This window comes from Scardinius erythrophthalmus (genome assembly GCF_964197995.2).
Source record: "Scardinius erythrophthalmus genome assembly, chromosome: 18".
In the NCBI taxonomy this organism is placed as follows: domain Eukaryota; kingdom Metazoa; phylum Chordata; class Actinopteri; order Cypriniformes; family Leuciscidae; genus Scardinius; species Scardinius erythrophthalmus.
Window position 1 is genome coordinate 15,039,210 of NC_138238.1, and position 288,358 is coordinate 15,327,567.

The 288,358-nt window shown below is 37.5% G+C and overlaps 7 protein-coding genes across 29 annotated transcripts; 2 read left to right on the forward strand and 5 right to left on the reverse strand.

Moving 5' to 3' along the window:
* Positions 1-65,114: 65,114 nt before the first annotated feature.
* On the reverse strand, positions 65,115-74,567 carry asb3 (ankyrin repeat and SOCS box containing 3). Of its 2 annotated transcripts, none has more exons than XM_081393241.1 (9): positions 72,743-74,567; positions 71,753-71,911; positions 71,533-71,645; positions 70,986-71,118; positions 67,618-67,795; positions 67,191-67,397; positions 66,821-67,090; positions 66,521-66,654; positions 65,115-65,366 (listed from the first exon to the last, which is right to left on the reverse strand). In XM_081393241.1, the coding sequence occupies exons 1-9, from the start codon at positions 72,939-72,941 to the stop codon at positions 65,209-65,211; spliced, it is 1,551 nt and encodes a 516-aa protein (XP_081249367.1). In that variant the 5' UTR covers positions 72,942-74,567; the 3' UTR covers positions 65,115-65,208. The 2 variants fall into 2 exon arrangements, with proteins under 2 accessions (XP_081249367.1, XP_081249368.1); XM_081393242.1 differs by having other exon boundaries at positions 71,533-71,639; positions 72,743-73,352.
* Positions 74,108-77,687, forward strand: chac2 (ChaC, cation transport regulator homolog 2 (E. coli)). Its single transcript, XM_081393243.1, has 4 exons — positions 74,108-74,328; positions 74,400-74,647; positions 74,773-74,808; positions 76,212-77,687. Exons 2-4 carry the CDS (start codon positions 74,513-74,515, stop codon positions 76,584-76,586), a joined length of 546 nt encoding a protein of 181 aa, XP_081249369.1. The 5' UTR covers positions 74,108-74,328; positions 74,400-74,512; the 3' UTR covers positions 76,587-77,687.
* A 94-nt stretch (positions 77,688-77,781) lies between these two features.
* Positions 77,782-109,633, reverse strand: psme4b (proteasome activator subunit 4b). 2 transcript variants are annotated; one of them, XM_081393239.1, is made up of 47 exons: positions 109,114-109,633; positions 106,998-107,138; positions 105,733-105,849; positions 104,981-105,034; positions 101,916-101,960; positions 101,432-101,581; positions 101,238-101,301; positions 101,077-101,151; positions 98,447-98,569; positions 98,253-98,345; positions 96,416-96,681; positions 95,750-95,936; positions 95,518-95,607; positions 95,357-95,421; positions 95,128-95,278; positions 93,331-93,429; positions 93,175-93,244; positions 93,028-93,095; positions 91,997-92,212; positions 91,718-91,875; positions 91,515-91,610; positions 90,899-90,954; positions 90,724-90,780; positions 90,562-90,617; positions 90,341-90,439; positions 90,193-90,255; positions 89,703-89,798; positions 89,481-89,612; positions 89,160-89,369; positions 88,062-88,198; positions 87,922-87,975; positions 87,693-87,822; positions 86,576-86,657; positions 86,282-86,435; positions 86,122-86,188; positions 85,912-86,037; positions 84,674-84,826; positions 84,470-84,574; positions 82,196-82,287; positions 81,932-82,063; positions 81,552-81,846; positions 81,303-81,431; positions 80,722-80,877; positions 80,460-80,622; positions 79,626-79,759; positions 79,370-79,509; positions 77,782-79,131 (listed from the first exon to the last, which is right to left on the reverse strand). In XM_081393239.1, exons 1-46 carry the CDS (start codon positions 109,308-109,310, stop codon positions 79,375-79,377), a joined length of 5,538 nt encoding a protein of 1,845 aa, XP_081249365.1. In that variant the 5' UTR covers positions 109,311-109,633; the 3' UTR covers positions 77,782-79,131; positions 79,370-79,374. The 2 variants fall into 2 exon arrangements, with proteins under 2 accessions (XP_081249365.1, XP_081249366.1); XM_081393240.1 differs by lacking the exon at positions 104,981-105,034 and having other exon boundaries at positions 109,114-109,603.
* Positions 109,634-111,850: 2,217 nt separating this feature from the next.
* On the reverse strand, positions 111,851-194,762 carry svila (supervillin a). 18 transcript variants are annotated; one of them, XM_081393635.1, is made up of 43 exons: positions 172,734-172,921; positions 168,774-168,834; positions 168,190-168,275; positions 163,924-163,984; positions 163,253-163,401; positions 161,854-162,535; positions 155,227-155,952; positions 154,569-154,739; positions 153,972-154,006; positions 152,579-152,643; positions 151,715-151,851; positions 150,754-150,849; positions 149,439-149,724; positions 148,568-148,636; positions 145,796-146,195; positions 144,288-144,510; positions 142,733-142,865; positions 138,984-139,031; positions 138,148-138,216; positions 136,506-136,556; positions 135,683-135,851; positions 135,418-135,513; positions 135,187-135,273; positions 133,574-133,751; positions 133,223-133,395; positions 131,576-131,731; positions 129,736-129,872; positions 128,761-128,908; positions 128,458-128,603; positions 127,992-128,167; positions 127,422-127,569; positions 127,096-127,289; positions 126,932-127,014; positions 126,170-126,318; positions 125,245-125,350; positions 124,708-124,915; positions 124,497-124,630; positions 122,847-123,002; positions 122,451-122,594; positions 121,406-121,527; positions 120,500-120,655; positions 120,072-120,092; positions 111,851-113,104 (listed from the first exon to the last, which is right to left on the reverse strand). In XM_081393635.1, exons 1-43 carry the CDS (start codon positions 172,786-172,788, stop codon positions 113,018-113,020), a joined length of 6,777 nt encoding a protein of 2,258 aa, XP_081249761.1. In that variant the 5' UTR covers positions 172,789-172,921; the 3' UTR covers positions 111,851-113,017. The 18 variants fall into 18 exon arrangements, 16 of the variants coding, with proteins under 16 accessions (XP_081249761.1, XP_081249772.1, XP_081249767.1 ...); XR_014032157.1 differs by having other exon boundaries at positions 112,259-113,104; positions 120,072-120,134; XM_081393646.1 differs by lacking the exon at positions 148,568-148,636.
* An 11,610-nt stretch (positions 194,763-206,372) lies between these two features.
* On the reverse strand, positions 206,373-226,119 carry jcada (junctional cadherin 5 associated a). Of its 3 annotated transcripts, XM_081393174.1 has the most exons (5): positions 225,978-226,118; positions 222,662-222,811; positions 214,388-214,865; positions 208,089-212,119; positions 206,373-207,293 (listed from the first exon to the last, which is right to left on the reverse strand). In XM_081393174.1, the coding sequence occupies exons 3-5, from the start codon at positions 214,738-214,740 to the stop codon at positions 207,259-207,261; spliced, it is 4,419 nt and encodes a 1,472-aa protein (XP_081249300.1). In that variant the 5' UTR covers positions 214,741-214,865; positions 222,662-222,811; positions 225,978-226,118; the 3' UTR covers positions 206,373-207,258. The 3 variants fall into 3 exon arrangements, with proteins under 3 accessions (XP_081249300.1, XP_081249301.1, XP_081249302.1); XM_081393175.1 differs by lacking the exon at positions 222,662-222,811 and having other exon boundaries at positions 225,978-226,119; XM_081393176.1 differs by lacking the exons at positions 222,662-222,811; positions 225,978-226,118 and adding an exon at positions 215,055-215,167.
* A 34,883-nt stretch (positions 226,120-261,002) lies between these two features.
* mtpap (mitochondrial poly(A) polymerase) lies at positions 261,003-267,513 on the reverse strand (the record flags this gene model as incomplete). The annotated part of the gene is made up of 9 exons (XM_081392205.1): positions 261,003-262,185; positions 262,533-262,606; positions 262,777-262,869; positions 263,979-264,205; positions 264,956-265,164; positions 266,211-266,435; positions 266,576-266,803; positions 266,916-267,076; positions 267,309-267,513. The coding sequence occupies 9 exons, from the start codon at positions 267,511-267,513 to the stop codon at positions 261,814-261,816; spliced, it is 1,794 nt and encodes a 597-aa protein (XP_081248331.1). The 3' UTR covers positions 261,003-261,813.
* A 3,533-nt stretch (positions 267,514-271,046) lies between these two features.
* map3k8 (mitogen-activated protein kinase kinase kinase 8) lies at positions 271,047-280,614 on the forward strand. 2 transcript variants are annotated; one of them, XR_014032042.1, is made up of 9 exons: positions 271,047-271,622; positions 272,229-272,562; positions 273,115-273,285; positions 274,467-274,728; positions 275,791-275,897; positions 276,562-276,714; positions 278,212-278,458; positions 278,545-279,146; positions 279,250-280,614. XR_014032042.1 is itself a non-coding variant. In XM_081392206.1 (8 exons), exons 1-8 carry the CDS (start codon positions 271,591-271,593, stop codon positions 278,667-278,669), a joined length of 1,431 nt encoding a protein of 476 aa, XP_081248332.1. In that variant the 5' UTR covers positions 271,541-271,590; the 3' UTR covers positions 278,670-280,614. The 2 variants fall into 2 exon arrangements, 1 of the variants encoding a protein (XP_081248332.1); XM_081392206.1 differs by having other exon boundaries at positions 271,541-271,622; positions 278,545-280,614.
* Positions 280,615-288,358: the final 7,744 nt, after the last annotated feature.

A 288,358-nucleotide genomic window follows, 5' to 3' on the forward strand; every position in this document is an offset into this window, starting at 1 on the left:
GCTTTGGCTTGTCACTGTATAACTTCAAATGCGAGTTGTGGAGCAGCATACACTACTAGAAATGGCCACGGGAACTAGGGGTGTTGAGGGTGCAGGAGCACCCCCTGCCGACAGCTGTTTCACTACATTGGAATTTAAGATGACAACTTAAGTTTTGTTTTTCAACATGTTTTTAATTTTCCACCTTTATTCTTAAAATTACTCTAAAGATCGAATATGGTTTTCTGACTTTGAGAAATAAATATACTGTAGGCTTTTTCAAAAGCCTATCTCACATGGAGTGAGTGACGTGACTACGCTGGTTGAGGACCAGCATGTCTCAAAACTCATTTGACTTATGCATGTTCACATCGGTGAAAAACAAAACATAGAGGTCTTGATAGAGGCCGTTCACACAGAACGCGTTTTTCCATTCCACTGTGCTACTTTAACATTGTTTTTTTTATGTAAACGGGATAGATGAACGTCTTTAATCGTTGCGCTCGCGTCTTTTGCAGCATGACACAGCGTTCTAAAAACACAGCGCTCAAGTTAAAATAAGTTCAGCTTCTAAAAAAAATTTTCCCCCATACACTGCCCGCATCTTGCATTTTTGCTATGAAAGTTTTTGCTTTCTGTGTGAACCGTCCCTAACTCCTGAGTGCCAAACTACTTTTGAGTATCATAAGATAAGATGCAGATTTTTGTGCTGCTGCCATGTAGTGAAATATGCAGTGTTGTTTTTAACATTTATTTAATCATGAGTTCTGAATGTTCTCACATAACTCATTCATTTGTATGTTTGAGCTGTTTAATACTGGGATTTTATTTAAAATCAACAGAAAAAAAAAAGAAAAATAACAACATGTATTTGAAATAGAAATCTTTTGTAACATTATAAATGTCTTGTCACTTTTGATAAATTTAAAGCATCCTTGCTGAATAAAGATATTATTATTATTATTATTTTTATGATTTTTTTTATTACTGACCGGTAATGTATACACACACACACACACACACACACAAAGTGCATATGTGCACAGTGGCTTTTTAAAATATTTTCAAAAACACTTGTTGTAATGTGCTGGAGAAAACAGGAGAATGGGAGGATATAAACGCAGGGTTTTTAAGTAACAAGTGAAACACAAGGGCTATAAATACACAGGGGCAAACAGATAATGAGGAAACAAGATACAGCTGGGGACACTTATCAACATAAAAACTACAAAGGACTACAAAACATGGCACAGAACAGGAAATAACAAAAGTCCACACAAGACAAGGGGAACGCAAGATGGGAATCATGACAATTGTGATCACTGATCTGTCTCAGTGTTTTTCTGAATCAGCAGATATACAGTATGTGAGTGTGTAAATAAGAGTGTGTAATCTTCTTTTCAGGAAGTCTATCTGTTGTTGTGACTGAGCTGACTCCCGGCCTTGAATAAAACTTAATTTATCCAAATGGCAACTTGGAGTGATGGAGCACTAAAGAGAAGGGAAGCACGAAAGATTCTAGCAAACACTAGCAGTGATGGTGTATTCTTGGATGGGACGCCGTTCCCCAGGTTGGGTTAATTCCACCTGTGGAACAGGTGGTTAGAGTCCACCATAGGTGCTTTGGGACAGATAAGGAAGTTAGAACATTTCTAAACTCAAAATAAATCATTTTAATGCTTTATTTTTTATACAATTTAAATGCATCTAACATAATTTCATGTTAGATACATTAACATAACAGAAATAGAGACAGTGTGCTCTTTACATAAGTCTTTGTGTTGCAGAAGCTTTAAATGTACACTGACAAGGACATGGTCACCTTACAAACAACCTGTGAATCATCAAAAGAAAAATTCTCAATCTAATAAGAAATTATTAGCTATTCAGGTTGTGAATTGAAGTCATTTCAAAAGAGGACTTGCAATTAAAAAAAAAAACAAAAAACATGAGAACTAGTTGAGAGTCTGAACACTATTATTTGCAAGGTACAGTGAGGTCTAAATCTGAGACCACATTGTGATTTAAACACCTGTGATTTAAAATCTAAACCTGAATACAAAATAAATCTTAAGGATTTAGGACATTTTGAAAAACCCTTTCATGTAAAATAAGTAAGAGATATTTCAGATTCTGCATTATTTGTGCGTCACTAATTAATATGCAAATTTGTGACTTTGGTCATGTGAACTTCTTTGCACAGTTCATGTTCAAAACAAAAGGAAGACATTCAGAAATGTGTTTATCTTTTCTCTCAAATTGTTATGCTGATAACAATTTATAATGAAAAAATTTGAAATCTAATTATCAAAAATATTCAAAAAAAAATCTCTAGCATTCACAGACATTTGAACCTGTGAATATTTAGAAGGTTGAAATACAGCTTAAGGCATACTTGGAGTCATCTAGGCTAAAAAAACACTAGACTAGTTTTTTTTTAATTGTCAAAATCCTGTGAGGTTTTATGCTCCTAATCTGCCACATTGATGTTGAAGCATCATTTCCTTACAACTCATATGATATTGATGTTTGTGTTTGCATCTTATTCAGAGCTTGGAATCATTATATTACTCAGCTCCAACACTCAAAAGAAGAACCTGACTTGCTCGCCTGTTTGTAGTAATGACAGGAATAGTCTGAATCCTGACATACGCGTCTACCAATCAACAGACAAGGACAGTCCCTTCACTTTACAGTCTCCACAACACAGTGAGTCGCATGATAGATTGACTTTAACCTTCCTGCTGATTTCTCTCCAGATGTGACAAGACAAAAAAAAGAACTCCATGTGTTTTCTAAGAATCATAGACAACAAATCAATGACAAAAACAAGCTAAAATTGGATTCCCAAACCCACTTTTGAATTAGTCAAAATTAAGTATTGCACTGTGCCTTTAACAGAAAACATATCAGTGAAATAGTCAAGGGAGCTCAATAGACTCAGTGAGGAATATGGAGAATTAACATTCAAAGCTAGTCTCTGACATTCAGCGAGCACTTTAGGAGCGAGTCTGGCTTTTTTCTTTTTTCCACGTGTGCAGGACGCAAAGTCTGAGCAAACAGGGCTATAAATAATATGTTGGGAAACTGTCACCCTACTTACTGGCTCCTACGGGCACATCTATGGCAGCTTTTAGCTCCTGCAGAAGTGGAATTTGATTCAGAGGGCCGATTCCTTTAAGCAGAAGAAGTAGTAAAGCTAAATCAAATATTTTATTTATCAGGTCGTTGAATGCAGCAGGACAGGAAGTCAAGAGGTCACAATATACAGTGTTTATTTGCAGCCATGTGTCAATTGGAGTCTCTGCGCTTCTTACTGTGAAAGAAATACAAGCCCAGGCAAAAGCCATATACCGTAAAGCAATTGCAGCCGCTCTACATTTTGAAAGGGTCTTTGCTGTGTGTGTGTGGTTGTGTCTGGTGAGCTGACTGAAGCAAGCTATGTTTTTATTTTTGCCATCCTTTTCTAAGCTGCGATTCATGCTGTCGGGAAATGATGACCAATGCGGTCCTCCACACCCTCCTATACCCAGAATCCCGATCCCTCCATTAGCAAGTCCATGAGCCTGTGTGTGTGTGTGTGCATGCTGAAAAGGGCAGATATAGTGGGTGACAGGACCTGTCTGGTTGGGAGGTACACCTGCTTCAGTGTGTGAGAGAGATCAAAGTTTCCTCCATCGCTCCTCATAAATCCACTCATACGTGTCATCCTCTCCTCTCATGCAGCAGATTTCAACATACAATAAAACCCTCATGAGCTCCATTGGAATATATTAAGTGATACAAGTTTAACTCTGATAATTGCTTTTCATTGACTCCTCAATTCAAGCCTCAAAACTGCTTAAGTTTCCTTTAAAAAATTATAATATCTCTTGGTTTTATTAATGAAATGTTCTCAGTATTTCCTACACAACACTATTTCCTTAATAAAATATACACATTATTTTTCATTATCAACTTAATTGTTTTAATGAAAATTACAAGGCCCATGATTCGTTTTTTACAGTTTACTAAGGGTTAGGGTTAGGAACAGGGGTTAAAGTAATACATTTATACTCTTAAGGCCAGTTCACACCAAGCACGATAACTATAAAGATAACGATAAAGATAACTATGCGTCCACACCAACGACCGATAACGGTCTTTTTATTCTAAGCACGCGCGCGCCCACGCTGCGGTTTCAAAGTAGCGAAAATGGATGACCTGCTAGAATGGATTCTGATTGGCTGTCAGTGTTTTATCGTTTGACAGCTGGAAAAAAAATCTTTCTGAAAGTGATCCCAACGATATCGTTCCTCATATCTTTATCGTTATAGTTGTGGTGTGAGCTCTGTTATTCTTTAAGATGGAGAACGATTTTTAGAATTATATCTTTATCGTTATCTTTATAGTTATCGTCCTTGATGTGAACGGGCCTTTATCGTTTACTCACCCTCATCTCTTAAACGTACAGTATGGGTTTTTTCGCCACTAGGGGTCGCTTACCTATTTACAATAACAAAGGCGTAGTTTGATGACGCAAAATTTGCTAAGAATTATGGATCTTGTCGTCAACGTCAAGCCGTCCGATCTAATAATGTTTATGGATGACTGAATACAGCGATGCTTTCATCATGACTGTGACATGAAGCAGTTTGGGATTGCTAAGAGACAGCTATCAGCTCCACACGCGACGCGAGTCCCGCGGATATAAAGGAATATGGACATTTCATTCTACCAAACTACACGCAGAATTACTACTCACAGGTCAGTTTATTAGACAAATTAAACTTGTGAGGTAACGCAGCACTGTTTCACTTGGTCTAACATTACACTAACACACTAAACTGCATTTGAGTGTGTTGAAATGTATGTGTTAGTTTGTCTGTATGAGACTAGCAGTAAGCTAGATCAACATTAGAATAACATACAGATCATATTCTGACATTTTATCATTGTTGAACTATATAACATTGATTAGTTTTATGTAAATGTGCTCACCTGTTTAATAAAGTACATGTAGGAGCGGTCGAAGTCTCGGACGTGGAGCTCTCGTTTATATACTATCTATGGGAGCTCTCGGCATCTCGAAAACACCGCGCTGATATTGATTCTCGTTTTAGTTCTCCTTTTTTATCCAAAGTCTGCTTGCCATAGTCCATAATGTTTGAACGAAACAACAACAACAGCGTACAAATAGACATTGCGAACTACAAAGTTGTCCGCGTCAGTCGCTTTGGTTACTATCAGACGGCTCTGGTTCATAGCTCTGGTTGCTATGGCAGCACGAGCGGAAACCAGGGACAACGCGGATATGACGCCATTGGCGGCGACTAAACGGAAATAAAGAAACGGGACGTTTTGAAAGTTGTTGGAAAAAGTCGGGATAATGTAAGTACACAACTAAAAAAATATATAACATAGATATAGTGATTTTTGCTATTTTTAAAACAAAAAAGTTACATATTGTGCCTTTAATTTAACAAAAGACATTTTGAATAATAATAATAACAATAGTTGGTTGCAGTAACATGGCCACAAAAGCAAAATAAAAGTATCACAATACTGTGATTCATCACAGACATCATAACATTTATTTTATTTTTATCTTATGAACCACTTTTATGATACTTTCATTGTTTGTTTGTTGCAGCTTGACAGCCCCAGTCGACCATTCACTGTCATTATACTGAAAAATAAAGCATGGGAGAAATAAGGCAAATAAATAATTAAGCCTATTTTCCTAATTCATATTAATGCATACTGATAATAAGATAAGAGAAGTCCTTCAAGCAGTAGTGCTCTGGATCATGCACAGGTCTGGGCCAAGTGCCACACCCCCTGCCCCGCCCCATCAGAGCATGACCTCATTCCACCAGCAAAGCTGCCACCCTCTTATTGGGTCAGCGAAAGCCTGCCGACACGTTTTCACCTCATTCAGCTTCAGTAAATTGAATTTTAAAATACAATCTTCCCTCCGTTCGATATTGATGTGGTGTGATTTTTTCCCTCCCCCTACTGGAGGAAGGGCTGAGTGTATTTCATATGGGATGGGAGGCTAAAAGAGGGGAGGGGAAGGAGGAGGGGTGGTTATGACACTGTGCATCTTACCTTCACACACATACACAACACATGGTATATGGCCTCACAGCGGATTCTACTTAACCTTTTCTGTTCCTGAGGTCAGGCTTTAAATTCACCTTTAAAAGAGCACAATGGCAGCTCCGACAGGGCTCATGGGATTTCTGTCTACAGGGCAGGCCTGCGTTTATTTCATCCAGTGCAGGATGTCACCTCCTGCAGGCATTTTTTTTTCCTGCAGAAATGCTGCTGGCCAGAGTTATTTGGGGCCGTGTGATTGACTCATGAATCTGTTAGATGGGAACAGGCCGAACAGGCTACTCCACCTCACACTACATCAATCAGAGACAGTGCAGGATCCCTAAGCCGTGTGCGTTCTGTGGGCTTTCAGTCAAACTCACACATTCGTACAGAGGAAATTCCCAACCTCACGAGGGCTTGGAAACTGAAAACCAGTTCCAGTTCTAAAAAACAAAAAACAAATACCGAACGGAGGATTTTCTGTTCATCCATAAATCCACTGATGTGTGCAAGGCACCGCACTACCCTGAAAATGCGTCCAGAAATGCAGTGCTATTGTATCTACAGCATCACAACTGTAGACGTTTTAGTTAGTAATGCAAAGATAATTTTTTCATGTCATGTTCAAAAACTTATTTTTATTTAGACAAAATAGTATAGAAATAAAAATGTTATTATATTACTTATAAGTCAAATAAGAATGGATATTAATTTTGAGATTTACTAAAGATTATTATATTATACATTGACCCTCTCTTTGAAACACTGCATTTTGATATGTGTGTCGCATTTAATGCTTTGAAGTAAACACTCGCTGCTATGATTTGGTAACAGTTTTGTATATTAAAATAATTATCTATGTCCCCTGGTCCCCGCCCTTACACATGTGGAATTATTTAGAAAAGTTCTGAAGTTGATAAAATGGCAACCAGTGAAATTCAACCATACATGTTTGATTCTAATCTCGAAACATAAACCAACGAAACCTACACCTCAAACACCAAGGATACTTCAGTCTGTGACAGTGTGGTTATTAATCATCTTTATTTAGTCATTATCCTAATCATCCTTATGTATTTGTGAGGTAGTTATTACATTATATGACATTATTATTAAATTATACATTATATAACTAGGACAATACGGTGTTAATCATGTTAAATAATTTAAACATTTTCCAAATGTGAAACATTTATGAATATTACATATGCTTTATCATTTTAAGTAGAGTGAGTACATATCAAACTATCTGTAACGGAAAAAGCAAGAGTGACTCATAGTAAAAAAGTTGTTAATCACACTTAAAGGCACAATATGTAACTTTTTTGCTTTAAAGGGTAACTAAACCCCTGGTCAGAGCTTGACTCCACCCACTGGCAATATTTAAAAAATGCTGGAAAAGTAGGCAGAGCCCAGTAGAGAGGGGGCGTGCATCTGAGACGTATCTCTCTGCAGGCAAGGGCGTGGTTAGCTGGTACCCTCTGACGTCAGAGTGTACCACAACTTCCAATAGGAAAATTCAACTGCAGTAGCCACTGTTCAACCTGAAGAGGGCAGCACTCAGACGTTTTTACACCATATTTAGTAAAATTAAAATACTTTAAACACAAATGTCAAAAACAATACTTGAATCAATGAACAGCACTATTAAAGCCCCAATCGTACAGATCATTAACTAAAAAAAGTTGGTTTAGGGTTTAGTTACCCTTTAAAAATAGCAAAAATCACTATATCTATGTTATATATTTTTTTAGTTGTGTACTTACATTATCCCGACTGTTTCCAACAACTTTCAAACCAGGAGAAATTTGTAATTTAATTCGAGAAACGTCCTGTTTCTTTATTTCCGCTTTGTCGCCGCCAATGGCGTCATATCCGCGTTGTCCCTGGTTTCCGCTCGTGCTGCCATAGCAACCAGAGCTATGAACCAGAGCCGTCTGAACCAGAGCCGTCTGATAGTAACCAAAGCGACTGACGCGAACAACTTTGTAGTTCGCAATGTCTATTTGCACGCTGTTGTTGTTTCGTTCAAACATTATGGACTATGGCAAGCAGACTTTGGATAAAAAAAAGGAGAACTAAAACGAGAATCAATATCAGCGCGGTGTTTTCGAGATGCCGAGAGCTCCCATAGATAGTATATAAACGAGAGCTCCACGTCCGAGACTTCGACCGCTCCTACAATGTACTTTATTAAACAGGTGAGCACATTTACATAAAACTAATCAATGTTTTAAAATGTCAGAATATGATCTGTATGTTATTCTAATGTTGATCTAGTTTACTGCTAGTCTCATACAGACAGACTAACACATACATTTCAACACATTCAAATGCAGTTTAGTGTGCTAGTGTAATGTTAGACCAAGTGAAACAGCGCTGCGTTACCTCACAAGTTTAATTTGTCTAATAAACTGACCTGTGAGTAGTAATTCTGCGTGTAGTTTGGTAGAATGAAATGTCCATATTCCTTTATATCCGCGGGACTCGCGTCGCGTGTGGAGCTGATAGCTGTCTCTTAGCAATCCCGAACTGCTTCATATCACAGTCATGATAAAAACATCGATGTATTCAGTCATCCATAAACATTATTAGATCGGTCGGCTTGACGTTGACGACAAGATCCATAATTCTTAGCAAATGTTGCGTCATCAATCTACGCCTTTGTTATTGTAAATAGGTTAGCGACCCCTAGTGGCGAAAAATGCCATACTGTACGTTTAAGTGTTGTGACATTACTGTCGGATTCAATATAGTCGGCACTGCATCGTCTTTTATTTTAAGCCTCTCTGAAAAGCCTGCGTTGAACAGTCTTGTTTTTAAAAAATAAATCCGCAGTAAAATGAAGCAAACAAATGAACAATGTCTTACTGATGTGATCTGGACCTTTGTTAAAAATAACAAGAAAGGCAATGCAAAGACTGTTTTTCCACAATTTGGCACTGCAAAACGTCTTGTAATCCTCAGAGGCATCTCTATCGTTTTGTAATTCGGGTAATCCTGTGTTTGCGTCTCTCTCGTATTACTTCACTTCTAGTCTCAGCCTCAGACGTCCCGCCCACGGACCATGGCTGAGCGTCTGATGCATATGGCACACTTTTCGAGATGGTCCTCACTGCAGAGCATAAAATCCGGGGGGAGGAGTCGGATAAAATCCAACTCCTCCCACCTTACATACCTAAACCTACCAATCTCCACCCCCTGATCCCTAAACCCACCCCTAAACCTACCCATCTCCACCCCTAAACCTACCAATCTCCACCCCTTATATAAGATCCGACTCCTCCCCTCGGATCTTGTATACTGCATTGAGGTGCTACTGCACTTTTCTGGAAACACTTCAGGAGTTTCGCAGTCGCGATCTGATTGGTTGAATTCTACAGGATGTCCATGAGACGTGTGTGTTGCGTTCTTTTTCGGTCCAGCTGGAAACAAATGCTGTGACGCCAAAACCCCTTGTGGAAGAAGAAAGCCGTTGTGTTTACAACCGTAACAATGAGCGTTTATCATGATCAACTAAACGCTGGATTTTCAAAAGTATGTGAAGTTCACGGCTCCATTGTTGCAGTAAACTTGCACAACGTTCTTGACTGAATAATTTATTAGATGCACGCTGGTCTGGTATTGTAGGGAAATCAATATTATATTGTCACGCCCCTAAACATGATGCGGAACAAAACGAACTGTGCATTACATGTCAGTCAAACGGGTAGACCTTGGCCAAGAAAAGCTGTGATAGAGTCCAGACCTTCTGCCGTCAGTCTGAAGGTCTGGCTATGCGAGACTACTTCACTTGCTACTTCATGGGCGAATCAGTGGGCGGCGCTAAAGAGGCAATGAGGCGGAGCCACTTTCTTCGCACTATGACGTCACACTTAGACAAAATCCGAAACGAGACGTTTTGGCAGCTTGGTTTCAATAAAAGTTGTTTTTGGACTAATGAGAAAGATTTTTGTGTTCTTAAACTTACAGTATATTTTTAATAGTACAATGACCTCTTATTTGATAAAAGATTTTTCAATTCATAACCCCTTTTAAAGAAATTTATATTTTTCATCAGCATCAGCAAGGATGCATTAAATTAATCAAAAGTGACAGTAAAACCATTAATAATGTTTCAAAAGATTATAACATTATATAAAATAAATGCTGTTCTTTCAACCTTTCTATTCAACAAAAATCCTGAAAAAAAATTATCATGGTTTACACAAAAATATTAAGCAGAACAACTGCTAAGCACAACTGTCAAAGCAGCATATTAGAATGATAGAATGATCAAAAACTAAAGACTTGGTGAATAAAAAAACTTATTTCAAAAATATATTTTATTAGTATATACAGTCTAATAATATATTTTTAACAAGAGGCATCATACAAAATGCATGTTATTTTTTATTTTGTACTGTCCTGAATAATATATTTTACTTAAAAGATGTTTACGTATAGTCCACGAGACAAAATAAAAGATGAATTTACAAAAATAACCTATTCAAAAGTTTAGATACACTCTTAACATACATGATACATTCTTAATACTGTGTGTCGTTACCTGGATGATCCATGGCTGTTTTTGTTGTTGTTTGTTTTTTTGTGATGGTTGTTCATGAGTACCTTGTTTGTCCTGAGCAGTTAAACTGCCCAATGTTCTTCAGAAAAATCCTCCAGGTCCCACAAATTCTTTGGTTTTCCAGCATCTTTTGCATATTGTGCAAAAACAGCCGTGGATCACCCAAATAACGACACAATATTAAAAATAATGTAAACTTTTGAATGGGGTAATTTTTATAAATTCAACTTTTATTTTGTCTTGTGGACTATATGTAAAAATATTTTATGCAAAATTTCTTATTTGGGACAGTGCTAAATAAAAAAACAACAAGCATTTTGCATGAACCCTCTTATCTTGTGAAAATAATTAAAATTTTGCAGATTCTGCAAGGTGTATGTAAACTTTGACCACGACTGTATATTGGTATATATAAAACCAATACCAATTAAATAAATAATTTATATGGTTCCAATATACCAATTTATCATGAATTCCATGTTTTAGCAAAGTCTGAATTGAATGTAAAGAGAGAGACACACCGTACATAACATATTTATATGCAGCCACAAACAAACATCCAGCACAACCAGTGTTTTTAGGGATGCACGATCTATTGGCCACCATATCGGTATCGGCCGATAGATGTACATTTTTAATGTTATCGTTATCGGCCCAATAAGAAAATTTGGCCGATATATTAAAGCCGATAAAAAAATTATTATTTCCTTCAGCTGATATACTTCAGATGCGCACTGTTCACTGTGATGGTTTTGAATTGCTTGAAATATGATTGGAATCACTTTGAAAAAAGGAAAATACAGTTTTTTTTTTTTTTTTGGGGGGGGGGGGCATTTTTGTCTTTTATTAGGATAGGACTGTAGCTAGACAGGAAGTGAGGTGGGAGAGAGAGAGAGAGAGAGAGGGGGGACAGGATCAGGAAAAGTCCAGGAGCCGGGACTCGAACTCAGGTCGCCCGAAGCGCAACGGCGCTACATGTCAGCGCACTTGCCCACGAGGCTAACGGCCATCATTATAATTGTGTGCGTGGCATGGACATGGTGAGACTTTTGTTTTTGTCATCAGGCTCTCAAAAATTATATAAGAATTTGAATTTAGATTTATCGGCCAATATATCGGTTATCGGCTTTCAAATATAAAGAAATATCGGTTATCGTATAGGCCAAAATTTTCATGTCGGTGCATCCCTAAGTGTTATGATCAATTATTCTAAGTACTACAACAAAAACTAAATGAATGCTAAGGAACAATAACCGGTCAAAATCAGCAACTTGCAACTCCCGTCCCCAGGCATCATCGCATAACGGCAGTGAAAATACTGAAACATTTCCTTCGGTTCTGCTCACCAGGCCTAAGGCTCATAAATATCAGCCTTATTTTGACAGCTTCATTACAATATAATTAGTTCACGGATGGCCCATAGCGGTATTAAGTAACACCACACTGTGGAAAAAAGGGATCTGTTGTTCTGGTCCATGTCACTTTGCTGAGTCGCTACCTTTGCAGAAAGCCTGTCGTCTAGTCTTTGCGTCATGCCAGCTCCTTAAGTAGGGAATAAGTGCCCAGTTATAGCTCTGTTTTACAGCAATGAATGTCTGTTGGGGAATAAATCATTTATTGTGAATGGATGAAAACAGCACTATAGACGTCTGCTTTAAAGGGCTTGACGGTCAGACTGCCTCACTCCGTAATCAGGCCAGAGTACCATTTCACCACTTACCGACACAGAGCGGGCACTTGTCTGCAAGAGCCTTGGCCATGTCCAGTGCCAAATAAAGCTGCCAAGATCATTATAAACAGAATAATAAAAAGTAAGAGCAAAATGGCGACCGGAACAACACATGGAGCAAGACAAAAATCAAATGAATCACAGACCAAAGGTCTGAAATCTCTCGCACATAGCTCTGGTCTAGCACTGAGCTGTGTTTTTGTAGTTGAACCACACCTGGACTTGAATGTCAATGTGTGCTGTGTGAGCAAGCCATGCGTCGAATGAGGGGCATACAGATGAGGCTTCTTCTTAACAACCACAGATAATGATGAAGAATGGTCTGCTTCACAGGGTCGTAAAAGCACAAGGAGCTTTAGAAGCGTCGATAGCAACCCCAGGCAACCATTCTTCCTCCTGCTGTCCATTTCTTTCCATACTTAGCATGCAGGAGATAATGAGTCAACACTTCTTTCTGAAAACAAAGAAACAACTGTGAGTATGATAACCAAGATCATCAGACTCTCAGAGGAGCGCGGCATCGCGGCTAGACGTGCAGTTTGTGCAAAATTATCCAAATGGCTTGTGTCAAAGAGAACAGATGATGACGGATGAGAGATGGATGATCATAAAAATGATCTCCATTTCACATCTTACATGTTAAATGCAAACTCGATGCGTGAGTGTTGGCGCTCATGCATTTCTCTATGCAGTCTGCATTACTTTCTGCTGTGATATCCATTTAATACATACATTGAATGCTCTTTCACCTGAAGAATACATGTCTCACATGTATTTTATTCCTACACTCACCACAGCCCTGATATGCCTGTGAGGCATTGTCACTAAGCTCACTGCTGAGCTGCACATCTTTGAATAAGGAGGCTAAACTAGGAGAAGACATACATAGCAACAGCAAGGTCACCATGGATGAATCCTTCCTACATTATTAATATGAGCAGAGAGAAAAAAAAAAGGAAAATGTGTAGAATATGCATTGAAATGAAATCATGAATGTCCTTAAGCTTCAAGCTACACAACCTTTACTTAATGTTCTCCTGGATCAAAAAAAAAAAGCCTTTTTTTTTGTTTTTGCTCAGGTCCAGTTTTCAGTCTGATGCAACAGCATATTCATCACCCAACTGATCTAGCTCGCAGCCCTTTGATTGCATTAATTAAATCCCCTTTTCTTTTTTTGCATTAGGGTCATTTTTGTTCTTTTTCACAATGTCATCTCATTACTGGAAATTCTTGTGATGATTTGCATATAAATTATTACATCTGTAACTACCCCGCTTCCCTTGGTCAACTTCACACACACACAGACGCATTCACAAAGGAAGTTTGAAAAAAGAAAAATATGCTAATCTGGTGTAAAAACAAAATATAAAAAAAGAGAGAAAATTCAATCACATGTTCATGCCAATGAGTGCACAGCAAGAATCGTTTTCTTGATCAGTATTTTTTTTTTCATCTTAAAATCAATTTACTTGAGAAAATTTCACAAATATTACTGATTGTTTTCAGAGAATTTGTCGTGAGAAATTGTTTTTCTTGTTTTAAGCATACATTAGCTTTATGACTAAAACAAGAAAAATATACAAGAAAAATACACTTAATTCAAGGTATATTCTCTAAAATATGTCTTATTGTTTGACACAATTTTGACTCAAGTAAATGTTTATTCTAAGGATGCTTAGATAATTTAGGAAACCAGTTACGTCCGATGTCCAAGTTGTCCGAACCTCAGTTGCAGCTGCAACCAAAGCTACAAAAATATCAAAGGAAAAAAAAAAAATCTCCTGATGTTCACTGTCTTTGATATCTAGGAGGGAGGTAAGACCACAGAAGAGGAGAGGTCACACACGGGAGGGAAGCCTCCCACTTTTGATGTGTAAATCAGTTCATTTATATATCAGAGTGTGAAAGAGCCAAAAGGAGATGTTCTGTTGAAAAGAACCAAGCGGACTTGAATGGATCTAATTCCACGTTCTCCAACATCTATATGCTGATTAGGTTTGCTGCGGTAGTAGGTGTTACCAGTGTTACATTGTGTTCCATACACCGATTACATTACTTGCCCACTGAGGTACCAGTAGTTTTGCTTATTCATAGAAATATTAGGCTCTTATTGTTTTTTCACAGATCTGTAAGCCAAAATCTGACCCTAATTGTAACCATAACTCGCACTTGGGTGTGTTACATAAAGTCTGGTCTATTGTGTAGCTTATTCTGGCCAAGAACCACCCACTTAAAACAGTGGCAGGGGCAACCACAAAAAAAAAAGAAAAAAAGATTGCCACATAAAAAACCAACACGGGAGAAATTAGCAGAACATTTTCTGTACTTCTATTTGCCCAGAAGAGAGAAAACAAAGTGTAATTCAGTTCTGCTTGTAGGGCTCGACAGTGCAGTAATTTCACTCATTTTCAGAGTCTTCTCTCAATCTTCAATGAAATTAACAAACATAGATTTCTCATGTCATAATCTGTTATAATTAAATATGCATGTGTTTAAGAGTGCTCAATACATTAAATATGCAATATTCTCTGGACAAAAAAAAAATATATAATCCACCCTATGACTTTATGCTCTATCCTATGCTTTACATTTATGTGCCTGATTAAAGATATGCACATAAAACAGCTTCTGCTGGAGAAGATAAGAACAAGGACTAATTAAAGCGATATTTTGAAGAAGAAAAGCAGAAAGCAATGGCATCTAGAGCAAAGGGTTCAGAGAACGACAGGCTGTGAGATCTGCCTGTGGAAGGACTGTTCTGCAGTGTTTCTGCATCTGAGAGCGCAGGGCAGTGCGGTGACACAAACCATCTTGTATATTCACAGGACGGTCCATAGGGAAAGACAGAAGAGACAGGAGACAGGGATTTGGTTCACTGGCAAAGTGGAATTCCAGAGCTTAATGGGCCTGTGTAAAAAAATAAAAAAATAAAAAAATTCAGGCTGCCATTCACCAGACAAGTGGAGCGTTGGAGAAAGAGATGGGGGGAGGGATTTAGCAAAGGGATGAGGGAAGAAACCTAGTACATACTGCATCCCATGAGCAGAATACAAATTAGAGAAAGCGGGAGGAGAACCATTAAATGGTCATTAATGTAGGAAACAACTCTAACTTTTTATGGCACTGTTTATGTAGTCTACAGTCATAACCATTTATAAAGCTCGACATCAATTGCTAATGATTGTTCTCTGCAGATTAGGGACGATGCATGAAAACTACAGAGTGAAACTAACAGCGTCCCTGAACGCACAGCCAGACACCTTAAGTCACATGTCTTCTCTTGAAAGAAGCGGTTTTGTCAGGGTGAGGTGCGGAAGAGAGTGAGGCATGGAAAGGTAATGTTCTTTACCTGCTCCCTCATGGATTGACACAAACCAACCCGAGAGACGACGAGCATTCAGAGCAGACATTCCTCCCTCTTCCCGTGTCCGAAGAAACGTACTTCCCTGCTCCACAGAATGCAAAAAAGAGTATGTCAAACGAGTAGGATATCCAAACACTCAGTATTCATGACACAGTCAGTGAACAATACCCGGATGATGAACTGCATCTGCTGAGATTCTGAAGTGAGCAACCAGCAGACACTTTGCTATCCCATAATGCCATTGGAGCTGTTAGCTTTTCAAGTGCTATAGGTGCCAAGAAAGCTGTTACTTGTGGATAAAATGTACTTGTTTAACAACATCCAATTCTTATTATAAAATGTCTGATAGTACAGCATAGCAGGGCTCTACAGTGTGACAATTTAAGTTGCATTTGTAGTCTGACACACTTTGCGTGTTCAGATGAAGTGCAGCAATGTGGTCATTTTTCACGCGTGCAGCTCGTGATCCTGTGTTTTCAGTATGGACTGGGTTTGGTTTGCTTCTAGTGTGCATTCTAAAAATACAACATCTTCCCAAATTTATAATGAGAATGGTTTAGAAATCGTTTTTCAACCAATAAGAAGCTTATGGTCTTCCTGGGGATTTCTGACAAAATAAAAGCTCTATTATTTAACGATTAAAAGCAAAGAAATTAAAACCATAAATATTACTATTGTAAGTGTACCGTTCAATGATAATATTGATAATATAATAATATGATAATAATAATATCATTATTACATTATATTAATAATATAATGTCCAGACTTTAGATTAGGGTCCAATTCTCACGATTAACTAACTATTAACTAGGATCTATGCCTCAATAAACTCCTAAATTCTTATTAATAGATAGTAAGGTAGCTGTTAAGTGTATAGGTATTGATTAAGGGATCTAGAATATGGTCATGCAGAATAAACCATTAATATGTGCTTTATAAGTACTAATAATCTGCCAAAATCCTAGTAATAGGCATGCTAATAGTTAAAAGTGAGAATTGGACCATAAACTAAAGTGTTACCAATATAATAATATATTTTTTATTATTATTATTATTGTTGTTGTTGTTTACGCAATTTTATTTTACAGTACAATAGTATTATTAACATATTTTTTGACTGATTTGTTTATTTGTTATAATGATAATAATAATAATAGCAATCACTTTTTCAATTATATTTACATTTTTGATTATTTAACCCTTAATCGCTGTTTGGGGTCATTATGACCCCACTGGACTTTTCTTTCATTTTTTAAAAATGTTACCTTCATATCAGAGGCATGAAACTCTGGGACTTTTCCTAAATAACCTATCTAAACATGCACAAAAAAACTGGGCTTGATTTGGTTGTTCTAAAGGTGTGTAAAAAAAAATTTACCGTTTAAGCTGTTTGGGGTCAAAATGACCCCACATTGAAAATGAATGGGAAAATGAAAAAAATGACTTTTTTTTATTTTGTTTGTCAAAAAAATAAAATTAAATCCATTATAAATCTGAAAATTTATACATATAAACCAAGGTCTGGTCCTAGAGCATAAATAAAAAGTAGAACGAACTTTCTATCTCATACACACACACACACAGACACACACAAACACATAAACAAACACACAAATGTATGTGTTTGCAACAGAGAGCATTTTTACAGAAATTGGTAAATAAAATAAACAAAACTGGCATAAATCTAAAAAAATTTACATTTAAATCAAGGTCTGGTCCTAGCGCATAAACCCAAAGTGGAACGAACTTTCTATCTCATACACACACACACACAAACACACACAAACACACACAAACACACATGTATGTCACTGCAACAGAGAGCATTTTTATAGAAATTGGCAAATAAAATAAATAAAACTGGCATAAATCTAAAAAAAAAATTACATTTAAATCAAGGTCTGGTCCTAGAGCATAAACCCAAAGTGGAACAAACTTTCTATCTCATACACACACACACACACACACACAAACACACACGTGTATGTCCCTGCAACAGAGAGCATTTTTATAGAAATTGGCAAATAAAATAAACAAAACTGGCATAAATCTAAAAAAAAATTACATTTAAATCAAGGTCTGGTCCTAGAGCATAAACCCAAAGTGGAACGAACTTTCTATCTCATACACACACACACACACACACAAACACACACATCTATGTCACTGCAACAGAGAGCATTTTTATAGAAATTGGCAAATAAAATCAACTAAACTGGCATAAATCTGAAAAATGTCACATATGCAACATGGAACAAGCTTGTTCACACACACACACACACACACACACACACACACACACACACACACACACACACACACACACACACACCACAGTCATGTCATAGTGGTGACTTGTAATGGTTCTGCAAATGTATGTATAATAATTTGCAAAAGCAGATAATTCAAAATATATCAGAAAACAACAACAAATTCTAACTCTGACAAAAATACAGATTTTTTTATGTATTTCAAAATGTTTAAATAAATATTCACAAAATATATATATATCAAAGTTGTGAGGAGAAGTTGAAGCATCACAAACAATAAAGTGAAAATGAATGAGTCTCTATGGCCCTCTATTGGATATATGTGGTCATTGCACTTTCTTTCTTTAATTATAATTTCTAAAGTTTTTCCACAAACTAGCAGATGTCAGTATTCTATCTCTAACACATAGAGCAATGTCCAAAAACTATTTAGATTTAATTAAGATCATCATTTAAGTGATTTTTTCTTTAAAAAATCATTTTTCATGAGCCAATTTATGGCCTAGTTATGTAATTGTGCAGTAAATAGGTAAAAAACTTCAAAATTTCCACAAAAACACAGCATAAATGTATAGTTGAGAAGTAAATAAAAAAAATTATATATAGTTTTCCATATAAAAAATGTATATTTCCTTATGCAATTGCTCTTTAAAAGTTTGGGGTCAAAATGACCCCAAACAGCTTAAATGTTGTCCTTTTTTAACAGCGATTAAGGGTTAAATAAAAATAAAATAACTTTATTATTATTAGTATTATTGTATTATCACAGTCTTATTGAATGAGTTCCATAAAAACAATTTGTGTTTTTATTTAATCTCTTTATTTTAATAATGTGTGACCATGGATCACAAAACCAGTCACAAGTAGCACAGGTATATTTGTTTGGCAATAGCCAACAATACATTGTATGGGTCGAAATTATCGATTTTTCTTTTATGACAAAAATCATTAGGATATTAAGTAAGGATCATGTTCCATGAAGATATTTTTTAAATGTCCTACCGCAAATATATAAATCATTTGCAACACAATCGCGAACATAAATTGACAACTTTAAAGGCGATTTTCTCAATGTTTAGATTTTTTTGCAACCTCATATTCGAGATTTTCAAATAGTTGTATCTCGGCCAAATATTGTCCACAAGTAACAAACAATACATCAGTGGAATACATCAATGGAATTTATGTTAAACTTATTAAATTGTTAAATCATAGAGCTTTCAGATTATGTATAAATCTCAATTTCAAAAAATTTACCCATGTGACTGGTTTTGTGGTCCAGGGTCACATTTGACAAAATAATTGTATTTTACAAAATGACATTTTGTATTCCATGAAAACCAACTACCAACTCAGTTTGACTGATATGATATCTGTAATTTAAAGTAAATTATGAAAATCATAATTAACCCTTTAAATTCCCTACATTCACTTTACATTTACATTACAAGTGCTGATATAGCTAAAATGTTATGAAACTAGTTACACAATTGTCTCTATGAGTTCCTGTTATTCAACAGTTTCTGGTTATCCATTATACAACAAGAAACAATCTGGGTCCTGTAGAAACACTATTATTTAACACCACTAGTAGATGCTTTGACATTTCCCAGCTTTAGGTCAGCAGTCTTTACAGAACAGATATAACTTTATTAGTTCTGGAGTGGAGGATACTAGATTTTCAGATAGGGAGGATGGCAGCAAATACAATCATGGGATGAAGAAGAGGAGACAGAGAATGAAACCCTGAGGGGAACTGATCATATCTATGTTGTGTGTCCATCTAATGATGTGGTGCTTCTACCTGTTGGCACTGATTTATTAGCCATGGCCAAATTATAATACAATAATAAATAAATAAATAATTTTAAACAATTGAAGTAATTAATCACAATTAATTTCCAGCATTTATTTATTGTGCTGTAAATATACCTCCACGTAGCCTTATTTATTTTTGGCCTTTTAAAATCTAGTGCAAGTTGGAATGCACTTACCATATAACAAAAAAATAAATAATACAATTTTAAAAAATCAGGTTTATGTGTATTACACAGTGGGAACTGGCTGTTCTTTCAGGTTGCTTGACAAAGAAAAGCTTTTAAAAACATTATTTTTTGCCAGATAGATTCACCCATTTTAGACCATTTCGCCATGATCACAAGTAGTTCTGATACATCTGAAGGCTCTTGTGCCATTCTCTGATATTTCAGCGATGTATTCTCCCCTTCATCAATCATAAGCCAGCTACCACTATCATAATTGCTGTAATGTGCACACTAAGAATTTTCTTATTTTTTTAATCAATAAATGCCATTGAAGTCCACTCAACACATAACATACTGTAGATCTGTGTTCCATTTTCACAGACGTGTAAAAAAAAGGATAATGAATTTCTGTAGAGTGCCTTTAGACACCACCAAAATTAGCATCCTGCGCTATTTACATTGATCAAAGGGTAACCACTCTGTTGCTTCACATAATTTAATGACTTGGAGAGACCTAAACAAGCAAGAGAAAAAAAGCAAACAACTGTAATCTGATTTAATAACAAAATATGGATTATTTTAATCATTTATATATATATATATACTGTATATATTAATGTTTTTGAATATTTTTTTAATCTACTCATACTGCACCACTTGCCATTATAACTAGTTTTTTTATTATTATTATCTAGAATCAGCACATTTCTGGCTTGTTCTGCCTTTTATTTATAGGACGGGATATTACTTCTGCACAACAATAATTGAATTTTTGATGACTGAATAAGGTGGCGATGTCTGATACAAAATGATGAAGTGACATTTCACTTATAGTTACTGCAGGCAGAAAACAAAAGAATAGGTATCATCAGCAGAATAGGTATCATCAGCAAAACTTGAAATGGCTCAGCGATTTACTGCAGAGCAAGAACTGAACAGAATCAAATATTAGTGTCAGTGTCACTTGATGGTGCACCTGGTGAAGAAGCTGTTAGCGATCGAAATCGATTTTGAAGATGTTGAAAATGATAGTTTTGAGAATATGTTTGAGATTGCAAATATGAACCAGATGTTGAATGTACTGGGAAATGAGCTCTGATGAAGACAGTGATGATGGTATAAAACATCTGCTCAAACTGAAAACTTCAAAGCTCCAAAAGGTTAAAAAATATATATATGCTTTGTTTTATTCTTCTGTAATTGCTACTCTAATATCAGGAGAGTTTTATATTATCGCGTCAGGTAGAGATCCATCCGTGTTAGATATAGATCCGGGTCGCAACTCGCTAAAGACTCAAATATGTAATAATGATTGGCAAACATTCATGCATTTAAGAATTAAATGGGGGGACTATTTAAAGGTGTCACATAATAATCCTTTTTGCCATGACTGTTGAATGAATTGGGGCAATACATGTATGTATATGTTGCCTGACACACATCTGACAGAGTATACTTAATTTATTGGTGAAGTTATTTGGGCACACTCATATTGCCTGTGCTTGTGTATGTATGTGTGTGTGTGTGTGTGTATGAGAGAGAGAGAGAGCGTTAATTATCTTTAACACAGAATGATAGGCCATGTGTCTGTGCTGTATTCTTTTTTTGGCCAGAATGGGATGCTTGACCTCTAGCTGAGGGCTGCGCTAATGGGCCAGTTGCACACAGCAGATGTATGCTGAGAGCCTGTGTGCCAGTGTGGACTCTGTCCAGCTCGACAGCCGGGGAAAAATGACAATGCTAGTCACTGACATCATTTACGAGCCCATTAAACCTTGATTCCGCTGTGATAATGACATGTGATGTAGCAAAGGACGAAGGCCTTTTTGACATGAAGCTGAGCATTCTGTTAAATCTTTCACTTAATATATGTAGACCCTCTCAAGGGCAGATGATAAACAGACAAAATCAACCAGATCTAGATGGATTAACTAGAATAAGCAGAGTTTATTTTACAGGTTTTAACCTTAAGTATAGGCTTGAGGTATATTAATGAAATGCCATTAAGGAGTTAAGAATGGATATGATTTCAAGAAAGTAAAAAGAACTATTTCAGTCTTTCTACTTCAAAAATGTTGTGTTTCTTTTTGAAATTTACAAGCAATTTCAAAGTGAAAAGGAAACCTTTTTTTTTTTTCAGTGTGTTGAAATGCTGTTGATTCAGCTTGACTTGTATTGAACCCAAAATAATTCTGTAAGCAGGCCCGGAGTGGGTAATCGGGAGAATCGGGAGAATTCCCGGTGGGCCGCTTCACTTTTGGGCCGGGCGAGGAAAGGTTTTTTTTTTTTTTTTTTTTTTACATTTCAATGTCACGTTAGTTACATAGGCTACACACGTTTCGCATTCTGACACCGCAGCGTGCAGCCTCTGCATGGGTTGTACCATGTGAGAGAGTTCTCCCCTCCTATAGAGTTGGTTGGGTTCATAGTCCGTCTTTTCCAAAACGTTTTCTCAGGTAGGCTACCGCGGCACCGCCGGCGCCTACCGATAGCTGGGCCGGCCCTACCGTAACGGTACACGTCAGGGAGGATGGATGGGAGGAAGAGGCCAGGAGGTATGGAAGCTTTGTTTCCGCCACAGAATAAAACATTTTAAAAGATAATTGCGACTTTTTATCTCACAATTGCGAGTTTACAGTTTCACGCAATTTTGACTTTATATCTCGCAATTCTGAGAAATAAAGTCAGAATTGCGAGATATAAAGTCAAAATTGCGTGAAATAAAGTCGCAATTGCGTGTTATAAAGTCAGAATTGCGAGATATAAAGTCAGAATTGCGTGATAGAAAGTCGCAATTGCGTGTTATAAAGTCAGAATTGCAAGATATAAAGTCAAAATTGCGTGAAATAAAGTCGCAACTGCGTGTTATAAAGTCAGAATGAGAGATATAAAGTCAGAACTGCGTGAAATAAAGTTGCAGTTGCTTATAAAGTCAGAACTGCAAGATATAGAGTCAGAATTGTGATATAAAGTCGCGTTATAAAGTCAGAATTGCGAAATATAAAGTCAGAATTGTGTGAAATAAAGTCGCAATTGCTTATAAAGTCTAAGTGAATTATTATTTAACCTTTACATTATTTCTTATTAATACAAACTACACAATAGTAAGAGCTGAACTGTTGCTTCATTTATCCAATTTAGAAAAAGTGCTAATTTGGAATTCCACCATGGAAAAAGTGGGCCGGTCTTGGGCCTGAAACTCCCGGGCTGAAAAGTGGCCCCACTCCGGCCCTGTCTGTAAGCCATGAGCTAGTGTAAATTCACAAAATTGTGATAAGAATCTCAGGATGGGCGACATGAGCAAAAAAAGAAAGAAAAATATGGTAGATGTCTGAAATGAGTCAGTAATGTTCTCAGCCAGTTCTCTCCCCTCCTGTGGAGAGAGACCTTTGGTGAATATTGAATGATGCTAATGTCAGTCTGCCTCCAAAAGTCATTCTCATTTTCCATCGACCAAAGCAAGGAAAACAATTCTGGCGGACCAGCAGAGCAGTCAATAATGAAGCTGGGACGACAAATTAGAGCTGCAATTAAATTAAGGAGATTACATAAAGCACATACATAAAGGGCGTGGGAGCACGCTCCTCCACTTGTGTAGTGGAGAGAGGCAGAAAATATGAATATAAAACTCTTCTTTTTTTTTTTTTTTATCCTAGTCAAAAAGGCTAAATTCAAACAGAAAATACAGTATATGACAATCTTAAACCAGTCTTTTGTTCACTTTCTTGGATTGTTTTTACAGCATGTAGCCTCAATGGAGGCCAGCAATGATCCCATGAAAGGACATTGAACAGAGTCTACCTTTATTACCATGGTTACTTCAGAAGCCCATGTAGAACTGCTGGTTCAGATCTGAGGAGAGAGGAGAGAAGTCTCTTGAACAGTGCTGCATTAGGGCTCATTAATTACAGCAAAAATCAGTTACGCCTGGCCAAGTCACACATCTGTTCAACACTCCTGCCTGCCTCTGTCTAATGCACCACTGATCACAGAACACAAACCTTCACGTATAATGCTCCACATATCATTCTCTCTCCTCTTCGTCGTCCACTTTCCCTGTTTCAGTCTTTCAGTCGGTATAATCTTGATTTCTTTCTGTGCGTTTACGATTTACTAACATTCCAGATAAAGGACACTAATGTGTGCGCGCACAGTTTATTGGCGTATTGTGGCTGATTTGTTATATTTTTCAGAGAAAAATGTCTCTTATACTTTTCAGCCTATTGATGATATTCAGTATGTCAATATTTGTTTGTTCCGGAATTTCTCTTAAACTCTTGAATATATGAAAAATGCCAAATGGCTGAGACTTTAAGTGAGAACATTTGTAAGTGGTGATGCCAATCACTGAATTAATTCACCACTGAAGTTTAAATCAGAGACGCTATTGTAAAAGTCTTTAGAATGCTCTTTAGAAAACTTTATGAGCAAAACAAAAAGCATAGTTAAACTAATAATTAACTTAAAATTAAAATCATTATGCTGTTAATAATCTCTCTTAGCAGCAGCTCACTAATTGTGAATATAGGCCTATGTAATAATCGAGGCATCGTTCAGGCCTAGTGGTAATGTATGATCAAAATCAAAATCATGGCTTCCACAAAAAATATTAAGCAGCATGAGTGTTTTCAACATCAATAATAATAAGAAATGTTTTTTGAGCACCAAATCAGCTTATTGCTCAGTGTTCTGTTCCAGTGTTTGTTTTTGATGGGTTTGGACACGTCTTACGGGACGTTTACAAATCAATGATGTACTAAAAATGGAAAGGCCTGGTAGCACAACACAGGCTTTTTAGTCATTTTCGCGGATCTGTGTGATCGTTTAAATCATTTGTCGTCTGTTTGTGAATAACACAAAGGAAAAACGGTTCCATTTTTAGTACATCGGTCGTGTAAACGCACCCTTAGTATCCTGAGAGTTTCGTTTTAAGTTTAAGTTTATTAAAATGAACTGCCTGCATTTAGATCCAGCGCATTTCATTCCTTGCTTCAATCGTGAGAGTGTGACACATATAATGGCTGCAGAAAATTTAGCTTTGCCAATAACAGGAATAAAATATAGCTGCAAGCAGCCATTATCAGGGCCAAGTGCAAAAAAAGACGATAAGACAACATGGCTGGGAGTGTCAGACCAACTGCAGCAAGGAGCAATTAAAGACATTTAAAGATGAATTTAGGCAAAATGGCTGAAAAATCATATACATTAACTAAAAATATGATTTAATGGATTATCACTTTCAACCAATAGGTGGCATAGTTACAAAATTGATGTGATGTGGTCAGAGTCTGGTGACAATGACAAACCTTAAGACCAGTGGCATTACAATAGGCAGATTTATTCAAAAGTTTTTAGCATTTTTGGAAATTTTGTTACAACTTTTTTACCACAAGGTGGCGCTGCCCTGAAACTTTTTGAGTAGCTTCAAGGCATGGTGCCGATGACTCATACCGAGTTTTGTAACAATACGATAATGCGTTCATAAAGTATAGCATTTTATATCACAGTACTGTATTGAAGTCAATGGGAATTACATGTTTTGTTCTATTATAGCGCCTCCAAGAGGCTCAATCCCACCATTTTTTTTTATTTGTCCTCAGAGTGACCCCATACATCTGTGTGTCAATTTTGGTGAAAATATCTCAAATCGCTTCGGAGTTATAGACATTTATATGAAAAAACACGTAAATAATGACTGACACCTGACTTTGATTGGATTTTACTACCCCTTACTATCAATATTTTGACATTTGGGCATTAGCAAATAGCCAGCGACCTATGTTTCTGAACTTCCTATGCTGGTTTTGTCTCGATCGGACTAGCATAGGTTTCCAAGATATTGGCAAATGTTTTTAAGCCCTAAATCACAACACTACACAAACCCTAAGGCGAAACCTAGCATGTTTAGTGAAAATAGGTCAACCACACCCAGAGTTATAAGCATTTGAAAATGTAATTTTACCACTAGGTGGCGCTGGTTTGAAACTTCTCAGGCTCATTCAGGGCATCGTACTGATGACACATACCGAATTTCGTAACAATACGTTCATGCATTCATAAAATACAGCATTTTGGTACAAAATTCAAAATGGCCGACGCCTAAAATGGTCGATATGGAAAAATTTGATATCAGTCGACTCGGGATGACGCCCTGAATCTAACAAGACCACTTTAATGATTTTTGGACAAAAGAAATTGTAAGCAAAAATAGCAATTTTTGTATCTCCGGACCAGTAGGTGGCGCTGTGCCGAAACGCAGCATGTAGCCTCAGGTCATACTTGTGATGACATGTACCAAGTTTGGTCTGATTACGATAAAGCGTTGCGGAGATACAGTCTTACGTCTGTTGTCGTAAGCGCTATGTAATATTAGTTTGCGTGGTATTCGCGAACGGTTTGACAAATCGTCATGAATAGAAAAGTAGGTTTTTCTGAGAATTCAAAATGGCGGAAAAATTTTCATGACAGAAAATGACGTCATAGGATGCAATCGAATCGGCTTGAGCCACGTAATCAGAGGAAATGATTTTTGTTTATAGCCTTTACAGTTAAAAAATTAGTGAACATTTGGACAGTTGGTGGTACTAGAAGGATTGAGTTAGAGACTCCAAATTTGCTATGGTGACTGTTAAGACTGTCCTCTATCAGTGTGCCAAATTTCATGACTTTCCCGCAAGCATTTCTATGGGCTGCAATAGAATTCCAAATGGAAGAAGAAGAATAAGAAACGGAAGAAGAAGAATAAGAACGCTAACGATTTCAACAGGTGCCTACGCACTTTCAGTGCTTGGCCCCTAATTATATTTCCAAATTTAAATTGTAACATTTCACAGTAAAACGGTTTTTACTGTATTTTTGACTGTAAGACTGTATTTTTGCAGATAAGCCACTTGCCAACCCCAAAAGCTTGAACAGTGTACTGTACATGCATGCATATTTACATTATACTTGAAGAGATTTATACATCTCAAACACTTAATCCTTGATAGTAGATGCTAATAGATCAGCTCTGCTATGTTTTCACCCAAACCATTAGTAAATCAGGGTCTATGTTTTTCTCTCGCTGCTTTTCTGTCACCCTCTCTCTTTAAGCTTTCAAAGAGAAAAGCTCCCTTGACTGCCGTCTCATATGAGAAGCAGAGAGCAGTCTAAGTTCATTTATACCCAAGTGGCACTTGCATGAAGCACTTCCTAAGACATATTTTAAATATTGAGTGTTTGAGTGAAAATTAAAAGCTTTAGGTTAGTAATATCTGCCTGTCGTTCTCTCGCTGAATGTCCCTCTGAAGACATGTACAAAAATTGTAGTAGCCTAGTATGTGCTTGTCAAGCTAACAATGGGAGTATTTTTGATTTGCATGTCTGTTGAGAATTTTTATTTCCATCTGCTGTTGTCAACAAGAACAGGATTAGTATTATAATTTATGTAGTTCTTCAAGACTCTATAAACATAAGATGAGTCCCTGTATGTATTTCTTACATTCTGAGACATGTTTATATTTAATCATTTTAAACAAACACATGATACATATGGAGCTTATAATATGACAAAATTATTTGAATTTGAATTGTGTAAATTTGAATTATTGACAAGTGTAATCTAACAAAATTGAATATTATGTGGAATTTTAAATCATTCTGAATTTGATTTCTTTAAATGAATATTGAACATTTGAAATTTAACGAATTTAAATGTTTTTTATGGGTAAATTTTATAGACATGTATTTTCAAACAGCTTTTTTTTGTTGTTCTGAATTCTTAGACTGCAAATATCCCGTTTTATAAATGACCAGTTTTCAAAAATACAGATTCAAGTTTTCATGATTAAGAAGAAATTCGGAACTTCAAATTCAGTTTTCTAAAATTCAAAACGCTGGAAATTCCGATCATACAGAAAGTAGGTCACAAGTCGTCCACAGGGAAGAGTAAAGGGTCTCAGAAAAGTCGAACGGAGCATTTTGGCCAAATACAGAGCAGCACTGCATTAGTTTTCTGGCGCAAATGTGGTGGTGGTTCAAAAGAATCCGTGTATCATTTTGTTCGTTTTTTGATTTAATATTGAAAGTAAAAAAAAAAAAAGGAAACAGCTTGAATATTAGATTTCTAATATTAGAATAATAGTCCTCCGCTGCTGCAGTCGTAAGGATTCTTAACGCGTTTATTGCAACTATTTGAGTATGTATTTTGAGTATGAGTATTATCTATGTTGTTCTCTGCTCTACAGTTGACAGTCTGAATGACAGTTCATGCGTGAACGTCAGGCCTATTATATACCCAAGTCAATGCATTATTCTTTCCTTTTTGTATTAGTGTTTAAAATATTTAATGTAGGCTACAACTACTTATATTGATTTATATCTAAAACTTGCTGGGCGACCATGGTAGGCTATGACAACCGTAATTTACCCTGCCATACCCAGCTGATGCAAAGCGTAGGTGAATTTGTATCTACACAGAAGAAAGCCCTGCCTAGGGACAAAAATAATTTTGTCATATAATAATCTCCATATGTATCATGTGTTTGTTTAAAATTATTAAATATAAACGTGTCTCAGAATGTAAGAAATACATTCAGGGACTCATCTTATGTTTATAGAGTCTTGAAGAACTACATCAATTATAATACTAATCCTCTTCCCCTACGGGTTGTGTCAAGCCTTTCGTTAGTCTGGTTGTTTGATGAGAACAAAATGAAATGTAGTTAAACTATGGTGCATTCCATTCAACAGTTAGTAGACTGCGAAGTGGACTTCAGAGGGTATTCTGCCAGCCAATCCGAAGGGAGCGAAAATGTCAGTTCGAAGGGCACTGCGAAAGACGTAGGGAATAAGGGAGCATCGATACATCACTTCACAGGAAGCGGAGAGCGAAAATCCAGAAGAGATTTTACATATGCATTCGAGTATTCATAAGTATTGTTATTATTATACAAAGTGTTTATGAATGGTTAGGGTGATTGTTACATTTCCATAGTCTATTGTATGAATTTCTAAACAAATTAAAAGTGTTGAGAAGCAGCTGAGGTGCTGTCACTTTTTTTATTTTACTGCTCAGGAATGTTTGCAGCTGTGCGCGGGAAAGAAAGTGCACAAGATGAGACCACTACAATTATTAAACACATAGATTAAGAACACATGTATACATAGTTAACCCAATCTAAATTTATTTTCATATTCTGAATATGTCTGAATTTCCGCGTTTTGAATTTTTGAAAACTGAATTTGAAGTTACGAATTCACTTCTTCATCTTGAAAACTTGAATCTTTTTTAAAACTGGATTTTTGCATTCTAAGAATTAGCATTCTTAGTTTTTTTGAAGATTTTGTTTTTCTAATATTTGCATTCTAAGAATAACCCTATAGAAAGTACATGTAGTTGCTTAATATTACTCAATATATAATTACACTGTAACAGTGACACCTTAAAATAACCTGAAAATGGTAATGAAAAACGAAATTATTTAGGTACAAAAACTTTTATTTTGTAAAAGCATTATAGTGGACAAATGCTAAAAATGTATGATGGCAAGTCATTTGACAGTGTGATATGACGAATGATGGTCCTCATGGAAACATTAACCACAACAACTGAAATACTTCATGACACAGCAAACATTGGACTGAGAAAACTGATTTCCTGGTAATGCAAGTGACCAGCATTGTTATCATCATTGAAGGATTATTGATATGTTGACAAAATAACACAGTCAAATGTAATTAACAAGAGAGAGGTGAGAGAACGGCGACATTACTCTGTAGGGTATTGATCAGATTAGAGTTTCGTTTAGGTGCTTGTTTTGTACAGACACTATTAGTCAACGAAAAAGTATATAATCTGTAATATTCTAGTGAAATCTTTTAACTAGTTAGTGATTTCTTTAAAGTCTATAGTTCAATCCAAAAGTCTGAGACCAAAATGAAAATGACATTAAAATGAATTAGAAATCTTAAAAAATTCTGCACTATTTCTAGGTCACTAATAAAATAAGCACATTTGTGACATCATAGTTTTGACTTTTGCTCAATCAATACAATGTTTTACTCAAGTTATGCTGATTATATAATATGTATATTTAGAAAATACAAATTTTCACTAAAGCATTTTTGCTACTTCACTTAAGCAATTTCACTCACAGTTTTTGGACGCTACTTTACATATACACATAATTGTTCATTTACAAAGTCTAGTTGTCTAAGTTGTATCCTACGAATATTTTTGTATTCTTACAGTGAAAAAAAATTCCCATGACACTTTCAGATTTGTGACCCTGGACCACAAAACCAGTCTTATGTGTAATTTTTTTAAAATTGAGATTTATACATCATCTGAAAGCTGAATACATAATCTTTCCATTGATGTATGGTTTGTTAGGATAGGACAATATTTGGCCGAGATACAACTATTTGAAAATTTGGAATCTGAGGGTACAGTTTAAAGTTGTCCATTTCTATTGGCGATAGTGCTGCATCCATTCACAAAAATAAATGTTTTATATATTTAAGGTGGAAAATTTACAAAATATCTTCAGGGAACATGATCTTTACTTAATATCCTAATGATTTTTGGCATAAAAGAAAAATCTATAATTTTGACCCATACAATGTTTTCTTGGCTATTGCCACAAATATACCCGTGCAACATAAGACTGGTTTTGTGATCCAGGGTCACATTTAACATACATTTTCCCCTTAGTTATGCTCCTTCCAGAAGAATAATATTCATGAAGAGCTTCAATGAAGAGCTTCAGGGTTTAGGTCTTGTCAAAGCATAGAGACAGCACTTGTCAGAGTAACTTAAGTACATTTGATGATGGATGTATCTCTATGCTTCTATTACTCGACCTTAACCCTGCACTTGACACTACAGATCATAATATCCTTTTTCAGAGTTTGAGAACTACTGTCAGCATTTGCTTGCCCAGTTTATATATCATCTGTCAGATTGAGCGAGATGAATTCTCTCTTCTTTTTTTTTTTTCACATTAGCTAGCAGTAATCAGGACATTATAAACTGGATGACCAGTAATTTTCTCTTCCTTGTCTTTGATTAAACCGAATTACGAGTCACTAAACCTTAATAACATCTGAATAAATCTCACAACGTTGCAAAAAAAACTGCAATAAAGTTCAATTTCCGTTTTAATGGTTTCATGTACTGCAAGATGTGATGTCATAACTGACAGTAATTTAAAGGTCCACTCAGTATTTTCCCTCAATAAAAATCTGGTGCTGACTACTAAGCAGTAATAAAAGCAGTGAGATCACTTTTTGAGATTACACAACCAGCTGAATACTACCATCACACAACATAAACCAAAAATACTAAGTGCACCATTAAATGTTGAAATGCCACTTGAACAAAGGAAAAACAGCCTTTAATATTAAGATGGTGTTCCATCCATTTGGATTACACAGTTGTGATGCACATTTGTCAGTCATACATAATTGAAACAAGTAAAAAATAAGATTTATGTAGTACTTAGTACTGACAAACTGAATGTGTAAACAAAATCCAATTTATTTTATGTACATTTAAATACATTTAATTAATTATTATTAATAATTCATTATTATTTATTAAATCTTGTTTGTTCTACAGCTAGCCATATTTGAACTATTTTCATACTTTACTGATTAAATGTAATTGTTCTTACAAATAAAAAGGTAAGGTAGGCAATTTCGGAGAGACTAGCAATAGTAAGCTAGCTTTGAAGAGATCCCCCCCCCCCCTCACTCCAGAGTGTCTCTAAAGCTATGCCGCCTTCAAAACACATGAACATTCACAGCAGTGTCTGCAAAGCATCACGAGACGAGAGACAGCGTTAAATTACCTCATGCCTCAAAGCATTTAACATAATAATAATTAGTTAAGTAAACAACTTACAGAGCTCTTACTTGTACCACCTGACTGCTGCAGATTCATTTCGGCGTTGATAGTGTTGACATAGAAATGCAGAAATCAGAGTCTGAGGATGTGAAAAGCTCCAGGTAGAACTAGGGGCGTAGCCAGAATTTTATATTTGGGGGGTCCCATCTTAAAATGAGGGGGCAACTAATATATAGACTATATATATATACTGTATACATTAGTTAGAAAAATGTGTACTGTAAGCACCGCTCCCATAATAGCCGACTTCCTGTTGGGTTGGCGTAAAATTTGACCGAGGGAAAGTTGTTCAGCCCGATTAGATCAATATGTGTACTGAGTAAGCACTGCTCCATTGTGATGTTTCCAACTAATATATATAGACTATATATGCATATATATACAGTATATATACAGTATATATATATATATATAGAGAGAGAGAGAGAGAGAGAGAGAGAGATTAACACCTGCACACATTTAAAACAGCGTATTTCACCGTTTCAGCAGAACAGACATAACAGCCTACAACATAGCTCGGAGATTATTCTACCTTTTACATGGGTCTACGAGGGCGATTATAAAAAATGTCAATGATGTCATATCATATTCAGTCCAGAGAATCCACGTTCTACTAATCCACGTTCGAAAAACAGCAGGGAAAGATTTAAAAGCAAATAGATACAGCATAAAATTACAGCATTTTTACTTCACTGTTTCAGAAACATAACAGCATAGGCTACAACATAGCTCAGTCTACGGGGGTGATTATTAAAAATGTTAATGATGTCATTATAGTCCAAAGAATCTACCAGTTTAGTCAAAAGCGTAATATTGTACTTTGCGCGCCTGCCATTGTCACCGCATATTAATGAACTCTCACGTGAAGATGACAGCGTAGGTTATGCACAACACCTGACATAATCAAATCAAGTTTGAAAACAGCCGCATTTTACCGCGCAGCATTTTGTTTGGTCAATCTATCAATTAGACTAACAAATCAACAATTTCATATTTATTTTATTAGGCCTAGGCCCACCCAGGCCCCCTCGTGGCTACGCCACTGGGTAGAACGTCACACGGGTTGCCATCTCGTAATTGTAGTTACAACATGGTGTGAACGCAGCATAAACTCGTAGTTTTGGTTCAGGAGGAACTGTAAAAGGCGGCTAGTGTTTGTTTTTGGCGCTCCATGACTGTCTGTCTACAACGCTGCGTAGCCTTACTGAACGCGCTGATGACATGTGATGTCTGCGTGAGCAGGGTGCACAGAGGTATGGAAATACATATGTTGACAGGCATATATCGTATCGGACCGAATGCAATGATTGGATGAACATATTTTGGTACTGAGACTTCCACAGAAGATATATACAGTACATGTTTTAATATTCAGACCACTTCTATTATTGTTTGCCATCAGGATGTTAAAAGAGTTTCTACCAGCATAACAAAAAGTTTATAAAAAAAATGGCCAACCCTACCTTTAAAAAATTATGAATATGAATATAATCAAATAGATGCAAAAACATAATAATTTCTTGATTTTTATTTATTTATTTTTTAGTGTAGCCAAAATAATGGAATGTGGTTTAAGTGTCTGATTTGGAGTAGTGAGATTAAATTAAGTAAAGTACATTAATAACTTCAAATTGCTAAGGAGTATATAATGTACTACTGGCTGGATGCCCCATTGTATCCATAATCAAGCTTCAGCTGGTCTAAAACAGAGCAGCTTTAAAGTTCTTGGATCCATAACGTTTTAGCATGGCAGGCCTACTTTCTCCTGCTGGCTACTTGTTCAGCTTCTTATTGACTTAAAAATACTGCTATCGACATGTTCAGCTCTAAACAATCTAGCCGCCAGTACCTGAGAGATCTCCCAAGACTTGTAGCCTTTTGCACCCCCTACAGTAACAAAATGCAAGTGCTTTTTATCACTACCAATAATAGTGAAATACAGAGCAGAAGGAAGATCCCTCTCGTATGTGGCTTCTAAACTTTGGAACAGCCTGAAAAGCCACACATCCGGCCTTCCCTCATCTCTCATGTGTAAACAGTGATGGATCTAAACAGTGAATGATACTACTCAGGTAATTCAATGCATCCCTGCAGTGGAATCTGGACTTTTGGCAAGCTCGTCTCATCTTCTACTCCCCTAACTGCTGGGGAGTCAAGCTTGTTCATTATCATTTGGCTAGCAATACAACATAAATGTGCTGTTTAGAGTATCTTCATATAATGCCTGAGACAGATCAGACATGCAATTTTTATTTTTTTTTATAAATAGTCCACAATACCCCTCACTAAACACACGACCGTGCCACACCAAGCCATTGTCAAAGAACTAGCGGTGACAAAAGCTAAATTCCGTTGGCTGCGTCTTGGCCAAAAATCTGGCCATGAACACCCCGCAAAGACTAAAGCCAACTGCCACCTAGCATGTGCGTTATGCGCCCGTGTGTAAGGAAATAATTTCTATATTAGAAGGTCTCAATAGTCTATATAATCAATAGCCCGACAGTCGGCGTAGTGTGTCAGCCATAATTTAGAACTTTATTTGCAAAAATATTGATCTGCAACAAGCGTTCAAGAGAGCGGCACGACGCATGCGTGTTGTGTTCAGACAACAAGTGTGCAAGTGTGCACGAGTGCATCTCGCAAGAGCTGACATTGTTGCGCGAACCCGCTTTGTATAATATTATTTTGTAAATAAAGTGGTAAATTGTGTCAATTTTGCACAAGCAAAGCACTCACGTCGCTTCATAAAATTGAGGTTAAACCACTGGAGTCACATGGATTACTTTAATAATGTCTGTCCTACCATTCTGGGCCTTGAATGTGTAAGTTGCGTTGGTTCTCTATGGAGTTACAGAAACCTTTCGGTTTTCATTAAAAATATATCTTTAATTATGTTCTGAAGATGAATGAAGGTCTTACGGGTTTAAATTACATGAGGGTGAGTAAATTATGAGAGAATTTACATTTTTGGGTGAACTAACCCTTCAAGAGTTTCTGTGGAACAACCTCCAAACTGCAACTAACACAGATGCAGATGTTCATTTACATTACATTTAGCCAACTCTGTAAGAATCTTGAAAGTTTTTTCTCTTAACACCCAATCCAATTTCATATGCAAAACATCCTGCAAGAAGACAAATTATTGTAAACTTCCCTCCAAAAGTACAAATTCTTATTGGCTCACACATCTCCTGAGGTTGTGACATCTTCATGTTTTAAAAGATCACTGGCTAAAAGTCATCAAAGAAGGAAGGAAAGAAGAGTTAGAAATTTTTATGTAAAGACAAGGATGCCGAGGTAGAAATCTTAAAAAAGTTTGCGCCAGGCTGCGGCCTTGTCTTTACAAATAATCTATTTGTACCTTTTCCAGCAACCCAGTTCTCTCTCATGAACACAACTTCAGCAAGGATCAACTGGAACCTCGACAAACTGCATCAGGACAGTATATCAAAGCATATCCGAGTATGTCTTACTTTTTAATATATTAAGTATCACCTATACCTTTTCACAAAGGTGTGTTGGAACTAAGAAATTGATGTTTTCTTCAGCCTGTTGGTCTGCTGAATATCAAATAGCCTACTGCATAACTTCATGCTTTTATTCTTTACTCTGCTTCAGCTTTAACCCTCTTCTTTTACTCTATGTGTGTGTGTGCATGTTAGAATACTTCAAGTCAGTGTTTAGAGTAGTTAATAAAGTCTTGTTTGTATCACACTTGATGATGTTCGTTGTCGATCACAGATATACACTCATAGAAAGTGTTGGATAAGTATTAGGATATTATTGTCTATGTCCAAGAGAGTGATATCCTACTATAGTCAATAGATGTTCTCAAAAACTACGGAGGGCAAGTGTTAGCAGGACATCTACAGTAAGACTATGCGTAATCCCGCCAAATCAGTTGCTTGATTCAAATACTTTTACTTCATAATTAATTATACATATTTGCCTTCTTGGCTAATTTGCTAAATCACTCTTTTCAATATAAAGGGCATGCATTGGAAGTTTGGGAATCCATATACATTTAAAAAAGTCGTTGTGCACTATAATCCAAGTTTTCTGAAGACATACAATAGCTTTTTGTGACTAACACCAAAGTCATTATACACAGATTTAACTTCCAATCCAGTGAGCTGTTAAGTGTAGTGACTGGATCGTGAAAATTAACTTGAGGACCGGATCGGTCTGATTCCTTAATGAATAATTTAGACGGTTTTTTAAAGTGGATCAACAGATTATTTGAAGAGCAAGAGGAAATGTCAAGATTTTCAGTCAAGAACAACAAATTTTTCGTATTCGGTTTTCTTAAAATATCTTTGTCTGGGCTTTTGGAGACAGAGCATGACATTAAAAGAAGCAAAGTGGTGGAAGATACGAAGTGGCATGAAACACCTACAGCACCATTTAGAGCTAGAGCGACTGACCTCAAAAAACAGGGTGCTTTAGGTTTAAATCAAAAAAGGAAGTGTGCACTAAAGAAATTTACACATGCCAAAAAAATAAAAATAAACATCTAGGCAACTGCCAAGAGAAACAATAATGCTGAAGAAATACATCACTAGGTTGAATACTTTTAAATGACACCAGTGACAAAATCTACACTACTTCCCAGAATAAAGGATCCTTGTGGTGGAAGCTTAAGATGGTGCCAGAATTTTCCAATACAAGAAGGCACAATCTCAAGAGACCCTCATCTGAAGAATGAGTGAGCACTAGAAAGTGCCAGCTAACATCACAACCCCCTTTAAGCTTAAGACTGCATGACTGTACCAAAACCCAGTCAACTGTCTATAGGCAACATTTTAAGACATCATAGGACACAAAAGCTGTGCCAAAAAGGCATGGAACATAATTATGCTGCCTTGTCTGGTAGCATCACATGTATAATTTACAGAGAAGGCAATCCCACAATCCACTGCATGTAGACAGTAAGGCAGCTCACTAGGTTTTGGAACGGAGCCGATGTCTGACCTTTCACAGAGGGTCTGCCAACAGCTCTGCCAGACCTGCCATTCAAGGTTTTTTTGTCCAGCTATTTGTGAACGACCACTAAGTCTTCTGTCCTTCTTTCAAAATGATACAAGTGAACATAAATATGAACAGGCTTAGATGACTGGTATTTAATTCATTCAACCACAGCAGTCCCACATGGGCAGCCATGGAATACAGCAGTGGGCAGGTGTTCTCTTGGATCTGTCTTATTTACAGTATCAGCCTAGTGCAGATGCTCTGTTAGAGGATCATCATTTGCACCACCTTATGGCCATTTCAGTTTATTAAGCCAATTATGGAAAATAATGTGCAAAGGAAATTAAATGCATTGCACTGTTTAGCATTGTACATGAAGTGGTTGTAGCTTTGGAAATATGCTATTTAAAATATAATGATTGTAACATTATAAATGTATTTACTTCACTTTTGATCAATTTAATGTTTCCTTGCAGAACAGAAGTATTAAATTATTTTCTTTTTTAAACCGTACTCACCCCAAACTTCTGAACGGTAGTATATTAATTGATCAAAACAAACAAAAATACTTACAATAAGTCATAGGGATACGAGTGACCTGTAAACATACAAATGTTAATCTTTAATTTTGGTGGTGGTTGAGGAGATTCCATGTAAAGCACTTTGAGTGCAGAGAAAAGCGCTATATAATGTATTATTATTATTATTTAAAAATTTATTTGAGATATACCATATACAAGACGATGTTTCACAAGAAGCCTTAAATTCTTGCTACGACACAATTAGAGGGTTTCATGAAATGTTTATATTTTCAAGAAGCTAAATGTTTATATTTGTATGGAATTCAGCATAATATAGCTTTTACACCCTTCGGTCCCAAACTCAGCATAATTATTATAACCCATTATAATGCCCGTACATCATTAAGCGCAAGATATTTTCATTTCATAGCTAATTATTGGCAAGTATGGAAAGTTGATTTAATTTCCTGAGGAATAATATTCTAATTGGTAAAGTAGTGTGATTCAATGTTTGAGGTAATATTTAAATGAGGAGGTTTTAATAAACCTGAAGCTTAAACTGTAGCGAGGGCAGCAGTATGTGTGTGTGTATATGCAAATCGACGTTTGAAATAAGGTAATTAAGGCAAGATGGTGATCTGCTCTCTCGCTCTCTCTCTTCACTCTAAATCGGTCAAAGTTGTCCCCCGAGGTCGACATGGCACCTCTAACAGGCAGAAAGTACCGCATGCGAGCACGGACACCTCTGCCCCGCCAGAGGGCATATTTCTGTTCGCCTCTCGAGAGGTCAAGTGTTGAGTTTCATGTGACCACACAGGCCCAGTTTTCCGATCGTGTCCATGACAGGCTGCGCAGCCTAAGGGAAAGACCAACAGATCAGCCTCATACTTCTAACAGACTGTGGAAATAGTACTTTGCTGAAAAGTACTGTGATTTCCTCTTCCAGACGTCCCTTCTGTTTGCCAGACTGTCAGATACTTTATGGAGTGACCAGACAACAACCTCGTGCCTTACAAGTTGGACTTGTTTTAGGGTAGATTACTTTACTTATCTTTAAATCGGTGTGTCTCAAATACCCTCTGCTGTGCTGAGCCTTAGACTGTGCAGGAGGATCTGGTGGGATTCTGTGAGTCACGGTGTAAGAGAATCTCACCACTTTCTTGGACTTCATCGACTGTAGGACAAAAAAGGCAGAGAAAATAAGAGATGCATGAGTGGGAGTTTATGATTTTATTTGCACAGGCAATTAAGGCTGACTAGTTTATAAATTCAGATGCTTGTTTGTGTATGACTGTTTCCCCCATGTAGGATGCGTAATCGTGAACTCCTCTGTGGCCATCTTGATGGAGGCTGTTTTAACGCTGGCTGGCTGAACATTGCTGCAACTATTTAAAGTAAGAAGTTGAAAAGTTCTACATAACGTCACAGTGTGTAGAGCAACGTGTGATGACTGGAGAGCATGTGACAGTAAGATGTAATGATTTATAAATAACCTTAAGACCGTCACACTCCAAAAATGGACAGTTTTATGCACGCTTCAGCACAGACTCATATACTACAGTCTGAGAGCACTAATGAAAATGCTTCTTTTATTTTCTTTTTTTTTAACTTAATTTTTCTTTGTTGCAAATTATATTATCAGCATAACAAAGAGTGATTTCAAAGTTGAATTGAAAACCGAACTGAATACCTTTGGATAGCTTTAATAAGAGAACACAGAGCTGCAACTCTAAAATGTTGAGTAAAAAAATGATGATCATGACATGTCATTCAGGGTTATTTAAGAACTTAAGCTCAATTCAACTAGTAGAACATGGTGCCAGAAACATCAGGATGTGGATGTGAAAACAAACTGTATGTCCAAATTCACACAGTTTTTATAAAATTCATATTTATGAGAGTTAAAAGTACCCAGATGACTTACTACTTCCAGCAAGATTCTGAACTACGCATTTAAAGGACACTTTACCAATTTAATTTAATTTGTTACATTTATAAAGCGTTTTTCTGAGTACTCATAGTGCTTTACATTTGGAAGAGGGGATCACCTCAACCACCACCAAGGTGCAGAATCCACCTGGATGATGCGACGGCAGCCATGGTGTGCCAGAAGGTGCGTCGCATATTTGTCTTTCGCTTCGGAGCCGAACGGTTCAAAAGAAGAAAACGAGTCTGCTTCTTCAGGAGAACGCCTCTTCAAAGCTGGTGTTGGCGTTACAGCACTGGCCGCGATCTCACAGAGCGCCGGTGTTGTGCCGAATTTTGACCCCCCGCCGAATTATTACCCCCCTAGTATTGGTAGGTTTAGTATTAGTTGTGGGGGAGGGGTTAGGATTAGGGGTAGGGGTAGGAAATGGTCAATCAGGTACTGACTTCAACGAGGGCGGTAATAATTCGGCAGGGGTCAAAATTCGGCACAACACCGGCAAAACAGCTGTTTTCACAGCTCAGAATGCTGTGTCTTCAATGAGAATGTGAGTGCTCAAATCAGGCTTGCACTATCGTTCTGTTTTTGTAGCCATGTTCCTCCCTGGGTGCTTCAGCAACAGAGTAAGCAGTTTTTTCCTAAAAGAGCATTAACTGTTCAACACTGTGTCTTTTTCAAGACGTCATTCAAACCGTGTGTTTCTGCATGTGGTCATTTCCTTTCGTCATATGACGTTTCACATTACTGGGCTTAAGCATGCTGAAACTGCTCTTGTGGGTGGTTTATGTTCTCTCTTGAGAGCATGACCACGTCGGCACGTTGTTCGTCTGGACCTTTTCATTAAGGTTTAAGCGATCAGCTGTGTGCCGTCGAGCGGCCGGCTGCCAGCGCGGGTTGTCACGGCAACCCAGTGCATGTAGTTCGGCACTCTAGATGCTCGGTTAAGACTCAAGTGCCTCAAACGAGGTGGAGTCCCCTTGCCTATGCCCCGATCTAGTTCTTCTTCTGGTACACCAGAAAAGGGCTACTTCTGCATATAGCCAAGGTGACAGGAGGATAGTGAGGGCTTCCCCGCCCGTTAACCAATCTGTGTGGGCACTTCGCTCCTCTATCGCATTGCAAACATGTTGAGACTCTTATGAGAACATGAACACGTCAGCACATTGTTCGTCTTGCCTTTTTTATTAAGGTTTAAGCGATCAGCGTGCTGTGTGCCGTCGAGTTGACGACCACATTCACTGTTTTGCATGCCTGGCAGCTTCTAGATTGGATTGCTGGTCATTCTCATGATGGACCTAGCATTTCATTCGGGGCTCCAGGGGAGGATTAGATGTTGATCGCTGCATCAGAGAGAAGGCTGTTACGCTTTGGAAATGAAGATGATGCTAAGCTCCCATGTCTGAATCCCATGTCTGAATCAGATTCAGACTTGAGAGCCATGCTTTCCCAGGTTACATGCCAAAAGCTGCAGAAAACTTTTTTCCTCTCTCACTACCCTCAATGGTGGGGCTGCAGTGCTCTCTTCCAAAGTTCGCTATCTCGATGCTCCCATCTCACAAGATGGCTTTTGGGCGACACTATTGAGACTGTGCCCAGCGGATCTCCGCAGTTCAGAAGCAGGCTTAGGTAACCAAAAGCTTGCCACAATGTGCTCCCTGAGTCACTGGTGGGCTGCCCCTCAGTCTGTTTGTCGCCAAGGTTGTCAGTCCCCTGCGAAAAATAAAACAAAACAACTCTGCCACAGCCTGCTCTATTGTGAGGTTGAGCTTTCGCAGAAAGACGGCACCACCTGTCTCAGCAGCCCTGAGACGGGCGACCCAGAGTTGTATAGCTGCTCTTCCCCGGAGGAAGGCCGGGCGGAGAACTTTTGATGAATAATTCTGTTCCGCCACTGGCGTTTCAGCCAGCGGTACCAAATTCTCAGCAAATGCAGCTTCTCTATCTCTGGGTCCCAAGAGAGCGAGGTTGGCGGTGTGCAACACTATGCCTTGCCACCCTCTGCCCCCTCTTACTTTTGCAAGTGGCAGCCTGATGTGCTTGAGACCACGTCTATGCCGTCTCACTCATCCCCTGCTGATCGGTAGAGTCAGGTTAGTGTTGCACTGCACACTCAGACCCCACTTTGGGCCACTATGCCGCCCAAGTCGGGTCCCTGCATTCTGCCGCACTGCCCCACCTCGGGTACGTCTGTGGTGCTGTTGGGCCCACTTGCATGGTTCCTGGCAGCCTGGCTAGGCTATGCGATTCAGTTCGCCCCGCGTCCCCCGGCCTTTACCAGGCAGAGATCGAGCCAGTCCCTCCAGCTGATATGAAGACTGGCTTCTACAGTCCGTACTTCATTGTACCCAAGAAAGGCGGTGAGTTACGACAAATCTTGGACCTGCGTGTCCTGAACCGTTCCCTTCCCAGGCTGCCGTTCAAGATGCTTACGCAGAAACACATCTCAAGTGCACCCGTCCCCAAGATTGGTTTGCAGCAATCGACCTGAAGGACACGTACTTCATGTCTCAATTCTCCCTCGACGCAGACCGTTTCTTTGCTTTGCGTTGGAGGGGCAGGCATGTCAGTACAAAGTCTTACCCTTCGGGCTGGCCCTGTCGCCCCGTGTCTTCAAGAAAGTCGCGGAACTGCATTGGCACATCAACTGCCTCGAGTTGTTAGCAGTACACCTTACGCTGGGCCGCTTCAAAACGCCGCTACTAGGCAAGCATTTACTGGTCCGTAAGGACAAAGACCGCATTGGTCTATGTCACATGTCACAACTCGCCCACCATCTCCTTCTTTGGAGTCAGAAGCATCTGAGGTTGCTTCGTGCCATACATATTCCGGGCTTGCGCAACCGTGCAGCTGACGAGCTCTCACGGCAGCAGGTGCAACCGGGAGAGTGGAGAATCCATCCCCAGGTGGTCCAGCTGATTTGGAGATGCTTCGGGACCGCAAAGGTAGATCTGTTTGCCGCCCCGGACACGTCCCACTGCCAGTTGTTCTACTCCCTAACCGAAGGCACCCTTGGCACAGATGCACTGGCACACAGCTGGCCCCAGGGCCCTACGCAATTATGTGTTTCCCCCCAGTGAGCCCTCTTGTAAAGACACCATGTAAAGTCAGGGAGAACAAGGAGCAGGTCTTGCTTGTTGCGCCGTATTGGCTCAACCGGACCTGGTTCCCCGAACTAGTGCTCCTTGCAACTGGCCCATTCCTCTGAGAGATGACCTGCTCTCTCAGAGACGGGGCACCCTATAGCAGCGTCCAGACCTCTGGAATCTCCATGTCTGGACCCTGGACGGGACGCAGAGGTTCTAGGTGGACAGAACGCAAAGCCTCAGGACCTCAGACCAGCTCTTCGTCTGTTATGGAGGCCAGCAGAAGGGAAAGGCTGTCTCCAAGCAGAGGATAGTCCACTGGATTGTGGATGACATCGCCTTGGCGTGCCTTGCCCGCTCGGGTTGAGAGCCCACTCCACTAGGAGTGTCGCTTCTTCCTGGGTGCTGGCGCTGAGCTGCGGGCTGGGCGACACCTAACACATTTGCTAGGTTTTATAGCCTATGTGTTGAGCCGGTTTCTTCCCATGTGCTCGCTTCAACCAGCCGGTAACTGCGCCACTTGCTGCGCCACTGGAGTGGAGCGTCCGACGCCAGGCCTAATGCTCGTATGCATGTGTAACTTGTGCTAGGCTGGGTTCCATATGTTCCCATACGATCCCATATGTGTATTCTTCCCATATGTGTATACATTTGTAACTGAGACGTTTTCCCAGGAGGTCACCCATCCAGGTACTGACCAGGCTCAACCTTGCTTAGCTTCAGTGGGCAACCAGTCTTGCGCCACAGGGTGATATGGCTGCTGGCCATGAGGCCATGGGAGAGGATGGGAGAGGATTTGTGAAATGCAGTGAAGCAACGCAACTGACTCTGGTTGGTCACATGACAATTACAACATGCCATGACGAATGTTGTATGTCTGGATTACAATCATACTACACACATTCATACTATGGAAGATATTTTTGCAGTCAATAAATAATGACTTGTTCAAAAGAAGTGCCTACTCAGAAAATATAAGATTTTGGATGCAGCCCGAGTTCCCATAGAAAACAGAGGATAAAATACATGAACTGTATAGCTTCAATGTAATAGTCTCTTTGGGACAAGTGTCTGCTAAATACATGAAATGATCATTTACATTCATTTTTGTTTATTTGAATATTTCTTATAAAATTTTCATATAATTTGTATAGAAATATTATATTACATTCTATATTTATTTTCAGATATATTTTTCATTTCTAATTTTAAATTACATTTAGACTATCAGACTTTCAGTGTGGACTTCAGAGCCCCACTGAACCAATATAATAGAATAATATTCCAATACAACAATAATGATAATCATAGAAATGATAATGAATACATTTTTCTTTCATCCAAAGCAACTTAAATACTGAATTCAAGCGATATATTTAATCTGAGAATCAAACCCTTGACCTTTTCATTGCCAGCAGCATCTTTTACTGAGTGTCACACCTTGCAGTTCACACCTTGCCTCTATATTGAAGCCTTAAAGATGAACTGTCCGTATTCTCCCATGTTTTTACAGACCATTTTACTAAGAAACCACTGGGGCTTTCAGTCTACACTCACTGGATCGAACAGGCATCTGACCAGGTTATCTGGTGTAGCCAGTGGGTTGGGACAGAAATCGAAGCAGAGTGAAGCTATGAACAAAAGAAGGGTAATGACTGCAAGAAACGCACTGACAACAAAACGTGCACACAAAAACACACACGCATTTCAACTTCCTCTCACACACCATAAACTAAAGTGCTAAATAAACCCGCTAATGGATGCTTTAGTCATAGTGGATGAGGAACTTCAGAGAACCTCCTCAGTAGTGCCTAGGTAGTGCCTAGCTGATGAACTCCATCAAATACACCTCCGGCACATCTATGACAGCACAAACGGAGAAGAAGAGAGCACCTCTGCTTTCCACTCATATTCCGAGGTGCTGTTACCATGGCAACAGCCTCCTAATATCCTACAGCAAGGTTTCCACGGCAGGCTCTCTCTGCACCCATAATCAAAGACACATATTTGCTTAGTCAAATCTAGATCTAGTCCAATCCAGCTGTTCTGTAAACATCAGTGATGACACACTCTGACTTGATGGGTCACGGCATTCACTTGTACATTAGCATATTTTCAGGGGGAGCAATGAAGACGTCAAATGTCAGATAAATGTCAAAATGCAATAAAATATTCAGCCTTTAAATCTTTCATTTGATGCAGAATGAGAAGCGTGCTGGCTCAACTCCTGCGGTGTAACCGTATTATCTGTAATGCGTTTGAGATATTTAACAACTGGAACACAGGGCAGAATTTAGTGTGCACAATTCCTGCAGAAACACTTAGATGATAATGGTAATTACAGAAGTGGAGGTTCATATTGTAGTCGCCTATGTACTGTTCTGAGGAGACTGGCGTACCCTCAGCAGTAATGCCTCTGCAAAACATCAAGGAGAGCGAATCAATGCGGTTTATAGTGCTTTTAAAAGGATAGCTTGATCTGTCATCATTTTGAAGAATGTCCATGCAGCTCTTTTTCATACAAAGAAAGTGGATGGATACCAGAAAAAAGGACAAATAAAAACATGATAAAAGCATCATAAATGTACTCCATATATTAATGCACAATATATTGGCCACCATATCAGTATCAACCAATGTTATCGTTATTGGCCTGATAAATAATGGATTATTTCCTTCAGTTGAGATACTTCAGATGTGCACTGTTCACCATGATGTTTTTGAATTGTTTAAAATATGATTGGAATCACTTTGAAGATGAAAATACAGTTGTGCAACATGCAAGTCTGTCATATACAGAACATCATTATAATTGTTTGCTTGGGACATGGTGAGAGACTTTTATTTTTTATTTTATTTTATTTTATTTTTATTTTATTTTATTTTTTATTCTGCTCTCAAAAAATATGTAAAACTTTGTATCTAGATTTATTTGCCAATATATTGGCCGATTATTGGCTTTCAAATATAAAGAATTATTGGTATAGGCCAAAATTTTCATATCGGTGCATCCCTACTCTATATGTCTTATGCACTATATTCAAAGTCTGCTGAAGTCATATAATAGCTTTAAAGCAAGAAACAGAGTGAAAATGAAATTCAATAAAAGCTCATTCACAAAAACTGTTGCTGGGCACCATAGTCAACATTCACTTTTAATGTATGGAATGGAAAGAAGCAATATAAATACCTCCTTTCATATTTCACAGAAGAAAAAAATATTGTTTTTCGAAAAATATTGCATGTTGGAACACTTTAAAAGAAAAAAATATATATATATATTACTTAGGAAATATGGATTTGAATGTTGATGAAAACTACCAGGTTCAGCATTTAACCCTTGTGCGTCCTTGTAGATATTTTTGCCTTTTTCAGTTTTGTTTTGTTTGATCATTTTGCCTATTTTAACGCCAACTGCATACATTTTGGTACAAGTGTGTATTTTTATTTAAATTTTACTATTTCACCCCCATCTATTTTACAATAGGCACACAAAATAGTTACACTAGGACCTCAAGGACAAAAATGTCCCCATTGAAACCCATTAAAACTGCAATTTTTATTCCCAGGGCCATTTAACTATAAAACGATGCAGTCTTTGTTAATAGGCTTTCATTCTGTTGGCAAGGCTTTATAATAAAAAGTTTTACTATTTTTTACCAGATGGTGCCATTTTCTCTAAAGCAAACACTTGCTTTATTCTTGTTTTCTGCCTCTGCATATTATAGAGCAAATTGGATAAATTATGCCGGTATAATTGTGTGTTGTTATGGATGTCAGTGTGGTTTGTGTGTGTGTAATAAATAAGTGTATGTGTGTGTGTGCAAGTAGTATTTGAGAGTGAAAAAAAAACTCTACTGTACAGCAAATCAAAAATCTAACCACTGTGTATCAGTGGAGCTTTCCTGGCATCTACATTTTAGATATCAACCTCAAATTTGGAACACAACTCGTTTAGATTTATGGATTTGGTTCTCTAACAGTTTTTGAGTTCAACATGTTTTATTAAATATATATTTTATATAAAATAATAAAAACTTAAACCACTATAACTTTTTTTAGTTTAACTTTTTTCACTGTTGTTTTTTACTTCAACAAAAATCAGCCAAAGATCTTCTTTAAAATGAGATCAAACTTAAGTCTGAGCTCCAAAGCTTCAGTTTTTCTTTTTAACATCTAAAGACCTCAGAGTAACTTTTTTAAATAAATCGACAAGGGTTAATGATGTCTCTACCAATTCACATAAACTTAAGTTAATTAAATAACACTACATTTTAAATGTAATCAACTCTACAAAAAAATAAATATATATATATATATATATATTTATATATACATGCACCTAAAGGATTATTAGGAACACCTGTTCAATTTCTCATTAATGCAATTATCTAATCAACCAATCACATGCCAGTTGCTTCAATGCAACTCCAAACTGAATGTCAGAATGGGAAAGAAAGGTGATTTAAGCAATTTTGAGCGTGGCATGGTTGTTGGTGCCAGACGGGCCGGTCTGAGTATTTCACAATCTGCTCAGTTACTGGGATTTTCACGCACAACCATTTCTAGGGTTCACAAAGAATGGTGTGAAAATGGAAAAACATCCAGTATGCGGCAGTCCTGTGGGCGAAAATGCCTTGTTGATCCTAGAGGTCAGAGGAGAATGGGCCGACTGATTCAAGCTGATAGAAGAGCAACTTTGACTGAAATAACCACTCGTTACAACCGAGGTATGCAGCAAAGCATTTGTGAAGCCACAACACGCACAACCTTGAGGCGGATGGGCTACAACAGCAGAAGACCCCACCGGGTACCACTCATCTCCACTACAAATAGGAAAAAGAGGCTACAATTTGCACGAGCTCACAAAAATTGGACAGTTGAAGACTGGAAAAATGTTGCCTGGTCTGATGAGTCTCAATTTCTGTTGAGACATTCAGATGGTAGAGTCAGAATTTGGTGTAAACAGAATGAGAACATGGATCTATCATGCCTTGTTACTACTGTGCAGGCTGGTGGTGGTGGTGTAATGGTGTGGGGGATATTTTCTTGGCACACTTTAGGCCCCTTAGTGCCAATTGGGCATCGTTTAAATGCCACGGCCTACTTGAGCATTGTTTCTGACCATGTCCATCCCTTTATGACCACCATGTACCCATCCTCTGATGGCTACTTCCAGCAGGATAATGCACCATGTCACAAAGCTCGAATCATTTCAAATTGGTTTCTTGAACATGACAATGAGTTCACTGTACTAAAATGGCCCCCACAGTCACCAGATCTCAACCCAATAGAGCATCTTTGGGATGTGGTGGAACGGGAGCTTCGTGCCCTGGATGTGCATCCCACAAATCTCCATCAACTGCAAGATGCTATCCTATCAATATGGGCCAACATTTCTAAAGAATGCTTTCAGCACCTTGTTGAATCAATGCCACGTAGAATTAAGGCAGTTCTGAAGGCGAAAGGGGGTTAAACACAGTATTAGTATGGTGTTCCTAATAATCCTTTAGGTGAGTGTATATTATATATATATGCTTATACTATATGCTTATACTTGGTGTACACACTGGTAATGAAGGTCAACTGGTCAGGGTCCTTCGTCCCTTAAACCTTTTGTAAATGAATTTCTTTCATTTACAAAACTACTTTTATATACCCCCACACACATGGCTTAAAGGAGACATATCATGCTTTTAAATCGTTCCTTTTTACATATAAATCATACATTTGTAGTCTATATAAAGCGGAACTGCAATGCTTGGGTCTGAATTCCTCATTATTATAGCTCCACAGGCCCCTTTTCTACCCCTTTTCTGATGTGCGTCTGAGAGCAACTCGTTTTGGTGCGGTCTCTTTAAATACAATTGAGACACTTCATACCCCGCCCCCTCTCCAGGTTGTAGGGTGACACTCAGTTCAACTCCACCCTGTTCGGCCATTTTTGTAGTTTGATAGCAGAGATAAGATTATCTAGTGGCACAGAAACGTTTTATTCACACGTTATTAACAAAATGTCAACAACGGAAAACTTGTCCAGCCAGCCTTACATGTTCGAGCCAGAGTCGGAGCCGGAGCGAGATGAAAATGAAGACGACGAACCTGCAGAACAACGTCTTCATATGGATGTATCGCAATGGTGTGTCACTGTATTTACACATGAAACTTTGGTCTTCCGACCTTTTGCCACCGTGTCGATTTATTTTGATTAATATGTGCGAGGGAGAGAGAGCAAGAGAGCGTCTAGTTTGGAGACGGTGAAGTCTTGTTTACACTTTCGCCTGGCTCCGAAGAGAGAGAGTGTGCGCGCACGCGCGACCGGGGTCTCTCTCTCTGCTCGTTCTTTCAGTTAAACATGCGCCCTGTCCTATTTTTTACAGTCTATGGCCCTGTCACAAGCACGCCAGTTCATCTACATTAGACGGTGTAATGAAGCGTGTGGGTTACTACATCCAACAACCGAACATTTTAACTTACCCTCTCGTAACTTCTGCATCCTTTAGCTTGGACTACAAAACTGCAGCGAGAAATAAAAATGGCGGATTGCTCGAAGTGGTGGGCCGGAAGTCAATGTCCTTATTTGGCAGTTCCGCTGCAAATACTGTAATAGTTCAAAAAACGTCATAGATATCGGAGAAATCGGAACAGGTTGAAAAATATGACCAAAACAGAATATAAATATATCAACGAAGCACCTGAAGAGAATAATTTCAAATTTCCTATACTTCTAAACACTCAAATTATACAACAAAATGCATTTAAGGGCTAAAAAAGTGGATTTAGCATGATATGTGCCCTTTAAGCCTAGTCCCAGACTAAAATGCAGTGACATTGTTTTTGTCTCAAGATGCCCACCACCGGTTATGTTTTTTTTTTTTTTTTTTTCAATGGCATGTTTATAAAAGCTACTTAAATGTCCTAATTTAACGAAGGTCTAATTCTGGCTTAATCTAAGCCCTGTCTGTGAAACCAGGCCTAAGATTCTGTACTGCTTTTAGCTCTTATTTATCATAAAGCACAATATTCTGAAAGCTGATTGACACACTAGAGTGGAAAAACACAGACACAGTAACAAGCTGTGGTGTGAACATGTTGTTTAGCTGTGTTTTAGTCACACTGCCAGGCACAGCATGTCTAAATGGCTTGTCTATGAAAAGGTTTAATAAGCATCCAGCTGATGATAAGGACTCTCTGTGGTGGTCATACATGCAGCATTTCATCAGCAAACCACATCATGTTGAGTGAAATAAGGCATAGCATTAAACTGGTTTCAATTTCAAATACCCTTAGTAACTTTGAATAATGTGAGCATACACATTACAGAGTACTTCAAGCTAACATACCATTAGCTGCTATTACATTAGGTCAGATTCCACATGGTGCCAGAAAATCATTGACAATTTCACTCACTCTGTGCCTGTGGGCACTGGAGAACATTTCTGACAAGTGTTTCCACAGATTCTTTTTTGTAGCATTGGTACCACCGTACACTGTAAAAACTAAAGGAGCCTCAAGTATCCTGTTGGATACTCAAGGAACTTCAAAATGTAATTTTGGTGCCTCAAAGCTCTTTTTCCTATAGTAGGGTTACTGGAGGAGCATTGACAATCTTTGAGGTTCTTGCTGGAACTTATGGGATCCTTTAAGCACTTTGTATTTACTTCAGAGGTTCTGGAGTCACCTTTTCATTACCATGAGACCTCGAAGTGCTTTGGGGGAAAATAGAGGAACTTAAATGCGATAAAAGGGTTATTGGAAGATCTTTTAACATTTAAGTGGTTCCTGGAAGATCTCTTATGTTAAAGCCAGCATCTGGAGGAACCCAATGGTTCAGTGAGGCCCGAATTAGATTATTATTCTATTATTATTATTATCCTATTATTATTATTATTATTATAGGCTACTTAAGTTTGATTCAGTATACATACCCAGGTGAAAAAGACGTACTATTAAATGTATTAAAAATGTACTTGAGTGTGTTTTTAGTAGACCTACAATACAAATATACTTTAATGCATTTTTAATACATTTAACAGTAACTATAGTCTTTTTCACTTGGGTAGCTTACATATATTTAGTATAGGCCTATTTTATTAAGTCATTTAAACCTTAAACAACAACACTAAATAATAATAATATTATATGAAGAAGAAGAACCAGGAGGATAAAGAGTTTATTCTGTCACGAAACTGCTGCTATTCCTCCGCTGTCGTCGCTTCAGTGATCCTCGCGCTGCTCGCGCGCAACAAAGCTCAGCTGATCGTCATCAGGAAAGTAACGGCTCCTCTCATCAGCTTCCGCCGTTTATTCGGCTCTCCATTACAAGGTTTGTAAACTCGCCAAATAAATATAAATACAGAGTCTACTCACTATATATTTAAACACACATATATATAAACTAAATTTATTATACATTACTACGTTTTTACAGTGTTTACCACTCGTTTATTGCACAGTATCTGGTATGAAGGTTTTAGCCGCGATGCTAACTACGTTGATCTAATGAACAAATGGAAATGATTGACTTATTGTCTTAGATTGATTTAGTCATTCAATTCAACATATTTTGTACAACTGTGTATTCAAATTGCTGATATTGCCTAACTAATTTAGAAAATTCTCTGATTCTTGGCGTTTGTTATGAATAACAAAAACAGGTTATAGTTTGGTCTTTTTTTGTTTAGCCTAACTTTACTACAGGTGCCCTCATTCTCTCAAATACCATTTTAAAGCCATTTACTGGTCAATAAATATTATGTTGTGAATAATCAGCTTTGTTCTTTTGTTTCCCCAGAACAACCATTACATTTCTAAAATAATCTGAACATTTCAGTGGCAACATTGAATTACAGTAAGTTACCTGCACCACATGCAAGTACTTTATTACTATGAACTTTCTCTGTGTGAAATTGTATTGTTTGACTCTGTACTTGTGTTTTTTAATCAGATACTCTCTGAAAATCTTTTCTCATGATCTCAAATCTCATTCATGTTACTCAGAAAAATAATATCACAGGTTTGATTCACAAAAAATGCTATAGACATTTTAACTCTGAATTATAACTTCAAGTTTAGTCTTTTTCGACAAAAAAAATAAATAAATAGGAAAAAGCAATTAGGCTTCAGAAGACTTGCAACACAACCCATAACACATGAGTTGTGAACTCATTGATTATTTTTAGGATCTTTTCTGGGACATTTTTGGAGCTTAACCATTTTTACATAAATTGTTGCATTGAATTGAACTAGACAAGTGTGCATAAGAATGGTTTCATGAATGATTTACACAATTGTTTTCTGCTTGTGTTTCATGCAGTGAAAGTGAATGGTGACTGGGGTTGCATTATGCCTGAGATCTGCTTTTGGGTTCCACAGATAGACAGTCAAACAGGTTTGGAACGTCACAAGGCTGAGGAAATTATTTAAATTTCACAACTATCAGTTTAATAACCTTACTAACAGTAAATTTTGTACTTTGCAGGGATCTCGGTAAGCTGAAATACAAGTTTGATCAAGAATAAAAATCCTCCTGTAGACCTGAAAATCATCGAAGTGCCTGGACCATCCACCAGAAAAGACGAAAAACAAACGTAAAACGATGCTGTACCTTTTCACTTTTCTAACTCTTTAAGTACCTCACACCAACTTGGTCCCATAGTGACATTTTTGACCACAAACGAAATTGCTGATCATGTGAATTCATATTGAAATGACTGAATTCACCAGTGAACATTCACAGAACAACAGATAATTTTACTGCACCTTAACTCTGTTTCGGGTCGAAGCCTCTACTTCTACTTCCTCTATCTTGTTTCATGAGAATACTCAACAACCATTTATGAACACTGTTGATTCAAGTCACACATTTAAGCTTTTCAAAAGCCATAGTGTACATTACAGTCTCCAGTCTAACGGCATCCCAGACTTAAACATTTTATGATTCAAAATAGCTGAATAACTAACCATCAGAGATTTCAGTATAGAGATAAAGGTTACAGCACAATTAGTGTATATTAGCACTGTTGTTTGTTTTTGGCATCTGATAGAGCTTTTGGACTTGGAAACAGTGATGTCAGACTAACCATCGGACTGAAACACAAATGTTTTAAAGTTAAGTATGTGGACATTTTTAATTAGTTCAAATGTAATTTTTTTTACATTGATTTATTTAGTGGAACATATGTGTTTCCATGCATTTTGTTGAGATGTCTTTTCTTGTTAATCTATTGTATATACATGGTTGATTATTCATGTTGCTTATGTATTATACTATTTTTTTGTGTAGTCATTGATATTAATCTGTAGTTAGCTTTTTTCCCCATGTGCATGGAAGTGTATGTATAAAAATGAATATCAAATATGTAATAAACAATTATTATTTTGTATTTGGTTCAATTTGTTTATTATAATAGAAGTCAAAGGTAACCATAGTAACAACATGAAATTAAATATAAAAAAAAAAAAAATGAAATTTGGTTCCTGGAGGCACCCAAAGTGGTTCCACACAGTGCCTAATATAAGAGTTCCTCAGGAAACCTGTGTGGTTCCTCAGAGAACTGCCCCTTTTTAAAGGGTGCCTAGAGGATCTACAGACGGTTCCGCCGGTGTGGCGAAGTGAAGAACCCCAAAAGGTTCCTCCAGGCACCTTTTATTTTTACAGTGTACACCCATTTTATATAAATATGTACATACTGCTCTCTGGCCCACGGACAGCAGAGGAAAAGTGGAAAAAGGAAATACAAAAATAGCACATAAGGACAGCTGTGCCTCATCAAGACTGATCAGCAGCTTCATAAGTTGAGCAAGTACTCCAAGCCAAGATTTCCTGTCTTTTTCAGCTTTAGAAGTCTAACCTGAGCCGCCTGACACCTCGCGCCCACCCCGGCTTGCCATCATCACAACGCACCTGACTTCAACATAGCGCCTAGGAACCTTGTGCATACTATTTCCTTGACAAAGGCTCTAGAGACTCTGTCATGTGAATTTTTATTTTAAAGTGGCTCTCCTGGGCATTTTCACTCCTTGTGCTCATTTTCATTCCCTGCCACATTATGTAATACAAAAGCTGATTTCTCCAGTGCCTTAAGGACTTTCAGCTCTCTTTAAGTATAATTAAAGAGATATACTACAGGTCTCCTGATTTAAAAATGTCATTACTAGTGTTACCCCATTTCTGCGGCCAAAAATGAGAATTATGCTGGTAATTTCTGGAAATCACTTTTTCTTTGATGTCATTCAAATGAATGTTTAACACCTTAGAGGACACGGCACTGAGAAAAAGTGTTCCAGCTAAGGAAAAATTATTTTTTCAATAAAACAAAAAAGCACCAGATAGAGCAGATCAGGTACACACGGTTTTGCAACAAATACAAAAAATTATATACAGTTATGGAGGCCTATATGTTTCAATTTTGTTAGTAAAGTTTCCCATTAATTGCATCATTCTCATGTCAAAAAATTACCGGACTTTCCCTGTCTATGAAGCTCCAGGGACACTTACTACTTAACAGTTATAAGATGTTACTTATTAAAGCCACTTGGAAACATGGCATCCCTTCTTAAAAACAATTTGCAAAAGCACATTTCTGTGATGCAACATCACTCAAAAAAACAACAAGAATAGGAAGGTTAATGCACTGTTAACACGCTGCTAGTGGGCGTTGCTAGTTGTGGTTGTAATAGTAATGTGCTTTACTACCACGTCGATGTTTTTTAAATGTACACTACATGCATAAAACAAAACTGCACGCATTTTGCAGAACGACACTGTGCTGATGCATATGACCCTGAAAGCTAGTTATTTTACTTAATATGAATACTTATCTTACACAAACTCTGCTTTAGAAGGCCTTTATTAACCCCATCTACACGTCGCTTTTACAACATTTCAAATCCCTCAGTTCTCACCATCTCTGAAAAGCCTAGCCAATGTTGACTCTTGTTTTATTACGAGCTCTATATCTCTTTTTGCCAGCTGACTCTCCTCTGTTCAGCATGTTTTTGTTTTGTTTTAAGGTTAGAGATTTATCATGCTCCATGTCAACCTTCTGGCTTGTTGTGACACCTAGCTATAGGCCTACCATTGCCACACCATACATGAGTCAAAATAAGGAGCAACTTTTCTCTACGGATATGATGACACACACGGGAGACAAACAGTAACATTAGGCCTTTGTAATTTGTTCAAGCAAAAACCATCCCGACAGATATAAAATCTTAAACACATAAGCTTACCATAGTAAATCAGGGTCAAAGACAAAACACGTTTTGGAAGGATTGACGACTGACTCGTTTTTTAGGACAGGAATGTTGTTCTAGGATCAACAAAATATGTTGACCCAGCCATATTTTTTATGTTTAGAAAATAATTTTTATACATATCAATGTGCTTTTGTTTTAATATCTCTGTATTATTAACAGTTTGAGTAATTGAGTTGTGTGTAGTCAGAGGCACACATGTGAGTGGAAACCATTTTATTTTGGGTATGTCATTATGCACTTGTGAGTTTGTGATATTTATTTATTTATTTATTTATTTTTATTTTTTACAATGAGTTTGGAAACTCACACAGCACAGAAAAATGTGTTAATTTAACAGAATGTGTTCTATTTCTATATCAGCTAAAAAACTCAGCTTTCTTGGAAAGAACAAAGTAATTCATGCCATGCGCTGCTGCTCAACTCTTTTTCTTTTCATATTTTGGCATTCAGATCTTTACTATTTCCCAGTAACATGACCGCTTTGACTTCTCTCTTGCCATCTACACACTTGCCGTACAGCAACAGAAGATTGAACCATGATTTGGAGAGAGAAGAGGGATTGTGGATTGAAAAAGGAAAAGAGCTTGTCTTACAGAATCCATGAGCATCTGTATGTTTATTTAGAGGTAGGAAGCGTTGAATTAATAATACTAGATCCTGCATCAGTCCTGTTGGAAATTTTGCAAACCTTTCTTTGGAATCTTTAATGTTTCTGTCAATCATAAACTGTTCTTATGCATGTTAACCAGAGCTATAATCAATCTATATCTATCTGACACTCTTGTCACATCATGTCATAATCTGCATTTTACGTTATAGAATATTTAATACATACGCAGCTCAACTCATTTTATTTTAAACCACCCTTAAAGTGCTGTAACATAATTATAACTCTGGCCTTCTCACTGACAAGTGAGGACAACGCTGAGAGTGCAACTGGGCAGAAGCATTCAAATCTGGCGCAGATGAAGGCCGTAATTTAATGGATGATGACAACTGATTGTGCAAGGCTTTTCTGAACGACAAGTTGAGGTTGTTTTAATGAGGCATGATTACAGGGTTCTATATCCCCCCCCCCCTCTCTCTCTCTTTCTCTCTCTCTCTCTCTCTCTCTTGAGCATCTCCGTCAGAGAGCATTGGCCCCCTTGGCAAATGTTGTATAGTATATTTATCACCTTTGAAAAACCAGAAACAAGCGCGGTGATTTTCCAAGAGCTAAATATGGAACGCATGTCAGTTTTTCTTCTCTTGACTGCCAGTTTTGAGCAGTTTTAAGGTCCCAAGTCCATAAAGGGGCTTGGTAAGACCATAAGCAAGGCCATAAGAAACCACATTTCCCACAGTGCAAAGCATCAAAGACTGGTAAAATGTAGCATAGTTCAAAATTGCCCACTCTTCTCTTGCAGGATAAAAGTAATTGCTTCAAAGGTGTTTGTATGGAGAAGCTGAGCTGACTTCTGGAGGGAATGTCACCATGGCAACAAGCCCAAGACGATGACATTTAGAATCAGTGATAAAACATTAACCAAGGAATACAGCAAATACAATTACCAAGATAACATTTGTTACACTGGAGGCCAAAGGCAGGATTCCGATCTTTCGACAGTTAAAAGCGTGGATGCAGGATGCAGAGCTGGCGTTTTTGCTTATAACGGCCTTTCAAAGCGTCTCGCTTTCATCAGAGCCCCGCTCCGAGTCTGTGAACGGCTTGCTGGGAGCCAAGTTGATTTTCTGCCTTTGACTTTTAGAGGACCTTGAGAAGGCTGCAGTCACACTTTAGCAATGGGTTTCCTCCTGAGTCTAGTCTCTGCGCAGTCCCTGGGAAAAGCTCTGCGAATTGCTGTTCACCCTGAAGGACCGCGGCTGAGGAAATCACACTAACTTAAGAGAAAAGAGATGGGACAATATTTACACTATACGCTCACATTCGACATTCCCAGATGTTTCTTACCTGTATGTTTTACAAAGGGAACAACAAAACCTTGTATCATGTGTTTTTGTGTGCGTTAGAAGATTCTGGATATAAAAAAAACATCTATTAGTCCCTGCAGTAATTGTAATGCAGCACACCAAAGAAGTCTGACGTGAAAGGAATGGAATGAGACTGACATCATGAGGTCTATTATATCTTAATGGCTGATGTTGTCAGCAACAACAATGAAAGATGGATGATTGCACTGTGACATCTAGTGGTAACCGGTTGATTGATGGCCTGTCAAACTGGGGATTTCTCATACACAGTTCATGTACGTCACCCATCAGTCATTTATCGGCATTATTGATTGGCACATACGCCAGAAATATTAAAAATATCATCCACCCAGCACTTGTAATCAAAACTGATGGTAGTCACATTGTTTACATGCAGCACTATATAATCGATAATCAAATTGATATAGGCTATTAATTGCTGCTAAGCTGTGTAGTGCCTTAAGGCGAATTCATCAGCAAACATAGATCAGACAAACAAACGCTGATCTTCACAAACTCTACAGGAAGTGAGTTAGAAGAGTCTAATGGGAGATATTTCAAATTAAGTTTGGAAGTATCGAAATCATTTTGTGAAGTACAGTAAATGAAATGGATTATCAAAAAACGAACTTGGGTTCTATTATTCAGATGTAGATTGGATGGAGGCAGATCTGAATGTGAGCTGTACGAAAGAGAAGAAAGAGTTAAGTCCACTTTAAAATCTTTCAGAAAATGCCAATTCCTCCATTTCTAAATAGTCTGACATTGATGAGCCATGCTCATTTTGTGGTCTTTTAGAAGAAGCAGCTTTACTTTTGATTGTGAAATAATTAATAAACATTTTTTAAGTTATTTTATTTTTAAACCACTTCTTTGTTCGTAAAGGTATTCACAAAATTCATAAAAAATTGTAAATCTCCATTGTGTCTTGTATTTTTTTTCTTTTTGAATTCAGCTCTCTAATTTTATTCTTATACACAATAACTCAAATATATTTTTTTTCTGCTTTATGAGTTTGTTTAAAGATGTGTTTTAATTAATGACTAGAATTAATGAGCTTTACTTCTATCTGTGTATGTGAATCCATGTGTTTATTCTATTTTGATCTTATGTTGTTATTAGTGTTTCATATTTGATATCTGAATATGTTCCCTGTTCATGTATTATTCTGCAATAAAAAAAAAACATTTTGAATCAAAATTATAAAGTAAAAATTTCAAAATGAAACGCACATTGAATAATTGCTCAAAATAACATCAAGATGCATATAGAAAATAGATGGAGTTAATATCCATTTCATGCCGACTTTAATGTATGAGTAAAGGACATGGAATGAAAAGGTTTGTGACAAGTCTAACAACAATACAGTGGTGTATTTGATTAAATGTAATTAGTTACTTTACTAAAGTATCTTTTTTGGCTACTTTATAGTTTTACTGAGTATCAAAGATATTAGCAACTTTTACTCATTACTTGACAACATTTGTTAATGACTATGTGTACTCTTTACTCCATTCCAGTTGAAATGAGTAATGCAATTTACTCATTACATTTTGCATGGCACCTAACTTTTTCTGCAGCAGTTTATTTCTGCTACAGAAGAAGTGATATTGCCATCTACAGGGCATTAAAGGTAGTATATCTTGAGCGTTTTGCATCCAAACTTGTCAGCAAGGCTGGCTTATACACGAATGTGAGTGCATTAGCAGGTAGTTGCTGAATCGCAGGTGTTTCATTTATGAGATGAGGACATTCCAGCAGCCATGATGAGGCTGAAACCAGCACAAGCAGTTCATTTTACTTAGAGGCCCCCTGTAATCAATAATTGTATCCCTTAAAACTTATCTTTGATCACCAAAATTGCATATTTAAACGTTTTTTTTTTAAACGAAAAAATGAAAAAAAATGTCTTCATGCCTTAAAATTTCTTGAATGGAACTCTACACCCTTGCCTCGTTTAGTATATGCCCTTCTATGAATATGCAAATTAGCCCCGCCTCCACTCGCTCACACCAGCTCAGAGATCCACTCGTTGACGATTACACGTTGACCTAATTGGTTATAAGGTAGTTTGTGATTAGTTTTGTTCACAGCAGTTAAGGAGAAAATACTCAGCAATTGTGTTGACTTATGAATTTGTACATGGTTTGTCTTAAAGCATGTTAAAAACACCACATAGACATATAGCCTAAACAACATTCAAAGCTAGATTTTCACCACAGGGGGACTTTAACATTATTTTATTTATCCATCATATTAAAGAGTCCTTTTTGAAGCATATTGGTTTATTTATTCCCCTTTTTGAGCACTTGAGCTTTTGAGACTTGAGTGTCTGTAGATGTTTAAGGCTGCTGTGTCGATTATTGAGGGTTTCAGTTTTATTTCGATTTCAATCAGATACTCTCAAGACTTTTACCTAAGACATATTGAAATCGGTGACTTGGAACTTGTAGTAATTTTTGTAAGATAACTGTACTTTTACTCAAGTATGGTTTGTAGCCTACTCTTAGCGCCTAAACTGTAAGCTGGAAAATGACTTCGTTTTAGGTGAATTGTAGAGGTTTAGATTGTTATATTTTACATGCTACTGTGTGGTTAAAAGGCTTGTGATTATTTCAAATGGAACTGCTCCATATATGAATACAAAGTAAAATGCCAAGGACAAGGATGCCTGTGGCATGCATTAGTAAAACCTGCACAGATTGGAAATGGGAGAAACCCATACTCCGATGGATGGAAACGGTAAGGCATGTTAATTTCCTCTTGTGAGTAATACTTCTTTTTGTTCAGTGAAAAGATTTCGCCTCCCATGGGGGACGTTCTTTCTCAAGATGTTATTTTTGTTCAAATCTCAAAGGCTTGCAGTTAAAGTTTATGAGGGATTGAAAATGGATAATTAGCATTTAAATGATCTAACACTTTTTTCTCCGCCATGGCTGTCACTGTAACCTTCTGTGATGCGCTCTCATCGGATAGCACTTATGTTCGTCTGGCTGGGGAGCTGACAGGGTCTGTGACAAAGTTAAGTCTTCTGGTGTGGAGGTTGCCAAAGGGTCATTTCTTATGGACTCGCAAGTTGTTGAGAAAGAGCTTGATAAGAAATGACCGACTGTTCAAACACCGAGATCACGTACGAGGTTAAAACCAATTCTTTGCCTGGGGAACGGCAGCGGGGTCACTGCAGGTGTGGATATTCCTAGCAAACAAAGCACATGAAGTGTGAAAATTTGCCGGGTTGCCTGTTTAATTACTCAGGGAACTCATTAAGAAGAGTGGCCTGCTTTTAATATAGGTTAATTAAAATTTTTATTTCCGAGTCTTGATAAGGCTGATGTAGTCATGCAAAGACAATAACACAAGCACGCACAAAATAGATAAACATGAACGGCTGGATGGAGAGTATAGGACCGTGGAGGATTAGATGTGTCCGGAATCTCTCTCTCTCTCTCTTTACCTATACTGAAGTAATCTCCTCCATCTTCTCTTCTGCTGGGCTCTGTACTTCACTGATTAACACAATGTCTAAGTGATTGACTGCAGTCATTATTTAAACGGACGTTACCTCACCAGGGAGGTTCAGATTTCTCTCAATCAGCAACTTCTTCACACAATCAGCGACTGTTTCACACCTGGAACACTCATGTGATGAAAGTACCGATCCACACCAATTATTTCTGCTAATCTGCTCTGGTAAGTGAGGACGATGCGGAATACACAACTGACTGGAGTGTCTTATTGGGATTGTATATCTATGAAAAACTTGTGATTATTCAATACATTTCATTCTTCCGTGGAACACAAAATGAGGTGTTTTACTGAAAGTTCAAGATACTCTTTTCCTTCTAATGAAAGCAGATAGTGTCCAGATGCTGTCAAACTCTAACAAACAAACAACCGTAAGTACATAGTTCGAATGACTCTTGTACTATAGCCTGGAGCAGGCCCGGTTCCACAATCAAATCACTGAGGGTGCTCTAGTAAAGTGCAGAAGTCATCACTTCTTTTACCAATAATTGGAATAGAATTTTAAAGTTATTTTGCTGCAAATATTTTTCTATTAATCTATTAGTCTACCTTTACATTGCTTTAATGCGTTACTGTTTTAACATGTCATAATTTTGTCCCGTGCAGAGTGAATCCAGCATTTATATGTAGATATCACTTCCAAAACTGCTCGTCTGTCCTCTTAGCAGGATGAAAAACAATAGTTTTATTCAATGGATTATGCTGTAGTAGCCTCGAACGTGTCCCAAGACCGCTCCCTTTACTAAAACGCCATCAGTTCATCGCGATCTCACAAATTTGTGTTATAATCCACAAAGCTGCATAACTCGGTGAGTGGATTCTGACTAACTTATACACCTCTGATTGGCCATTGCGTTCAAGAGATCAACACAGCTATGTCTGTGATTGGCTAAATTGCTCGCCGCTGCAAAAGCTCGTTGTAAATAGATACATTTGATGTTCTCCAGAGCGCAAACACAAATATGCACTACAGCGTTTGCCAAAACTGTTTCGCCAATATAGTATTACAGTATCAACTGAGGGTGCTCTCTTGCTTGCGTTTGAGGGTGCTAAGCACATTCTAGCACCCTTGTAGAACCAGGCCTTGTCTGGAGAGCTGGCGATTTCCAGCAACACGAGCAACAGCATGTCTGCGTGTCCAGCGATGCAAGAAAGTTGAGATTTATGACTTTTGGGAGCCCCATTCACACTGCCAGCGACACACAATGTCAAAGTGACACGATCCCATTCATTTTCAATGGAGGGCTGTTGACTCCCGGCAACACGAGCGACAGCGACCGTTGGCGACAGAATGTAGGCGTGTCAAGAAAAAAAATCAGAAATGTTAACTTTATGCAAATGAGCAGTAAATTTCCAATAGGAGTGAAGACTGCCAATGGAACTCATGTCTGCGTCTCGAGCGAAGGCAAGGCAAGACTGAGTTCTGGAGCAATTTGACTGTAATATGAGTTAACTGTAACCACATGGACACAATAAAATGATGTGTGGAAAAGAAACTGTAGGTAGTGTTTTGAATTTTATTCATACATTGATAGTTTGTGTTGTTCATTAATTACATGACATGCAGTGTGAGCAGTTTAGCACTGCTGCAGTTCATACAGTTTCGCCTGCATTATGTTGATTATTAGATAGTTGGTGTGAACGGGGCTTAAGTCGGTGCTCGGGAAAATTTCTTGTTTGAGATCAATCTTCAACATGACTCAGCATTATCGGCAGTTTTGTGTGAGGGTGAAAAAGTTCCCCGCGCAGATTTTGCTCATTTTCAAGTTGGTCACATGAATCGCCACGCTGACCAACGGCTGACTGGTTTGAAAGTGACTTGGTTTGACAAATCAAATGAGATTTGATAGCAATGGCTGAGGGGAAAACCATTGAGTGGCTTTGGAAGATGTGGAGTATATGGACCACTTTATGGTGCTTTTTTGGCAGCTCCTGGTAACAGTATGCTTTCATTGTGTAAAAAGAGCAGCATGAACATTTTGCACAGCATCTCCTTTAGTGTTCCACAGAAGAAAGAAATAAAGTTGTATAGGATTGAAACAGGTGAGTAAAAAAACGAATTTTCCAATTCTTCGTGAACGAATTCCTTTAGCAAAACACTTCCTATCACTTCAAATATCATCACCCACCAACAGCAAGCCTTATATCAACACTGCAGTTCTCTTCTATTCCCTGAAACAAATGTCCAAATGAAATGGCCCATTTCCTCTGTCCAGATTACTCCTGACAAAACAAACACACAGACACAAACACAAGCAAACGAATACATAATGACCTGTTTGTGAGGTGGCAAAGAGTAAAATCAATGAGATGAGACATGTAGGACCTGGAAGATAAAACAACAAATTGACTTGGAAAAACACATTAATCTCATGTTCAGTGAAAGCAAACAGAAGCCCATCACCCTTGTTTATTTCCTTGGAGTGTGTTAGCAGTGGGTAACAGACTGCACAAATGCAATAAGATCCAGAACTCCTCCATCAAAAAGGCAAGAATTATCTAATCATACTGAAGAAAATAAATCATACGTACAGCATCAAAGCTGGACGATTCCCAACAGTTGATGCAATATGCTGAGGCAAAGAAGCCTAAGCCTATCTATAAGAATTAGCATGAATACACCTTGTATGAGATGTTCTGCAAGGTCTAGAATAAAAGATCCCCTGGTAATATTTTAGCAGATATTTCCCTTCAGCAGGTCGCCAGGCAACTGTGTCCTCATGATTCAGGTCCATGGTGAGAATAACATAATGAGGCAATGATCACAGATATGCTTCCTATATCTGGATCTTACACCTATATCTGGAATATACCCCCCCCCCCCACTACGTTTGTGTATTTAACACTTAGAGAACTGTAAAACAATTTTTTAACACATTTGCCAGTGAGACGTACCATGTGATTACATAAAGAGACAGGCAACGCGCTCCACTGTGACGATTTTCCTAAGAGCTCAAAGCCACAAAATCCTGAGCCAATCAACAAAATTCACAGTATGAAGGGTGGTGGCTGTAGAACAATTCAGGCTTCCAGCTCCAACCGGATGGACTGGCTTAGGGCTGCACGTCACACTGGCTTTTTATAGAACGTGTACCACATTTCATGACTGATACATTTTAGATTATGTTGCATCAATTATGTACGTGCTCTATTCTAGACTTCGTTCCTCTGTGCTGCTGTCACATTTTAATTAGGGAGACAAATCAAAGTGGTTATTAGAGGCTGAGTTTGAACATTTCTGTTAAAATTGTACACCAGTAGACACCAGATGATATACGCTCTAAAAAAAAAAAAAAAAAAGTATATATATTTATTTATTTATATACACGATACATACTACATACATACATGTATACACTTAATATATATTTTTAAAATATATTATATAAAAATATATCTTCAAAAATGATGTGTATATAGTGTGTGTGTATATATATATATAATTGTTTTATATACTTATCTAAAAACATATTAAAATTATCTCTTCAAAAATTATGTTTGACAAATAATGAGAAATTATATTTTTTGCTTATACTTGTTATATATGTATAATAAACCTTTAAAAAATGTTAAATATATATTTCTCTAAAAATATATAAACATGTCTCTTCAAAAAATGAGGTTTGAAAAACAGTGCCAAATATTTTTACTCTCTCTACACACACACACACACACACACACACACACACACATATAGTTTTTTTTTAAATATATTATAAAAACACATTATATAAAAATCATCTCTTCAAAAATTATGTTTTTGCTTACTTGTATTATGTTATATAATAATAATACATTTCTAAAAATGTCTCTTCCAAAATGTGGTTTGAAAACAAATATTTTTACTCTCTATATTAGAAATATATATTTCTCTAAAAATATATGATATATAAAACTTATATCTGTTCAACTATGAAAATGTAAAATTTAGAAATTCGATTTTTATGTATGTATATATATATATATATATAAAATATGTGTGAAAGAACGACAAAGTCAGTCAGTCCTTTGGCTGAATTTCAAAAGCCTGATTGCTAATCAAAGCCGAACCGTTGGACCTGAGCTTACCTGCAGCACAAGAAAAGCTTAATGCACATGATTACTGATGCCATGCCTTTCCAGAGTCTCCCACAGAGAGGTGGCCTGATTGTCTAGAACAAGGGACAGAGTTGCTGAGACACAGCCTCCGGTTTGCTCTGAATTCAAAATATTAGGGAGGGAGCAGAAATGGCTCCTCTTTCATGTAGTCAGGCTGCTAGGTAGCTACAGTAGTGCGGGGTAGGACTGTCAGTTATCCGTGTTCTCCCCCTGCTGTTTGCACACGGTATTCCAAAAGAAACGGCGTGGAAATAAGGAACACCTTGATGTTATATAACAGTTTTTTTTTTGTTAATGCAATAATGCAAGCATCACGTGGTCTTTCCGTAATTAATGTTAAAGAGGTGAAGACAGTTAGCCAGGATGTGTGAGCTTTAGAAAAATACTGGAACATTGATGTCTGTGTGAAACAGATTAACCGTCTATTCATAAAGGTATGACTCAATTCTGAAAGCAGCAGGGGATTGAGAGCATCACGCCGCAGCGACACGGATGGTTTTAAATTAACAGCGAGCTTTTGATGGTGTGCTATGGGCATTCCTTAAAGGTAACATAAAATGTTAAATAAATAGTATGACCAAAGGAAGATAGTAGCATCTCTGAACGAGTGTGACTGCGTTGGGCAATTAACATTCGAAGAGAGTATGCGTCTTTCAGGCAGAGTGACCTTGGAGGCAGACAGAGAGGAGAGCCGCTGAGAGAGAGAGAGAAAGAAGATAACAAGGCAGACCAAAGACACAGAGCAGAGGTGAATTTCAACATCAACTCAGTATGAAGGCCAGCTGTGTAAGAGGGGAACAGAACAGTGAAGAGAAATTGGTGAAATTCTTCATTCGTCCTCCCATATTTTCTAAATATCAAGGTAATGAAAAGGGCCAGAGTCCAGCAGTTTTTTGAGCAGTCATTAAAATTTTATTAACATTATGTACAAAATACTGCAGTGGAACAAGTCGAGATAACTTAATTAGCCACAGATGACAGTCAGGCTGCTATGTGAGCAAGCCAGAGACGTCGCTGAACCGAAGGTAGTCCTGAAGCAGTGTGGGGATGGGCAGCTGTTGGATAAAGGAGGTCTTAGAGAGAACATCGCTGCCCACCGATGCCCGCACTGCCAGCCTGCACAGGTGAGTGAGGGCAGGGACTGATTCTGGAAGCAAGAGCAAAGGGTTACTGAGCTGTGGCCACTTACCACATCAGATGATACATATAGAATACAGTAGGATTGGACAATATGGATATATATATATATATATATATATTTTTTTTTTAATGAAATAAATACTTTCATTCAGCAGGGATGCATTACATGGATCAAACGTGACACAGTAAAAGCATTGTTACAAAAGATTGCTCTTTCAAATCAATGCTGTTCTTTTGAACGTTCTATTCATCAAAGAATCCTGGAAAAAAATTGGCAAAAATATATGTATATGCGCATTTGCTCATCTGTAAATTAATTAAATAGTTCAAACTTAATAATCTTCTTAGTTTCTCGCTAAACATTTTAATACATAAACATTCTAATGCAAACTAATTAGTGGGTTTTGAATCGTTTCATTAAAACAGTTTGAACTGAACTTAAAGTGCCCCTATTATGCTATTTTAAACATTCCTACTTTTGTTTTGAAGGTCTCCTACAATATGTTTACGTGTATCCAAGTACAAAAAAACGTCGCCTCTTTCCCCTCCCAATGTCTGAAATGGTTCAATAAAGGATTCAGTCTCTCTAAACCCTGCCTTTCCGAGAGCTTCCTCTGCTCTGATTGGTCAGATGGTCGCATTTGTTGTGATTGGTCTATCAGCGCGTGTCAGAAAATAAACTCCCATTACCATATCTGAAATTCAACTCATGAGGCTTCCTCGGCACTTGAATACGTAGTGATATGAACAGTCCTCATCCTATAAAGTGCATGTAAATTAAATTCGCAGCAAAGAAAACAGCATCTTCTCAACTAACCACATGCTGCTACAACATGATGCTTCTCAGCTACAACTAAAGTGAGGACGGGTCAAAGTAGACGTTGCTTGAATCGATCCTTTCTTTTAGGAGACAATAACTTTATTTGTCGTGCGCTTTGACCTTTTACAAATTAACAGCTATGTGAATGAAAGGAATAAATATCAGCACTTTAACTGTAATAAAGAAACTCTTCAGGAAACTTAATGTACAAATAAATTCACTATTTAGCTTAATTTCACTTTACCAACAAAATAATGGTGAATGTGGAGTAAATGTATGATAAATGCAACGTATTGTTGAAAAACACCTGATCAAAGTCATAAAACCCACACAGTTCATACCGAAATGCTTCCGTGGCGTCCAGGTGCCATCTGTTCGACGGTGAGAGAGAATCTGAAGCATTGCGGAGGGCAGAGTCTTCCAATGAATGAACTCCAGAAAGAAATTAAGCACTCTGTTCTCAGCTTCTTCAAGCCTGCACCCAATTACAGCATTACAGGCAGAAGAGAAGAGCTTAACTCAGTGGTTTTTAACTCTGACGTTAATAAAGCACAATTATTTATTAAAAGCCATGCATGGTGAATCCAGTCATGATTAAAATAAAAAAACGTGTGACACATCAACCGCAATGTGTCGCTTACATTTTGTCCTGTAGGAGCAGCATGGGGTCCATTCCTGCTTTGAGCAGCAGGGGGAGCCAAAAAGAGGCGCTCTGCAGCTCGGCAAGGGCTCTATTGGCCAGCTCTCTGAGTCGGTCACCCTGAGGGAGCCCAGCGTGCTCCAGGATCAAGGGCAGGTGCTCTGGTACATGGCCCTGTAACGCAAAGGCATATATGCCCATGCTCACATGGGCCCCTGCTGCCAAGAGCATCAGAGTGATCTCACGAGTCTGGTGACACTCGCTGTCCAAACTGAAAGACAAACAAAAAAAAACAAAAAAAAAAAGTCATACCGTCCACCTGATTGTGTTTAAAATGAAAAGCAGGACATGAGTGTACATCTATGTCGTACTTCCAAGAGTTGCACCACAGAGCCATGTCCAAAGGGCAGCTGTATCCAAACTGTCGACAGCTCTGGGCGTCTGGACTGTAGCCCTTCTTTAGCAAGACCCGAAGGCTGTCCGCTTGTCCGCTAAGTACTGCCAAGTAAACTGGACTGACCTTTCCTTCACCCCGGTCACATTCTCGCTTCGTTACCGGAATCAGCTTCTCTAAAGCACTATACAGAAAGACAAGAGATGAGCGGCCAGATTAATCCAGTGTAGCAACAATTATTTCATAAAGGCCAAAGTTACGCTCTCATTTAAAAAGTAGAAAAGGTTAGCTTTCAAATGTTATTTACATTATACTACGTAAATGTCACAATGTGGATCGTTTTTTAAAACGAGGTCTTCGTAAGCACTAAACAGACCCGGTATGTAATTGACAAGCGGTCGTACCTTAGCCGACTGAACTGGGCCGCAGCATGGATGGGTAGCTGCCAGCAGTCCTCATTGCAGTACAGGTTAGGGTCAGCTCCATGGGCCAGTAAAACCTCCACACACCGTACGTGGCCCTCCTGAGCGGCAATGAGCAACGGTGTGGCCAGATCGTTTGCTTGGCAGTTCACATTCGCCCCTGTGACAACGACAACCTCTGCTTAGGCACACTTCCTGATTTTAGGGGTCTACATATTTGGTTGATCCCGGAAAAACATTCCTGTCTGAAAATTGAATCATGACCATATCCCTACCCCTAAACCTACCCATAAGTTATCCTTAAATTCAGAGGGAAATTATAGGTGAATAAAATTGATGAAGAAGCACCTAACCTTGGTTGTAAGCTTAAACTGGTTGAAAGCCTGACTGGTTGATTGGAATGTTGTTCCAAGATCAACAAAGATGTTAATCCAATACATGTTTTACTTTGTGAAATAAGGTTCTGTTGCTATGTTGTTCGAGGAAAAACAAAGAACATGTTGATCCAGGAACATCTTGAGCTTGGTGTGGCTTTCTTTATTTAATTACCATTTAAGTTAAATAAGGGTGTTCACCATAACGAAAAATAAATAATAATTATTAGGGATGCACCGATACCACTTTTTCCAGTACGACTCCGATACTCCCATTTTTGGTACTCGCAAAAACCGATACCTGTATTTTCACTGCATTTCTAATTTTTAAATGTATTAGAAGATACACCAAAAGAATATAAATCATATTAGTTGGCTTAATTTGTTCATCAAATATATATTTCCTTAAGTTATTTTCATGCTTAATTAAGCCTGCTAAAATGCATTGTATGAGCTTCTGTTACTTTCACTGTTCATTCTATCATATTTTATCTTTCATTTAATAGCACATCACATATTTAGAGCAGCTCCAGAAGGGCTCAGTGAGGATTGGGTCAGTGTTACAAAAGTTTAGACACCAGTGAAATATCAATTCTTTATTCCAATTTTGATACTACAAAAACTACCAGCCTAATTAATATGAATTTTAAAACATTATTAAAGACAAGTAAGCAGTCAGTAATAAAATAAGAACAAATAATCAAATTTACACATATATAGCACAAATAAATACAATAGAAAAAAAAGAAAGGCTACAAATGAAATAAACAGTGTTATTAGAGTTTTTCGGGTAGATCTAACAGGTACAGAAATTTAAATAAAGTAATCAAATGTGAAAAAACATTGCATATTCTTCATAAATTAAATATTGATGGATATTTTTGTAAAGTTGAAAAGGGTAGCCTATTTAGTCAAGAGCAGTGAGTATTGTATTTGTCCTTTGTTTGATTAACATTAAAACACAGCAGCAGGTTTATTAGACTGCTGGCCCTTTAAGACCGGATGCACGGACCCAATTTGAATATACTCTCTATGTTCACTTGAGATATAACCGACTTTGTTTACTGGGATACTCGCCAAGACGGGCGTTTTTACATAAACTTGTGTGAATTTGTCTTTGAATTTGTGAAAGACAATTCAATTCAGAGCGGTCGTTTTGTATGTTTCGTTCAGGAAATTCTTGACCTGCAAACGTTCTGTAATAATGTAGGGAACCACCCATTACACATAAATCAGGTAACAGCTCATGTTTTACTTACATATACGATTTAGTTTTAATACAAATAACACGTGCTGAGTGAACGATCAGCAATCAAAAGCATTCAACAGAAGTTCTCTCTCTCTCTCTCTCTCTCTCTCTCTCTCTCTCTCTCTCTCTCTCTCTCTCTCTCTCTCTCTCTCTCTCTCTCTCTCTCTCTCTCTCTCTCTCTCTCTCTCTCTCTCTCTCTCTCTCTCTCTCTCTCTCTCTCTCTCTCTCTCTCTCTCTCTCTCTCTCTCTCTCTCTCTCTCTCTCTCTCTCTCTCTCTCTCTCTCTCTCTCTCTCTCTCATCAGTTAACGTTAATAATAAGCTACATGCCTTGTTTTACTTTCTTTTTAGTTTTCTTTCTGACTGAACTACAAACTTTGAACTAAAACGTTTTTCTCAGCTCGCGGACCACGGCTATATAGGCGTTGCTATATTTCGTTTAATATTCCACTAATAAGTTACATTTACTTCATAGACAGCCTTGTTTTTTTTGTCCCCATTATACATACTGTCAATGTTTCTTTGCCTGGACACAAACAATGTTTACACGCTGACTGTGGTATCGGTTGTTGGTATCGGAGCATTTTTACGAGTACATGAGCTCGGTATGGGTTACAACTCAGTAAGAATGTACTCTTTGTATTAATGTTGGTTTAATATGACTTTTATAAACTTCTATATGATTTTCAAGAGAATTTTTGATGACTAAAATGTCAAGTAAAAAGTAAAACAATTTCCCTACACATTTTACAAAACATGGGATACAAATAAGTTGGCAATTAAGATTAGTTAAATGTGATTTACTGTCAGCCAACAGTTTCATGTAAACAACAAAATCCATTCATTAATAAAATAACCAATGAACAGAATAAGAATAATAAACGAAGATAAATAATCATAAGCAGAGTGTATGGCTGGGCAAGGCTTCTCTATGGGAGCCATTGAATAAAAGAGTTTATATCGCGCAATTTAGAATTTTTCCCCTCAGAATTGAGATATGAATTATGAACTCACAATTGCGAGTTATAAAGTCTGAATTGGGAAATATAAACTTGCAACAGTGACAAAAAAGTCAGAATTGTGAGAAGAAGAAAAAAATCGTATAGATTTAAATGTTACCCATGTAAAATGTTATAGTTGTAAATATTATTTTAATGCTGGAACTGGAGGGCTAATACAACAATAATAAAATGATGGTGTTCTATAAAAAATACCAATTTTTATTGCATTACCAATATGCTGACATAATCTGAAATATAAATATTTTGTAACGTTATAAATCTTTTATCTTTACTGTCACTTTTGATAAATTAAATGCCTCCTCGCTAAATGGAATTATAAAGTTCTTTAATTTTTAAAAGAAATATTAATAAGCAGCAAAACAAGCAGCCAAACTTTTAATTAGGCTTTTTTCACTATGAAGACATATTTTTTCCTTCACCACCCAAAAAGTGTGAACATGAATTTTAATTAAGAAATTAAAAATGTATTCAAGTCTCTGTATGTCTATATTGAATTTTTACTGCAATCATTGAATATTTTTTTTTTATTGACCCATACATCAAACTGCTTATCTGCCTCGAGAATGTGTCACTATAAATAGCACAGTGGATACAGTAGTGATAGCTCTAATGAGTTGACACTGAACATTGACCAAAGCATGTAGTGTACAAAAGTGCAATACAGTTCATACTTCATACAGGATTAATCATTAAAGAAGTGTTCTCACCGGCATTTGCAAGAATCTCTAAGCATTGGTGATGTCCATATTGTGCAGCAACAAATAATGGTGTGATCCCATAGTCATCCACTGCCTCCAGAAAGCACATGCTCACCAGGAACCTCACAATCTCAGCATGGCCCTGGAAGTGTTATTTACAGATATTTATTTCCTCAATTTCTTGATGAAAGATTTTGATAACTGCCTCAGATGTAGGATTTAAAAGCTTGATTAAATTAGAACACACACTATGGCCCTGGGCTTTCATTTTTTGAAGTTTAATTAAACATTTAGAAGTATAAAAATTATTGATAGTGGTATAAATGCAAGAGAGTAATAACGGGCAACATAAATAATAATTTGATTGATGTTCTAAATAAGTAGTTGCTTTTTAATGATAACAACTTGCCGATAAGCCCTTACACTTAACGGTCAGTAAAAAGAGCCGCAGAACTTATATATAAGATATGTGAATGTAGTATTTGTGCAAATTTCAAAGTTTCCAAAACAAAAGCTTCATAAATCATAAATTAGAATTGTAGTTTAAAGCTATAACCTTGTAAACAGCTTGATGGAGACAAGACCAGCCTGACACAGAGTGAGTCCCATTGACTTCTGCTCCATTTCGCACCAGCAGCTCCACAATATTTTTGTACCCACCATCTACAGCTAGAAAAAAAAAAAAAAAAAAAACCTCCAAGAAAAAGACTCCAAAGAGGGAAAATACACATGGTAAACATGATCTGAGATGACCTGTGAGGTACTTTTGGGTTTACCTGCAAATAGGGGACAGGAGAGCTCATTGGTTGTCCTGTTAATGTCCGCACCACCTTTGATTAGCCACTTCACCGCCCGGAGGTGTCCATTCATCGCAGCAAAGTAAACAGGAGTCTCTGAGTTATGTGTCAAAGTGTTGACATAATCTTCACAATTTACTGAAGTAAAGAGGAACATTGAGATACAATTAATGACCTGCACATTAAAGAAAACTTGAACAGTTTAATAATTGTACAAACATACTAGTGTGTCAAAGGGGTCTTCAAGGGACAGTTCTTGTAACTAAATCTGAATATGTGCATATTTAAATCACATGAATGAGATTTAAAAGCTACCCTGCCATACAAAAACAAAAATACAGCACTTAAACCAGCACTGGAACTGAAAAAAACAAGAAAATACTGTCTGTCTCATGAGGGGACGATTTGAAGCACTATAAAACAGATATGGTTTCTCACACAAAGATTAGAATATGGCACTCAAGTTGCATAGATAAATGTTTTAATACATGCATATCATTTGTCAAGATTGACAACCCCAGTCCCCAATGGTTTTTACTTTGTGGAAATGAGAAGCTTACACATTTTGCCCAATATTTCCTTATGTGATTTATGCGAGAATGAGATTCCTACAGATTTGGAATACAGGTAGCCTAAATTAAGCTAGAATTTCCATTTCTATGTGAACTTCCTTCCTTCAACATCCCTTCATTGCCTAAACAAGTAACTCAGTTTGATGGTCCATAATGCATCTTTACACAGCTGATTTAAGGCGGCTCAGTGACTGCTCAAAATTCTGCGTAAAAAACGTAATGTTACCAGACTAAATTCTGTCTGCTCTGACCCACCTTAGGCCCTAGTGTAAAAGTATACAATTAAAATGGCTGTGTAAATGCATGTATGCCACATTTAAGCAGCATTAAAAAGTCTGCATAAAGACACCTAATTGGCACTTCAGAAGCGCCTGTGTAAGTAACGTTAAGCTCTTACCGGCTGCAGGGAGGAGTAGCCGCACACACTCCGCTGATCCAGCCGCCGCGGCCTCATGCAGGGCGTTCCAGCCCCGGTTATCTTTCACGTCCACCGCGAAGCCTCTCTGGATGAGCTTCTGCACCCGCCGACCCTTCCCCTCCCGGGCTGCCAGCGCGACGGCTGAACAGGTGTCTCCATAGCACTCCGTGAAGTCCATCGATTTTTCCCTCCACACAACACTAACTTTACCCCTTAAACATTACTGAAATAGTTCATGCTAACGTTATATCATTTCCACACAGTGGCTCTTAACTGAGTGCACGTTGACAGTTCCAGATCTTGAATTACACCTGGCTTAAACTGCAGTGCCACAGGTTAAATCTCTGTAATGCAGTGAAGTCAAGTGCACACTAGGTTACATGATAAGCAGGGCAGAAAACAGTGCTTTGATTGCAAAATAACGAGTTAACCACTTCAAGTATGCTAGTAGTCTAGTTCATTTCCCCAATTTGAATCTTTAAGATGTCCACAAGACAACAAAAAGATCAAGTGAAAAATCATGTTGCGGTTCTAAACATCTGTAAACACATAAATTAATAATGACAGAATCCACAAGCCAGCCCAGCCCAGATACATTTAACGTAACTTCCGGCGATGCTGTTTCCTGATTGGCTGATTCAGGGCTCCGGCTAGAACAGACATGGGTTACTTTGCGTTCCGACTATAGCGGAAGGTAATGCACCGTTAAATGGTTTGCCAACCGCCATTAAACACAAGAAGAAGAAGAAGACTATAGCGGAAATTATAATAACAATAGTATTTCATAAAAAAAAAAAGATTCCAATATTTCGTTTTACATATTTTCAATTGATCCACCCACGTAACTGAAACCCGACACTTCCTTAAAACAGAAAGGGAGATATTATTCAATAACTGACAGTATCTAGCAAAGTCATCATTCAAATATTTAACTAACGTTAGATATAATTACATAACATATAACAGAAACGCATAAAACAAAGGCGAGGCAAAGCATTCCTTGTCTATTGAGCAAGCGGTCAGAAAACCTAGAAATACCATTTTAATTTGTGTAATATAAAAGCAACTAAGTAAAAATAAAGGAATGAATAAATAAACAAACAAACAAATAAATCACGATCATTTCGATTTAATTATTGTATTTTAACAACTCTACATAGTTAACTTCCTTAACATAAATAACAATGATTGTATACCCATAGGTTTCATCAGAAATCCATTGCTACAACAGCTATAGTTATTAGCGTAAGAATTCTAAAATGATTACTACTGTACTGTATCAAATATGTTGGTGGATATTCTGCTTACCACGGTGATTTATTGTAAGCGTTTCATTTTAAAGCCGGTAAACTGGCTTTTATTTTGAAAAACGATATCTCCCATTATCCAGTTTATACAGTCTATGGTTTATACCTTCAAATAATGGCGTACAGGTTTTAACGTTGATTTTTGTAAACAATAAAACGCTGTTTTTAAGACAGCTTGTAAATTAGACGTCAAACGACGTCAAGAGAGGAAACTTGATGCGAGGCGTCTTCGGCTGGACCTGTATCTGCCCTTGACAAGTATGTGTTTCTTTTTAAATCTTCAGTAATACTAATAACACCTATGCCAACCCTGTCAACATACCTAACAGACTCGTCAGTGGCACTCAGGCCCTGAAAAAAAAAACACGTCCAGCGTCTACATATAAGTCGAGGCTGTCGAGCATGTGCTCAGCAGACACACCGTGAGCAGACAGCAGCAAAGATGTGGGTTTTTGGTTACGGATCTTTGATTTGGAAAGTTGACTTCCCGTACGAGGAGAAACGAGTGGGTTTCGTCAAAGGTTTTAGTCGCAGGTTCTGGCAGGGAAGTACGGATCATCGAGGGGTGCCTGGAAAGGTATGGACCCGATTATTCCCTATCAAAGTCATACGAGTTGATCATAGTCATAGTGACCTTTAAGGATGACAGAGCACTTAACACAGGACGATTAACACTCTTATTTCTTATTGATTTTATTTCAGCCTGGGCGAGTGGTGACATTAATAGAGGATCCTGAGGTAATGAAATACTGCTAACGTTACCTTTAAGCCAATAAAATGCCGACATTCTACTTTTTTGACCCATCACACATGACTTGTTTTTCTATTGCATTGGAGGCAATTTTTTTTTTCGACATTAGATATTTTAATTAACATTATCTAACAGTAATTATATACAGTTATACTTCCCTAGTATTAAATGTATCCAGTGCTGGGATGATTACTAGCAAATTGTAGTCCATTACTGAATACAAATTAGCCTACATGATAAAAATTGTAGTTAGTAACTATTACATTACAAATTTAAGGTAATATAGTCAGACTACTTTTAGATTACTTTTGACCTAGGCTAACTATTTAGAATTTTGAAACATTGCATTATGTCACGGTTTCCCAAATTAGGTTTTGGGAATGAACTGCAGGGGGTTCAAAATAAAATAAAATAAAAATAAAACAAACACTAATATATATATATATATATATATATATATATATATATATATATATGTGCCATTTCATAAAACTGGAAGACTTTCTGAGCATAGGCTATATAAGCAGTAGGCTTTTTAGAAAGGAAATTTTAAAAGAAAGAATAATTAGGGAGTCTATGAATTCTTAATAATTTAATGCCAATTTGTGAATATTAAGTAATCAATAAAAAAGTTACTGTAGTCTGAATATTTTAAAATGCAATATAATCTAATTACAAGTATTTAATTTTTGGAATCTGATTAGCCTATGTAATCCAGATTACATGTAATCAGTTACTACCCAGCACTATCTAGTTTTAAACACATCAAATGTATGTATCTCACCTTAAAATGTTGATTATTCAGTACTTTAATACTTTGTGTAAATTCACTTTGATTTATTAGTTTTTTTTTATTTTTATTATTAATCTAACATACACTATCATGAAATGCATCTAGTTTTAAATGGTGATTATGCAGTTTATTTATACAATGACTAGTCAATTTTCTCATTTATGTTCTTTATGAATTATTTTTGCATCGTAGTATTATTTTAATGACATTCAAGTATGCTTTTCCCACCTATTTTGTTCTTTATTGATTTTTAAATAGATTAATTATTAAACAACTTTTTATACATTGTGTCTTTATTTTTCAATTAACTTTAAAAATATATATATTTCATTTTTAAATACATTATCAGTTTTATTTTGACCTCCTGAGGTTGACAATCAACATCTGAGATTTAAACGCACACTTTCACTTACCGTTTATTTAAAAATATATTTAAGTTTCAGACCGTTTTGTACCATTTTCATGGGAAGTGCCTTTTTAAATTATATTTGTAATATTATCATTTAATTATAGCATTAGATACATGTATTTCATTCACATGCATGAATAATCCAAACTGTTTGTGTGTGTGTTCGTTCACTCTCCTCTTTCCTGTAGGGATGCGTATGGGGTGTTGCTTATAAGTTGCCATCAGGCCAAGAAAAGGAAGTGAAAGAGTATCTCGACTACAGAGAAAAAGGCGGGTATGGGGTGATCACAGTTACATTTCATCCCAAAGATGAAGAACACCAACCAATGCAGGACACGTTGCTCTACATCGGATCCTTTAACAACCCAAATTACCTTGGCCCAGCGCCTTTGGAGACAATTGCTCAGCAGATTGTGAAGTCTGTAGGCCCCAGTGGCAAGAATACAGATTACCTGTTTGAGCTCGCCGATGCCCTCAGGCAACTAGTTCCTGAAGACTTCGATGATCACCTGTTCTCTTTGGAGCGCCTTGTGAAGGAGCTGCAGGAGCAGGAGATGGAGTGATCTGCTATTGTCTATGTTGTCCTTAATCTTCTGAAGAACTCAGGAATTTAGTTAATTTCTTCCTCGTTTATCAACTATGACAGCTGATGCAAACTAAACCCTGTTACCTGGTAAAGCATTAGATAACCAGTACTTTTCTGTTCTTTCAATTGAATTATCCAAGGTAGTCTCTTTACTGAACACTTGATTTTTATGACTTGACGTTTCACATTATTTGTCTTTTGTGTTGAACATTGATACACAAAGCAGGTACTTAAATGGATTTCAGTGTATGCTGTAATATATATACAAGTCATTGCTGTCCATGAAAATGTAAAAGTTATTCTACTGAGGAAACTTGAATATATTACAAAGCCATTTCTTATTTATTTCTTAAGTTCCTTATATTCAAATAAACCATGGAAGGGTGAATCTCATGAACGTCCGTCACTTAAAAAAAAAAAAAAAAAATCATTTATGAATTTGATAACATGAAACACGTTTTTGAGACCATTAAGAATTGTTTTTGCTTCGTGTAACATTATTTGAATGGCATTTAGGTATGCTTTACCACCAAATTCACATTAACATACTATTAATTCTTTGCACTTTTTTACTGTAATATGGTCAATTTTTCTAGTATGTGTGGGTTCATTATAATTATGATTATATCAGTGAAAAAAGAAAAGAAAACTCACTGGGTCCTCAATTTTCCTTCATAAAAAAAAAACAATACCATTGGCCGGTTTCACAGACGAGGCTTAAGCCTAATCCAAGACTAAAAATCATGTTTGAGCTTGTTTAACTCAAAGCAACTTGCACATATCTTAAAATATAGCAGTGTCATTGTTTTGTCTCAAGATGCGTGTTTTTTTTTTGTGTTTTTTTTCTCGTTAATAAAATGTAATTATTTTATTTAGTTAACTAATTTAACTAAGGCCTATTCCAAGCCCTGTCTGTGAAACCAGGTGAAAACTTTTTGGAATGTTTCAAACTGAATGTGTGAGATTCACCCAAGTTAATCACTTTCTTTATTAAGGATACTTTGTCTGAATAGTTACAACTCCACTCTGTTGTTGTACTGATAATCTTTCCTGAATTTATTACAATGTTCCAAATGCTAATGTCTCCCAAGAGTTTTTGTTTAGTATAATTATACTAGTTAATAAGGACTTTGACATATTGCGAGACCCAGCTAAAAAAAAAAGTAGCAATATTATGGGGAAAAACAATATTTGCATTTTTAATTTGTTAAAAACAAAAACTCATTTATTGGCCTTGAAAGTAAAGTGAAGCAAACATCTAAAAAAATAATAATCATAATAGAGAAAAATGACTGCAGTTTTGGCGTTCAGCTAAGTAATGTTTCTGTTATGTACACTCTCAAATGTAAAACAGAACTAACCTTGGTAGAACCTGAAGCCCTTCCTGGCGCTGTGTGTGATTCAGAGAACAATCTTAAGTGGTTTTGTACTGAGGCTGGAGTGAATTGTGACAGAACAACAAAAACAATCCCGGAATCTATCACTTGCCAATAAGTAATGGCTCAAAACATCATCACCCCGCCATAATTTGGTCAAACTACAAACATGCACACTCAAACCAACATGCATGTGTATCCCGCCGCCTTCCACAAACTCGCACAGTTCTCACACTAAATCTGGTCAGGCCGTTCTCGTTCGAAGACGTCAGTCGTTTATGCATAGATAAATGCATATGTACAATACACAAATGCATACATACACATATGAATACACAAACACATAGGACACAAAACAAAACCCTGTTGTGATGGCAAGTGAGCAGAGAGCTACAGGACAATGTCAAAGCTACCTTCCTACAATAACGTCACAGTACTCAGACTTGCGTCCTCATGTAATGATAAAAAATAGGAGGGCTCAGCCCCAATATATACTTCATCAAGTTACTGATGCCAGTCTAGCGTAGAGCAATAACAGCCAAAGAGGTGCATGCCGCATCCGATTACCACGGAGATTTAAGTCGAAAAGATGCTGTCTCTATGTCACTCAACCGAGAATCACATGCTGCTAGCTGTAAAAGGCTTAAAGAAAAAACAAAATGCTAAACGATGAAAAAATATCCCAGTGAAATGGGGAAAAGTGGTTTTGACAATTCTAAACATGCTCAGATCACTGAGAACCTCACATCAAGAGAGCATGATGGGGGCTTTGGAGTTGGATTTATGGGGCAACCCATAGGCATTCTGTCCTTCATCACACTTTTAATGTCAACACAGGATTAGAGAGGGGGGTGGGGGGATCATCTATCTGTACAACAATATTACAGACTGCAGGCAGTACATCCCTGCGCTGGTAAACCTTAAATATTAAGTATAGTTGAAATGCAAAAATATGGGCTAGATATATACATACAAACAGTACGTACAGAGTATATTTCTAAGTCGTTGAATCGCTCGCTTCGTGTCTGTGTACTCCATTCGACTCCATCATGCCTATACGTGCCTCCTGCCCTCCTATTTTATTTGAATATAAAGTAAAAAAAAGAAAAAAGAAATGACTAAAACCTGCAGAAACATTGTTTCAACCTGAAAAGAAACAGATAAAATATGATCAGGTCACAATCACGCAATTAAGCAGCTTTTAAAGACTAGAACAGCTTTCATTAATGAGTTACTTTGACAGCAGGACAGAACATTATTAGCAGAGTCAAAATCAGTATGGCTGTGTTTTAAAACCTAGTGAGCTGCCAACCTAGACAGCATTTATCCCAGGATGAACTTCCTAGGCTGGCGGTTTGCTTAAATGCGCGTCTTTGCAACATACCCAATCTATGCATAGTAGCAAGGTGACACGAGAAGGTCTGTGAGCACCACGAGCTGGTCGTCCGTGAACTGCTGCTTGTGCTCCAGCCAGTTGTCGTGATGAGTGCGGCGGAAATTAGACAGAGTCTTTTTCACGGTCATCTAAATCAGACGGAGAGAGGCTTGTATTGATTTTTGTTACATTTAATGGGCCCTAAGAGCGAAGCGCACAAGAGGGAGACAGAAAGCAATTGTGTTTGTAGTGACGAGCCGTGTACCTCGATAGGCTGCGTGTCGTTGAGGTGAGCGCTGAGGTCCATGAGGAGCTGAGGCATCCAGGTCGGGACATCATACGGGCTGGATAAGATGCAAGCGCTGATTCCCAGCACTCCGGCATGACGCCGCACCAGATCTGAGGACAAATTAAAAAAATGTCTTAGATTTTTTTTAATAAAAAATATCAGTGCGCTTTAGTTTAGTTCTTTTATTCAGCAAGGACAGATTAAATTGACCAAAAGTGACAGTGAAGACTCTTATTTTAAATTTCTTATACAAATAAATGCTAAATATTAATTCAATATTAATAATTATATTAAGCAGCTCAACATTTTTTCAATATCGATGATCAGAAGAAATGTTTCTTGAGCACCAAATCACCATATTAGAATGATTTTTGAATGATCATGTGACACTGAAGACTAGAGTAATGATGCTGAAAATTCAGCTTTGCATCACAGGAATTAATTACATTTTAAAGTATATTAAAGCCCTGTATTCCTTGGAAGAAAAGAGCAGGGGAACAGATCTAGACAACAAAAATCTATTAAAATAGAACAGTTATTTTATTTTGCAATAACATTTTACAATTTTGTTGTTTTTACTGTATTTTTAATCAAATAAATGCAAGTTTTGCTTATCAAGTGAACTTATGTTTCATCAAAAAAAAAAAAAAAAAACGTATTGTTTTTATGTACAGGTGTTTCGTGTCTTTTTGTAACAGGATAAGAATGAGGGAATAGGAACTTAAATTCTGTGGGCATAAAAGCTACTGTTGTGCCATGGTTGCGACCCAAACAATTACAGCACTGCATGTGATTAAAGCGCGATCATACCAACTGAAGGAATGGTATCCACCACAGAGCCCAAGTCTCTTTTCCTCTTTTTGGGCAATCTGGTTTTGCATAGAGCCTCAAAGTGAGTCTGCATGGAGGCATCCATTGCCAAGAAGTTACACTGCAGGAAGCCGCTGAGAGTGGTGGCAGCCATCTCTCTCACCTACGGCACAGAGATGCAAAGAGATGAAGGTTGAATGAACAAGGGTGCATAAACTGGCATGCTGGCATCATCATTTATTCAGTGTTGCCCAGAAGGTACCTCCAGCTGCTCATCCTCCAGTAGCCTGATGACCAGTGCTCTTACGTCCTGAACAGCCGGCTCCGTGCTCAGTATGGTGAACAGATTATAGAACACCATTATCTGGAGGTATGTTAGCACTGAGAATCGTGCATGCCAAGAGCTGCTGCCAGCGATCTGAAAATATAACAAGATTCTTATGATTCCACAGCAAACAGTACTCACTAGAACTGGGTAAGTAACTAATTTGAAAATAGTTTTTAAGTCAAAGTTTTTAAGTCAAAGTGTCATCAAAAATGTAAGACCTTTCATAGGTAAAAATAAGACTTAAGACTTTTTATGGCCTTAAATTTTAAAAAACTAATTTAAGACTTTTTAAGGATCCGCGGGAACCCTGTTTAGTTTCAGTAATTTTAAAAGCTACTTCAACTGCAACATTGTTTTGTGTTTCTAAGATTGAATCAAATATTTATATTTTATTTCCACTTTACTAACAACCATTTTAGTTTTTTTATTTAACAACTTGAGTGAAAAATGAGTCAAGGTCAAATTCGGCCTTGAATTGTTGTCCTGTTATGTGTCTGGCACGGCTGAGGCCTCACCTCATGTAGCACCTCCAGTACCAGAGGGATCTGCTGAGGATAGAGGAGACCCTGAGACATGAGGGATAGACATGTCTTTGCATCTCTCTTCAGCTCATCATAGCTGTCATCGTTTTCTACAGGAGCAATCTGAAGATGGAGAGAAACAGGCACAGAGTGAAAGTCAGCATTCCACTTAAGAGCACTCCACACAAATGGATAAAAGATGAGCATACGCTAAGATAGAGATCTAGAGAGAGTATCCGAAACCTTAAAAAGCAGGGGCAGCAGCTGTAGATGCTGAGGTACTGGTGTAGAGAAGGAGCGCCCCGCACTGGCCATCAGCCACTTCAGAACCGTTTTAAAGAGTTTAATGGCCTGTGTCCTCTCGTCCTGCTCTCCCACTCCGTTCTCTTCCACCACGTGGTTCTGAATCTCTTCGTCCCCCTCGATCAGGGGCTTCAGCTGAGACAAGACCCTTTCGGTAAACTCAGCGATGTGTGGGGACTTAGTAGGCAGAGTACATGGCAGGTTGACATCAATCATGAAAATGTACGTCAGCACACTGCAAGTAAAGAAATCATGACAACAGAGAATCAGTGGAACTGCTAGTGTATTTTTAGATCACAGATCTCTAACCGCAGACCTACCTGCCGATGCGCTCTCTCACATTCTTATAAACCTGAGTGAGTTTGGGCTCTAGGTAACTCAGCAATCTGTGTAGCAGCTCTGGGACCCTCCACTCCTGCTGTGCCAGACCACCCTGCAGCACATACAGGTGGCTACGAGAGAGAGAGAGAGAGAGAGAGAGAGAGAGAGAGATAGGAGAGAGATCAGGGTAAATATCATGTATGCATTTAATGTCTGAATGGTATCAGAATTGGCCCATGAACCTAAACACAATATACACTTACCAGGCATCTACAAAGGATCCACCTTCCCCACTGAGAGGACACTCCATCAGCATCTCGAGAAGCCAGTGGAGCTTTCGTGGATCTCGGCTCTCCTGAAAACATCAAACACCAACAGTTAGTTGTTCTCATATAGTCCAATCATTTATGAAAAAAGGTTGAACAAATTGCAACAGAAGCAAACTCAAATGATTTTGTATCCTCAATATGTCCTGAGTAAGGAAAAAAAAATCCCAAAGAATCCCATAAGGGGAAAGTTTTGAACAGACCCAAACATAGCCTATTCATACGCCTATTCATTCTTTTTCATATGTGAATAGGGTAAAACAAATTACCTTTAGATATCACCATGAAAATTACTGAGTTGATTACTTGCATCAAGACAAACAAAACATGTATTTCAAGATTTTTGAAATTGTTAACATGGACAAACGTTGCATAATCTAATTACGCATGTGCTAATTTGCATAAATACCACAACAGATCTAAACATTGGGTCTTGCCAGGTGAAAATGTCTTGTTGAATCTTGTTGACAGATACCAGTAAAATACTTCACGTTAAGGTCTGAATGGAACCCATTTAGGCTACCCATGCACATTAATACATAGAGGCAGGAAGAAGTACTTTAGAAACCAGCCTTTATTAATTATTATTGCAGAGATGGGGTTTGGGGCTGGGTCCGTGGGACTGTTTCTGGGGGTTCACTTTTTATTTTACCTACCTTTTGTCTTCTGCATTCTCCTTACCATTGTCTCCTGTTCCTCCCTCAGACTCGTCCCCCAGAAACAGTCCCACGGACCCAGTCCCAAAGGCTGGTTTCTAAAGTACTTCTTCCTGCCTCTATGTATTAAAACTCATGGGTAACCTAAATGGGTTCCATTCAGACCTTTACATTAAGTCTTTTACTGTTATGTGTCAACAAGATTCAACAACCACCTGGTCTCAGGCGAGTTCAGTGACTCTAAAACCATTAGAGTCCTTGTACAAACGTACACTTAAGGTTCTTTGATAAGAAATCGGTATATTCTCATAATTGTCCAATACTGAAAAAATATAATTTATTGAGTTGGGAAAACATGATTAAGTATGCAAATGTATGCTTGATGTAGAAAATTATTTATGGTTTATCTTCTCCCCCTCTTGGTCAGCTAGTTCGTATTAGAACAACTGATTATCGCTCTACAAGAGGCGCATTAAGACAAGACTGTATCATACCGCTTAGACGAAGTAAATTTAGTCAATCTGCTTTTTCTGTTAAAGCTGCACAAGAATGGAATACTATTCCGACAACTTTAAGAGATCTAGACACATATGCTTTATTTAGGGTTCAATTGAAGAATTGGTTAATCAGTACTCAGATCTGTCAACACTAGAATCTTATATCTGCTAGCCATCCTATTATTGTTTGTATTTTGTTGCATTGTTTTTAATTGATTTTAAATTGTTTAAATAGATTTTTATTGAGTTGTGTAATTATTACATTTTCTATTATGTATTCTTAATCATATTTTCTTTAGGTTGACTTGTAACATCTTGTCCAGGGACTACAGATGAAAAATAGCCTTTGGCTAATTCTGGTACATTTACAGGAATGTTTTTATTAATGTACAATGTCCCTGTCAAACTAAATTAAGCTAAAAAAAAAAAAAAAAAAAAGACATTGTGGTATTTATGCAAATTAGCACATGCGTAATTAGATTATGCAACGTTTGTCCATGTTAACAAACAATTTCAAAAAACTTGTAATACATGTTTTGTCTTGATGCAAGTAATCAACTCAGTACTTTTCATGGTGATATCTAAAGGTAATTTGTTTAACCCTATTCACGTAAGAAAAAGAACGAATAGGCGTATGAATAGGCTATGTTTGGGTCTGTTCAAAACTTTCCCCAAATGGGATTCTTCTGGACTTTTTTTTTCCTTACTCAGGACATATTGAGGATACAAAATCAGTTGAGTTTGCTTCTGTTGCAATTTTATCAAGGTTGACCCCCATTTTGGCTTAAAATGACTGGACTAATAGCTTCAATAGCAATTTAAATGTCACATAAATTGTTTTATATATTAGAAAGAGAGAAAGAGAATTTAACGCAACCTTGCTGAATAAAAGCATTCATTTCTTTTAAAAAATATTCATATTTAAATATAGAATATTTATATAGAGATTCTTTCTTTTTTCCCTTAAGTCCATTTATAATGTTTTCATGATCATTTACTGTTGGTTCAGGTAGTGAATTATGTGGCATAAAATTCAACATAGTTAAGATGTGACATACACAGGCAGTGGCCACACAGGTACCCCAGTCAGCGTAGGTCTCAACAGTAATTTTGGACAGTGCTGTTCGCATCAAAGGAATCAGGAATGCCCATAATGCCTCCACCTGTGTGTGAGAGAGAGGGGTTTCAAACGTGAATATGGTTAAACATCTCAGTGGCTCCCCTTATTTGAGTGCATCCCTCAAACTTGCAGCGGGGCTCACCTTGCCAAAGCTCCAGTGCTTGCTGCCTCTAACCAGGCCTGCGATGATCTCAGCCACACAGCGCTGGGTGCTCTCGTGAGAGTCATCTGCCAGCCGCTCCAGATGAGGCTTTAGAACAGGCAGGAAGGCATCACTGTAGTTCCGGAAAAGTCCCTGTGGGCATTGAATGAGAAAGCAAGCCATCTGTATTTTGTAATAATTCGTACGGCAGGTGAGAGAAGTAGGATTATGAGCTGGTAAAAGTGCAGAGATGTGGCTGGGAGCACAATTGTATTTACTGCTCTCCACAAATCATTTATTAAATGCATCCTCAAATTCTGTGCGACCTCTCGGTTTGGGAATTACAGAAGGGGAAACTGCAATAAAACTGCTGAAATCAGTGAACATAAACAGTATGATAACGATCCAATAAATGCTACATTTGAAATGTTTTCTCTTTGCTGAGAACTACAAAAATAGAAGCCAGCTGAATTATATGGGGATTGAACATATCCTTTTAACTATCTTAATGTACTTATGTATGCACCCTAGTGCAGAGGACACTGTAAGCAAATATCCAGGACAAACAGTGACTTGTTAACAGGATGTACAGGCACATCTAAAAATAATTCTACAGCTTACATCAAGGCCATTCAACGTATTTTAATTAAGAGCCAGGTATGAAACGCATCACACAAGTCAAAACTCAATACACTGCAATGCATCAGAATACAATTATTGGGTTGTGAATGAAACGGTGTCAAACATGTGAGAGAGAGAGTGAATATGCATTGTTTAAATTGTCTCATGCTGTTCGCTTCACGTCTCTGACCAAAGACCATGCCGATTGCAGAGTTTACACATTTAAATGACCTGAACTGTAGGAAATACGAATGAACGCACATAAATAACCAAAGAAAATTGAATGAAGGAGCACAAATCAATGCAAAATTGTGAGGAAAAGATTTGCAATTTGTATTGGCACAGCATTACTTAAAGTTCTAAAACTATATATACACAACTGTTCAAAAGTTTGAGGTCAGTAAGGTTCTCTTTTAAATGAAATTAACACTTTTATTCAGCAAGGATGCAATAAATTGCAGCCTTTGCGAACGTAAGAAAACAAAAACCTTACTGAGCTCAAATGTCTGAACAATATATGTACAGGTTATTATACTTGACTATTTAAAATGACAATATTGTCTCAGTTTCAGATTTATCAGTCGGAATTCATGATTATTGCCTTAGGATGCTGGTACCTTGAAGAGACAGAAGCGACGAGGATTGAACTTGTCTTTGCCCTTTCGGTCCTCAAGGGACAGGAACTCGATGAGCTGTTTGATAAACACTGGGTCTGTGAAATGGTCATAGATGATGCGTTCCCTCTGTTGGAAAATAGTTTACATAGTTACAAGTTCATCAGGAAAACAAAGTGTAGTGAAGTACGGTTGAGATGTGTCCATGTATACCTCATTCATGTTCTCAGCAGCAAGATCCTTAGGCTGCTCTGCTTCTGGAGCATATAACATCAACTTCCTAAGTGCAAAGGAACAAAGAGAGTGAGGAATAAAGGCTGGAAGCATAGATTTAGACTGAATCATACAGTGATCAGAAGCTGAGAGGGTTTACTTTGGCCAGCAGTAGTAGCCCCAGTGTGTCTTTTCTACAAAGCGGAAATTGTCCCAGTCCTGCTGGGTTTTCGGCAGGCTGTCACCGTGGTACTGCAGCCAGTCGTTCCCCGGCCTGTCTCCTGCCACCAGCCCCTCCGGCTCGGTTACACTGCCTGCAAAGCACCACATTTGTAATTGTTCCTTCCATAGATACTGAAACCTTGCAGATGGACCAACAGATGGACGTGAAGAGTAATTTAATCATCTCATTTAATTGTACTATTTATTTGTTTTCACAGGGATGTTTACTCACTTATATCACAAGGAGTAACAGGTATTTTCTTGCGTGGTCTCTTCAGCTGTTTCAGTATGCCTGCCACAGCGGCAATCGCCATCTATATCAGTGAGCATTGGAAGCAAAACCAATTAATATACAATTTACACAATGGTTTTAAATATATAACAGACAACCATACATTACCATTTAAAAAGTTGGGGTCAGTAAGATTTTTTTTTTTTTATTATTAATTCTTGTATTCAGCAAGATGCATTAAATTGATCAAAAGTGTAAATTTTTACCTTTTTTAATTAATTTTTTTACAATTTACAATTTTTCAAATGATTTCGATAAAAAAACCCTGTTCTTTCTATTCATTAAAGATTTCTGAAAAACAATGCATAGTTTTCCAAAAAAAAAAAAAATTTTTTACCAATAAGAAGAAATTTATCAGCATATTAGGATACGTTTACATGACAACGATGTGCTAAAAAGTTTTCCCTATACAGACAACAACGTTGTCCAAATGATCCCTGTTCACACGGATCTGCGAAAACGACTAAAAATGCTGTAGTATGCATGTCAGGCCAGCAGTAGGCGATGTCACTTTGTAAAGTGAAACTACTCGCCTATAGACTGAAAACATAATACGCATGACATCAGTTTTCACAAATATGCCTTTTTGTAGTTTACACAGAGAGGATAACAGTTATTGTTTTCAAAAACTTGTACTGTGAAACACATTTTCAAAAGTTTGCATTTTCAGGCCCCCAAAACACCATTGTCGTGCAAATGAACGGTCGTAAACGGCCTCTCAGAATGATTTCTGATGTGACACTGAATACTAGAGTAATGATGCTGAAAATTCAGCTTTGCCATCACAGGAATTAATTACATTATAAAATATAAAAGTTAGTATGAATTGTAATAATATTTAACAATATTACTGATTTTACTGTATCTTGATCTAATAAATGCAACCTTGGTGATCGTAAGAGACTTTACTTTTTTTTTTTTACACAAATCTTACCGACCCTAATCCTGTGAACGGTAATGTATATTGGAAAAGGTTGGAGCTAACGCTGCAGGAATGGCCACCCCTGATATATATGAATTGAATATAAAATTAACAAAATAACAGCATTCCACCAACCTTGCGAACAACCAGCGCATCATGGTTGAGGCTCCGTATAAAGAAGAGCACCGCAGGAGCCGGGAGAGGATAGTCATCTCTTAGCAGTAGAGACAGGAAGCCAATAGCAATGTGCTCAAACTTCCAAGGCCTGATAACACGCAAAATAGCATATTCACAAATGAGTGACGTTTTTATGCGTCTAGTTTTGTAAAAATGTAGCACTTTTAAACATCTATTTAATACTTACAGATCCCTCTCATTTAGACATTCCAACAGATCTTTCAAAAGTGTTTCATATTTCCTGGAAGAGGGAACAGTGAAGATTTACCACACCATGTTAAATGAGTAGTAGAAAACGTTGTGAGTCTGTATGCGTTCAGCACTTACTGCTCTGCATCCTGGTTTTTGTCTTGTTGAAGTGCCAGCCCTTGCTCCAGCTCCTGTTCTACGGGAGTCCCAATGTATGGAGTGGGATGCCTTGAATCGGTGAGGCTCCGGCCTAGAGAAATCGCACTCTCAGGTACCTACAGATTCATCAAGGGAAACATGAGTCTTACAAAATAAGATTGCTGTCATTTTACACCATACACAGCCTAAAGGTGACAGCAAAATTTCTGCAAACTTTCGCAGTCAAAAAGTTCCATTGTCTATTGTCAAGAGTGTTGCGATTTATGAAGCACCAACTTGAACCTGTTGTGAAACCTGCAATCCTAGGTGTATATGACATTCTTTCTTTCAGACGAATACAATTGGAGTTATATTAAAAAATGTCCTGGCTCTTCCAAGCATCATAATGGCAGTGAATGGCTGTATGTCTTTGGAAGTCCATCAAAGCGAATCTATTCATTATTAAAGTGCTCCACGGCTCTGCAGGGGTTAATGAAGGCCTTCTGAAGTGAAGAGATGCATTTGTGTAAGAATAATATCCATATTTAAAACTTTATCGACTAAAATAACTAGCTTCCGGCAGGCGGCTGTACGCATCGATTTACGCCAAAAGAGTAACCCTCGAACTTGACGCACAATGTAATGACAGCAATTGACGCATCTCGCGGTTCAAAAAAACAGGGCTGGGCAAATGCATTCGTCATTACGTTACATATTTTTCTTACACAAATGCATCGCTTCACTTCAGAAGACCTTTTTTAACCCCCTTTTTTAATATATATATTAAAATATATTTTTTATTCAGCCATTCACTGCCATTATGATGCTTGGAAGATCCAGGAATTTTTTTTATATAACTCCGATTGTATTCGTCTGAAAGAAGAATGTCATATACACCAAGGATGGCTTCAGGGTGAGTAAATCATGAACTATCCCTTTAAGCAAAATTCTAGATCACATGGATTTCTATAGAAACGACTGGATTTCACCTGCAAATTTATGTAGAACAGTAAATATGTCTGAATTTTAAGAGTCTGAATGACACACCGCAGTGGCAAAATATCTATGTTTATGAGCAAAACAGGTGACGCTGCTCACAGAAAAGTCGATGCCGATGGTTTCGTACTGCCGGTGGACTTTGTCTGCGAGGTCATCGAAGAGTCTGACGATGGACGGCTTCTCTAGGGACATAGCAGAGCTGAGGCCTGAACGCACTATGGATGGCCATGTCTGAGTGATGCAGTCCCAGTCATGCAAGTTAGCAAGGCACACTCCACTATGGTTCCCAAGCAAGCAGTACAATGCTCCCTACAGCAAAATATGATAAAAACAATGGTATCAAGTCAAGAAAATAAATTAACAAATGCAGCAGTTTCTATCATTTCTAATTATAGAAAGTGAAAACTATAGATTGCAGACCTTGAACTGTTGCTGGGTGACATCAGTTCGTGTGGGCTCCAGTAGCTCCAGGACACGAGGAGTAATGTCTCTACAGCAGAAGTTATAGGTGCCCAAAGCTGTGAACAACACATTCTGGGCCTTGCTGCGGACCTGAGGGGCCAAAAAAATGGACATTCAGGAGTACATATAAAATAAAATGATTATTTTAATGTAAAAATTTGGCAGATGTGGAATCAAGACCTGGCTGTAGGTGCTGGTAGAAAGACGCAAAAGGTCCCTCAACAGGTCCTGATGAACAGTCTTGTATTCACACCCCTCGACCAACAACTTTCGCATCTAAAAGTGGAGAGCAGAATTTTTTTTTTTTTACTTCTTACTAGGTGTGTTGCAATATACTGCTATTGACAATAATCATAATATTTAAAAAATGAAAAATCTATCATGTTAAAGCTACACATAGAACAAATTCGTACATGATCCAGAGTTTGCCACCTGACATAAAAAAAAGACAATGGCGCAATGTTTACAAATTTTGCAGCATTGGCCAAACAGCAGAAAACATAAGATAAAGTTAAACATAAATTTGGCTGAAAAAAATACTAGATTTTTTTTATAGATATCACCATAATATTGTTCTTGTGAAATATTTTGTGAAAATCTGATATTGACAGCCCTAAAATATCTATTATGTGGCAATTCCCTATGCCAGGTTATTAGCATTGGCTCCTACCTCATGCTGTAGAAGAACTCTGTCAATCAGAAGAGCTCGGATGTGCTGTTTCTTCCCATGAAGCTGGAGAGTATAAGAAGGTTCATAAGACAATTATGCATTGCAAATATAAAATGCCACAGGAGATTTCTTAGGCCCAGCTACACACCCTATTCTCCATAGACTTCTTCACCAGGGTGAAACTCTTCCAACGAGAGTCAAACTCGTGTTTGTGGGAACCTTTGAAGTGCATTAAGTCACTGATGATCTGAGGGAGACAAACAACTGTTAAACCCGGAGACTTTAACAGCTAATTATTGCTATATGATCCCATTCAATTAATAGCCTACAATAATCAATTCATGTTGCTCAAATATCTACTGTGCTTACCTTGATAATGGCGAAAAGGGATTTGGTGTCATCCTCTGAGCGCTCCAGAATGTAATCTACAAAAGAGAATTAGAAGATGCATGGGATGACTGTCTCAAGAATTATGGGTAATTATGGTGCAGTTTTGTCTGCAAGTAGGTGTGGTAAACGAGGAGCACTCACGAAGCAACTGTCTCATCACTTTACAGATTGCCTCACGGTAGTTCTCTCTGGACTTATCTGAAGAAAAATCAGCAAAGCCTTACTGAAAAGTTCTGAACTGTACATTCATCACAACAACACGAAACAACAGGTTTCATAAGCAGTTTCACTAAGAACTTCCTCAGTTCTGGCTTACCATAGTCAACACCAATGTACAGCTTTGTTTCCTCCAAACTGATCAGGCTGGGAACACTACAAAGGAGAAAAAAAAAAAATCATATTCATAATGAAGTACTACAGTTCGGGTCGGTAAGAATTTGTACATGTTTTTGAAAGAAGTCTCATCAAGGCTGCATTTATTTGATCAAAAATACAGTACAAACAAATGTATATAAAAATGTCATTTATTCCAGTGAATAAACCATTAGGCTACTCCAGTCTTCAGTGTCAAATGATCCTTCAGAAATCATCCAAATTTGCTGATTTGGTGCTCAAGAAACATTTCTTATCAATGTTAAAAACAGTTGTGCAGCTTAATATTTTTGTGGAAACCTTGATACATTTTCTTTCAGGATTCTTTGATGAATGAAAAGCTCAAAAGAACAACATTTACTTGACAGAGAAAACTTTCTAACATTCTCAATGTCTATTTTATTACCAACTTTCTTTTAACTTTCTTTTATTACCCCCACTTTTAACAATTAAATACAAAAGATTAAATAATCATGATTTAATCAGTACTGTGTATTTCTTTGCACATCCACTGCTTAGAGGGAACATTGTTCTATATCTCAGTGTGTTTTAGGACTTACAGGCCTGTGACTAAGGTTCCATCAAGAGGGGGCAGCATGCTGCCAGCACCCAGCAAACAGTGCTGGACTATACACAGACTCTGAAGGACATCATCTCTGTTTAAAAAGCAGAAATAAGTCAGCATTAGCAAAAACAATTAAATATATATATATATATATTTTTGTCTTTACCATTATTACAGAGTGCTCTTTTGACCTCTGACCTGCTCATGTCCTGTTCTCCCTGTGCGTATCTCTGCAGGCGCTGGAGCTCGGGCTGCAGCAGCAGGTCCAGAACATAGAACACAAATGCTGTCTCCTCTGCGCTGGGCACGTGCCACTGGATCTCCAGATGCCACAGATCCCCTGGACGACCCCAGTCCTGAGGTAAGGACAAGAAAGGGGGAAGAGAAAACTCATGGGATCTACAATGATCCAATACATTTTAGAAAACAGAAAAGACTTACACAAGCCTACACAAACATTGGACACATTTGCAGTACCTTAATGGGCAAGTACTCTTGCAGGGGTCTGTTGAAGCCGCCGGGCACACTGCAGTAGTCCGTGGGGTAGATGAGCGCTGTGGAACGCAGGATATGGTGCAGCAGGTTGCAGGCCAGAGTGTAGCCCTGTTTACAGCGCATGCGCAGGGTCAGCTGCAGAGTCTGAACCAGCTGTGTGCGGTAGGGGAGGAGCTTTTCCCCATCCACACGAGTCACCTGAAGAGCAGCGAGAGGGGGTGGCAATTTGAGACACAACAATCCTGGTCCAGTGTCTAAACTAAACTTGTCTTGTAAGGTGACTGATTTGAAACACTTTTTATAGGCATTGTCTCCATTATGCTCCTAATGGAAAGTGCATGTGAGACAAACTTCATAGTCTAGTTTAAATGGATAGCCCACCCAAAAATGAAATGAATCATTTACTCACCCTCATGTTGTTTCAAAGCGCTATGACTTTCTTCTGCCAAATATTAAATATATTTAGAAGAATATTGGTAACCAAACTGTTTCTGTTCCCATTGAAGTCCATTATAAGGACAAAAATACAATGGAAGTTGTTGGGAACCGAAACAATTTGGTTACCAACATTCTTCAAATTATCTTTTATATTCGGCAGAAGAAAGTAAGTCACACATGTTTGGAATGACATGAGGATGAGTAATGCCAATGACAATGCTAATGACAGCATAAAATACAAATATAACAGAAATTGTACTTTAATTAGATTATTTCATATTAGTATTTAACACAAGCAAATATAACACACTTGTATTTGTAACCTTTTAAGATTTTGATGAAAACTTTGCAGTGCATTAAATGACTTTATTCACTTATCCATGAAGAACATATGTAAATGTGAGGCTGATCCAAATGATCTTAGCAAGGTATATAGTATTAATGACAGCTGTTTAGAAGAGTCAGGACAGAGGCTATGATGCCTAAAAATGTTGCCTAGATAGGTAGCCATCATGATGTTGGAACACAGCTGAAGATCTTTTATGTGTAGTGGTATGATATAGTGTTGTGTTCACCTCAGACAGCAGCTGAAGGCTCCAGAGCAGTTCTTTATCCAGTTCTTCCTCATTCAAAACATCTTCATCTGAAATACACCAAAACTCAAGTAAGGATGGTGACACACACTCAACATGACATAAATAGATTTATTTTCTTGTACGCACTGGCAGTTAGATGAGTAATGGCGTTACAGCAGTGTGGTACAAACAGCCTGAGAGACTCAGCAGGGTGACACTGAAACAAAGCAGTGGAGAGTTGAATCAATGCGGTCTCACAGTTGTGTATCTGTCTGCACTAATTGGGGAAAGGGGAAGTATTACCTTAGCAGATGCTCTGCACATGTCTGCCACCATCCTGCCTGCAACACGAGTCTCAAAGATGTTGGTGGTGGCAAAGTTGAAGACTTTCTCAAGAGCCACCTATAGGCAGATAACACCTCATATGAGTCTATTTACTTGCATGAGTATTTCCAGTGCCACGGTTTAAAAAAAATTGATGGTAAGATTTTTTTTTTTTATGTTTTTCACCAAGGCTGCATTTAATTGATCAAAAATACAGTAAAAACAGCAATATTGTAAAATAGTTGACTATATTTAAAAAATGTAATTTATTTCTGTAATGGTAAAGCTGAATTTTCACCATCATTACTCCAGTCTTCAGTGTCACATGATCCTTCAGAAATCATTCTAATTAGCTGATTTGGTGCTCAAGAAAAAAACTCTTATCATTATTAATGTTGAAAACGGCTGTGCTGCTTAAATCTATTATGAAAAAAAAATAATTCCCCAGGATTCTTTGAATAGAAAGTTCAAAAGAACAGAATTTACCTGAAATAGAAATCTTGCACAACATTACAAATGTATATACTGTCACTTCTGATAATATTTAATTCATTGCTGAATAAAGTATTAATTTCTTTAAAAAAATAAAAATAAAATAAATTCCTGACTCCAATCTTTTGAACAGTAGTGTCACAAAATAATTTATAGCAGGGCTGCCAACTTTTAGGGTTGGCTTGGAGTGGTGGTGGTGGGGGGGTTAAAAACAAACTTGCATCAAAATAAGTGTATTCTGATTGTCAAAGTATTCGGTAACTAAACAGAATTTCATTAAGATTAGTGACAACATGTTACAATGTTTACAAGGTACGATGACTGGTAGGCTGCTGTTTTTATTAGTGCTTGACACAAATTTCACGATTTCAATTCATAAGCTTGCGAATCGATTCCAATCTTGATTTAATGTCGATTCATTTGAATAAATATCAGGTACAGTAGCTACATGGAAATTTTTCTCAGGAAAAAAAAATCTCTCAACTAATGCTGTAAAATACAGGGAGCCTTGCCAGCTGGTATTATTATTAAAAGGTTAAAATTAACAGCTCATATTAATATAATGCTGTTTTCATAATAATGTTTTTTGAGTAAAAATACAATAATTATTTAATATAGTGCAAAGATTTAGCAAAATACTAAATACTTAAACGGCTTTCCTGAGGTAAATATACATGACATTGTTCTCCAGCTTTTTTACTGACCTCTTTCTGCAGTTGAAACACTGATTGGTCAATTACATGAGCCATGATACCTTTAGGTAGGTTGTACTGCATCTTTCAACATACCTTCTAATGTTCATTCATGTTTATTTACAATTAACTAGTAGTAAAGAGAAAGAGATGATCGGTTCACATGCCGCTTGAACTGAGGCGCTGAGGCAATCTGTCAAGTCACATTTAAGAGCGCCAAAACAGTATTTATTGTTTGAATTTTGTAATAAAATTGAGAGAATTTGAAAGCTGAGACTCCGTTTCATATCAAAAATAACCTGCTCTGTCTTGACTGTTGGTGTCAGTGTCCTCTTTGCTTCGCGATTTTCCACTGTGTGAGAAAATGGATGTGTGAAGTGAGTGTGAGAGCAGTGCCAATTGAATGAGTCTCACGCTGAATGAGTGAGAGTTGGCAGCCCTGAATATAGACCATCAAAACAACTTTACATTGTGCAACTTTACATTGTGCTGTCTTTTTGGTATAATATGTAAGATTAGTCAAATCCGTCTAATTACTAAGATACGTTAAGATTTGTAAAAAATGTAAAAATCCTATTAAATAATAAAACACCTTGAATATCTCCATGGAGCACTGTGTCAGAATGGTGCTGAAAGTGGATGAAAGGCCCAGCTCCACCAGACTCTCTAAATGAGTCATTTTCTCTGTCTCCGTCTCCTCGCGCGTCTGCTCCAGAGTGCTGCTGTCAATCAATGCAAAACACCTACAGACACATAAAATAGAGCATAAGACACAGCAATACAGTGTTTTATACTGAAGCACGCACGACTAAATGACTCACCTGTCCATAAACTGCAGAACAAAGTCTTCGAACTCCGCTGAAGCCGAACACAACTCTCTCTCCATCTAAAAAAAGCAACAGACATTAGGATCAAACACAGAGAGAATAATAATGTAAAAACTCTGTAATGGGTGTTTTTATATAATATTTCAGAGCCTTACCTCTGTCAAGTCATTCTTCTCATGGAGGGCTGATGAACAGTCAACTAAAGGCACTAGAGTAGTGAAAGTAGCAATGAACTGGAACGTGATCTAAGAAGTCCAAGACAAATATGAATAAATTCACATTTGAGAGAGCAACAACAAGGAATTAAAATTGTCATATTTTGCGTGCTTTGTTTCATCAGTTGCTTCATGAACACCATTGTTAATGTTTATTTCACAGTTTACCCACCATGCATTTGCTGAAGTCATTAGGGTCAACACCAGGTAGTGCTCTCATAAGCAGGGGCAAGACGTGCGCGGGACCTTCGGGATAATGTCGGCCTCCACTGAGAAGACTGCGGGCCATGCCAATCATGCAGCTGAGAGTGGCAGTAAGCTGGTGCGGCTCCGTCAGTGTCTCCATAGCAGGATACGTCCTGCAGGGGGCAGCACATTACACACTGTGGCTTTTAGTTTGTTCCACCATTGGGAACAGTCCAGCTCCTGCTTTACAAAACAACTGCTTACAAAGCCTATTTACAAAGATTGGATTTGTAAATCCTGACAGTGAATAAAAAGAAGCCACTCTAAGGGCAATGATAAAGCTTTAAGACTTTCGTTTATTGATTTTTATACTGTAAGTCATCTCCTATAACCATTTGAAGATACAAAAGTAAACATTTTAACATTTAATCAGCTCTACATTATTATAATAATAAAATAATACACTAATACATGTAACGGAATAAATAAATAAAAAGGTTTGAATTTATATTTGCGTATATCTTTGCTAGTTTAGCATTTAAATCATCGTCATTCTTTTCAACGCAACCTTTTTATGTAAATTAGTCAGTGCTATTTTCCTGATATTAGCGCCTACATGCCCTGAACATCTCCAGCACTTCCACACACTCACTTCTCCAGCACAGGTGGGATGACCAGCTCTGGTCTCATCAGAGCGAGGTTCTGCAGGGCCTGAGCTGCGTCCATGCTGCCCGTCTTGCTGAACATGGCCATCAGTACCGGCTGCTTCATGCTCTCCACAAAGTCCGTCACATCCTGGTCAGTGAGTCTGTGACTGGTGGGAACAGGGGTGATCCAGCAGGTTTTCTTATAGCGCTCCCGATGTAGACGTCGAACCACACTGGCAGGCAGACGCTGTAGAAGCTTCATTAGCTTCATCTGGAGAAGAAAATAAGACAAACACATGAGCTTGGAATCACTAAGAAAGGTTTAATATTGTAACAATTTCAATACGATTTTCAGCTAAAGTTTCATCCCATGTTTTCTATAGCACCCCCCATAATAGTGATAAGCTTGTAGATTAAGCTTATTCTTCAAAACCTTGTCTAAAATGTCAGCAGCACCCCAAAGTATTTGCTTCACTGTTAAAGATGAAAGTAGCATTTGGCATGTACTGTTCAATTTCTGTTCAATTAGCTCTCAGTCCTGGCTTGCTGCCTTCTTCGTAGACAGTAGTGCTACTCATGCAAGGAACAGCCTTCAGAACAACAGACTACAGGTTTTCTAGAAAAACGGGATTATTTTTGGTCATTTTGAAACCAAAACCGGACTGAAATTCATACATTAGCATCTGAAAAATAAACATATGCACTGGGCTTTTCACACTTCTTCAAATACCACAACTGTCTGCCAAAGTTTTTGCTAGTACCAAGATTTAAGGAAAAATTTGAAATGACTGTAGAAACAGTTTAACTGCTAAAAATTTGACTTTTGTTATTTCACAGTAATAATAATTAACTGAACTAAAGAAAACAATGTTAGCACCCGTTAATTTTTAATTTTAGGAGAATTTAGTTTGCTTTTTTGCACTATTTTCATCTTCCAGGATTAAATGCATCTTCATGGCAATGTCACAGGATGTGACGTTTTCTTACACCATCGTACATTGATGACTAATTTGGGTCTCAAAAATTATTCATGAAACTGCATGTCCTTATCCTACGAGAAGACGTTTCACTTAATTATTCAACAGCACGTATTGATTTCATATGGCAAGCACTTCAAACAGTGAGATCGCATACAGCAAGAGAGAGATGCATTAATGGATGAAAAAAAATAGTGTAAGAGTTTCTACATGGCATAAGTTCTATAGATCTTGAGTCTTCGGCCCAGACGTGATTCATCCACACTGCGTGTGCAACCGGTCTTTACGGTCCCGTAACCAAAGAGCATATAAAAACATGGCAAAATAAGCCTCAAAAGTTATTAAAGATGCAACAGCGTCAATGCAGAGTACAAATGCATCACAGGATATGCATGTATTTGTGTAATTTATGGAGAGCTTACAAACCGGGTATCAAATAAGTTACACATGGCATAAAAAGGCTTAGTAATACTACTTTCTTCTGACATCAACACTCTTGAATAACATCCGGTTTCAAAGAGGAAAGGCTTTATTGCCATTGAGGGTAAAATAATTAACTTTGCTAACTACACATGATATTATATGACACTTTACTGAGTCATGAGTGCAGGAAAAGGATGCATGTCAAGGATGACAGGTGGTCGATAACTAGAAAGTTGTTACTGGTGTTTCAGAAGCAGGAATGTGGAGTGACCTCACTCTGCCTGAGGACCATGTGTCACTGCACATCACACTCATGTACGCAAACAAAGCTCAGCTGACAACACACACTGTAGACCGTTCTAGACTGGATTGTGGGCTGGACTTTGATGGGGAAAAGGGGAACAAGATTTCACATTGCACCATATTGATCTTTTGTTCTTACCAGCCAGCGTCCGTTATTTGAAGGGTGGTAGAAGGATGCTATACTACTGAAGAGCCCATTAAGCTGTTTCTGGGCCTGTTTCTGTGAGCCGCCCTGAAAAAGATGACAAAGAATATTATAGAATGTGATCTGTAATATAAATGCGCCTCTTTAATAATTAACCTATTTATAGGAGTGTGACTCATGAAGCTTACCAGCATGGAGGAAATCCAGAGGACCACGTGACCGATATCATAGGAGTTGGTCAAGTATCTGGGAACGACCATTTGGCTGGTGCCAACAGGCAGATTGAAGCTACGTAGGATCCTGGTAAAGATCTGAAACCAGACAACAAAGTATTAGTAGTACACAATGCTCCAATGTCTTTAGATTATCATCTATAGTAAGGCTCAAACGTTTGGGGTCAGTAAGAATTTATTTATTTTTTGGGTGGAAAGAAATTAATACTAATTCACTAATACTAATAAATTAATTCAACAAGGGTTTCAAATAAATGCTATTCTTTTGAACTTTTTATTGAGGAAAGAATCCTGAAAAATGTATCACGGTTTCTACAAAAACATTAAGCAGCACAACTGTCTTTAACAATAACTATGTTTCCATTCAAAATTGCGAATTTAACTTGTGTGAAATTGGAAAATCGCATCCCATGTGTTTAAGAGAACAAAACCGTAATTTCCTAAGAAATTGGCACAAAATATCTGTAATAAAAATGGAAGTTGCTGCAATCAGGGAAGCCATTGTGGCTCTTTTTTCTTACATCATAAATGACTTGCATCTCAGAGCACGCAGACAAAACGCAATAAACACGATCATGTTATCTTGCATTCGGATGCCTCGTGTTTAGGAATGCAATCGTGTGGGACGCTTCTGGGAGGTCATTATACCAAATCATTTTGATGACAGACTTTGGTTCAGGCATTTCAGAATGATCAAGCCAACATTTGAAATGCTATGCAATAAAATTGGTCCACTGGTTAGTTTAGTTATCCAATCACATCCACTGTTGAGGTAAAGTCTGTTGTTCATCAAGGGATTTATTTGGTAAATGTGTTTCCATCATAGTTTATACTTGTCATCTTATTGGATTAAACAAAAAGATATCCACCTCAATTGAGCGCATACGTTTTTTTTACGCATTTTTACAATTTATGTGCATCTTGGCATTTCCATCCAGCCTTTTTTTTAATGCGATATCCCAAAACGCACATAAAAATAGGTGGATGGAAACAGCTCTTGGTTGTTTCTTGAGCACCAAATCAGCATATTAGAATGATTCCTGAAGGATCATGTGACCTTGAAGACTGGGGTAATGATGCTGAAAATTCTGCTTTGCCATCACAGGAATAAAATACAATTTAAAATATATTCAAATAGAAAACCGTTAATTTGAAAGGTAATTATATTTCACAATATTACCGTTTGAACTGTATTGAGCAAATTATTGCCTTGGTGAGCATAAGATACGGTGGCCGAGAGAGCTCAACGCGCTGCAAATGAATAAAACACATGCAAACAGAAAAAAACGCATGCAAACAGAAAAAAACGCATGCAAACAGAAAAAAACACATGCAAATAGAAAAAAAAACACCAGCGAATAAGAAAACATCTTCATCAGTTTTACAACTCACGTGCGTCCCAATACTCACAACACAACCAAATACGGAAACGCGCTGCAATTACAGAAACGCGCTGCAAAAGTTCACAACAAAACCAAATACAGAAACGCGCTGCAAATAGAACAGAACACAACGGAAATGTTTCCGGGGAACCCAATAAGTGACGGACGGACGGCTAGGACATGCTTACAGCTGTCTACTTTTATTTATTTATTTTTATTATTTTTTTGCAAAACATACAAAGATGACACGTTTATGACATACAACTTTGTAACGTTATACAATATACAAAATGTATTTGCGATATGTTCAATGTCATAAGAATACTAAAAAGAACAATGAGCTGAAGACTAAAATAAATAAATAAATAAAAAAGATAGAGAAAAAGAACGAGGAAAAGACATTAATCTATACATCAGTTACATTGAACACATTTTGAAATTTTTCATAAGTTTCATGAGAAATGTTAGAATGTAGCTATAGGTCCAAATATGAGACGGCAAGTTTTAAAGTTGAGACACTCACACAAAGATATAACACATATTTTAAAAACTTTGTTGTATAAAATGTATATTTATTTGCAACAGTTATGTTAACAGCATTAATACTATATTTCTGGTAAGAACAGCTATTCAGCTGATGGACACGCGCTGCGTTGTCATGGGAACATCCCAGGTGAAAATAATGAGGAAATTACGTTGTCTTTCGTTGCTCCCTTCATCAACATAATGGCACACAAGTGCCCCGCTCACTCCAAAGTGCCCAATTCAAGGGCTCTGCCCTTTTAAGAGAGTAACGTTAGGGCATAGGTAAAGCCAGAGCCCGCGTCTCTCTGGTAAAGCTTGCGAGCCGTCCGTCCGTCACTTATTAGGTTCCCCGGAAACATTTCCGTTGTGTTCTGTTCTATTTGCAGCGCGTTTCTATATTTGGTTTTGTTGTGAACTTTTGCAGCGCGTTTCTGTAATTGCAGCGCGTTGTGTTGTGAGTATTGGGACGCACGTGAGTTGTAAAACTGATGAAGATGTTTTCTTATTCGCTGGTGTTTTTTTTCTATTTGCATGTGTTTTTTTCTGTTTGCATGCGTTTTTTTCTGTTTGCATGTGTTTTATTCATTTGCAGCGCGTTGAGCTCTCTCGGCCACCGTAATAAGAGACTTCTTTCGACCCCAAAAATTTGAAAGGTAGTGTATATAAGCAGGACAGTACCTTGGGAATGTATGGATCCCAGTTCACATAGCCAATGTTGTCATTAGCTAGACGTGCAAAAAGATTCACTAGATTCTGCAAGAGGAAACAGAGGATAGAAAGCCGATGGTGAAATAATATTTTGCACTTAACAAATGAATTCACGAATGAGGAGTACTTACACCCTCCCAAGCGGGCAGGTTTTGCACTGAGACCCAGAGATCCATCAGTTCATCAAACCATAACCTAAAACATGCACAAATACTCCCATTACCCCAGGGTCATACTTGTTGGCTGCACTTTATGAATGAAGAGTAATTTGTAAATAGACTGCAATCCTCTTTTTTCATTACTAGATTGCAAAAGAGGGTCTTACTTGAAGCCCTTGTGATGCTGTTCTGGGGACATGATGGTGGGCAAGAAGAGCTCAAAGTACCCGATGGCCTTCTGCATAGTGACATCAAATGGACACAGTAACGGTCGCCACTCATCAAGCATCTCCTGTGTGGCGGACTCAGGGAAATAACTACACACACACACACACACACACACACACATACACACAAACATGAGATCAAAATCACATGCCACTTTCTTAGATCCATGGTTATTTATTTGTTACGTGACCTCTTGCAAAACGATGAAAAGTGCTTGTTATATGAACAAAATGGTATAATGTGTTAAGAGAGCTGTAATCGGCTCAGTGTGAAAGCTGTGGGCTTGACTAACAACGCCTGATTACATGATTCTTTCAACAGCACAACGGAAAGGGGATTAACACAATGTGCAATTCTTTTGTGAAAGGGCTCGAACATTTATAGGTACATTAGTGAATGAAAGAGGATTGAAAGAGAACTCACAGTCTGCAGCTCTTTACTAGTGTCTTCAACACATTCTCAACCGAGCTAGAGGGAGAGAACATGGGAGAAACAGAGAAAGAAAGAAAAATAAGTGCATTAATATAATATGAAAGGCAAGGCTCATTTGAGGTTGAAGCAAAACATATGCGATTAGACCACGTGCAAAGCAGAAACCCAACTACGGTTCGTTTTGTGAAAGTGTAAATGAGAGATTCCCAACACCAGCGCCTGGGCACAGGAGTGCAAAATGCCAGGTTATCAGGTTCTCCTCATGTACTTTTTATAACTGAGCTCAAAAACGTAGAGTACAGTCACAATGCATTAACAGCCAATTCAAAGCTAATCCTAAATACATATTCACTTTACCTTGTTAAAGTTGGCCAAGTTGTTTAAACTTTTAGCTGGGGGTTATGCATTACGAATACAAGAATGTTATTAAATACTGCAAATAGGGAAAGGTCAGGATGGTGGACTAGTTCATAAGGATAACTAGTTTTAGCTTTGGTATTTTTGGCTGTGGCTTCTAAGTCCATAGTATTTTTGTGAGGACTATGATAGTATTTTAGTATAAAATGTTATAAATATTCAGCCAAATTATTGTTCGATATCAGCTGCTTTTTTTAATGCAAGAACACATGATGAACGTCTCCTTAAAATGCATCCGCTTGGGGTCTACTGGATCTTATTCATTGCTCAATTAAAAAGGATAGTTCACCCAAAAATGAAATTCAGTCATCATTTCCTCACCTGCAAGTCAATCCAAAACTGTATGACTGACTTTATTCACTGGCACAAAAATATATATATATTGAGAAATGTCTCAAAATTAATACATTCAATGGAAATTACAACGTTGTTTGGTTTGCAAAATTCTTCCAAATATCTTTGTGTGTGTGTGTGTGTGTGTGTGTGTGTGTGTGTGTGTGTGTTCTTCCACAGGAATAAAGTCATACAGATTTGCAACAACATGAGACAGAGTAAATATTAATGAAAGAATTTCAGTTTTGTGGACTATCCCTTTAAACAAGCTAATAAACTAGTTGATAATTAAAATATGTTGTCTTCCACATCCCTAGTTCTAAAAATACACCCCCAGTGATACTTAGCAGCTGTTGATCTTCCTCTCAGTGCAAGTGTAAACAAACACCTTCCACATTCAGCGGCAGCGCACTATCATTTCGGACGGGATTAAAATAGAACACAATGATACCAGAACCCAAGGGGAAAATTGGCAAAAGTTGTGTGACCTTGTCCTCTAAAACAGCGAGCCAAAGTGATCCGACCCACATTTACAGCCTGACCTAAAAGAAACACGACTGACACCAGACTGTGTTACATTTCCCAAAAGCATTGTGAGCTTCACCCAAAATGTAGTATGACATTCATTCTTCTTCGGAACACAAAAGGAGATATTCAAATGTGTCAGTGTTTTTTGTAGAAGTCAAAGGGCTCCAATGTTCTTTGGTTCCCAAACTTAACAAAATATCTTCTTTTGTGTTTTAGGTGAACTGTCCCACAATACCATTGGTACCAGTGGTCTCTATAGAGTGCATTAGGGCCCGTCCACATTTTCAGCAGTGTTGGCTCCGGAAGTATATTTTTCCAATTCATTTTTCCCATAGTGTTTTAATAATAATAATAATAATTTTTAAAGCGTTATAAGCCGCAAACCAAACCAACCAGCTACGAGGTGAATCATAACATTACAAACTTTTATTTAAAAGCAAAAAAGTATTAGAAAATCTGACCAAAAAAAAAACAAAGCTATAAGACTGTGTACCCCAATGACAAAATCTAATTAAAATTGAAGATGAAATATAAAACTATTCATTTAAAATTGTTGACAATATATTAAAGGTGGTATCAGTGATTTCAGGCCCAAAAATATTTTTATCACATTCATCTAATCTTTCCTAACGATCCGCTAGCTGCCCGCCCCATAAGCATGCCGTCAAAAAAACGCGTCTCTGTAGGCAGCCTAGGCTCTGAGATCTGCACACAAAAACAAATGGTTTAGCCAAACACTCAAAACCAAAACAAATAGTGTTCCAACCAATCACCGACAGGGGGAGGGTGTTGTGAGGTTTTGAGCCAGCTTTTTCTTCAGCTCTGACTTCACGTGCAGCCGTGCACGAGCACAAAACTTCACAACAACCTCCCCCTGTCGGTGATTGGTTGGAACACTATTTGTTTTGGTTTTGATTGTTTGGCTAAACCATTTGTTTTTGTGTGCAGATCTCAGAGCCTAGGCTGCCTACAGAGACGCGTTTTTTTGACGGCATGCTTATGGGGCGGGCAGCTAGCGGATCGTTAGGAAAGATTAGATGAATGTGATACAAATATTTTTGGGCCTGAAATCACTGATACCACCTTTAAGTATATTGCAAAATATGCATACATGAAAAATAACTTGAAATAATGCAAATGGAGGCTTCAACAAAACAACCTCACAGCTCACAGTACTTTAAAGGTCTTTAAAGGTTTATAAGTTTTGTTAAAAACAATTTGCCTATGGAGAAAATGAATGTAGTTTTTACTTCCGGAACACAACTGTTGCATTCTAAAGGCTTACGATGCTTTTGGGAAACACAGCCCTGAATTTTCTTTAAAATAACCCTTCGCCCACCTGTGAAAACAATCAAAAGATTCTTAGATTAACAGAATGAAGTCACAGCAATGAGTCTATCCCATTCCTTGAGTTTTTTTTTTTTTAAGGTTTCTGTCATTGTGCAGCTATAGTTTGTCAGGAGAAATCTGTAGCCTAAATATAAAGAACTGACTGACACCTCTGAGCCACCAGGAATTGTGTTTGACAGACAAAGATGAATTATTAGAAACTTTAAAGGGAGCACCATTTCCTGATCTGTTTGTGAAACATGTTATTAAGTGGATATGACTAGGCAACTAAAAGAACAAAGATTATAAGTACAAACCCAGGTGTAAGCTGTGGTGGGATTTGTCATTTAGATAGTTGATTTGCTTTTAATTTTGGACACATGCAATTAAACATGAGCGACTGCCCTTGGAAAAGTACAGTGCAACATGTAAAACAGGGCTGTGCTTACCGCTTCCGCACAATACTAAGCATTTTTTGTTTAGTTGAGGCTTCTGCTCGATAACTGAATGTGAGAAAAGGAAAAATGCATAAGCCAATGCTGCACATACCAATAGCATAAATCTTACAGTTGTAATTGTTTAACAGGTTCTTCTAAGAATGCTGTGTGTTAAATGGATATGGTTGTGTAATGAGAATCAGCAGTGCTCATTAAAAGGCTCAAACTCAAATTTGGAAAGATAAGAATAATACAAGCAAATTGCTAAATCTTAGGCAGTGTCAGGGTCCTCTTTTTCCTTGAACCAAATGTTGCACTGACAAGTATTTTTTCCCCATGATATCAACTTGCCCTGTACAATGAACCATGTGTCATATCCATACAGAATGTTCACCATACAGAAAACACTTTCCATCTCTGCAAATATGATATGAAATATACTTGTTTGCATATTTTTTGTTATGTTTTTTTTCCTGCTGAATAGGTTTAAATAAGGTAGATTACTACACTTTAACTGGTAGCTGAACGCAGAATCAAATTAGCTAAAATATCTAATAAACAAACTTTCAATTGTGGGTCAGGAATGTGTAAAACTTTGTGAATGATGGCCAGATGGCATATTCTGATCATCAGGTACCATGCTATGAAAAAAAGAGTATCCAGTCACATATAAAATGTTGTTCCATGGACATTAGACTTGTAAGCAAAGTTCACAAGAAACTAGAATCAGTGAGAGATAGAAAGATGAAAAAAGAGGGACTTACTTTGGGAACCAGTTAAGACCAAGATGCTCTGTTTTGGAGTACAGGATACTCTCATAGAGATCGTACAAAGGCCTCCAAGGCAACTCCAAATCATCCCGGGACAGCAGTTCTTTCTTTCTGTACATTAGAAAAGAGTTTTCAGAAAACAGAAAAAAAAAAATCAGAACTAGGGCTGTCAATTTAAAACATTAGTGGGCTCTACACTAACATTTGTTTTTTAGCTAAACTTAAAAACATTTAGGAGCACAGTCAAAGATTTAGGAGCACCTTGTGATCAATGACAGAAATCAACCTTCCCATTATGAGGTGATATTTTACTCCTTAAAATGACTTGCCGGGGCATTTTTTATCCTTTGTAAGGGCATTTCTTCTAACCTTATTAAATGTGTCATCTTTTATGTCAAATTCATAAATTTATATTTATAAATTGAGTTAAAATAATAATACACAATCAGGAAGAATAAGTTACCAATCAAATGAAAACAGTATCAACAAAATTCATCTTTGCAGTGCAGAGGTGGCATTAAAGAACAAAAAAAGTGGCATTTAGGTATATTTACAGACTGTTTAATAAGGTTCAGAAGTGGCATGAATGCATTTAATTGAATGATAACAATGTTAAGAGATTAATGTTTTAAATAGAAGGTTTCATAAACGAAACACCCGTGTTTGCTCGGAGATATGCGCAGCGGCAGGTCACTTAATATAAACTTCATGTTTATTGAATTGTTGTATAAAATCAATATTACATTTGCAAACTCCCTTTATAATCATTAAAAAGCTGTCACTCATCTCAGTTCATCGTGATTTAACAAACTTCCCTTATAATCAATAAAGTTGTCTAGACTACACAATGAATCTCTTATTTACATCGTGTCTGTACTTTGTTATAATGAGAGGATTCGCGAGCTTGCAAACTCCAGCGTTTTGAGCGGTGTGTGGATTTTAACTTGAACGCCTCTGATTGGCCATTGTGTCTAAAGAAATCAACAGATATGTCAGTGATTGGCTGCATTGCTCAACGCTGTAAAAACACGTTCTCTCATCATCACACTCTTCAGAGTGCAAACACAAATTTGCACTGGCGCATTTGCAAAATCTGTCAGGCCAATATCCTAAATACTTTTTCACAGTCGCATGCAGTAATTTTCAATCGCAAATGCGACTGATTTGGTTGCACTGTAGAGCCCGGATTAATCATGGTCTGGGGGCTTGTGTTCAATTATGACAATGGTCAGGTGTATGTTGGGGACACTTTCACATACTTAAGTAAGTTGACAAGGAGTCGTGCAAAGCTCTGCATCATGCTGATCTCCAGGTTGGGGATGGTGACCAGCTCGTACAGAAGCTTGATGAAGAGCACATGGTCCTCCTTGCTGAACTTCCTCCCGTACAGCCGAAGGTACCTATCAAGGAGCAGAGATCATGTCATACGAGTGGAAAACAGAGAACAGGAGAGGAAAAGCATGATTCACAAAACAAAATCTTGCATATTCTCTAGAGTACAGTACATAGTCCACAGAAGGCACACTATTTCTAAAACAAATCAAACTTCATTTTAAGTTTGATCTTAAAATCATCGCAATAAAGCAGTGATAAACAACCAAATATGAAAGTGAGCATCCACCACACCACAACACATTATGAAAAAGCATTGGGGGAAAAAAACTTTTGTTTGGGAGGGAAGCACATATGGCTATCAGTTATCTGTTGGAGCCATTCTGACCTTTTCACTAACCATGTAAGCACAAAGACATGATCATGAGAAAAACAGAGAGCGCTGTGTGTCTGAATAAAGCTGAGTCAGGCTAGCATGTCAAAAAAATGATTGAAACGGGTCATCAAAATAGATTATATAAGAGAGCCTTTGAAAACACTCAACTAAATGATAAAAGCTCGCACTTATTCCCATTTGAGCCTTTTTGTTGTATGGCATACAAATATTTCCTTTTCAACTATTAAACTGTAAAGCCATGGCAAACAATATTTATGCTAGAGCAGGTGTGTGTGTGTATATAGATAGATAGATAGATAGATAGATAGATAGATAGATTTTGATATATATACACAAACATACATAACCGTTAAAATGTTTAGGTCTGTAAAAAAAACTTGCAATGCAAGTCTCATACTTAAATACAAAAATTATATTTGAACCAAACACAACACAGTTGGGTGTATATTAATATTAACAATGCATATATTTTCGCTTTCTGCTCGCTCTGCACTCAAAAACGATCATGGGCTCAATGCTGAATCACTTGGCGAATCAATCTAAATGAAGCAGAGTCATCGGTCAGAATTAAACACGGACCACTCACTTATTCACTGAATCGGGTCGAATGACTCACTAAACTGTAGATTATATCCATCCACTTACAACATGCTGCAAATACACAACCTTTTAGGAAACACTTTTTCACGGCCTTGAATTTAATCTAATGATGAGGTAAGAGGCCAAATGGATACGAAATTGGGTTTGTAAACATATATTGCCCATTTAAGCAGAGATACTCTGTCAAGTATTTTGTATAATACAAACTCTCCAGCAGTTAGTGTGGGAGCAAAGCCACTGTGGTAATACACTTATACGTGTGATCATACAATAATCATACGAAGGGTCCCATTTAAATGTTATGCAGCATGCACAAGAAACTCATGAAAGACTTTAAGTGTCATTAAATATATAATGACACAGATTAACAATTCATTACAATTTATTTCATTATGAAAATGTATTTAAAAAAATGAAACATAAAACGTAAGCATGCGGCATTTTAATAGAACAATATATCCTTTATCTGACCTTTAAAGAGAGTCTTAAGTTAACCATAAAATAAAGTCCCATATCCTTCTGTCTGTTGTTCAACACGGTGAAAACTGACCATGAATCACTTCAATTTTAATAAGAAACATATTAAATTGGTCGAAATGAATAAAGGCAAGCCATAAAGGCATGAAATTAATATGTAGTCAGATAAAGTCTTTTTAAAGACTCCATATTCAACCACTAGTTGCAGTGATGCATGTGGCAGCTGCTTATCCAGCACTAATGTTAGCCCTCGTTAGCTGATTAGCTAGCTTAGAAATGAGCTTACAACAGTCCCACTTTTCCTGCCTTTTTACCGACTGAAGCCACTCTGACAAACTAGACCAACGAAATATTACGCTCGATATTATGAAAGGTCATTATGGAGTGCTAGCAGATGGATATGTGATGTTTACGTGTAAGCAAGCTGAGTGACTCAGGTAGCGCTTAGCCTTTAGCTCGCGAGCTAACGGCTACAAGCTACCTGAGTCACTCTGCTGTCCCTGCTGTTTATTAACAAACCAGATTAAGTTGCCACATCAAAGCATTTTTTGAGTCTTGAATATACTCACGTGGATAGTTTCCGGGTCCAAAATAAAACTCCTGGCCATAACTCACGGAACTGGACAGCCCGACCCAAGTTCCCTTTAATCTGGGCCAAAATGTCATTGGATTCGCGGTCTAGTTTATCTGCGTAGGGGAGAAGTTTGTTGTAAACGATCTCTTTCTGAGGGACAAAACCTAATATCTCGGCCTGCTCCTTTTTCATATTACGATTCCCAAAATAAATAACGTTATCCTCTTCTGACGTGTCCGGCTTATTTCCTTCCCCTCTTGACAGAAGTTCCCTTGACAAATCTTTGTTTTATTCACAAAATCCGCTACTTTCGCATAAGTGCCGTTATTGTGGAGCGGGATTCAGATCAAAACGGGTTACTTCGACAGATCTGTCTTTCTGACCTCTTGTGTTAAACACATTAGCTTCAGTCACCTACATAGAGAAGTCTCCCCTCACTCTCTTGACACATATTACGAGTCACACGGACAGACACACACACACTCACATAAACACACGCTCAACCTCACATACATAACACACTAGCGGGTGCAACAATGAGCCATGAGCGGCGCGCCCTCTACTGGTGTTTAGCGGCACATTCAGCAATCACAACATGGCCCGTGAAAATGTTCAAAAGCGTGAAATGAAATTAAGGGATAGTTCACCTAAAAACGAAAATTTTGACATGTAATAGTTTCTTTCTTCTATTAAACACAAAGGAAGATATTTTAAAGAATGTTGGTAATCGAACAGTTGACTGACGGACCGGTAGCCATTGAATGTCTACCGTCAACTGTCTGGATACAAACATTCTTTAAAATGTCCTCTTTTGTGCTCACCAGAAAAAAAGAAACTCATACAGGTTTGGAACAACATGAAGGTGAGTAAATGACAACATTTTCATTTTGGGGTAAACGTTTTGATTAATGATTATTTCTTTTAAATTTGGAAATGTTAGTAGGCTAGGCCTAAAGATTTTTGTCTCTTCCCTCAGCTGTTCTGCCAACAAAACCTAATAAAAAAATTCAAATTGTAAAATTTTCCCACATAATATTAATGTTTTTTTTATATAAAAATATATAGCTGCAAAGGGGGATTATAGTAGACTATTTTGATTCTTCAATGTCAGAACTTTTTTGTTGCAGTTTTTACATTACCTCATAGTGTATAGAGTAGCCTATGCATCAAAAATAACTAAAGTTTTAGAAAGCGTCACTGTAGTTAGTTGGGAAAAAACATCTCTTTTCTTGTTCTGTTTCTAAAATAAACATGTCCTTTTTACCAAAGAAATTCTCTGAACATCTAGGCATGACACAAGCTTTGTTTGTATACTGGTCCCTTCACTTTGTTTAAACAGTTTATCCGAGGCAATGATACTAACGAGATAACTTAAATCCGCTTTGGTTATTTCCTTGTGCACTGACCCAGTGCACTACTATTCACTTGACCTAGTGTCATGGCAGACGAAGGGACGAGTGTTCTGTGCATTCACCCTTCAGCAGCTCTTTCTTAATTTGATCAAGCATTTGAATGAGCACTCAATTGTAGAGATGGGTGCATTTCTGTATCTCAGTGGGCCTTCTGTATCACAATTTAATTAAAATGTTCTCATGTTTCATTTTGTGTTCAGCTCTCAAGTGATTTACAGTTTCTCACAGATATTTAATCTCGATGAAGATCTCCAGTCAATGAAAAATTAGCATATACTTAGCAGAGAAAATATATAGATGCCACATTCCCACAGCTCCTTTGCACAACAGATTCCTCAAGGTCATTTATTTACCTATCAACCACACACCCTACTTTTCCAACCAATAGGGAAATTCCATACAGAGATTCCAGCTAATCAGATGCACTGACCTTTTAGCATTCAGCCAATCAGGTCCTTTGCCTGGAGGGTTATTGCATTCCAGGTAAAGCAGATTTGCATGGCCTGATCATGGGTGTTGTTAATGAGATTCTGGATTAACAGCCACCACTTGTAAGTCTCTAAATTATGGTTGTGTGTGATGTAACAAAGAATACAGCACCTGAAACGACCAGTAATTGAATGCATATCAAATAACAGAATAATCACATGCTAATTTTTTCAGGTCCCTCCAAGCTTCTATGAAGTCACTCATAACTTGCTAGCATGTATACAAAATGTATGTTCATGGTATGAGCAAAAGTGTTGATACAAATTATTTGCAACAATGGCTATTACTGTGTGCTTAAATCAGAGTTGTTTTCTTAGATGTAGAAATGTCCTCAATCCCCAGTCGGACAGACAGGAAGCGGCTCCTTGGCCATACAACATGTTTAGCCTTGACTTTGATTGGATCATGTGACTTTTAAATCCCACTTGACCCAACAAATTTAAAGCCTTCACACCCGGTGTCCCAATTGTGCTCTTGTGGACTTATTTGGCAGAGCTCATTTATTTTTTGATAACTACTTTCAGTTTGTGCCATTGATCACTTGCATTCCTAATATAAAAACAGTGATCGATAGAAGGAAGCTTGACAAGATTTAGCTGTTGAGATTTTGGTGAAATTAAAATGACAATTTATTTATTATAAAACAATTGGAAATGTATTTTTGTTAATGTGAACCAAGGTTTTAAACAGAAATATGTCAAATTGAAGAATAAAAAAAGAATGCAAAGGTCTACTACTACTATTACTAGTCTACTACACACTCACTTGAGGAACAACAGTGCCCTCTGCTGGTCTTTGTGTACTAATATCTGAAGTGTTTTTTTTTTTTTTCTATGCAAGTAGCAAATAAATGTATTTGAGAACAAGAACTCCAAGTTGGAAATTAAGATTACCACAATAAAACATTTAGTTAAATAATTTAAACAACAGGTCTTCTACTCAAGGGCTTTTAATTCTTTCCAAACTATGTTTGTAGCACACATTGCCTGTGGAAAATCACAGAGTGCCTAAAGTGACCTGGACATGATGTAAAAATAAGAAAGAACTTTTGCGTTCCATTGATAAACTTTGCATTCGCTTGCAACACTCTGAGAAACTTTTTCGAGTGAATGCAAAGTATTGGAATATAATTTTTCTTCCCATTTCATTCCTTTCCATTATGTCAATTTAGGGGACCCGTAGAAAACAAACTAGTGTAACCATTCATTTCAAATGAAAAGTGATTAAGCAAGTCCAGATTAAGAAACAGACAAAGTATTTATTATCTACATAATACAGTGTTTATTTGCACCAATATTTATTTATATCACAAATATATCTTTAAAATGCAGACTAGCATCTGTCTTTATATAAACTGTACATGAAGGCAAGGCACTATACAACGCAGAATAGAAAGACATTTTCTCTTATTCCACAATTTCATTCAATCCTGTTTGAAGAGACACACACTGTATAGATTTACAAACAATCTCCCATGAACAGTACACACATAGGGTTCTCAAGTTCAAGCATCTGTCTGGAAGGTTAAACGCATCTTGAGGTCATTTATGAAAGCAGATATGAACGTACTTGCATAAAGTGCTCTTTTGAGCTTTCTTACATTCAGATAATAACTAAAAGGCTTTTTTTGAATTTATAGGGGGTTTATGTTAAGCTGAGGGCTGCCTTGTGCGTGTTGGACGGTGAATGACCATGTGGACAAAGCAATGCAGAAAAATAAAAACGGGAGGAAAACAAGCTGGAAGCACTCAAAACAAAACAAAAATTCACAGATAAAAACAAAAATGGAGAAAATGGGAAAGAAATGTGCTACAAGAGGCTGGTAAACCCTTGCTAATCTCAGTCTTTTCTTCTTACTTCAGCTCCATTTCACTTCCCTGTGTGGTTTGACAGGTAGATATTCACTTGCGCTTGTCCCGTCTTGATCAAAAGGAATGAGAAGGTCTTCACTTGCAGATTCAATCCCAATCAGCAGTTCCAAGTGCAGTCAGATTTCCTCTAAAACAATCCTTTGGCTTTCTTCACATTCACTTGCTTCCATCCTGGCAATGCCTCATATTCACTTCTTGTCATCTCCAATGCTTTCTGTAGAGAACATATACACATATATACATTTAGGAATAAGGATTTAATAAAAACACGCAAATGACATAGAAGTGGTAAATCACACTAAGGAATCTCAGAAATGCTGAAAAATGGTTGAATAATCACACACACAAACACAACAGCTGTAGGATATTGGTTACTGCCATTCACCAATCCAAAAATGGAAACGTCCATTAGAGTACAAAGTATTTAAAGTAGGAATGCACAATTTATTAACAGCATAAGGTATCAGTCAGTGTTGGGTATTTAATTGTTCATACTCATTTCATAAGGAATCTAAAAACTTTATACAGTACATTATAATGTTGTGATACCCACAATCACATGTAGCATTTAAAACGATAATTTTTTTTTTAGACAAAATAGCATAGATTAGCCATTTACTGGTAATTGGCCATAACATAAAAATAATTACTGGCTTATTAATTTTACTATCAGTTGATGTGAAAACTGGAGAACATATACAGTCTGGTGTCAGTAAGATTTTTGTAATGTTTTTGAGAAGTCTGTTATGCTCACCAAGCACCAAGGCTGCATTTATTTGAGAGAGAGAAACACACACACACACACACACACACACTCGCGACTGCCAGCAGATTTGAAAGCCTGATGATGGAAAGAGCTCATGAGGAGCAAGAATTTTAAAAGGGACGCCGAAGTTGCCTGCTTTCTTCTCAACAGGTAATTCAGCCTATTTGTGTAAATTCAAAGTTTTATAGTTGCTTGGCTAACTAAGGCATGGTTGTGCATAACGCTAGAACGTCTAGGAATAATACGGCCACCGTAGGAGTTAAAACGCCCTCGGAATGGGAGGGGCTAGAAAGTAATATTCAGTATAGTCATGAACAATTTCACCACTAGATGGGAGAAAATCTTACACAGTGTAACTTTAATCGGGTAATCATTCATATTCCTGAATCTGTATTAAATTGAGAAATGTAACTGATTTCCATTCAGTTTAGCTTGTTTCCACTGAAACACAATAACAAAAAACATCTTGTGTTTATTAAGAATGTGACTGACATGGCTATTTTGTGATATTTATAGAGATTAAGGTCTACATAAGGTGAATCTGCAGCTTCAAGTTCAGCCCGAAATGATGAAAATTATGTCATCCTTTATTCACCCTCTAGTTATTCCAAACCTGCATGAATTTCTTTCTTCTGCTGCACACAAAAGAAGATAGAGTGAAGAATGTTGGTAACCAGACAGTTGATGGTAGCCATTGACTTCCATGGTATTTATTTCCTATTATGGAAATCAATGGCCGCCGTCAACTTTCTGGTTACCAACATTCTTTAAAATATTTTATTTTGTGTTCAACAGAAGAAAGAAACTCATACAGGTTTGGAACAGCTTGAGGGTGAGTACATGATGACAATTTTCATTTTGGGCTGAACTATCCCTTTAAAGAAATTTTCATTGAAAAAACCTAAAGCTCTTTTATTCTACAAGATAAACTTGTTACTTGAATGCTATGTAGTTTCACAGAAAATTAACTGAGATATAGTTAATGGCTATAGCTCAGAGTTGTTTGTTCCTCTTCATGAAGAGTTTAGCTCCAACACACCTGTCTGGAAGTTCTATTTCATTCTTACTGACCACCAGAGGCAGTGCTTCTCACTGAATATTATCTCTCTTGCTCATGCACAGGTCGAGTCTAATAACAACAAAGTCATCACATGACCAGGTACTTCATGGGGATCCCCTCTATTTAACCCCGTGACATCCTGCAAACTGTCCCTATAATCTTCTCGCATACGTGCAAAGATTGCAGGTAGAAGGAAAAACTTTCATTCAGAATACTTGGATTCCATCTTTCACAGCCTCATAACAATCATTTTTGTTGGAGCTGCATGTTGTGCGTCCTCCAGAGGCTGTGGCGGATTGAAGACAAACTTACTTTCTTGGAACACATCTGTTTATTCCGATCACTGCCAGAGCGCGGTAAGTTGCTTACATAAACACCGGATGTTGTTTCTTTTATGAAACATGTATATATGGCATCTCAGAGTGGTTTCACTCCATAGAAAAGCCATAGTGATTAATTATAGTGAACATTAAGAGTGTTTGCGCTCCAGGAACAACAATATATTTTTCGTTACAGACCGGCGGTGTGCTCTGCAGCTGGTTGTATTCATATAGAGCATTCAATTTAGGCAAGTAATATTTGTATAGATTATATAGCTTTACATATGTAGCTGTGTACATGACAATTTAATTGTTTTTTGTTTGTTTTTCTTTGATATAGGCATATAAATTATATTTCTCGCAGTTGCATTATATATGCATTACATGTTTTCGCTCTGTTTTCTGTACTGCTACCTAGTACTTCTATCAACAGTGAGCTAAAGTATTAACTATAAAAAAATTATAATTATTTCAGTTATAGAATTTATGTGGCACCCAGAGTGTTCTTGCTCTGGCTTCAGTAAAGCACTGCTGTGGCAGTATGGAACAGCTTAGCCGGACATGCACTGTGTGCAGGGCCACTTTACAGCAGGACGATGGACATGACTGCTGTCCATCCTGCTTAGGCTTGGAACATTTGAAGCAGGGTCTCACTGATGATGCCTGTATGAACTGTAGCACCATGTTGTGGGAACGGAGAACTTCCAGACTAGCTGCAGTTGAGGCACTCTTGACCTCAGATGCGCCTCGGCAGGGAAAAGTGACGTCTAAGCGGAAAAGGGTGGAAGCAGTGAGTGTCTCCACCAGTAAGAGACATAGAGAGGATGAAGAGACATTTAGCCAATAAAGTGGAGGTTTTGACCTCAGAGTTTGCCCAGATTAAGTCTTTAATATTAAATCTGCAACCAAGGGAGGCACCATCACCGATGTTGGAAAATCCCAGTTCCTGAGGAGGAGGAGGATATGCTGTCTATGGCAGCCTCTCAAAACCAGTTTTGTGAGGAGGCTAATGAAGAATTCACTCAGGGATCCACTCTCATGATGACTCTCAGAACACGGCACGAGGTTCAGCGGAAGGAGTACAATCAGATCAGGATGAAGTGAGACAAGCCATCCAGATTGCGTTGGCACGATTAAGCCTGGACACTGCCCATACAGTGGCAGCTCCCTCCAGTGCCTTTTTCATAGGGACAGCAAAACCATCTGCTCTTTGCATACCCCCATCCAAAGATTATATTGAGGAACTACAGAGGTGCTGGGCTAATCCCAAGTTACTTACTCACCATACCACAGCAAGCAGGGTCCTGGCAGCTATGCACGAATCGGACTTATGGCCTGGGTCAGATGCCTAAAGTGGATCCATTTATTGCCTCTTTCATCACATCACTGGAAGAGGCTTGGAGACCTAATGCTCGCTGCCCACGACCTCAGAGCAGAATCACAGATGATCTTCTTAGTCAAGCGTTCAATACTGCAGCACGCATGGGTCGGATAGGGAATTCGCTCTGCCATCTTATGCTGGTGCTGTCCCAGTCTAAGATCCCAAGCCACAACAGACATAAATACCCTGGAGCTACAAGCAGTGCAATTAGCTCTGAAGCACTTTGCGCCGGCCCTACTGAACCGCCATATTCTCATCAGAACAGACAATACATCGGTGGAATATCATATCAACCATCAAGGCGGCACGAGGTCCAGCCAGTCTCTGAGAGTAGCACAAGACCTTCTGACATGGGCCTTCCTTCGGTTCACAAGCATCAGGGCGATGCATATACCGGGGGTGTCGAATGTGGTGGCAGACTTCTTGTCTCACTACAGACCTTTGCCAGGAGAATGGAGACTCAATCCAGAAGTAGTTCAGATGGTTTGGCGACAATTTGGCAGAGCACTGGTGGATCTCTTTGCCTCAGAGACCTCGACCCACTGCCCCCTGTGGTTTTCCTGGACAGAGAAGTCCAGCCCATTGGGTCAGGATGCGTTAGAGCATGCCTGGCCAAATCTTCTACTCTATGCCTTTCCACCGAACCCCTTAATTCTGCCAACTCTCCAGAGTTCTTCAAGGGCACCACAGGATTCTCCTAGTGGCACCGAACTAGCCAGGCAGGCCTTGGTTCCCAATGTTATGCCGGCTTCTCAATGGGGAGCCCCGGAGCCTACCCAGGAGGCAGGACCTGCTCCTTCAGTTGAAGGGGCAGATTTGGCACCCATCCCCAGATCGGCTACAGCTCTATGTCTGGCCACTGAGGAGCCAGAGTTCCTTTTGAAGTCTTGTGATGTTAAGGTGCAAAACATAATCCTGAATTCTAGAGCACCTTCCACCAGGAATATCTATGCTTGTAGGTGGAAGCCTTTCACTGACTGGTGTACACCAAGAGGGTTGGTCCCAGACCACTGCCCGGTGCCAATGGTATGTTTTCTGCAGTCCCTGCTAGACAATAACAGGGCTCCCTCTACCCTAATGGTATATGTGGCTGCAATTTCTGCCCAGCATATAAAGGTAAATGATCAATCACTAGGGTCACATATTCTAATCACCCGCTTTCTGAGAGGTGCTCAGCGATTGCACCCTGCTCCAACTGTTAGGGTGCCCTCATGGGATCTCAGTCTGGTTAAGAACATTTACACAACACCCCTTTGAACCAATGGAGCATTGTGACCTGAAGTGGCTTTCAATAAAGACTGGATTCTTCTTGGCAATAACGTTAGCCAAACGTTTTGGTGAGCTCCACGCATTGTCAACCAATATGTCCTGTATGCGTTGGAATGCGGATGGAACAATGGTGACATTGTGGCCTAACCCCTCATTCCTACCCAAAAGGCTCTCAACATAATTTAGGAATCAACCAATTGAGTTGGTAGCACTCAATCGTTCTGTGTCTGACACACAAGATAGCAATCCAACGGAACAATTATGTCCAGTGCGAGCCCTTCGGGGCTATCTGAGAGCCACAGAGAAACTGCGACAGTCACACCAACTCTTTCTCTGCTATGGCGGGCCAAGAAAAAGGCAGCCTCTGTCAAAACAGAGGTTGTCACACTGGGTGGTGGAGGCCATTGTCCAGGCAAATAAGGACAACAACATGACATTGCCAGCCGGCATAAAATGCCATTCGACGAGAAGTATCTCAACATCTTGGGCAGCATTAAAAGGTGTCCCTCTAATGGACATTTGTGCAGCGGCTAATTGGTCATCCACTGATACCTTCTCCAGATACTACAGGGTTAATGAGGCCGCCCCTGGTGCTATGGAAGCGGCAGTCCTGTTGGGACCCTCAACTTCGGCTTAAGGTTAGGAGCAGCCTCCTCGTGACCTTGTTGTTATGAGCCATCCAGTTGGAAGCACTGCCTCTGGCGGTCAGTAAGAACAAAATAGAACGAAAGTTACGTATGTAACTACGGTTCTATGAGTTCTGGATGACCGCCAGAGCACCCTGTCACTCGGAATCTTGCGAGAAGATTCTGGAGAAACAGTTTGCAGGATGTCACGGGGTTAAATAGAGGGGATCCCCATGACGTACCTGGTCCTGTGATGACTTTGTTGTTATTAGATTCGACCTGTGCATGAGCAAGAGAGATAATATTCAGTGGGAAGCACTGCCTCTGGCGGTCATCCAGAACTCATAGAACCGTAGTTACATACGTAACTTCCTACCCCTCATTCCTACCCAAAAGGCTCTCAACATCATTTAGGAATAGACCAATTGAGTTGGTAGCACTCAATCGTTCTGTGTCTGACACACAAGATAGCAATCCAATGGAACAATTATGTCCAGTGCGAGCCCTTCGGGGCTATCTGAGAGCCACAGAGAAACTGCGACAGTCAGACCAACTCTTTCTCTGCTATGGCAGGCCAAGAAAAAGGTAGCCTCTGTCAAAACAGAGGTTGTCACACTGGGTGGTGGAGGCCATTGTCCAGGCAAATAAGGACAACAACATGACATTGCCAGCCGGCATAAAATGCCATTCGACGAGAAGTATCTCAACATCTTGGGCAGCATTAAAAGGTGTCCCTCTAATGGACATTTGTGCAGCAGCTAATTGGTCATCCACTGATACCTTCTCCAGATACTACAGGGTTAATGTGGCCGCCCCTGGTGCTATGGAAGCGGCAGTCCTGTTGGGACCCTCAACTTCGGCTTAAGGTTAGGAGCAGCCTCCTCGTGACCTTGTTGTTATGAGCCATCCAGTTGGAAGCACTCAGTAAGAACAAAATAGAACGAAAGTTACGTATGTAACTACGGTTCTATGAGTTCTGGATGACCGCCAGAGCACCCTGTCACTCGGAATCTTGCGAGAAGATTCCGCAATTTTATTTTTAAAGGTTGAAATGATTTTGTCATATTTCTTTCTTTTTTAAAGACTGATCTTTTAATATATTTTTGTCATTGATTGATTGAATAAATAAATAAATTGACTCAACTGCAGGAAAGGTGTCATTTATATTTTAAAAGGTTTTCACCAAATTTTTAAATGGTCAGAAATTTGTTGACGCACCATTGAAGTGTAGTTGAAATATTAATGTTGTTTCAACATTATCTTAGTACATCAGATGGCAACATTGTTTACATTCCTTTTCAGCTGTATTTTCAGTGTTTCAATAAAATGTATTTAGAATCAACATCACATTGTAACATTGATCAAACCATATTACCAAAGATTATTTTTGTTAATTTCAATATTGATTCAGCATCGGTGATGTAGAATCAATCATAGTGTAATGTTGATTCAATAGCTTTACCATTGATTTTTTGTTCAATGTAGTTTCAACATTAACTGAGGGTGCAAATGTGATGTTGATAAAATATCACTTTGTAATGCTCTCTGGGTAGTGTACATTATCCCACTTAAAATATTAACCAGTTACACTATAAATCTTAAAGTGAGACCTATCAGTGTGAAAACTATCAGTGGTGAACGGTGACCAACACACAGCTAGATAAGGATGTGATGCACAAGCACATGGTGATGCAGTTCACACAGTGAGGATGCGGCATTAGTGGGAAAAAAACAGTGTTCCTCATGAAACAAAACTCACCTTCCCAGAAGCCCCTACACCCTGCCATGTGAAGGGAAAAATTAACCTCAGTCAGATGCAAGACTACACCAGCATAAAGGGGAAAAGCAGAAAGATGCAGGGAGAGACAGGTTAAGAGACACAGCTTAAAGACGACAGTGGGAGCAGAAAGAGAAATATGAAATCGATGAAAGGGAAAAATGGAAAAATAAAACTAGATAGAACTGAAAAGACAGAACATATGAACAAACACAGGCAGACAGATTTTACAGAACAGATACAGTTCAGTAATATCAGTGTCCAATGTCTGAAAATCGTCCAATTCTTTAATGCACCCAGAACGATAAAGTTAGGCTTATTTACACAACTTAAAAAATAACCAATGAACCTTAAACACTACCGTAATAATCAACTGAGTGAAACCTCAGTGTTAATGTGATTTTTCTCACCTCAAAGTCCTCATCTGATAAGTAGATCTCAAGACGTAGAGGGTCAACACCTTCTGGTAGGGGACGGGCTTGTATATCCGCCAAGGGATAAATGGTCTTGCAGAGTCTAGTCAAGACGTCTTCAACAAGAATGATCTGATTACATACTTCAGCCTCCTATAAATCACAGAACACAACATAAAGATGATGTTTATTGATGTTTCACATGACACCAACAGCTAAAGTTTCTTAAAGGGTTAATTCACATAAAAATTGAAAATTCTGTCATCATTTACTCACCCTCATGTCATTCTAAATCCGTAAGACTTTAGTTCATCTTCAGGACAAAAATTAAGATATTTGTAATGAAATCTGAGAGATTTCTGTCTCTCCATTGACAGTCTATGCAACTACCACTTTGTCGCTTCAAAAAGTTGTAAAAGTCATCCATCTGAATTGAGTGGTTTAGTCTGATTTAATTTAGGCCTTTAATCACACAAACTTTCATCAACTCACACATCAGAAATGGTAAATGGAAGCGCAAGCATTTACGCTTGATGTGTGAGAACAAATTACGTTTATTCTCGTGTAACGCAGCATGTTTGAGCTTCCTCAAGAACCAATGAGGTTTGTTCTCACGTGTCAAGCAGGTTCGGTTGAGTTTCTGGTTATGTTCGCTGATCAATGTTTACATGTGAATAAAAGCCTAAATTAAAGAACAAAAGTTCTAAGTTCAATGGGTTTGTAAAGACATGAGGGTGGGTAAATGACAGAATTTTGACAGAATGATGCCAGCGGTACCTGTAGGTGAGTACTACTAACAGTGTAATAAAGTGCTTGCAGATATTTTGTTCATTGAACCATATTATTATAACTCCAAAAAAAAGGAAAAAGTATTTGGTATGTGCATTTAACTTTCTCTCTCACCTTCTCTGTGATCTCAGCGATGTCCTCTCTGTGTTCCCAGCTGGGAAACATGTTAGTGAAGGTAAGGGGCTCAAGTCCTGCGTGGATCAGGTATGATTTGGGAGTTTTTCTCTCATTTTTTTCTAAAAATACAAAAGTAAAACCAATCTTGTTATTGCGACAGGAAACTAGAGAGTTTAAAATCATGGTGTAACAGAAGTAGCAGCAGATAATCTCTTTCTTATTGAGACTTACATCTACTTCATACTTTACTTTATTTGTCCCTTTTAAGGGAAATTTGTTTTGGGCAATACAGATGAAGCTGCATAAAAAGATACCCACATCATTAACTGTCACATAGTCGTGTCCTTTGGCTACAAGACTGTTAGTGTTAAACTCTAGTGCAAAGAGTTTTAGAGGTTGTATCTAAATTTGGGGTACGAAAACTTCAACCAGATGGAAGTGGTTCGAATTCTGGATAAAGCACATGAGAAGGGTCCAGAGTCATTTTCCTTGCCTGTTTGAAAATAATTTAGTTGAATATAGACTCAACATGGGGGTAAACCCCCAGACCAATCAACTTAATTGCTGTACGCACCAAACGGTTCAACTGAAATTTAAGGGTAACTGTCAGATTACCAAACCAGGCCGCTATACCATACAGTAAGTTGGATTCAATACAGACATGATAATACAGCAACATGACCCTCTGAGCAACTTCAAAAAGTCTAAGCCTCCGTACAAAGTAAAAAAATTTTGTTGCACCTTTCGACACAGATTATCCACATGCACCTCCAATGAAAGTTTATCATCAACAAGTATTTGTACGAAGCAACCTGTCTAACGGGCTCATTGATAATCATGATAGGTGAGTGGTTGCCTACTAACTTGGGATCAAAAATCATTTCCTAACGTTTTTCTAACGTTAAGAACAAGACTGTGTTCTTTACTCCATGTAACAAAGTTGTCAATCTCCGCAGTATAATGTTGAATGTTCTTATCCTTATGCAGAAGACCAAGAAAACAGAAAAAAATCATTACAGACAAGCATGTATTTCTAAGTCACCTTTGCTATATTGGAGTACAGTTTCCATGGCACACTTCCTGTCGGAGTCCCATCGTATGCGAGCTGAGCCCGTGCTCTCACTGTCCTGAGGCCACCAGCCCTGCCACAGGTAAACTTCATGGTGATTATCCACCAAAAACAGGGCTAAAAGACAATCAAACAGAAAAAGCAGCATCATGATACTGCCACATCATGATACTGCCACAATCATACCTCATGATTTTTCAATGAGTGTGAAGAATCAAATTTCCTTAATACATTATGCATGTAACGAGTGTAGGAAAGCCTAATTAAAATGCAACTGACACCCATCCAGAATAGCTAACAGTTAACAAGCAAGTTGCACACCAGACAGAACTATTAACAGTGTTTAGCGAACATTAATGTGTCAAACACCTGGCTGAGTAGCTGTATACAAATCCTCTTGTAGGAAAGGCATCGAGTTGACCAAATTTGGTTCTCTGGATGGATATACAAATTCCACTGCCACAAACTCTCCTGAAGCACTGCTTAACTGGAACAGCCGAGGAGTGAAGTTGAATTTTCCTGGATCTGAGAAACAATACAAAACATATAAATCCAGGGTATCTACAGAGTTTTTAAATCAAATTTAAGACCTTTAAAGTTATTTAAGACCTGCACAAATAAAATATTGTATGTCCATACAGAACACGCCGAATTTTACGAATTTAAATAGGCACACATTAAATTGCAAAACATGGTAAATGCAAGTTTAAAATAGTATGTATAATGCTTAACTTATTTATAAACAAGCCTGAAATACAATGGTACTCTTATTTTGAAATGTCTGCTATCTCCAGCTGATCGTTCAAAAAGATGAGGGAGATAAAATATGCAATCTTACAACCATCTAAAATAATTACAATATAAACACCAAAATAAACATGGTCATAAATCATCAACAGTAAATCATAAGCAATCGCTTGACATAAATGTGCAGTATGGTTGCGAACTCCTCTGAAATCGTGAGTCTTTAGAATGCGCAACAAAGCCACACTTTTACTTTGAAACTAGCAGTAGTTTATTTTATTTTATAAATAAAATAAATGAAGTAAAGTAGCGGCGCTCACATTTATTTAAATAAATATAAGTGATTCCTGTTTTCAGACTACAAATTTAAGACCTCTGAAAATAATATTTAAGACATTTGTTGTACCATTTAATATAATCCAAGACTTTTTATGACCTTGAATTGAATCAAACTGAATTTCAACTTCAAGTGCCTTTATTATGCTATTTCTACAATAGGATTACATGCATCCAAGGTATAAAAAAAAAAAAACACTTTCATTTCCTCATAATATACATTGCAAATCACCTAATTTCTCAAAGAGTCTGAAATTAGCAATATTGCGATTAAACTTTACCTCATGCAAATGCAATACTTCGATCAAACTAGTGTGATTAAGCTCATAATAGTAGTAACCATAATCGCATTAAACTGTGGCATATTCCGATTTTAAATTGCAATAAACAGGCATGTATACACCTTAATCGCCTATTTGAGAGTGGTATAACCATACTTATTAGCCAATAATAAGAACAATTAAAATTGCATGTAAACTGGAGTGAAGAGTTCTGCTTGTGTCATGTCAATATCTTACTGCGATTAATACCCTACTATGATTACTAGAAATTAACGCATTATTGGTGCACATGTTAACGTGGTCAATAACTTTATTTGTGTTGCACTGTTTACTACGCGATCAGCTTAGGAGACTGACACAGAAGAGAAGTTATTTTTGTATTCGTTATTAGTATTCTCGTTGCTTTATAACATCAAGGTTGAACCACTGTAGTCACATGGATTATTTTAACAATGTCTTTACTACCTTTCTGGGCCTTAAAAGTTGCAATGACATTGCTGGTACACTATAGCTGGTTCAGAAACCTCTCGGATTTCATCAAAAATATCTTCATTTGTGTTCCGAAGATGAGCGAAGGTCTTATGGGTTTGGAACGTCATGAGGGCGAGTAGTTAATGACAGAAATTTCATTTTTCGGTGAACTAACCCTCTAACTCACCTTGCAGCATGCAGTCATACGCCTTTCGATCTCTTCTTCCCAAGGCCTCCCAGAAGCCTTGTGGTTCAGCTCCCTCATCACACTCCTGGATGGACACTTTACTGCTGCTGTGAAGCCCCGCCTCCAGAGGACACCTGAAAACCAGAACGTCTATGTCAGGGGTCAGCCACATTTGATATCAAGTGCAGTTGGTTTGCTAGTATGAACTCACTGTTCTTTTATTTTGTTTGCAGCGGCAAAGCCCACATCACGCGTGTGCATCTGAGCCTTGCAGCCGTGCCACAGGTACATGCTGGCTTTAGGGATGTTCAGGAGGATCAAAGAGGTGCGAGACCGTAGGCTGCTACAGTGGCATACCACCTCCAGCAGTTGGCCCTCTATGGGTTTCTCTCCTCTCACACAGTATAAGCGCCAGTCATCTGCACATGAAGGAAATCGGGTCAATCCACACAAGTGGTTCTCACTACAGAGTCAAATGGGTGGAGCTTGACCTAATCCAGCTCCACCTCTGTGGATCTAAGGGGTGAGGCTTAACTTAATTAGGTTTAGGGATAAGGTTATGGTTAGTTTGGACTTTCTAGCTCCACCGATTAGGTCTAGAGAAGGGGAGCTGGATGCCATACAAGCTAGAACCGCCACTGCTCCACCCATTGGCTGTGTAGTGAGCAGTCTCTCAGTCCATATGTTCAAAATATGATTTTCATTATGCATTTAACTAAAAATTTGAAACGTTAGCAAAAGAGATTACTTTGTGAATTGTCTTCCTCCTCTTCTCTCTTTCCAGCATGAACAATCATTCCGCCATTGAAGCACTGCAGGAAACAAGAAGGCTCCTTTCCCTGCTGTACCTGGACCTGCAAAACACACACATTTATTGTTTTTATGCTAATATTTTAGATTTTGACATTACAGCTGAACTGATAAAAAAGGACACTACCGTTCAAAAGGTTTTAGATCATTAAGATGTTTTTTTTTAAAAGAAATGTATACTTTCCTCAAGATCAAAACAGTAACAACATGATGTTACATATAATACATACATTTTAAAAAACATTTATAATGTTATAAAGAAATATATACGTTTATAATGTTATCTATTTCAAATAAATGCTATTCTTTTGAGCTTTCAATTAAAAAAAAAAAGTATCCCAGTGTCAAGTCAAGTCAAGTCAACTTTATTTATATAGCGCTTTTCACAATACAGATTGTATCAAAGCAGCTTCACAGTATTAAATAAAATAGTACATCAGTGTTTGTTTCTGGTGTAAAACATCCACGTTTGGTAATGCAGATCAATAGCACTGGTGAATCGATTAATCAATTTAAGCATCCCCAGTGTCCACAACAATATTAAGCAGCACAACGGTTTTCAACACTGATAATAATAAGAAATGTTTCTTGAGCAAATCAGCATATTAGAATGATTTCTGAAGGATCAGGTGACACTGAAGACTGGAGTAATTCAGCTTCTGCAATTCAGCTTTGCCATCGCAGGAGTAAATTATATTATAAAATAGAAAAAAATATTTTTTATAAAACTATAAAACTATTTTTTTTTAACATAAAAAAATCTTACAGACTTAAAACCTTTCAATGGTAGTGCAGGAAATGCTTAATAACATCCTAAATTTTTTTTATAAAATCTTAAGTATAAAATAATACATAGTAAGTACCTGAGCACCTCTCTCCTCATCCAGCTCTACAGTCATCAGTGCTGATGTTCCCTTTTCATTCACCGTGGAGTTACGACCCTGCCAGAAGAAATAACAACATTTCTCCTTCCCTGGACCGATGATCCGTTCTGAATGCAGCCTCTTGCCAACTGCACAAAAAAAGCAGAGAGTTTTGGATCATGGGCAAACAAACAGCCCAGCAACAACATGTTCAGACACACTGTATCTTATGGTTTTACACCGTGATCATGTGAGTAAAGCAGGTTTATGGCTTTTTATAGAAAATTGTATGGTGGGGAGACAGTATGGAATCAGATCTTGGGAAAGCAGTTTATTTTATAAGGAGCATAAAATATTAAAAAGGTGGAAATAAAGTGTCCAGAGGAATGAAGTGACAGACAGTCCTCTCCCCTGTGCACCAGTGTTATTTTTAGTATTATTTATAAACTACTAGCATTTATTAACATTTTAATCAACGTTTATTTGTACATTTCATTCTAATTTTAGCTTAAGTTTGAGTAATTTTGTTGTGCTTTTGTAATTTATTAGCTTTTTATATATTTCAATTTACTTTATTTTTATTTCAGTTTTAGCGATTTAAGTAATTTAATTTAGTTGCCAAGGCAAATTTCTAATTTCTACGATTTTTTGTTCTGTTTTTTAATCTAAAATCTCTTTCTCTCTCTGCTTGATAAAATAATTTTTAATAGTTTTAGTTAACAAAAACAACACTGCTATGCACACCTTCAAAATGCAACTCACCTGCAGTGCTGATCATGTACTTCCATTTGACCACATACGTGTCCCCTTCATGGAACTGGCCAATGCTCAGTTTAGGTAATCGACTAAAACAAGCAAGAGAGAGAATGTTTGTACATAAAAATCCATTCATTTAATAGTTTTACCATATAAATAAATAATCCTACCTGTAGTCAAACTCTAGAATGTGCCAGACATCAACAGACAATGTGCTGATCTCAAAATTACGCCGCTCATCACCTTCCACCAGTCCATAACCTCGTCCCACATCGACTCCATCCAGAACGGTCTTGACTGGCATCCATACTGCTGACAACATCCGTGACGCATCATAGGGCCGACATTCTCCGCTCCTAAGCTCCTAAAGAAATTAACCAACCAATTGCATTTCAAGATTAACTACATTTTTAAATATAATCAGGAGTATCTAATGTATTACTACTTGCTTTTCAGAAAAGAGGTACAGATACAACTTATTCTGTGAAAAATGTACCTTGTTTTCAACTAAAGTCGAGTCACCATTCTTTTTAGAGGATTTCTTGGTGTCACTCCAGTCCAAAAACTTCTCTTTAAAAAGAGTAGTCTCGTTGTGCTGAGTTAACCTGCCAAACACAGCCCAGTCTGGTCGTCCCTGGCCTTTCCTATTAATAACAGGTTCAGCAAAGACAATAATTAATTTAATTTCATATAGATTTCATAAAAAGTAAGGATTTAAATTGTGAGAACAGAACTGTGGCGAGCAGGACGAGGTCGAGGGCCGTGGGAGGACGGCACGAGGCCGGTGGCGTGATTGCCACAAGAACAAACCCATGAGACATGAACACAGCACTAATTTATTTTAGGAGTGACGCATCAGGCCTGCTGGTAACCCAAGTCTGCTTATACGAACACTGAGATACTAAGCTGTTGTTTTGACAGGTGTAGTAAGTTAAGCAACAATGCACTTCTGACCTGAGAGGCCTCTTTGAACGAGCTTTTAAAGGTCACAAGTGCCAAAACTTGATCTATGATAGAACAATACGCATCAGCAGAGCCTCAGCACATACTCAGCTCTGATTTGTACCTGGGTATAAGTTTGTTGCACTCTCCAGGGTCCAGAGGATTAATATCACAGTTGGTGTAGTCAAAGGTGCCATTCCACAAGTGCTTTGCCAGCTGAAAAGCCACTTTTCTCTGTGCCAGCGTCACCTCTTTACCATGCCATACGTAGACCTCGCTACCAAAATCCAACACCAGCACCTAGATGTCAAACAAGAATAAAAAGTTGGTTTACAATTGAATAAGCCTTTCTATTACTTTAGTTTGAATTATATAATATAGCATTCAGCAGAGATGCACAATATATTGCTGACCATATTGATATGCAATTTTCAGATAATTTTTTTTTTATTACATTCTAAAGCAAGTTATCTATACTTCCTACTTCAATCATGCAAAATGGTAGACCATATTTTGATTAAAGTATAAATAAGATTAAATTAGTCAATAATTATGTATGTAAGCATGCATGCATGTATAATATCAAGTACTTCTTTAGAGTTAAGCATGGTGCAGCGAGGAACTCGACCCCAGTAGTCATCATCAGGAATAAGTTTATCCTCCATGAGCCTATAGATGCAGTTTGTTTCTACGACGGCAGTCTCATAAAACTCATCTTCCTCTGGCGTGCCAGCGGCTGTAGGGTACAGAGGACAATATTAAGAAGGACTGTAGTAAGTAAAGGTCATTAAACTGCATCGTTCCTTAGCATTATGCTTGTGCAAACAAATAAAATTGTTCAAAGTCAAATGCTGCTGATTTGTCAGCAGATGAGAAACTACATAATATCTCACTTTGATAACTGGCTTGGCCACCGAGAATCTTCCAAAACTCTTTGGCAGCAGGAGTGTGAGTGTTGGCACCTTCCTCGATGGTCTGCACATATGAGGCTCTGCATCCCAGGTCATGCTTGGTCTGAATGAACGTGGACAACTCTGCAGCCTGCAAGATTGAAGATACAAGCACATTTAATTTGCACCACAAATGCATAATATAATATAATATAATATAATATAATATAATATAATATAATATAATATAATATAATATAATATAATATAATATAATATAATATAATATAATATAATATAATATAATATAATATAATATAATATAATATAATAAAATATAATAAAATATAATATAATATAATATAATATAATATAATATAGATCACAAAAATCCTCACATTTTCATTAAATTAATCACTTTATAGTAAGGTAAAATGTAGGTCAAGAGTTCAATGACCTGCAGTCTGGACTGAACAAAGAAAGTTGTGTGTGTGAGAGAGACACATGAGCTTTTACAATTCACCTCCTGCTTCCTTTACAAAAATATAACATTTCCTTTGTGGTTAATTCTGTTTACTTCCTGCACGTGGGGGACTCACTGATATATGAATAGTACTGAACACACCAAGGTAGAGTACAGGATATGACATGTTTAACTGTAACAAAATCCAATTGAGAACCAGAACTTTGATATAGGTGACTAGACATCTAGCCCTAACAGCCAGTGTTACTTAGGTATTATTTATATACTATTATGTTATTAATTAATAGTTAGAATTTTTATTTTTATATTTTCAATTTTAATTTTATTTTAATAGTTTTATTTAGCTTTAATTTATTTTTATTTCAGTGTTAGTGATTTTAGTACTTCAACTAATTTTATTTCAATTAGTTGAACACTGCTAACAGCTGGAGATTACGCAACGTTAAAGTGATAGTGTGATGTGCGTTTGTTGGTACATGCAGCAGGACACTCACTTTGGCCTTCTCAATAACATTTGCAAATTCTCCAATCCAGACGAAGCAATGATGGGGTGTAATCAAGAGGAAGCAGTCACCACTGTTCAAGGAAGAAGCTCTGGGCTCAACCAGTCTGGTCTGAACGTGCCGACGACCTAATTAAAACGCACAGAGAAATCGGGACAATAACAATGGGAGTCACATGCTAAACCCCCTGATGTCAGGAGCAAAAACACAAAGTGATTTGTTTTGACTGTACAGCATTATCTCGGTTAAATTTCAAACTCAGATAATTATGTTATGATATAAAACATAAAATGTGATCTGAAAACAGAAAAAAAAAATCAGAACGTCCTGGTAAGCAGAACATTACAACAGTTGGACAATGCTGTTGTTCTTGGACTGCTCACATGTTGCTCTCTCCATTAAGTCTATCTGGTTTCTTTCTCTCTGTTTTGATTAAGGGAAGTGTAGAATGTTGTTTTGGGAACATGCAGGTGGGATTAGATGCCTTATGAGGAATTGGTATCCACAGCCTTCTTAATCCTACAACAACAGGCCCCACAGCAGCATCTTATGCAACATGAGGACAGAAGTTCTCCCATTTACTTTTAAGTAAACAACACTATTCATGGCAGTCTCCCTGCCTTCTCTACAGGAACACACAGATACAGCAAACACTATGGCCACATTCACACAGCAACATAATATGGTTGTCAGCTCTGTATTTGGACTAGAGTAGAGGTCTGTGCAGGAATGTCCCCGACCCGACCCGACAATCCCACATTTAAATTTCCCCTTCTGAAAGATAGATTGGATATAACAAATATAAAATGAAAAATAAATTAAATATAACATCTGTCACTCAAAGTTATAAACGAAAACCATTGGCTTATAGCTATGGCGAAATAAAATCACTTTTTGAAACAACTATTTAACATCCACTCAAGAAAATAATGTCCTGATGAGAGCCACAGAATGCAGGAGAGCCGCGGGAATGCAGACTTAAAGACTGGAGTGATAAACTTTTCAGTTTTATTGATGGTGCCATCTATGATATTACACACTCTCGCTACAATTAGTATTAATTTGGGCTTGACTCCCGTTGCACATTCATACAGACACATTCATACATTTCGAGACACACCTTTAAGTAAATGCGGTTGTCAGTCCCAAAAAAATGACAGTGTGCACGTAGCCTATATGGCTGGCTTCTAATCAGAGACCATTATTCTTCATACTCAAAAATAGTTGTGAATAAAACTGCCCAAACAAGGTCAGAATGGATGATGAATATTATTGACCTCTAATGGCTCTTTTCCACCGAGCGGTACAGTACAGTATACGATTTGGGACGGTAAACCCTGATCCGGCTTGCGTTTCCACCGGCAAACGTACCCTTACTTGATAGACGTGGTGTAGAGATCAACGTCATTCTTGCACGAAGAAGAAAGCGACATACAGCAGATCTAGTTCTTGCTTGTCGGCATGTGGCTTTGTCACAAGACAGCTTTGTTTGAGCAAAGGCAAAAACAGCCGAAAAAACACGCACAAGTGACGATTCTCTGTCAACCAATCAACGTTCTGCAGTGAGTCTAGCTCCATCCTTTAGGTACCAGACTACTGTGCGAGGTACACCAATGGAAGGGTCCCAAAAAGTGGTACGGTTCGGGATATTTGGTACCATTTACAACTTCTGACAATCGAAACAAAAATAATTGTGTACCGCACTGTACTGTACCGCTCGGAGGAAACAAGCCATTAGTCTGCAGTGCCATTTGTAAAAAGAGTCCTCCGTCCTGTCATTGAGCTCAAACATTGCAGACCACAAACAGCTGCTGTTATCACTGTCACTCACCTTTGACCTGAATGAGCATGAGTTTTTTATATGGCATGGCACTGTTGTTGGAGCTCTGCTCAGAGGTGTTCACACTTCGCAGGCTCACACTGCTGAAGTTTTCTTTACTCGCCAACCCAGCAAGAGCAACCTCAGAGAAACCGCTGTTCTTATTCACTATGAGAGAGAGAGAGAGAGAGAGAGAGAGAGAGAGAGAGAGAGAGAGAGAGAGAGAGAGAGAGAGAGAGAGAGAGAGAGAGAGAGAGAGAGAGAGAGAGAGAGAGAGAGAGAGAGAGAGAGAGAGAGAGAGAGAGAGAGAGAGAGAGAGAATGAGCTATAGCATACAACAATCATTAACTACAGTATTTAAAATAGATATCTTATAACATTCTTGTCAATTTATTTAAAGCATCAATTTAATCAATTTAATGCATCCTTGCTGAATAAAAGTATTCAATTATTTATTTACTTCACTGACTTATTCCTGTGCAGAACCTTTACTTTTTTCTATAAAATATTTCTAATTAAAAGTTGCTGTTCATAACTATAGTTTTTTAATAATAGTTTTATTAGTTGTATTTATTGTAAATAAAACAATTATGTTGTTATGCTAATTGACATCATTAATTTTTTTTAGTGGCATATAGCTTGTTTACAGACGTGAATTTGATGACGTGCGAAATTCAGGTAGAGGGCAGGAGGTGAAAAACAGAATGGACTGTGTTGGTTTCGAAAGGTAAAGACCATACTGTGCTGTTTTAGAAAGGTATAAACATTTATTTTTTCGTTTAACGTGTAAAAAAATATTTAACGCAATTAATGCAGCATCCATTTTTTCTGTCATCCTTTGGCTGCGCTAACATTATCTGATCATGCTCTTATTCATGAAAATGCTTTTTAACTATTCAAACCTGACACGACAAGAGAATGCGCACTGTGAATTTCCTGACACACACGACGCACAGAAAGAGACGCAACAGTATTGTGTGCACAGAATCAAGTTCTCTTTCACGCTTAAACGAACAATAACGTACACAATTATGCCAAAATGTCAGCTTTGTCAAGTATCCTCATAAGAGCAATCTTAAATTAGTTAAAGTCTTAAATGAACAGTTGTGAGAAAATGGAACGCGTGCGAGACGTGCAGCAGCGGCAGATCTTAAAGTGACAGCAGCCACTAATGCTGTCTGTTATTAAAGGTGATCAAAGAGAAAATTGCACTCTTATTCAATTTCTGTATATTTCCTACCTGTTAGACAGGTAGGAAGGGCACAGGTAAATATGACATTTATTATGGGATTGTTTTAAATTATTTTTGAAGCTTAATAAATGTTACAAAATCGTTAGCTTTCAATTACACTATTTCGCACGTCATCATATGATGGTTATACTTAGCATTTAATCCGCAAATCACATGCATGCCGAATCGTGGGGCACCCCTAATAATTAATGCACACACTTATGATTGCTATCTTACCAGAGAGGGAGAAACATCCTACTCCAGTCAGTAAACGTGTCCATGTCCCCAAAAATGTTGGTACTCACCACATGCGCACCAGTTATATGCACCCCTGATTATAAATGTGTAAATACTGGCAATAAATTAACAAAATGTGCATAAAAAAAAGTGCTCATAAACGAACTACTCCACCTCCTTCATTCACTCACTTTTTTCCTGTTTCATCCTCTTGCTCTCCAGAAGGCCGATGTTTAGCCTCTGTTCAGTGTATTCGTGTCTGATGTCCTCCCGAACAGCCAGCATTTTCAGAGGGTTTCTGGATGACTGAACATTTCTGGTTGGCCGTACCGCCCGCTTGTGCTGCACCATCTCTGAGGTCAACCTAAAAAAACATGTCATCAAACAACGTTTCAGAGCTAGTTCCTCAATCTCACACTTGTTTAATTTCAAGCTGTAAAAAGAAAATTTAATTGTCAATAAAACAAAATATGGCTGGTTAGTTATTGCTACAGAGATTATATTAAACTCTACTGTAATAGCCACACTTTGTTTAGTTTTACCTGGGCAGCTCCACTCCAAAGATGGCATCAAAATCGTCGTTGATTTCCACTCTGCTGGAAATCTTGGCTATTTCCTCTGTGTGTCGATAAAACTTATCGAAGGTCTCATCATCCAGAGTCATGACCTTTTTAACAGACTTCTCTGTGACTGCAATTGTGGCCTCCTGAAGTCCTGCAACTAAGAAATGTATAGGAATACATGCATTAAAAATAAATGAATAAAATAATAAGTTGATATTATAACGAGAGTCCACCCAAGTGCAGTTTTTATTAACAAAACTTGAACAAATACAAAAATAAACAGACGTGGCTTGACTAGGCTTGAGCATGAACATGAAACAAACTGGAACATGGACATAAATTCAACAAACAGGGGTACAGGAAACCAAGCTAGAGAGAGACAATGGGAATTTGAGGGCTAATTATACACATGGACTAATCACTAAACAAGGAACACCTGGGGCCGTATTCACAAATAATTTTAAGGCTAAAAGTAGCTCCTAAATGGCGAATTTAGGAGCAACACCTAAAAATAATGGGCGTGTCACTCGTAACTTTAGGACTCCTAATTTTTTTGACTAAGAGTGATTCACGAAGCATTTTAGCCCTAAAAGTAGCACCTAAGCCTGGGACAGCTTAAAAGAAGTCGAGAGGACTCCTAACTCACTAAGACCTATTCACAAACCGCTTTTTGTGGCATTTCACGTTGCGATGTTTTGAAATGCGTATGCGGCGGCTACAGGAGCTTCCAATCGCGAGGGAACAATTTTGCATTGTAGGCATAACTAGGGATGCAATAACGCAACCAACAACAACCAAAACTAGGCTACTCATTGCATGGAAACTATTTGTAACGTTTCATTGTGAATCAAATTAAAATGTTCTTCTCTTTGCAAACGTAGGCAGAGGCATATAGTGACAGATTAATTCAATAATGTTGCCAAGATATTGCATCAATCCATATGTTTCATTAGGCTACTAGGCTATTTGTTTTGCCTTACTCTATTCATTTAGGCTATTTATTCATTTATTCATCATCTTCCGTCCTTCGCACTACTTGTGTAGCGCACGCATTCTCAGACCTGTCACCTGTCACTCGTCATCGTAGGGGAGGTGTTTGGAATCATTCCCGCGTTACAGTCATCAGCCAATCAAGGTGGTCACTTCAGTCAAGCTCGTGCATGAGTAATGACGTCATCCATAGCAACGAAGACTCACTCTTAGTTTAGGAGTTGTCATTTTTCTTTACTAAGAGTAGGTCTGAAAGGCGTTGTGAATAACTTCTAAGAGAAAACACCTAGCTAAAATCTTTTAGTGCGATTTAGGAGTACTCCTAGTGGTAAGATAAAATGCTTTGTGAATACGGCCCCTGAACACAATGAACCAATAAATCAATGAGAAAAACAAAACACAACACACACACCAATGGAAACATATGACAAGATCACATGAGGAAACAAGGAATCTCGTGACATGGAAACAGGACTATGTCTGATTACAAAATAAAAGACAGCCAAGCATGAACTTGAACAGAAACCAAAACCAACCGTGACACATATAGGAGAAAATAAGTTCTCTCTAAGGTGCATTACACATTTTCTAATCATACTCACCTTTACCATTGAGACGACCAAGGAATGACTCCAACTTTTCCAGCTTCTTGTCTGACTCCAGCTTCATGTCCTGTCTGACTTCAATCTCTACAGAAGAAAATAAATATGTATGATATGCATATAAAAACATATATTGACCGACATAGAAGAAAGAGGACAGGAAATCTGATTGGAAGAAAGGGGAGTGGGACCAGGAAATGACACAAGCTGAGTACAAGTATGGCTTCTCACCTTCGTGTGGCTTTGAGATTGTATGGGAGGCATTCTTGTTTTTAGAGGACAGAGGGGACAGCACAGGATTTGTAAGAGCAGAAGGTGCTGCCAGGCCTTGGAAAGAGAAAACATAGGGGAAATTGATCTTAACTGCATATTGTTACAAAGCAAAACCATTTTCAATATGTTTTGTCCACACAGTACAAAAAATACATAAAAAAAGGCTCAATCTGTGTCACTGCAGTGAAGTAATAAAATATGAATGTGTGCATTTTTCACTGACCTTTTTTAACCATACGGCCAGCCACTGTAAACTGAGTGGAGTCATTGGCTGCTCTGTAACCTTTGACCTTCCACGCATCTTCTTGTGAGGTGATGAGCTGCTTGCGTTCCTGAATAGACATCTCTACTCGATCACTCCGCTGGCTTTCCACCATCTCATTTCCCATCCTCTGAGATGCCAAAGGAGAAACTAAATTAAGCATCTGAGCAAGTATTTATGTCATTGTCAGGGCAACTTTTTTCAAAGTTGCAAAGTTTAAATGGTAACACTTTATTTTACAGTGTCCGTGTAACACGTTACGTGTAGTTACTATAGTAATTACTATAAATTTTGCATATTTACGTGCAACTAATCCTAATTCTAACCCTATAGTAAGTTCATGTAGTTAATTATTATTACTCAATACTAAGATGTATAATTACACTGTAACATGGACAACTTAAAATAAAGTGTAACCGTTTCTATATCTTTTCGATTTTAATCTAAAAAAAGGGATGCTCAATTGATAAATATTAAAATTGTAAAAGTAGTGAAAGAAACATCTCATAAGAGATTTAGTAAAAACAATAATAAAAAAACAGTTGTGAAGTGTAAATTATAATTTTCCTAACATTAACCTGCAAACAAAAATAATCCAAAATCCTAAAATAAACTGTGTTTATATATAGCCAAAATAGATAGGAACTGACTCCAAAAAAAGACACTAAAAAAATAAAGAAAAATACTACAAACACACTGACCATACATTTACATAAATTACAACAACAGTCTAAGTGTTGTGTTATGGAGGATTAATGGATGTGTTTTTGGGGGTGAGAAGCACCTTCCGTCTCCAGGGGTGACGCTCATCCACCTGCACGGGCAGGGGGGTAGCCTTCACACGGAGGGAAGAGCAGGAAGACAGGCAGGAAGAGAGAGGGATGAGAAGAGAATGGAAAGAAAGGATGAAAGATGAAAGGATGCATCCTAGACTTGAGAAGCTCTTATTAATAGACAGAGGAAGGTGATGCTTCAACTTGAGATCTCACCACTGACCTGTTAAAAGACTCTTCATTTAGATTTACAGTCAATCATTGTTGTCTTTAATTATACAGGCTAGTAAGCATCCTATAATTTGGTCATGATAATAAAGATAGGTAGAAAGATTTCATTATAATATATAGGTTTTAAGGTTTAAGCGAAGTATATAAAAACATATTCAAATTTACATACATAGCCATTTAAATAAAGAGTTTCCAAAAGTTAAGGTTTTAAATGTATTAAAATAAAGAAAACAGAGATTCTTTATGTACTGAACTTCAGTCACTTCATGGAAGACGACAAGAAATTGTCAAGAAGACAAGAACAAAGCAGTCGAGAGTTCTTATCAAATTAAATATGGATATAAAATTAACAGAACAATACAACGTAAATGCAATTTTTAGCATAATGATTTAAGTAATATATATATATATTTATATTATATATATATATATATAATATAAAATATACAGTGAAATAGTAACCATTGTTTATTTAAAGCAAAAAGTATTTGTACACTTATTAAAAAATAAAAAATAAAAAAGTAAAAGGATGTTCCCACACGTCTGGGCTTGACATCACAATTGTTATCTTTAAAGGGGTGGTATAATGCCCTAATCACAACAAGATGTAAAATAAGTCTATGATGTCCCCAGAGTGTGTATGTGAAGTTTTAGCTCAAAATACCCCACAGATATTTTTATATAGCGTGTTAAAATTGTCCCTTTTTGAGGGCGAGCAAAAACGCACCATTTTTGTGTCTGTCCCTTTAAATGTAAATGAGTTGCTGCTCCCAGCACAGGGGGCGGAGCTACAACAGCTTGTGTCCTGAAAATTTCAAAAACTTTTAGCCTTTTATGTTCAAACTGGAGTCAGACAAGGATGGAGAGACTCAAGAAGAAGTGACAACATGTAGGCAACATTTCTGAATGGTTAGTTGATGAATTTATGTATGTGTAGTAATCTTCTAGTCATTGATTAGCATATTCTGTCATGATAATCTATAAATCGCGTTACCAGGGGCGGGGTTTATGTAAATTTTAGGGTTAGTGATGTCACTAACCCGGGAGGAATGTCGTGTAGTCCCTACCAGCCGTTTGTTGTAGTCCTTAAAAAGCAATTTCTTTAAAAGAAAATATCTCCCTTTGCTTTGAACTCTGAGCGTCGTGACTCTGCAGATTTCGTTTATGCTCAAACAGCAACATTACACACTAACTAAAGTTAGAAAAGTGAAATCATAATCAACCACCCCTTTAAAATTTCTTTAAACACTATCCTGTATTTTGTATGATGGATTAATGGAAACCTAACAGTTTTTACAATAAATTTGATAGGATTTTGTACAGTGTGGAAATTATAACTGGAAAAAAAAAGAGAGACAGGCTGTCCGTATCAGAGGGTGGAATGTGGAGGAGAGCTTACATCGGGTGGGTGTTCTTGCTCACCTTGGGGAGGATTGCTATTTGATCCAGTGGTTCAGATGCACATGAAAAGGAGGAGGAAAAGACAGGATCCTACAGGGCAGAGAGGGGAATCAAGACGAAAGATGGAGAGACATATGACAAAGCAGGAAGGAAAAAAGAGGAAGTTCAGGGACAGACATCAGGCAGGTGACATTGGTCTAAATAACCACATGACAAAGAAATTTGCTAGAATGCTATGGTCAAATCTAGAGTACAACACTCAACCACCAGCCTCGCACAACCACCCTGAATCTGAGGCTACTCAAATCTTTCTCCAAACTAACTGCTCTCAATCAAGCAGCTTCAAAAGAAACCACAAAAAAAGTGCAAGAGAAATTGGAGGGCAGATACAGTACTATAAATAAATACATAAATTCACAGGCTGTTTAAATGTTTGACTGATATGGTCCCAGAGGAGGCAGATCAGTAGAAACTAAAATTGGGAGTAAAATGTAAATCTAAGTGACTAAAGCTAACTAAAAGGCCTTATATATAAGAGTGGTTGAACAAGGCAATTAATTAACCACACCATAACCATCACCACAGGGTAAAATGACAAAGTCTTTCTTGGCATTTCAAAATTCATACCATCACCATGGTAGTTATGTAAAAGGACCAAGCAAATAAAATCACCACCACAAGCAACTGGCTCATCCTGAGTTGATGACAAGGTCCGAAAACCAGGACAGCACACAGACATCACCAAGATTACAAGGTCAAGGATTAATTAAATACAAACACAAAACCATAACCCTTGTAACACTGTTAAAACCCGTGCTAAGCCTGTTAGCATGGTGGCTAACGGCTAACAGCCTTACCCAGAGTTGATCAGACACAGCAAAGTCATCTATCATCATCCCATCATCCTAGAAAAAGGGGTAAAATGAACAGGGAAGAAATGACCCTGTACTTAAAGCTTAGATATTAAACTTAACAGTGAATCTGGTTACTGTGAGAAATAATTATTTCATAATGCAGTTGATTATAAACATATAATAATGTGTTTCTTGATATTATTGCAATCTCATTTGTTACCTCAGTATGAAAAACTGTATAAAGTATTTAGATGTAAAAATGTCTTTAAAGTCACAATGAAACTGAAGTAGGAAGCGACATTTTTTTAATGTAATGTGGCGTACATCAGAGTGCAACAGATAAGCAAAGAAAAAAATGCAGGTCAGGTTCTATCCATTGGTTTTTGATTGGATGGAGGCAGATTTGCATGCAAGCTTGTGTAACTGGTTCTACTGATTCAAACCAGTGTCACCGGCATGGGAGGCGGCCATTCTAACAAGGACGCTAAAGACCGCAGCCTCTAGTGTCAGTTACTAGTGTGGTTCTTGAGATCAGAGGAGTGAGGTTTACATGCACAGCTCTTTACCAGCTGGCCTTCATTACATTCACTCCCCTAAACCTCACTCCTTCGGGTCATGGCACCAACTTAACCGGTCCTACTCGCACCGCTTCAAGTGGGATTATAACCAGTCTCAGTGGCAAGAGAAGCAGCCATGCTAACAAAGACGCTAACCGGCATGAACCGGCAAGGTTGGCAGCCATGCTAACAAAGACGCTAAAGACCGCAGCCTCTAGTGTCAGTCGCTAGTGTGCCTCTCGAGGCAAGTGGAGTGAGGTTTACCTGCACAGCTCTTTACTAGCTGGCCTCCATTACACTTGCAGTCGACCATTAGAAAAGGGCAGGGTTTAAAGGGATAGTTCACCCAAAAACGAAAATTCTGTCATCATTTACTCTCCCTCAAGTTGTTCCAAACCTGTATGACTTACTTTCTTCTGCTGAACACAAAAGAAGATATTTTGAAGAAAGTCGGTAACCAAATGACTGATGGACCCCACTGACTTCCATAGTAGGAAAAAAAATACTATGGATGTCAATGGGGACCAGCAACTGTTTAATTACCAACCTTCTTTAAAATATCTTCTTTTGTGTTTAGCAGAAGAAAGGAAATCATACAGGTTTGGAACAACTTGAGGGAGAGTAAATGATGACAGAATTTTCATTTTTGGGTGAACTATCCCTTTAAGCAGACTAAATAACTGGAGAAGTCTGGCATACATCACCAAAGATAAGTCTATCATCTCCACAGAAGATCGAATTATATTTTAATGCAAAATTATGAGGTCAAAAAAAAAAAACATTCATAGATAAATCATTCACAATAAGAAAGACTGTGTGGATTTTGACTTTAAAAGTTTCTGTCACCCTCATTGCTTAAGAAATTGTGATTTTACAAAATCTGATCTGCCAGATCATCAGCTTAATATTGGATATAATGCTAGCTTCTATAATTCCCTTCTCTGAACTAGCATATAAGTGATGTTACCACATTACAAGACTTACGCAACCTGCAATGAAGTGACTGAAACAGTCTTCAGAATAAATCCAAACAGAGAACGGCACGTGAAACCTCACCCCATTCCCCATTGCACTAGAGAATTACTATGAAGCATGCAAAGATTTTAAACATTTTTTTATTACAATAAATTATATTATAACAATAAAAACACAAAAACATGCAGTAAAGAAGTGGAGTGGCAGAAAGACAGATTCATGCAAGTTAAGAACACATACGGTCTCAAACATACTAATAATCCAGAATCTATTGCTACAAAGATGTACACATGCATGATGACCAACTTCCCTCTACTAGCCCTACCAAAAACAAAAAAAGCAAAAGGATCACCCATTAATGCTCTGGGACTTACATTCATGCTGTGAATTTTAAAATTATTATATTATATGTCAGTGACTATAAATCAAGGGTGCATAAATTAGTCTAATTTGATCATTTCCAAACATGATTAACAATGAAAAAGTCTACACCATTTAAATTAAATGTGGGGCAGCTTGCACTGAGCAAACTTAGTGTTCTTGAGAAATAAATAACATTGTGAATATGACCAGAAAATGCAAATAGAAAAGGACAGAACATAAAGAAACGAAGAAGACAAAATAATGGATAGCACTAGGGGTGGGCAATATGACCAAAATCATATTTAATTTTATTTCACGATAACGATATATCTATTTTTATTTTATTTTTGTACTTAAAAATAAGAACAAAAGAAGAAAAATTACAAACAGTAGGGCAAATACAATAGAGCAAAGACAAAAATTAAATAAACTATGTTTTTCAGCTACAGTAGGTTTATTTAACATACAAGAAATACTTCAAAAATGTAATCAAGTATATAACTAAAACACTTCATAGTCTTCACTTTATGAATCAAATATTAACTGATTCTTATTAAAGATACAAAAGTGATTCACTCAAGAGCAGCGGACTATTTTCTCTTTGTCTTTTGTTGTTTGATTAACATTAATGAGACAGACAGACAGCTCCCTTTAAGACAGAATGCAGGATCCAATTTACTGACATGCATCCGGTTTTCACCCAATTGTTTGTCAATTTAAGACATAATCGACTATGTTTACGTGAATACTTCACATGACGGGCATTCTGCCATTATTGTACATCTATATGACTGTTCGAAAACAATAAGATGCAAAAGAGAATTGAATTCACGATCGCATGCTGTCTGAGAGAGGCAGCTTTCTGTGCGCACGCTTTTAGTATATGTCAGTCACGGCCACGGACCGTGGGCTGAATGTCTGGTGCAATTGGCACACAAAATTGGAAACCCTTCAGGAGATTCAAAGTCTTCATCTGATTGGTTGAATTCTACAGGGAGACGCATGTGTCGTGTTCTTTAATGGTCTACCTGAACACAAAGATGATGTGACCCCAAACCCCCTTATGGAAGAAGCAAGCCGTGTGTTTACAACTGTGACAATGAGCGATTATCAAGAACAACTAAACGCTGGATTTTCAAAAGTATGTGAAGTACGTAAAGTTCATGGCATAGACTCATCCAAGAGTCTGTGATTGTAGGGACATCGACATTACTTTTCATGCCCCTAAATATAAGGAAAAAAACTAACTGGGATTGGTTGCTTTACATGTCAGTCAGGTGGCCTCTGGACGGTCATTGGTCAATAAAAGCTGCTATGGAGTCCAGACCGTCTGCCGTCAGTCTGAAAGTATGGCTACGCGAGCATCAGCCGCATGGAGTTCCTTTTCAAATCTTATTGCGCTCAGCATCAAACATGCATGTTTCTTTATCACTCTTACGTGTATACAACTTTAAGTAGTGCTGTTTACATATGGCGAAATAAACTATATAGTAAAATCTCTAACTATAGACACTTTATACCATGGTCACGATATATACCGTCATACTGCCCAGCCCTAGATAGCACACACCCTTCTCTGTTTAGAGTTACTCAACTGCACAAAGGCCAATTCTATGCTAAAGGATGAACTCTTCTGAAATGCTGAACTATGCAACAAATGCAAATAAAATGACTAAAATCACACAATTAACCAGTTGCATGATATTTGCTCTGCATCGCCTAGAGCTGATAATACAAGATGCTATTCATCAACCTAACACAACAGCTGTTGAATACACATGGCATACGAAGTTAGGCAATGAACCGTGACCTATGACCTGTACAGTCAGGTGAGACAGTTCAAGGTTCAGAGGTTACCTTCTTCTTGAAGCTCTGCTCCACTTCCCATAGCTGGGCGTGTCTTTCAGACACAGCAACCTGCACCACATCCTGTTTTTTATTTATCCTGTTCCTCCAGTCTTCTTCTCCACTCTTCTTCAAGAGGGCCAGCCTGCAAAAGACAGAATCTTATGAATTCTTGCAGCCTTTTTAATTATTAAATGTATTGCCTTGTGAACACATTTGAGTTTATGGTCTAATAAAAATTATTTACAATTTTAAATGCTTGAAATTAATTTTGTAGATGCATTTGAATTTATCCTACTTTTCGAATTTCTTCACAAAAATATTCATTTACATTTTAATGGATGAAAAAGAGAATAGTTTAAATAAAAACAGCTAACAAGAGCTGTTTTACAAGAACATGCATGAGAACTGCTGGAAAAGCAACCCAGGAGGACACCTCACAAATAACGACAGTTAATGATAGTAATTAGATTACCAATTTGTTTAGATTAATTTAAGTTACATTGAACTAAAGTCTGTGCTCCCAAGCTTAAAATGACATTTTTTTCCTCTATGGCCCTATGTGTATCTTTTTTTAATGGACACACAAGGGTTAAGTTTAGATTTTTAAGTTTATTAAGAGTCTATTTATGTAATTTTATCATTTTAATAACTTTGCTATTATTCTAAAATAATGGTACAGCATTATGGTATATAAAAAATGGTATATTAAAAAAAAAAACAATTGGGTGTGTTAAAACTTTTGATTAGGATTGTATAACCAAACATGACAAACAGAAAATTATATTGCAAATCTATCTCTGTGGAAAAATAAACAAAAACAACAATGCATAGGCATTTTTCATACATATTTGTATCTGCATACACATGAGTGGTTTTCTTTTCATCATGTCATTATTAATCAATTTGACCAGCTTGCGTCAGCTTGCTTCCTATGGCAACAGACATCTGCCCATCAGTTACACAATACTTTGATCTCTAACCGTACACAGCAGTACAGATCTGACTAAAACAAACCAATCAATGAAAATACACAACACAATATAGAGTTACACTGAACTGGAATATCTGTCTCTCTTCATCTGTATGCTTAATGTCAGACCACAACACAAGGATGCAGTCAGACGGTATCATTTCTATTAACAATGAGCTAGTCTTAAGTCAAAAACTCTATAAGGACTTTGAGCATCTGATATGTTTCCATTTCTAATGTAATTTTTTTATCCTAGCTCTCAATCTAAATGGAAAGGACAATGCGACTATATTTATTTGACATATATTAAAAAGGCACACAGAGCAACCTACTTTCCACAAATAGTCTTTTTAAACTGTGTGTTCCACTTTGACTAAGGCACCCTCAAACAATATACAATTTACAATGTCCTGCTTTATACAAAAATGGAGGAATATTTGTTTTCAATATACATCTATAGTTTAAAATACATGTTCGTATTACAAAACAATAATACGACATTCTGCTAGCTGACTTCCATATAAAAAACGATCACAAACTACACAAACTTTTAAGAAATATCATTAGGGATATTTCACACTTTCATACACTGACCTGTCTTTGATGGACATCTGTCTGGCAGACATGATGTCTGAGAGCTCGTCTCCCTCCTCTGTTTTAAAGTCCGTCTCCTGCTCTTCTTCTCTCTCGTCGTCCTCTAGGAGGTGTCCGGCTGACTCTGCGTACGTGTGTTGTGCAAGAGAGTCGCTCAGTAATGAGGATAAGCCCTGCGATACAGCTGCCGCTGCATGTACTGTGGCTGTGTGTACAGGAAGATCTGTGAGCACAGACACAGGAAAGGGTTAGAGCAGCTCCAGTGATACCATCAATAACAGCTCAGTGACAGGCGGAGCCACCACAGACACCCAAAACACAGCAAAACTCTCACACACATTCAGCCCTGTCAAGAGATGATGCTCACGCAAGCATGTGAATACACACACAGTAATGAACATTGTGGTGAATATGTAAGAACTACTACACAGGAAGTGAGTGCCAGTTTCTAAACATAAAGGGAAGCTTTGTTGCCAATGATGGGCAACATGTGGCTTACACAGACATCTTTGTCTTTTTAAAGGGGGGAATCTTTAAAACCATCAGCCTGCATGACAGACACAAAACAGGAAGACGCAAGAGACCTACATCACATCCTATCCACACCTATCTTTTTGTGTAGTCACATTCATATCAGAACAGAACACATGTACAGCTGTCTCTGGAGGAAACCATCATAACAAGCCATCCCTGATAAAAACAAAGTACTGTACATGATTGTGTGAATTATAGAGTATGATGGGGTAAGATAAACTTTAATTTCCTCTTAGCCACATGTAACTAATTCTAAATGTTTTTCGAAGTATTTTTGTTGATGGGGATTTGCTGGCACGGTAATTCATTTAGGCTGGAGAGAGAAAAATGCAATTTTTTTTCTATTTTAAAAGGTAAAGTTTGACACTTGGGGTAAGATGCAGAAAAAGCCTGCACTGGGTATGGTGTAACTTTAAATGCTTAACTGGAATTAGCATTTACTAATTCCATACAACTCATCTTTTACATGTTTCCGTTGCATGTTTTTTTACATATTCAGCATCATTACTCCAGTCTTCAGTGTCACATGATCCTTCAGAAATCATTCTAATATGTTGATTTTGTGCTCAAGAAACTGTTGTGCTGTTCAATATTTTTGTGGAAACAGTGACATTTTTTCAGGATTCTCAGATGAATAGAAAGTTTAAAACAAAAGCACTTATTTGACAAATCTTTTGTTACATTATAAATGTCTTTACTGTCATTTTTGAACAATTTCATGCATTCTTAAGTATTAATTTTATTCCAAAAACATATCTCACTGATCCCAAAGTTTTACTTGGCAGTGTAAATGATTAATGATGACATCAGATATATTTAACATTGAGCAAATATCTGATTATTGCTGGGACCTGACCCTTATCCCAGGGGGCTTTCTGCCCTATTTAGGGGCTCATCTTATAAGTGAGAATAATGTAATGTAATGTAATGTGGCACTTAAAACACAATCAAATACACCACTAATATTCCTCTACCTGACATGGCTGCCTTTGACTTGTGCTCTCCATCTGTTTCTGAAAGGTCTTGAGAGGTCACCAGCATCTTATTGTGCCCTTTAAGCTCCTCACAGTCTTTGGCCGGCTGAGCATGTGGTATCCGTTTCATGGTCTCTGGAGAGGGGAGCTTCCTCTTCCCCATGTTTAATACCAGCCTTTCTCCTTGGGTCGCCAGGGACACATCTGGACTCTGGTGTGACTGGATCTCTTGGGCAGGTTGAGGATGGTAAGGTGGGGAGAGGTTCTGCTCATAGTAGGCAGGGCCAGCTACATTGGACATGGTCAAGTGGATGTCCCCAGCATGTTCAGTTGAAACAGTGGAGGATCTCAGAGCGGAGGCAGAGGTGGATGAAAAACGAGCTCCACCCGCAGGCTGCAGCTACAAGAGGACAACAAAAGAGCGATGGAGGACAGGAGCAGATGGTATTATAGGAAATAGAGTAGAAGGGAAGGATGGAAGGATTTAAGAGTGAACCGTGTGAGAAAGAGAGAAAGATAAGAGCAAGATGGTAGATTGAGGGGAAAGTGAAAATGGGATGAGAACAAAAATTGAGTCAGCAAGGGGCAGGAAACAGCACATTCATCAACAGTTCATCATGCTGACTAATCAGAGGCTGACTTAGTGCATTTCCTGTAGCTGAAAGGCAAGCATCAAATCAGCCGCCAACACAACCATTCACAAAACCATGCCCTTTATGCACTGAACCAAACTGTTCCCATCATGCCCTCAGAAACAGATACATTAAGTCACAGACTCAATCGATAATATGTCAACTCTAATGTGTCAGCAGGGCTTTAGGCAGAGCTGTGCATTCAGAACAAGATTACGCTGACTCATTTGTCCTGTTAGCTTAAAGGTACACTGTAACTTTTGGAGCTCTAGAGGTTAATAAACAAAACTGCACGTGTCTTGCGGAAGAACATTGTAGCCAGAGCTACTTCTCTCCGTTTATGTGTATGACAAGTCACGGTACTCGGCTACTCCGCAGCGGTTGGTGTCCCGCTCGGTCTAAAATAGTCTGAATATAAACACTTATAGGCCGTACCGTAGTGATTCAGGATAAGACAAAAACACAGTTTCAAAGATGGATTCATAATGTGCTCGCTTATTAAATACATTTTGTACATTTGGAACAAAAAAAAAAGTTACATAGCGTACCTTTAAAAACACTCAAAATCTATGATAAATATTCACATGATAACACTCAAAATACTCATATGATAGTAAAAATAGAAGGGAACAATAATGCACAGGGGTGGGCAGTATGATGAATGAATGAATGAGGCATTTATATAGCACTTTCATATGTACTACTGTACACCCAAAGTGCTTTACAATCAGGGAATCTCTCCTCAACCACCACCAGTGTGCAGCATCCACTTGGATGATGCGACGGCAGCCACAGTACAACGGCGCCAGTGCACTCACCACACACCAGCTATAGGTGGAGAGGAAAGAAAGTGATAGAGCCAATTTAGTGGATGGGGATTATTAGGAGGCTATGATTGGCAAGGGCCAATGGGTGGAATGTGGCCAGGGTCACACCCCTACTCTTTACGAGAAGTGTCATGGGATTTTTAATGACCACAGAGAGTCAGGACCTCGGTTTTACGTCTCATCCAAAGGACGGTGCTCTTTTGACAGTATAATGTCCCCTTCACTATACTGGGATGTTAGGCTATAGGGATGCACAGACCAAAGGGTGAGTACCCCCTGCTGGCCTCACCTGTTTTGATTGATTTTCTCTTTTTACTTTACATTTTTATTTGTTTACTTGATTGATGCAAACCGAAAAAATATATGATTGTTTGCTTTGTTCTGAAACAGAGATGTAAATTGTTAGCAATGTAGCATTTTCAAAGTCCATTTCGCTTTCACAATGCAACATTTTAAAGCATATCAAAATATTTTTAATCAAATCAAATGTAAAATTGGTCCTGAGAGGACACCCGTTTACGTTTAGAGATGCCACTCATAGTGGTCATCCATCACAGATATCCCAATGTATATAAGCCTTGATCACTTGGGCAGTTATTTACCCCTAAATGGTACATATTAGTACCTTTTGAAAGGGTACCGCCCCAGTGACAGCCTTTGTAAGTTTTTTCCTCTGATATATAAATAAAAAATGGCATCATCCAAATGATCACAAAGCATCAAAGACAAAACATTATGACTTATTTCAAAAGCACCTAAAGACTGAAGCCTGAACTCAAGCTACCAGCAATCTGGAACTACATTCATAAGGCAGCACACCAAGGATGATAACTGTAACAATAACGATAAAATATCATTTTTAAAATCATTCTAGATTTAAAAGAAAAGTCCACACCACAACTATAATGATAACATAGAGAAATTATATTGGAATCACTTTCAAAACAATTTTTTTCCAGCTGATGAATGATAAAGACTATTGACAGCCAATCAGAACCCATTCTGCTTTAAAGACACATCTCCAGAACAGTGTTATCGTGTTTTGGTGTAGTTATTGTTAAAGTTATCTTTATAGTTATTGTTCTTGGTGTGAACAGGCCTTTAAAATACTTCTTTGGGATTGTAGGATTTACAGTTAAGCAAGATGCTTATAAAAAATGCCTGAATTCAGCCTACTAGCACATAGGGACATATATGCTGAAGCATTAGAACAACTGCTTCTAAAACACAGGACAATGGTTTTACTGCAGGCAGTGTAAAACCTTGGGTTCTATAAAACATCATACGATTCTAGGGGACTCAGGCATCCTCACATGTTCCAGATCACTCAGACCCTCTGAGAACTCCGATTCCTCGTCAAACATCTCAGAACCAGAACCATCCTGCATCAGAGATAAACCCCTTTAAATGCTAAAAGCTCAATCATGTGTGTCTGTGTGTGTGAGAGAGTGAGAACCATGTCCATTGTGTACCTGGGTGCTAATTGTTCAATCGACAAAACATTAAAAAACATCAGCTGTCAAAAGTTTGTGGAAAGACATTTTTCAATGTTTAAGCGGTAGGGTTAGGCTGTCATTATATTCCTCACAGATTTTTTATTTTTTTATAGAGTCAAATTCAAAATAAAGTGTGTGTCTGTAATAAGATTGGACTTTATTTAGGTGAAAGGTATTCGGATGACCTACTACTTTGGCAAAGACTCTGAATGGTATCCAGTGGACACTTTACTATCCCATGAGGCCACAGGAGAGGATTTGTGAATGTGTACGCATGTAGTACACATTCATGCTATATTGCACATAATAGTCATTCAAAGTATTCAACAAAACTATAGTACTGCATCTGATTTTGGATGCAGCCTATGACTTCTTAGTCCTACTGAACATCCTTTCTCTTACAGGAAATGCATTTGTTGGGCAGTTTCTGTCTGACTAGCTTTGTAGCTTCATTGTTTGTTTGCTTGTCTATTTATTTTTTGTCTTTTCTCTTTACCTCCAGTATTTAATAGACATACATTATATGGCCAAAAGCATGTCCACACCCATTTGTGCTTAATTTCATGACCAGTCATGATTTATGATTTAAATTACATGAGAAGTAAAGTACTAAACTGATACAATTCTCATCTGAAACATGAATAAGCATGGTTTAATTATTCAATGAAGGAAGAAACATGGTACGTACCTGTTCAACCTCTCCAAGTGTGATTGGCTGAGTCTGGTACCGAGTGCCGCTTCTGCGTGCACGAGTGTCTCCTTTGGCCCGAGGGCCGTGGTTGGAAGGCTGTGCTAAGCGATTGAAGAGTGCCATCTTCTCTGCCAGAGTGAGCGTGGAAAGGTCTGGTTCCTCTTGGCCATCCTCCCCTGGAGATGCATGGCGAGCTTGATCCGTCTCTGCCGCCTCTTCAGCCAGTCGAACTTCTTTGGCCTGTTCCCTCACCATAGACTTTTGCCGAGACGATGCCTGCAAGCTGTATGACACATCCACAACACACTGCTCAGGAACACTCAATGCGTTTCATATGAAATTCATTACATCACCTGGGCTAGGCGGTGTGACTATTTACCATGCGCAATAAAGATAATAATAAAGAAACGACACAATGTTATCAAGTTACATATTATAGATTAAAAACACATGCATGGATATACACTGTACAAGCAATTTGAATAAAGTAGTATAAATGTAACCACATAAAGAAAAATTGGCAATATTTTGGATGTGGTGTTCATTCCATAGTCCATTTATCTGATTGAATACACAAATGTCTGTTAAACACTGTCATGCATAATTAATTATCTTCGTATTAATATTATAGTAGCATGTGCAAACAAACATGTCATGCTGTTTTATATGCTCAACATGCATCTGATGAAGCAAAAAAACACAAAAGTGGCATGACTTGAATCCCTCCCAGCAGTGTCTCATACTTTTACAAGCCATTCAGACCTAGTTTTGATGGATTTTTATTATTTCATGACTTTACAAAGCATTACTAACAACTCCCTTTTGTTTACAAATCCGTGACCGTGGCTAATATAATATAAAGTACCATCCAGATGCTTAACCAATACTGTAGTTCAACACAAGTCAGTGAAGATCAGGATCAGTTTATTTGTAGTCATGAAATAGCGGGTGTGCTAACTCTCACTCATAATTCTAAAGGTAAATTTAAGCATGACTTAGACAAATGTTCTGTGTTGGCCTGACAGTACCACAAGAGGGTGCTGCTTCTTAATTACGTCTGTCTTCCTACATAAACCACAATGACAAGCAATTTTTTTAAACTTAAAGATACACACTACCTTTCAAAATGTAAGATTTTTTTTTATATAAATTAATACTTTTATTCAGCAAAGACTACACTTTTCTCATGGTGCATGGATCTACAGAGATTCTCTCAGCATGCTCTCAGTGACAATCATTAGTACTGGTAAGTGTGACTATGCCTGTATAAAACACACACTTATGTGAGTGTTTATATGCGTGTTCTGAGTACCTGAATTTGGTCACAGAGCTGTTGAGTACAGTGTGACTAGGAACACGCGCTACAGAGGTTTGTACAGTCGCGGACTGTGACAAGTGGCCAGGGACACTTTAAACCACACAGAGGAGGAGGCAAAGAAACAGAGACAAAGGAAAAAACTGAAGGAAACTGAAGAAAACAGATCAGAAATACATACACACCACATGAAGTAAAAGGAAGGGACAGACATATGAAGGAAAAAATAGCATTGAGAAGAATGTACATTTAACAAATTGATCTGAAGCCATATTAATTTGTTTATAGATACATGGTTGTAAGACGCTTAACATTTTGGGGGTCAGTAAGATTTTTTATCTTTTGAAAGAAATGTACACTTTTATTCAGCGAGGACACATTAAATTGATCAAAAGTGTCAGTAAAAACTTACATTGTTACAAAACTTTTATATTTCATATAAATGCTGTTCTTTCGAATTTTTCTAATCATTGACAAATCCCAAAAAACAGTTGCTTATGTGGTTCATCATGGTTTCAACAAAAATATTAAGCAGCACAACTGTTTCAACACTGATAATAATAATAAATGTTTCTTGAGCACTAAATTAATAATTTCTAAAGGATCATGTGACACTGAAGACTGGAGTAACAATGCTGAAAATTCAGCTTTGACATAACAGATTTTTGAAATATAAAAATAGAAACAGATATTTTAAATTGTAATAGTATTAAACAATATTACTGTTTTTACTGTATTTTTGATTAAATAAATGCAGCCTTGGTGAACATAAGAGACTTCTTTCAAAACATTAAAAATCTTACAGACTTTTGAATGGTAATTTACCGTATATCTTGCCAAATTTTCATGTTGACTGTAAATGTGGAACCTAACAAATGTAAACATTTGAGTTTTCCCCCTTTAACTTAAAACTGCCTCACTTGAAAGATCTAACGGGTCACATACAGTATGAACTTACGTAGCAGCAATGACCACTTCCTCTGAGGTGACCGGCTGAGTGCGGGAGCGATCCTGACCTCTCCTCAATCTCCGTTCAATGGCAGGATTACGGCTCCATGCCTTCAGAACTGAACCATCTGAAGTCTTCTCCAGCTCCTAAGAAATAGTAAGACTTCATAAGAAATAGTTTTACACAATAACAAACATATATACATGCATATACATATACATATACGTATATGTATATCAGATCAGAAATTTTCCTTCTGCTGGACTCACTAAATTGTGTTTTTGGTCACATTTTCTTCAGGAGTTTCAAATGTCATATTAAAGTAATGTTAATAATTGTGGGGTAAATTGACTGAGGTGTGTCCTCTTTACACACTTCTTGGAATGCAAAATGAATAAGCTGTTAACAGCAATACAAACGAGTACTAGTACTGAGACCTAGTTCTTTTTATTGGTGGCATTTTATTCTAATTAAATATGTTAGTGAGAACAAAAAAAAACAAAAAAACTTTTAGATATCAATCCTCATATGCGATGGACATTGTTATGCTCCTCTTCGCTCACTTTTGAAGGTTTCTTGAGTAAAACAGCTCTATATTTAACAAAGCACATACAAAAGGCCTGAACCAGAAACAATACAACCCGTTTTACAGAATACAGAAGTTTGTTGCACAAACTCTATTGTTAGACACCAATAACATGTTCTGAACCCAAAGACTATTTTTAATGTGTGCTTTAAGTAAGGGGCGATATATGAGTGGTATGCATGAGTGACCATTGATGGTGTTGATACCAATGAAGAGAGTTTCAAATAAATCCCCAGCAGAAAGAGCAGCAGCCCTCTTCAGGGTTTGGAACAGAAGTACAGACATACCCTGAAGAGAGAGCGTTTGGCAGCGACACTCAGCTTTGCTCTCTCATCTAGCTTCTCTTCATCGACTGGAAAAACAAAGTAGAGATGAGTCAAGCTTTTTCATGAGAACTATTTCATGAAACCCCCATGACTTTCAGAGGACAACACAATGCTAAACACATGGTAGAAATGTTACGCAAGCAAGTTTCTGCTTCTCCTCTGCTCTGATTTCAGAGGTTAACCTTAAAGGCACAACAGTGCAAAATAAATGCTATACATCTACCAAATTCAATGTATTACATTGACATCTGTTCTAACAAAGCGTTGCGTGACTACTGTAAAACTAAAAGGGGTCTTATAAATTCATCATTTTACTTTTAGCCAGATGTCCACTTACAATGCTAAATCAGTTAATATACACTACTAATACTACACTTAATAAACACTTAATACAATAGTATATAAAAATTATCAAGGAAAACAGTAATATGATCCTTGAATGTTTTTTTTTTAAGCATATTCCTTGAGGCAGCACCTTAAGTAACACACAACTGTTCAAAGGTCTGGGGTCAGTATGATATTTATTTTTTATTTTTTAAGAAATTAATACTCTTATTCAGCAAGGAAGCATTAAATTGATTGATAAAAGTGAGTAAAACCATTTATAATGTTACAAAAGATTGCAATTTCAAATAAATGCTGTCCTTTCAAAGAGTCCTAAAAAAAAATCTACAATGTTTCTTGAACACCAAATCAGCATATTAGGAATAAATTACATTTTTAAATATTAAAATAGAAAACAGTTATTTTAATATTTCACAATATTGCATTTTTTAACTGAATTTTTTTTATCAAATAAATGCAGCCTTGATGAGCAGAAAAGACTAGCATTAAACATTAAAATAAAATCTTACGCACCCCAAACTTTTGAATGTTATAGATGTTTTGTTTTGACCACTACATTGTGATGCAAGTTGACATTGGTTATGCATAAAGTATGACTAGAAAAGCAAAACAGCACTAGTAACAGATTCAGAGGCTCCAAAAAGTAGGTCTGCTGCTCTCTGGAGTATTCACGGATTCTCTAAACAGAAGCAGTTTGGCAGAGTTATCTTTAAAGTCATAGTGCCATGTCTCCATAAGCTTTTCCAAGTGAAAATGTTTCCCAGTCAGTTCAGACTCAGATTAACAATAACTTATTGTATGTAATATGAACGTGTCTGTTTATATTACAGTGGTGCACATATGAAACAAATGCAAAAGTTACGTAATGTTATTGCGTCATCCTGCACCATCACATAATAAATCTAAGACCGCATCTAAAGCTTGCTAGAGTGACTTTCCATTTTAAAAAGGTAAAAGGAAAACATGCAGAAAAAACGATTTTGTAGTGTATGCAAGCAAAAAGACTTACCCTCAGGGCTTAGTGGTTCAGGGCTTGGGCAAGACCTAAAGAGAACAAAAAGTAAAAGTCTTACAATTGAAGTCTTACAATTAAACAGATCGGTAAGGATTGGAAAATTATTATATCAACCAGCTGATTTGGAAAAAAATTGCAGCAAATGCAGCAGCGTATTAGGAAAAGGGGAATCAGGGAAACACAGCAGCTAGTGGGAAGGTGCAGAAAACACATCAGAACAGCTTAATCCACTGCGTTAGACAGAATTATAGATTTCGCCACATGCCACAGAAACAAAAGAGGAGGAAAAAAATACAAAGAACCTTTCATAAAAACCACTGACCAAACATTTGGATTAGAATCCACTACACAAAAACATTATACAGCGTGTGTATTATATAGCATTAGAGATAGTTAGCCAAAAGCTAACTTTAATCAGTGAATTTGTAAATACAGTGCCGTTAGAAAAAGAAAAAGTACTAGACATGACACAGACCAAAGTTTTCTGGGTTATTACCAAAAACAATTTATTAGACTACATCAAGTGTAATTTTAATGTGCACTCCAGGCTAACTCCACAATAACGTGCATAAATCTACTCATGAGGCCTACCGGTCCACGCTCAGTTCACGCTCAGTTGATGTGATTGGCTGAGTTCTAAACCTCTCAGATGTCTTTCTATTCTCAGTGGGACATATATACCGCAAAGGGCGACGAGATAACCGATCTTTGACCCTCTCACTTCTCCAAGGTGCCTCTGTAACCACAGGCAGCTCTTCTGCCCTATTATGTCACAAAGCATGACTGAATGAGGCAGCATTGAAGAATGGCAGGTGCATAGGCATGACATAGAGCAAAACACCAAAGCTTGATGAACTATTCATCTGAGCATCTTCATAGTGGGTTAAATGAACTACTGAAAACAAACATCAAAAGTGGTTAAGAATTATTCTGTCAGCATAAACATTTAGCATAAACATCCAACATTGTCTCTAGAAAGGCAAGGATGCCAAGCCAAGGTGAGACAAAAGACAGGAAGAGATGGTTAATTGACAGTGCACACTAGTCAAGCTGAGCAGCATGATAGCTAAAGGAATAGAGCATTAAAATCTGCTGGTTAACTATGAATGAGCGATTCCTCTGTAATATTACAGTATTTTCCTTCATTTAATTCTCAGAGCAATTACATTATGAGATTTTGATTGTTAATCGTCAATGTTAGACAGGTTAAGGTTAGTAAGTCGATACATAATAATGTACCACCACCTACAGTTCGGCTTTCCGGGGACTCGCAACACTTTCCAGGTAGGTATGGCGAAGTTTGGCCACTGAAACCCTGGCATCATGGGATAGGTGATCGCCATTGGGCACAGCCTCTCTGACTGGGTCCTGGATGGGGTTCTCTTGAAAAGCTGTCTTTTGGACATTTCTAACATCCAGGGGTTTGGATGAATTTGGCATATATCTCCCTCTGGAGGTCTGAATTGGGGCGTAGCAGCTAGCATCATCCCGCTTGAGGGCCTCTCGAGCTCTTGCTTGCATAGACTCTTCAGCCTGAAGACGGGACACATGCTCTGTGTAAACTTCCTGCCTTGACCGACCTCCACGCCACCCTCTGGGGTCATCTACAACACCCTCTTCTGTGCTCCGTTCTTTATGTCGAACCTCAGAGGGTAAAACGGCCTTCCTGCTCCGCAGTAGCCCCTCAGTCCTCACATTCTGTTTTCCCTCCACTTCTTCAAGTACTTCCTGAATCTCTAGTTTATGCCTGGAACCAGGTTCACTACCCATAGAAAAGTAGCTCTGGCACCCCAGGTCATGGCGTTCCTCTTTCCCAGGGTGGGTCAGCCGCTGCTTGGCTGGAGCATCAGGGAGGGTCCGAGTGTGTGGGTGATATTGAGGGTATGCCTGGGGAAACTGGTTGTACGCAGGTACCTCTGTTGTTTGACCCCTGTGAAATGGCTCGTCACGGGCCAGTCTCTCCCTAACTCGGATTCTTCAGAAGAAGAGAAAAGGGTTGGTTACTTGGAATAAAATTTTGTCAAATATGAGCAAAAGAAAGAAAGAAAAAAAATAGAACCGTTTCATTGGTGAAAGGGAAAGAGTCTGATCCAACCAAAACAACCCTTAAGCCACAGAACCAGTTGAAGCATCTCAATATGGTTTGTGCTTATTAGAATGTGGTTAAAAGCAACCTTGACAGTATTTGGAATAAAAAGACACTAAAAGTGTGTCAAAGTGGATGTTTTCACAGTGGTGGAAATAAGTAGAACCATGTGAAAAATTGTTGCGCTCACGTTAAAAAAAGAAAATGAAGACACAACAACCGTGATATGAAACATAGAACATAGATATTAAAACAAATAACCATATTGAAACAATCTTAAAAGTGGGGTTGTAGTCAAAACATTATAAACAAAGGTTAGTTCTTTGGTTCAGGGTTTTTCTTACTATTTGAGTGAAGAATGTAATATATGATGTTCCCTATGAAAGGGATCCCATTATTATAATATAATTGCAGCTATATTTTCATGTTTATTGAGCCATTTATACTGTGTGAGGAAAAATAAATATAAAGAAAACATGTTGTTTGCTAAATTAGCTTAGATATTTGTTTTTTTATTATTTTTAAATATATATTATATCAAGGCCAAATGAAATTAAAATATTACATGGGAAAATATTATCCGTAGTCCTTGATGTATAAACCTAAAGAGAAGTAAATAAAGAGAAGTAAAGCAAATATTTGTAATTGTAATTGTGTTTTCTGTGGACCCCAATCACCTTGCGGCATCCCCGGACCGGGTGACAAAATCCAACAGATTCTGCTTTGAGGATTTTACATAATGTATCAAAATGTTGACAATGGTTTGAGGGTCATAAATATACTTAAGGCGGGTTCTTCCCTCTATATATTATCGTATAAATTTCTAGCTATGGGCATCAGTTAATTTCACACAACACAGCGTTTTATTACATGCTGGGTGAGAGAGGTTTGCTGATAAACTAGCTTAGTTTGTGATGGCTGGCTCTTTAGGTTTAGGTCAGCAGAATCAATGCTCTCAGCAGGGGGAGGCAAAAGACTCTCTCATCCAAAACCTTTTGCAGTTAGTGCACTACCAGTGAAGTGAGACTTAAATCACAAAGAAAACCTCCTATAATGCTAAAAGACGTCTGTTTATTTCAGGTTTACTCTCTGTCTAAATCTTCTTTTCCACCCATTCACCCAATTAAAAGCTCAAATTCCATTAGCTGAGAGCTACAATAGTGTTAAAAACAGACTTTTTAAGCAACCCAACCCTCTACACATCGCATCCTTTTTATGAGATGTATTCCACACTCCACTAGCTGCTAAAATCGGTTTCTCCTGACTCAAGCTTGACGGCTGCCATCTATACACTCACACTTCAGTTTTACATATGGTAACATGCACTCTTGCTTAGCTCCTCTGGAACCCTGTTTAAGTGAAACCATGCTCTGCACTGTAATTGTTGAGTCATGTGAACTGTTTTTAACCTCCTCTAAGTGGACTGCATTTTCAAGACTAAATTAGAAAAGTGGCTGTAACAAAATGCAGCCAAAAATTATGTTTGGTATATGGTTCATGAAAAGAAAAAAAAAGTGGTTGAAAAAAAAAAATGTAACTGTGCGGTAAATGCAAATATAAAGACAGAAGAGACAATTTCTGTTGAAAGGGTCATGAACTGCATTGTTTTATAATGTTTCCTGGGGTGCACTTATAATGTTAGTATGATTTTTATAATTTAGAAATAAAAGGAATTTTCCTACCCTGATTTTGGCCTTCTGATTTGAGCGCTCCGTTTTAAGGGGCGTGTCTGCTGTGAGACGTCAGTGTAAACACCCACTGCTGTGATTGGCTGACATCTTTGCATTTAAAATAGCTGGTATTACAAGCGGAACTCTCTTGAAAACTTTTAGCACGTTTTTACTATTACAGCTTTCAAGGTTAACTAATCGTGAAAAGTTTTGATTATAGCATTATACTTAGATCTATGGCATTATATTTAGATTGTTGCAGTGATGAGCATTGTAACCGATCACAGACATGTTGAGCGCATGAATGCAGTGATATCGTCATTGCAACACGATTTCTGCACACTAATGAATACTTTCATCATAACTAACAGTGCAAACACAATGTAAATAAGATATTTGTTGATTATAACCACAGAATATAGATAAAACGGATTTTGTTATAACAGGAGTTTTGTCGAGAGTCCAAACTTGCGCGTTTTGATTGACAGCTCCAGCGATTTTTAAAGGGAGTGTTCTTTGATCGCTTTCTATAGAACTATATACATATATATATATATATATATATATATATACATATATATATACATAGAGCGAGAGAGAGAGAGAGAGCGAGAGAGAGAGAGAGAGAGAGAGAGAGAGAGAGCGAGAGAGAGAGAGAGAGAGAGAGAGAGAGAGAGAGAGAGAGAGAGAGAGAGAGAGAGAGAGAGAGAGAGAGAGAGAGAGAGCGAGAGAGCGAGAGAGCGAGAGAGCGAGAGAGCGAGAGAGCGAGATAGCGAGAGAGCGAGAGAGCGAGAGAGCGAGAACAAACAGTTTAAATAAAAGATTATTTTCATCATACTAAGAGAAATAATGAGAAGTTGACCGTTTAGTCACTGGTTTGATTTACTGACACTGACAAAGGACTGTAGGCTACATGAATCATTACATATCAGGAATCACTGGTCACAGATCAGGCATTAAAATGAACAGTTACTTAACATGAGGTTGCATTACTGTCGAGTCCATATCGTAAAAGTTGCAAAGCCTGCACCGAAATTGCCACTGATCTACCAAAGAATGAACATACCGTCCATAACACCGTGAAACATACTGAATACATATAAATAATGCTCAAATGAGACATTCACATTGTTGAAAATAAATAACCACTTCTCTAACATTAGGATCCTTTGGATGGTAATGTTATTTTTATTCCAGTGATCCTGTATCGCTCTTCTCTCCTAGTCTTCTCACTAACACGCAAGTGGGCAGGGCCAAAGTTGCAATGATGAAGTAGGCAATGATGAAGTAGGCATTGATTTTCTTCTGCAGAGGCTGTCTTTCACCAATGCGTCATTTGCTGGGCTTGGTTACAATAAAAACAGTTTTTGGACTAACAGGGAAGTTTTCTGTTCTGAAACTTAAAGGATATTATTTTAGTATGAAGACCTCTTATATGTCAAAAGCTCAAGGAAATTGTGATTTCTCAGTTCATGACCCCTTCAAAGCTATGAACATTAACTTTAGACATTTGCAAGAAACATCCAAAGGGGAACCTAACAAACAAACAAATAAATAAATGATGATAAATTAGATTAACTAATAAATGATGATAAATTAGATTAACTCAAAAAGCATCTATATCTCAGACTTGATCACTATAACAATAAGAAACTGTAGTTTTGTACTTTTATTTTTAGAAGGTTATGCTTGTGCAAATACTCTGCAGATTCAGGGGATGAGGTGGAGATGGACAGCCTATGCCACTCTATTTTCTCTCTATATACCTCTTTTATCTATGTCTGGGTTTGTCAATGTCAGCAGACATTCAGTGACAAGGAATTGCAGAAGAGGAAAAAGTCCACAGTAAATAAACCACTAGACTAGTAAAGTCTGGGGAGAAACATAAAAGAATAAAAAGTTAGAATGAGAGAATGGGGCAAAAATAGAGAAAACTGGTGCGAAATGGGAACACAAATTGCGTGTGAAATGATTCCCAGAAAATGTGGCTCTGGTGTTTTGCATGACTAACCAAGTTATAACGCTCTCCATTTGACATATTGAGCTAATGCAGGCCAAATTATCTGCGTTTACATTCTTGTCAAGTTTGGTGACTCATAGCTCAACAATTTTCTCACCACAGTATGACAAACACAAACTCAAGTCACGCTTGATTCAACCGGGTTTCTGCAAAGCAATATGAGAACCAAACCTACCATGTAGGGATAAAACACACACATTGGACTCATTGGAAAGTGGACTGTGAATAAAGTATATTAGAAAAAGTTAAAGGTACACTGCAACAAAAGGGTCTGAATGTTCAATGATCAAATTCAAACCCACAGCACTCATTAACAGTGTGGATGGGATGGGTGGTAGAAATGTGCACGAGGATGGCAATTTTGTTACTGAGATGATGAGCCCAACTCAAAACCACTCCCTAAGCCCTCTACCTTGCTGGTTCCAAACAACCTGACAGACTAAACCAGGGGTTTCCAACCTTTTCTTAAAGCCAACCCCCTGTGACTGAAAATATTTAGGCCCTATTTGAGGTACCACCTCAGATTTTGAACAATGTATAACAAAAATAATACATATCACAACATCTCTGCATATTCACTTTCTTTTTTAAAATACATTACTAATCCAAATCTGGGATCGGTAACATTTTTAAAAATGTTTTTGAAAGTTTTAAAATGCTTACATTTTCACCAAAACTGTATTCATTAGATTAAGAAATTAAGTAAAAACGGTAAAATATGTATGCATTAAATTTATCAGAATGGATTTATTCAACCCAAAACTCTTTAAACGGTATTATATATCTATAGTTATATGTAAAAAAAAAAAAAAAATCTTGTAACTGGCCTTTTGATCAGAACCAAAAATCCATGGTTTAAAAACAACGCCAAGACTACGGCAAGAGAGAATAATTAAAATGGAATTGATTTCATCATCATACAGCACACCCTCAAACTGTCTGATGCATATTATTTACAAAGAGTTTGTTTGCACTTTTTTTATAAGCTCTTGTAAAACCAGGTTGCTACAATGATCACTTAACCACTAGTTTCTTAATTTACAACTTTGTCTCGGTCTTCCAAACTAAGTGTGGTCACTAGCTAGAATAACGAGCAAAGTGGACCAGACTTTTATTCCAAATAGACAATAATCAAATAAACCATTAGAAAACACATGACTCCTATCATATTGTCACTCTCACCCCATTCCAACAAGGACGTTCATTGGACAGGACTAGAGGATGGTTTGAGATAGGGCCATGAAGTTAGGTGGGACCACTGTTAAGTGAAGGGTGTCAAACACACCCATTAATCCCAAATGTATGGTACCTGGAAGGCCAGTTGATTGGAGAGAGGGTGTCTCCTTCTGAATCAGTCTGAAGTGACCATTGGTTGGCTGACTGGCTACGGGAGCTAAATCAGTTGAGAAACACCCAAAAGAGTGAACTACTCAACGGTTTATGCGTAGAGAGGGGACTTTAAAAAAGAGGGGGAAAAAACTTAAGAGAAACCAGGTTCCTGAAAAGAGAGTAGGGCCTCAAATAAATTATGAAAATTAAGTCTGGCTTGCTGGGAACAGGGTTTTAAAGGCCAAGTCCTCATTTGTTGACATTAACTAACCAATCAAACTTTATACTGACATTATGAATGGGCTCTGGATCTTTCCTGAATATCATTCTTTATCATATTCATTTGTAATTTTTTGGCTTGACTTCATGTTGGGAATTTAGATTTGGCTGGAATCTTTTGTTGCTTAATTTGGCAAGCATTTTATACCAAAGCATCACACAAAGCATTGACCCATGCAAATAAGAAACAGCTGCCAAATGACAGTAAAGGTCAATGCTAATGTTTCATACTGAACAGAGCCCACCCATCTTTAAGGAGTTGTAGAAACACTCCTAACAGTATACGAGCCAAATCCTGCAAACTGACGGCTTTCTTTTGGGGAAAATACCTGTGAAAGACAAATTCAGGGGAATACCGGCCAACATTCTTTCCAAAAAAAAAGGAAAGAATAATAGAGGAAAATTAAAATACTGACATATTAAGATTTTACTTGGTGACTGTAAGATGGAGAGACAAAAAGAAGAAGAAACAGCTAGCGTGTTAAGACTCACCCGTGTCTTTGAAGGATGTTGTGAGCCTGCTGCTCAATAAACAGATCACCAGGAGATGCTCCCTGTTTGGGAGTTGGCATCATGGCCCTTCGGCCTGTATTAGGCGAGCTGGGAACCCCCATCGCCCCTGGTTCCCTCCCTGGAACCCTGGCAGACCCGGACACATCCATATATGCAGATGGGTTAGGTGCAACCCCTCCACTTTCATGCAGTCTATTCCGCTCTAGGGCCCTCCTCTGGTTCTCCAGATTCATCATCCATTCACGCTCAGAGATGGAGTCTGTGCGTTCTCTGCTGTATTTTGGATCGGTGTGAATGTGAGAGCTGGCCCTATCTACATGATGGCTGGTGGTGTAAGCATTATGCTCCACTCTGTCTTCTTCTACACTTGACCTGTGTTGTCGGTCTGAGCTGTCGGGCTCTCTGGAGGTTCTGGAGTAGCGAGCAGAATAGTCGGTTTCTGTCTCCTGATCTAGAGAAATGCCATAGCGCTCTGCTAGTTGACGGCGCCGTTCTGCCTTGTAGCGAGCAATCCTTTCAGCTTTAGAGTCCAGCTCTGCCACATGAGGGGAGCCAGTGCTGTAGACTGAATCCGGTTGGACTGTGTGGGTTCTGGACTGAACCTCTGCACTGTGCGGATTTGGGAAGTTTGGGTCATTTTTGCTATAGTGCTGAAGAGAAACTGCGATGAGAGAGAAAAGAAGGCAGTTTAACTTTACACTAAATCAATTTGCCCAAATCTTTAACTTTAAGTAACCGAACACCAGCTAATCAACCCAAACCTATCATCATGTGTGTTGATATGCACCATATAAGTATTATTAAGGGTGTACACACACTAGGCACGGTTGTCTTGTACTGAGCCCAAGCGCGATTGTCCCCCCTCCCCACTCCCCCGCAAGCCTGCACTCACATTGCACTTAATGCTCTGAACCGGAACACACTAATGTCATTTACGATAAAACTTTTTCTTTTGAAGAAAAGTGCTTTCACAAATAGGCTGTCTAATGGATTTATCATTTATGCCACGCAGCGATTTTTACTTTATTGTGCTGCAGCTGCACTTATCAGAAGATTATTATGGAGGCTCAGACTTTGATGGAATTTGCAGCTATACTCGCAAACTACAAATCCTGTTTGTCAACAAGGTGAGAACCAGACCCAAAATACTCTAATTAAAAAGTGTACCATCAAAGTAGTAATATAAGATATTTGCTGTCGTAATAAATGATAGTAGCGCACACGTATATTAGCTGTTCCGTGCTCCGGGCCTACGGAGCGATCACATGCGCCAGATCACCAAGTGTGAGTACATCCTAAGATGTTTAGTGTATATAATTTCTCATTCATGTTATAGAGGAGTGAACAAATCTATTAAAAAATAAAGCACAATTCTCACCTGTACAGGGGTCACAGGTGTCTGCTGCACGGGTATATCTAGGAGTGTCCTCCTCTAGCATTCGATTGGTTACTAGACCGCCACAGCCTGGGAGATTTTGGAGAACATCACCATCGATTCCCTCCAGACGCCGTGCAATTCGTTCTTTCCTATAAACAGGAGTGGTAGTGTTAAGGATAATTCTCAATCTAGGAAAAACATATATTTACAATTCAAAAGATTTTTTTAATGTTCTGAAAGGAGTCTCTTGTTTTTTAACAAGGCATCATATATTTGGAATTAAAAATACAGTAAAAATAAAAGTAAAATTTAGAAAAATGACTGCAATCTAAAATAACTGTTTCTATTTGAATATATTTTAAAATGCAATTTATTCCTGTGATGCAAAGCTGAATTTTTTTTTTAATCAGTCATTACTCTAGTCTTCAGTGTCACGTGATCCTTCAAAAATGTTTATTATACATTATTTAATAATTTTGGGGTATGTATGCTACTTTAAATCTGATGAAGAGCATAAAGCTTGAGACGTTGTGTGTGGTGGGAGGAAAATTAAAGTGTCTTTTGGCAATAACAGCATGCAGAAAATTTTGTGATTATGTTATTCTCACCAAACACCTGCAATAACTGAACTTTGGCTGTGCATGCTTTGTAAGACTGATTTAACTTCTCACCTGTTCATGTCCCAACTCTGACTCGTGCTTATACTCTCAAAACGTTTCCTTAATTCTGAGACTAAAGAGAAAAAGAAAAGCAAAGTGATGGATGGGTAAAAGAATGAGAGACAAAAGAGGGAGGATAAATAGGATAAATCAAACCATTACAAATAGTGAAACATTCTACTTTATATCATGCATTTGTGATATTTCTACTCAGAAATGTAAGCAAAGCAATCAGAGCTTACTGTATACTGTAAGATGCACAATGTTTCACCCAACATGAGCACAATCTAAAGACTAGATTGTAATCCAATTTTTACATAATTTAGCTTTTCTGTATTTAATACTAAGTCATGTTTCATGATGTATCTGATGCATTACACTAACCCTGCAGCCTAGTAAGTACAGTATACGGCTATGTCCTTTCAGTGACATTTCCAATAATAGTCGAGGTGACAGAAGTCCAGTGTGTTATCTGAAACAAAAGCTGCTTACACTTAAGTCGTCTGACATTAGCTAGGAGAATGGCTGCATTTCCACAAAAGTTAGCCAATCATAGGTGCATCCTCAGTTAGTGTTTCAGCATTATGGAAATATGACACTCAACTGTGTCCTGTCACTAGGTGACCAGTGAAGTAATTGAGAGGGGACTCATCATGGGCTAAAGTGTACACACACGACACACTAACAGTGCTTCCTTAGCCTGGGGCCTATGCCATGAAGCCAGTTTAGTTGGCAAGCTAGCTTGTTTCAGTTTAGTTTGCGCCAACCCTGGGTTTTAGGTAACATGAAAGTGGTTTGGCTTTTAGCCGTGTTCATCACCATAATAACTCACGCTCCACGGCTAACCGGGTTAACCACGGCTTACTTGGAGCAAAGTGACATGTCTGATGTGATAAAGTCACTCCACCTATTTCTGCTCCAAATTAAAGGTCACTACATAGCAAATGATTTTTAAAGACAAAATCGTCTGGCTTCTAGTAATGCTTATTTAGAATAATACATTTGTATGATTTAGATATTATTTATGTAATTATTATACCCTTAATCGATCACACATGTACAATTTTAGTTAATCAATTTTATTACGCAGTTTAAATGAATAAATATATAAAGTTAATATAAATCTGCTTTAGAATCAGTAGATGAAGCTATAAAATGACTACATGTGAGCTTAAAGGGTTAGTTCACCCAAAAATGAAAATTCTGTCAGTAATTACTCACCCTCATGTTGTTCCAACCCCGTAAGACTTTCGTTCATCTTCGGAACACAAATTAAGATATTTTTGATTAAATCTGAGAGCTGTCTCACTCCTCCACAGGCTTATGGACACAATAACTTGCTGGCCCAGAAAATGTATTAAAGACAACGTTAATATAGTCCAAGTGACTCAATCTTAAGTTTATAAAGCGACAAGAATACTTTTTGTTAGCAAAAACAAACAAAAATAACGACTTTATTCCACTATTCATTTCCTTCTCTCTCTGTGCCTCGAGTTAGTTTACGTAGTGTTTTTGCGCAGCGCGTCTGTGTTGCATGTCACCACATATGCTCACTATTGGGCGACGCTGGTCATGTGGTGACGTGCAACACAGATGCGCTACGCAAAAACACTACGTGAAAAGACTCGAGGCCCAGAGAGAAGGAAATGAAAAGTGGAACAAAGTCGTTATTTTTGTTTGTTTTTGTGCACAAAAAGTATTCTCGTCGCTTTATAAACTTGAGATTGAGCCACTGTAGTCACTTGGACTATATTAACGTTGTCTTTAATACATTTTCTGGGCCAGCACGTTATAGTGTCCATAAGCCTGTGGAGGAGTGAGACAGCTCTCAGATTTCATCAAAAATATCTTAATTTGTGTTCCGAAGATGAACGAAAGTCTTACGGGGTTGGAACAACATGAGGGTGAGTAATTACTGAGAGAATTTTCATTTTTGGGTGAACTAACCCTTTAAATGTTCAATTCTCTCTATACCTTTATCAACTGTATAAACTAACTTCACAACTTTTACTTGCACTGATATACAGTAGCGAGACTTTTTCTTTTAGTTGTCCTCTTTCATAGACAGCTATAAATAAAATAAGTGAAATAAATGCCTTTAATTCTTTAAAACAAACAGAACAATAAGAACAATTAATCATATTTATCATATTTTTATTAATTTAATCAGACACTTACAATGCATTGAAGATAACACAGCATGAGTGTGTTCAAGCTGTCATGTTTTAAATCAAGTTCCCACTTGGAAAGGGGGGAAAAATAAACAGCAGCGTGAATCTGACATTAGACAGACCTGATTCTAACCAGCCAGGATTACACAACTCTAAAAGCTGCATGTCAGCAAAGTGAATGGGAAACAAACTTTTAGCCAAGACTAAACCACTGTCATGGTTTTCTGAAATGGGAACACCTACTGTTACCTCATCAAATAAACAAATAAATAAATGAATATGAGAGTATGAGAGAGAGAGTGAGAGAGAGAGTGAGAGTGAGAGTGAGAGTGAGAGTGAGAGTGAGAGTGAGAGTGAGAGTGAGAGTGAGAGTGAGAGTGAGAGTGAGAGTGAGAGTGAGAGTGAGAGTGAGAGTGAGAGTGAGAGTGAGAGTGAGAGTGAGAGTGAGAGTGAGAGTGAGAGTGAGAGAGAGAGAGAGAGAGAGAGAGAGAGAGAGAGAGAGAGAGAGATATTCACATTGTTAGCCTTTGATCAGATTTTACAATTCAATGTGGATTGGCCACCACAATTCGTTTTATCATAACAAACTTATTTCTCAGAGTGACTTGATTTCACCCATCAGGAATTAATTGGATGGTGAAAAGTGTTATGTACCATAATGGAGGCAAACCAAATGTAAGTTTGATAGTTTTTTTTTTTTTTTTTTGACAATTTTGCTATTAGGTATATATATCCAATAGACTATATAACCTATAAGTGACATTAAAAAAAAAAAAAAAAAAAAAAGGACAATAATTTCCGTGGAACAAAGTTATTACATTTTAATTGAAGATTACAAATAGAAACTAAGCCAAAGTTTTTCTTTTGAATAAAATGCACAATGATTCATTCACAATAAGACAAATTTTGTTTTCTTTAAGCATTATAACGTCATTAAAGTCAATAAAACTCAACAATCTAATCAGAGACTGACAATGTGTTCTGGCCTATAGAGTGGTGCAAGGATTACATCAAAACCTGGAAGACTAATTCGCCAATGATTCCCTAGAGATTTTTCTATGGGTTTTTCTATATTTTTAAATGTATGAGTAAAATAAGGTCTGTGGTAAACCGAAGCGGACGATATTGTGACGTTTTGTTTCTACAATGTAAATTATACACACCCATTCTGAAAACACAAATTTTGAAGCAGTTATGTTTATTTTTTAAAATGTATGTTTCTAATAAGTAACTAGATAAGGGTGTGTGTGCATGGGAGTGTGTGCAGTTTAAGTTGTAAAAAAACGTCAAAGTATAGTCAAGTCATGTTTACTACAGACTTTATTTTACTCATAAATTGAAAAACCCTATTATAAAACCGCATAGAAAAATCTCAAAGAAACCACTGGTGAATTAGTCTTCCTGTTTCTGACGTCATCCCTGTACCACTGGGTAAAAGTAACAATGTAACAACATTGTTTATAATACCTAAAATGCAAAAATGTCTTTTGGGGCTTACCAGAAGCAGGCTGCTCATGCAAGAGCCCCACAGAATCTTGTTTACCCACTCTCTTTCACAGAACCATCACATTTTCAGGGCCAGTAAGCAAGACAACTTGCCCAACAACAGGTGGCCCCAAGCAGACCAAATATAGGTCATCAGTGTCCCATCCCCCCCAACACATGTGTCCAGCACCCATCAAGACAATGCTAAGTGAAACAACATACAGTCTTGAAGCAACTTGTAAGAACTTTGATCAAGGCACTATTACATACTTTGTTACTAGCTATTTTAGCAGACAGTTGTCATCTAATGCAAATACTAAATGTCTCATGTGAATACAGTATATCAGGGACAGCCCTCCTTAAATTAAGTGGGACTAAGAAACATAGTGATCATTTAGTGTTCAAATCCTCTTTGGGATTGAACCTTTGTATTAAAATTCTTGACCATTAGGATAACACACCTCCATTAAAAAAGTGCAGAAGTCAACTGAATCTTGCTAAGTATATGACAGAGCTTCTGACTGCTAGTTTAGTGAGTATTCACTGTGTAAGTATTTAACTAGTATATAATAGCCATGATAAAGAACCACACACCTGAAGTGTTGATGTATTTTGTACTTACCCTTGGGTGTATTTCCCAGCAGACTGACATCTACTTCTTTGTTGGTTCCCTCGTCTTTCTCCTCAAACGAGAACTCTTTCTGGAAGCTGGACAGAGTGAACCAACTTTAAATGTCAATATATTTTGCATATAATACAACAGAAACAGAATTGCCTTTTGTAGAAGCAGAACCTGAAAAGGCATCTGAATCTTGGAAGATATCACACAGTTCCATCCCAGTTGCATGAAATGCAATATCATCACTTCACTTTCTTTTTATAACTGGTTTTTGTTTTTGTTTAAGATTAAATATTTTCCTGACAGGAAATAAGGTCACAGCATACAAGAAAAGGGCAACAACAAAAAAAATAATTAGCTGGGAGAATAAATATCACACATTTATCTAAAAGTGTAGACATCCCAGTGTTCAAGTGAATACACCATTTTAAAAAGCATGGCTACATATGTACACAATAGGTACACATACAATACTTTTAAAGACTGAGATACTGTTGATGTGGATATTCTCCATGGAAATTGTACAGTAAATCAAAACCCAAGTTATATAAACATTCTACATATTTGCATAAAAATAAGAATCTTACCTAAGAGCTCTCCGTTGTAGTTTGGTACTGTCAACTTTAGGGGCTGTTTCTCCTGTGAAGCCTGTGCACACAAAAGAAAGCACAGCCTTCAGACTACATATACTCCTGCCGGTGATAGAAGTGATCAGTGAAAGATGTTTCAAAGGCCCCATGTGAAGGGCAGGAACGAAAACAATAGTATCCATTTCATGGACGTCAACATGGTGCTGTGTCCATAGCTGAACAGACTTATTCTGTATGCACACATGGGTACGTATGCAGAGAGTCAACTGCATAGGCCCATGTGCTGAATGCTGTTTCAACAGCTTTGTTAGTCAAAGTGACTACCATGTAGGCCTATAATGCACAAAGTCATCTGTATCTCATCTGCATCCATAAAATGATGCACAAAACACACTCACAGACCTCCATTATCATTAAGTGTAAGGCAATAAAAAGAATGTAGCAATACAGTGATAATGAATTATGCCAAATACTAATAATAAATATTCATTTTACATTACGTATATTTTAAACGTAAATAAAGGGATAATATAAATCAATAACATTATTATTATTATTATTATTATTATGAATAAATAAGTGTTGTGAAATGTAAAATAAATTGTGATGCTTAAGTACAAGGAGATACTCTTACTAATTAAATTTAGGGGGAAAAAATAGTCAAATAAAAAATATAATAAAATAAAAATATATATAACTATAAAATACTATGTCAAATCAAATAATGGCCAATAACCAGTATAGTGACAACCAATATACAAGCCCTTCAAAACAAGAAAAAAATATATATATTACTCTGAAGGGATTCATTTAACAATGTTTTGGTTCAATATTCACATGAGTAATGCAATGAAATGACTATATGCTGTTGTTATTATGTGAATAAGCACATGGAGATCTGACATATGAGCCTCACAGAGGGTTCTGGAAGACCAGAACATGTGTTTCCACTTTACCCACAGATCAATAGCCTTACACACATTCATCCAGACCAAACAACCTTTCTGACATCTAAAAATTTGATATTCAAATATGTTAATCCACATTAAGGACTGTGGTTAGATGTCATTTCCTCCTCCTCTCTACAAACACTATTTGAGAAGAGAAAGTGAATGAGAGTGCCAACTGATGGACTCTGTTTTGGTACAGAGCGAGTTTTCACAGCTGGGATGAGTATCTGCTAAAAACATTCCTCAGCACATAAAAATCTCCTCTTACTTCAGTCACAGGGCCTGCGGATGAGACAACATCAACTGAAGGGGGAATGAAAGAGAGAACAGGGACATTTTGGAAGGAAAGAGAAAATATACACTTGTGAAACTGGGTGGAGGCAAAATAATGTGGGGATTTGTGCGGTTATGCCTAATAGAAATTGTTGTTTTTTTAAACTGAATTCGCAACAAATGACAGAAATTCTGGTACCCTGCACTGAGGCTAACTTCGTGTACTATTTGTTACAGATGTTTATTGTTGCATCTGGGATAATTCAACTACAAAGCTATTGCTATTCAGGCAAACTAAGTGATTAATGATGCCAACGTTAAAAACAAATCGTTGACAGATTTTCCAATGTCCTTGCAGTTAATTAACACTACAGGGTAAATGAAAAGTTAATAACAATGTTTCCCATGCAGAAGCAGGAACAAAAACACAAAACCATCAAGCAAACTGACAGTTAGTAATGCAGATAAAGTAGATTGATCACTCAAATTTTCCTAAGCACTCATTATGTGCATTGCATGGTCTTGTTGAGAGCACCCACCGCTAACAGACATCCAGACAACACTGGCTCTGTGCCCTCTTAAGTACAGATGCTAATCAGACACAGTCAAGTGTGACATTTGAAGCACTTTAAATAGCATGCATGTTATTCCACAGCCCTGTGACACACCAAAATACCTCTCTGATCTACAACATGCATCACACTGAAGCTGATCGTACAGCTCTGAAACCTGTTCTGGATAATTTTATGTTCCAGCATATCACACACCTGTTTTCCAGCACAGTCAGTATCAAATAATATGGTGACTGATAAACTTGCATAACTATAGGGTTCAGTCATTAATATCTGGCATTAGTCGGAGATAAAGCACATGGAGGTTATTGAAGCAAGTCAAAGCCTGTACTTTGGTCATATGACCAGATCATAAATCCCAGGCTTACAACAATTGTCACAGTTTATGAAGGCACATTTAGAAAACGTTTACCACAATATAAATAGATGTAAATACCACACAGTATAACTTTAATTTAATATTTATTGTATTAATAAAATATGTAAATAGATTTAAAGTAATATGTAATATTTAATACAATACATGCGTTCGATTTTGTAATATTTATCAATAATGAAATACTTTGATATTTATTAACAATAAATTATTCAAAAGTTTGAAGTCAGTAAGATTTTCAACGTTTTTGAAAAGAAGCCTCTTATGCTCACTAAGACTACATTTATTTGATCAAAAATACTGTAAAAAAAACTGCAATGAAATAATATTACATTTCTATTTTAATGAATTTTAAAATATTCTTTATTCCTGTGATTGCAAAGCTAAAACTTCAGCAGCCATTACTCCAGTCTGCAGGGTCACATGATCCATCAGAAATCATTCTAATATGCTGATTTGGTGCTCACGATACATTTCTTTTTATTATCAATATTGAAACCGGTTGTGTTGCTTAATATTTTTGTGGAAATCGTGACTTTTCAGGATGTTTTGATGAACAATCTTCAAAAAAACAACCTTTATTTGAAATAGAAATATTTCATAATATTATAAATTTCTTTACTGCTGCTTTTAATCAATTTAATGCATCCTTGCTTTTTCTTGAACGATGACTGAAACTTTGTATTGCTGGCAATTTATTGATTTTTTAAAAGCAATACTTTGGATTAAAGCATCTGCTAAATGATTAAATGTAAATTGAAATGTTCCTGAATAAGTATTCATTTCTTTAAAAATATATATAAATAAATAAATACAGCCCCAAATCACTTGGGGTGATAAAACTACATGAAAGTCAGCAAGTAGTACATGCTAGTCATGAATTCAAAACACAGTTACAGGATGAAACCTGTTAAATAGGAAAACACTGTGCCAAAATGTGGCAGTGGGGTGTTAGCACTTGTCTCAGCTAATAAAGGATTAGTCTTCAAGAGGAATAGGATTAGCCAATGTGGACACAGGAAGTGTGCCATTGTGCATATGTATGGCATCACTTAAATCATGATTTTTAATGGCGCTTTATGTTTTAATAACAGATCAACTCTGAACATTCTTCAATGCCCTTCAAAAGAGTCAAACTGTTATTTAGCAATACACAGATAGAGAGGGAGATCTTAAGAGTCTTTAAAAAGACAGCTGGTGTCTGCACTCCAGGAAAGGGGGAATTAGGTGAAGGGGAATCTCTAAAACCCATTCAAACATTTACGCATTAACCCATTTACATTTAAAGCAGTCAAAACACTGACTAGGATACTTCCACTATAAATGAAAGCAAATTGAACATTTTAATAAACTATAAATTCATTTGATGCATAAAATATGTCTGAGAGTGCATTGCTGGACACAAACACCTGTTATAAATGTGAAAATGCACCATTTACTTAAGAACGCACAGGATAAATGGAAAAGCATGTGCCGTTGCGCAAGTGCACAGTCCAAAACAAAACCATTAAAAGGCTATAATATGCGTCAAACTCTCTTAAGCTGACTAACAGACTCAACTACAGAATTTAAACTATTGAAAACATTCATATCTAAACCACAGTATGCAAAAGAGACGACACTTGCTCTGCTTCAAAATGCCTCAGTTCTTGTTTTTAGTCAGCGAGTCCCCTGTCCTGAATACTTCTGTCCTTGGAGGCTCTAGCACCATTAAAACCCAAGCAGCATTAACAGAGATGTGGTGGGCCTGTCCTGTCCTGTCCCACCCCAACTGCCATTTACTCACCTTGGCACAACTTGACATGGTTGATATAGTTGAAGATCCAGGGGTTCCGGTACATATTGACAGAATAAAACGAGGAGTGGATGACTGATAAGAAAAGAAAGTGACCAGAAAGGTGGGAGGGGGAATAGTGAAGGACCAAAGAGAGGAGGAAAATAGGAGAAAGAGAGAGAGGACTGCAGAAAGGCAGCAGAGTCTGAACTGCAAGGTGATGCAGAGTTAGCTGCAGCAGTCCTGGGACAGCCAGAGAAGGGAGGTGGAGAGAAAGAGAGAGAGAAATGCTGCGAGAGGAGGAGGAGAACAGTATCTCTCCAACACTATGACACTATGCTGACGGAGAGCCTCTTGCTGTCTGCATGGCTACTGCTAAATGCTAGCAAGGTAACTACGGTGCTAATGCTACTCACTGCTAATCAGATTAACAATACTGAGGCTGGGGGATGAGGATGGAGAGAGAAAGATATAAAGAAAGGGGAGAGAGATGAAGGACAACAACAGTCAGACAGTAGCGGTTGTGTGCACTAGCAGCTGCATACAGTGGATGTGTGTTTAGCTTTTAGGACAGCTGAAAGGGTGAGAAAGTAAGAGAAAATAAGTGCCTCAAAGGAACAAGAAATTCCAATCGTCTCTTAGCAATGACATACGTGTGGTACTTAGAGAAGAAGAGAGTGGAAAAGCAAGATCTCTGCCATGGAGAACATAACTTGCCAAGTCATAGTGTTGTGCTAAGTGCTCAAAGGAGGGACAAAATAATAGACGATGTGTGGACTAGAAAAATCACTTGATTTATGGACTCATCAGGTCTTTCCCGTTCTGTTTTCCCAATATCAACAGATGATGCTGCGTGTTAAATAGGTTTAGATTTTTCACTTTTACTATCCTGGTCCCTGTAGTGTACGAAGGGGAGGGGGGGGGGGTACTTCATTGCTTGAATTTCTTCTCAGGATTACTAGTGAGTTTCAAAAGAATGAATCTGACTGTGTGCATCTGTTAGCTCCAGGGTTCAAATGAAATAAAATATCCATACTGGCAGCCAAACTCAGAAATTCTCATGCAATAAAGTCACCTGTTTGATGAAGACATTGACTGCTGAAGTCTGCTGGATAATAGTATAAAAAGAGAAAAAAAATAATGGTCAAATAATGGATAGTGGAAGAGAGCTAAAGTTAAAATTGAATATTATTATATTATAATTGCAATTTAAAATAACTCTTTAAATGTATATACGTAATTTATTTCTGTGATGGCAAAGCTGAATTTTCAGCAGTCATTACTGTCTTTACTCTTTAGTGTCACATGATCCTTCAGAAATCACTTTAATTTGATGATTTGGTGCCCAAGAAATAGATTTTTTTTATAATTATCAATGTTGAAAAGAGTTTGTGTTGCTTAATATTTTTGTGGAAATTTGAGATACATTTATATAAAAAAAAAAAGCATTTGTAAATTACAATAAAGATTTTTTGTAATATTACAAATTCCCTTTCTGTCACTTTTGATCAATTGAATGCATCATTGCTGTATTCATTTAACTTAAAGTATTAATTTCTTTCAAAATCAAAAACTTACAGACCCCAAACTTTGGAACCAGTTTATAATAAAGATTTAAGATAAACTTTGTAACTTTAGTTAAAGCAACTTGAAAAAATATCAAAGGGCCTTTTAAATATTGCCTGTAATATCATAATTATCCTCTCTTTTATAAGCCACGCATGAACATAAGCGGTTCACAACGCAAAAGAGTTCCCAGTCCGACCTAGAGCATTTATGGAAACTACGTAGCAAAAACTGAATGTTCATTCAAAAATCTGTGACAAAGCAAATATGTGACAAAACCCATCCATCCAATTTCCAAATCGCTTATCCTATGTAAGATCACTATGATGCCGGAGCCTTAGCCAAGGAAACACCCTGAACGGATGGCCAGTCCACTGCAGGACACAACAACCATGAACATATCCCAAAAAACTAACAGAGGCTAAATTGACAGTCAGTTTTGGGGACTGGCAAATGTATTTCTTTACAGATTCGTCAAACACACTCTCCAAATCAGGGATGGCAAACACATTCTGCAGCGGTGTGAATGCAGCCCAAATTACTAACATTATAAATGGACTATAAGGGGAAGACATGTATTGAAAAATGCACAACTGGGACACAAAAGAAAGGACCCAGGGAGGCAGTGTAAAGAAGGCGAGACATTAGAGAATGAGGCCAGTGTGGAATGTAGGGAGAGTACACAGCAGCAGAGAGAAATAACCTCAGTGTGCATTCGAGCAAGCAGGGCATTTGAACACTCATGTACATGCAGAATGGCATTTGGCCTGCACTATTTCTGGCCTTTTATCCTGACTGCAATGTTTCCACTGCAATACTTATCCTCATACAGAAACACACACCCTTAAGGATGGCCCGAGACTGAGACCCATCAAAAATCAAGAATGTGTCAATGAGTGTCTCAAGTGGCCAGAAAAACCAGCTGCTGTTGTTCCTGACACAATTATAGGGCCAATTCAAGATAGGGTGCATCAGTATCTGATGGAGATAAGATTAATCACAGACCAATATCAGGAAATCAAAGACATTCCAGAGACTGAACTAATATCTAAGATAATCAGCACTTGAGTTCTTGTCGGGATCTAACTAAAGTCTGAATAGGGATGACATCACCATGTGGCTCTCGAGAAGGGCATGTGCACTGCCTTGTCATTACACATAATGTAATCTACTAGTTCCTCAGAGACCAGTCTGCTTTCTCAGATGACAAATACCACAAATATGACATCAGCCCTTAATCCAAAACACACCATCTAATGACACCATCGCATGCACACGTGCTCAGTATTTACAGCTCAAACTGTTGGGCTTGGTTTAACACCATCTGCTCGCTACAGTTGTAAATAAAGATTAAAGTGGTAAATGGTGACAATAAACTCAAGCAAACAGAAATAAAGGTGAATTATGAGACAAATTAATCCAAAAGGCAATGTAAAGGGTCTAAGCTTAAATCCAGATTTTAAAAATCGCATGATAGTTTCCTGTGTATCAGAAAATTTCATAAAAAAAAAAAAAAAACTGGCCGCAGTTTGTAGAACTTTAGCTTCAGCATCTACCATTTATCAAACAGTAAATGGCAAATGTCCCAGCAAACATTAACGGAAATTAAAGGAAACCTGCTTCCAGAAATGGTAACATCTGGGAAAAGACAGAAAAAAAAGATCACTTTTAACAATTAATAAGATGGAAAGGGTCAGATATGACTAGCAGAGAACTAAACCAAAGAGGCTGCGTGTCTGGGCTCTCTTGATAAAGTTAACATACTATAACTCATGTTCAGCTTGGCTCTGACTTCCACACATATCAACTTTCAGAGTGTCTCATGCCAGAAAAACAAATCCTGGCAAGGAAGTTTAAGCTATTCTGACTTTTGGTTTTCTAATAGATCTAACTTATCTTCTAAATGAAACCAGACAAGTCTGAAATATTCTGCATAAATGTATGTCACAAGGTGCTGCCTTATCTTGCACTGGATTATAAAAATACAGTTTAACTGCATCTCTTTAAATTAGTATCTGTCTTTTCCCTAAGAGAGTCCAGTTTTAGAAATACTGTACTGTATGTCTATATTTTTCCCTGCTACATTCAGTAATAAAGTAGAATAACCTTACCACAGTTTACAGATCCAAAGCAGCCCATTTGATGAAAGCCATTTCAGGTTATGACACTGAATAAAAAAAAAAGCAGTGCTAAACTTAATGAACATCTGTGTAAAACTGAATCAACTGATAAATGGCAGGAATCCCCAGGCAGATCAAGATTCCATTTATGTTTATGCTAGAAACCTGAATCATTAGGTGGAATGTGAATAATATGCTAAGGAATCACGCTGCATCAGTTACTCAGTGTTTCACTTCACCCCTGTAATTGATGTAGCAGAATGAAATCTCAGACTGTAACAAAGGAATGAACCGATGACCCATAGAGGCATTCTGCTCCATTTAACCAGTATGACTTCTACAGTGCTTGTTCTGTGATCGAAGTCCTGAGATTGGGAGGTGACTGGTAAACGCTCATGGAGTCTGGTTTCAACCACTCATTGGTCACCTGTTAAGGGTCAGTTTTACTATGCAATAGGAGGTCAGAAAACTGTCCACTGGGGATGTGACGTTTGGGACATTTTCCCACTGGTTAATAGACGCGTGACAACACCGGCTCACGCTGAATTGAGCAGACTCGTTTAGTTGTTAATCATAGTGTCTGTTCTCTAACTGAACTAAATTTTTTATTTTATTACTGTAAAAAAATAAATAAAATAATAATAATTACGATGGGGGGCTGTTTAACACCGACTATCACAGCAAGCCTACTGTCCACACATTCCACATGACATTTACGTAAAATTACCACACACACACTAAAAAGGGAATGTGTTTTCTGAGTGGCTGACTCTGGGTCACCTCTTCTTACTTTCCTTTGTCTGAACGGCTGGGCGGTGTCAATGATGAGGCTGCACCTTATGTGTTAAGCATTGTGTGTGTGTGTGTGTGTGTGTGTGTGTGTGTGTGTGTGTGTGTGTGTGTGTGTGTGTGTGTGTGTGTGTGTGTGTGTGTGTGTGTGTGTGTGTGTGTGTGTGTGTGTGTGTGTGTGTGTGTGTGTGTGTGTGTGTGTGTGTGTGTGTGTGTGTGTGTGTGTGTGTGTGTGTGTGTGTGTGTGTGTGTGTGTGTGTGTGTGTGTGTGTGTGTGTGGTGTGTGTGTGTGGTGTGTGTGTGGTGTGTGTGGGTGTGTGTGTGTGTGTGTGTGTGTGTGTGTGTGTGTGTGTGTGTGTGTGTGTGTGTGTTTTCAGTGGATAACCTTCACTGAGTATCTAGGGCACCAATGACATGTCATCTTCTAAATGAAGCCAACAGTTTCAACCAGGGTTTTGAACTTTACAGAAAACATAAACAAGTTTAAGTATAGAGTAAATTCATATACAGAAGACAACACTCACCCAAAAAGTTGTGTGCTATAATGTACACTATTGTTCAAAAGTTTGGGGTCAGACAGACAATACTTTTATTCAGCAAGGACACATTGAATTGATAAACAAAGTGATAGTAAAGACACTTAGTGTATAATGTTACAAAAGATTTCCATTTCAAATACTGTTTTTTTTTTTTTTTTTTACTTTCTATTCATCAAAGAATCTAGAGGCTGCTTAATATTTTTTCTACAAAAATATTAACCAGCTGCATTCAACATTAATAATAAGAAATTGTTTCTTGAGCACCAAAGTATTAGCCTGGTAACACCAAACTCTGCTACTTCACTTTGCTTCGTAGACAGAGTCTGGAATAGCATAATAGAGAAGTGTTTTCTCTCTTGCTAGGGGGCGCTTGTCTGAAGTTTAAAATCATTGGTTACCCGTAAGCCAATCACATGACGTTTGGTTATGACATGTGTTATGCGCATGCTCAGCAGCATCTAACTTCCACTGTAAACACATGTATGATGAGAAAACAAAACCATCGAGCGAAATACCGGAGTAAACATGGCTGTGAACGACTTTTGCAGATTATGTGAAGTAAATCTACGCATCCTCGGTACAATCAGCGTCTACGTCACGGCTCTCAGCCCGCCCTCTGTTCGTTGATTGGCCTGGCCGTCCGAAGGCCGATGGAAAACTGAAAGATAAGCTGCTATCTCAGACTGACTACAGAAGTGAAATGAAATTGAGCAGAAGTAGGAAGTCTGACGTAGTCAGGCTACCAAAGTATGGCATAATAGAATGATTTCAGAAGGATCATGTGACACTGAAGACCTCAGTAATGAATGCAAAAAAATTCAGCTTTGCCATCACAGGAATAAATTGCATTTTAAAATATATTAAAATTGAAAATGCAACCTTGAAGAGCATAAAAAGACTTCAGAACATTTTAAAACAAAAAAATCTTACCAAACCCGAAATCTTACCGAATTTAACTGTAGCGTACACAATGTCAGAATGATGTCTTTGGCTGTTCAGCGCATCACAGAATAAGCATTATTTTTAAGAAGCTGTCAAGTTAAAAATAGTTCAACATTCTAAAAGGCATCTCAGCAATCCTGTGTTCTGTTCTTTGCGTTCAACGTCTTTTCAATACAAACTTGACACTTCAGACATGCTCTGAGCTAAACACTGTTGTGACGCATCACGCAAGTGAATTCTGTTATACAGTGACAGAAAGCACAGAGAATTATCCTTAAGCCAGATAATAAGTCATTGTTAGCCAGTTGAGCTTCTTAAGCTAGAGTGAGTATATTTAGCACAAGGCATATAATTTACAGCTAACACGCAAGTCATGCTATTAAAGACTACAGACACAAATACTCAATGGAAAATGATATTCCGGTGTGGAGATATTTACATAGCTTAAAAGCTTATCCAGCACTACAAAATGCGTTTTCACATCCTAATCACATTTGACTGCATATGGGTATAAAGCCTAAAAGCCTAATTTCCTCTTCTGACCTCATGTTGTACAGAAAATATTGTTTGTAATGTGTATCTGCCATTTGTGTGGGTCTATTTTGGTCAGAGAAGTGATGGAGAGAGAGCAGGTGGGGTCACTGAACAGCTGTAAAGCATGAGGCATCGTTATTTAGGCTTACTGCCCGCACACATATACAGGCACACACACACCATTAAAGGATACACAACAGAAAGTGGTCACTGGTCAGAAAAAAAACAATATGGCTGCATCTATAATCTAAGGTCAATGATTCACAAATAGCGGTTATGTACAAAAGCACCTCCTACTGAAACAGGCTTTCAATGCACATGATGTCTAGTGATCTAGAGGGCATTCAAGTGAGCTTTAAGCAAATATAATTTAGTGACTACAACATGTATTCATCTGTACAAATTAATAAGTTGTAATTTATAAATACACTTACTCCATCAGACACTATTTCTGTTTCTTTCCACCAACTGCCAAACTTCACACACAATGGGTAGTGAAGAACAAATCAGATTGGATTTGATGGCTTCTTACCTCCATATACATTTTTCAGCTTTCAGACTTAACCTATATTGTTCAGATGGGATGTGCAATGACACCCAGTGGAACAAGCTAAATACAGTACTGACCTGCCCACTATGATGTTTAAAAAGCATTTATAGCAACTTCAAACAGTCCAAAATACATTCTTACCTAGAATGAAGTTTTAGAAATTTGTCAGTAATGGGAGGTAACAAATACCCTTTAGGATTCAAGACCACTCAGTCCTGCAGTCTATAAGCACTTTCTGCTGTCTTTCTGTGTTTGTCTCATATCAAAGTTCACTCAGTCTTAATGGACACTGCTCAGTCTCTCTGCACTCTCAGTCGCTGATACTGACCCACTTTACTTACAGTAAAAAGAAACCAGATACTGGGATTCTAGGTTCATTAAAATGTACACACACTAAATCTTATAAGTGGACACAATTCATTCAAATTCCATGCTTTTTTATATTTCACCGTTCTAAAAGTCTCAAACTTCAAACATCACATACTTCGTTCAATAGAATACAAAATACATATGTCCAAACTACTTACTATAGCAGTAACGGTTTTCAGATGCACCTCACTGGGAAAAGTGGACTACAGTTTCAAAAGTGAAAGGGTTAAATACAGAGTAGTATTAAGGATGGATGTATTCGCTGCTCTTCAGAGGAGATGTATCAGCTCTGGAGAAGGTCAGAGAGTGAACAAGCAACAGGAAGAAGGGAGGAAAGCAGAGGGCCATGTGGTACTGGTACACACACACACACACACACACACACACACGCTCCCCTTCACTGTCAGTCACACCCCCTCTACAGGAGTACTGTGTGGCAGCTAAAGATCTATGTCAAGACAGACATCAGAGATATTCAAATATAGCACGGTGCTTTCCCACCACAGCCATGCCATAGCAGGCCTCACAGACTGACAGGGAGGAGAGTAGTGGAAAAGTTATCATGTGATATAAAAGCACAAGGACAAAGTGAAGTTTGACACACTGATGTGATGTGCGAGCCAGCTAAAGCATGAATGCAGATCGCAGTGATAAAACTGATAAAACACGAAGATTTCTGAAATAAATTATATCACGTTTTCCACAAACATATTACCTTGTATTCCTGCTTAATGTTTTTGTGGAAAGCGTCATACACTTTAAGAAATTCTTCGATAAGGTTAAAAAGAGCAGCATTTGGTCCATTATAAATGTTTTATTTGTCTCTATCAATGTACTTTAATAATCCTTGCTGAATAAAAATATTAATTTTAATACATATTTATGAACCCAAACTTACATTTGAACAGTAGCACATACTTATTGAATAAAACAAGTTATTTTCATTTTAATATTTACTCGAAAAATATACTGATAAAAATGAGTAGAATTTGGAACTGAACAAGTGAAAAGATAAACTGCTGTTTGTTGTTAATCTGAAAGTGGCCAAATATTGTGTGATTAATGTTCCTGGCCGATTAACTTTACAGGTCTAAATCACTAGACTGAACCTTTTTTATTCTGCTGCCTCTTAGATCAAAGCAAATGTGTAACATTGTGAAAGGAAGGTGTCCAAGTCGTGTCCTCTCTAAACAAAACTAATGTTCTAAGAAACTGTACACTAAACAGAGAGGGGGATCTCTGGAGTAAACGTGATGACAGTGTGCAGGACAGAGTCTAGGTGTCAGCATGAGATAAAACAGATCATGGCTGTTTAAGATTACTGCAATCTGTGAGAGTGAGGAGTAACAAGGGATAGCAAATGAGTGTGTGAGAGATATAGATATCACACAAATAACACAGAGAAAAACACTGAATATGGCTGAGATCATCACCTGAAAGAATACAGAGCTCCACCTAGTGCCCCTTCTCAAAGCTTCACACACACATGCAAATTCAACTATTTTTCCTTTTCTTTTTCCTTATTGTCTTCACTTGTGCACATAGGTCAAGTAAACAACTTATCAGTAACCTTTGAGGAAAGTTAACTTTGGACAGAATTAGTCAACAGCCTCTCCAGCAAATACTTGAAATGTCTAGCAAAATAAAACAAAACATTCCTTTGGAGACATAATTGTTCATTATATACTTTTTGTAATATTTTTGTAAAAGTGAAAAAAAAATATATATATATACTTTAAAAATGAAAGTATATATAAAATATTATATATATGAAGAGTTCCATCCAAGTGCCTTTAGACATTTTCTTCTAGAATGATCATTTTTATCAAGCTTGTATATTTAAGTTCAGTAATTTCACTTAAATGACAATTCATAGGTAATTTTCATTGCCATTTAAGTGAAATTACTGAACTTAAATATACGAGCTTGATAAAAATGATCATTCTAGAAGAAAATCTCAGATGGCACTTAGAGGCTTTTGCATCTGAACTCTTCATATATATATATACACATATACATAAACATATATATAAGTACTATGTCCTCATTTAGATAAATAAATTCCTCGAACAGCAATTAAACTGATAATGACTTAATTCAGTTGGGCAAAAGCCAAAACATATCAGTTAAGTTCAGTTATGTCTATATATGTAAAAAAAAAAAAAATTACCATGACAAGTGGCAAGAGTTTTCCGGTTACTTGTTTTCCATTTTAATGAGTTGTCTTTTTACTTTTAGTCCAATTACTATAGTGTATTTTCATGCTTTACCCATAAACCAGTAAATAACTAAATTGAATGACCACACTCTCAAACCACTCCTAAATCAACAGAATAATCCTTACATAGTCAATTGTGTTCACACAAACAGGAATCATCACTATGTAATCAACTGGTTATTCTGCTTTAAAGCAGGACACTCTTACACAGTTCAAAATACTAATATGACTAATATGACAATGTATTTATGTAGGCAACCTTGGAGCCTGGAATAAACATTTATCTGTCACTAGAAGAAAAATCGTATTAATCTTATAATACCTTATTAAATATAGTATTAGGCAAAACAAGTTTGAGTGACAAATAATGCATATTTATAGGGGAGTAGGAACAATTACGAGTTAAACTCCAACACACAAAAATGCATTCTTTCATATGCCTCATTCAAATTTGCAAAGACAAATGAGGCTTTATAACACACAAGAAAAACGATAAACGGCACAAGAAAAAGATCTCTGAATAAGCATTATCTGCACAACTTATCAAGATTAGATAAGCACAAATATGACAGCATGGAAACAGAGTAAGAAAGATGTGTTGAATCTATAAGCACTTTACCTCTCAACATGCTCTCTCCCTTTAGCATTTCTCTCTTTGCACATGGACACCAGAGTGAAATCTAGGATCAGATCTGATCCATCCTACAAAGACTGTAGTCACTGTACACAGGCATGCCAAATGGGATGGTCTGGGAAGGACAAGACAGCCCAGTGAACTGAGAAACACGTGACAGGACAATGTGCCCAAAACCATGATGTGGTTTCACACCAGAGTAGCTTTGATACCACAGAGTGTTTTTGTTAGAGGTTAACTCTTCATGACCGGTAAGATGCGAGAGAGTTTTAGGGTAGCAGGCAGAAAACAGACACTGGACCTTGCCAAAGCTACAACGGCTGGCCCAAACCAGGGGCACAAAGGGATAACAAAAACCTGGCCAATTCATCAAGAACTCAAAATGAATGGAGATAACAGTTCATTAGTGCTGCAATGTTGATAGAGGCACAAATCATCACAGAAAACTTTTAATGAGGGTAACAAGTGGGTCACGGCAGGAAAACATTTCGTTTTAAATATCATGGAATGATGCCAGTTAGTCCATCTGGCTAGACACACAATCAGTGTAGCCTCTTTATTCGTTGGGACATCTGCATCTTTCTGTGTCAGCAAGGAACTGAAAACTCAGTCCTTGCCAAAAACAACCAGATCTGATCTGTGAACAAGCCTGATGCTTATTATGAATAAACAAACATACTTAAAAAGACACTTACTCTATACTGTACATTTAAAAATAATAATCATACATGAAATTGGGAAAGATTTTATAGGAAAATGTTATTTTAGGCATAACAGGTGGATACAGGGAAAAAAAATTTAAATGACCAATAATATCACAGTTGTCAATCTGTTGTATCTGGGAAAAGCTGACTTGAGTCTTTTGAATTGATGACAAGACATTCTGAGAAAATAATAAATCAGCAAAATATGTTTTTAACAAGACCGACTGACAGATACTGTTGTATATTATGAATATGTATATTATGAATAGCAATACTGATTTTTCTAAATATTTAAGTCTGATAACCAATATGCAGAATTGATTTTTGCTTTTTGACAAGTAACTAGACAATCATTAGACAACAACAATACAAATTTAAAATGATATTATTTTCAGTGGTGTCCCCAAAGCGTTGGAATAGCTTGCCTTACATCTTAGACTATTACCCACATTGAGTTCTTTTAAAAGAAATTTGAAATTGTACTTGCTAGAGTTATAGCCTTTGGCTTTACACATTGAGTAAACAAAGCGGGTCTCGTTCTTTGCCATGATGTTTCTTTTACTTGTTTATTTGTTTTATTACTCTCTCTCCTTCTGTGCTGTTGGTCTCCTTTTTACTAGTTTACTAGTATAAATATATATATTTTTTTTATGAATAATCTATGTAATTTAAGATAATTTACTAATTTAATTTTGCTTAACTGATTAATAATTTGAATGGCTGTTCGTGAAAAAATAGCAAGTTAATTTACCTGTGAAACACCATTGGAATTTTTTTGTTTGTTTGTTTTTTAATACACAATAGTACATTTCTGTTGTTGGATATTTTGTTGCGTTAGAACAACTGTCCCACATTAAAAAACAATGACATGGAGTGCAAATATTGGTGAAAAATATTCTAGTCAAACCAATTATAATTAGTGCCAAAATACCAATTTATTTTGATAAAACAAGATCACAACATTCACATCACAGTTTTAGCCTTTAAAATGAAAGACACTTTAGGCTAAAACACAAAAGGAGTATTATATCCAGTTATATAAATTAGTACCCCCCTTGTCAGTCCCACCCCAAATGTTTCATGCTTAAATGTTAGAAACCTATTCTATTACTAGATTAAGACAGGTCAAATATATACAGCTTGACATTACTGTATATATGCACAGCATGGGGCAGGAAGACAAATATAGTTAAATGTGCATCACTTTATCTCTGTGAATGCTTTTCAAAAGGCCAACCATTAGCAACAGAACAGGAACGGATAATAAAAGAGTGTGAAAAAGACATTTGTCTCTCTCACAAGTCTCTCCTCAGGCAATTTATCCATCTCCGCTTCTCCATCGATCAAATGAGACTTATCTTTGCTCAATATATCTGTCAGACATAATGCAGTAAGGGAGAGATAAGGCCTAATCTTTTGATAAGCATTACTGGGAGAAAAGACAGTGGTCTCATAAAACTGTAAAGTGCCCAATTTCCTGTGCCTCTTTTTTTTAGCTAACCTAATGTCAAACTAGTAAATTGAAGTCAACATGATTCCAATGTTTTACCAAATTATATTGTAACTTATGGCTTGTATGTTAAGGACAGTATAGAGAACTCAAACATAATGAGGTCAGAAAGTCTGAGACCAACAAAAAACTATTAAAAAAAAGACAACAGAAGCATTTTCACTAGCGTCTCAGACTTTTAGACAACAAAGTACACTAAATAGAGAGGACATTGTGTAAAGATATAATTTACATAACTACGTAATTTACACATGTAAACTATTTTTTGCATATGGATTACTAGTATATACAAACTTTAATATGGAAACTATGCAAAGCTTTATGCAGAAGCACGGAGACACGACACTCTTTTCTGCATAGTGCCAAATAGCAAGATTGGAATCAAGGAACAGGTTATTTCCAGTAAAAGTGTATTATACTACATAGTAGTATACAGAAAGTACACTATACGGGCCAATGACAATTAAAGAGCTTTACACTGATGTTTAGAAAATTTGTTTAAAGGAGACATATCATGCTTTTAAATCGTTCCTTTTAACATATAAATCATACATTTGTAGTCTATATAAAGCGGAACTGCAATGCTTGGGTCTGAATTCCTCATTATTATAGCTCCACAGGCCCCCTTTTTACCCCTTTTCTGATGTGCGTCTGACAGCAACTCGTTTTGGTGCGGTCTCTTTAAATACAATTGAGACACGTCATACCCCGCCCCCTCTCCAGTTTGCAGAGGTTCAACTCCACCCCGTTCGGCCATTTCATAGTTTAATAGCAGAGATACGATTATAGTGGCACAGAAACTTTTTATTCACACGTTATTAACAAAATGTCAACAACGGAAGACTTGTCCAGCCAGCCTTACATGTTCGAGCCAGAGTCCGGAGCCGGAGCGAGATGAAAATGAAGACGACGAACCTGCAGAAGAACGTCTTCATATGGATGTATCGCAATGATGTGTTACTTACTGTATTTACACATGAAACTTTGGTCTTCCGACCTTTTACCACCGTGTCGATTTATTTTGATTAATATGTGCGAGGGAGAGAGAGCAAGACAGCGTCTAGTTTGGAGACGGTTACACTTTCGCCTGGCTCTGAAAAGAGAGAGTGAGCGCGCGCGCGACCGGGTCTCACTCTCTCTCTGCTCGTTCTTTCAGTTAAACATGCGCACTGTCATAAGCGCGGCAGTTCATCTACATTAGACGGTGTAATGAAGCGTATGGGTTACTACATCCAACAACCGAACATTTTAACTTACCCTCTCTTAACTTCTGCATCTTTTAGCTTGGACTACAAAATTGCAGCGAGAAATAAAAATGGCGGATTGCTCGAAGTGTTGGGCTGGAAGTCAATGTCCTTATTTGGCAGTTCCGCTGCAAATACTGTGACGTGATAGTTCACAAAACGTCATAGATAACAGAAAAATCTGAACAGGTTGAAAAATATGACCAAAACAGAATATAAAGATATCAACGAAGCACCTGAAGAGAATAATTTCAACTTTTCTGTACTTCTAAACACTCCAAATATACAACAAAATGCATTTAAGGGCTAAAAAAGTGGATTTAGCATGATATGTCCCCTTTAACGAAAGGTTTCAAACATAAAATTAAGCCATAGTATTTTATTTAGTTAATTTGTGTGGACTGTTGTGACACCTGACACTTTGGGGGTTTAAGATACCAAAATGGGTTTAATAGAATAAAGTGAGGCCTACAAGTCATGAATGTATCAAATTATTATAACAGGGATTTAATGCACTTGGACACAAAAAGATGCACGTCATGTCATTGACCCATATGTGAAATCAACACAACCCTCTACATTGCAAGTAAATTACTTGAATATTCCTCCTAAATTTCATGCCAAATACCTAAATAATGTCTGTCCAATTGCTAATTGCTGGATTTCACTCTGCAGATTGAGTTAGAGACGTTACTGTAACTCATTTAGGAAGGTGTGGAGAGAGCAGTTCAACATTTAAATAAAGCAGGAATACAGCAAATTGGGTCGCAAGTTCGCAACAATTGGGTTTTCCCTCTCCATATTTGCATGTGCATTGATATCAATGATTCGGTGCTACTAGCTTACAGGGTTGAATATGAAGTCATTGTCAAAACCACACAACATGAGCTGTGAAATCTTTAACATGGACTTGAGACTATTGGCATTACTTAAATTATGTTGAAGATAAAGATTTTAAACACGATAGGGGGGGGGTGCGCGTGTGTGTGCGCGTGCGCGTGTGTGTGCGCGTGCGCGTGCGTGTGTGTGTGTGTGTGTGTGTGTGTGTGTATGTGTGTAATTTAACATGCACTAACTTGGGTGGAGGTTTGATCTCCCTCCAGATCTGGCTTTTTGCACTCTTACGGAGAAAATTCTGAGGGGAGCCTTAATTGAAAAATCATGTTCGCTCTCTTTCTCTCGCTCAACCACAGGCTGAACCCATCACCTCTGCAAAAAACTGCCTCCTTCCTTTTTTCCTCTGTGACATCAACTTTGCTTAAGTTTAGTGCCATTTGCACAGGCAAAAGTTTCCAGCTGACAAGGCTGTATAGACAAATCGATATGAAAAACAGAGTCGCATTTAGAGTGCAATCCATCCACAACAAACCATACAGCAGGCAACCAGGAAAAATAAGACGTGTGTGTCCAAAGCATGTTAGTATTTTTCTGAAGTGTGTCCTCATGACATGCAGGGATTACTAGATAACCTCAGGTGCATCCAATAAAAAGCTTGGATCAATCTCCACTTAAACAATACCAAAAAACGATCTCATTCTCATTTTGTGTTTCTTGGCTAACTGGTTTAATTGGCATCATTTACTTCAAGCTACAATAAGTTACAGAAACAAAAACCATCCACGTAAAAGTTCCGCTAATAAAATTACTGCTGACTACCTGCCAAAGTCGAATGATTTCGCTGAGAGCAAAAGAAAGGCTAAACTATCCAGCCAGGAAAAAATTAACACAACTGTGCCTGCATATTCCACATTAAGAAACTAACCAAATGCAATTTGCAAACCACACATACTGTAGTTTAACAACTGTCTGGAGTTGTTAACTTCCATCAAGTGGGCACCAATATTTTAAACAAATGCAATTAGATTTAACCTCCTCAAAGCAAGCATTCAAACAGCTGACGGTGCACATAAAGAATCAACCTAAAAGCACTGCTGTCTCTAAATAAAAAGTCACAACAGCAGCAAAAGGAACGAGAAAAACAAAGATGTGACCCTTCCTAACCTCGAAACGGATGTGCTTTTTCTGCTGTGACCCACTTTCACAAACACATAGATTTGAGCAAGCAAATTACTCGAGAACAATAACAGTCGTGGCCCCCATAAGAGGACAATGTCTTCATTAGGCCTTAGAAACAGACTGTTTTTCCCCAGAGTTCCAGAACTCATGTGGCCCACTGCCAGAGAACATTCTGAGCGATCAACACATCTGGGATCCTCATGTGAGCACTAAGTATACGTTTTTAACTACGTGTGTCTGGGCAGAAGGTATGTCAGTGTGTAAATATGGTGCTAAGTCAGTCTATGGTCAGGAGCGTATGACTGTGTTTATACTCTGCAATGAGAAGCTTAAAATGGGTCATATCACGAGGAATCTGATTTTCCTTGAAATTTGCAGAAAGAGTTCAGTGTACTGTAAAAACATACTATGTAATAACTATGTATAACTTTCGAAAACTTTAAAGGTCCCGTTCTTCGTGATCCCTTGTTTCAAACTTTAGTTAGTGTGTAATGTTGTTGTTAGAGTATAAATAATATCTGTAAAATTATAAAGCTCAAAGTTCAATGCCAAGCGAGATATTTTATTTAACAGAAGTCGCCTACATCGAACTGCCCGTTTGGACTACATCCCTCTACTTCCTTCTTTAATGACGTCATTAAAACAGTTTTTTGACTAACCTCTGCCCACAGGAATGCTCCCTCAACTCTACCGAAATTCATTTATGTACTTGCGCACTTCTTATAACTTACTGTGTTTACTCAGCTCTTACGGTGATTTTCTGAAGTAAAACTGACGCTTCATCTTTTGTGTGATGTACAATAAACTTTATTAAACTCATCAGTATATGTTTGATCATCATTCGGACCTGGTCCGAAACAGCAGACTTGTAGGCTATTAATAATGGATACATACAAGCAGATGACAAATACGTTATAATAACCGTAATTAAACTACTAAACTATACCTGTTCCATCTCTATACAGCACTCTGACTCTGTAAGCATTATTGTCCGACTCAAAATGAACTCCGTTACTGAGAGTTTCTGATATTATCATCATTCCGTGAGATGAAATTGTCCTGAGAGACTGAGCGCGAGCTCATGAAGCTCCGCCCCCTGGGTTGTCCAGCAGCAGCTTATTTGCATTTAAAGGGCACACACTAAAACAGCGCGTTTTTCTGAGACCCAAAAAATGACAATTTAAACATGCTGTAAAAAATGATCTGTTGGGTATTTTGAGGTGAAATTTCACATACACACTCTGGGGACATCAGAGACTTATTTTACATCTTGTGAAAAGGGGCATAATACGGGACCTTTAAAAAAAAACATTTTTTTGTCTCCTGCTACTTCTGTAAATTAAACGTCAGACAACTTAACACATTTATACATCAGCAATGGTATTGAGAAGCGCTACCTGCCCAAAGACAGATGTTATATGGAGAAAGTTGGATAAACTATTGTTCCTAATAACAAATGAACAGAAATAATAACATAGAACCTACAGCTCTGCACTTCCTTTTGTTCTGGAGAAGATCCCTGATCAATTTCCCAAAGGTTATGTCCAGGCAAAATCTTTCAATGGAGAAACCAAATGCAAAGGCACACCCACCAAGCTACAGTTTGGCCTACAAGCAAAACGCAAAAGCCAGGTGCTTGTTGTGCTTCAGTCTATACTATTTCACAATCTTTTCTCAACAGTGAAGTTCATGCCTCAGGAGCCCCAGCTGCTCCTCATCCCAGTGCAGGGGGAGATTTGAGGGCCCCACACCGGTTCACGCTGCCTTCAAACCCCAGTGCTGGGTCTCTAACAATGATGTCAGCCTCTGCACTTATGCAACAGGGTCAGCCATTACTCAGAAAGAAAGCAGGAGGGTCTACAGAAAAGTTTTGCTCTGGTATAACACTGGGACTGTTTAAAAGAAGGCTCAGGGGCACTAGAAAGGGCACTTTTAAGAACATTAAATGTTCAAATTTTTTACTTTAGAACGAGCAATTGTATCTGTAACGTTATATGAGCCTATCATGTTTATATAATATTGTAGGCAAAAAATTTATTTTGTAAATGTTCTCATTTTATTCCACACAGCACCTCACGAGCAAGACATTGTAGAGTTTGGTCAATAGTAAGATTTGAAAAGGACAGATGAACAAAGAAACAATGATGTGTACCGTCATCCTGTCATATGATTTAAAAAAACAATGACAGACTTTGTGAAGGAAATCACAATATTAATCAAGGGTAACAGGAAGTTTACCGTTGGCGAAATGAAAACAATTGTCTCACTGACTGGTGCTCTGGTGCTCTCTCCTCACGCAGACCAGAGCAGGACTACAAGCTGCTATTATTTTGTTTTATTCTGATTAATAAGCAGTTGCTTCAGTAGGCCCTCTGTGTCTGTTGAATGATGGGTACGGGTGTTACCGTGCCAACATTAAGCAGACATATGGTCTGAGAAGTGTGTGTGAACTGAAACATCAAAGCAAAATGAAACTGATGTATTACTCACGCATTTTCACATGCAAAATATTTTAGGATGGATATTTTTTTTAAGCCATGTTTTGTCAAACATTTTAGGCCCCACTGTTAATTTAAAACAAAAGTAAACAAGGAAAATCAGGTAACAACAGAAATACCATGGCAGTACCATATCTGTAATTGAGCAATATTAATAGAATTTTTCAGTATCATTGAAGTAAAAAACAATTGTTAATTGAAATATTTAAATGCTAATGCTACCGATCCATAATCTGATTCTGACTTTTGATGTAGCCCGAATCATAATCACAAACCTGGTTTCTACCAAGATTGTTTTTCTCCATTCTGTCACCTGATGGAGTTTGGGTTCCTTGACACTGGCTTGCTCTTGCTTGCTTAGTTAGGGACACTTAATATTCAACGATATTATTGATTTGACTCCACTGAACTGAGCTGGATGATGACGTCACTGTTTTCTGCAGAACTGCTTTAATTAAGTAATTTAATAATTTATGATCTTTACAACGGAACTGAATCAACACTGAACTGACTTCAGCTGAACAATGACACTATTTCCTTTTAGAGCGGCTATACAGCCGAAATGAACTGTTTGCATCATTGAATAATTTTCCTGTTCTCACTGTAAAGAAACAATCTGTATTGTATAAAGCGCTATTATAAAATATAAGGCTAAATATTACATAAAAAACAAAAACTAAAGTAAAGTTAGAAATATTGCCTTGGCAACTAACTAAACATTTGAACTATAAAAAACTAAATCTAAAATAAAAATAAATCAATTCTACTAAAGTAATATAAAAACAAAACTACAAAAAATACACTAAAATAAAAACTGAAAATAGCAATTGAATGTTATTAAATAATTTAAACTGTTGAATTTATTCTTTAGCAAATCTCAAAATTTATATTTTTTCATTCTGTTCTTCATGATGCGATGCCTTAATTCACTTTTAACGTTTAAAACCACTGACATAACTTGAATACCAACAGAGTTTGCTAGGTCTCTAATTCAAAGACCATTAAAAAGTGAACCAATTAATACAAATTATGGATTTAAAATGATTTGAAGCAGAAAAGGAATTAGCTTTGAGCAGAACGTATACATCACAACAGTCATCTGACTTAAGTACCACAGACCGGAAAGGTTAACCATAGGCTAAGACTAGACATCCTGTTCTGTAATCCACATCATGCTCCTTCCACTGGCTGATTTTGCAGAAATATAACAGCCAATGGAAAGACAGCTTTGTTATGAAACATAAGAGCTATGATCAATCACAAGGCAAAGCTCTCCTGATCATCACTAGTATGATGAAAACAAATATGGATAGACGGTATGATTTTAATCAGTATGATTAAAAATGAGATCGGCCCATTCCTACTGGAGAGAACATTTGCACTAATCTTATTAAAATACATATTTTTTAAAAAGACAAGACTAGGAATAATCAGCATATTATAAGATAAAAATAATAAATGGAAACAAAAAAATCATATACAATTTCATATATAACCATTTTAGACTACTTTCTCCCTGATGGACAGACGGACATGTCAGTCTCTTAAAACGGACCTGCATTACTGGGCCAATTCTCTGCTTCAATCTACACCAACCATGCCCATATTTTACCCACTCTCTATCTCTCTCATTGAAGATCTATGCTAATAGCTGCCAGCATTACAAAACCCATTAAACTCAGATTTTAAAGGCCAAGCAGGAAATCGTTAAGAGGGCTTCCAAATGCAACCCAGGCACACCCTGAAAACAAGGGAACTGACAGCAATATGCTCTTATTATTGCTTAGCCATTGTTCTATACCTTTAACCTATGCATTTGAACCATTTCTCAAACAAACTGACAGCCTACTGAAGGAAATAGAGCAGAAGGTAAATTAATGAGATTGAATTTGTTTCTTATAGCCTGTATAAATGCAAAACAAGCTTGTTCAAATGTGAGGGTATACACTTGCTTTTAATACGGTTTGGTTTACAGTAAGGGCTCTTTGGGATGGATGGATCACTAAACACAAATGTAATTCGGATCACTAACACAAATGCAATTTGTTAACCATGTGCATTTAGGTCACCATCTCTAATAAAATAAAAAGAAATGAAACTTTAAGGAACTTGGCTGAAAAAAAAAAAAAAAACACGTTAAGCCAATTAAAAAAATCTATATCAAGAATTTAGTTTAAAACTTGAAGGTAGTATCTTATGTCCTAAAGTGGTCAACTTTTCATTGCTTTTTATTTATTTAATTTTTTTAAGTACAAATATTACATTCAGTCACTAAAACAACTTGCCTAATTCTGATTATCTAGCCTAAATTATGTTTAAAATTATTTTAGACGGACTATAGCATGTCACACCGCAGAACAACTTCCCATAACCAATTCAGGCAGGCCAACTAACCACATGTAAAAACAAAGTTGTTTCTGGCAGAACTAAACAGAAAAAGGAACCATAAAAGTCATAAGCCTGCTTTACTGGTGGTGTTATACTGCATTAGATCAATGCAAATTAGACTAGATAATAAAATAATCCAGAGCAGTGCAACAAAAGCTGGTATTGTTTTGTTACTTTGTGTGCAAACTGTACATAGCCTAGAGCTGTGCAAAAAGGCTCTTAAACTAATACTTTTACATTGAGTATACAACTAACAGAGCAATATTTAGGATTTTGAATGCAAAGACACATACATATGAAGAGTTCAGATGCAAAAGCCTCTAAGTGCCATCTGAAATTTTCTTCTAGAATGACCATTTTTATCAAGCTCATTTATTTAAGTTCAGTAATTTCACTTAAATGACAATTCATAGGTAATTTTCATTGCCATTTAAGTGAAATTACTGAACTTAAATATACGAGCCTGATAAAAATGATCATTCTAGAAGAAAATTTCAGATGGCACATAGAGGCTTTTGCATCTGAACTCTTCATATACACACACACACGCCGAGTCCCGTCACATCACATCATAAGAGCACCAGTCATCAGGTGTCACGTTAATTTAATTTCTCTGCTTTTGAGAACTGCATCTCCTCAGGAGCGCGCTTCATGACCGCGCACCCCAGCTGGGAAACATGTAGTGTATCAAATAACGGGAGCGACCCTTCCTTTAACCACAATGAAGGACAAACAGACCACTAGTACGCTTTACGTGGCGCTTCGTAACCTCACCCTATACCTACCTTACGGATACACTTCAATAAAGTTTATCACTTCAGTTCACGGTCTATTTTGCACACTTTCCACGTGTGAGCACAACTATCATTCAATTACTGGCGCACGGGAGCGCGCATCATGTCCACTGTTATACTCAAGAATCCTTGATGTGAACTCCTGAAACAATTACAAAATTATAGTCGAAGGCTACTACTGCTCAACTGTAGCGCTTAAAGTTAAACTAAGTAAATACGTAATGCCTGTGAATGATTTAAAAATCTCTCTGAGACCGCTAAACAAAATGATAAAAACAAACCATCAACAAGCTTGAGGAGAAACAGCTTTTTTAAACACTATTTATCTAATTACTCAAGAGAATTTAAACACAAACCTACTTATGTTTTGTTTATTGTCAGGCTAATTGCTAAAAACAAGACAAAACTCACTTGGGGAATTGCGCACAAGCGAAATGTATGCAAACAATTAATTTAACAACTTACCCGCGGGATACTTGTCACTGATGTTTAGGAGTTTTTTCCAAACTGTAGTTCGTTAATACAAAGGCGTCATCAAAGAATATCTCAACAAACATATCTTGACAAACTGATGAGTTGCGTGAGTGCAGAGACACCGCGCGCGCGTCAGTCTGTCATTCACGCTCACTAGAGCGCGCCTCGAACTTGCATTTGTCCTCAGCAGCTTCCGGGCGACGTGAGCTTAATCTTAAAGGCATAGTGGATCCACCAAAAAAAAAAAAAAAATAATAATATTCTGTCTTAATTTTTCTACCAGACTTTTACAACTGCATAGTTTTATTTGTTCTGTAGAGCACTAAAGAAGATGTTAGGGACTTGTATCTTTGTTCCATGCAATGAAGTTGAATGGTTGGTGACTCATTCTTTCTAACATCTCTGTTTTTGTTGCTTTTTTGATTGGAAAAACATGAGGGTGAGTAAACGATATGGCCAAAAATTATTAAAGTGAAAGTGTACTTTGGAAATCATAGCAATTGTTCCCTTATCATCAGCCTTTCCATTATTATTTTTTTTTTAATAAAAGCACTGTCAGATATCACTGTGGTTTGCAACCAAATTCCCTACAATACAAATTCAGCTACAGCAATAAAGACGTCTTTGTGTTCAGAGAGCTAAAGTCTGAAAAGCAACGATTGTTGGTTGGCAGCGTAACAAATTCAAAACATGGGAAACATGTGGTTACCAAGTGTGAGACAATGGACCCAGAAGAGCTGCGACACATTATTGGAGCCTTTTAAACATGGTTACTTGTCATTCATCAGACCTGGAAATCATCAGACCTAGTGTTAAAAACCTGTGTTGGATATGAGACATGTTATTTTAATATTATAAGACCCACTTCAATCCTTTTTGTGAAAAGCAGAATTCTGCTTTAGAACAATGTAAATAAAGTTTATAGACCTTATGTAGCTCCGCCCCTTTTCAGCGCTGCGCTCGTTGTCTTTTGTCTTCCGGTCTGTATTTTCACAGCGATCTTGCGTATTTATGAATGAACGGCTCGTTTTAAAATCTTCCCGGTCGACTGACATTTGTTAAGACATCTGCTTTAAACATTACAATCCTCATGATGACTTTCGTTAACTTTACATTAAGTAAATCCACTTCAAAAGCTAATTACCATAGAAATACAGAGCGACCGCAAAACGGAAGTTAAAAGACAATATTCTAAAGATGGCGGCGCCCTCGTTTCTCTGGCGCATACGGTCTATAAAGTAAATAAAGAATCGTCATTTTACACGCAAAAGGGAAATTTGATTGCAAATCCATTTGGTATTTTGAGATGTAGGAAACAGATGTGACCTGCATCAGCGATCTTGCTTTTTATGTCTTGATATTGCATTTCAAGTCTCATGCAATGCACTCAGACCAAGATCTATGAAAATTATGCATTAATATCAAAACATTTCTGTTATAATCTGTTCTTGTTATTGTTAACTAAAACTACTAAAAAAATATTGAAAATTGAAATTAATAAGTATAATAAAACTTAAATTAAGCTTAAGTTGAAGCACAAAACTACAGCTAAAACAACTATGAAATAAAAATGACTGAAAATATAAAAGTAAAATCTAATTCAAATATCAATAAATACTAATATAATAATATAACACTGTTTATAATGTTCTTATGAGCAGACAAGGAGTAAAAGAAACAAAACACATAAAATGAAACCACAACCTTTGGATTAAAAAAAAAAAAAAAATCAGGATGTGTAAGGTCAGATCTGTTTTTTTCAGCCAAGGAGGGATAAACAATGCTCTTTTGACTTAGGCTGTTGTAATGCCAGTGTACTGTGGTGGTCAAAGAGGTTCTGTTCATTGGTCACAGCTCATATCCTCAGTGTGATAAAGAGGCATGTGAATGAAGTATATGGACAGGCAAACACACAGAGAATCTGCATCTGACTGTTACCACAATGTATCATCTTTTAATCCCAAAACTAAAAGTTTATTAGCCTTACATTTGTTATGAATCAATTATCTTTCAAACTTTTTCCTATTTACACTTACACACAAAGAAAATGTTTCACACAAGCACATAATTGTTACTCTTCTCATTCAGAACAAAGAAACAAAACTTTATGCATAATTACATCACACATACAGAACACAATTTCAGTAAATCATTATTATTTCAGCACAGCACAGTGGTGTAAAAGCCTGAAAGAAAATTACCCAGATTACAACAAGCAAATGTTATGAAGAGGAGGATGCTATCAAACAGGGTCAGCTGTGTTAATTATACAGATGAAGACCTCTTTATCCTGAACTCTGTGGATCTGAAGATTATTTCATGAAACTGTGTGTGGAGATTGTGACAAACTTCCAACTCTGACACCAAAGAATATGTTCATGTAGTTTGATTAAAGAATTTATTAAGCAGCTTATTTGTCATGTTTAAGTTTAGTGCCTCAAAAAAAAAAAAAAAATCTTTATGATACTCCCTACATTCCTGGCACAGATAAAGTCTATTGACCTATAAACAATATCAGGTCTAGATAGATAGATGGATGGATGGGTGGATGGATGGATGGATGGATGGATGGATGGATGGATGGATGGATGGATGGATAGATAGATAGATAGATAGATAGATAGATAGATAGATAGATAGATAGATAGATAGATAGATAGATAGATAGATAGATAGATAGATAGATAGATAGATAGATAGATAGATAGATAGATAGATAGATAGATAGATAGATAGATAGATAGATAGATAGATAGATATGAATTATTCAATAGCTTTTTCCACTGTTTTTCCACTATCACATAATGGCCACTTGAACACAACACTCTGTACAGCCCAAGCTCTGAGGCCTTGTTTCTTTTTCTTCTGAGGCCATGAGACAGAGAGCGAAGGATGGATGGTTCACGAGGGACAAGGAGGAACATATCTAAACAGAAAGGAATGAAGACATGGAGAGTAAAACGAGAGTGACAACAACAGAACTTATTACATGGGCTAGTGTTGATGAGTCTCTGGGTTAGAAAAGAGAGCAAGAAATATATGTGAATGATAGGAGGTCTATTTTGCCTACAACAATGAATCTCCATGCAGTACAGATTTATGGGAACTAGATGCTATTAAATCAGACATAACTTGGAAGTGAGAAGAAAAAAAGCCTAATAAAAACCCAATGGACCCAGGTTACACCATACAGTATCCAGATAATAGGGAAAATGTGTCTTTTGAGAGCAAAAACCATTAATCATGGGTTAAGTTGACTGCAGAATTGCGAAGCTTGACTTCTTGTTGACCGGTTGTCCTTGGCAGTTTGCATGCACACTCATCACCTACTTTATGATTTATTAATCTCATATGGCACAAAGGCTTTGGTTCTCTTTTGTAGAGAAAATTAGATAAGAACTGTAATTAAAACTGGACCTTAAATTAAAACTCCTTAGTCCAAAGATTCAAACTATAAGTTTAACCTTCAGATCGAAGCGTTTTGTAGGATTTTAAGACAAAAAAGAAACAAAATAGCATAGAAACACTGCAAACCAGTTGTGAAATGACGAGTAAAATAGTCCTTACATTAAGTACAACACAGATGCACAATAGCTAAAAAGCAATGCTTTCCATGAGCAATGTCTCAGATGACTAAAACTACTGAATTTGTAATGTAAAGTGTCTTTACAAATCTTTTTAATAATACAAATTGAGAATTTTTTTTATCTATTAGTGTTTTATGCTCATGTTGAACAGAGTCAGATATTTTTAGCCCCTACTGAGACAAAGCATGTGCTAAAAAAGAAAGTAAAGGAAAAGAATACAAAGGCCTCAAATATGACCAACCTCCCCCACCCATTGAGTTAGACATCATAATAACATTATGGATCAACTATAACATCCCCGCGGCTATATTGTGTTTATGTCAAACTGTACTTTCATATGACTCTCAGATATGCATTATTCAGTCAAGCCAATTGAGAGGCTGAATACAGAAAGATCTCATCCTGTATATGGCCTCCGGTTACTCTCACTAAATAATTTAAAGCCATCCACCCACTCACTCATATAAACAGAAAAATTACAGAAGAAGAGAAAGAAACTGACAAATAGGCCCAATAACAGAATGAATGAGTGAGAGAGAAGTAACCATCTGTCTAGTTTAAATAGTTAAATGTATTTGTGATCTATTAACAGAACTATTGCACATCCAACAAACCAAACCAAAATGTGATTAACTGTAAATTAAGGCTAAGCAATTACACGCACAAAATGTTTATCAAAAAACACTGATTATTTTCACCAAAACTGCATTTATTTTAATAAAAATATAGTATTAACAGTAATATTGTGAAATATTATTACAATTCAAAAGAACTGCTTTCTATTTTAATATATTTTAAAATGTAATTTATTCCTGTGATTGCACAGCTGAATTTTCAGCTGCCATTACTCCAGGCTCCAGTGTCACATGATCCTTCAAAAATCATTCTTATATACTGATTATTTGATAAATAGAAAGTTCAAAAGAACAGCATTTATTTGAAAAATAAACCTTTTGTAACATTATAAAAAATATATTTACTGTTGCTTTTGATCATTTTAATGTATCCTTGCTGAATTGATAAAAAGGTATCAAATAATTGTGCTAGCAATGGAATGGGTATGATTGTGTGTACATAGATGGGTTTCTTCTTACAGCTGTATGAACAATACATTTTGGCCCACAAAAAAAACAATTCACCCATAGACAATCCATTTTATTATTCTCTCATTTTATTCAACAGTTCAATAAAGAAAAAGGTTAACACTGAATAACATAATATAGCCACTTACCATACTTTGCTCCATCCAGCGTAAATAGTTTTGTTCTACAGGAACCAGCATTTTTTAACAAATTGGTAGAGAAAATAATTCAGTGACTCATTCAACCATTTTATTGTTTAGTTGCTGAATGAATCAATGTTTTTGAATGGATCGGTTGAACGATTAAACTGCTCAGTCATAAAAATGGTCACTTGCAGTCACCTACTGGTGTATTGTTGTAACCTGCAAAATAATCACAGAAAAATTCCCACCACTAACAAACCGACTGACAGTCTGCGGGTGAAAAAATTAGTTATTTTGGGCTGTTGAGATCTGAATGAGATTTAAAATGTGAGAACCAGAATTAACTGTATCTAAGTTAAGATGGTACTTATAGATGCCTGTTTGCTGAATTAGGAAAATCAGCAGGGGGAAGGGACATAAATGAAAAGCATAAATGTTTTTTTTCCTCCATATTTCACACACATATTAAATATCACACACAAACTATGGGATAGGTCATAGGACTTTCTCTGTGGTATATACGGTGGGTTCTAGTTGACTTGGGCAGGCCAAGCTCATAATTAGGTGGGCCAAACCTTCCTGTGGAGCCGGGCCTGATTCCAAACATGATTCTGATGGAAAGAATTACCAGTCAACAGCACACTTTTAGATCTTTTTACTTTGTGAAGACTACCAACTACAATGTCTGCCATCTATCCTTGTCACAAGTACAATCACTTTAAACCTTATCCAGCGCTTGGGACAAGAAACCACATGGCAATCCAACATAAAATGCATTTTGGCAATGGACTTTAATGAATCACACTGGACAAGCTGGGTAAGATAGCAAGGATTCCGTTGCATGATCTCAATCTGGATTGAAGTACTGACAGTAAGTAGTTCTTCAATTGCCAGTGGAAAGTGAGTGCACTGAGATTGCTCTGAAAGGTCGGTTAGGTGGTGAAATCAAATGCATTAGACAGACAATAAATGGCTTTTTTCTATGTTGGTCTAATTGGAATGAGCTCATGTCCGTTTGCTGCCGGCTGAATGCTCAACTAAGGGTCAGTTGTGGAAAAGGCCACTGGCTCTGGCTCAGTCCATGGAAGGGTAATTCTTTAGCCTAACCTTTTCTGTCTGTAACTTGACACAAACACACACACACAAACACTCATCAACTGACAATTTCGCCTGTGACTGTAATTGAAAATGGCTGGTGATTTATGTTCCTGACCTTTTGAAATAACACAGAGGCATGGGAAGGAGGCAGACAGGCTGACAGAAAGAAAGCTGAAAGATTTACAATGAGCCACTCAGGGTACCATAGTGATACTAAGACTATCTGCATTGAGGGGCCTTGGGGCCCAAGTTTAGCAAGTTTATAATGCAAATTTTAGTAAATTGCACTTCATTTTAGACTTTTTCTTCATACTTTGCCCTCTTGTCAAATCTTGGAAAATACAGTTGTAATAAAGTTAGATGTTGTGGGAAGAAGGAGGCGGGAACCGACCAACATACAACAGCTTTAATAATAAAATAAACAAATACAAAACGAAAGTAAAAGACAGCAGCCCCTCACGGACGACTGGGTTTCGGCAACAGTGTAACGAAGTTAGATGTTGTGGGCCTGGGGGCCCAAGTTTAGCAAGTTTATGTAATAATGCAAATTTTAGTAAATTGCACTTAATTTTAGACTTTTTCTTCTTTCTTTGCCTTCTTGTCAAATCTTGGAAAATGCCTTTGGAACAAGGTTAGATGTTGTGGGAAGCCGGGAACCAGCCAACATACAACATCTTTAATAATAAAATAAACAAATACAAAACAAAAGTAAAAGACAGCAGCCCCCCACGGACGACTGCTGTCACATAAAATAAAACATAAACATCAAATAAAATAGTCCAGGCCTGGCCTCTCTCATCCTTCACTGTCGTCGCTTCTCATTTTATGCTTCCGCTCCTCCGTGAGAGATATTAGACCGGTGCGCAGGTGTCGCGCATCAGTAATCATGCCACCGGCCTCGGCGCTGCTCTCTCACGGCCCTCGGCCTCGTCCTGCTCGCCACAGCAATATTGATTAATTGAAGGAATAGTCCACCCAAAAATTTAAAATCTGCCATGTATTACTCACCCTCATGTTGTTCCAAACCTGTATGATTTACTATATTCTGTGGAACACAAAATAAGCTATTTTGAAGAATGTTGGTAACTTCCATGCAGTGCAGTTATTAAGGCCGGATCCAGAATGTCATCTCGAGCCACCAAAAATATTTCCTTAGATCCAAAATCTTCCCAATCAACCAGGTATTCGAGACGACCTCCTCAGTGTGGGGAGTCCAAGATGTCTCCAACCTCATAAATGGAGTCCCTGTAATCCAGGAGCGGAGGAGGGGTTTCAACATCACCGCCTGGCTCTGCGGAGGAAGGACAGGGGTGAAAGGACTTAAGAAAAGAAACATGAAAAGTAGGATGGATCTTATAATATGCTGGAAGTTGTAGTCTGAATGTGACAGGACTGATTTTATTAGTGATGAGGAATGGACCAATGAACTGGGAACTTAACTTCTTCGATGGGAGCCGCAGCTGGATGTCTTTAGTTGAGAGCCAGACCTTCTCCCCAGGTTGATTGCTGGGTGGTGTAGATATTCACACATTAGCCTGACTCTGATGTTGGCATACAATGGCATAAGATGGAGAAGTGCTGAATCCCAAACCCACTTGCTTGAACCAACAGCTGGAACCTCTGACAGCTTGCTGGTCCAGGGGAAGAGTGGAGGCTGATAGACTGGGGATCCAATTGACTGGGGATGGTAACTAGAGGATAGACTAATGGTCACACCTAGCAGTCGGAAGAAGGCTCTCCAGACCCGAGAGATGAACTGCAGCCCATGGTCAGACACAATGTCTTCAGGAATGCCGAAGTTTCTGAATATGTGTTGAAAGAGAAGCTTCGCTGTCTGCAATGCCGTGAGTAAGGCCTTCAGTGGAATCAGTTTGCAGGCCTTAGAAAATCTGTCCACTACAACCAATGATCGTCGTGCAATCGTCTGATGGTGGTAGATGAAGTTCTATAATGAAGTTCACTCCTAGGTGTGACCAAGGGTGCTTGGAGGAGCTTGCTGGATGGTAAGTGGCGAGGACTCTTGGCCATGATGCAGGCAGGACATTACCTGATGAACTGGACACCTTCTGTGTGATCTTGTGGCCACCAGTACCGGTTGCGAAGAAGCGAAAGGGTTTGAGAGACTCCAGGGTGACCAGAACCAGGTGAAGAATAAATGGATTCTAGGAGGTCCTTCTGCAGAGATGTGGGGACGTATGTTAGCAGAGGGGGACAACCTGGCGGGTGGCCTGGGCAATCTTCTCGTCCAGGATCCATTGGATAGGACAGAAAAACACTGAGAAGGTAAAATCAGTGGAGGCAGTCCCTCACATTGCTCTGGAGCATTGAACCGGTAGAGGGCATCTGCCTTGGTATTACGGGACCCTGGTCAATAGGAGAGAGAAAAAATGAAAGCGGGCCCACCTATCTCGACGTGGATTCAACCGTTTCAACCCATTCTCTGGTATTCTAGGTTTTTATGGTCTGTGATCACGATGTATGGAGGACGGGCCCCCTCTAGCCAGTGTTGCCACTCCTCCATGGCTAACTTGATAGCTAGTAGTTCTATGTTCCAGATGTCATACTTTCTCTCTGCCAAGGACAGCTTCCTAAAAAAGAAAGCACATGGATGGAAATTAATGGAAGCTTTATTCCACTTAGATAACACCACCCCCATTCCTGTGGCAGAAGCATCTACTCCTACTACAAATGGGAGTTCAGGATGTTGAAGGATGGGGGCTGTAGTAAAGGTCAACTTGATTGACTCTAAAGCTCGGTTGACCTCTTCCGTCCAGTTCAAACTTTTGGGTTTACCCTTGAGGATATTGCTTAGAGGACTGGAAATGGAAATTAAATTCTTAATGAATCTACGATAAAAACTGGCAAACCCTCGGAACCTCTGAAGCTCCTTAATGGTTTGTGGAAGAGGCCATGATCATAACGCATCCACCTTTCTCGGGTCCATCTGCACACCCTGAGGGCCAATGATGTAACCCAGAAAATGTATCAAAGTTTGGTGGAAGGAGCATTTTTATTGGCCTTGAGGAACAACTGATGCTCACAAAGATGCTGCAGGGTCTGGTGAACATGCCTGCGGTGCTCTGAGAGAGAAGAATAATAGATCAGAATGTCATCAATACAAATTAGCACACATTTAGATGAATAGTCACAGAAAATTTCTGGAGAAGCTGGCTGACAGGAAATGTAATACAGTCACTATAGCAATCCTGGCTCCATGGAAGAATATACACAGTTTTCCCTGAAAGTTAAGGAGAAATTAGAAGTAGTAACAGTCACTGGCATATGCAGGGGAGACTTACTGAGACTGTTTGATGAACAACAGGTAAATGTGAACAATCCACTTGCATGCTTGAATCAAGGCTAATGGAAGAGCTCCAAACGCTCCATCCTGTTCTCATAGGGGTTTAGCCCATTGTAATGCATGGCCTGAAAGACAGGAGATAATGAAGCCCACTTTGGCTTTCTCTGTTGGAAACAGGTGAGGATTCATTTCAATGCGTAAGTGTTAGCGGATGTAAACAAACTAGCTGGAGGACTACCGCTCACCTCAGATAAATCAGCAGTGGTGGGGTTGGTAGAAGTCAACAAAGAGGGGCGCAACTCCTGCACAGCGTCGTCCATGGTGGCAGGAAGTAAATGGAAACCTAAATATTTTGATTATGAACATTCTTCAAAAAATCTTCTTTTGTGTTCAGCAGAAGAAAGAAATGCATACAGGTTTGGAACAACAAGAGTGAGTAATAGAGTGCTGCAGCCGTGACATCAAAACCCGGAAGATTAATTCGCCAGTGGTTCCCTTGAGATTTTCCAATGGGCTTTTATGGGGGTTTTCAATTAATGAGTAAAATCAGATCTGTGGTAAAAAAAAAAAAAACTTGACAATACTTTGACAGTGGACATATTGTTTTACAATGTAAACTGCAAACATTCACACCCCTAATGTTCTAATCTACTGTAGTTACTTATTAGAAACATGTTTTTAAAATAAACATAACAGCTTCAAAATTCACGTTTTCGACAGTATTTTACCCAGAAAAAAAAGAAAGGTTAAATCCATAGGAAAATCTCACTGTAAATAGTCTTCACGACTGCAGACATCACGACTGCAGCACTCTAATGGTGACAGAATTTTCATTTTTGGGTGGACTATCCCTTTAATTGTACAAAACATTAAGCATAAAAAGTTGAACGGTTTTAATTACAAAGTAAACATGAATTTTAAGTGACAACAATGAATGTTTGATGAATTTCAACTTTACCACAGTATGGCAAAACTTCCAGACTTCTGAGTGTGAGAAACAAAATAAGTTCAAAATAATGACTCAAAATAAAGACTTTTGAATAATGAGAAAAAGGTTGTCTTTATTACTTGGCATTCATTTGTTCAACAAATGTGTTTGATTATCATGTATATGTTTGTTTCTAGGAACACTTTATTTACACATTAATAAAATGCATTGCAAAAGAGAATCATCCTTTTTTTTCAGAAGAATGCAAGCGCTGTTATAGTCCAAACATGTGAATTGTGTTTTGTTTTATATGACTCTTTATAAACCTGTTAAAGAGGAAACAAGCAAATTGTTTCTCCTTTCCATGTTACACATAAAATTATTAATAGATGAAAATAAAACAAAAGTCCATGCAAGGAGTTTATTAATGAGCAATCTACTATAATGTACAAAGGAGTTTCCTCTCAAATATTTCATTCACATTCACCCAATACTTCAAAGACACAAGTACTGAGGTGCACAGTAAACTTTCTGTAAAATATTCCAAAAATAGCTTGTTTTGAATTTAAATATTGTTCAAAGCTTTTTTTAGCAGGATAAAAATGTGCACAATGTAATATAATGAATATATTTTTTAATGTAGTACCAAATGCAATTGTATGCAAAACATTTTTCCTGACCCCAGTTTACATCTTTTATCTCATGCAGAGAAGGCAAATCAGTTCCAACTCAATACAAAATAATCATGTACAGTTTCTGTATGAAAATAGAAAAAGATATTAAATGCCATATATACGTTATATGCAACAATATAATCATCTGTTTTGAAAAACAAAATTGTACAAAATGGTATAAACAATCAAGGACTACTTACAACAAAAATGTGATGCCAACTTACAAAAAGTAAATGTGATTAATGCTGTCTTATTTTTTCCCTATCCACTGACTACAGAACATCTTTTTTCATGAATTCATGGTTTATTATAATTATGCTTATGGCAAATAGCAATAGTAATATTACTATAACATTATGGTATTTGCACACTTTATCCACAACAATAACTATATTCAGAGTAAATGGAAGCAATGACTTTACTGGAGTTTTTGGCAGAGACCACTATTTCTGTTTTTTGGATGCGCAATTTTTTTTTAACTTAAATTCATTTTAGTGCACTTTGGACTGCATTTATAAAAACCATGTGATGGAAATATAATTGGGCAACTGTTGTCCACCTCAACTTTGCAAGTACAGAGTCATAACAGAAAGTAACCAAGCAATTACAAGGGTAAACTAGTTAACAAACACTACATCTGGTAGGTATACTCACAATATAAGTTTTTAGAACTGAGATGGATTTTGGATTCAGAATACTTCATTTGTGCATAAAGAAACATAACAATATCTGACATCTGTGCAACAAAAAGCACGCCACACGGCACAATAAAAGAATCATTCATTGCCAGAGTAATACAGGATAATAGACATTCAGATATGATATATCCATAATGATTGTAATCAAGCTCACAAGGTAAAATAAAATCCACTTTTTCAAATATATTTTCATCTGTACAGATTGTTGATAGCTTGATAAAAATAAATACATTTTTCTTCTTTTTTTTATTGCATTTTGTGGTGAGATGATACATTGTCAGATTGCTACTTTGAAAAGCTCAAACTGCATATGAGATGTGAAAACTCTTAAGTGCAGGGAGTAATTTTAAAACAATTACGCCGGAAACTAAAATCACTGCAGTTAAGATTAAAGTTGCTGAAGACCAAGATTTTACACAAAATATCTTTAAATCTTTGCCTCTCTTCACCTTTCTTCTCAGCTGCCTCTTTTGGGTAAAAGCATCCTATTCCATAATTTGCAAAAATAATAATAATAATAATAATAATAATTTTTTATTGCAGTTTTACCACAGTGACATACATGGTTTCTTACTTTCCTTTTAACATTTCTTACAAAAATATTTTTCTGTGATTAAAAGCACAGTGTAATGTCACTGATTCAGCTGCTACCTCGCCAGTTCAGTTCATTGCTTTGTTACATCAAGGCCTCTCTCCTTTCTCTCATTGGTAATACTGCAGAAAATTAGAAGTGCAAGCTTTTGTGTCTTTCTTGTTGCTGTTGGCACAATGACCCTGTGTTCTGTGAAAGCCAAACAGAACTCCAGCATTTGCTGGTGCAGAGAAACTTTAGAAAATTATTAAGTCTATACAGACTGATTTGTAGCTATATTTGTGTAATATCTGAGCTTTACTTGATATACATTATACATTCATATCTCATTGATAGACATTTTAGCTATTCCAGGTAATAGAAATTCCCAGGATTAATAGTCTTAATAGGTGGCATGAAGTCCATCTGCCTGCTTACAAACTTCTCTGACTATTTTTAATAAAATGAGTGGTTCTAGCCTACATCATTCTCAGTTTCAGATGAGTGTTTGTTTACAGCCTGTATTCCAGTAAAAGCCACAGGGTTTGCTCTGACCGTGTCCAAGTTTAGACTCTCTCCACATGACTGGGGTCGTATCCATCTGAAAACAAATAAAAATTATATTAATCACTTTGACTCAAAACCATAGCATGACATTATATGTCTACTAGAAAAGGAGAGCGATATCAGTTTAGAATAAACTTTTTTTTTTTAATCGTTTTTATACTAATATAATATAATATAATATAATATAATATAATATAATATAATATAATATAATATAATATAATATAATATAATATAATATAATATAATATAATATAATATAATATAATATAATATTGTTTTGGTCCATTATCTATTCTCGCCTGATTTGTTATGGCAATGAATATAATCATACCACGCTTCCCTCTTGTGGTGAAAAATTGCTCATTGCCCTCAAGTTTTAAGACCAGTTTTTGTGGCTTGGCAACTCATAATGCTACAGAATATGCCAGGAAAAAAACAATCATTATTTCCACTGGAAGTTGATTGTCTGTCCATTTTTTTTTATTTATTTTTTTTTTTTTATACCACACCAATTAAAACATATTGCTTAAGGTGACCTTTCCTAGTAATAGACTTCACATAATATACATCACACAATACATAAAGCAAAACTGTAATATTGGAAGCAGACTGCAATGTGTTTAACTATTACAACCTAAACAACAGCTAAGCTGACTGTTTGCCAACTGTTATCAACATCTTTAATAGGAACTATTATGAAGCTAAGATGTATCTACTCTTTAATGAAACTGAGAAAATCTTGTTTCCATATATGATTAAAACATTTTATATAGCATTTCATTAAAAATGTTTTTAACGTTATGAATGCTGAATTTAGTGTACTGACCTGAAATAAACAGCTTCTCATCATCCTCTATTGCAGACATTGTATTATCCACGTTGAATCCTTGTGGCAGAGTGATCTCTCGCTTGGCTACCATGCCACTACGGGGTAGTGGGATTGGACGTGCCATAGTCTTTGGTTGCTGCGTTGATCTGGCTTGTATCAGCTCCTCAGCTAACACTTCCTCCTGAACCCTTTCCTCATCCTCTTCTTGCATATAACTTGTCATGTCTTTGTTTTCTCCGACTGCATTCTCACCATATCGGTTCTCTTCCACTAGCGTTTCATCCACTTTTGTTGATTCTTTTAGTTCTCCCTCTTCTTCCAAGTCTGTCTCTTTGGCCAAGGTGATCCTGGTGATAGTTCTCACTAATGACTGAGAGCTTTCTTCTTTTGCATAGACATCGTACTCCAGGGATGCTTGGTCATTTGTGAATGAGAGGGGCAGAGGAGATGAGCAAAAAACCTGCAACTGGTCCTGTGGCGCTTCTGTTATCTCAGCATTAACTGTCTCCTTCTTGTTTCGCTTACTTACACTAAGAGTCAATTCCTCATCCTCGGCCAGTGGAAGCGACAAGCATAAGTTACTCGGAGGAAACTCTGGCAGCTCCAACACTGAAGAGACTCTCTGGCAGTGCTTCTCAGCACTAGGTAAATCTCCAGACTCCTCTCCTAGTCCTACCTCTGACACGTCTCCATGACTTTCCATAGACCTATCTAGTACCTCCTCAAACTCTCTACTGGCATTCTGCGTCTCCTCATTTAAGCGCATCTCTTTGGTTTGTGTTGCCAAAGCTGGAGCATCTGTGGTTATCAAATTACTTTCTACTGGTTTGCCATCAACCTGATCAACAACCAAGGCTTCAACTGGCACAGCAATGCCGAGAATCCTGGCAGCCCTTTGTTCAATGGATTCGTTTTCAGGAATGCCTTTGGCACACTGGACTTCGTACAGATTACTAAGGTCTTCGGTCTGCATACTGTTGGCCTTCTCTTGACTCAAAAGAGTCTCAAGATGTTCATCTGCCAATGTCTTTTCATTACTCCAGCTCATATAATCGGAATAAAAATTTTCGTCATCATCATCATCCTCAAAATTTGGCTTAAACCTACAATGAAGACTCTTGATCACATGGATGCGTGAGGACCTCCCTGATCTAGCAACCTCTGTGCTTTCTCTCCCAGCTTCCTTTTTGAGGGCTTTGGAGTTGAAGGCATTATTATTGTTCAAGCTTTGACTACCATCGGCAAACTCAGGGCTGTGCCTGCTCAGATCTCCGCTACTGTCTGATGATGTAATCTGCAAGGTCTCACACATCTCTGAGTTATCTGAAGGGCTGGTTAACATAGGTGACTCAGGACTCAGGCATGTGGGGGATCCAGAGGTCACAGTGTCTGGAACGGCAGTGTATACTGTTAAACCAACATCCTTAAGCATACACTCCTTTGGCACTGGGATATCCTGCCGATGCATCTCTGGATCTGTGTCCTCACTGTGCAGAATCTCAAAGTTGACATAATTATCAGTTTTGGTGACAGGTATCTCTTGCATATGGCTGTCCACCTCTGGCTTGGACAAATAACTTTTTGTTCCTTTGTATTCTGGATGGCCTCTGTTCCCTGAATTGGACATTACATTTAAGTTATTGCTTTTGAGTTGTGTCTCTGTGACCTGCACTATATGTGACTGCTGAACAGTTTCTTTCTTCACGTGAACTGGGGTGGTTTCTTGTTTTGTATTGTTGACCTCTCTGCTTGTGTCACTCAGCTCCAAAATACTGTTCAATGCATCATCCAGCTCCTCTATAGTCTGGTCAACATTTGGAGACTTCCCAGTATGATCCTGTATTTCCTTGTTAAAAGACTCAAGCTCCCCAATAGCATCCCATTTTCGTCTGTTCACTGGCTTTAGCAAGAACTGTCCAAAAACTTCTTGACCATCTGCTGTTTGCTTGGTCTTTCTCAGCAAAGGTTGACGGTCTGGAGATGGTGGAATTGATGCTGACTGGGGTAGAGTCGGGCTCCTTATACTTGAACTACTTCCAATCCCAGTTCTGGAGAATGCACTGTTGCTGGAAGGATTGAGATCCTTTTGACCTATCATGGGATATCCGTAGCTGGCACTACAGTCGGTTCCATCATCATTATCAGTGATTGCGTAACTGGAGGGATGGTCATTTGCAGGAGGATGGGTATTTCTGGAAACTTCCGGAGAGCCCGTCTGAGTTTCCTGGTTTCTGTACTGATCTCCAGGCCAGGATCCTGCATAGAACAATTCATTGTCTTGACTTGGATCGAGTGTCCTAGTATCTACAATCTCTTTCCTTAAAGGGGAACTTTTAATTGACAGGGAGCTGCTGGACTGTATATGTGTCTCTTTGCTTGATGTTTTTATAAGGTTTTGGTTGTCATGCTGCACCACTGTGTTTTCTATTGAATTAGTCACTTTTTGATTGTTATTTGGGTCAGAGACACTTTTGTTTGCTTGCATACTAATAGGGACAGAAACCAGGCAAAACATTGTCTCTTTCAGCTTCTTCTTTGAGTTTTTCTTGTTCTCAGCCACAGTTTTTGCCTCAAATTTCTTTACTTGTGTCACTGTCTCAATCAAACCCTGGTCTGAGTTGGAGTTTTGTTGCATTGTCATCTGAATAGCAACTATATTGCCATGGGCAGCTGGATGCCTATTGCAGTTTTTGTCAGGTATTGTGTTTGAATTGTGTGTCTCCTTCAACACTTCCTTGAGCATACTGTCCTCATTAACAGAGACACTAATATTGCTTTTACTTGGTTCAGTGCGGTCAAAGGGTTTCTCTGTGAGAGAAAAGGCACTGTCATTAGACTTCTCAGATATGAGGTTGACCGGAATCTCATTTCTGATGTTTCTGATTTTGTCTGCATCCGTTAAAGAGTTCCCATCTGTCCCTGCTCCTGAAATGTGTCTGACACGGGGGTCATCAAAGGGAATGTACTGAATGTTACCCATCCGTTCTTCACTGTAGCCTGGATACGCCTGTCTCCTGCAGGGCATACTTCTTCTTCCATCTCTGTAATGGTCTGGCCAAGCCATCCCAGTTTGCCTGATAAACCATTCCTGCACTTCTGTCATGGCAGAGCCCTGCATAAATGGGTCACCTCTATACTGGTGGTTAGCCATTGAAATAGGATAAGTTCTGTGAGCCCCTTTAACTACAGACTGCCTCCTGTATGATGGAGGAGGGATATAACCAGGGGGCTCTACACCAGAACCGCCAAGTTCTTGTACAAAGTACTCTTGCCTTGAGAAGGGCAGTGGAGTTCTGTCTCTGGCTCGAGGAACAAGCTCCCCTGTGAGCATCTCTGCGCTCCCACGCATCTGCTGGTGGACTTCGTAAGATGGAGGTCTGAGAGGTCGGCTGAATCTGGGTTTTGATAGTGGTGCGGACTGTGCTCCTGATCGGTCAGTCCACCGCAGCCTGCACTCTTTATCATTAAGATGCCGTCCATGAGGGTCTCGTGTGTGGTGGCCGTTTAACTTATAGCTCCCATATGAATCTTGTCCAGCAGTTGGTATGCTGAAGTGCTGGTGGCTTTCAGATTGCAGAGCCATTCTGGGCAGTGACTGGGACTTGTTTTTGGTTCTGGGTGGAACGGCTCCTTCAGCAGTTCGTGGCCTACGTTGCTCCTGTGCCACCTCGTTTTCAGATGGATGACGGCTCATGCTGGTCATCGGACGCCACTCCTCTGTTCCCAAACTTTGGTACTTTCTTTCAGCAGCAATTCTCCACTGGTGGAGGGCCATCTCTCTCTCTCTGGCACGTGCGCTCTCTGCCCGCCGTTGTCTTTCACGGTTATGTTCCTCTGTGCTCAAGGCGGATTCTGGCCTCCGCTGCATGCCCTCTGGTTTGTTGGGAACCCCTCCTCCACTTCCACGTGGGTCCCTGAAGTCTGCATAATCCAGAAGCACACTAAAGTCCTGACCTCTTCTCCGCCAGTAGGACACATCCTGCTCAGATCTAGGCTGAGAATGTATTCCTCTGTGGGTCTCAAAAAACCTGCATTAAAAACACACAGATGGAATTAAATAAATAGAGGTCAGCTGTTATATTTGATAAGCCATACTTTGGCAGGCAATATTAATAGGACTTGAGGATGTGAGATGAAGAGATTTAATGTACTTTTTTTAACTATAAATTTCTTGTTTATATTAAGAAATATTAATAACAACATATTGATTCATTATGTCAGTGGTTTTCAACTATATGTCAGTGGTCCAGACACAAAAATAATTTATACAAATAATAAACTGACAATGAAATTGTTTCTAGTTATATACAGTATACAAACATGAATATACTTAAAAGTGAAGTAAGCGAATTCTGAGAAAAGCTACAGAAAGTGGATCGAACCGAGCACCACAACACACATGTAGCTAATCAGCAGTAGGGGGCGTATACACTCATGATGGGGAGGAGAAAGAGTGAGCAAGAGGAAGATTTGAAGAAAGACTGTAGAAAGAGAGATGGCTGAGAGACATTACAAAAGACAAAATTTCAATGAAATTTCACTGGAAAAAGAAGGGTTATGATCAGAGCTTTAGGACCTGCATAAATATTAGAAAAGCTTTCCAGCGCTGGAGAGACCTACGCGGGAAGGCCTGGGTGCAGATGCATAGGCTGCGTTGTTTCTGCTCCGTACATGAGTAACATTGATTTTGCTATGTTTCATAGAACCAATATATGCTGTTGTTGTGATGTTAGCTATAGTAACAGGACAGTTTTTGAGTGTCATTGTTTGTCTGGAGCTGCTGACGACTAACAACAAACTCTTACTTGAGAACGTACTTACTCTTGTGTACTGTATGTTCATTTTTTATCCTCCCTTCTCCTTTTTTCCTCATCTTTGCTTTATTTTTCACAAAGCATTATTTTGCATTGCTTCAGCTATGATAGAGAAGCACCCACTCTTGCATTGCATGTTTGTGCATTTTGGGGGCGGAGCAATGATGACTGTTGATTTCAAATATGATTTTCAAAAATGTTTCTCAGGACCCATCTGTGTTCAAATCCCACTATGCCAACACACAGGCAACATCACACTAACATTAAAAGAAGGAGGTGCAGGCTGACAATGATGTCAACAAAGCAGAAGACCTCAAAGGCCCCAATAAACTTGGAGGTTTTAATGGTGCAAACACACCAAAATAAATTAGCATTTTATCTTAAGCAGGAACATGACTAACTTGTGTGGTGCAAAACGTTGAGTCAGCACTGAAGGTCTGTTCTCTCATCCAATATCTTGGCAGCAGAGAGCATATGATCTGCATGTTAAACAATTCTGACCTGCACTCATGGAAGGATAATCTAGCTTAGTAACAGTCACAGCAGTGGAGCTGCTTCCTGCACTGAACTGCTGAGTCTCAAAACATGTGACATGCAATTACTTAAAAGTGCAGAGATGCACTATAGCTTGATAGTATGCCAATAATTGTCAAAAGAGACATCTATTTATCAATGACATTTATGACATTCATAATCTATGACAAAGGGACATTATGACTGACTAACTGATGAATGTAGGGAAAAAATGACATTTTGCAAAATTCGTAAGGAAAATTAAGCATTCTCATGTAATTTTTTTCAAAAGAAAATTAATCTGAAGCTGCTCTGCGTCTGCGACAATGCAGCAGGCAGAATTCAGATACTCACCATGTTTTATTAATAATGCTGTTATATAAGAGATTGTTATAAGGAATGGAATATTGATCTGACAAAGGGCTCGTGGCCATGGGGAATGTGGTTTACTGCTGGCTCTGCTTGCAGAACTGAGCATGCTCAGCAGGGGGTGCTGCGGGCTTTCAGACAACATTGGTGTTTATTCCACTACAGTCCCGTGTGAAATGAGAGGAAATAAAAACCGCACTGCACTAAACATATTAATGAATTCATCTGCTACAGGGGGAGTGAGGTAGGAGAGAGTGCAGGGAAATGAGTGAGACTGAGGAAACGGAGTACATAAAAATGTAGGAAGTACAAAGAGGATGACGTGAGGATGAAAGAAAGTGCAAACAAAAAATAAGAAATGGAGGGAGAAAGGCGACAGGGGAGGAATTAAAAAAAAAGAAAAAAGGGAAAACTGGGATATGTCCTGGTGCAAAAGGGAAGTCCTTGACAGCTCCTACCTTTACGTAACACTCTTCATCATGCAAGACAGCTTAAACCTCAGATCAAAGGAACGAATGAAAAAGAAAGAAAGACAGCAGCAATACAAGAATGTTGGACAGAAGATGAAGAGGTCAAAAACAACTCATGAGCACAACTCACCCACTGTCCGTGGTCATGCTGTCTTCTGGCAAACGTCCATCTCCTAGGTTACCGTTGTCCACGTCTTGTGTCCTCTGCTTCCTGACCCTGTTTTCAGTGTCACCGGGGAATCCCCTGGCAGGAGCTTGTCTGATAACTCCACCGCTGTAAACATGGTCCCCCTCGTAGCCATTCACGCCGCTGTGTCCTTTCCGCTTCTCAGCGATTTCACACCGGCTGTCGCTTCGTGACGGCAGACATTTCTCATAGGTTGCAGGGTGGGGGGAAGACGACTGTGAGACGGGGACATTGTTGCTGCTCCTTTGTGGGACTTTGTATCCGTGAGAGATGAGAAGGTCTTCCACGCTGTACATGGCTACGCGGTGTGTTTATGCTTCTAGTGGTGTGTGTGTGTGTGTGTCCGTGCAAGTGTCAGATGAATTCCACTCCTAGTCCAGATGAGGCAAGCTCATGAACAGCTGCACAGGAGAGGCCATCGCTGTGAAAGAAAACGGGACAGAGGGGAGGGAGAGAGAAAGAGAGAGAGACACAGACACAGATGAAGTTAAAATGATTATCTCTCACAGTTTTTTTATAAGAGGATTGCTGCTCACAGCCAAAACAAAAAGGTCCTATCTTGCCACGAGAGAAACGATTCGTATTGCTGTCGGTCTGTCTATCCACTGACCCAGTCTTCTCTTCTCCCATCTGCCCCCTCTTCTCTTCTTTCCTCTGTTCTTTATCCAGAAGGAAAATCTCTCCAGAATGACTGCCTATCCATTCTTAGAAACTTTATCTTACCTAGGTGTGGAAAAAAATCTTTAGCCACCATGCCGACTTTAGCATTTGAGTTGTTAAAGACTTTATAAGAGGCCCTTTGTGTCTTTTATTTTAATAAGATGACAATTAATGACAAATGCAGTTTGTTTGGATATTTGAATATGTGTGGATCTTTAAATATACAAGAATAGAAAAACCTGAAATTACTTACAATGGAAAGAACTTTGAAATAAGAATTTCCCCAATGAGGAAAACGGTTTAATAAAACTGTTAAATAATGTCTCAATGAATATATTAAAAAATGCAAAAAGGTTTGCATGAATGTTAAGTTAAGATAGAAAATATCAACTACATTATTTAAAACCCATATTACAATGATGGTAATTCAGATTGTGATGAAACCTAATCTCATGGGATCAGATTTACATGTGAACATGCAACAGATTAAAAAGTAGTAGGCCTACTGGTGTAGACAACAGGTAACCAAAACAAAACCAGGCCTTGAAAAGTCTGAGCAAGACTAAGGAAAAGACTTAACCTGTCCTAAACACACACACACACTGAGAGAGTAAGAGAAAACAAAATTGCCTGCAATCTCCCACCATTGTAAGTATTACAGTTATTTCATTGATCTGCTGAGGGTGAAGTCCAATGGTAGCTTAGACTTCCACAATACCTTAATGTTCTCACAGCTTTGCATGCTGACTGATTCTGTAATCTCCCTTAAACAAGCTAAAGCAGAATCTTTTATGGAAAAAACATGATTAGGCCTAATTATAAAAATGTAGTCAATGACAGTTATCACCACAATCGATAAAAACACCCACAACCTTGCGATTATGAATGATTCACTTCTACCATGTTACAATTTTACATGTTAGAAGATATGGACTGAGATTGAGATTTTTCTGATGGCATTTTTCTGTTTTCATACCACATTTTTCCAAAAGAAAATGTCTGTTTTGATCTAAATGATGTTTGTCAGAAGTTGAAGGAAGCAGTTAGCAGAGGTATGACTTTCACATTTTCACACTTTCCAACCCAGATACTCCAGACTGATCCACATTCACCATTAAAAGCCCTCAGAGAGAACTGCCTCTCACAGCATCATCTAGCACACACAGAGGTCAAAAGGGGCAATAAAAAAACATTTCTTTTCTCTAGCTCTTTACGTCTCCTCTTGCAGAAACTCACACTGACAAATTTAGCAAAAAAAAAAAAAAAAAAAAACCTTAAAGGAAGAGTTTCCATCTCTACTGCCACATGGAAAATTCTTAATGTGAATTTTATCAATGACATTCATTAACACTAGTCATGTCTTTCAGACACATGTAGTCCACCTGCAAACACACACACACACACACACACACACACACACACACACACTTACTGTACATCTCACTAGTCAAATAATTAGATTTGTGGCACTGATCATGTGAAATCCTTTGTACAGTCGTTCAGATGTTATTCAATTGAAGCAAAAGATGCTCTTTGCGTAATTCTCAAATAATGCTGGATAACACGATCATAGGCTTTACACAAACTTCTGTGGTTCATATCAGCTGGTGAGCAGCTGTCAGTAAATTCTTATATTTAAATATTTATAAATAATTTATCGGTGCACATCATTATTTTTTCATTCATGCACCATATTAATCTTTAATTAAAAACATTAACTTTCCCTCCCCCTCGATGACATCTCTTCTCTGATGACGCGTGCACCGGATTGAGAGGAGGGCAATAATCCCTCCCCTCCAGCAACCTGTCACTCACATGACATCACAGCAATTAGCAAACAACAACAATCCAATCAATTCCAGATGGACAAAATCATGTCACGCACTAAAAAAAAATCTCGTTCGAGAAGAAAGAAGCAGTTTCACTCGGATTTACGTCACAATAGGGAAGAAAAGACCCAAAATCTATGTCTTCATCCCATTGCAACACAATAAATGCAAAAGCCAAAGACATCAAACAATTCAAGCCAGGTCCATGGAGACTCTAAATAGCATAGAAATGTCTGCCTGCTTCAGAGCACAGCTGACGTTTTCTCGATGACAAACTGCCTCTTAGAGCATGAGTAAATTCATAAAATTGCAGATACGTGATCTAGACTACATAGCTTTTTTTTTATTAATGACCTGCTTTTATGGCTAACACATGTCACAAGCTAAAAATGAACAAAAGCGCAGACAGACCAGTGATGTCATGAGGCTGCTCTGAGCCAAAACGCCACAATAGCAGTGAATCATTTAATTCCACGCAGATATTGAGAACTTTAGATTTCTTTTTCCAAACGCTGAAGACCACCTCTTTGTGTCACCCACTTCGTGTAAAATCCCTTATTTGCAGCTAAATGCTAAAGATAAAACCCATAAAGGTGGTGGGCCTCTTACCTCAGAGCAAACTGAACTCTTTTCCTCTATAGACTGCAAGGTTTGCCTGTGGAGCCAGCACTGCCTTCCCTCATAAATGAATCACACATTTTTAGGTCTGGCCTGCCTCACACCCCCCTCACCAGCAGTCCTGCAGAGCCCAGAGCTGCCGCCATGACAGTTTGGTGTCAACTCTTTATTCTTAGACTTAGTCAGATTTGTGGTATGTGTTTGTGAAAGAAAAAAAAGACCAAAAGAGAAAGCCCAATAACAATAAAAAAAAAAAATATTTAAAAAATTACATTTTCACTCAGAATCGGACAATGTGCTGAATTTTTGCTAAACTTTTTTATAAAAGTTATTATGCAAAAGTGTGATTAAGATGTACAGCAAGCTTCATTGACTGGGAATTGAGTAAAAAAAAAAGATTGACTTGCATGTCAGATGAAAAAGAAAGTCAGAGGTGGGTCAAATACAATATTTTGTATTCTTTGAAATAACATAAATCAATGAATCGTGCACATTAAGACCAGGAACGTGTATTAGAGAGTAAATAAGGTCAATTTTGATTTCATGTTAACTTCCAGTCTGGAGTGACAGAACAACTGCGATGAAGCTTATGATGAACGACCTCATCAGACTAATGTCTCCTCACAGATTGCCTAATAAGTGCCATAAACATGAACGTAATGGCCAACGCAGTTTTAAGCCTGAGAGCACAGCCACTGTACCATGACACAGCATCATCTCATTCACTGAGTCAAATGTAAATAGGGATTCTGAGTGTCTATGGTTAACCAAAATAATATGTTTTATAACAAACAATACAATGTCCACCCTGTCCTATAAAAAGTCCTTTCAGTGCCTCACCCCTTCATTGTTCAGTCCATCCACAAGGAACTGTCCCTTAACAGGCACGTGTTCACACTCGGACAACAGGCGCTTCATCGTAAACACCGTGACATCATCACTGTTGACCTCTTCTTCCTGAGGATGTGTGCACATTTCAAGAGATAGGGATGGCTTGAATAAGCCTTTAACATTTACATTACAGTAATTTAATAGATGCTTCATATATTTAATAGAATGGTAGACATACACTACCATTCAAAAGTTTAGGGTCAATAAGATTTTATTTTTAGAAAGTACTTTTGCTCAGCAAGAATACATTAAAGTGACAGTAAAGACTTTTACATTGTTATAAAAACAATCTATTTCAAATATTAATTGCGATTAATCACATTTAACATAAAAGTTTGTTTATATAATATATGTGTGTATATATAGCATTATATTTATATGTAAATTATATATATATATATGTAAATTGTATATATATATGTAAATTATTATATAAATATATATATATATATATATATATATATATATATATATACAATATATGTGTGTGTCTGTGTGTGTGTATATAGATATACATACATAATATACAGTATGCATACATAAATGGGTGTGTACACACACATAACATATACAGTGCTATTCAAGTTTAGACACCAATGCTAAAGTTGACTAAAAAGAGGAATAAAAAACTTTATGTTAACTTAATGCCTTAATTAAAAAAATTAGGAAAAATCCAACCTTTAAGGACACCAATTTTCTTTGTGAATAAACAATGTATCGTAAATAAATAAATGTTCTTCCTTAAAATACAGGGTGCATAAGTCTGGACACCCCTATGTTAAATTAGGCAGAAAATACCTAGAGATTGGCATGGTTTTATTTCAGTTAGCCTAATAGCTGGTTTGATTTACATTGAGAGATGATCTTATGGAAAGTACTCCATGCCAATCTCTAGGTATGGTGAAGGCTATGTGATGATGTGGGGCTATTTTAATTCCAAAGGCCAAGGGAACTTTATCAGGATGCATAGTATCCTGGATTCATGAAGTAACTGGCCTTTAAAAATAAAAATCTGCCTGCCTCTATGGGAATTTAACATAGGGGTGTCCAGACTTATGCACCCTGTATTTTAAGGAAGAACATTTATTTTTTTTACGATACATTATTCATTCACAAAGAAAATTGGTGTCCTTAAAGGTTGGATTTTTCCACATTTTTTTAATTAAGGCATTAAGTTCAATTTCCAAAAGATGATTTTTTATTCCTCTTTTTAGTCAACTTTAGCATGGGTGTCTAAACTTATGCATAGCACTGTAAATATAATAATATAACACAGATATTATATAAACAAAAACTTTTATGTAAGATGCAATTGATCGATTTGACAGGACTAATTTAAAATAACTGCTGTTCTTTTAAAAGTTCTATTAATCAAAGAATCCTGAATAAATGTATCACAGTTTCCACAAAAATAACTGTTCTCAACATTGATAACAAATAGAGATGTTTATTGAGCAGCAAATCAGCATATTAGAATGATTTCTGAGGGATCATGTGACACTGAAGACTGGAGTAATAATGCTGAAAATTCAGCTTTGCATCACAGGAATAAATTATATCATAATTAGAGAAAACAGTTATTTTAAATTATAATGATATTTTATAATATTACTGTTTATTTTACTGCATTTTGATATAAGATACTTATTTCTGAAAACTGGGTGAACCAGAGCAGTACAAAAGCTAATGCAAAAGAGAATAATGAAGGAAGTGAAGAAAGATTTATTTAATGTAGTGCTTGCTGATGATGTCTATGCCTTCAGGTTCTTTTTTTAAAGTATGTGATGGTCATAGTTGCCACCAAATTATTTATGCCTCTATTCTCTTAGTGACAGACCAAAGCTACAGCTTTTGAGGGAAAAAAACATTAAACAGCTCTTGTTTTGTTTGAGCTGTGGTCATGGAGCCATTTTGCTTTCTTTGAAAAGCGGGGTTTCAAACAATAGCCTACAAGTATCATGGTGTCACTGGCAGCACTAAAGAAATGTTTTCAAAGTCTGGTAATTCAATTGGCAGGAGGACCAGAGGATCATCAAAGTAGGAAGTAATGCTTTTCCAGGCTGGAACTAACCACAGCTGAACAGTACAGAGTCAAACAGTACAACTCAGTTCTCCATGTTCTCCTACAACCCTGAAAAATACTACATTTAGAATTTACCAATAGACAAAGTTACAATAGATTGTGTACGATCTAGATCTACATGCCATCTTTATAAAATCAGTTCCAACAGATTTAAAAAGTTCATACAGAAATTCGATTTTTGAGCCAAGCTGGGTTTATTTACTCGTCATTTAAACCTAACTAAACATTTAAAAGCATAAAGTGCCGTTTCTCTCCTCGCAGTCCTGAAATGTGCTGGCTCAAAATGAGGTCTTTGCATCCATGCTTGAACATACTGTCAAGGTCAACTGCTGCTCTGTCTTGTGCTGTTAATGTGGCAATTTAAACTGAACAGAATGGTCAGCACTTGACTGAAACAAATCAAAATTTATATGTCTATTAAAATATACGCCTGTGACTGTCACTAATGGGTGACATTTTCAATGTCATTCGAGACATTCGTGATTTGTACGCCCAATCTTCTTGTTTATGTCAGGAAGCACAAAGGCCTTGAGAAAGATGATCCAAAACCCACAAGAATATATAACAACCTAATCGTGACTATGTTAGGCCTTGTAGAAGGTTCAATGATTTGACCGAGGACGTCTACAAAAGCACGCATATAAAAAGCAACAATCAAACAACACAGAGTACGACTTATTCATGGTCTTAACACTGACGATAAGTACGACTTATTCACAACAGGGTTTCTAATGAACTAACCCGCATGGCTGTACATAATTGGAGTGAGGAGACTTGACTTACAGAGAGACGACAGTGACAAGGTTTATCAGTTAAAAACACTCTGATCAAAGGACTGGCATACACAGGCATTCTGCTAATTACGCTCTTATCCTGCCAAAGAATATGATCTCAAATGAAGGGGAAGAAGCTTAGAGACGTTTCAAAAAACACCACTGACAGGAAAACTTGGTGACTATAGACTATCACTGAAACTGCAAGAGCAAATAAAAGCCTACAGCAAAGTAATGACACTTAAAACTGAATAGGCCACCTAATACCAGTGCTATACTTCTGCTCATATACCCTTCAAACATTGAACAGTGAAGAAGGTTACAGTTATAATCAAGCTGACCAGTGATTCTTATCAGTTTCTATTCCTCCCCTGAGCTTAATCATGTCAGGCTTATGTATTTGACCAGAGGAATCCATACAGGAGCATTGGAAAGTTCAGTGGTCCATCTGTTTTCCATATGAGTTTAAGGCCTCTAATCTAATGTATGACATCATCATATGCAAGAGCTATTACCAATCCTTTACCCTGGATCTCTTTTAATTACCATTAGGCCGCTATTTCATTGCACAGTTTCATCTGCAGATGGTTGCACTTAGCTTGTTAAATGTTTATCACAACCAAAATGCTTCTGATCTTAAAGCAGTTAAATTGTTGATCCACCAGCTTTCATTACTATGCAATATATAAGGAATTTGTGGGGCCTAATGTCGACCACTATGCAACTCAAACTATTGTAATTAGTTTTGTAGTACTGTATATCTATCCAACTGTTTTTCATAAAACTGTTCTGAGGTGAAGTTAACAAAAAATAATACAAAACTTTTTTTTAATATTATAAAAATCGAAAAACTGTAATCCAAGTTTAAAAGAAACAGATTTTCAAATGCAGGGTCAGAATTTTGAAACTTCAGGTATCTTCTCCTGTTTTCTTTTCCAATACAGGCAACAATTGAAAACAAACTTATACTTTAATGTTATCTATTCTTTTAATGAGCAATGGCCATTCGATTACATTCATGATCTGAATGGGAACCTATGCAATGATTTGCCCTATGCTACTAAAAAAAAGGAGATTGTAAGAGCATTCTCTGTTTTTTTGAATGAGGCAACTCTATTCATTAATCTCTATTCTGGATTAGGTCTTGTACGCTCTATGCATGTTTACAAATGAACACACCACTGTAAAATTCCACTGAAATCTGAATGATTAACTGAGCGGTTTTTAAAATTAGGAAAGAATTATGTCATCAGTCTGTTCAGCAATGAACAGCCCTCACCACTTAAATGTGTCCAACTGCATGTGTGCATCAGTGATATCAGCACATTTCCAGGAAACAGACTCCAGCCTTTTCTCCACGTACCATTAGATAAGTGATGTTCTGTGATTCAGCTCTCTTCCTCTTCTGTCCTTCCATTGCCCTCCCTTTCCTTTAGACTTAAGGAATACTTAAGTAGACTATACTTTGGATGTACATGTTCTTAGTTCAGTGTCACTTGATGAAGATAAAGTTCTGTGAAAGAAAAAAGCACATCTTGAGGTCAACCAATATGGATTTTTATGGATAACTATATACAAGTGATATTGACTGAATACTAAATTGAATTACAATAACTGCCTTCAAAATAGGCCTGATTTAATAGGCCTATGGCTATTTTGAAGTCTCTTATGCTCAAGCCTGCATTTATTTGATCAAAAATACAGAACAAATTGTAATATTGTGAAATATTATTACAATATACTTTAAAATATAAATTATTTCTGCGATGCAAAGCTGAATTGTCAGCATCATTACTCCAGTCTTCAGTGTCACATGATCCTTCAGAAATCATTCTAATATGCTGATTTGATACTCCGTTATTATCAATGTTGGAAACAGTGCTTCATTTTTTTATTTTTATTTTTTGGAACCTGTGATACTTTTTTTTAGGATTAATTGATGAATAAAAAGTGAAAAAGAACAGCACATATTTCTAACCATATAAATCTTGTTTTATTCATCAAAGAATCCTGAAAAAAATCACAGGTTATAAAAAAATATTAAGCAGCTGTTTCCAACATTGATAATAAATCATCAACATATTAGAATGATTTCTGAAGGATCATGTGACACTGAAGATTGGAGTAATGATGCTGAAAATTAAGCTTTGCATCACAGAAATAAAATATATTTTAAAGTAGCCTATATTAAAATAGAAAATATTTTTTTGTAATTGTAATAATATTTCACAATATTACGTTTTTTCTGTATTTTTTTAATCAAATAAATGCAGGCTTGATGAGCATAAGAGACTTATGTATATATATATGAAGAGTTCAGATGCAAAAGCCTCTAAGTGCCATCTGAAATTTTATTTTAGAATGATCATTTTTATAAAGCTTGTATATTTAAGTTCAGTAATTTAACTTAAATGACAATTAATAGGTAATTTGCATTGCCATTTAAGTGAAATTATTGAACTTAAATATACAAGCTTGATAAAAATGATCATAGAAGAAAATTTCAGATGGCACTTAGAGGCTTTTGCATCTGAACTCTTCATATATATATATATATATATATATACATATATATATATATATATATATATATATATATATATATATATATATATATATATATATATATATATATATATATATATATTCCCCCCACATTACAGCTTTTTTTTTTGATTATTTGATCCTTTAGCCAAAAAAAGCTGTAATGTGGGTGGAAAATATATAGATAGACCAATATATTTTGTTATATTCTGCCAATATATCTTTCCCTCACATTAGACATTTGTTTGATCATTTGATCATTTGATCCTTTTGGCATCAACTTGACCAATTCACATTTTATTGTGATCAACCATTTGTTTTGCTTCTTCACCTTTCACAACAGCTTCCAACATGCAAAGCTTTATAACAAATGGCCCACATTCTTGCTTTTGAAAACAAAGATCTGTAAACCACATGAAGACAGATATGCTTGATTAGGTCCTTTCCAACAGCCTCTTAACAAGACCTTGGCAATCAAAAGACCTGTTGTACATTGTGCCTACTCTGATCACAAAACATCCCTTCACATAGATAAGGGCTCATTCTAAACCAGACTCCTCTGCACTGCTGGCATCTAAGTCAAGGTCAACCAAAAGCAGCCCTGCTTTTGAACAGTAGCTTCCCAACTGAGTGGAGTTACCATCCGGCGCAGAGTTGTTGACCTCGCACCTCACTGTTCGCATCCCGCGAACTGACACAGGTCCCTTCCTCTGCACGTGAGACACATGCCCTTTGATGTTATTCACTATAACCAGCCAGTGTCAACACAACAGGAGGCTGTTTGTCTGAACAGTTTAACAACAACTGCTGACACAACCAATAGAAGCTGCCTGATCTCCATTCACACAGGTATAATACGGGAATAAGCTACTATGGTTTTCAGAGAGGTCGACTTTTTTTGGGTCCCCAGTCAACTTGGTAACTTTTTTTATTTTGTGTAATAATGTGTCAAATAATAAAGGGCTGTCCACACCCAATAAGTATCATAACTATAAATATATAGTTTTAAAAATCTTCTTAATTTAAAAGAATAGCAGAGTCCGCACAGCAACTATAACGATAACGGTACAGAAAGATGATCCTATATTAGAAGGTTCACAATGACTTTTTCTAGCTGAACATTGACAGCCAATAAGAATCCATCCTGCTTTAAGAGCTCATTTAAATCAGCAGATGACAGAACTGAAGCGCGTGCTTAAAATAAACAGAACCATATGGTGTGTTAATGTGGACGATAATATCGTTCTTGGTGTGAACGGCCTTAACGCTACTTCGGAACGATGTTGTTATGTTTATCTCCTGATGAACGAGATTTGCGAGCGCCTTTTAACCGCCAGGTGGGAATTTGTAACTTATATTGGCCAAACGAAACTTAGACTATATGGTTATCGAAAAGTTTGAAAACACACTTAAAATACAGCCTGTTAATATGTAGGCTACGACGTATGCTAATTAGGGGGTTAAACAACACCCCCTAATTTTGGATTGTGCGTGTGACACCAAAATGATGGCGCCAGGCGTGCGTGTAGGATATAGCAAAACATGAATGTTGTTTTAAACATTAAAAAAAGAGTTGTTGTTAGCTGTGGATCTGAGCACTTCTGAAATAGGATAGGCTAGAAAATCCGTCTCCACAAAACTTGACATCAAAGTTATAATGGCATGCTGAAGCCCATTTCTCCTCTGCACTACACAATCTGCTCACTTCACCCTTTAATATAACACACATCTTGCGCACTGCGCCCGACCCCTAAGCACACAATTTACAGACAAGCAGCAAGCTGTCTGCCTTCTGGACTATTTTCTTTCCACAACGGAAAGCAACAAATTAGCTGATAATCATCAATGCAATTCATCTCAGTCCACAATATCATTCCAGCCGTGTTCGTGGTCATTTATTCTGTGATAGATGCAGGGACATTAGCCTAAGGGACGATAGATGCATGAGACCGTTATCTCACAAGTTCATCCCTTAGACGCTTCATTCCCTGCGTTTATTGAACGGCCCGGGTCAGTGTAACTAACGTCAGCAGCTGAAATCGCGTTTAATTCGGCAAGGTCTACAAGAAAGCCTCGTCAATAAGCCCATTTTCGAATATGTTAATCAATTTCGGTAAAACGGAACGTCCACGTACCTGAGATGTGCTCTTTTCGAGGACCGCGTCTAGTTCCTGATGTAGTGTGCTGAATCCGCTCTGTGTTGAGCATATCTGAGGGAAAGGTTGTGCAGAGGAGAGGGAGAGAATTGAGCTCAAATGTGTCTTGTGTGGGTCGGCTGGCGAGGGGAATGGTTCCTCCCAGCGTGTGGGTAAACTTTTACTGACGAGACTGTAACATTACCCCACCCTCCCCATCCCATCCCATTCCATTCCATTCCATTCCACTATTACACAAACCCAAACTGAGGCTTATTCATGCTGGACATGATAACTACAACTGTTGATTAATGATGAATAATGCGTTGTCTAATAAACATTACGCTGGAGTCGGAGACCAGCTTAAGAAGGGTTTTTAGTAGGAGATACACTTTGAAATAATAATATTTTACAAATTATATTCACTTTGGTACTATTTTTTTTTAAAGTCACCTTGAAATCCAAATTGGCAGTTATTGTTTTTTTATGGGATATTGAAGTATTTATTATAAATGATTTAAGCACGTTAGAAGAAAAAAAACTTCCCCTATAGCAACAGCATCTCTTCTCTGATAATGTGTTTACTGGCATGAGGGCAGGACAACCTGTCACTCACATGACATCACAGCAATAGGAAACCACAACGATCCAACCATCCAATCAATTCCTAATCGACAAAATCAAGTCCCGCCCTACATTTTTTTTTTCACTCGGATATACAGTACTTTACTATAGGAAAGAAAAGACCATCACAACGTTTCATGACGACTTCAAGTAAATGGTTCAATACTCTCAAAAATGCATTTATATAAAAAAAAATCTGCATGTTTTTACTTGATTTTGTACAAAATAATAATACAATCTTTGCTTCAATTCATTTAAATAAACAGTTCATTCATAATGCAGTAACTAAGATAGCCTACTTTATTGTCATTGTACAAGTACAACGAAAAGCAAAAATAAAATTTGCATCTATTAATTTTAATTCATTTGACTAGCATTTAATCCATCTTATTTTAATAGTTAATCAACAAACCATCTATTAATTTTATATCAGAAATGACAAAAAATAGATGTCCGAAACAGTATTGAAAAAAAATAGTGAGTTCATATTACAGTAGTGTCAATATATTGTTTACCATATATATTTACAAAGTGTGTGTAAGCATTTGCAATTAATTAACAGAGTAGCAGGATAGACTGCCAAAGAGAGGAACCAATCAATGACTATGTGAAAAGGTCAAAGAGGTGAATATCAAATTGAAGGCTGTATCAAATCACTGTACAGTGTCCCATGTGTAAAACAAAAATCTTACCATGTGGAAGCTGGCAGATTACTGTCATTTGCCCTTGAATTTGACAAAGGTCAACAGCAGTATTAGTTCAGTCGTACTAGCTTTAAATGAACAGCACTCCGTAAATAGTAAACATATAGTGTACAGTTTACTCTAAATTGACACTAAACTTGGCGGTTTCATAACACATTGGATGGATATTATGATTACCTGATCAATTATTAGTATATTTCTTGCTTTAATCCTTAAAATCAAGGCCTTTTAGTTGTTTGTTTGCAAACCTTCAATGGTTCAAGGCAAGTTCCAGGAAAGTGTGGGCTAAAATATTTCCTTGGACGCTTCAAGTAGTTCAGTAGCACACACACACACACACACACACACCCCCATACCTGAGGGTTTTCATGGCTGACCATTCTCAGATGGAAAGTGGTTTGCTTTGAGCAATTTAAAAGCACAAAAAGGCTGACGGATCTAATAATATTGACACAGATGTTCCATATAACAGAATCAACACAAGGTTTTTGGAATGGGAGTGGGTTGTTGGAGTTTCGATACATGCTTTTTTACTTCTCATATTGAAATCACCAGAGTTGATCGAAGCTGTGGTTTACTTGTGTTTCCAGTGAAATCATTAGGTTTGTTTTGTGAGGTCACCTTACACTTACACATCTGCTGAACTAACTCTGAAGGTCACGGACCTTCAACCGCTTCAATGTTTGCGATAATTCCAGCCGCCTTTAAATTGCCTAGTTGCTGCTTATCTGCTTCCTGTAAATCTAGCCATTGTTTAAGTCTGCCTCCCTTCCACTAAAGTTTGGACAAACAGTATTAAGGAAAGTCATAGCTTGTAGAAAAAGAGGTAGTGTCCGGTCTACCGGTGTCCTTTTTGCGAAACAGAAACAATACAAAGGGAAAAAAAAAATAATAATAATGTGGAAATTCTTCCAAATGACTACTGCGATTGAACAAATCAAGCCAAACCTATACAAAAATTAATGAATATCAGTGCACCTGGAAACCATTATAGTTGGATTTATTATAAAACAATATGATACATCACTGTTATATCCAATGAAAACAGTATCTTAATACATATATTTTAAGTCTAATGTGAATCGAAAAACAGCATTTTTTACCTCTGTGAAATATAAAGGACATACCATCTTTATAAAACGAGGTATTATTAGCATAATGAATTATATTAAATACTTGGGTGTGTGTGGTATACATATTATATTCATTTATATTTGACATACAGTCTAAGTGATTACTAATTGATATCAGATGAAGTGTTGAAATGTTTTCCTTAGCCTGTGTGAACGGGAGCAAAAGGGGAGATGCTTGGCAGCCTGAAACAGAACACAAGGTAATGGGCTTTGGAGGACAATCAATCAGCTGTGATAGCTAGCATAGCTCCGGCCCCTTTAGCTCAATCATACACATACACAACTTGGCGTGGTGAACAGAGAGATTGTCTACCACTCAAGGTTTCAGTGCCTCTTGGCCAATGTGCTTCACCTTGGACTGTCTGCTCAGCTCTGATCTGGTTCACTTGGCATTTACAGCCTGTCAACTAGAAACTGTCAGACAGATTATTTAATTGGCTTCCAGTTAATCTGTAAATAGATCAAGGGGGCGCCTTTATAAATATGAAGCATGAAAACCTCAACAGACTATATTGTGTCGAAGACTGAAAATTCATATCTGCAATTAACATTAAATACAAAGCAAATATACTAATCTCAGTTTTACATTTTAAAGATAAAGTAGGTGTCTGCGGGCTGACATACCTTACAATACTGTGGCTCTCCCATAGACATCTCATTATTCTGCCAGACTGAATAAAACACCAAAATACAGACTTGTGGTTTTGAGATGGAAACCATTGCAGGGGTTTGCTAGTTCCTTAATTGCATAAAAGAAAGTTTCCAAACTCAGATCTGCTGGAATAACCAATAGCGTTCTTAGACATATTCTTAACATACACTGAAATCAGGCTCTGCACTTTTTGGGTCCAAAGTGAACCTATAATTTAGAGTGCCTATTTTAGGGATTGCAGAGTGGCTTGTGGTGACTGGACCCATTCCACCTCAGAGCCAAATACCAGGTCGTGGAGTTATCCATTCCTCAGACTTGTTTGACCGAAACGGGTTGACTGTCTCCACATTGATTGCTGTTGACACACAAGTCTGTTAAAAAGGAAATTGAGAAACCAGGGGGAACATTTTTGAGATATTTAGGCGTAGTTGATTTGCATACAAGGTTGAGCAATGATTGAAGGCGGCAATGCAGTTATCGTTGACAGAACTGAAACTGTGACACAGTTGGCGTTAAGAACACTTGGAGAAATACGGTGGACAAGAGAGCTGCAATCGAAAAAAACACATGCAAATACAAAGAACAACAGCAGATTAAGAAAACTGATCTTCATCGGATGTGCTGCAAATACTCACAAACAGAAACGTTAAAATAAACAAAAAACTCACCTTTCAGGACATCGACAACACCACTGATGAGTAGACACTGAACAATAAGCATGTCCCAGCCAGATTTGTCACTTGTTAGGGTCCCCTTGAAACATTTCCATTGTGATCCGTGCTATTTGCAGAAATTTTCTGTTTTTGGTTGCATTGTGAGTATTTGCAGCACATGTGTTGTTAAAGTGATGATATTTTCTGAATTTGCTGGGGTTTTTTCGATGTGCATGTGTTTTCTTCAGCTGCAACGTTTTGAGCTCTCTCGGCCACCGTAGAAAAAAATCATTGTTATTTGACTGGGATTGGAGATTTTCCTTTAGTGTGTAATGTATCTGTTTGTGCATTCTCAAGGTTAAAAAGTTTATACTCTCCCACAAAAGGATTTAATCTATCTAACAGAGAACACTGCTCTAGACCTGCCTACAATACCTAGAATAGACTGAAATCCAGAAATTACTTCCTCAAACGTCTACATAACAATGTTAAATATTAGCATAATACCCGCCAAAAGGCATAAACAAAGAAAGAAGGTGAGGCTAAAGAGAACTGTAGTGTTGTCGCCATGTCACAGAGACGCTGCATCAAAGCAAAACCCCTTTGTGTGGCTTTCCGAAACTGGATGAAATTAGGAATCAGTGGTTAAGATTCAATGGTCCTGAGCAAAAGTGTGATTGTTGACCAACCTTGGAGAGTACAACGCTGGCTATACACAAGTCACGCTTGTGTAAAAGTTGGTTCTGATTGATCTGCTTGATTATCTGCATATTCAGGATCTGCTTTGGGCTCGAACTGATACGAAATGACAACATTAACTGTTTGTGTTCACAATTGCTTTAGAAGTCTTGAAAGCTGAAGCTCATGATCATGGTAAGGGGCGATGCATTTCCGACACATGCTTGAGGTGTTTAGCCAATCACAATGCACTAGGTCATCTGGCCAATCAGAACACTCTGGGCTTTTTGGATAGAGGGGCTTTGTAGAAACCAGAGCTCAATCAGCGAGTTCAATACAGACTGGGAGTAGAGGTACTATTATACTATTATACTATATATACTATTTACTATTACACCCAATAAACAAAATGATGAATTTTAAAAATAGCATCATCTGACCCCTTTAATATGTTTACTTAATTTCTAGCTACTAATCACTTTTAATGGCATTTGGCAACAGTGTAACTTATGCTGGTATATGGCACTTGAACATAAATCATTGGAAACTCTGAAAGTTCTCTATCTAGATAAAGCACAATACTACTGCTGTCTGAAGAACAAGCATTGTTCACTCCATTTCTGTTATGGTGATCCCATTTTTATCTCATGTACTCAATTTTTCCTTCAGGTAAAGAATAAATAAATAAAAAACTTGTGGGAATAGATAAGTCCCTGATTAATGGCACAATAGTCTCTATTGACCAAACTGAAATATTGTATACCATAAAAAAGAGTAGTTAAATGTTAATGTATTAATGTAGTTAAATTAAATATGTATTTAATTTATTATATTTATATGAATGATATTATATTTATTATAATAAATATATTATTTTATGTAAATATTGAATATTAGCCCTACTTAAATTATTTATTACTAAAATTATGTATTCATGTTTATGGGTGAAAGATGAAAAATAACAAAACCAAACAGGAGAAAAGGTTAAAGAAAATTGTCTATAAAAAAGGAATGCTGTGTTAACAGGGTGTAATGGGAATTGTATTGAATAAAGAATCTAAATAAAAAAATAAAAATCACAATTAATATTACTGAAGACTTCATAACACACAAAGTGGATAATCAAAATAATTTGAACTGCATGCAAACGCCAAACATATATTTGACATCCTAATTAGACCTCCTTCATATGCAAAGACTTTCTCAACCTCAAACATGGCAGATCTATAAAATGACTAATGCTTTGGCTACCACCTGTGCTGACAAAGAGCAGTATTACAAATGCACCACTTCAGCCAGAAAAGTGGTGCTCGGTGCGGACCAGGGCATCAGATCAGAGACTAAAGGCCGGGCCTAGTTTATGTTTCCACCTCAGCTGTGGCATCTGGATATCATGAGGTAGGATGGACCATTGGTGTGGCAGAGGGGTTGCATTAAACATATAAGGATCATGTAGAACCCACTCACCTCTGAACTGCCTGTGCGAACAGCTGCCAGCTGTTGATATTAGGGCTCATGCTGATCTTCTTTGATGTAGCACAAGCCCACAATCTCATACTGAGAACTTCTGTTCAAGAGCGTTCTATAATGAAACCCATCAGGGAAGTGCAGAGATGGCTTAGCTTGAATTTATACAAGGAATTCCAGATCAAATCTCAATTGCAGTTGAACTTCCAGCTGAATGTCACCTAATTAAACATTGCAGTGTTTGTCTAACGCACACAGAGAGTGAAAAATAGTAGAAAACGTAAAAAAGCTGACCTAGATCCTCAGCACATTTTGTCATGTCTTGTTAAGCGCACAGACACATTGAACTGAGAGCTAAGAGAGTGATCGAAGTCCTCGGGGATCCGTCATCTGCCACCGTGAAATTCCGTGCCGGTGCGAGTTATTACACAACTGCCATTCTGCCGTGGAATATGAAAACCCAACTGCTGTCCTTGATAGACAAGCAATGAACATCAAAGGCATATGCATGAAAATGTGCTGTTTGTATATGTGCAAAATAATCACAGACTCTCTGAAACTAATACATCTCCTTATCGTCATCCTGTCAAATGTCAAGATGAGCATTTTTTTTGACATATTTGTCAAGGTGAAATCATAAAAAGGCCTGTTCATTTGGAGAAATGAAAGTAAACACAATCATCCCAGTGGGGAGTCTGGAATGGGACCAACAGCCACGTGCCAGTGGCTGATTACGAAATCCTTCCTGTTTTTATAGGCAAGCAATGCTAGCATCTGACAGCAGTTTGGCCTGATGTAAGCAAAGATGGCTATCAGGCTGACCAGACAGAACAGGTCAGTTAATATATCCCACACATGAGTCCACCTGCCAACATTTAATATTCTATTACAGTAGAAGCCATAAAAAAAGGAAAGTTCCCAATTCCAATGCAATTACAATCTAGAGACAAAACAAGTTGAGAGCATATGAGCTTTCTCCTCAGGGTCTAAAACAATTGCAGTGTTTTCTTAAATTGTTGCTGGATTTGAATGCAGTATATATAAAAAAAGATATTAATTTTAAGATTTAAAGTTTTTAAATCTTAACTTTAACTGAGCATTCAATGATGGAAAAAGATATTTTAATCTAAAATATGAGAAATTGGCATGAACATATATGTGGGTAGCAACTGATTATCTATCTATCTATCTATCTATCTATCTATCTATCTATCTATCTATCTATCTATCTATCTATCTATCTATCTATCTATCTATCTATCTATCTATCTATCTATCTATCTATCTATCTATCTATCCATCTACCCATCTATCTAGCCTATATATACATATAAAAAAAAAAAACTTTGTTGTGTTGTTATGGCCCAGTTGAGTTGTGTGTTATTACTCAGAACATGCCCTTAACATATTGTAATGGAAAAACAGTCATGTTTCATAGTTTAATTTCACTTTGCATGCAAGCCACATCCATTTTATGAGATTTTAACAAGACTTTGCAGTGTGCGTGCTTGTATCTGGTTCATGCCCTTTGTTTGTGTGCTCTGACGTATGGGTGCGGAACACCATCGTGTTTACAAGGCAGTCTAGATCCCCAGTACCACTGCAGTGTTAAAACACACTCACCGCCTCATTTCAACTCGAAATCTTATTAACAAGAACACACACATTAACAAAGACTCACCCACATTTTTTTAGCAGACTGTGAAATATAAACATTAAGCTCTTATCTGTCTTTCTGTGCTTGACTGCCGTAAACACAGAATAATAATGCCATCTACAAAATATTATAAGCATAGCGTACTGCTTTGTCTTGTATTTTATGAGACAGTATCTGTTAAAACATAAAAGTAATAGTGTAAATGTTTACTGTACAGTTGAACTGACCAAGGCTGAATGATGCCTCACAGTCCTGTCACTCCCTATATGCAGGTTACAGCAAAGCAAGAGAAAGGGAGGGTAGAAGGAAAAAGGGATGAATAGATAGTGAGCACAGGGTGAATAAGGGAGTGTATTGTGAAGGACTCGAAAGCCAAATGACATTAAGATAACCGCCATCTGGAGCCTAACAATGTTAATTTAAACAAAACAGGCACACAAAAACATTGCATTCCATGTCGGTGAAAAATCGAATAGCAAAATAGCAAGGTAATATATATAAAATGACCTGATGAATATTTTTCCAAAAAAAAAGTTAAAAACACACATCGGAGGACTTTAGCACAGCTGTGTGTTTAGAACAAGAGATAAAATTCCAGACCGTCAAGAGGGCTGATGACACATGCTAGCATGACTTGCTAATAACCCCCGTGGCTTTCTTGCACTGAACCGTATGTTACCCGTGACAAATGGGGTTTTCTCTGGTGGACTGAACCTTGAACCTTAAGACTTCACCATCATTCCTTCTGTCATCATGAAATGAATGAAGAGAGAAGGAAAGAGCATGAAGTCTGCCTTCACTTTCAGAGAAACCATGTTAAAAGAAGTACAGTAAGTACGAGAAGCAGATCCTCGGGTAAACTTCAAACTCTCAGATATCAGAGGTTTGACAGTTTAAAGATGCAAGATACATGTGCGCACATGAGACTTTTTTGAGCGAGGCTTCATTTGACCATGTGCTTAATTTTCAGGAATTGGTCTTTCTGCAGCCACTGTTTTCTTTTCCTGGAAGTGCTCTTACCAAACAACTTGACCATAATTCTCCAAATCCACACCCAAACACTCCCTGCATCACACTCAACACATGTGAAGCATCTGTAGTGTAAGTGCATGTGCTTTACAGTGGGGTCCAAATGTCATATATAGAAAATATATAGAATTCTTTTCCCCATTTAAACCTAAAGTTTCAGGATTTAAAAAATAAATAAACAAAGAAAAGTTAATGTAAAAAAAAAAAATTTTAATAATAAAATATATAAGCTAAAAGTTTATAGAAAGGTTTAAATATAAAATATAAGCCAACATTTTTATAATATAATATAATATAATATAATATAATATAATATAATATAATATAATATAATATAATATAATATAATATAATATAATATAATATAATAAAAAATAATATTTTAAATATATACTGGCAAATATTGGCACCCTTAGTAAATACTGTATGATCAAAGATGGCTGTAAAAATAAATCTGCATTGTTCATCCATTTGATATTGCATTAAAAAATATTCACCAAAACCTATCCTTTCATTTAAGTAAAAAAAATTTAAAATCACATTATGAAATAAATGTTTTTCTCCAAAACACGCTGGCCACAATTATTGGCACCCCTAGAAATTCTTATTAGTAAATATCTCTGAGGTATATTTTTTAGCACACTAGGGTGACTATATAGGACATGAAATTGTCCAGCCATGACTTCTTGTTTCACAGGAGTATAGAGCTGGTAAGTCCCGCCCATCCGTAAAACCCCAAGTGGACCTCTAGGTTGAAAAATCGTCAATGCAAGTGAATGGGAGAAAATAATTCTTTTCTGGTCCCGTTTGAATTGTGCCATGAATGTGAACATATGTTGTCTGTGAATTTTTAATATAATTTTTCATGTTACGAGTTTGACAGTATATTGTATGATTCTTCGGTTAGCAGTTGTGGAAAAGACAAAACGAGAAAGACTACATGTCGCCTATGTGACGTCACCCCATAAAGTTGACTTACCCGTGGTTTTCGCCAACCTCAACAATTTTGTCCTCTCCCTGAAAGAAGGCGGTGAAGTGCACCAAAGACACAGCCATGTTTAGGCTGGATCCGTGAGCTAGTGTCCGTGTGCGAGTGGTGGTGACGTTTCAAACGCATCGAAAGCAGCGAAGAGTTGTAGTTCACAAAGTGCTCTCACACAAAGTCTAACCATATCAAACTTCTACCCACTAAATTGTAGAATTCTTTACACGAAAAATTATATTAAAAATTCACAGACAACATATGTTCACATTCATGGCACAATTCAAACGGGACCAGAAAATAATTATTTTCTCCCATTCACTTGCATTGACGTTTTTTCAACCTAGAGGTCCAGTGGGGTTAGCGGAAGGGGCGGGACTTACCAGCTCTATAAATATGAGAAAACACAAAGGCCAAATTCCCTTATTCATCTATCACCGGGTAAAACCAAAGATTATAGTTCTGATGTGCATCAAAAGATTGTTAAGCTTCGCAAAATAGAAAGTGGCTGTAAGAAAATAGCTAAAGCATTGAAAATCTCCATTTTTATCATCAGGGCAATAATTAAGAAGTTCCAATCCACTAAAGATGTTACAAATCTGTCTGGAAGAGGGCGTGTGTCTACATTGTCTTAATGCACGCTGAGGAGGAGAGTTTGAGTGGCCAAAGACTTTTCAAGCATCACAGCTGGAGAATTGCAGAAATTAGTTGAATCTTAAGGGTCATAAAACCTAAAAAAAAACAGCACATATATCATCACATGTTGTTTGGGAGGGTTTCAAAAAAGATCCCCCTCCTCTCTCAACCAAAAACAAACTCCAGCAAATTCAGATGTCAGACACGGGACTAGTTTCTGTGGTCAAATGAAACAACAACAAACAAAAAAAGCTTTTTGGCAGCAAACCCACCAGATGGGTTTGGTGCACACAGGAATAAAAAATACCTCATGCCTACGGTTAAATATACTGCTGGATCTGTGAAATTTTGGGCCTATTTGTCTGCTGGAGGTCCTGGACATCTTGTCACATGGCATCATGGATTCTATCAAATACCAATAGATAAAAAATCAAAACCTTTGCTAGAAATCTTATAATAGATGGATTTTCCATCAGGACAATAAGCACAAAATGAAGCTTCTGCCATGACCATCCCAGTCCCCTGACCTGAACCCTATAGAAAATGAGTGGGCTGAAGGGAAGACGCACCAACGTGGATCTGGGAATCTGAAGGATCTGGAGAGGTTCTGTTGGAGGAATGGTCTCTGATCTCTTGTCAGGTGTTCTCCAAACTTATCAGGCATTATAGAAGAAGAATCAGAGTTGTTATCTTGGCAAAAGGAGGTTGCAAAAAGTTAAAGGTTTTGGAGATTTTCCTCACGTTTTCAATTCTTTTACTTTAATGAAAGGTTCAATTTTACAGAACACTTTAATCACTCTCAGAAAAAAAGGTACAAAAGCTGTCACTGTGGCGGTACCTTTTCAAAAGGTACACTTTTGTACCTAAAGAGTGCATATAAGTCCCTCAAAGGTACATATTGGTACCAAAAGTGTGCATATTAGTACCTAAATGGTACATTTTAGAACCTTTTTGAAGGGTACTGTCCCAGTGACAGCTTTTGTACCTTTTTTTCTGAGAGATATATTAACTAATATCACATAATATAAATAAATATTTTGGTGATATAAAAAACAAGACATTTTGGTCCACTTAAAAGTATATGAGTTTGGTTCATATGGACATTTATGACACTGACCATGTGAAAACCTTTCAGTTATATAATATATAACAGCAGTATATATAAGTAATATATATCAGCAGGTCCATTTCAAAACAGACCAACAAAAATAGCTTGCTTCATTCAAAAAGATATTTCATTCATATAGTAGACATTAGCATCGGTATGCATCACACACAGTCAAGTTCATAATAGAACAAAAATAGGCCTTATGGTAAACAGTGAGCCCCCCCTCACGGCACTCAATCCAGAGAGAGTCTTTGTGTCGGGACGTGCGGTTGACTGAAATATGATGAGATAGACAGTGTGTGGGGGGAGAGCAAAAACTAAAGACAGCACATTCGCCTGCTCAAGGACTGTCATAACTCATAGTCATTCTCAGACATTCATTTCTCAACTGCAGTGTAAAGAACAGCTGGGAGAAGTTTAGAAAAGAGTGTGAGAGCGAGATGGAGAGATAGAGATAGAGATCAGAGTAATTCTACCTCCTCCTTAGTGTGATCCTAATCTAAAATAATATGATCGTTATAAATCATAGTTGTTTTAAAAATCATCGCATTATAAACAATTTTAAATAACATGCTTTGCCCAAATAAAGATAGTGGATCTGAGCTATAAGACTTGCCAATGTAATCAGCACTAGAGGAGTGATTGCTGGATTGTTCTGAATGCGACTGAGAGGGAGAATATGTTGCTGCTCCACTTTAGTCCAAGTGCAACACGCTGGTCTGCGGTCTGAAACCTCCTCCAGCTAAGCAAGACAGTGTAAACAATGAAGAAAGACGGAGAGCCAGGAAAAAAAAAAGACAAAGACTCCATCCTGACATCTTACCCCTTTGGCATAGTTATAAAAAGGGCCATTTTTGTTCTAAAAAAGAAAGAGAAAAAAAAAAAAAACGTTTTATGGAATTTTATATTTGGTGTGCGTTTAAAAGCTCATTTGGAGTGGCATGAGTTTATGGGCTTTCAGGGCATCGTCTGGTTCAGAGGAAGAGTTCTCTCTCTCTGCTGCTCCTGCAGGTCATAAAACTCTCTAGAACTCCCACTTATAAACATCCACACAGGTAGATCAAGAAAAACCTTCACACTCCAAACAGCGCTGTGTGGTAATCGCACACACATGGGCAGGTTGAGCTGTGGGAATGCGGCTCTTAAAACCCGGTAGGATTTGGGAAGTCCTTGTAAAACCTGATCTCTCACACACAGATAACAGTAAGCGGTGCTATCTCTCGCATTTTAAACCTTCTTAATACAGCTTTCACATGGCAGGCACGCTATCTAAGGACTCATACAGGCATCAAAGCTCTGGTTCCAGCTGCTGTTCGGTGGTTTACTACCGTATGCCGTTCCATATCAAACATCTAATTATAAAGGTATTACTCAGAAGGGTCTCGTCGATGATAAAAACCACACATTGGTGGAACTGAAATCTGCAAAGTAAGGATTTTTATACGTTATTTTACTTTTATGTTAGGAGGTCTAAGTCCCAGGAGCGAGCATATAGCTCTGATGCCAAGCTTATATTATAGCGTATGAGTTTATACTCCTTCAGACCCACCTGCTGGGTTGCCCAGACTACACCACAATGCCAAACTGAAGCCAGACCACCAACACACAGCCTAGCATCATAGCATCATATATGAAAACTAATTCTATAATAATTCTAATTCTAGAATTAATTAATTATATAAAAAACTATTATTTATATAATATAATTATTTATATAATAAATAATATTATATATATATATATATACTGTTTTCTATTATGATTCAATAAAATAAAAAAATAAATAAATGATATATATATATATATATATATATATATATATGTGTGAAGAGTGCCATCTGAAAATTTCTTCTAGAATGATCATTTTTATCAAGTTCGTATATTTAAGTTCAGTAATTTCATTTAAATGACAATTAATAGGTAATTTTCATTGCCATTTAAGTGAAATTACTGCACTTAAATATACAAGCTTAATAAAAATGATCATTCTAGAAGAAAATTTCAGATGGCACTTAGAGGCTTTTGCATCTAAACTCTTCATATATATATATATATATATATATATATATATATATATATATATATATATAGCCTATATACAATTATTTTATGAAATCATAATAGAAAACAAATAATAATAGTAGAAAATGTTTTGGGGGATTTCAAACATTTCAAAAGTAACAAATATTGATAATTTTAGATTTTAGATTTTAATTTTAGATATTAATTCATTCTATGACAATAATATAATTCTACATTTTTAGATAATTGTTCAGAAGTCTGTATATGAAAAGTTGCTAAACAAACAAACAAACAATGAATTCTATGTCTTTATTTATATAATTCAACAATTAATTTCATGAAAATGTATTTAAACACATTTTTCAGCAGTCTTCATGAATGGTTGTAGGCCTACAATAAATAAATAAATATGTAGGTAGGTAAATAGGTAGGTTGACAGGTATATAGACAGACACACAAATGAAAATGTTATTGGGAATTTGTATCCATCCAAAAGTTTAAAGTATTGATTATTTTACAGACACAACTTTTAATATAAAACTATAAAGCTTAAGCAGAGAGATTACGGTATATTGGAAGTTTCTTAAAAATACAATAAGACCAGTGATTACCATTTTTGTGCACAATATGCATCAATGTCATCGAACGAACTGTGGGCCTACCATTTGCAACTAAAATTCCTGTGCGAGAAGAAATACAGCATTTATTGTCCTAGAATGGCCACAGGAACAGGGTACAATGAATCTTCAGATTAAACAATTTGCAGACACAGTGTGCTTGTTTGTACGTGAGAGAGAAAAGGAGACAAAGAGAGAAAAGAGAAGACATAAGTTCTAAATTAGTCTAGAGAACATCAAAATATGCAAAAAAAACAAGTTTAAGGCGGGATTCTCTATATTAGCACTTACAGAAGTTTTCCATTATCTACACTCTCCATTTGTTTGTGCATCTATTCTCAGTCCAGTCCATTTTTCCACATCTTGAAATGACCTCAGAGTAACACTCCCCCTCCCATTCTCACTCCCATTCCGACATACTCACTGTGGGAATAACAGCCAGTGACTGCCCCGAGTCTGGGAATTCCTTCTGACAAAGTGTGACTTTTACATAACTCTGAGCTAACAATCTCATCCCCACCCCCAAAAAAAAATAAATAAATAAATAAAAAATACTCCTGTGACCACAGAATTCCCAGTTCGCCTCCAACCCATGTGTCTAAATGTTGCTGCGTTGGATAGCATGTTTGCATTCCAGCAGATAATGAGCAAGAGAAATGAGATATCTGCATCCTTATCATCAACACAGATACCAACCAAGAAAACACAACACTATAAATAGAGCCAATCACAGGACAGTAGCATAACCTCTCCTTAACACTGTTCATTTTAATTCCTGGCTTATTATATATGAAAAAGTATGATGTCAGATGTGATGTGCAATAGTTTGTTTCTCACTTCGAGAAATACAAAATCAGCTTTGCTTTATTCACACAGGGATTCAGAGATCTGGTAAAGCTGCAGTCTTTGAGGGCCACCCATTACCCGCAGTGATTCATTTATCAACAATAGAAGACCAACAACAAATTTAAACTTCATTGTAGATGATTTTAAATTGTTATTTGGATGTAATTAGGCTTTATTAGATCTGGTTGTAAAAACAATTTCTCAAAGCGATCAAAGCCAAGATAAATGTTGCAGATTTATTGCTCCTCCCCACCCATTCCTATCTCCATCATGTCCCTCTTCATAGATTATGTCTCTTTCATCTCTCAAACCAGACTTGGAAAAAAACTAAAAAAGTTGTAGATCAGTGCGAAATGCATGTCATCGCTGAAGCTCTCCACACAAGCCCGACCAGGCGAGAGCACATGACCCTGTGACCTCTGCATTAACCTCTGAACTTTTCTAGCCTTCATCTCTAACCTCTCTGGTTGGGTCAGGCCTGTGCGGTGGTGGCCAGGCATTAGGATTACTCATGATAGCAAGGTAAAAGACACAACACACACAAGGCCTGAGTGTGAGCTTGTAGTGAGAAAAATACCAGAGTGCAAATGTTTGGGGTCTGTAAGAGTTTTTAATGTTTTTGAAAGAAGTTTATTATGAAAAATACAGTAAAAACAGTAATATAGAACAGTTTTCTAATTTAATATATTTTAAAATGTAATTTATTACTGAATTTTCACCATCATTACTTCAGTGTCACATGATCCTTCAGAAATCCCTCTAATATGCTGATTTGGTGTTTAATGCTGCCTTCACGTGCTATCGGAAATGTCCTACTTCCCACTTCTGGAGTCGTGATTAAGAGCTCATCGCATTCAAGTGCTTTATTGTCGGAAAGAACAGGAACCGAAGGACACAAGGTTTATTCTTGCCTAATTGGGAAAATCGTGAAGCAAAAATGATAGGCTATTTAGCTTCCCATTCACTAACAACAATATAAACATTCACAGCGCTATTTAGATAGCTAGCTTGCTGACAAATCTGTAATTTCAGTCAAATACAGGCTATTTTTGCTGTGTGTAATTCATATGCTTCAAATGATTGTTCATATATGTAAATATGCACTAATTTAACCAAGAGACAAAGGGGATGTAGCGGTTGTGGAAAAACCTAATAAAGAATACCAGTCACAGCAGCAATTGTTCTCCCCTTCGCCATGTTTAAAGTATATGGCTCGCCCATTTCAGGAACGTGGGTATGAAAATACCCCAAATTTTTGAATGATACTGTTCACATGGATCACAGGGTTCTTACAGATGCTCTAAATGTAGTCTATCAATGTGGTCTGCAGCTGCAAATTTCCATTCCGGAAACAGAAAATATCAAGGCTTTGGGTGCATACGAGAGAGAGAGAGAGAGAGAGAGAGAGAGAGTGAGAGTGAGAGAGAGAGAGAGAGTGAGAGAGAGAGTGAGAGAGAGTGAGAGTGAGAGTGAGAGAGTGAGTGAGAGAGAGAGTGAGAGTGAGAGTGAGAGAGAGAGAGAGAGAGAGAAAGAGAGAGAGAGAGAGAGAAAGAGAGAGAGAGAGAGAGAGAGAGTGAGTGAGAGAGAGAGTGAGAGTGAGAGTGAGAGAGAGAGAGAGAGAGAGAGAGAAAGAGAGAGAGAGAGAGAGAGAGAGAGAGAGAGAGAGAGAGAGAGAGAGAGAGAGAGAGAGAGCGAGAGAGAGAGAGAGAGAGAGTGAGAGAGAATGGAAAATTGTATGACATGGAACATCCTCCTAATGAAACTTTTCACAACATAAATCTAAATCTACTAGTACTAGCTGACAATGAAAAAATGTACAGTATTTAACTGCATTGTCATTTCCACAAAACTACAAGTGCTTACAGCGCAGTGTAAAGATGTAATATTGTGGTTAAATATTAGGAAAGTGATGATTCAGTATGCAGATGCATGCAAGTAAAAAACAATTGTAATTCAGTATGCAAATATTGCAATGAATCATCGCTGAATTGAGTATTGAATTTCAAACCTTATAATCTTAAAGAGATAGTTCACCAAAAAAAGGAAATTTTGTCATAATTTACTCCCCCTCGTGTTGTTCTAAATCTGCATGACTCACTTTCTTCTGTGGAACTCAAAAGATATTTTGAGAAATGTATCAAGTGTTTTTTTTTTTATATATATATATATATATATATATATATATATATATATATATATATACAATGGAAGTCAATGGGTTCCAATGCTGTTTGGTTCACTTTATCACTTTGTTCTGCAGAAGAAAGTCATTTTGGAACAACATAAGGGTGAGTAATGGATGACAGTAGTTTCATTTTTGGGTGGACTGTCCCTTTAAATTCATTTGCAGACAACAACTATTTTAATAAAGGTTAATAGATGAATTTAGAACTAATTATATTTCATTGAAAAGAAATTTCTGAGGAATATCAATACCGTGCTGCTTTGCAAGCACAGTAAATATGGATTTCATATATACATAGACAGCATGCAGCTAAAATGGAGAATAGCTCTGGAAAAACAAAACAATTTGCCAGTTATATGAACAAATGCTTTCCGTACCGGACCTGAGGTCATTAAGAGCTCCAGAGAGCTGTTCACTTTATACTGGACATGAGATTAATCAGAGCCATGGGGTTCTGGCTGCTCTGGACATCCTCAACAGCCAAACGAGAGAAGAAGAAAAAAAATCTCTTTCATAATACTTTATTTCCAGCACACGCCTATGTTTTGATTCCTTTGCCACTGGTGAGAGTGTGCTTGACTCATAATGGAATGATACCAGGACATTTTTGAGATTCTTGATTTAACGATGCATGTTTAATTTAAAGATTTCTAGAAGAATCTATGATCTTCATGATATAAACTTACACATTTCTCTGTAACTCATCTGATAATATTCTATTGATAATAAAGGCTCTGTTGTTATTAACAATACCACTTGTTTACATATTAGCAGCTGATATTAATAGCTTTCTGTATTAATAAACTAATTATTTTGCAAATAATAATTACACACAATGACTCAAGCAAAAAGATGCAAAAGCAAAATGAAAGTGCACTCTCAGTCCCATAGTTTCACACACTTTTATGTTCTTTCAACATAAAAGCCTTTTTCCAAAGACTGCAGTACTTGTTACAAGCGAGATCTTTTTTCTTTTTCTTTTTTTTTTGCTGCATTTCAATGAGGTAGAGGAAAGAAGGGAGAACCAGTTCTGTCTGCAGTATCGTGCAAATCAAAGCCCCCTTTAATTATTATTTTAACTCTCAGGGATTTTCCTCTCCCACCTCAGTATTCACTGAAACACTTCTCTAAAGCTGACTAAAACTGCTTTCTTTCATCACAGGTTCAGCTCTCTCTTTCTATTTAAAGGCAGATATAGCCTGGTGGAACCTGAGGTACCTTAATAAAGTAACTTGAGAGATAACGATAAAAAGTCACATGTTTGCAGAGAGACAAACCAAAGATCAAGAATTCAAATTTTGTCATTTACTCACACACTCATGCCGTTCCAAATTCATATGAATTCTTCGGAACACAAAAAGTCAATATTTGAAGAATATTAAGGCATTTTTTTATAAAATGAAAGTGAATGGTCACTAGGTCTGTAAAGCTCCAAAATGTCTAAATAAAATATAAAAACGTATACATTTTCATGGGTTATGTGATGTAAACATCAAATTTATTTCACAAATCATGCATTAGTGTTTTGAGGTCATAATATGGTATTGTGCAAGGAACCGTGCATGCGAAAACAAATCTTTATTTAAAGGGATGCTTCACAGTTTTTTCATATTAAACTATGTTATTCCCTTAACTAAGACGAGTTGATGCATACCTCACTCGTCTCAGTGCGTGCACTCAATCGCTCTGGCGCGCGGCGACACTTTGATAGCACTTAGCTTAGCCCAGTTCATTCATTAGGGACCAAACAGAGATGAAGTTAGAAGCGGCCAAACACCTCCACGTTTTCCCTATTTAAATACAGTTACACGAGTAGTTACACGACCAAGTATGGTGACACAAAATAACACTTGGGACTCGGCGCAGTAAAAAGTCACTCTCCCTCTCACTTCTGTCATTAGAACCAACGTGACTTTTTACTGCACCGAGTCGAAGTGCTCCAATAAAAAATTTTGACCACAAGAGGGCGCAGTTTCCAACAATAACAAAGGCGAAGCTTGATGACGCTATGAAGGAGGTGACGATGGGAGATGTCGTTTTTAATGCGTTTTCACCATCTAGCGATGTATCTAAATGGAATTAATGAATCATGATCACGGATGAGGTAATTTATTCGTTTTTTTTGTATTACCTGTATGTCTGATCGTATTATTTTATGTCATCATAATTAATGAACTGCAAGGAACGTGAAATGTTATGCTATATTATCCCGTTACAACTTACAGCTATTTGTCATTAATTCATATCTATTAAAATCATCTTTACTGTAACTATTACGTTACTTGTACAATAAAAAAAAAATTGATTTGCTTACCTGTCTATCAATACACTTGTGAGAGCAGAGTCTCTGTCAAGTCCAAGATTGTCGCGCAGCTCTCTCCATCTCGAAAACGCCTAGCCGATATTTATTCGGGTTTTATTCCTCCGTTTGTCACACAGTCTGCGTGTATCCGAATATGGACGCTTTCGTTTTGTTGGCACTTCAATACTCGCCAAAGAGTAATCGTGATCCATAACAGCTTTAACCATACAGTCTTATGGCAATAACGCAATAACCACCACTTCCGCATTTGACCATGTGATGTTCCGGTGTGGTGGAATATCACATGGTCCACACCGGAAAAAAAAGGATAGTGCGGACATTGCGTCACTGAGAGGCGACATTTCTTTTCCGGGACGGACAGTTATTTAAAATCGGAATTTCTCTGAAATAAAAAATCTTTGGAGACTTTTGAGATATTGTAAGTACACAACTGAAGGAAATATATCACACAGTGCAAGTTATTTTCGGAAATTTTATTACAAAATTGTTACATATTGGAGCTTTAAGGGAATAACATAGTTTAATATGAAAAAAACGGTGAAGTGTCTCTTTAAGTGATAATCTTTCCCTGTAATTATAAGTTGTGTGAACAGGAATAGATGTTGTTAGTGTTTTGCTGACACTAGTGGTCATTTCAGATGAAAACGGCAGTGAATTGTATGCATGTAAGTTTTTGAGTTTTGCCGTTTTTCCACTGAGTCTAGGTTGAGTTTGAAATTACATGAGTAAAATTGAATAATGACATACATTTAATTTTTAGGTAATACTTTTCTAGAAACAATTTATATTGCATAATCAGGTCAGTTAAGACTACACCAGTCTTTCTGTCCTCTATCTCCTATGGGAATTCTAACAAAAAATTTCTGTCTGCCACCTCAACTCACTTCCTGTGGACTTTGAGACTTTCATTTCGGTTCTATTCCACAAAGACTATAATAAAAACAGCATTGTAATTTGTAACACCATTGACAATTATTAGAAAAGCCTAAAATGTCATCTCAGATTCAGTGCGATGTGCCGTCTGATTGTTCGTGACACATTTCCTTGTGCCATTTCCACCTCTCACCCTCATCACTTCTCCACAAGCGCCCATCCTGTTCCATTTCACCCTCTCCTCCTTTCTAAATCACTCAATAACCTCATCTTTTTCCAATCATTTCCACATTTCTTCATCTCAATCTACTTCTCTTCCCTTTCCATATCGCTTTGATGACCTTTGCACCACCTTCATTTGATGGCAACTCACTAAACAGACCGTTTTGGATCTCAGCAAAAGGGGGTCGGGCCGGGGCGCTGACGGCCCCACACCTCCTTCTCCCTCCGTTCTATCAACGTATGTGCAGATTGGAGGGAGTGTGGAAAATTCCTGAGCTGTAAGCTAGCTGAACTCCTGGGCTCCCTCCCTCCCAAATTAAAGGCATGTGTGGAATCTCGAGCGGAGGTTCTGACAGCAAGGAAAGAGGGGAATGGGGGAAAGGCGAAAGGCGATTAGATGATCCTCGAAAGTGTGGATGACCAAAAAAACGATAGATGAAACACAGGAGTTAAAAGCAGATGAGAGTGCGCAGAGAGCGATTTTCTCTAAGGATATAACGTAGAGAGGATGAAAGAGAATAGTAGAGATGGTTTGGAGAATGAGAGAAAGGGGAGAGTGAAGGGTGGAGTCGCTCCCTTGGGATGGAGCACATGTGCTTCCTATCCAGCGCTCCATGTGTATCTCTCCTTTGCTCATTTGTATGCCCCCCCCCCCCTTTCTGAGCTCCTGGAGTGGGCGGAAGAGAGGGTGTTCGAAAGTCTTTAGCACAGATGCGAATAGCCCAAATGCCAGTTTAATAAAAAGAAAACAAACTCTCCCCTGCTTAACCTGACTCACCAGAGGGGGAATTAGAACAGGGGGTCATAAGATTGTCCCACCCAATCCCACCCTCTTCCTTGCTATTCCCCCCTTAGATAAATACAGATGAGGAGATGAGATCTCATTTGAGTTTCTCACTGAACCTCCCCTGGAGACAAATTGCTATACTAGCGGTATAGTAGTCACTGACACTTCACGAAGGACTGTATGCATACAGTGGGGGTCCATACAGTAAGTCTTGAGAAAATATTTTGCATTCTTTTCAAATTAAATAAAACATTTTATTAGGGGGTGCTTGATTATGGCAAAAATCATAATCATGCTTATTTTTGGTCAATATTGAGATCACAATTATCCGACACGATTACTCAGTGACTCAAATATCATACATTTACAGAACTTATATATGATAAATATAAAAAGGTGTATATTATGGAAGCTTGTTTCCGCCACAAAATAAAACATTTTAAAAGATAATTGCGACTTTTTATCTCACAATTGCGAGTTTACATCTCGCAATTCTGACTTTATTTCTCAGAATTGCGAGATAAAAGTCAGAATTGCGTGAGATAAAGTCGCAATTGCGTGTTATGAAGTCAGAATTGCGAGATATAAAGTCAGAATTGCGTGAAATAAAGTCGCAATTGCGTGTAATAAAGTCAGAATTGCGAGATATAAAGTCAGAATTGCGTGAAATAAAGTCATAATTGCTTGTTAAGGTCAGAATTCTGACTTTTTTTCTCTCGCAATTGCGACTATATCACGCAATTCTGACATAATAACACATAATTGCGAGTTTATATCTTTTCTCAGAATTGTGAGATATAAACTCACAATTGTGAGATATAAAGTCCAATTCTAAGGGGAAAAAAGACGGACTTTTTTTTTTTTACCTCAGAATAGTTTATATCTCACAATTCTGACTTTATAACACATAATTGCGAGTTTATATCTTTTCTCAGAATTGTGAGATATAAACTCACAATTGTGAGATATAAAGTCCAATTCTAAGGGGAAAAAAGACTGACTTTTTTTTTTTCAGAATAGTTTATATCTCACAATTCTGACTTTATAATACGCAATTGCGACTTTATATTGTGCAATTCTGACTTTATATCTCCCAATTGCGACTTTATTTCTCAGAATTGCGACTTTATTTCTCAAATTGCGACTTTATATCTCACAATTTGCGACTTTATTTCTCAGAATTGTGACTTTATATCTCGCAATTGCGACTTTATTTCTCAGAATTGCGACTTTATTTCTCACAATTCTGACTTCATATCTCGCAATTCTGAGAAAAAAAGTCACAATTCTGACTTGATGTATCGCAATTGTGAGAAAAAAAGTCAGAATTGTGAGATAAAAATTATTATTTATTTATTATTCAGTGGCGGAAACAAGCTTCCATAGTGTATATATGTGTGTGTGTGTGTGTGTGTGTGTGTGTGTGTGTGTGTGTGTGTGTGTGTGTGTGTGTGTGTGAGTGTGTGTGTGTGTGTGTGTGTGTGTGTGTGTGTGTGTGTGTGTGTGTGTTGTGTGTAAATACATTAATTAAAATTAAAATTTCAGGAAAAATTATTTTGAGAAAAATCGAGGGGGGGGGTGTTATCTGGGGGGTTGAAAGCATACCGCTGTAAAGGAAAGGGGGTGGGCACTGGGCAGAATTTATAATACAAGACAAAACGACAGCATCATTGCAAAAGCAAACAGTCATTTTATCTCTATTTTGCTTTCATATTCATTCATTCAAAAATTGTAATTAAAAAAATTAATATGACCAAACGCCAGCCCATTTTATCTTAAGTGACATTTTCAGTGAAAATTAAACATTTACATGCATAAGAGTTTCTTAATATAGCATGTCCTCCTTTCACTAACAACAGCAGCACTCAGGCTGACATGGACTGATGATCATGTTAACATGATTTGGGAATGTTCGCATCTTGTGCTGGAAGCAACATCTGACATCTGAGTTCACATGGTTGACATAAATGTCTTTACATTTAACTAGCAACCTAGAAATAGTGCACAATCGAATTGGTTTTTAATGATTATTTTTACGCTATAATATTTCTTTTTACATTAAAATAAAAATTGTCAGACTTTTGGACTCCACAGTATAAGAGTTATTCTAACAAATTGTGCATGTGCACATACACACACTCTCGCATGCGAGCGTTTTAATGAATTCTTACACTATAAAATGACAATTCAGTCCATTTAGTGAATTATCCTCAATATCCTGGCCCTGAACACCCTGAGGAACCGGAACAGAGATGTAACGAGTAACACTGCTGATGCTCTGTATATTTGTGGCACCTTATGAACCTATAAGAATCTTCTTGACAACAAATGAGCTTTAGTTAACTATAAATGTCACTACCACAAGGCACTGAGGAGGAACACCAGAAATTAATGAGTTTAGCTCCAGGTTTACAAACAAGATGAGCATCACAAGTGCCCAGAGAAAATAAAAACCTTTAAATGGCAACATCATAATGCAGACTCAATGATTCTGGCCCCATGGCTGCTTATTTATGCTATCGTCGAGATTATCTCTTATCAAACGATAAAAATAGCATGCTTGCTTCAGTGGAGTTCCTTCTAAGGAACTGTTAATAATTCTGTTATTTTTGCTCCACTGAATGATAGAAGAATTTAGGACACATCACTCTACGAATTTCCCTACCATTTCCTTGGACAGGTGACCTCTGTTAGAGGTGAACTAAAAACGGCCCGAGGGAAAGGACGCAGAGACCAGCTCATCGCCGCAAAACTAATGCCAGACGCCAGGACGCACGTGCAGAGCATGTGCCGTGTGACCTTGCACAGATCAGCAACATAGCCTTAAAAAGGAGACCTTTGAACTTTGATCTTTAAAAGCCATAAAGTTTTGACATTAGAGTGTTTGTTTGCCTAATCAGGTCACTGAACATTCTTGTAGTTGTCAAGACCTCTCAATGGACTCTCTTGGATTCTGAGCTCATTTCCTTTCGCTTTTTTTTTCCCTAAACTGAAAATAAAATGGGAATGAATGTGTTTTCACTTACTGCTCCTTATGTTTCTCTTTCTATTTTAGTTTAATGCTGACAGCATCAAATATGTTACTGCCCATATGACATCAGCAGATGGGTTTTTCATTGCCATGCCAGATATCATTAGCCCATAACAACCTCTTATTAAAAATGAATTGACCTGTCTACATGTGGGCATTTGTCTGTATTTAGATTCAGGCTGAATCAGGATCTAATACTCATTCAAGGTTCAACTGAATGCTAAGATAATTGGTAATTAAATATTTAAAAAAAAAAATCATGTATTATTTTTTTTACAGAGGACAGTGTGAACTGTGAAGTGCACAGAAACTCCAAACAACCACACACAAACAGTTTCTGAGCACAAAGAGAATGCTGGGTCTTTGCATGGGGGTGGCGGGATAATGGGGAGAATCCCTAACAAAGGCCATTTTGACAGAGCGAGCTTTGTCTGTATCAGCCCACAAATTCATCCACCGCAAATGAACTCGGCAGAAATAATGGGACTTTAAAGAGTGCTGGCCCTTGAAAAACAAAGCTGTTCAGCACATGATGTTGACCTTTTGTTATTTATCCCAAAATACTTTAATCCTACCACCCCATAACAAAAATAAAGTTAATAATGTGCCGAAACAAAAGCTTAGTCACCCTTTATATTAGGTGTCCTTAGCTATGTACCTGCATCAAAAATGCAAGTGCAATGTACTTATTGTGTTCACATTGTATTGTAAAACAATACAATACAATATTTTGCTACTATTTAGGTGGGATACGGGTAATAGGGACAGGTTTGGTGGTTATGGGTATGTTTAAGGGTGGGTTAAGGTGTAAGAGAAGGGTCAACAGTAGCCTATAGAAATTAAATACATCTGTATTTATATGCAGGTTTTTTTATTTATTTACGTACAATGTAAAAACATGTATGTACACAATAAGTACATTGTATCAAATGATTAATTTAAATGTTAATACAGTGGTTAAATACACTTAATATAAAGCTTGTTTTAACGTCTTTTATTATATTTAGCTTTTACAAGGTTTGTTATTGTCAATTTTATAGAACATATGGAGCAGTGTTTATTTGTACTAAACTATCAACGCTATTATCTTATCAGCTATTAAATTATAATTTTAGATGTGTATTGTGTGTGTATGTGCCATGCGGACAATCTAATAAGGGACCATTAAAAGAAAACGCATTTTTGCCTTCCACTGCACTGCTTTTTCATTGGTTTTTAAATGTAAACACGACAAGGGGTTCTAAAAATGCAACATATTTAATTCAACAAAAGCGTGTCTAAATCCAGCATGCAACACATCACTGATTGGTAAGACATTATACCCTTTAGTAACATTTTAAAGTATCTTCTGTAAAAGAGTCTCCTGATGATATTGACACAGATGTGATGGTAGTTAAAATCTTTTTATTTTTTTTAAACGTTACCTGTTTTGTAGTCAGTAGTCCAATCAGAATCAGTGCGGAGCTGAAAACGATGTACTCCTCTGACCTCAGCTTCATCGTACTCACTGTGAGGTCATCTCTTCTCCTTTCAAATTAAGCTATCCACCATTCACCTAAATCACGTTAACAGAGAACCCAGTTACCGCCTTGCCAAAAATAGACCACTTCAGAATCTCTTTAAGAAATTTAATTTCAAACTGACATCAGTTCATTTACAAGCACACAGTGCCACGCCTGTTCCATCTGTATGGCAGGATGTGCTTTAAATGGGTCATGAATTCAGAAATCAAATTTTACTTGGTCTTTTGACATGTAAGAGGTCAGTACATCCTGTAAGTTTCAGAACTCAAATCTTCTTTGTTAGTCCAAAAATAGCTTTTATTGAAACCAAGCTCCGAAAACGACTCAATTCGGATTTTGTGACATTATGAAAGACCACCTCTGCAAAATCAAATCAAGGCCTACTTCTAAATCATTGCATCTTTGGCCCCGCCCACTGGCATATTATTGAGAGGAGAGAACAGAGATTCAGGATCAAGGACTTAAAATAACAAGACCTTCCGGGTCCTAATGCTAGAAAAGTGGTTATTTATTTTCAATTATGTGAATGTCTCAGTAGAGCAATATTTGTATGTTCGGTACATTTCACTGTGGATTCTTTGGTAAATCAGTCGTATTTTCGGCGCACCATCCCTTCGCTATCTCCTCATCTTCCTCCGTCCGAAGCTGCCTCTGTCTCCTCTTCATGTCGCGAGGTAGCACCTTCCAGGAGGGGGCGTAATGTATGGGATGATTATAGTCTCAAAAAGATTAACACGTGTAAGCACACTTATTAATGAACTTGATACATGTTGCAGAAATGTTTTATCCATGCCTTTCAACTTGCGTGTGCAAAATTCTAAATTGAATGAATGTGAAGCAATTTGTACAAATAGAGACATTTTTGTGAATACAAATGTTTTCCTTTGTATTAGTGTATCATAGTTTGCGCATGCAACACAGAAGATGTGCATGTGTGGATCAGGTGACACGCGTGCATTCATTGACGTCTCCTCTGAGTCGATCTCATTTGATTCATTTGGATTTTGAGACTTTCTTTTCGCGGTTTTTAAGCATTTCACAACCCACACACAAACAACTACAAATGAATAGGCCTGGTGCTAATTATTAATGTGTGCACAACTACCCATCTATTTGACAAATTCACAAATGTGTGTCACTACATTTAAACTAATACAATACAACTTGTGTGTGCAAAATCCAAAATCACATGAATGTGCAGCATTTTGTACAAATAGAGACATAGTTGTTAATACAAAACCTCGATCTTGTATTAATGTAGGCCAGAATTTGTGCATGCAACAAGTAAGATGTGCATTTGTGGATCAGGTGACACGCGTGCATTCATTGACTCGTTTCTGAGTCGATCCTATTTGATTCATTTGGATTTTGAGACTTTCATTTCGCAGGTTTCGCTTGCACGATCCACACACAGCTGTCTGAGAAAACCTGCTACCACTAGATGGCAGTATTCTGCTAAAACAGACAACGGCAGCATAATAAAGCGTTCTTCCCCATTTAAGACGCTTAATGAGAGTGATATTGAAGCACCACATTTAGTACACAATATTGGCCTACCTTATTAATAAAGCATACTTTATAGAGGCAAACAGATTACATCAGATTATGAACAACACCCATAGAAAACCACTATAAAACGCTTAACGTGCAATCGCGCGATGCATGTTCAATAAGGTGTATAAGGCTACTGAGTTTAAATATCACCGTCTTACTGCACTGACGTTAAGCTTTTTCTTTATAATATGCTCTATGGGAGGAAAACTATAGAGCCTACAGACAAGAGCCTATATGAACGCGACGCGCGGCGTTTCATGTTAATGGCATTTCCCTTCCTGTTAAAAAAAAATGTTTCGCAGTTGCGTTCATATTATGCTTATTTTTTATCTGACTACACATAATATTCATAGTATGCAAGCTTTGGAATTTAAAAATGTCTGTTTTTAAATGTTATAGACGATTTTCACAGTACATTTGTTTTCCCTTGACCCTTAAGCCATTGTTATAGGCTAGTCTTACTATAGCACGATTAGTTTTAACAATATGCAACCATTGTATATCGACATGAAATATTAATTGAAAATCAACTGGCCCTACGTGTAGCTGCATATTTGTACATGAGAATGCTTTGACGCGCTAACCACGGCTCGTGATGCACAAGGGAACGTCGGCCAATTCCACTGCGTTAAAACGTATAATTTGTTTTCATTCAAATTACTTTTAATATTTAAAAACAGACATTTTCAAATTCCAAAGCTTGTAGAAGGTTCCTGTAAGACGGATTTACAAGTAAAATTTGGACAAGTCTTCCCTTCATTTTTAAATTGCTATTTTTAAATCTAAATTGAAAACTTATTTTTATTCCCTGGCATTTTAATGATCTCCTGATGCTGTTTCTGCCTGTTCTGTTTGGTTGTTTCTATGCTTTATTCTGTTTGTTTTTACTTTGTTCAGCACTTTGGATAGCCCTGCTATGTTTAAATGTGCTTTATAAATAAAATGTAGCTTAATTACTTTCTTACTTTACTTCATGTACTGTATGTAGCCTGTATTCTGCAGAAAAATACTGTAATTCACTAAAAGGGTTTTTTCATGTTCAAAATGGCTGTAGTATGTTCCTAGTGACTAGACTGGCTTACTACAGGTGAAATTGTCCAAATACCGCCCTTGCCTATTTACAGTAAACAATATTTTTTTTAACAAAAATTACTGTAATTAACCAAACAGGTTTTTGGTGACTTACTAAAGGTGAATAATGCAACATTTCACCTGACTATCACTAACGTAATACAACCTTTGGAACATGAATAGAAAAACAATTTACAGTAGGCTAATTTAAAAAATCGTACTGTTCAATCGGGATATTGGCTGGACATACACTAGGCTAAGTCAGTCTGCCCACTAGGCATTTACCACAACCTTGGAAGTATTCATTTGACTGAATGACTGGACGTTTATATTTTTTGACTGTGAGTGGAATTTGCAGATGGTCCCTTTAGAAAATGCGGCGAATATCAAACCTAAAACGTAGGCCTACTTCACTGCGCTCTCGGAGCGTTTCTCTCCCATACACACGCAAAGTTAAACGCAACTGCAGAATTTCATGTTAAGCTTCTTTTAACAGGCTCAGGAAGGGAAATGCCATTAACATGAAACGCCGCGCGTCGCGTTCATATAGGCTCTTGTCTGTAGGCTCTATAGTTTTCCTCCCATAGAGCATATTATAGCTTAACGTCAGTGCAGTAAGACGGTGATATTTAAACTCAGTAGCCTTATACACCTTATTGAACATTCAACGCGCGATTGCACGTTAAGCGTTTTATAGTGGTTTTCTATGGGTGTTGTTCATAATCTGATGTAATCTGTTTGCCTCTATAAAGTATGCTTTATTAATAAGGTAGGCCAATATTGTGTACTAAATGTGGTGCTTCAATATCACTCTCATTAAGCGTCTTAAATGGGGAAGAACGCTTTATTATGCTGCCGTTGTCTGTTTTAGCAGAATACTGCCATCTAGTGGTAGCAGGTTTTCTCAGACAGCTGTGTGTGGATCGTGCAAGCGAAACCTGCGAAATGAAAGTCTCAAAATCCAAATGAATCAAATAGGATCGACTCAGAAACGAGTCAATGAATGCACGCGTGTCACCTGATCCACAAATGCACATCTTACTTGTTGCATGCACAAATTCTGGCCTACATTAATACAAGATCGAGGTTTTGTATTAACAACTATGTCTCTATTTGTACAAAATGCTGCACATTCATGTGATTTTGGATTTTGCACACACAAGTTGTATTGTATTAGTTTAAATGCAGTGACACACATTTGTGAATTTGTCAAATAGATGGGTAGTTGTGCACACATTAATAATTAGCACCAGGCCTATTCATTTGTAGTTGTTTGTGTGTGGGTTGTGAAATGCTTAAAAACCGCGAAAAGAAAGTCTCAAAATTCAAATGAATCAAATGAGATCGACTCAATGAATGCACGCGTGTCACCTGATCCACACATGCACATCTTCTGTGTTGCATGCGCAAACTATGATACACTAATACAAAGGAAAACATTTGTATTCACAAAAATGTCTCTATTTGTACAAATTGCTTCACATTCATTCAATTTTGAATTTTGCACACGCAAGTTGAAAGGCATGGATAAAACATTTCTGCAACATGTATCAAGTTCATTAATAAGTGTGCTTACACGTGTTAATCTTTTTGAGACTATAATCATCCCATAGTAATGTTACACATATCCAGTTATGTTTGTTCTCGGTTTCGTTTTCATGGACTTTTGGTTTGTATTCGGTAGTTTCTGTATTCCTTTGGCCCTGTTTCCACCAGGTATTACGATGGGTTTTGGTCGATCGGATCACAAGTGGACGAGGGAGACACATATCCGTTTACACCTGGTGTTTTAATTTGTCTTGTTTGTCCACTTTCGACCGCTTCTGTCCTGATTACTTCAAGGGGAGGGTCTATGGGTGGGTCCCTTTACTTCCATCAAGCTTAAATGCCGTCTGACAAGCGTGCTTCCCAATAACATGTCCCGCAATGAATACGCATTAGGTCAGTAGGCGGAGAGTAGGCGGTCATTAGTGGCTGTTCGAATGCATTCAACTACATGAACGTTTCCATTAGGCTACAAAGCATTCCAGTCAAATGCGTTTTCGACTACCTCTGGAAGTGGTCAAAAGTGAACAAGCTCAAAACTTTTTAGACCCCATTTACACCTGTATTTAGTGTCGTCCACCGATCGACCAAAACGCATCTTAATACCAGGTGGAAACAGGGCCTTTGTTTTAGTTTCCCGCTTCTCATTTGTTGCCATAGACATTTATTTATCATCACAGGTGTAAATCATTAGTTCCCTCATTTGCCCTGTATTTAAGTTGCTCTGCCTCACTCTTCAGTAGTCAGTTGTTGTTCATGTTTGTTTCACGCACGCTGTTAAGCCTTACTGTTTAATAAACTTTATTGTTATTTTTTTTTATCCAGTCGTCAGTCTTTTTCAGTCTACGTGACACACATTATAAGTGCACCTTAGGAAACATTATAAAATAATACAAAAATGCAGTTCATGACCCTTTTAACTACAAAAATGGTGTGCCAAAAATGCAGAGCAACAGTCTTGCATTTATGGAAAAAAGATTTTAATAATTCATAACCAAATCCTAAATTAAACGATTAATTACAAAGATTACTGTCAACTCTGCTCCTATTAACGCTTTAAAATGGTATTAAGGCAGATAATCCTATAGGCTCCCGTTTGCTGGGCATAAACGCCTACTCACACACCTAAAGAAGAATTGCAGAAAGAGGAGAGTGGGAGAAAAATGTCCCTATAGTTCTCCAAGTGTGAGGTGAAGATGTTTAAAAGATCCTACTGTTGTGTTTTTCAGTAATGAAATAGGGAAATAGGGGAGCTGCCGTTTCTCTCTAATAGTTTTAGCAGAGACAGATCATAGTGTGTATGGTTCCAGGAATGGATGTCATTACGTATGGATTTACCACTACTGATGAAAACCAATATTTATGGAAAGGCTCATGCTGATGCCTCAGAGTGTTTGAGAAAGAACAGGGAGAGGGTATACAATTCTAATTTACTCAAACTGATAGCAATCAAATGCCCATGTAATCAATTTCATGCATGTGGTTCTGTGTAATAAGACACACAGTGAGGAAAAACTGGTAGCTAAAAACAAATTGCCTCAGACCTGAATTCTTCCATTTCCCAATTTTGACTCCTAGCATCAAGAAACACCTCAACAAGTTCCCTACCCTATATCATGGCCATAAATACAATCAGGTCAGCACCATCTCTGATAAACGTCAAGTTTATGACTCACCCTGCACAGCCAAGCCCCCCAATGGGAGATGATGGGAGAAATCCTGACCTCAGGCCAGTAAGAGTAAAGTGAGGGTTTAGGGTTTTTCTGTGAGCATAAAAAACTATGACATCACAGCATGAGATAAATCAAAATCAATGAAACAGTGCATATGGGGTTATCAAAGCAAAGTTGTTTTTTCAAATTCCACCACAACCGTTTCCTCTGGTGATAGTAATACGAAATATCTTACAGACACCAAACTTTAGAACACCACACACACACACACACACACACACACACACACACACACACACACACACACACACACACACAAAGTCTGAACAATGATAATATACGAGGTAACCCAATCTCTGATCCCTTTTAAAGCTGGCAAGAACCAGACACAAAGACCAGAATATGTGATTCTAAAGTGGTGTTCATTTTTGCAAGGTCCAGTTAGCTGTTTTCACCCCTCATTAGTAACTCTAAACTGACAAGTTTTAAACAGACAGGCCTATTGCAGTAAATGGAGGTCTTTCCAGACACCCATATTGTGTTAGTGCTGACTGAATTGCAGCCAGGCCCTCTGCACTAGAACAGCAGACGAGAGAGAAATGCCATCGACCAGCATAGCTCTATCGTTCCACTGAGGTCGAGTTTTGGTGCCAGGCTCAATTAAGACTTGCTGAGGTAGAGAACTAAAACAATAGGAATTGTGGGTGTACACAGAGGCCCATTCAGATAACCGAAATTCGGTGTGTGTGTGCGCGCTTGAGCTAGCTAAAAACAACAACAACAGGGCAGGACTTTCCACCAGTTTACTGAGCTAATGCTATTGGCTGGCGCAGCGCTTCCGATAGGGAAAAGAACTGTGTCAGAAGCTTTCTCAGATTCTCTTTATCCATGAGGTGCTTTGGGAAAAATCAGCGACCAAAGGAAAGGCAGATTTAGAGACACTGACCCCTCAGTGACAGGGAAAGTTTGAGAGAGAGAACATGGGGAAGGACGGTCAAAGTGTTTTGGTACTACGTGGCAAATGATTGGCACAAGCACTGCAGGGTTGGAAAGGACTATCGCCACTCTGGACAATGAACTCGAGGAGGAAAAGGAAGTTAGATTACGCCTGGGTGTGAACAACACCAAATGAGAAATTGAGATCATGTGATTATAGTCACACTTTAATAATCGATGCATTTCAGTTGTGAACACTTTAAAGTAACGCACAAGTGTCAAATCACTGCCTGGAAAAGTGTAAAATAATATATGGAGCATTTTATAGATATCAAAGGCTTCAAAATAGTAAATTGCACCTAACCAGCAAAATCCTCTAAAGAGGTTTTAAATAGCACAGGTTTTGACCGAAATTCCACTAAGACGGCAAAGCCAAGACCATTTTCATTTCATGTTGTTTTTCCTGCAAATCCCCCCTGTGTTTTTCAAACCCTCAAGCCACCTTTCCTAAATTCTTTCAGGCTCAGGAGAAAAACCCAGAGCCAAGAATAAGTTGAGGGAGCAAGAGAAAGAATGGGAGTATATATTTTGTACATACTCAAAAGCAAAAATACTCTATAGGGTAGTACTGAGAACAGTTGGAGAATATGACTAAAACACCTCTCTACTAGTGCCAGGGTCACAACAATCATTATTTCAGGAAATAATCATCATATTCGAAAGGAGTTTGTTTAGTTTGGCAGCAGGGTGAAGAAAAAAATTATAGCGCAACCTGACAAGTATTACACCCAGCGGAAGCCTCAACCCGTCTGCTGCCTCAGAGACAAACACACAGGAGGTTGAGTTCCCTGGCCGAACCAAATTAATGGTTTATATTGGTTGGATTTCAAATGACAAAATAGATAGATCTGTTTATAAGCACAGCATTTAAAAGTTTAGGGTCAGTAAGACCTTTTTTGGAGAATGTTGGTAATCAAACAGTTAGCAAACGGTAGCTATTGACTTCCATAGTAGGAAAAAAAATACTATGGAAGTCAATAGCTTAACATTCTTTAAAATAGCTTCTTTTGTTTACAACAGAAGAAAGAAACTCATACAGGTTTGGAACAACTTGAGGGTGAGTAAGTGATGACAACATTTTCATTTTTGGATGAATTATGTTTTTAAGCTAACAGGTACACATAAGCTCATAAGGATATTGATTGAGTACTTATTACTTCCTCTATCAATCCCTCCTTCACCTGTCTTAGGGAACCCATGACCTTCCTCATGTTCTCATACAGTCACTGAAGTTCAAAGACAGTTCAGATGGTTTAAAGCCTGTTGTTCTCTGGCTCTCAGTGGAAGTGGTACGGTTAAGAGAAAGGGTTTCATCTTTGACCTCATCAAGTCGAGTGGTAAAACCGTCAGGAACATTACAAGTCTATATGAGATGAGGATGAGTCTTTCATCCTCTCCCACTACTTTGCTTCCCTTTGTAGTACTCGTCCTGTGATACACGCTCAAAACGTATTTCCTCTCTATTTGCCAACATTCTCCAACAATCTACTCACTATCTGTTTCCTGCCCTCACCAACAAAGTGCTGTAGTTCTTCACCTTTCCCATGTCTTCTTCCATCCATCTTCTCACACTGCCTTCCAGTTTATTATGGAAGTTAGGCTTATATTGAGATATAGTCTCAATGACAAGAAGTCACAATTGTGAGACATAAGGTGACGTTGGAGTCACAATTATGGGAAATAAATTCCCATCCGCAAGAAATAAAGTCCCAATCACAAGAAATAAAGCTGAAAAATTTTGAGCAAAGTCTTATTGTGAGGTATAAAGTCACAACTACGGAAAGTAAAGATGCAGTTGTGAGAAACAGTCCAAACGTAAGGTCACGTTGTGAGATGTCAAGTCACAATTTGAGATATAAAGTCACAGTTCACCAATCAAGTGAAATAAAGTTGAAATTCAAAGATGTAAAGTTGCAATGACAAATAAAGTTGCAAAGGCAAGAAATAGTTAGCAAAGGTGAGATATAAGGATATACATTGTGATAGGGTGACCATACGTCCTCTTTTTCCAGGTCATGTCCGGCCGGGATTTCGAGATCGCCCAAAATATCCGGGATTCGGCTTTTGCTTTCTACAGTCACCATTCATTATGTTTACATTATTACATTATTTGACACTGACACGTACATGCCAGCTTTGCAGGTCATGCATTCTGCTTCACACGGATCCCGATCGAGACGAAAACACAGGAATTTTCTTAGCAACCGATCACTTGTTTAGCGTTCATGTAAACACTACATTCAGATTCACCAATCGGAATTAATTCAGTCCTATTGAATCAAAAGGTGTGCATGTAAACAAAATGAATGGCGACGAGAAAGCAAAAGCCGAATCCCGGATATTTTGGGCGATCTCGAAATCCCGGCCGGACATGACCTGGAAAAAGAGGACGTATGGTCACCCTACATTGTGATATCAAGTCTCATTGTACGTTATAAAGATCCAATTACAAGTAATTAAGTAGATTTAAGGTCATGTTGTGAGATAAAAATACACAATTATGAGAAATTAAGTCTTAATTCTGAGATAATTCTGAAATAAAGCCACAAAAACTTTAACTCTGTGGCGGAAACAGGATCCCATAGTTTATGAAACAAGCACTAATATTTTTTTAGAAGTATGAAAAGATTAAAAATAAAGAAGCCCAAGAACAAACAAACAGTAATGGTCTGATTGTAATTTCTTTGTTTTAATATCTTATAAAATATGTACACTAGTTGACAGTGAATGTTTATTCTTTCTGTACCTCTCAAAACACTTTAGTACTGATGTGACATGACCTTTGCTTTAACATAAAGTCATTAGACTGTTATATTGGTATTGCAATGCAGAGACGATGGAGTGTGTGTGTGATCTAACAATCATAACTGTTCCATGCAAGCCGTTTAGTGTTCCGAGGTCCTGTTCCACTTCTGTGGAAACTGTAATGATTGCTGTTATCAGATCAACACAACAATCATTAAGCTCCATTTTCCTAGGAGTCGAAGACCGCAGTGGACCTCTTCTTCCTACGTTATATCATGTTGGGATCTACAAAGTTTCTCTTTCATGTGAAATACTTTAGTGGAACGGTGACTGGGCTTAGTTTGTAACATTTCTTAAAAGACTTACAGCTTCTGATTGTAGAAATACATAAACTTCACATTTGTTCCAATCTTTGGAACACTTATCCGCATTGGTCATTCGCATTTGCTGTTCAGGAGGCTTTTCTCTTATTCTTGTGGGTGAGAGATTTATTGACCACATCACCTACTAGGATCTGCACTTCCCTTCTTTGCAACAGTTTCACCACCTTTAATCTTCAGAGAGTCTAACAGGTTCTTTATTCTTGAACTAGCTGGTTCCAGTTTTCTCTTCCTGCGACTTTTCACCCCTGCTCCTGAGGTGACTGAAGGAAGGAGAAGTGCAGAGAACCCCCACGGCGAAACCGTCTCAGCCGATTGGCTAGAACTTCGGTTAAGAATTTCGCTTTTCTGAAAAAGCCAAGCACTTTCTTGACAAAGTTTCACGAAGCGTTCAAGTTGCGTTGCATTAACGTTTTTGCTAACGTTTAGAGTGGTTTCAAATGGATTCTGGATGTACAAAGCTGTTGTTTCCGGTTTGGTCTGCTCCTTTCCCTGGTGAAAGGGATATAAAGCAGGATATTTAAGTCTTCAGACACTTAAACACACACAGTGCATGCACAGACAGAATTAACAACAGCTGCATCAGCATTTTCACACAAATTGTTATCCTGATGATATAATTTGCAACACGAAAAAAAAAACACAAAACAGAAACATTTTCACTAATGGTCAGACTTCTGGACCCCACATCTAACTGTGTCCACTGCAGTCCCAGACACGTTATTTTGACTATATATACACTGCCCTCTGGTGGCCGTTAGTGGAGGTTCCGCTAAGACGTCATCAGTGTCCTTTGGGAGTTTGCGCATGCATGCACGTGTCATCGGTGGATGACTCACCTTCCTAATATTGATCGATGCCTTGTTGAAGGGAAAATTGCCATAAAACTCGAAGAATTCCTGCAACAGTTTCGCTGTGCAAGAAAAAATTAAAACAACTGAAAAATTAACAGCATACATTTTTTATGTCATTAACAATCAGTACAAATTTAATGCATTACAAAAATGCATAACAGAAATGAGCCATCTGTCCAAGGGTGAAAAGGTAAAACCTTTAATTATGAAAACAATCGTATGCACTCACCTGATGTGTCTGTGTTCTTCTGCAGTGTAATCTTGCTGAGGTCACTGACAATAGTGCAGTCATTACCCTCAATGACACACTTATCCGATAGTCCTGGAAAGTGCACACACAAAACATAAATATAACGCGAGTGGCCTTCCATATAGAAATTGACTATTATTATTGTGGCATCAGTGTTCTTGACCCTGGAAGACAATAAACAATAATTGAGTGTGTGTGTAGAAAGTCGACTCAGGGGAGAGAGAGAGAGAGAGAGAGAGAGAGAGAGAGAGAGAGAGAGAGAGAGAGAGAGAGAGAGAGAGAGAGAGAGAGAGAGAGAGAGAGAGAGAGAGAGAGAGAGAGAGAGAGAGAGAGAGAGAGAGAGAGAGAGAGAGAGAGAGAGAGAGAGGGAGGGAGGGAGGGAGGGAGGGAGGGAGAGAGGGAGGGAGAGAGAGAGGAGAGAGAGAGAGAGAGAGAGAGAGAGAGAGAGAGAGAGAGAGAGAGAGAGAGAGAGAGAGAGAGAGAGAGAGAGAGAGAGAGAGAGAGAGAGAGAGAGAGAGAGAGAGAGAGAGAGGAGGGAGGGAGGGAGAGAGAGAGAGAGAGAGAGAGAGAGAGAGAATATAAAGGGGAAAGCTGTGCCACTTCAAATGTTCTCTAATTATATTTCAAGATGGATATATCATAGGGACATAATATGTATCTTCTAAAAAAAAAAAGTGGTCCAGTTACACAAAATATTAATTTGTAAATTAAAATAATAATAAAAAAACAGAAAAGATGCACAATCCTATGTGTCTTAGTATGCAGCGTATACTTGTTAAATTGAAGTATTAATTAAATAAAACTGATCCCTTACTCTTACCGACCCCAAACTTTTAAAGTGTATGGTCACATGATAAAATGTATACAGTTTTCTAGAATAGCGGGGCACCACAGATTACCCACGAACACATCTTACCCCACTGTCCTCTATAAATGTAAAACACCAACACTGGAGCAGAGGGGGCAAAAATTGCTCAAACGTTTTTGATTGAGTTCTGATCGTTTCACACTCTGTTTTCTCTGAATCTGAGCATAGTTGAGCCAAACTCATGTGTCACAGGGCAGATCATCATAGCTCAATTTTGACCAAATGTGTAGGTACTGTTCTCGCCTCTATGTGGCAGTATAGTACAAAAGAGAACTGCAGAAAAGCATATCTGTCAAAGTACAATTGTGTATACCTGCCAGTTCCGTCAGTCGGTCCAGTGTGGGCAGTATGGGAGGACTCCTCTGCTGTAGAAAGAACACTACCAGGACCGTTAAAGAGAAGTTGGTGATCCAGGCTCCTGGAATACTGCTTGTGATGCTATGAACCCGAGCCCAGTACCGAACACTGAACACCAGGTGCCGAACACGAGGGTCCAGCTGCCCGTAGATAAACAGCAGTTCTGAACTCTTCATCGCCACCCTGCACACAACACAGAGCATTACATTAAACAGAATACACATACCTTGATAAACATGTCAGGGCAATTTAAAATGATGGCACATCTTAAAAAAAAAAAAAAAAAAAAGGTTATCATTTCAGTCTGTGTTGCTGTGGGGAATCAATCAATTCCAAATGGACAGAATCATTTTTTCTTGTTCGAGAAGCTGTTTCACTTGTATATACACGTCACAACAGGAAAGAAAAGGCTATCGCAACTTGTTTAATGTTTAATTTAAGGTGGAGTTTAGGGAAACCAAAAAAGTTAAAAATGTGCAAAATCATTATATTTTGCAGTTCTATCTGGTGTTATATAGCTTTATATAATACAACTTTATATATAACTTTTATAATAATATTTAACAAAGATAAACAAAAACCTTTAATAATAATAACAATAAATGCATTTCATGTTCACCAGTCAATCTGTACACAATAGAATCCTCTTAAATCATTCAAGGACAAATACATTTCTGGGTTTCTCATTATGCACATATGGGTGTACAATATACACATCTGGGAATACCCCTCTCTAACCCACAGGGGACACAGTACAACAAAAAGAGCTGAGCAGGTTTCTGTGCATTACTGGTGTGTCACCTTCTAAAAGGAGTCATCATGGTGGTGACATTTGGTTTGGGGAAGTGTGAATAGGAGTGAGAAAATAAACTTCATGTCAACATAGCATGGCATGGCATTAAGCAGACAGCACAACAAAAATGTAAAAATGACCTATTGTTGGCAGTGAGATCACACTGAAAGCCAGAGGGTTGGTGAGAAAAGCGGACAAGAGGACATCGAGCTTGGAGAACGTTCTGGACTCCCACACATCCAGGGCCGAACTGGTCTACGCATTTCCCAATGACTGAGAGGATGCTCTGGGTCACAGCCCGCTCTGAGGCCCCTCTCTTCACCTGGTACTCCAGGGACAGTCCCGAGCCCTGTTTAAAACATGACGGCATAATAAATCAACTAAGAAAAATGGCATCGCTATTGCTCTAAACTTAATTAACTGTAGAAATTCAATTTTAATTGTAAAATGTAAAGCTTAAAGGAATGGTATGTAAGCTTGTTTCCGCCACTGAATAAAAAATAAATAAAAAAGTAATTGAATTAAAAAGAATTTATGTCTCACAATTTTGAGAAAAAAAAGTCTAAATTGTGAGATGTAAACTCGTAATTGCGAGAAATTTTGTTATTGAAACAAGTCACAATTGCCTTTTTATATTCTGTGGCAGAAACAAGATTCCATAGAATGAGAAAATTCATCTAAAAAAGGAAAATTCATTATTTATTCAAATTTACACTTAATGAAAGCTCATAAAATTAGGTCTTTCAAATATCTACTTTTTGTTCCATGGAATAATAAAATAAAATAAAAACATTGGTTACACTTTATTTTAAGGTGTCATTGTTACAGTGTAATTATATATTTAAGTACAGAGTAATATTAATTAACTACATGTACTTACTATAGGGTTAGGGTAGGATTAGGATTTGGTTGAGGGTTAGTTGCATGTAATTATGCATAATTTACTGTTATTACTATGGTAAGTACATGTAACATATGTAACAAGGACACTATAAAATAAAGTGTTACCAAAACATTTATATAAATAATTAAGGGAACAAAAACATTAACTGAAATTTCCACTCAAATACTTCAAGTATCTTGTATTTTAAAACAAATACTTACATATTAAAAGAGTAAAAGGACAGTTCGCCAAAAAAATGAAATGTTTTTTGTCCATTCAGTGGAAATCAGAGGTAAACTAACTGTTGGTAAACTAATTTTAAAAACTAATATAAAACGATTTGGTTACCAACATTCTTCAAAATATCTTCTTTTGTGTTCCATGGAAGAAAAGAAAGAAAATCAAACCGGTTTGGAACGACAAGAGGGTGAGGAAATGATGACAGTATTTTCAGTGCTGATGACCTTTTCCTTTTCGATTCAATCTACTTAACCGAAGCCCTCATCACTGACCTTTTTCTGGCTTGTTGCATAGATGCCATCGAGGTCCAGAATCATGTCGACATCACAGCCCAGTTTGCCGAAGCCGTTGACAGTGGAACCGAAAGGCCTGATGATGCATTCTGGGAAATATGCTCCAGCAATGTCTCCAAGCAGAGAGCAAACGAGGAAGCGCAGACTGATGTTCTCTTCGGTGAGCTGTAAGGCCTCTGTCAGACACTGCAGTTGCTCATCTATCTGTGGAATGAAGAAATGAAGAGCATTACGTAAATGCTGAAAACTTCTGCATCTCCCATTCCAGTATTCATTCTCTTCCATGAGCCTAATCATAAGTCTTGGTAAAAAAAATATATATATATTCCCCTGGGAAGACTTACACTGTCCTTTTCCGAGAGCAGTTGGCTGATGTCTCCAATGGATGGAGGGGATTGCTCTTGGAAAGTTGGCATGGGTTGGTTGTTCATTTGACTGCCTGGCCATTTCAATGACAGCAGACGTGATTTGAAAGGCACTGCAGCTTCATGTTCAACAGCTGGTAAGTTAGTGCTCTCCTTCAATGAGGAGATGCTCTCTTCACTGGAGAATTCAACTACTGCATATGTTCCCTACGGACACAGAATCAATCATAAACACAGTTCAGTCAAAGTGTCAGATCTAGTTAAGTGTCTAGATCTAGATATAATATTACTTGATGTAGTTTTGCCACACTTAACGTACGTAGCTACTGTAGAAGAAATGCTTGTTGATTGTCCCGTGTTTAGACAGGTAATCTAAAAACTTATTTTCGTTGAACTTAGGCGGACAGCTGATCAAGACCGATCTTTCAGCTTGTTCTCTTCTCTCCTCCTGGATTGCTTGAAATGTTTTATTCCCCTTGGCTTTCGTGAATAAAACGAAAGTGAAGCAAGTGGAAAGAAGCATTTAATTAGTGTGGTGTGATCAAGCAAACACATTCAAATTGCATCAGGGTGTTTACCACGAGAAGACAACCTGGTATTTCTTTTTAATGACAGATGAAAGCATGAATACGTTTCACATCTGTCATTCTCAATACCTAATTGAGATTTTTTGGTAAATGTCATGCCTATAGATCTACAGAAACAGTGTTACCGGTGTTGTTCCCTGCCTGGGATTTGATTGCTGATATAGTTGAAGTGAGTCTTCTTTGAGTTTGAGTTTCCAATCCTAGATAAAACCTATCAAACCCCCCTAAACTCCTGAAACGTAACCTACACACGCCAAAGGAGGCCGCCATTGTTGATTTGAGGCGGGCGCATGCGTAGACACTGACTCTACGGTGGCTATGAATGGACATGCAGTGCTGCATTTCGAGTTTGGAAAACCCCGAAATATCCCAGCCAGGAGATTGAAAAAATTGTAAATACCGACTTGAAAAAATATTGTTGGAGATTTAGATTATTTCCTGTGACTCGAACATTTCGAATTTGATCATCAAAAGATTTCTGCAAGTTTACATTACAAACACAAACGATTCGTTTAGATTCTGCAAGTTTACAAATTCTGAGGGACAACTTCAGCAAAGGAAAAAAAAATATATATATATATATATAAAAAAAAAAGATGTTTACGCAATAATAAACTGCAATTTCAGAGTTGGATCTGTTTGTTTGTGTTTCATATTAATATAACATTATGTAAAATGTCCAACTGTTTACGAATCAAAATCCGGACATACTGTGATGATGCATGAATTATCATGTTAGACTAGTGTAATGTAGTAATGTAATAGCCAGTGTTAGCAGTGCAGCATCTATAGAGCCCGAATTTGCTTTTATATAAGTTAACCTTGTTAACGTTACTTTACGACCTGCAACATTTCATGACTGCACACTTATAACGTTACTTTACTGTAAACGTTACTTTATTCCCTAGTCAAAGGCAAGGCATTAAAGCCAAGCCTTGTGATTTTAAGGCATTTTTTTTTGGCAAAACCATCCCCAGGAATGTTAAACATCAGGCACCCAGCACTGGCTCGGTTGGTAAAATTGACCACGCAACAACTTTTTGGCATTTTTTGACATAGCGACAACACCACCACTATGCTATAGCCTAAACCCTTTACTCCGGTACGAAGACCGCGGGTCTTTTGCCTCCAAGTTGCGTGCGCAAGCAGTGATGACGTCGCCGAGAAATCTATGTATATATCAATATATCTTTGTGGGCCCCCTCTTCACCAAGGACCCCTGTTACTCAGTTCCACTATTACCCCCTGTCTGACGCCCCTGTATATATATATACATTACATATACAGTACAGGTCAAAAGTTTGGAAACATTAGCCTACATTTTTTTATATTTTTGAAAGAAGTCTCTAATGCTTATCAAGGCTGCGTTTATTTGATCAAAAATACAGAAAAAAACAGTAATATTGTGAAATATTATTACAACTTAAAATAATAGTTTTCTATTTGAATATACTTTAAAAAATAATTTATTCCTGTGATGCAAAGCTGAATTTTCAGCATCATTACTCCAGTCTTCAGTGTCACATGTGACATCTATCACATTATCCTTTAGAAATCATTCTAATATTCTGATTTATTATGAGTGTTGGAAACAGTTCTGCTGCCTAATATATTTGATGAATAAAAGGTTAAAAAGAACTGCATTTATTCAAAATAAAAAAATATTTTCTAATAATATAAATCTTCTTTACTATCACTTTTTTTATCAATTTAACACATCCTTGCTGAATAAAAGTATTGATTTATTTCAAAAAAAGAAAGAAAAAAATTACTGACCCCAAATTACTGACCAGTTCTATTTTTAAAAAATGTGCTTCTTTTTTTTTTTTTTTTTTTTTTTACTTTTTATTCATCAAAGTATCAAAAGTATCACAGGTTATGAAAAAATATTAAGCAGCAGAACTGTTTCCAACTTTGATAATGAATCATCATATTAATGATTTCTAAAGGATCATGTGATAGACTGGAATAATGATCCTGAAAATTCAGCTTTGCATCACAGAAATAAATGATCATATAAAGTATAATAAATTGAAAACCAATTATTTTAAATTGTAATAATATATCACAATATTACATTTTTTTCTGTATTTTTGATCAAATAAATGCAGGCTTGATGAGCAGAAGAAACTTCTTTCAAAAACATTAAAAATAGTAATGTGTCCAAACTTTTGACCTGTACTTTACATTACAACATTACATATACATAGGCTATGGCACTTAAAATGTTCAACCAATATATATATATATATATATATATATATATATATATATATATATATACATATTGGTTGTACATTTTAAGTGCCATATAGCCTATGTATATGTAATGTTGTTTCTACCATATGAAATGTACAGTTTGTGCATACAGTTTGAAATGACTGAAATCATTTGGCGAAGTGATATGGACATGTAATGTTGTCAAGACCTGCTGGAACTACTTTAGCCATGGGTTTCCCTGAAAATAATTGCACACCGTAAACGTTCGTAAACCAATCAGATTGGTTACATCGTCAAGCTTCGAATCGCAGTTCATTCATCCCGTTCAAGAACGATTCAGTGTACGGAAGTGAACGAAAACGATTTACATGCCATTAAAAATATAGTCAGATATGTTAATGAAGCACCGATTGTGCCAGACCAGCTGAATTTACTACTATTCAGATTGTCAGTAACTTTTGAAACAGTGTAATATTTTACACTGTAAAATTACAAAATTACACTTACACAAGTGTAATTACAAAACAGTGTAATTACACTTGTGTAATATTCAGTTCCTGTGAAAAACTGTTCCAGTGGGTGGAGTATATACATGAATATTCATGATGTCCTCTGTTGTGAGCGTGGCCTGATGCCGGAACCGCATACCATACATATCCACCTTACATATACCATACCTAAACCTACCCATCTCCACCCCCTGACCCCTAAACCCACCCCTAAACCTACCCATCTCCACCCCCTGACCCCTAAACCCACCCCTAAACCCACCCCTAAACCCACCCCTAAACCCACCCCTAAACCCACCCCTAAACCTACCCATCTCCACCCCTTAGATGCTTTTACCACTTCTGGCATCAGACTGTTAGGCTGGCTGTCATCCTCACACTGCTATGACGTATGGTTCTGGGGTTCTGCAGTTGGAACAGCGCAAACGAATGGAACTAAAAATATTAGTGCACGCTCCTCAAGTCGCAACTCATTTAATGAGGTTTTATTTAACAAAGTTCGGGAGGAGCAGGTTCAGATAATTAACCAAATCATGCACAGCTGTTGATTAATCAGTAATCAACTCAATGACAGAGTATAAATTCACAGCAGACCTGTCTCTGTTCATTGAAAGTTTGTCAGCATCCCTCCTCCACCCCATCTCCTCACTTCCAGTTCCATCTACACTTCCATTTCCATCTACTCTTACCAACTGGGGGGAGTACTTTGGGTTCGGGCCTAACTCTGAGCTCGGAGCCCTCCCCCCCGGACAGCACGCCAAATACGCATAAACTTATTGTATTAATTATGTAGATGTGAACTCGTGAATTAATGGATTATTTCGAAAAGGTATTCAATGTTAAGCATTAACTGCAACAGTTCACATTTTCAAAACAATGAATAGCCTAGTTTATGTAAATGTGATAAATCGTCTGAGTTGTTTTTCCTGATTGATCACAGGCATTCAAATACATGGGTAAGGACACAGGCTACCTTTTCGAAATAATCCATTAAATGAGTTGCGATTTGAGGAGCATGCACTAATATTTTCCTTCCAATCGTTTGCGCGTTGTCTCAAGGCCACGCCCACAACAGGGGACATATCATGAATATTCATACTCCACCCACTTGAACAGTTTTTTTTACTGAATATTACACATCACCTGTTACAGCTACAACAACGTTCTTGTTACTCAAATATTTTAAGTCAGTTCACCAAAAGATTCTGTTTCGTTTAGTGATTATTTCTGCAAGTTTACAAGTTATGTTAGTTACCTCGCTACATCGTTCACGAACGAGTGAATGGAAGTTAAAGAAAACGTTTAACCTCATCTATCAAAGGAGATAAATGTGGGAGTGTTTTTCAAACGAGATAATGTTTTTCTTTGCTATCACGAGATTTTTAGAAGAAAGTAGGCCTACAACTCTTTTGAACAAGTGAATCATGAAGAGGAAAGCAAATGAAATTACATCCTTAATTTTCCACGGAACATTCTGATAGGGGACTGTGGCAGGATTAAAGCAGATACGTGACCTGTCATACTCTCAACGAGAAAATACCTTTCAGTGAAAACAAAGAGAAAACGAAACCGCAGTTGACGTATGAGCGCGCGGAGGCGAAGCTTACACACACATTCCTCTTATCTGCGAGCGTCAGTGTGTTAGAGCTTCAGTGGGAACTATGGACCATCAGTGAGCATGAGCCCTGCTGTGAACACACTGACCGAAAGGTAGGCAAACGCCTGGTATTTATACATATTATATAGTTTTTTTTTTTTTTGTGTACTAGGCTACATAATCCGTATTAGTATTATCATCACAGTAAATATTTCTGGATTAGTAAAGCGGGTTATTGGCAGTTACTCAACCTTGTCAACTGCCCAATTTCTAGGCTGTGTTTTTGAGCATTAGTTATTTGTATAATATAGCCTATATAGATATTATTATTAATGTAATGTATTAAAGTGTTTTATTAATTAGTAATTCTACATGAAAGATATCTTCTCAGGGGAAATTGGGCATGTGGGGGTCTGTCAAAACAGACGGTCAACTTCACGATTTAAGTTGCTTTAACATCTTATTTGCACTTGTGAGTTTGTGCTGAGGGACATTTTTGCAATGTAAAAGTTTTTGCTGGTATTTGTTTTGAAAAGAACCCCCATGTTGGGGTTTCCCTCCCCCTGTAAACCACCCCTCACTTGCAGGCAAAATAGAGCAAGCATGGTAATCAGGAAACACCTGACCACACTGTATACATGAGTGCGAACAACATGAATGCATGCATTTAATTACATAAGTTCATGTGCTGTTTCTAATGATCAACAATTCTGTTCTAGAATTCAATCAAGGATGGAGTACAAGAATGAAAATGCTGGTATAGAACTGCTTCTTGCTCACATGAATATTGAAGACTTCATCCAAGAGGCAGAACATTTCTACTGTGTTGGCGAGGAGGTTGAATCAGGAGTTTCATTTGAGGAAAGTTTCTCACAAGAAGACATGGACGAGAATGAGGAAACGCCACACGATCTAATCACACATGCGCAAAACCCCGGAAAGGTCCGTTATGGGACAGCATCCGACCTCCTGGACTTTGTCAATATGGTCTCAAACATACCATCCTCCTCTCTCCTAGAAGTGGGTCAAGAAATGGGTGTTCTGCTAAACAAGGTAAGCTCTATTTATGGTTATTTACCATATATCCATAACATATAAAGCTGATCCATACAGTTTGGTTTCAGCATTAAGTAAGTGAATGTATTTAAAACGCCTTTACACTGTGAGATTGTTGGCTTAAGGGATAGTTCACCCAAAAATGAAAATGCTGTCATCGTTTACTCACCCTCATGTTGTTCCAAACCTGTATGAATTTCTTTCTTCTAGAAGATATTTAGAAGAATGTTGGTAACCAAACAGTTGATGGGACCCTATTGACTTCCATGGTATTTTCTCCCCTCCATACTATGGAAGTCAATGGATCAACTGTGTGGTTACCGACATTCTTCTAAATATCTTTTTTGTGTTCAGCAGAAGAAAGAAATTCTTACAGGTTTGGAACAACTCGATGGTGAGTAAATGATGATAGAATTTACATTTTTGAGTGAATTATCCCTTTAATTAAACCAAGCTTATTTGTAAATACTTTGAGTAAAGGAGTGTTTATACTTGTTTTACAATTTGTCATAGTCTTACTCTCATAAACGCCCTGCTTTGTTCCTGCAGACAGACATGGTCATTAAGGAGGGTCATTATCGCATAGATTTGGACGTTCTTCTGTTTCCGTGGAAACTAACCTACAAGCCCATAGGCCCTGGACATGTTCCCAAAGGCTCATTTGGAAAGGTCCATCTGGCTCAGGATACCAAAACTCGGAAGCGAATGGCATGCAAACTAGTAAGTTCAGGAATGCAGAGAATGTTTATTTCAGGAACAGTTTCTTTTTTTTGTTTGTTTTTGGCAAATATAGTTGTTTTCATTCCACTGTTAAAGGACATGACTTCCCTTCTGGGAATCTGTGTTCTTTTATGACTAAAGCAAAAACATATTATGTACTGCTTGTTCAAAATAGTATGTTGAAAACAATTTAATAAGCACAACATAAGGATTTCAAACATAAATTAGTGAAGTAAACAGAATTTTCATATGAAAATATAACACAGATGACACATTATAGTGAATGATATGTTCTTGTGACAATCTTATGCACCGGCATGTAAGATCACAAGGATTTATGAACAATGGAAAAAAATGACTCTGAAAAGAGAAGCACTCGTATAACTCGATGTATTCAAATGAGGAAGAGAAATTTTGGGAAATAACGCAGTTTCTCTAAAATATTCAGGAGGTCAGCCTGCATTGTGCAGTGTTTGAACAGAAACTGAGAATGGCTCTAACGTACACAGGAAGCTGACAGGAACGCCCCCGTGGAAACATGCAGCCCACAGAGACGTTGTCTAAACTGTGTGGCAGTGTGCAGATGTCTAGTGGGGGAATAAGTTTCAGACTTGTGGTCAATATGAAGTCGGCACGAAATGGAAGTTGCGATAGGCTTTTCTTTCCTATTGTGACGTATATCCAAGTGAAACGGCTTCTCAAACAAGAAACAAAATAGGACAGGACTTTATTTTGTCCATTTTGCTATTGCTGCAATCTCATGTGAGTGAACACGTCTTCAGAGAAGAGAAATGTCATTGCAACAGGCAGGGGAATTTATTTTGATTAAAGATTATGACATGACGTGAAAATAATGATGTGTCATGAAATAATGATTGTCAATTGCTGAATCAAAAACATTCACCCTCGTAATGAGGCCTTTAGGGTTTTGGTCAACTAATTAGTAATCAATTAGTGGTCAAGGCGGCCGATGTCTGGAACAATTATGCAATATCACACAAGCAGTGCAAGACTGCACAGATATTACAGTGTGGGATCTACCTTCTCTAAGCCACCTGTATTTTGTCCTTTGTCCCCAAGTATAATAAGCAAGTATAATGGTAATTATATATTACCAAATATAATTGGTGCACTTCCACACTGTCTGAAATGTATAAGTTATAAGTGTGCATTCTCTCCAGATTCCCGTGGAACATTTCAAGCCTGCAGATGTGGAAATCCAAGCCCGGTTCCGACATGAGAACATAGCAGAGCTGTATGGGGCATTGCTGTGGGAGCAGACGGTGCATTTGTTCATGGAAGCGGGCGAAGGGGGCTCGGTTCTGGAGAAGCTGGAAAGCTGTGGTCCAATGAGAGAGTTCGAGATCATCTGGGTCTCTCAGCAGGTTCTGCGAGGCCTGGAGTACCTGCACTCCCACAACATTATACACCACGACATCAAACGTAAGAGCTTTGGATTGCATCACAAAGGATTTTTTTTTCTGAAATATCACTGCAGTTTCCTACCAAACACGATGTGTTTAACCATGTTGGATCAACTGCTTTGAATGAAAAACATACTTCAAAAGCAGGGTCAAACGCAGTTCAGTACTTTTTCATTGCTACCACAAGCAACAAAACAAACACTGCTATTTCCCTCATAAATGCAACAAAAGGTGCTCTGTAAGTAAGTCAGATAATGACTATGTGGTCAGAAGAAAGGTATTCAGCTTATTGACAGAACTTAAAACTAGGCCACTGGGAGGAAGCAGCAGTGTTAAATGATTGACAGAGGATTGGCTACAGGCTAGAGAAGTTCATTTTTAGTGTTTTTAGATTGTGCCCTTCAAAGATGAGGAACACAACATTATGAAATATGGTAGGGTTGGGACAGACAACATTCTGCTGCTGTTTAGTCATACGCAGAAGCCCATCAGTGCTGCAGTTCATGACTTCTCAGGCGTCTGGAATTTCCAGTCAGGACAGCGAGAGGAGGAAGAAGACAAATGTTATTACTCAAATGTATTACTTTCCGGGGCTTATTCAACAGGCCATCCGTCTAACTAGTGCTTTCAAATTTCAGCAAGACTGAGAGGGTAACGTGAAGAGATGTAGAGATTCAGTGAAATGAGTGACCAATCAAAGTTTTGTGGTTTTGAGGGTTGGCTTCTTGACATTCGGCTTGGAGAGGAAACATGTTATTTCAAGTAGTGTCAAATATGGAGGGAGAGCAAGAAAAGGGGGTTTTGAGACTTCTGATGTTCTGTTTTTCAATCCACCATGAGTAATGACTGACCTTAATCTGCTTCTGGAAAACAACACATTGCTACTTGTCTGGTGCAGCACATACACGAACTGAACAACCTAAATTTTGCAAAAACAATTGAGATATAGTTGCAATGTCTTTTATATATCAAAAGGAAATATCTCAAATATCACTACACACTTCTGAACATTTACTTATTATGATTATTTTAGATTTGATGCGACTAAGACATGAACTAAATTCTCTTTTTGTCCCTGCAGCCAGTAATATTGTGTTGATGTCCGCCAAAGCCGTGCTGGTGGATTTTGGTCTTACAGTTCAGATGAAGGACGATGTATATGTTCCTCGGGACCTACGTGGCACCGAGGTGAGTGTGTTTGAGGTCACTTTGCACACTTTAATTTTTCCATTCTTGGTCTGTCACTGTGTCGTGACTAAATGCTAGTCTATATTTAGAAACAATGCAGTATTTGGCAGTTCCTGATTATGCTGGTGGCAGACGTCCTTTAGAAAGTCACTGAATAAATTGTCTTATGGTATGTACATTTTTAAAATAGATAAAGGACAATTCTGACAAACTGAAAGGAGATCTGAAACACTAGAAGGCACACACACACAGATGCACTTTTTTCCCCTCTTAGCTGACATTCTGTTCCCTTATAACCTCTGGGAAAGACCGAAAAAGACACAAACACATGCCCATTAGCACACTGATGCGTGTTGACTTTTTGCCCCATTTGGAAAGTCCAGCATGCCTTTCTAAACAGCACTGAAGATTCCCAACATAGAATAATAACGTTGTTTACTACAGTGAGCAGTTTGCCAGATGTCACATTTGCCTATTACATCACCAGTTGTTTTTCATATTTATATTATTCAGAGTGACTGAACTGTAGGAAACAGCCAGTCCAGTCCAGCGTTCAATGCACAAAATTGCATAACAAAAATAAGAAAACCTGCTGCGAATTTTGTTAAAAGCCTCTGCACATGTGGGATCTGAGCTCATATTTCTTGTTTTTCCTTCTGTACAGATGTACATGAGTCCAGAACTGGTTCTGTGTCGAGGACATAGCACAAAGACTGACATCTACAGCCTGGGGACCACAATCATACACATGATGAGTGGCAGTCCTCCATGGGTTAGGAGATATCCCCGAACAGCCTATCCCTCATACCTTTACATAGTAAGTGTGCTTTTTCGATTTGATCGTGGTGCATCGGAATACCTGCTCTTTTAATTATATTTTGTTTGTATTTATTTTACCGCAACAGTATTAGGGAGATTCCTTGATTGTGGCGAAGCCTCACCATATGAAAAACCAAATATATGCATTAACCACAGAGAAAAACCCAGAAATGCCAAGCAGGCTGATGTCATACCTTCATGACATTAAGCCTCAGTCAGCAAAGCATATCTCATGCTAATTCTGTATAGTAAAGGATGCAAAGGATGCTAATTATGTATAATTATTTAATTATAATAATTCTGTATACATTTTATTTCCTGTCTTTTTTCTTTATTATTTTTCTTTATTCGCTTTCCTTTTCTTCATTTGTGTTTCTGTTTTAATCACTATAAAGCAAAGGATCACAAGATATAACTTGTGATGGCAAGTTCTCCTTTCAGCAGGATTTCAGAAACAATTTCTAAATAGCTCTTTAATCTGCAGTTTATCAGCTGTTTAAGCTTCCTCTACACTTTGCAGATTATTTTGAAATTGGCAGTTTTGCATGTTTCACTTTAAGAGCTCCTCATAATAGAAGCAGACTAAAAGCTGGCATCCTTTGTGTAGCAAGTCCAACTGCTTTCAGTTCCCTTTTCACATACTACACTTCCTTTTCATGTAATGGAATGTAAATTCATGCACAGTGTCTTTTTGCATGAGGTTGCTTGCAAATGCACCTGTGCCACCATTAATTTTCACCTGGGGTGGCTGGGTTTTCTATTGTTTTTCACTTAAACACGCAGTAGGCGGATATGTTTGACCATTAAGCTTGTGTCATGTGCCTTTTACACTATCTTGCACATGACACAGCGTTCTAAAATCACGGTGCTCAAGTTTAAGCTGCAGTCCGTAACTTTTGGCACTCTAGCGGTTAATAATGTTAATAATGTTTATGTCTATGACGAGTCAACGCAGGCACTGGGCTACTCCGCAGTGATAGGACCCATACCAGTCAAAAATAGTCTGAATATAAACACTTATTGTATAACACTTAATACCGGAGTGATTCAGGATAAGACAAAAACACAGTTTGGAAAATGGATACATGGTGTACTCATTTGTTATATAAATGTTGTACATTTTGAACACAAAAAAAGTTATGGACTGCTGCTTTAAAATAAGTTCAACTTTTAAAAAAACGTCTCTAGAACATTTTTTTTGCATTCCACTATGTTTCTTAATGCAAAGACAAGTTTTGTATGAATGGAAAGCAGTGTTGCCATGTCCACTTATTATAGGCCTCTTTGGGCTTGTTATTTTTCCATATGTTAAAACTATGTTTTCCAACTTAGTTTGGGTGGTGTGTGTACTGTACGTGGCCTTTGTGCCAGTGTCATAGTTCTTTAAGTGGAGAAAAGTCAGCTGTTTATGTGGTCAAAATGTTTGCGCACCAGGGGTGGCCAAGCTTCAATCAGGGGTGGCACTTCTCCCCTGATTTTCACACTCTTTTTGCAGATCCACAAACAGGCTCCTCCTCTGGAGGACATCCCTGAAAGCTGTAGCCCAGCGATGCGCAGGCTCCTGGAGCACGCGCTCGATAGGGTCCCTGCACGGAGGAGCTCTGCCGGGGAATTACTTAACGAGGAGGCCCTCCATCCGTCTCGGGAAGACCAGCCGCGCTGTTGGAGTCTGGACTCTGCGCTGGAGGAGGGCACTCATCCACTGCTGCGACAGCACAGTCAGCTTTCAGACAGCACTCAAGGTACATAATCACACAATACACATACAGTATTTCATGTCAAATTCATTTGATTGCATGCTTAAGATCTTTTACTCTTGTATTTGCAGACTCTTCTTTGTACACTGAGGACTCTGGGCACTCTAAGAAGAAAGGTTCCCTCTATATGGATCTGGGCGCCTTGGCTGGCTACTACAATATGGTTAGAGGGCCACCATCCAATGAATATGGCTAATAAGGTGGATTTTTCCTGAGGACCAGTGGGGTACTTGTATAGTCTGCATTCATATACAAGCTGTCGGATATGCATGGATGCATCAGTTCAGTGGAGCCAAACTCTCCCACAAGAAGATTCTGCATATATGGTGTCCTAAATGAGGACAGTGTACGCTGATTGGACAATGAGCCGTCCAATTAGAGATGGATGCTTTTTGAAATGCAAGAGACATTCAAGACTTGTTGAAGAGAAGAAAGAACTGTGGTTTTTATTGTTTGGTGAACAGTTTGTTAATACAATTCCTTGTCTGTGCTTTTAGATCATGAATATAATGACACCATATTCTGTATAAAATACATACTAGGAGGGATGCACCAATATTAAAATTCTGGCCAATACAGATAAGCTGATAATTACTTCTAATTTATGGCTGGTAACAATTTAATGAACAATAACTTAAACAATATTAAAGCTATACACTATTTTGTTAAAACAATATATAAGTAAGGGTTAATGCCCGACGAGGTGTCCATTGTCAGGTATTAATGGACGACGGCGAGGCGTGAACCGTCCGACGCGCAGCGGATTAATACCTGACAATGGACACCTCGAAGGGCATTAACCCGCTTATACCATGGTCACTTGCCAAATAACACATTTTTAAAACATTACTTTATATTTTAATTAGTTTTACAATCGAAATCTAAAGTTTTTACAAACAATAACTTGGTTTCCCTTGTTACGCCAGACCTTTTATTGACTAGGTGTCCTCTATCACTTTTTAATGGACACCCTGCAGCCAATCAGAATCGAGTATTCACCCAGACCATGGTATAAATACAATTAATGGATGCATCACAACATTATAATGTACAGTATAAAAATGCATCCCTAATATTGGCTGATAAACAATATTAGGGTTGATATATTGTGCATCCATAATACCCTAATACTTTTTGCTTTATATATATACTGTAATTGTAAAGCTTGTGCTAGATGCATTGATTATGCATTCCATATCTGATCACATAAAGGCGGGCCTTAATGAGAGTAAAGAGATTATACTAGATTATCACTGCCAACAGCAGAATGTTTTTTTAATAATCTGATTTTTTTTACCATAGCAGTGCTATGTATGTTACGAATGTATGTATCTCCATTGAATTACAAAGGCAGGCCTGTGTTATCTGAAAGTATATGCATTCTGACCTACATTTGTAGGGTTTCTTTTTGTGTGAAATATTAATCATAATGTGGCAAGTATGCTGAATTTGAATATATGACTTTAACAATAGTCTGTCTTTAGCTAATCATTTCAGTAAATAATTAAATTTTTAATTTCTGTTTTGCAATCCCCATGTGAGTGCCTTGTCTTTAAATAGCTTTATCTGAGATCCCTGTATAATACATCCATTGTAAAAATAAGAGATGGCAAAAAACAAAACAAAAAAAAGGACACTACAACATATTTCCAGGACTTGTTTTCAGATGATACTGAAAACTCATCTCAGGTTGATATTCCCATGGAATGTGTTTTTGTTAAGTAGTTGCAATGCAAGACAAAGAAACGTGCACTCAGACCAATTTTTTTATAGATTGTCCAGATCCTCCCAATCTTTCAATGTGTTCATAAAAGTGACTCAATAAATATATGCTGTGACACTGCAATTTTGTTGTCTAAGTATATGTATGAAATTGTTTTAATTTGATAAAATTAGCATGACTTTTTTAAATATTAAATATGCCAATATACTATACTGATGAAAATGTTAAGGTTGTGATTTTAGATAACCAAGGTAAAATTACATTATGGCTGTTTCAAGCAATAAACAGTTCTTCAGAAGTGTCTTAGTCATTTTGGAAAGACCAGAGAGTCTATCTGTGATAAACGATAGTATCACCTATGAAGACTGCTGTCTGTTTTTACTTTGGGGAAGTTATATTTTAAATAAATAAATGGACTAAAATGTGTGATTCATCACTGTGCTTTGAAAGGTATTACGTGTCGTGGGAAACTGTATTGATCTACGGCACGTTTGTAAAGCTGAAATTAACAAGTGTAAAAGAAACATTTTGGTTGCTGATAACGATAAGATATGTCATTTATAGTGGGTAAGTTCAAACACTTTTTGGGTGACTGTGAATTCTGTGTGCAGAAAGGGCAACTCAATGACTTTCAGGATGGAAAACATAAAGATGTTCTGGGGTTTCTGATCAAAATAAGCATTTGAAAATCATATTTTATTTTTTTTGCAAGATGGCATTGAAATTCTTGCACACCCCATCCCATGAAGCACTGCAAATGATGCAATCGAATCAGAATTTATGATTCTAAATAATTTTGACTTTATTAAATCTGTATTTCAATATAATAATGTCAGACATATACTAATATAGAGAGTGTGTGGAGACTAGATTACATTTACATTTAATCATTTAGCAGACGCTTTTGTCCAAAGTGACTTACAAATGAGAACAACAAAAAGCAGTTAAATCAACAAAAAGACAGCATGTAACATGTAAGTCCCAGTTATTCTAGCACAGTACACATAGCAAGTTTTTTTTTCTTAAATTTTTTGTATATAAAACATAGATATTTAATAGAAAGTGTTAGTATTAATGGGTCGAAAGTGTTGATGAAAAAGATGCATCTTCACTGCAAAAAAATATTGCTGTGATTATCACAACTTAAAATTCAACATTAAAATAAGAAATAATGTGTTGTTTCAACTTAAAAAAGTATGTGTACATACTTGCCTTAAAATATTAAGTTTAGTTTAATTGGATTAGTTTAGATAAGTTAGAAATTTAAGTTATCTCAACAAATTTTTAAGTTGTTATAACTAACTGCAGCAACATTTTTTTGTAGTTTCTTGAAAATGGTTAAAGACTCAGCAGCTCGGGCTGAGTTAAGCAGGTCATTTCACGGGGAACAGTCAAGGTAAAGGTCTGTGAAAGTGATTTTATGACACTTTCTTCTCAGAATTTGAGACCCATTGCTTCATGTGTGTGGCCAGTTCAATAAAAACGAAACCACACTTCACTATAAGTAACACAATCACACGACGCGTGCATATTTCCACGCAGCAACACTGAAATGAAATGTGTGTTTTTGCTCATGTGTCATTTCTTGAGAAAGAGAACGAGAGAAGAACACGGTCGGCAGAGCTCAAGTGAGGAAGTGGGTTTCCCCCTGCCGACAGGTTTCTGGCTGTGAAGTGGAAGGTGGAGCGGGTGAGAAAAACTGTATTCCCTGACCTTTACAATGCACAGTGAGAGATATTAGACGATAAAGGGACACGAACTTCTACAGTGATGTGTCACTCGCAACAATCACTTCCTTCACCCAAGCGCCTACCGCCCACTTGTATGTACGCATTTACTTTTTTTTTTTTTTTTTTTTTTTTTTTTTTTTTTTATGGTGGGGACATTTAATTGACTTTTATTGATATTGATTTATACTAGACAGGTGATATTTTCTGCCCCCTTACCCTAAGCCTCAGAGACATTTTTGTATTTTAGATTTAGGCTACATTAAGGTATTATTTAACCCTATAAAGCCTGTAATACTAAGCAAATTTTGATCAACATGATCAAAACTTTGCTTGAAATCCTGTTACTATGCCTTCTGTCGTCTAATTGATAGTTTATAGACTACTTTTTTAACCAGTAAAATGCCTTTTAGTGTAATAGTCTAAGTTGGTCTTTTTGCTGTGGAATTTATACTGTGAGTTATATTTCAAGATGAATTATAATATATATATATATATATATATATATATATATATATATATATATATATATATATATATATATATATATATATATATATATACAGTGAGGAAAATAAGTATTTGAACACCCTGCTATTTTGCAAGTTCTCCCACTTAGAAATCATGGAGGGGTCTGAAATTGTCATCGTAGGTGCATTCCACTGTGAGAGACATAATCTAAAAAAAAAAATCCAGAAATCACAATGTATGATTTTTTAACTATTTATTTGTGTGATACAGCTGCAAATAAGTATTTGAACACCTGAGAAAATCTATGTTAATATTTGGTACAGTAGCCGTTGTTTGCAATTACAGAGGTCAAACGTTTCCTGTAGTTTTTCACCAGGTTTGCACACACTACAGGAGGGATTTTGGCCCACTCCTCCACACAGATCTTCTCTAGATCAGTCAGGTTTCTGGGCTGTCGCTGAGAAACACAGAGTTTGAGCTCCCTCCAAAGATTCTCTATTGGGTTTAGGTCTGGAGACTGGCTAGGCCACGCCAGAACCTTGATATGCTTCTTACAGAGCCACTCCTTGGTTATCCTGGCTGTGTGCTTCGGGTCATTGTCATGTTGGAAGACCCAGCCTCGACCCATCTTCAATGCTCTAACTGAGGGAAGGAGGTTGTTCCCCAAAATCTCGCAATACATGGCCCCGGTCATCCTCTCCTTAATACAGTGCAGTCGCCCTGTCCCATGTGCAGAAAAACACCCCCAAAGCATGATGCTACCACCCCCATGCTTCACAGTAGGGATGGTGTTCTTGGGATGGTACTCATCATTCTTCTTCCTCCAAACACGTTTAGTGGAATTATGACCAAAAAGTTCTATTTTGGTCTCATCTGACCACATGACTTTCTCGCATGATCATCCAAATGGTCATTGGCAAACTTAAGACGGGCCTTGACATGTGCTGGTTTAAGCAGGGGAACCTTCCGTGCCATGCATGATTTCAAACCATGACGTCTTAGTGTATTACCAACAGTAACCTTGGAAACGGTGGTCCCAGCTCTTTTCAGGTTATTGACCAGCTCCTCCCGTGTAGTTCTGGGCTGATTTCTCACCTTTCTTAGGATCATTGAGACCCCACGAGGTGAGATCTTGCATGGAGCCCCAGTCCGAGGAAGATTGACAGTCATGTTTAGCTTCTTCCATTTTCTAATGATTGCTCCAACAGTGAACCTTTTTTCACCAAGCTGCTTGGCAATTTCCCCATAGCCCTTTCCAGCCTTGTGGAGGTGTACAATTTTGTCTCTAGTGTCTTTGGACAGCTCTTTGGTCTTGTCCATGTTAGTAGTTGGATTCTTACTGATTGTATGGGGTGGACAGGTGTCTTTATGCAGCTAACGACCTCAAACAGGTGCATCTAATTTAGGATAATAAATGGAGTGGAGGTGGACATTTTAAAGGCAGACTAACAGGTCTTTGAGGGTCAGAATTCTAACTGATAGACAGGAGTTCAAATACTTATTTGCAGCTGTATCATACAAATAAATAGTTAAAAAATCATATATTGTGATTTCTGGATTTTTTTTTTTAGATCATGTCTCTCACAGTGGACATGCACCTACGACGACAATTTCAGACCCCTCCATGAATATATACATATACATATATACAGTGCTATGCATAAGTTTAGACACCCATGCTAAAGTTGACTAAAAAGAGGAATAAAAAATCATCCTTTGGAAATTGAACTTAATGCCTTAATTAATTTTTTTTTGAAAAATCCAACCTTTAAGGACACCAATTTTCTTTGTGAATGAATAATGTATCGTAAATAAATAAATGTTCTTTCTTAAAATACAGGGTGCATAAGTTTGGACACCCCTATGTTAAATTCCCATAGAGGCAGGCAGATTTTTATTTTTAAAGGCCAGTTACTTCATGGATCCAGGATACTATGCATCCTGATAAAGTTCCCTTGGCCTTTGGAATTAAAATAGCCCCACATCATCACATAGCCTTCACCATACCTAGAGATTGGCATGGAGTACTTTCTATAAGATCATCTCTCAATGCAAATCAAACCAGCTATTAGGCTAACTGAAATAAAACCATGCCAAGGGACAGAATGAAATAATGGGAAAAAAGGCTTCAAGGAGCAATCAATGGTGTTAAAACTAATAGGAAATTTGGCAGAATAGATGCTGCGGATATTGTGTTGTAGGTAGGCTACAGTACAATAAAACATGCTGAGATTTTTAAAGATACTGAATATTCGGATTCTGAATAAAGCGGCACCTTGTGGCCAGTTTTAGCACACAAGTGAAGAGATCTGCACCTATGTGGAAACCCTAATGAGTTATTAGCTGACTATTTTCGTTATTTTGTCCATTGATATTCTAGGATATCATAGGAGTCTGCATATACCTCAAAATTGCAATTGCAACAGTGGACTTGGGAGGGGGAAAGGCGCTCTATTTCCTTTTACTATGGAATAATTTTTTTCTCTGAAAATGATTGTGCAAGTCTTGTGAAGTGATAGGTAGTTCATTATTTTTAGGCTTGCATTTAGTATAAACAATTAAAGACTACATCTGTTTATTTATATTGTTCCAATAAACAGCAGCAATAAAATGAAATTTTAATGGTAGGCTATAGCACATAGAACCTGCACGTTATAAATGTCTCTCTAACCTGATAAACCATTTCAGCTCTTTGAGTCTCTGCAAACGAGCTGATGAGTTGAAGCATGTGTGTTTGATTAAGTAGACATCCAAAATGTGCACTGGTGGCCTCAAGGAACGGGGTTGGGAACCACTGATGTAAAACTTTGTCAAACTCAAAATAAATACAGCTTATGTCCGGAAGAGGGCAGTATAAGACTGTTTAAAGCTGCAGGGACTATGATTTGACGCTATGTAGGCCAGATGTTCACAATCATCACAACTCTAGAACAATTTAAGGTAGTGATTTGGAAAACAAACTTACCTAGATGTTTAAGACATATGACATAAGTCTCAGATCACAAGACAAAACAAACAAACAAAAAAGTGTGTAAAAGTATCATTATCTTCATTATTAGCAGTAATATAATATACAATAATACACTTATTATAATAATTTAATATAATAATTGCTTTACTGTCAAAAATATGATCAGTAAGTTATGACAACATATATTTTATACATTGCTTTAACTCATCAAAATAATATAATATAATATAATATAATATAATATAATATAATATAATATAATATAATATAATATAATGTATTTTTTGTCTCAGTGTTATAATTGTGGACGAGCTCACCAAGAAAAATTCCAGACAACCAGGTTGTTATGCCAATAAATAAATAAATAAATAAATAAATAAATAAATAAATAAATAAATAAATAAATAATATAATATAATATAATATAATATAATATAATATAATATAATATAATATAATATAATATAATATAATAATTGCTTCACTGTAAAAAAAATATATATGATCAATAAGTTATGACAACATATATTTTTACATTGGTTTAACTCATTAAAATAAGTTAAGAAATTTTCAACTTTTGTATTTAAGTTATACAAGATTCAAATATTTTTAAAGTCAGTTTAATGTAATTTAAATTGCAATGACTTAAACATCCAAGTTGATTGTACTTAAAAATTGAAGGCAGAAACTTTTATCAGTATATTATTATGTTAACTAAATTATTTTTCAATATTTTGTAATCATTTGTGCATAAAATTATCATTATTATTATTAGTAGTATATAATATATATATTTTTTTGTCTCAGTGTTATAATTGTGGATGAGCTCACCAAGAAAAATTCCACTGAAAAAACAGGTTGTTAAGGCAATAAATAAATACATAATGTAATATAATAATATTCAGTATTATCATTTTAACTAAATTATATTTTTAGATTGTGACTGTTGAGCTTTCATGAATTATTTCGTTTGGTGGGACAGTGGGACAGCTCGTCTCCCCCTTCTAACAGGACTCAGACAGATAGCCTCTGGTGTGGCACCACTAATGTTAGTGTGCGCTACTGTGTACAAAGAGCCATTCTTTACAAACACAGCTATAACCAGAGACACTCTGTCCTCTAATCTTCCCATCTCCAGACTGTATAAACAGATGATAGTTATTACTTTTCATAATTCATAGTCCTTTTCTGTTGAGAGACACAGTACCCTGCAGTCATGGTGTCCAGAAACATGTGCTTGTGTACAGATGCACTTTCACGCCTGTCTAACAAAATGTCGATTTGGTTACAGCAAATCTATTCTTATTACAGTATTTTTTTTTTTTTTTTGTCTCTCATATTGAATTTGGTTGTCTGCTTATTTGAACATCTGCTTCTGTTTAGAAGTTATTTTATTTCTCGGAATCCACATAGCCTGGTGTGTGCGCTAGCTGTGTGCAGTGTCCATTATATTTGTATATGTAATTTATGGATTAATCGTTCTTTGTGATGACACAGAGCTTGTTGGCACTGTTAGCTTGTTGATTTTGTTCTCAGAATGGACTAACTCAGTGAGTAAGGCTATGGCACACGCAATGGTACCCCTCTCCGTCTGGCAATGGCATCGCTCCTGGCACTGTTCACGTTTGGACAGAGATTTGGCATGACCAGGAGTTGCTGGTTCAGTTTGTATGGCCTTTTATACACATTTTCCTTTCTGCTATTGGTTCATCATATTACAGATTACAGTGCAGTAAAACACACTAACAGAAAAGGCTAATAGGCTAATAGAAAATCAGCTTAATGCGCACGCTGAAAGACAAGAGCATCCTCAGGAAGGAAAGTTTATATGGACTTCCTTGTACAACTTGACTTTGTGGTGGTCAGTCCAAGGATGCCGGAAACTCACTATTTAAACTCTTTGTCTTTTTGATGTGGTTTTCCTCACATCAGGAACTGCAGATGGTTTTCCCTACACCATTACAGACACTCTTCCAGCTTCTTAGTTATTAATCAGTTAATCTCACAAATAAAATGATCTGTATGAACATGTTTAATCCAATTTTTTTTCTCATAGAAATGTATTTATTGTGTATAAATGCTTTATTTTGAGTAGCTATTGTAACCGGTGGGAAACTAGTGTCAAAAATTGCTAATCTGCTTAATAAGACATAACATTTAATGATTTATATGATACATTGTAATAATAATAATATATAGGCTACTGTATACCAGCGGCGGTTTCTTCATTAGGGCGATCGGGCGACGCACCACCTAAGTGTGAAAGGGACTTTCTATCACTATCTCATTCAACCACAGAGTTACGCTAGCAGTCACTCACTCGGCCTCTGGATATAGTCCAATCAGCGCCGAGTCACGTTCTGTGGAGTACCGCCTCTTTTTGGGCGATTTCACTCTGGCTGAGAATCGCCCAGAGTCTTCCCATAGACTTAGGGTGTACTCACACTAGGCACGGTTGCCATGAACCGGGCCCGAGTAAGATTGTCCCCCCTCCACACTCCCCCTTTGGCCTGCACTCAAATAGGGTTTCAGCATTCGTGCCGGAGCACGCTTACGTCATTATGGTGCAACGGTTTCGGGATAAACAGAAAGAGTGGCGCTTTCACTGAACACAATGGAGTCCATCGCTCTGTTTACTTTGTGGATAATTTTGAGTCGTTTGGTCCACGGTGGTCCACAGCCCTCTCACAGCCTGTTGTTAAACAGATCTATCGCCTTTGTGGCACGAAAATTTTCACGTAATCGTGTTGCTCGTATGAGGAGGTTTCGCATTGCACCTCTGCCGTAGACCAAAGCGACCCTTTCCCCGCCAATGTTGGTTTTGGAGCGTCGCAAAACCGTGACGTCGCGCGTCCTGTTCCGTGCTCCAGCACAGTTAGCGCTCACACTGCATGCGAACCGCGCCCGAGTCCAACTGAACCGTGCTCTGGCCCACCTCTTCCAAGCGGGCCAGGGCCGGCTAATCGAGCCGCGCCCGGGCACGGTTCGGAGCA

Coding starts and splice junctions, on each gene's coding strand:
- asb3 (XM_081393241.1), bottom strand. CDS start 72,941: ATGGACTTCACGGAGTGCTATGGAGACACCTGTTCAGCCGTCGCGCTG. Junction 67,091..67,190: donor CTGTGGTGCAACTCTTGGAA/GTACGACATAGA, acceptor TTTGTCTTTCAG/TTTGGACAGCGAGTGTCACC. Junction 66,655..66,820: donor CTGCTCCTACAGGACAAAAT/GTAAGCGACACA, acceptor AATTGGGTGCAG/GCTTGAAGAAGCTGAGAACA.
- chac2 (XM_081393243.1), top strand. CDS start 74,513: ATGTGGGTTTTTGGTTACGGATCTTTGATTTGGAAAGTTGACTTCCCG. Junction 74,648..74,772: donor ATCGAGGGGTGCCTGGAAAG/GTATGGACCCGA, acceptor ATTTTATTTCAG/CCTGGGCGAGTGGTGACATT. Junction 74,809..76,211: donor CATTAATAGAGGATCCTGAG/GTAATGAAATAC, acceptor TCTTTCCTGTAG/GGATGCGTATGGGGTGTTGC.
- psme4b (XM_081393239.1), bottom strand. CDS start 109,310: ATGAAAAAGGAGCAGGCCGAGATATTAGGTTTTGTCCCTCAGAAAGAG. Junction 107,139..109,113: donor TGGACCCGGAAACTATCCAC/GTGAGTATATTC, acceptor GCTCCTTGATAG/GTACCTTCGGCTGTACGGGA. Junction 96,682..98,252: donor CAAATAACGGACGCTGGCTG/GTAAGAACAAAA, acceptor TTTCTTCTCCAG/ATGAAGCTAATGAAGCTTCT.
- svila (XM_081393635.1), bottom strand. CDS start 172,788: ATGTACCGGAACCCCTGGATCTTCAACTATATCAACCATGTCAAGTTG. Junction 162,536..163,252: donor CACCTGTGACCCCTGTACAG/GTGAGAATTGTG, acceptor CTCTCATCGCAG/TTTCTCTTCAGCACTATAGC. Junction 152,644..153,971: donor TGAACCACTAAGCCCTGAGG/GTAAGTCTTTTT, acceptor TTGTTTTTCCAG/TCGATGAAGAGAAGCTAGAT.
- jcada (XM_081393175.1), bottom strand. CDS start 214,740: ATGTACAGCGTGGAAGACCTTCTCATCTCTCACGGATACAAAGTCCCA. Junction 212,120..214,387: donor AGCATGACCACGGACAGTGG/GTGAGTTGTGCT, acceptor TTTTTAATGCAG/GTTTTTTGAGACCCACAGAG. Junction 207,294..208,088: donor TGAGAAGCTGTTTATTTCAG/GTCAGTACACTA, acceptor ATTTGTTTTCAG/ATGGATACGACCCCAGTCAT.
- map3k8 (XM_081392206.1), top strand. CDS start 271,591: ATGAGCCCTGCTGTGAACACACTGACCGAAAG. Junction 271,623..272,228: donor GTGAACACACTGACCGAAAG/GTAGGCAAACGC, acceptor ATTCTGTTCTAG/AATTCAATCAAGGATGGAGT. Junction 274,729..275,790: donor TATACACCACGACATCAAAC/GTAAGAGCTTTG, acceptor TTGTCCCTGCAG/CCAGTAATATTGTGTTGATG.